Source organism: Sabethes cyaneus, chromosome 1 (assembly GCF_943734655.1).
Source record: "Sabethes cyaneus chromosome 1, idSabCyanKW18_F2, whole genome shotgun sequence".
In the NCBI taxonomy this organism is placed as follows: Eukaryota; Metazoa; Arthropoda; class Insecta; order Diptera; family Culicidae; genus Sabethes; species Sabethes cyaneus.
In genome coordinates, this window is record NC_071353.1 from 50,705,988 (window position 1) to 50,955,957 (window position 249,970).

The 249,970-nt window shown below is 39.7% G+C and overlaps 16 protein-coding genes and 2 non-coding genes across 23 annotated transcripts; 5 read left to right on the forward strand and 13 right to left on the reverse strand.

Annotated features, from left to right (window-relative positions):
• Nucleotides 1-1,522: 1,522 nt before the first annotated feature.
• Nucleotides 1,523-51,623, reverse strand: LOC128745668 (uncharacterized). The gene is made up of 11 exons (XM_053842748.1): nucleotides 51,039-51,623; nucleotides 41,188-41,348; nucleotides 40,844-41,089; nucleotides 40,605-40,783; nucleotides 6,437-6,555; nucleotides 5,478-6,381; nucleotides 5,301-5,431; nucleotides 5,076-5,247; nucleotides 4,633-5,019; nucleotides 4,258-4,573; nucleotides 1,523-4,178 (listed from the first exon to the last, which is right to left on the reverse strand). Exons 1-11 carry the CDS (start codon nucleotides 51,621-51,623, stop codon nucleotides 1,523-1,525), a joined length of 5,856 nt encoding a protein of 1,951 aa, XP_053698723.1.
• A 36,316-nt stretch (nucleotides 51,624-87,939) lies between these two features.
• Nucleotides 87,940-90,613, reverse strand: LOC128741954 (WD repeat-containing protein 37). The gene is made up of 3 exons (XM_053838093.1): nucleotides 90,018-90,613; nucleotides 89,103-89,964; nucleotides 87,940-89,042 (listed from the first exon to the last, which is right to left on the reverse strand). Exons 1-3 carry the CDS (start codon nucleotides 90,340-90,342, stop codon nucleotides 88,667-88,669), a joined length of 1,563 nt encoding a protein of 520 aa, XP_053694068.1. The 5' UTR covers nucleotides 90,343-90,613; the 3' UTR covers nucleotides 87,940-88,666.
• Nucleotides 90,614-107,221: 16,608 nt separating this feature from the next.
• Nucleotides 107,222-110,254, forward strand: LOC128732960 (histone deacetylase 11). 4 transcript variants are annotated; one of them, XM_053826449.1, is made up of 4 exons: nucleotides 107,222-107,675; nucleotides 107,727-108,291; nucleotides 108,651-108,789; nucleotides 108,853-108,864. In XM_053826449.1, exons 1-3 carry the CDS (start codon nucleotides 107,367-107,369, stop codon nucleotides 108,755-108,757), a joined length of 981 nt encoding a protein of 326 aa, XP_053682424.1. In that variant the 5' UTR covers nucleotides 107,222-107,366; the 3' UTR covers nucleotides 108,758-108,789; nucleotides 108,853-108,864. The 4 variants fall into 4 exon arrangements, with proteins under 4 accessions (XP_053682424.1, XP_053682425.1, XP_053682423.1 ...); XM_053826450.1 differs by lacking the exon at nucleotides 108,853-108,864 and having other exon boundaries at nucleotides 108,651-108,801; XM_053826447.1 differs by lacking the exon at nucleotides 107,222-107,675 and adding an exon at nucleotides 109,003-110,254 and having other exon boundaries at nucleotides 108,191-108,291; nucleotides 108,651-108,945.
• LOC128732959 (nicastrin) lies at nucleotides 110,028-112,660 on the reverse strand. Its single transcript, XM_053826446.1, has 3 exons — nucleotides 112,499-112,660; nucleotides 110,406-112,440; nucleotides 110,028-110,231 (listed from the first exon to the last, which is right to left on the reverse strand). Exons 1-3 carry the CDS (start codon nucleotides 112,593-112,595, stop codon nucleotides 110,207-110,209), a joined length of 2,157 nt encoding a protein of 718 aa, XP_053682421.1. The 5' UTR covers nucleotides 112,596-112,660; the 3' UTR covers nucleotides 110,028-110,206.
• An 18,059-nt stretch (nucleotides 112,661-130,719) lies between these two features.
• LOC128744789 (adenylyltransferase and sulfurtransferase MOCS3) lies at nucleotides 130,720-132,341 on the reverse strand. Its single transcript, XM_053842021.1, has 2 exons — nucleotides 132,119-132,341; nucleotides 130,720-132,057 (listed from the first exon to the last, which is right to left on the reverse strand). Exons 1-2 carry the CDS (start codon nucleotides 132,227-132,229, stop codon nucleotides 130,849-130,851), a joined length of 1,320 nt encoding a protein of 439 aa, XP_053697996.1. The 5' UTR covers nucleotides 132,230-132,341; the 3' UTR covers nucleotides 130,720-130,848.
• Nucleotides 132,342-135,042: 2,701 nt separating this feature from the next.
• Nucleotides 135,043-136,306, forward strand: LOC128745113 (50S ribosomal protein L1). Its single transcript, XM_053842104.1, has 2 exons — nucleotides 135,043-135,329; nucleotides 135,385-136,306. The coding sequence occupies exons 1-2, from the start codon at nucleotides 135,133-135,135 to the stop codon at nucleotides 136,259-136,261; spliced, it is 1,074 nt and encodes a 357-aa protein (XP_053698079.1). The 5' UTR covers nucleotides 135,043-135,132; the 3' UTR covers nucleotides 136,262-136,306.
• A 489-nt stretch (nucleotides 136,307-136,795) lies between these two features.
• Trnal-aag (transfer RNA leucine (anticodon AAG)) lies at nucleotides 136,796-136,877 on the forward strand. The gene has a single exon. It is a non-coding gene; the product is annotated as a tRNA-Leu (tRNA).
• Nucleotides 136,878-140,168: 3,291 nt separating this feature from the next.
• On the forward strand, nucleotides 140,169-140,250 carry Trnal-aag (transfer RNA leucine (anticodon AAG)). Its single transcript has one exon. It is a non-coding gene; the product is annotated as a tRNA-Leu (tRNA).
• Nucleotides 140,251-144,880: 4,630 nt separating this feature from the next.
• On the forward strand, nucleotides 144,881-152,981 carry LOC128734532 (condensin complex subunit 1). Of its 2 annotated transcripts, none has more exons than XM_053828792.1 (5): nucleotides 144,881-145,569; nucleotides 145,624-146,347; nucleotides 146,407-148,983; nucleotides 149,046-149,409; nucleotides 152,717-152,981. In XM_053828792.1, the coding sequence occupies exons 1-5, from the start codon at nucleotides 144,992-144,994 to the stop codon at nucleotides 152,764-152,766; spliced, it is 4,293 nt and encodes a 1,430-aa protein (XP_053684767.1). In that variant the 5' UTR covers nucleotides 144,881-144,991; the 3' UTR covers nucleotides 152,767-152,981. The 2 variants fall into 2 exon arrangements, with proteins under 2 accessions (XP_053684767.1, XP_053684759.1); XM_053828784.1 differs by lacking the exon at nucleotides 152,717-152,981 and adding an exon at nucleotides 152,371-152,681.
• A 2,219-nt stretch (nucleotides 152,982-155,200) lies between these two features.
• LOC128743027 (sorting nexin-12) lies at nucleotides 155,201-158,075 on the reverse strand. Its single transcript, XM_053839536.1, has 4 exons — nucleotides 157,964-158,075; nucleotides 157,383-157,735; nucleotides 156,515-156,610; nucleotides 155,201-156,247 (listed from the first exon to the last, which is right to left on the reverse strand). Exons 2-4 carry the CDS (start codon nucleotides 157,557-157,559, stop codon nucleotides 156,017-156,019), a joined length of 504 nt encoding a protein of 167 aa, XP_053695511.1. The 5' UTR covers nucleotides 157,560-157,735; nucleotides 157,964-158,075; the 3' UTR covers nucleotides 155,201-156,016.
• On the reverse strand, nucleotides 157,707-165,191 carry LOC128745669 (uncharacterized). The gene is made up of 4 exons (XM_053842749.1): nucleotides 164,970-165,191; nucleotides 163,641-164,195; nucleotides 162,949-163,510; nucleotides 157,707-157,735 (listed from the first exon to the last, which is right to left on the reverse strand). The coding sequence occupies exons 1-4, from the start codon at nucleotides 165,189-165,191 to the stop codon at nucleotides 157,707-157,709; spliced, it is 1,368 nt and encodes a 455-aa protein (XP_053698724.1).
• A 15,832-nt stretch (nucleotides 165,192-181,023) lies between these two features.
• LOC128745670 (uncharacterized) lies at nucleotides 181,024-181,722 on the reverse strand. Its single transcript, XM_053842750.1, has 2 exons — nucleotides 181,429-181,722; nucleotides 181,024-181,359 (listed from the first exon to the last, which is right to left on the reverse strand). Exons 1-2 carry the CDS (start codon nucleotides 181,720-181,722, stop codon nucleotides 181,024-181,026), a joined length of 630 nt encoding a protein of 209 aa, XP_053698725.1.
• Nucleotides 181,723-181,920: 198 nt separating this feature from the next.
• On the reverse strand, nucleotides 181,921-186,105 carry LOC128745671 (uncharacterized). The gene is made up of 4 exons (XM_053842751.1): nucleotides 186,054-186,105; nucleotides 185,661-185,995; nucleotides 185,435-185,603; nucleotides 181,921-182,207 (listed from the first exon to the last, which is right to left on the reverse strand). The coding sequence occupies exons 1-4, from the start codon at nucleotides 186,103-186,105 to the stop codon at nucleotides 182,062-182,064; spliced, it is 702 nt and encodes a 233-aa protein (XP_053698726.1). The 3' UTR covers nucleotides 181,921-182,061.
• Nucleotides 186,106-186,240: 135 nt separating this feature from the next.
• On the reverse strand, nucleotides 186,241-187,327 carry LOC128745673 (uncharacterized). Its single transcript, XM_053842752.1, has 3 exons — nucleotides 187,323-187,327; nucleotides 186,791-187,158; nucleotides 186,241-186,379 (listed from the first exon to the last, which is right to left on the reverse strand). The coding sequence occupies exons 1-3, from the start codon at nucleotides 187,325-187,327 to the stop codon at nucleotides 186,261-186,263; spliced, it is 492 nt and encodes a 163-aa protein (XP_053698727.1). The 3' UTR covers nucleotides 186,241-186,260.
• A 9,286-nt stretch (nucleotides 187,328-196,613) lies between these two features.
• Nucleotides 196,614-197,239, reverse strand: LOC128732779 (uncharacterized). Its single transcript, XM_053826145.1, has 3 exons — nucleotides 197,110-197,239; nucleotides 196,871-197,033; nucleotides 196,614-196,810 (listed from the first exon to the last, which is right to left on the reverse strand). The coding sequence occupies exons 1-3, from the start codon at nucleotides 197,134-197,136 to the stop codon at nucleotides 196,644-196,646; spliced, it is 357 nt and encodes a 118-aa protein (XP_053682120.1). The 5' UTR covers nucleotides 197,137-197,239; the 3' UTR covers nucleotides 196,614-196,643.
• A 154-nt stretch (nucleotides 197,240-197,393) lies between these two features.
• Nucleotides 197,394-198,219, reverse strand: LOC128732815 (uncharacterized). The gene is made up of 3 exons (XM_053826215.1): nucleotides 198,068-198,219; nucleotides 197,839-197,998; nucleotides 197,394-197,649 (listed from the first exon to the last, which is right to left on the reverse strand). Exons 1-3 carry the CDS (start codon nucleotides 198,086-198,088, stop codon nucleotides 197,513-197,515), a joined length of 318 nt encoding a protein of 105 aa, XP_053682190.1. The 5' UTR covers nucleotides 198,089-198,219; the 3' UTR covers nucleotides 197,394-197,512.
• A 1,812-nt stretch (nucleotides 198,220-200,031) lies between these two features.
• On the reverse strand, nucleotides 200,032-203,660 carry LOC128744397 (uncharacterized). 2 transcript variants are annotated; one of them, XM_053841395.1, is made up of 5 exons: nucleotides 203,358-203,660; nucleotides 202,454-202,722; nucleotides 202,215-202,392; nucleotides 201,896-202,158; nucleotides 201,728-201,836 (listed from the first exon to the last, which is right to left on the reverse strand). In XM_053841395.1, the coding sequence occupies exons 2-4, from the start codon at nucleotides 202,682-202,684 to the stop codon at nucleotides 202,022-202,024; spliced, it is 546 nt and encodes a 181-aa protein (XP_053697370.1). In that variant the 5' UTR covers nucleotides 202,685-202,722; nucleotides 203,358-203,660; the 3' UTR covers nucleotides 201,728-201,836; nucleotides 201,896-202,021. The 2 variants fall into 2 exon arrangements, with proteins under 2 accessions (XP_053697376.1, XP_053697370.1); XM_053841401.1 differs by lacking the exons at nucleotides 202,215-202,392; nucleotides 202,454-202,722; nucleotides 203,358-203,660 and adding exons at nucleotides 200,032-200,277; nucleotides 200,348-200,516 and having other exon boundaries at nucleotides 201,583-201,836; nucleotides 201,896-202,012.
• Nucleotides 203,661-214,910: 11,250 nt separating this feature from the next.
• On the reverse strand, nucleotides 214,911-219,161 carry LOC128745674 (uncharacterized protein K02A2.6-like). Its single transcript, XM_053842753.1, has one exon. It carries the CDS (start codon nucleotides 219,159-219,161, stop codon nucleotides 214,911-214,913), a length of 4,251 nt encoding a protein of 1,416 aa, XP_053698728.1.
• Nucleotides 219,162-249,970: the final 30,809 nt, after the last annotated feature.

Genomic DNA, 249,970 nt, shown 5'->3' on the forward strand with positions numbered 1-249,970 from the left:
CAATATCCTATTCATTACTGTGTGGAGCAAGTTTGAATGAACACTACTCCAGTAATATATTCGATTTTATCTCGCCGTGCTATATAAAAATTCATACGAAAAAATTTTGAATTTAAACTAAAATAAACTAAATTAGTGGAACATTCAAAGCTTAGGAAATTTTAATGGTATTCATATTTTAAATAAACAATTATAATAATTGATAGCGCAATAACGGAGTAAATTTTGTGAAATAGTGATTTGAATTTATTGGTTTTTATTCGCAGTTAGTGTTAAAAAATTGAGGGTGAGCTGTGTTCGCATAACATTTAATTTTTAGAAATTGACTCTCCACAATAAAAGCTTCATAATCCATCAAAGCAAGGAAAGATAAGCAAACAAACCAAAAGAGGGAAAAATAACACAACTCATTCGTTGCTTTTTCGAATACTGGTACTAGGTACTAGCTAGCAATGGTGCAGCGCACCGAACCGTGAAATCCCACACCCAAAAATCACCTCCCGAGGGAATAGAAGGGAGTCTTCACTTCTTTGCGTTATCTTATCTATCGGTCACAGCGAAGTAAACCGTTTGCGTTATTTTTCGATATTTGCTGAAAGGTTCACAGTGCAGCCACGAAAAAAGAAATCCGCAGTTTACTACAGTTGAAAATTACTGTTGCGATTTAGGTTAAAAATATTTCAGACTAATTTCATATGTTCGAAACTAATCTGACCTGATTTGGAAAAATGGGTTTCATAATAACATTTATGTTAACTTTTATGAACATTCATCAGCAGGGTTTGTTTTCCTGATCAATATTGACCAAACTACGCGGAGCGATAACGGAACCGTGTAAACTTTATAGCTACTAATGCAAGAATTTTTCGGTGTAATTTCGAAATGTTTGTTCTACACTGAGTTTTATTGTGTACCATCCGTTTATAACCGTGCATGATAAAAATATTTTTATATTGATGAGTGTGTAACATCGATAACATTGGGAGATGGGCAGACCATGATTTCGCTATTGGTTTGCGTCGATATTCAAGTCGGCCATGATGGTTGTAGTCCAAGCCAAGCAAACAGGTATAGGTAAACGCACGGGAAGTCGACTGCAGGTTGATTCCCCTGGTTGTTTGAGTAACAGATAAGAAAATTGATTTACGAAACTAATGTGTGCTGAGGGTCTGGTCTCAACATAATTTCCAACGGCTTCCATTGTATAACTATCAATCAGTAATAAGGTCGAATATACTCAAAACCAAATAATTTCTCATTATTTATTGCTCTCTCGAGTATACTAAATTCGGTTTATTCAGATCTATAATACAAGCTTCAAAATACGACAGGCATTGTGATATACCATCTACCAGATATAGGGTCACTGGTTCGTGAAGAACTTGCGAGAGTAATGGTACCCAAAACATTTACAGCAACATGTTCTAGGTTGTTCCAATTCGAAATGAAAAACAACATATCTCTATATCGCTTGACCGCTTATCATAATACTATAGATTTGCCCAATCCGCAGCATACTACCTTAATGTGTCCCCTTGCGATCTGGTTCCAAAAATCCTAAACTTCTACTTTTCTTGAGTTCATCACTTCGTTCGTGGCTCTTGCGAAACCGATTGCAAATAGCCTGCACACTACCTGACTTTTTCAAGGACTCCCCGCCGACTCCATCATCGGCACTCTGCCCAAGATTCTGCTCGCTGCCCATTCTCATGGCTTCGCCACTGATGTCTACCATTAGACTCTGTCGACAGAGTGTGGAAATGGTTTGCATCTTGCTGAGATCTTTGCTGCTTCTTCTAAGTTTTACCTTTCTCAACTTCGACGCCAAATTCGACAGACCAAACCGACTGCTATGTGCACTGGTAGACCTCGAAGAAACCTCATCAATGGTTCCACCACTGCTCAACATTCCGGACGAGTTCCTTGGCAGGGATTCAAATGCACTCTCTTTCTGGCTATCACCACCATCACCCGTATTTCCGACCAATATACCAGCACTAGCACTTTTCATTAGTAGTGCATCATCTGCACTGCTAGCACTTGCCATACTAATCTGACTGATACGATTGTTCCACATTTGTTGCCGCTGATCTGCTTTAACTGCTACGGAGGAGCTTCTCAAAAACTCTTCTTTCGCTTTTCTTAGTTTTAACGCGCGCTGGCTCATCTGAGTCAGACCTTTGTTCTCATCTAGTGGAGTCGTCGGTTCTGACCGTGCTGCTTCTCGCTCGGAGTGTTTCCTCCTCAGTGCCAATCGAGGACTGGGTGGTTTCTTTTCGCTTGTTTTTACAGGTTCTGTTACATCTTCTCCTGGAACTGAACGACATCTCGTGTATTTTTCCCTTGAGACTTTTCTAATCGCCCCAGTACCGGATCCTTTTGGAGATTCAGTTTTTTTCTTATACAGTCGTTCCTTTTTTAGTGTTTCCATCTTTTTTATACTTTCCTGTTCCATCTCTTTTCTCTCCATTCGCGTTAACGTATCCTTACGACGTAGACTGTCATATGCAAGAAACGTCATTTTCGGCGAATCACTGTGATCACCCTCTTCATCCGTACTCTTAGGCTTTTTTCGATTTGAGTCAATCATTCCAGTGCTGGAAGATTTCATTACTTTGTTATTTTCTCCAGGAACTGCTCCGGTATTTCCAGCGTTCTTCTGAGTAGCTTCCAATTGCTTTAGCGATTTCCGAATACTGCCAGCGCTGGCTGATTTAGATAGTTGAATGCTTTCCTGGTATTTTTCTGTCTGCTTTTTCACTCGGCGATCAAGAACCGGTGATCTCCAGGCAACCGGCGAACACGATCCAGAACTAGCCGGAGAATTTCCTGTTCGTTCAGAGGATAACCGCTGATTATATTTTGCCACCATTAACCGAATGTTCGGGGAAAGCTCCTTAGCAGTATTGTTTTTCAGCATCTCTAATCTTCGTTGAGTACTCGGAGATTGTGGCAGCGGAGGCAAATTCGTTATGATTTTCGGTTCATTCTTTGGCAATTCAGGTTGATCGTTTCTATCGGAAGTGCTAGAAGATTCAATCTCGCGACTAACTACCGTGGGCGATATAATTGAAGCCACATTATTAGAGCTCTCGCCTTCAACAGGAGTAAAAATTTTTCGCTTAGTTTTCACCAATACATTTGCTGTGCAATTGATTGAATTTGAGCTACCATCGTTTTCTGGCTGTGTTATTGGTGTTTCTACTGAAGATAATGCAATTTCTCCAATAGCAGTAACCGAATTGCTCAACACTTTTTCTGGCAGCTCTGTTTTCTGGCCAGACTTGATTTTAAGCACATAGATTATTTCTTCTGATTGCTGCGGTTGGACCAGTTTCTCCGTCGAATCAGAAGGCTTTTTGGCCCGACTTGTTTTGCGCTTCGTTTTTCTTGGAACCTCCAAAACGTAGTTTGCTGGACTTTCATCACTGTCACTTTCAGTTTTGCTGTTCTGCCGGGAGCCCATACGTTTGATTCGGGTTTTCTTCCTCGATCCATTGCTTAAATTGCGCGCAACCTTTCTACTTTCTGATCTATCCTCCAATGCGGTTGCACCTTCCACATGGGTAGAAGAATCGGGGGATTGGGAAGTTAGTGGAATCGGATCGGATTCGGAGCTGATCGGAAATTGACGCGTTTGCACCATGCTCATATCGACCATGTTGACCTTTACAGCATTACACAAGAATGTAGGAGTTACGTTGATCGTTGCCATACTACGCAGACCATCATCGGATTTTTGGATCGTACTGGTCGCCTGAACTCCATATGCTGGAGTAATACTGATTTGTGGGATTTCTTCATCATTTCGAGCCACAGCTGATGCATACTTCATGTATGAATGAAGCGATTTTTTCAAGTCTGCCACTAGTGAGTTGATCCGCTGAACATTTTCCAATACCTCACTGGCATGTTTAAGTGAACCGTCTTCGAAATGATGCAAGTGACGCAGAATATCCTGCGCAAGATCTTTCATATAGGCAAAAAATGCTATACTATCTCGAGAACCAGATTCTACAAACTCTGGTAAAGTTGCGATCAGCGCCCGAAGGACTATCTTTAGTCGACGAACTTCATCCCGATCGACGGAATCCTGCTCACGGAGCCGAATAAGTAATTTAGTGGAGTCTTTTAGGATTGTTCCACTGCTGCTGGATTGTCTTGCATTGTAGTCAGCTCTAGATGTAGTAAAAGAAAATAGGTTGTATAGTAAAAGTTAGCGGAAGATTCATTCAAAAACGAAAATAGAACACTTACTCTGCTTCGTTCTGCCTAACGGCGCAATCCACTATAGGACGGGCAACCGGTCCTGTGAGTGAATCAGTGACCTCCAGCACATCTTCCTCGACTTCCACTAATACCGCACGCGGTTCTTCTCGCTCCACCGATAGTTCTAACTCTGGATAGGAAGACACTCTCCGGTTGGCAACTGCATCCATTTCGTCATTTTCTTTTCGTTCATCAGCATCATTCAGCGATAAACTGGAAGGTTGATGTGAAATCGATGGAGCCGTAGGATTTGGTGAAATGCTGTCCATTGATAACGATCGACCGAGTCCAGGGGATTTTTCTCCTGCCAACGAAATGAAACATTATTTGCTTTGCATCTTTTTTCTACCGTTATGAACTTACGTTTTGTTTCGAAAACATCGCCACTATTTTCGACTACTACAGGAGCATAACCCGGATGTAGCAGTGCAATTGTTGATGCTTCTGGCCCAATTCCCTTTGCCTTTTCCCATTCAAACAACCGGCGAGTAAATTTCCTTGAAATGCCTTCGAACTTGATGAATCCTTTTGTTGTCTGAACGACCAATTCCTTCTTTGGCGGATCGGTACCAACCAGTGCCTTTAGCTTAGATAGTCCCTCACCCTTGTGCTCTTCTGTAGGCTTCGATTTCTTCGCTGTCGCTCCGGTAGATTTACTGTGCTGTCTCTTCATAGAAGCTTCACTCAACTGTGAACTCTGGGTGCTGTACGACGGAACCTTATTAGCAGCCTTCATTTGTTTCCATTCAGCTGCAGAAACGGATACTAGTTAATAACAAGCAAAGCTAACTACATTCTTTACATACATAGCTTCTTCTGAAAATCCTCTGGTAAATCTTTTGCATTTGGGAGCTGTGTCAGACCCTGTCCTTCCAGTTTAATTTGACCGGTTTTCCATAGCTGCCAGTCGGTGGTGGCTTTCTTTTTCCCATCTGTAGGCCAATCTTTCGACGCACTGGGCTTGTGCTGTGGCTGATGCTGTAAGTTTACCTTAGTTTATTAACATAAAACAATACGGTAGGCGAACTAACCTTGATGCGCCACTCAGTCAACTTTTTCTTGAAGTCAGGCGAAAGATTTTCCTCCACGATAGGCGCTTGCTGTTCTCGCTTTGGACTGGGCGGAGTGTCGTCTCTCAGATATTGGTTTACTAGAATTAAAACTTAAAGCTATATTTTTATTGCATTCATCGGAGCGATGCTACTTACTGGGGCTGTTGGTGAGGAGAAGGGCAGCAGGACGCAGTCGTTCCCATTCCTGCTGCTTGGCATCGAATTCCCGCTGCAGCTTATTCTGAAGTTCCATATAGCGCTGTTCAATTTCTTCCCGTTGTCGTAATAGGTTCTTCGTTTTGGGAGACGATCTTCTGTGTGGTGTGTTTTGATCCGACACATCTTCGCTGGATATATCTTCAATTTCTCCTTCGAAGAATTCATACGCTTTTGAAGGGCTCTCAGGTGCCGATGTCTCATCTCCACCGTAACTTTTCCGTTTCGGTGAACTTTTCGAGTGCTCTCGCTGAGATGCAGGTGACGAAAGGGATTGATCAGCAATATTTTCAGTTTCCTGAGAATCCTGGCGAAGGCAAAGTGGTTTAGGGGGAGATTTTCTCGGTTTACTACAAATACTGCTTTGTTTGGGATCTATGGGCAGTCCCTCAGGTACGGATTCGATATCAGGTATATGCCGGCTTTTCCGTGAGCTCCGACTTACTGTGGATTCTTTTGTAGCACCTATCGAAGAAGCGCCTCGCTCTCCACTCCCAGTACGGCCAAGTTTGCTGTCTGACTTACAGTCGTTATCGTCGCTAGAGAAAGTAGCGGGCAGTGATCCACATGGTGAATTTGGGCAACTGTTATTATCACCGGACGGAAGGGCCAAAAAAGTCGGGGTATTATTTCTGTTACCGGGAGAAGTCTGATTAGATGACAAAGAATCCGAACGATCTCGTTGCAGCTCGCTTGCTTCCAATGAATCGCACGGGCTTGCTTCCCGACTGCAGCCAACACTGTTCGATGACTTTAAATTCTTTCGCGATCCGTTAGATTTGAGTGATCCCCGATGATTTTTTACGATTCCTTTAACTTTACTCCAGGCGGATTTGTTTTTATTCTGATGAATGTGGAAATTTAGGATCAGAATGATAAGCTAGATAATTACTACTCACCTTGTCTAATTGCCGTATGGGATCCAAGATTGCCTCACCGTCTAAAGATTTACTGCGCCGCGAATCTTCATCCTGCGTCCGAGACTGATCAGTACTCTTCACGGAGTCACGCTTGGTCGCTGAAATTGTATTGATTGTGAAATTATCTTAGTATCTATTTAAATTTACTGATATTTAAATGGGTTTTCCATTATTTTTATTGTCTCAAATTTGATCAAATAATTACAAGAAGACATTGTTGGGATGCCAGTTTTTTATTCAGGATTCACTAAAAAAGGTCTAATTTAAATGTGCTTTGTTGGTTATGATCAAGTTTTGTGAATTTGTTCCTTTTCGGAAAATTTTGAACCCGCATGTTTTTAGTTGTCGCTTATTTAGAATGCTCCTTTTTGAGTAAGGATGGTCGTCAAAGATTCGTAAGAGAGAAACAAAATCAATTTGTTGTGCTTGAGTAAAAATTTTGGTAAAATTATAATTGTCTGTGTGCTTTACGGCTTAAAGAAATCGAAAAATGAGTATGAGCACGAAACAGAAGTGGAAATCCAAACAATGTAATTTCCGAATTTCGACAAAAAGGATTTCTTTCGATTTTTTTTGTCATTTGGTAAGTTTTTGCATGGAAAACAATAATGTATATACGAAAAGTAAGAATAGATTTGGTTTTGAAGATTAAACTTTAAATAAAAATGGATGAAACGCCTAATTTTTTTTGCGTGATTAAAAAAATCTCATTGTTTTCTTTTTTTATGCTTATCTAAATACATCATTGCAAAGATAAGATAAATTTTTCGAACTGATTGCGTAAAAAATAATAAAGTTATAGACGTGTAGACGAAAAATGTCAAAGTAGGGCCATGATGTACAGGTTGGATCACCGCTGAAAATCCAAAAACACGTAATGAAATTCTATATGCTGATGATTTAGCAGCCGAGAGCCGGGGTGGCTCTTGCCGTATCAAGAATTTTTCTCCATTGTACTCGGTCCTGGGCTACTCGTCGCCAATTCGTTGCGTGCTCGACACACGTAAGTCGGCTTCAACCTGGTCGAGCCATCTAGCACGTTGAGCCTCTCTATTCCGGTGGGGTTCTTGAAGAGAACGGATTTCACTCCACAGTCGTTCAGCTTCTTTGCCACGACGTCTCCCAACTTTCGCCAGGTGTACGATGGGAATCTCTCTAAGCAGTGCCTGTAAGCTGTAGCTCGTGATTCAAACGCCTCCGCAACTCTCCGCTTTCCGTTTGTACTCCACCGAAGATAGTCCGCACCACCTTTCGTGCAAATTCGGCTAGTGCACGTATGCCTTCCGTCAGCAAAGTTACTGTCTCGAGTCCGTATAGGACTACCGATCTGATTAGCGTTTTGTACATCGTTATCGTTTGTGCAGCGGCGCATGCTCCTAGATCGAAGCGTCTTGCGTAGGGAAAAGTAGGCGTCGTTGGATCTCCTTACTCGTATTATTATGCATATGTATGTATCAAGGCTATTGAAGACGAATACCAAATGGATACAATATACACTGATCTTAAAGCAGCCTTCGATCGTGTTGATCACCGACTACTATTGGCTAAAATCAATCGCTAGGGTGCTTGTTCATATTTCGTTGGATGGCTGAATTCCTATCTGGTGAATCACAAACTAAATATTAAGCTGGGTTCGTTTCGCTCCTACAGCTTTTCTAACAATTCCGGAGTACCTCAGGGGAGCAACCTGGGCCCACTAATGTTCTCAATATTTTTTAATGATGTTTGCCTGCTTATACCTCATGCCTGCAAACTGTTGTATGCTAATGATCTGAAAATGTTTATCAGTGTTAAATCAACAGAAGACTGTCAGGAGTTGCAGCGGGTAGTGAAGCTGTTCGAGGACTGGTGTTGTTGGAATCAACTAGTAATTAGTGTACAGAAATGTTGCGTTATTTCCTTCACACGCAAGAAAACGGTTATTGGATGGGATTACAAAATCGGCGGCTGCTCTCTTGAAGGAGTAAAAGTGGTTAAAGATGTTGGATTCTTGCTAGATTCGCAGTTTTCATTCAGAGATCATTACTCGAGCATCATTGCCAAAGCTAACAGGAACTTAGGTTTCATTAAAAGAGCCGCCAGTGGTTTCCGAGACCCCTACTGTCTGCGCTTGCTGTATTACGCACTCGTTCATTCAATTTTGGAAACAGCATCAGTAGTATGGAGCCCTTATGCAAGCTGCTGGATAAATAGAATTGAGGCTATCCAATCTCGGTTCGTAAGATTTGGTTTAAGATTGCTTCCGTGGAATGACCCAACACGCCTGCCACCGTATGGGGATCGCTGTCGTTTATTCGGAATGGAGACCTTACAGCGTCGTCGCAACTCAGCCAGAGCTTTATTTGCGGCCAAACTATTGCTCGGAAACATTGATTCGCCGCCAGTTCTAGAGTAAATCAATCTAAACGTGCCAGTTGTATTCCTAAGATCCAGAGAGTTCTTGAAACTGAATTTCAGACGGCCGGACTACGGTAGAAATGATCCTGTTTATGCTATTTTTTGTGAATTTAATAATGTGTACCACTTGTTTGATTTTTCTCAATGTGCGTTAAGTTTAAAAAAAAAACTTGAAGAATTTTAACTTGTCCGTGTGATGTAAATAGTAGTAGTTCTAGTTTTAATTTTTATTCATGTAGATGAAATTTGTCCGATGGATCAATAAACAATAATAATAATAATAATGAACTGCGGTGAACAGAGATCCCAGACATAACTCATCAACCGCTTCCAGTTCATCGCCGTCAATAGTCACTGTGCGTGGGAGGCAAACGTTGCTTTCTCTGGAGCCTCTTCCTAACATATAGTTGGTTTTCGAGGCATGCCCTACGAGTTATCTTGCTATTGGGGATAGACGACGCAGCAAAATCTAGGAGAGCACCTTGTAGGCGGCATTAACCAACAAAATTTAAATGAAATTCTATATAGAGACATGAAAAGAATGAATTCCGCGAAAAAACGTATAACTACAAATAGCTTATTTTTAATTAAATGGTTTTAAATGTGAAATTAAATGCGAGCTTGTAAAATCAACATTTCTACGATCGCCTTTTCCGAAGTGTACTGCTATAAAACAACAGCAACAATCTAGGTTTTTATCGTATTTTGCTTTAATTCATCATATTTTATATGACTAACGTTCTCGAGCAAATATTGCGCTTCTACGCTTTAAATTATAACCCAACAATGTCTCAAGTGGGCCGATCTTTAGAATAAGCGCGTTTTTTTGCATTACGCCTTGCCCTACCCAAACGCCTTACTACATTTTAAAAAATCGACACGTCGCATCCACGTGAAAATTCATGTAAACTTCTGTACAGCAACTTACGTGAACTTCATGTACTAGTTAATGAGAAAATTTATAAAATTTACCGGGATCGCACGTAGACTGGTTAGTATGAGCGCGAATTACCTACAATTCACGTGAACGTTACATGAAAAGTGTGATGGATGAGAATTACCTATGTTTTCACATAAACTTGACGTGCTGATTTTTTTGAGTGTATGGTCTTCGTAAAGAGCACAACACGTCTAATACATTTTCTATATTTATCTCGATAATTGCATTTTGAGAATCTCAAGAAATGATTCCCAAATCGATCGAGCAATTATCGAGATAAATATAGAAAATGTATTAGACGTATTGTGCTCTATACGAAGATCATACACTCAAAAAAATCAGCACGTCAAGTTAAAAAGTTAACTGCGCATGGAAAATTGGAATTTTGTAAATTTATGTCACTGAATTCAATAAGCGTGTATACACGAAATACGATTGAAACTCGCAACATTATAAAAAATTAACTGTAACTGTAAGAAGTTTTGCAATGTTCGTAAGGAGATAACACTTGTTACTGAAACTGTAAAGTTGTAAAGGCCCGACCATAATAGTGTCCCGACGCCGACATTATGCTATATACAATTGTTGCAATTTCGGTAAATCAACTACGAATAAAATTCTTTACACTTGTTGAAAGTAACGCACATCTTGTTACCTACAATCTTTTCTTAGAAATAATACTTAGATAAATTCAGTTGCTAAATAGGCATACCATGTAAAGTTTTGGGAGGAATTGTAAAACCGTTGAGTTGAGTGAAAAACACGTGCCAATGACCCTACATTTACCGTAGCGCGAGATATGGCGTTCTTTTCGAGCAGTAGACGGCCATCGGTGTGCTCGATTGCTACAGATATGAGTCAGATTGGTTTCTGTTCGCTTGGATATTTTTCGCTTTTCTTTGGTAAAGGGCAGCTCTAAATTTAACCGAATAGGAAGAAAAGTTTAAAAACCACCGAAGCCAGAGCGAAAAAGATGAAAGACCCAAAAATATCTATACACACAGACAGACATTTTAAGTGTAAACGGGTAAACAAACCATAAAACTCAAAACGTATCTAAGCCGCTAGGGGAAAAATCAGCCAATCCGATTGCTGGTTCAATTTTTCAAAATTCAGAGTCGCCCAGTTGGAACAACTCTTGTTTCTATGAACGTTGTCGTAGATGGGATTGCTGCCTGGCGGTGGAAGGCCACTTTAAGCTCTCTGGCGGTAAATTAAAAGAGACGAACATTGATTAAAGATCAACCATTTCAGCAGACGATGTTTGGATCTACACCATCAAAGTTGACCTTGTGAAAAAATAATTTCACCGGATCAAAATAATCATTCAACAAACGAAAGGAAAACACCGCCATCGAAGCAGGCCTGACTTGACAGGGAATTGCTTGGGTATAAATTTTCCTGTGTGTCGGCTGTTTTCAAATATTTTTAATGTGGTTTTTAATGTATACGACATGGAGACTATAAGTCTCGATAGATCTTATCAAAACATTATTCAATGATTCAGCATCACAGAAATTATGACAAAGGACTTTCTAAGTCCATTGTCATAATTTTTTTCTATCTATAGCTAGTGAGAAAAATTAACCCCAATGATAGTATGTTTTTGCTAACCAACGGCACGATCTTCCTTTTTACTTTTGTTATTCTATATTCCTTTAATAAAGATTCAGAAATTAGTCGGCGAACCGACTCAAACATAAATGGTGTTATACTTAATTCGCAATATTCGAGTTTTTATCCTGTTGCCATTAAATTTTCAGAGTACACCCAATTCTTTTTTTACACGGGGGATGCGTCCCGTGGAATCGTGCAAAAATAAACCGTGTTATTTCGAGAAACCGTGTAAAAAAAATCCGTGTTATTTCGAGAAACCGTGCAAAAAAAATCGTGCAAAAAAATTCCGCGTACTAGAATCCGTGTAAAAAAGAATTGGGTGTACAACTGTTGTTGATGAAATTTTAGAAAAACCGTGTTATTTCGAGAAACCGTGCAAAAAAAGTCGTGCAAAAAAAATCCGTGTAAAAAAATCCGTGCAAAAAAAGAATTGGGTGTATTAGATGATAATTGTTTCAACTTAGTTTTAGGGTCTTTATATTATTTTATTTCGCTTTCGTATCCGAATCGCCGTACTTTGGCCTTAACCCCACCAATGAGATTTTGCACAACCTCAAAATCTATTTATTTGCATATTCACCCATGGTTTCTCCATTTCTTCAACTGTTTTAACTACTTTAGGACGTTTTAGAAGATTCTGCTTTATAATTACCCGATTTCTCTCGATTCGCCACAGTTCCGATGTATTTGGAGGGTTAAGATCTTTCATCACGAAATCGACATTATTTGCCTTATACAGCAGTCCCCCGAATAACGCGATGGGTGTTGCTATACGCCCATCGCGATATCTCAGCGGTCCATTAACCAATAACGTTGATTTTTGGTAGTTGACTGAGTTGTTACATTGAGTTGATCGCCGCAATTCAAATTGTTTGCTTCTTGTGATCGGCGGTTTTCGGCGAAAATAAATATCAACTTAAGTGCCAGTTTGTCCGTACGTTTCGAGTTACTTACTGGCTTTCACTCATCATCTGCGGACACTAAAACATTATATTAAACAACATTACACATAATACAAATCAAATTTAAATTCGAACTTACAAATTTTGCCACTTTACACTATACACTCTATCTCTTTACAAACACATAAACTATCTAATGTTTTGCTCTCTCCCAAGTTTTTGTATAACAGGGTTGTATGCGGTATGGCACTTAAGTTGATATTTATTTTCGCCGAAAACCGCCAATCACAAGAAGCAAACAACTAGTTGACTGAGTTGTACCACTTACTAACAATGTACCAAAAATCTATTTTTTTTCTCCGCATCTTCGCTTACAATCGATAGTCAGACATTCTTGAAACCGTTTTATGACATGAGAAACCGTCGAATTCGGGATTCTGAACTTTTTACCGATAGCATGATGTGATAGATTCTTATTTTCGTAGTTGTGCAGAATTTTTTCGCCAACGAGCAATTCTTTCAATGCCATTTTCATATCTTTGCACCCCTGATGCAAAAACTCAAACAATGTAAACAATTTACTTTGAACTTTCGCTATGCAAAGTTTCAATTGAGCCGTTCCGAAGTGGTCCATTGACTACTTAGCAAATTTTACAGGTGACGCAATTGTCTAAAAAACTCTATTCAATTATTTTCGCCAAACCAAATGTTCTGATGGGTAGGGTATAAAGGAATTCAACATGAAAATACATAAAAATTCCAACCTTTGGTGAAATATGCGATTCATTCATACCAATGTACCTACATAGACCACTATGATTTCATTTATATTTTACCTGAAATCCCCGAATCGTTCCGCAACATAGTGGTCTATGTCCATGGGTTTTGTAAATGTCAATAAATGATACAAAACCCCCATAAAATGGGATGAAAGTTCAGATGAAAGGGTTTAACGAGTAGAAGTCAAACATTGTGTTCAAACGTAGTTTTGAAATCAAAAATAGTCGAATATCGATTATTAACAAGCCCCATGTACATAGACCACTATAATGCGGAACAGAAAGGTCATTCTATTCCAAACCAAAAATTCAACATGAAAAAAAACAGGTTGGAAACTTACTTTTTTGATTGTTTATTTGCAGAGTATCTCTATGCAGAAGGATACGATTTATGTAAATTGCCAATGTAAATTTATGTGAGATGGCCATATCGATTCATTCGATATTACTCTCTTGAAAGTAGTTGTTACCAAGGTGAGTTAAAATAGGTGATCTAGTTTTTACAGTTTGTAGCACAGAAGTGCGTGGAATGATTGGTTAGCAACCATCGACGTTGTTTATACATTCAATTGTTTCCGCTTTGAAAATTTCGGTGATCGTCAAGGGTAACCCAGCGGGGTGAAAAACAAATTTGAACATCAGAAAACCTCTCTTGACTCACCTTGGTTAGTACCACGACTTTGGTTTAAGGTTTCAAATAAAAGTATGAAAATTGCTTGACATGATTTTCTCCAGAACTGCTCAACCGATTTCAACAGTTTTAGTACCAAATGAAATGTCTTGCTATCACAAAGTTTTTGGATCTTTGTCAGCAGCATAGAGCCGGAGTGGTTCGTACTGTTTCAAGCAGTCATCTCCATTCAACTATATCTTCAGCCACTCGTCGCCAATTTACCAAAATTTTTGAATAAGTTTTGTTAATAACAAATAATCAGTTCAAAAGTTATGCTTGAGAATTAGTAGAATATTTTTCATAAATGGGCCTTAGCCCATTTTTTCATTTGCACTAACCTAACTTCAAAAGCAATGTCTTGGGCTTAAACCGTCATTAGACATTACCCTTTTTTATCGACAGATTTTGCATCCGGCTGTTAGAGTACAGGAAAATTACGGGGCCAGTGTAACGATCCTACTGACTCTATCTAGCAAGCACCGCCTAGCCGAGATTCGAACATACGACGATTGGCTTGTTAGACCAGCATCGTACCTCGAAGCTAACTGGACAGTATTATTCGAACTTAAAAAATAATACAGCTTCATACATTAAATGAACCAAGCAATTCATCCGATTTCAGTTATTTTAAGCATAAACAAGAGGTAGGGTATTTTCGGAATGTTTCTAAATTCAGCATATTTTCCTTTTCTTTCTTAAAAATACTTTGCCGACATACGATTTTAATATGTTATAACTGTTTTCTTAAGACCATAAGTAATCTACTCTTTTTTTATAAAGGAACGTCAAAACCACCTGTTTTTCCACTAGCATAGGCCGAAAAAATAGATGCAATCGCTTAATGGGCCGAAAATACCCTCCCGTGCCCTATTTACACTCCAAATATATCTGTCAAGTTTCCAGAAATAATCAAAGTGAGAACAGAAAGCATGAAGAAAGACATCAAAATTGAACAGTGCTCAAATTTTGTTCACTTTTTATGTACTCTTCTTGAACCCAAATATTTCGCAATTAAGAAGCCCATCTCTGAATTAGGCTGGTTTAAGAAATCGTCATTTTTAACAAACTTACTTTCTTTGTAAATTCATAACTTTCGAACTATTAGATCGCTTTTAATGATTTTGACACTAAATGAAAGGTATCCTATTGAACTTTTGGAAAATATATTCGACTGAACCTTGAACTTCTTTATGACCGCAAAAAACATTGAAAATATTAACTTTCTACGTATATTCATAGTATGTAAATCAAAGAGAGTTAGGAATGTTTTACAACATAAAAAAATGCATTGTTTTTCGTTTTTGAGATATATTTTTTTAATATTGCAAGAATGCAATCGAGGCACATGGAGTTTTTATTTTACTTGTGTGAAACGGAGATTTCTGGGCAAGAAATCCTAATTTCCGTTTGAATGCAGTTACAAACAAAATACCTACGTCATCTCCATAGCAACTTTCATTCTTTGAAAATGTATTTCAAAAACTGAAAATGCTAAAAACTGTATGTTTCAAAATTTCTAAAATAAGTTAAAAGTAATATTTTTTCGGAGCAGTGGTTCTACAATTGATGAAGGGACGGTAGGGGAAAGTAACGAAGAATTTTTTGAATTGATGGTGAGGGGGGGGGGTTATTGGTAGCTACGCGTAACAAGTTGTCGTTGCGACTCCTATTTTTTGTCCAATACTGGAAGGTGCAGTCACAACAACAACGGTTTAAGCGTAGCTAACCAATTACACCCCTCCTCCCCTCACCTTTCCACTCTTTCCCCCTCCATTCAAAAAATTCTTTATTACCTTCCCTTCCCTTCCCTTCATCAATTGAACCACCGTGGCTATATAAAAGCTGTCCATTGGCTACGAACTCATTTTTAGTTATTTCTGACCTCCCTGGGTTATTTTCGTTCATACTTTTTGTATGATGCGTTGTTTTTGGCCTACCCCCTGCCCCTAATAGTCCGCTTAGTTCATGGACGGCCCCATATGAACTACTTTATACTGATATTTATGTGTATTGTTTATAAACATGGTAATGTTCACTGTTTAGGTATTTACCTTTACTTTATGTTTTTGGCACAATGTCACCCTCTAGAAGAGGTGAGATTGCGCCAAAGTTCATGCACTTCCAGTAAAATTAGGTTTCATTGTAGCTAAACCATCTATACGGTAGTTGTTAATTGAACAATTTAGTATATCTTAACAGGTTTAAAATCAAATTAGCTCCTAAATTGTGTATATACTGAGCTAAAGAACAAAAAAATATGCCTTTTTGGCACAATCTCGCCCCGGATGACGGTATCCTATAGATAGAAGTGTAAAATTCAACATTTCTCCACTTGTGGTCATTTCCCCCACCATAGTGGCGCTTTTGTCGCGTACCTATTAACATCAAGCAAAAACCCAAATTAATCCACCTAGCGGTGTGACATAGCCTTTCTACTGCAATTTTTTCTATTTTCTTAGTAACATTTAGAATTAAGTTGACTGTATTTTTGCTTATTCCTCAAAATTCTTATTTAGCAAATTCGTAAGAACATACTGCGTGCAATAATTATATTTTCTTTCCTAGGGTGTGTAAATATTTGTAAGCGACATTTAATTTTATCAACATCACATTTTTTTGTAATATTTATGTGATTTATAGAAACACTAGCTGACCCGACAAACTTCGTATTGCCACAAATTAACCTGTGTTGTACATAAATCATGAATCTCGGATGATCTTTGTCACAATCTCGAGTTTTGCAAGCCTCCCAGTGGGCGGCGCTTCCGACGGCGGGTCACCGGCAACACTCGCGACCGTCTCATCCTGAATGATCTAGTGTTACTATAGATAGTTTTTGTGGTCTTGTATTGACTAATGTTTGAAGAAGTCTCGAATTTCTCGAGTTCGATTAGTTTTTGAGTTTCGCAAAAATTTCTGTTTTATTTGTATGAGAGTCCATATCCCCCTACCACAGGGGTGAGAGGTCTCTAACTATCGTAAAATAAATTCAAGACTCCAAAATCTTCCACATGCCAAATTTGGTTCCATTTGCTTGATTAGTTCTCAAGTTATAAGGAAATTTGAATTTCATTTGTATGGGAGCTCCCCTCTTAAAAGGGGAATGGGTCGTAATTCACCATAGAAAAAATTTCTGCCATCTAAAACTCCCACATGCCAAATTTGGTTCCATTTGATTGATTAGTTCTCGAGATAAGAGGAAATTTGCATTTCATTTGTATAGGAGCCCCCCCATCTTAAAGTGGGGAAATCCATAGAAAATATACCATAGAACATATTCTTGCCTACAAAAACACCCACATGATAAATTTGGTTCCATTTGCTTGATTAGTTCTCGAATTATGAGGAAATTTGTATTTCATTTGTGTAGAAGCACCCCCTCTTAAAGTTGGGAGGGGTCCTAATTCACCATAAAAAATATTTTTGCCTCCAGAAACCTCCACATGCCAAATTTGGTTCTATTTGCTTGATTAGTTCTCGAGTTATGAGGAAATTTGAATTTCATTTGTATGGGAGCCCCCCTCCTAAAGTGGGTAGGGGTCCCAATTCATAGAAAAAAATTTTGTCTCCAAAAAACACCCACGTGCCAAATTAGGTTCCATTTGCTTGATTAGTTCTCGAGTTATGAGGAAATTTGTATTTCGTTTGTATAGGAGCCCCCCCTCTTAAAGTTGGGAGGGGTCCTAATTCGCCATAGAAAATATTCTTGCCCTCGAAAACTTTCACATGCCAAATTTGGTTTCATTTGTTTGATTAGCTCTCGAGTTATGAGGAAATTTGTATTTCATTTGTATAGGAGCCCCCCCTCCTAAAGTGAGGAGGGGTCCCAATTCATCATAGAAAAAAATTTTGTCTCCAAAAACACCCACGTGTCAAATTTGGTTCCATTTGCTTAATTAGTTCTCGAGTTATGAGGAAATTTGTATTTCGTTTGTATAGGAGCCCCCCCTCTTAAAGTGGGGAGGGGTTCTAATTCACCATAGAAAATATTCTTGCCCTAGAAAACTTTCACATGCCAAATTTGGTTCCATTTGCTTGATTAATTCTCGAGTTATGAGGAAATTTGCATTTCATTTGTATAGGAGCCCCCTTTCCTAAAGTGGGGAGGGGTCCCAATTCATCATAGAAAAAAATTTTGTCTCTAAAAACACCCACGTGCCAAATTTTGTTCCATTTGCTTGATTAGTTCTCGAGTTATGAGGAAATTTGTATTTCGTTTGTATAGGAGCCCCCCCTCTTATAGTGGGGAGGGGTCCTTATTTACCATAGAAAACATTCTTGCCCTCGAAAACCTTCACATGCCAAATTTTGTTCCATTTGCTTGATTAGTTCTTCAGTTATGAGGAAATTTGTATTTCATGTGTATAGGATCCCCCCCTCCTAAAACGGGGAGGGGTCCCAATTCATCATAGAAAAAATTTTGGTCTCCAAAAGCACACACATGCCAAATTTGATTCCATTTGCTTGATTAGTTCTCGAGTTATGAGGAAATTTGTATGGAAGCCCCCCCTCTTTAAGGGGAGAAGAGTTATAATTCCCCTTATAAAGAGGGGAGGGGTCTCAATTTACCATAGAATAAATTCTTGTCACCGAAAACACCCACATGCCAAATTTTGTTCTATTTGCTTGATTAGTTGTCGAGTTATGCAGAAATTTGTGTTTCATTTGTATGGGAGCCCCCCCTCTTAGTGGGGGGAGGGGTTTCTAACCATCACTAAAACCTTTCCTAGCCCCAAACAACCTCTACATGCATATTTTCATGCCGATTGGTTTAGTAGTTTTCGATTCTATAAGGAACATACGGACAGACAGACAGACAGACAGACAGACAGACAGACAGAAATCCTTCTTTATAGGTATAGATATATATATATACACACACAAGAAATTTTGGCAGACTTGAATAAATGTACGTAGGAAAGTAAAAATTAACGCTTTTATTAACGGGAAGGCCTTGTTTAAACGGTCGTAGTTTTTAGAGCTTCATGCAAAGTTTGTTTTGAATTGACAATTTCAAAAATGTGTTCAGAATAGGTTTCTTGATATTTTGATATTAATACCACAGCCTTCTGACTATCCATTTACGAGTGATCATCTTTCAAAAACAAGAATTCATAAAAATTATGAAAAAAAATATTGCACGAAAATTCTCTTTTTCACTTTAACCCTTTATAAGGCAGTGGCAACTATATTGCTACCAACAAAAATTTTTTATTTTGCTTCTATAATTATATTGATGTCATTATAGACGAAAACAAATATTTTTCGTTGGTTGCACAGCAGATGAATAAAATGACAATTGAAACGTTTCTCACTTTTCTTGTATTTCACATTGTCAAATTGCACATTGTCACACATACCCAAACATACACACATACATAGACAAATGCACACATACATACATACACGCATACATACATACACACACACTCACATCACACATACATTGAATACAATCAACGCTTGATTGATATAGTTTGGTTTTACACGTTATAAAAAGTTTAATATACGGTGCTTAAGTGATTAAGTTTGAATAGCTTTTGAATGAATCGTCCGATTTTCAAAAACTCGGTTTCGTTTGAAAGATTTTAACGGTAATTTTTTGATAACAATAGATTGTACAATATTTCTCATTAAATTAATGCTTATATGTTGCAAAAATATGTTTTAAACACTTTTTTTTATATTTCTTATCTAACTTTCAAGCCATAAGCCTAATCGTCATGAAATTTGATGGGTATGGCTTTTAAAGGCTCTCCTTTCATTTGCAATCAATTTTGTTCAAATCGATTAAGGTAAAGGTCGGCAGAAGCCAGCTGCTTTTTTACTGATTTCAGTACTTGTTTTGTTTCCACTATCGGTTTGTTTATACTAAGTTGCTAGTAGTAGGTACTAATCTGTTATGAACAATTATGAAACGTAGAATCGCGTGTCTATTTTTGCTGTTGAACTAGATCCGACAGTAATTCTGTCACATAAAATGTTGTTTACGGTGAATTTTATTATCAGAGAATTTGATAAGTATATTTTCGACACTTTACGACCGTTAATTTAATAGTGAAAATTATTGGCCAATTTCACGCACAACGTAAAAATGGCACCACTCCCGTTTCCTTGGTAACGTATCAACAACGACGGTCGCGGATTCGGAATTGCAATCGAAACGCAGTAAAATTTTTCATATCAATTCAAGTGAACAGTTTGGGCAAAATCATTATAATATCTTACCAGATAACTGTTCGGGTGGTAAATTAAAGTTTTTTGTGTTTCAAGTTAAGTTTCGCGAGTGATGTGATGAATGGAACGGCCGAAAAAAATTAAAGAAAAATCGACGGCGAAAAAGTGAAAATATAGTGATGAATTTTAATTGAGCAGAAATCTCAGTATTTAGTGTAAGTTATGCCCCAAAAAGTAATAGAACCTATAGAATGCAATGTTTAGTGCTTCGAGTTGCAAGATCTTATTACGGCTAGCAGGTTAGTTGAACTATTTTTTTTGTGATGGTTTATCGAGTCTATGGGATGTTGATACACTGAAAAAGGGAAGGGAAGGGTGATATTTGGTGCCATGCTGACTGCCATAAATGGACTCCGACGACCTTGTCGGGACCCCTGAGACAATGAAGTCACGTATTTTTCGTATTTTTATACATAACTTTTGAACTAAAAATCCGATCAATATGAACCTATGGGACAACTAGACCTTTCATTTGACACTAAGACCATCAAAATCGGTCCAGCCATCTGTGAGCCACACACACACACACACACACACACACACACACACACACACACACACACACACACACACACACACACACACACACACACACACACACACACACACACACACACACACACACACACACACACACACACACACACACACACACACACACACACGCACGCACACACGCGCGCGCGCACACACACACACACACACACACACACACACACACACACACACACACACACACACGCACACACACACACGCGCACACACACACACACGCGCACACACACACACACACACACACACACACAGAAAATGCTCAGTTTTCGAAACTGAGTCGACTGGTGTATGACATTCGGCCCGATGAACCTTTTTCCATTTTCAGTTTTCCTAGTGATTCCTATACCTTTATAGGGTTTATTTCTAATTCTCGTCATAGTAAGGAAAGCCACTCTAATTTTCATCATTTCTTAGGTGGATTTAATGAATACTCCAAAAGCTCTGCTACTGATTGGACTCAAACACACTTACCTTGCGATCCGTGCTCTTTGAAATCACTAGAAAGCGATTAATAAAGCATTTGATTAAAATTACGCAACTGACTTTATATCTTAAATTCGTCGTAGGACAGCATGACAAACATTATTCTGCAAAATTTCTGTAGGTTATGCAAGTTTTCCTGGCTGCAGAATAACAACAATGCGTTGCGTGAGTTATTTTCATTTATGAATGACGGGAATTGAAACGATTAGTCGACATTTTCTTCTTCGTCGCACGAAAAAACGTTGGATTTATGGCTACTAGGAATTCTTTAATGAATAACAACCTTTAAATAGATCTCAGCTCACTTTGATTGATCGCGTATGAGAGACAACAAACTAAAATATTAGGGAATAACTAATTTTGCATTGTGTGTCATAAAAATCGCTGATATTTTAATTAATTTGTGTTGGATAGGACAGGAACAGGCAATTATGACGAAGCAGCAACATATCCTACTATATTCTCATATAGTAGAAAGGCAATATATTCATATAGTAGAAAGCCAAAACATCTGAAACGAAAACGTTATTTTTTTCTATATTTGTATTATTTTGATATTGAACTCCCTGAAACTGATTAGATTATACCCTCATCTACATTCATACCTGTAATATTTGACATTCTGCTAAAGGATACCAGAGATGCAAAAATTCACTCGGACTGTTGGAATTTCTTCAGATTTCTACAAAGGTCACAGTAATACCACAGACAAACAGACATAACTCTATGAAGAAAATCGTACAACAAGTATCGTCACGCACATTGTGATAGCACACTAGCAGCGTCTATGATCGACATTTCCAAATGTTAATTTACAACAGGAGAATCCCCCGGTTAAGCAAGTGTTCTGCAGATGGTCTTTCTCTCCTTTCGTTAAAAACGCCACTTTAACATTCCAAACCAAATTTGAAATGACTTTTACAGCGCGCGAAGAGTGGAACAGTGAGTGTTATGTCTGTGTGTTTGTGGTAATATTGCTGTTGCCGTTCAAAACCGTAATAATTGACGTGCGACATAAGGTTTTATTTTTGTCCTGTGTGTCGCAACTACGCCGCAAACAGTGCGCTGTATAGCGCATCACTATGCAATTACAGCGCACTACTTGCGACGTAGTTGCGACACCCAGAACAAGAATAAAATCGAATGTCGCATGTCGATTATTACAGTTTTCAACTGCAACAGCAATACCGCAACGAGTTTACGAGATCGTGCAATGTGATAGAAACAAAACCGATTGAGCGCAGCTAGAAAAACTAAGCGGTATTTGTTTCGTTGTTTTCTGCAATATACCGAGAACGCATCTTACCATGGTTACTAAACCATAAATCTGGCTTATCTAAAATTAATTTTCACTCTGACCGATCAAAGAGCACGTCTTTTGTGCTATACTCTGCTACTGTAAGCAGGTCGGTAACATCTAGATTATTTCTGACGTAGAAAATCACCTCGTAGTACGTTGCCAAATGCGTGATTTGGGCGGTGGCATGTCGCACCCGTCCTCTGCAGAGTAGTGAGACACGTCGATGTTAAAGCATGAGAACTATTGCCGCCGCTCTCGTGGCCGTCAAAATGTAAACAACTACTCAAATCGAGCGCTTCAATAACAATAAAATTAATTGTTTCCTTTAAAGTCTCTCCCATTGACGTCAGATAGCTACTAATCCCTTCCACAAAAAAATGCAGTATTTTATTCAAAAATTTATTCCGACTTCTAACACAAAATTACCGGAAATGCAAAGTAAAAGAAACAAACCGATGTCTTTTCCATTTGTATTTATTCAGCCTATATGTGTTCCACGAGATACGTGGTAAAAGCGTGGGTATCTGACGAAACACGAGATAGTGCACTTACCAGTACAACTAATTATCCGAGGGGATTGTTATAAAACACTACACTATGTTGAGGTGCTGATGACGCACATTCAAGGTACGGTTCACGGTTCCACTTTACTATATACACATACTTCGCATCGCGTATAACCTACCTCGCTTTTCCGCGCAGGAAAACTTGCGGATTGGCAACGCAAAAGTGATTGGATGTGTTCTGGCACATCGAAATGGGGAAATTTGAAGCACCGCCAAGAAAACAAAAACAAATTCGTCAAGGTATCAAACATGCTCTCTGTTAATTTGCGCTATTTCAAAGTGAGTAGGTGTCGTGTCTCGTGTCCACCTCAGAAGGAGCAAAACTTTAAGAAGTTGAATTGTATGCTACTTGATTGTTTTTGAAAAGTACTCCAAAAATAACAGAAACGATCAAATATCGTCTAACTTATTTGATGTTCGGCAGTGGTACACTCCAATAACAGTCAAACAGTTTATTGTTGATTTATTTTAATATTGCGTCCATTTATTCGACTATAAAAATAAAATTTAATAACACTAACGGTTTACGTTTCACATAGAATGCTTTTTAGTGTTTGAAGTATGACCCAAAATACGGTGAGATGAATTACGGATTCTACCAAAAATTCAAATGCACCAATAAACATATCTCTACTTTATAAAAATAGAATAGTTGATAGAGATATAATATTAGATCAGGCATCGAATTTCGCATCCAAAGGATGTTACGAGCGCCATTTCATTTTTGGCTCAACCATTTGAATTCCATTAATGAAAAACGATATGGCACCTAAATATGAACCACAATTGAGGTCCCTATAAACCATCAAAATCGTCTCTTGCTACTCCTGTATATGCATCCAGATGTTCCGTGTTCTCTTTTACTTTTCTTGCTCCTGCTCTATGATCGAGAACAAAGCGTTATCCAAACATTTCCCGCTGATTGGCGCCAACAAGCAATTTCGCGCATATCTGAAACACATGCATCGCTTTAAATAGCCACTCCAGTCAATTCTCTTCTCTGTTTGCACGAGAGATATGTAGCATATTAAAATGATCATTGTTATTTCTAGTTCAGTGCGAATTCGTGAATCGCACTGGAGTGGCTTTTCTTGATTTGTTTGAAAATTCAGACTAAAAATATGTTTAGGAATATTAGAACTGAAATTTTAAAAAAATATGTGGGTCATTTCTATTTCAAGTGATTACATCGATTGTAATCAGCAATCTTCGATTTCAACCAAATTTGATATAATTGCTCATTCTAACCCCACATTTAATTTCTCCAAGTTTTGTATGGATTGATCAATCTCTCTTGCAGTGTCGCTTCTCTATTTTTCTCAGAATTTCAACAAAAAATCGTTTTTCACGTTCAAATATCGCTAAACCAATGTAATGTAGCGTTATTCCGATATATTCAGTTCATAGATTTTTGGACGTACAATCGAATCATGCTATCAGTTTTCACCTATTTTATCTTTTTTAGACCATCTTTTTTATATTTTTTCAATAATTAATAGATTCAGATCGCCCATAGTACTCTGAACAGAAGAGAGCAATAATTGGATGGAATTAACATCCATCTATCACATCCCATACAAAGTTACTGATTCCTCTCGTATATAATCGTATGGGATTAGGCAGGATCCATCTTAAAACATGTTCGCAATGATTCAATCCTTTTTTATGCCGACGATTTAAAAATGGGACTCAGAACGGTTGATGGGGTGTGCGGTTCTACAAAATAAAAATATCTTTAGTGACCCAAGATTGATCAACAGTTTTCCAGGCAGAAATAACTAAAATAATAGAATTCACAAACGTGTACCGTGAATGAAAATTTCTGTTAATGTCTAGTGTTCAATTAAAATCTAGTCTTTGGGAATATTTTAACAATTCTGCGTAATGTTGGTAAGTTTTTTTGTATGTGTTTATATATTTTTTTAAGACTGATAACGGCAAAGCCTACACATCAATAAAAACAAATCAAATCAAAGCACACCCCAAGAAAAAGAAAAAAAATGAAAATTTTATATTTTCTCCCATCTTTTTTTTCTTCTTTTCCTTATTTCTTCTTATAATGTTTTGTTTTGTTTCTAAAGCTGACAAGCCATCGACTGCAGAAAATATGACACCTCTTTCTGATCAGTTTTCACTGCAACTAGCCAAAAGCGAACGGCCGTTGTGAAAGAATCTCGCTGCGAAGACACCACCTTGCATAGCGGAGAAGTGTGAACTGAGATATTCCAGATACGATTTTTTGTATCGCCAACATTTTAAATGATTGTTTACAGATACGAAATAGCCGTTCTAAAAACCAACCAGACGGTGTTCGGACGAAGTGTGCCATTATTTGCGTGCAAGAAATAATCACTTTTGTAGCCTCTGTGATTCATACAATACCAGCAACGTCGAACTAAATCTTGCGAAGACTTGACCTGATTCTTTACGTAACTCGTTCGTGAGTGTTAATCGAAAATAATATTATCTGTTCATTGCAAAATCACAATGTCGTATGAAAAATTCAGCAGAATAGAGAGCAAGCGTCAACTAGATGGATGAGTTCTCGTATTTTCAGAACGTCCAATGTCCTTAATAAACTCAAGAGAGTAAAGACGAAGAGAATCTTTCATTGTTAATTAGGACCTTTTGAAATGTTACGAGAGAGTTCATCAGTGTTGGCAATCCCGGTACTTATGTATAGTATCAAAGTAAATTTTATTTGATTTGATAACATTTAAAAAAATGACACCACGCCGGCGAACAGCTAGAGAGTCCAGGTTCACAAGTTGGCGTACGTAGGAGGCCAGCCGGAACGGATCTCTCCACGGACGGCGTCGATGGGTATTGCGCACAAATCTCCGCTGTACAGCTTCGATTTTGTCAACTCCATTGTGAAGCTGGTGGATCTAAATCTTTGATACAGTGTGTTCTTCCAATAACGATTCCCACAAGCTCGTATTCAAATGTGATCAGTTCTTTTTTTCTTGAAAAAGTGATCATGGCGCACTGGCTTGGATTAACCTTTATACGGTTTGTGCTACACCAATCTGCAAAACTGTCCAATTGCTCTTGAAGTGTTGAAGCATGCAGCCATGAGCGATAGAGCAGAATCGAGTTAAAGATTACGTGGCTGAAGATACGTGGAACTCTCGGTTTGAAATTCACGTAGGTGATCAGTACATAAGTATACATAACGAAAATAAATGGTCCGAGGTAACCACCTTGAGGAATCCCAGATGGAGTAGCAAATTCCTTCGAAAAATTAGAATCCGATTTCCACTGTTAGCAACGAAGTACGAACGTAACCAGCTAATAGCTCTGCCGCAAAAGCCTAACATTCCCAATTTGGTTAAGGCGATTTCGTGGTTGATGCTATCGAAGGCTGCTGTCAGGGCAAAATAAATTGCATCAGTTTTCTTAGCGTGATTACTACCATCCGTTATGTAGGAAGATAGAAAGCTACTCGTCGTATATTAACCAGTCGTAGCTTACCTAAGCAGCACCATTTGTTGCATGAAGGGTTACGCAACTATAATTGAAACATTCAAATATGGTAGAAATTCGTTCCGTTACCTTTGATGAACTGTTATGTGACTGAAAATGCGCAACAAGTGGAGCCTATGTGTAACCAATTGTTACACAGATTTCCTGGAACATCAATGCGCGTTATCTAAACACAAGCAGCTATTCTGACTGCAATACTAAAAGAGATTTTAAGCCTATTCGCACTAGGCACTTACAATTGTGGAGCTAGTGCTTACTTACTTAATTAGGTGGCTTATCGTCCTAAGACAAAGCCTGTTGAACAAAGTTTCTTCATGTAACTCGGTTGAAGGCTACCGCTCTCAAATCCCTCGGACACCGAGTACTCTTCGCCAGATCTCGCTTTATCTGATCTAACCGTCTTGCGCTCCTGATCGTCTTGTTCCTACCGAATTTGAGGCGAATACCATCTTTGCAGAGTAGTTGCCCGACATTCTTGCAACATGCCCTGCCCGTCGTATCCGTCCAGCTTTAGCCTCCTTTTGGATACTGGATTCGCCATAAAGCTGTGCGAGTTCATGGTTCATCCTCCGCCTCCAACCTCCATACTCCATTCTCCTATACGCCACCGAAGATCGTTCTTAGCACTCGTCGCTCGGAAACTTCGAGCACTCGCAAGCAGGGACGTTAAATGTACTGGTTGGTGACAAAAATTTGAAGACATTTACCAACCATTCTTTCTTGCTACCAGTCATGCGACATGTTACTGGTACACAAGCACCGAAAATAAATGCAAGAACTGCGAAGACATCTCTTGTTCTACGTGTCGTACACTTTTCGTTGTGGGAAAGAGAATGTCGCCAGTCTTAGAGACACTTTTTAGTATTCTGTTTTGTTGTTGCGCACGTAAGCCAAACATACAGCTTTCTTCCAAACAACACAGTTTTAAATAAGAAAGTTTCCCGTACACCTTATTCTCTAAATATCACTTCTCCATACTATTCCAACTATAACTGTAAGCAAAAAGCAGCAAATGCATTCTTCACGACATTTTGATGAATGGTCGGCTCACGTACGAAAATGTTTGCTTATTATCATGTACGTATTCGGGTTAGTCTCGACACTTACAAGAGGTAGGCATTATCGATACAGAAACAGTACTGACCGATGGTGTTGGTTAAGACATGGCATTGCATGCAGGTAAATGTATAGAAAAAGTGCATCCGTTTCGGTCCCTGCTCGCAAGTCCTCCTCTAGCATTGTCCATGTTTCATGCCCGTAGAGAACAACCGGTCTAATAAGCGTCTTGTACAGGATGCACTTTGTACGGGGATGTAGTCTGCTCGACCGCAATTGCTTGTGAAGCCCATAGTAAGTACGACTTCCGCTGATAATACGCCTCCGAATCTCACGGCTGGTATCATTGTCCGCCGTTACCAGTGAGCCAAAGTAGACAAATTCGTCGACTGCCTCAAACTCATCGCCATCGATCAATATACTACTGACCAAGCGGCGTCGGCCAGCCTCGGTTACGCTGGCCAGCATATACTTTGTTTTAGACATATTTATCTTTAACCCAATCTTTTCTGCTTCGCGCTTTAGTCGGGTGAACTGTTCAGCCACCACCACAGATATTCTGCCGATAATCCATGTCATCGTCAAAGCCAGGGGCGGACTGGCCCACCGGGCAACCGGGCAAATGCCCGGTGGGCCCCCGTAAAAATTTCGTTGTTATATTAAATGAGATTTTCCAAAATTTTTATTTCAATTAAACTCTTTCTACGACTCACGAATGTTCAATTGCTGGGGCCCCATGATTTATGAAATCAACCGATTTGATGATTGAAAATTTAGCTTCAAATGGGACTAGTGGGGCCCCGAACTTTAAACCAAAATTTCTCTTTCAATTTAACTTTTTCTATAACTCACGATTGTTCGATTGCTGGGGCCCCATGATTTATGAAATCAACCGATTTGATGATTGAAAATTTAGCTTCAAATGGGACTAGTGGGGCCCCGAACTTTAAACCAAAATTTCTCTTTCAATTTAACTTTTTCTATGACTCACGATTGTTCGATTGCTGGGGCCCCATGATTTATGAAATCAACCGATTTGATGATTGAAAATTTAGCTTCAAATGGGACTAGTGGGGCCCTGACCTTTAAACCAAAATTTCTCTTTCAATTAAACTTTTTCTATGACACACGAATGTTCGATTGCTGAGGCCCCATGATTTATGAAATCAACCGATTTGATGATTGAAAAATTAGCTTCAAATGGGACTGTTGGGGTCCCGAACCTTAAACCACAATTTCTCTTTCAATTAAACTTTTTCTATGACATTCGATTGCTGGGGCCCCATGATTCATGAAATCATTTAAGTTGAGCTTTTGGGGTCCAAGCTCCGAAAATATTACCAGCTTCAATTCTAAGTATTTAAAAGTAGAATTAGTATTTCATCCGCAGGTATTTGACTACTTATAAATATTGAACTGTCGGCTTAAGCTCCATACTCAGTTTACTTCAGTGGCGACGGTCCGTTATCGATCCTGCGCCGAATGAACTATGGTCCTACAGTACTCAATCCTGGGCTACCTTTCTTCAAACCCCTCGAACACCAGCTGAACGTGCATCATCCTCGATAGCGCACATCTATCAGAGCGATGTCTACTCCGAAGTCTACGGCCTCTTTTTAATTCTCTGCTTAAAATAATTTTGACTACTCTTTCATCGGGCATTCTAGACACGTGACCAGCCCAGCGCAGACTGCCACACTGTACTATCTTCATTATAACAGCATATTTGCATTTGCAGAGGATTAGTGTTCTCTAGAGCGTCAGTTTTATGCGAATTTGCTAGCTACGGAACTTCAGCTACAAAATGTAATGCTTGCGTAATGGCCAATTCGCAGCTACAATTAGTCGTTTTACTTTGCGACTTACATCGTTGTCACATCTCACGAGCATACCAAAATATATTCAGTTCCTCTTCGACACCAACACCATTTGGATTTCCACGCCATGTACTTCGTTTTTGGCGGTGTTAATGGTAAGTCCCAATTTCTCAATAAATGAAGCCTTTAGTTCCTTCGCTGCTCTACTTTTGATTTCGGTGATATCGACGTCATCCGCAAAATCAAAAAGCACATGAGATCTCATCTGCTATTCTGACTCATAATTTTAACACATCCAGCGTCACACGAATCAACGTAACTAGTTCTGTGGGAAAACCATGTCCTAACGTTAACTGTCACAGCTCATTTTGATTAACTGAATCGTATGCCGCCTTGAAATCCATAAAAATATTATGAGTCTGCAAGTTATACTCCCGGAACTCGTCAGTTATTAGACGCAGGGTAAATACCTGATCCATCGTGAAGCGACCCTCATGAAAACCAGCTGGATACTCGCCGACGAAGAACTCAGCTAACGGACTCAGTCTAAAACACAGGATAGGGAGAGCACCTTATAGGCAAAATTGAGCAACGTAATGCCTCGATAGTTTTTACTCTCAAGTCGATGTCCGTTTTTAAAATTATGGGAAATGAGGCCAATCAACCACTCCTCTGATTTATTTCCCTCCCATATGTATTATTCATATGAATTGTTTCGTACAGGTGCTCGCTCCCCGTTTTTAGAAGTTCAGCCAGGATACCATCCTTTACATTACAGCAACCTTACCGTTTTTCAGCTCACTGATTGCTCTTTTGACCTCCTCCTGTGTAGGTGGCTCCACAGTTTGGCCGTCGCTCAAAATTCTGATCCTGTACCTGCTGATCTTCGTGTTTACATCTGTATTCAACAGCGTCTGGAAATACTCTTCCACCTGGCTGCTACCGTCATTTTGTCAGTAAGCAGGTTGCCAGCACTATCATTGCACATCACAGGCGTGGCAAAATTCTTGCACCTGACCGTTTTGTAGAAATTCCGTGTGTCGTTGCTGACGAACCTCTCCTCTGGGCTGGCGAGCACGTGCTCTTCGTACTGACGTTTTTAGACGGTGACTGTGACGGTTTTTAGACTCTACCAAGACGAACCAAAAAGATTCGCGCAGAGTCTCGGGCATTCCTCACATTGGAATCGTGTGAAGAAATTCTACAGAGGATTCGCACAGAATACCTTGCTTCTAGAAGCAGGATTCTTATAGGAGAATCCAAGAGTTTAATCCTAGGAATAGCTATAACTCGGCACGGGAATCGCCATGAACTGAACACTATGAACTGTTCTGTTCTGACGTGTAGACCCAGTAAGCTACTCATATATATTGAACTATTGACATCCTATCATTTATCACGCAAATCAAATCAAATTTTCACGCTTCGGCAGATCCTCCAAAAAGTCCATGAATATACGCACAATTATTTCATTGATTTCAAAGTTGCGTATGATACCATCGACCGTAAAATCATGGCCATTCTAACCTCGAAGTGAGCTTTATCAACGTGATGGTCCCTCATGTGGGCTGTTCAACATGCCGTTACAGGATGTTATGAAAGGAGCAACACACAGGCGCAATCTTCAGCAAATCTAGTTAGTTCGTCTGCTTTCCCAATGAAATGGATATTGTCGATAAAACAGCATCTGTGGTGGTGGCTGAACAATCTAAAAATCAAAGTAGCGAAGTTTGGGTTGAAGAAAAATGGGTCCAAACTAAGGTACCGTGAACCGCTAATATGACGCACACGCTAAAAGCTGGTAACTCGGTCCTAATAACGACTGAGTTTGTTTTGTTTCGAGCCTCGAGCCGCTATGCTGCCCGTTCTCCCGATACTCGACACTCGACAGTCCCTGAGTCGAGTCGAGTTGCACGACATGACTTACAACATAGAACCCATATTCATTCGATTTACTATCCTTGTAACGATGATGTCTTTTGAGTAGATGTCGTTTTTTGTGTAAATTTACTATCATGAGAATTTTGCAAACTGGGGCCCCTAATCTCAAAGGCCCGGTGGGCCCTTTGGCTCCCAGTCCGCCCCTGGTCAAAGCAGACGAATTGACTAGATTTGTTGAAGATCGTTCCCCGCGTGATAATATCCGCTCGGTTCATTACACCTTGCAGCGCTATGTTGAACAGCAGGCATGAAAGACCATCACCTTTACGAAGCCCTACGAAATCCGAACACAGCACTGTGTACCATCCATTGTATCCATAGATTTAATCAGTTTGATGAGCTTCCTGGGGAAGCTGTTCTCGTCTATGATTTTCCGTAGCTCCTTCCGGTCGATATGATGCGGCTTTGAAGTCAACGAACAAATGGTGCGTTGGAACACTGTATTCGCGGCCCTTTTGGAGGATCTGCCGCAGTGTAAATATTTGATCCGTTGTAGACCGACCTTAATTTAGTTTACTTTAGTTTATTTTTATTATTCGCGACTTAACACAAGTCTTATAATGTCAAATTATGTTGAATGATAGAATAAGCGTCACGTAATTTTTCGAGTTGAAAAATTTCGACGAAGCCGGCTTGATAAGATCCCACAAATCTGTTCGCAATTGGTGATATTTGGCGGAAAATGATTTCGGCCAGCACTTTATAGGCGGCATTGAGAACGGTGATCGCTTGATAGTTCTCACAGTCCAACTTGTCTCCCTTTTTATAGATCGGACAGATAACCCCATCATTCCACTCCTCTGGTAGCTGTTCCGTATCCCAATTTCTAACAATTAGCCGGTGCATACAAACGGCCAGTTTTTCTAGTCCCATTTTAATAAGCTCCGCTCCGATACCATCTTTCCCAGCTGACTTGTTGTTCTTTACATGCATGATGGCATCCTTAACTTCGCCTATCGTTGTGGCTGGCACCTCTTCCCCGTTTGTTGTACCATCTAAATCGTTATTCTCGCTGCCATGGTTCTCCGCCTGGGCGCCATTCAGGTATTCGTCGAAGTGCTGCTTCCACCTATCGGTCATCTCACGATCGTCCGTTAGAATACTGCCAGTCTTATCCCGACACATTTCGGCTCGCGATACAAAGCCTTTGCGGGATCCGTTCAGTTTCTGGTAGAACTTTCGCCTTTCCTGAGAACGATGCAGCCGCTCCAACTCTGTATATTCCTGCTCTTCCAGGTAGCGCCTGAAAAATTTGGTTTCGCTGCATCTTTTTTTTGTTTGTGTCTTTCCACGTTCTGATGTGTGGCACTGCGCATCTTGGCCGCCCGCGCAGCGTTCTTCTCATCCATCACCGTCCTACATTCTTCATCAAACCAATCGTTCCGCTGATCGTCACACAAATGCAGTGGGGCAGATTGATTCGGCGCTCGGACAAAACCTCATAACTTCTTTCATATACTTCGTAAAGCTTTATTGTCTTCAGCAACATTGTTTGTAATAAAATTGCGCATCTTTCTGTAAATTTTAAGTAGTTGTATTTTTATTCCTATAGATGGTGTTGAGATCTAACTTTTTAAATAATGAAATTAGCTTTAGAAATATTGTGTCTTCAAAAAAGTTGTTTGTCCTGTAAAGTTACGTAAAGTTACTGAACATACCAAAATTGTAGGACTTACGAGAATCAAGTTATATTAAAATATTTATACTATTATTTATACTCAAACACATTTTTTAAGTAGTCGAAATTGGTAGTCTGACGACCTCATATACATATTATCACAATCTGTATATCAAGAGTAATTTAGTATTATTATTCCGGTATAGAGTAAATCAACCATTTGTGGACCTTTCTATACATTATTTTGAACTCGTGCTAAACACCCAACCAATGGCACTTACAATATTAGTAACTTTCGAATAAGCTTAAATATATAAATTTCTGATGCAAATCTATATTTTACAGATTTTTTAAAACAGATTGGAATGTCCATTTTCCTTTTATGGACCCTTGCGGTTTACAATAGAATAACGACCGGGTGCATTATAGGAATTTTAGTGTATTTTGCATGGAGAGAGTCCGGTAATGGCGACATTTTTTGCATTGTATATAATGGACCCACTTGTTGAAAACGTCAATTTTAAAGCATTAATAATGAAATGCAGTTAAATTTTTTCAACTCAAATGTGTGTTATGTTTAGTACGGTCTGTTTCATGTTATATATCCTCAGAAATAAGAAGTATAAGCTAATAAATACCGAAATTTTATCCGAGTGTCCATTACAGGTAGAGGGTTTACTATATAGGTTAACTTACCCTACTATCTGCTTTAGTGCATTCATGTAATTTTTTAATTCATTAGTTTGGCCATACGCAGCAAAAGGATATGAGTGGCGAGATAGGCTGTCATCGGCCTCAGCCAAATCCTGGCAGAAGGCACAAAAAATAACGAGTAACTGACAGAGTATAGCAATCTGTTTATCCTGCAAACACGTATCAACATTTTCGACTCTAAATAAACAAAATGGAGGCTAGTTGAATCGAGCTGAAAGTCCAATCGAACATATTCTATTGCCAACTTGACTTGAAACAGAGCTAATTGGGAAAAAGCTGTTAAGTAACCGCCTTTACAATGTCCTGAATTCCCCTTATCGACTCCGATGTATCTCATAACGATAATAATGCTATGTCTTACATACACAAGCATGACTATTTAACGTACAGCAGGAATGAACTTCGCACTGCACTATGAGATATCAGGCGGACAAAAATCAGAAAACTGACTTTCACTAATCCGCTTAATGAAATTTTCTATTGATAGCAAATACTTCAATTAAGAAAAACCCAAAATAGAAAGTCTGTAGTCGATGTTGTTTCTGAGATAGAGGCTGTCAAAGTTGAAAAACGATATGACATATACGCTTTTTGCCATTCAAACACGTTTACTTTCAAATCAATTTTTAAACACTATTTCCAAAATTAAATCTTATGTATTATATGTTATTAGAAAGGTAATGAAATGAGCTTTCCGGAAAATAGATTGTTTAGACGGCTAGAGGAGAAATTATAATAATAAAAAGCATGAGAAGCAGGAAAATATAAAAAAATAAGAGAATTTTCTGCTTTCTTAGTCGAGAACTTTTTTTCTCCAGATATCTCCAGGTTAATTTCTCCTTCTGGGTTAAGTCTCAGGTATATACTATCAACTTATGAAAGAATTACGTGCCACCATGCGCCACTCTGCGAAATATAGTGTTTTGAAAATTTCTATTTACCATGAGAGATTTCAAGATTCAATATATTTTCAGCGAATAACACACACACACACACACACACACACACACACACACACACACACACACACACACACACACACACACACACACACACACACACACACACACACACACACACACACACACAAGCGCTAACACGGCTAACTGCTCAACGTGAAATTATGTCAACAGAAGAAGCATTTAGTATAATCACCCAGATAACACAAAATCGTAATAGAAAGTTCACATTAAATCGTTTTCATGTCAATTTCATATTGGAGTTCTATAATGATTAGAGTATGTCAAATTGAAGTGAACAATAAGTTGTTTTGCAGTCGTGCGTGTCTTCATATACAATTCATGACTGTGAATTATAAAGCAGGATAGACAATTGCAATATTTGATTATATCTATATCATATATTCAGGAGTATTTAGTTGCGTGTTATAAAAACTGCGCAAAATAGAATCACAAATAGTTGTCAAAATTTTCGCACGTATATCGCCTCCACTTTGGTGCATATATGCTCTTATATGGCGTGAAATATAACTTTATCGTTCAGATATGATTTCGTATACCTCAGTTGCAATCGAGATATACAAACCAAATGGTTTACTGGGCATATTTAGAAACTGGGTTAAACAGATTTCAATATGAAATAATAAATAGGGAGTCACCATCGAGATTTCCTCCATACAACGTTAATGGAACTAAATGAAGAAAACATGCGCCCCTCCTGTTAAGTTCATCGAAGAAATGTCTTCGAAAATTTTAAATTGCAATCCATATTGAGTAGGCTGAATTTTTAGACCTATGGCCTATTTCAAGATATGTTCTAGATCTGCTGAACTTATGGACCAATATCGGTAAATCTTACAAAGCTTATATGGGACGAATGAATAACTTAACTGGCCTGATAAACTCCATTAAGTTAAAATATTGTTAAGAATAGGGGAAAATCAGCAATACTTTCCGATGACAATTAAGGAAGGGGTGGACACCATGAGATTTGCCGGAAAAATTTACATAAGGTCAGTTATATTTGATCAATTGCCAGGCAGTTTCTGAATTTCGTTCGTTTTAGGCTAGGTTTTCCCGTAGTGCTAATAAAGCCATTTTCAAAATTACTTCGAAGTTTCGAATAATTTCAGAAGTGAAATACCATAATAATTTTATTAATTTATTATTATTTAAAATTTATTTATTAATTTTATTAATAATTTACCATAATAATATTGCACAAATAAATAGCACAATTAAATAATAGAACTATAAAAATTGGTACGAAATTATTACTTTTATTTAAATACATATAAAAGTATCCAGAACCTCAAAATTTATTGTGTTGATTCTATGTTGAAAATGCATCTTTTTCATTAAAATACATTATTTAGTCATACAAATGTCTGACAGCTTCAGGTAAACGTATTTAAACATACTTTTACTAATAATTCAGATAGAATAACGCATGCCCCGGATATTCAAAACACCATATCTCCCGAACTACCAATATTGTCTTTTCTAGTTAAGTGATTCTTATGTAGAATTTGTCTGGGGAATATTTTGAGCATATTTAATTGAAAATAAAATTGGGGGGGTTTTGAGATATTCGCATTTTTGGTTTTAAATTGCAAAAAAATGTATGATCTTGACAAATTAGATAAAAACTGATAACATCACTCGATTGCGCGGTCAAAAACCCATAGAAAAAGTATATTGGCATGTCTTCACATCAAACTGTTGCAGAGATATTTAAGCCCGAAAAATGACTTATTTTGAAAATCTGTAAAAAAGTAAGCAGCGCCGCTGCTAGGGAAATTGATCAATCGTCGTATAACTTCGGGAAATTGGTTGTGGGGTCGGAATGAACAATTATGCCAACTTTGGTTGAAATCGCTGATGGTCGAATCCAAACGTTTGAGATGGAATGACCCATATTAGTTTTTCACATATGGCAAAGGTAAACAGTTAAACCCTTTTCAAAATATGTTCGTGAAATGTTTGCAAATGTACTCTAACAACATATTTTAATCATATCAACTAGAAAAACGTCAAAAATCCTAGGAAAAATTCGAAAATATTTTTGTCCGCCTGCTTGTATGGAAATCCCCCATAGTGCACTGGCGCGCGCATTTACTAATTTGTAGCCTAAAATGCCGGAAAACATGCATTCGCAAAACTTGAATATCTCCGAACATCGCAACTAGTAGCAGCTAATTTTTTGCTTGTTACTAGTTAACACCCTGAATGTTGATTTTATGGTAGTGTCAGAGCGAAAATCTTTTTCTACACGCTATTGAAAATTGACAAAAATAACAAAAATTTTGTTCTAAAACACTTCGTCAGAACAAAGCCTACTAGTAAAAAATCTGTCTTAATATCACCTAAACTATTAGTTTATAATCCCTTTAATGTGAATTGTCCTTTAAAAGTATAGAATTTTAAGCAGCATGGTAGCCAGATACTAAAAGATTAAATGATATTTATTTTTTCATTTTCCAAAATTTTTTTACACTGTGTTTCACCTTCTTTAATGCCTATTGAAAAACTACTTATTAAAACAATTTAAGTATATGGCTTAAAGATTATGTGTCTACTATACGTAGAATATTAAGCTTGATAAAATATCTCAAATAAATATTTTGAGCTTTTTCGGGTTCTGCCCCATAGTGCCCCGATATAAAGTGCATCTTACAAAAATGGTAATTACACCAGTTGTCTTCCATGGACATGAGACGAAAACTTTGCTCGAGGAGGACCTCCGAGCACTTGAAATTTTCGACCTACGGGTGCTAAGAATCATCTTTGCAGGTATGCAGGTGAACCATACCATACCGGTCTCAGACAAAGAATGGGCCACCAACTCCCGCATCTCTGTATTCATCTGTATCAACTCCACTCTGTAGCAACTTCAGTATTCACAGTATTCAGAGTGGACACAGTTCCCGGAAAACTTTCCTGCAAAAATTATCGATGCAGTGAGTGAACGAGATGGCTACACCTAGTGGAGCAAGACGGGGCAAGCACTAGATGCCTGTGGAACCAGCGACAAGCAGCCACGATCCGAGTTACATGGAAGAATTAGGTTATGCATTCCTTACCTTAAGACGTCAGACTAATTAAGTAAGTATTTAATTAAGTCTTCTACTTAGAGTAACCCGTTCTATGGTGGCAAAACTTTGCAGATAATTATTATTTAGTTGTTTTTAGGTTTCCTGTTGAGTTCATGTATGAATGTACATTACATTTAGAACAATTATTCATTTATTTTCAATTCTCGTATTCCGCATCGCGCATCGCTGCTTTTCCAATATTTCAACTATAGCAGCCAAAAAATGTAAAATTACTTTGCTACACATGAGATACAAAACCAATCTCACCTCATTGCATCCTACCGTCCTGCCATCATTTCGGCACAAGTGGGTAAGCAGCGAGTTGCTTTAAAAATAAAGCGATTATGTCATAACATATTTTCACACACCCGAGATTTTACGGTGTCTACGGTGATGATGACGACGACAGAAGAAAAATGTCTACGATGATAGACTGTATAGTGCCTAGTGAAGGTGTCAGTATATAGATACAATGTTTTTCGGTCAAAACAGTATTTGCATACGATATCAACAATTAGATGACATGCGTACAACAAAATTGAAAGTCTTGGAAAAAGTGCATCGATCAAATTTATTCCTCAGATCGCAAAGAACCTAATTAATTGAGAAACCAGTCATACTGAATTGGATTGTATTCACCAAGCACAGAGTGAATTGTACAACGGAAATCTATATTATTTTGTAAACAGACAGCCAAGTGATAGTCTCTATGATGTTGATTGCGATCATATATACAAAGTCGGACAGCGTTTTGATTCCAAATATACGCCAGGATTTTGTACGAGTAAGAGGTAACGAATGCTGCTTTTTGAGTGTCTGCTTGGTGTGCTCCTAATTAGACCTTGCCTAATAGAGTGACAGGAAATGTCCGTTCATCAATACAGCAAATACAAAAATGCACTAATAAAATACTCTTACGCTTAGTTACTTGTTCAAGTTTAGTGATGTCCGGTAATCGGTCGATTAATCGAGTAATCGATTAGAGCATGAAATAATCGAATAATTTCTAATCCAATACTGCCAGCACGGGTAGTTCACTAATCGAATAGCTCAAAGGAAATAATATAAATGCGAGTAATCCCCGTTAATCGTTCATAACCGTTCGATTAATCGAATGAATAACGCAAATATTCGAATATGTACATATTTTTAATCGAATAATACTAGCACGAATACTTAATCGATTAATCGATTAGGGCAGTTAGCGCTAACCGATTGATCGGTAATCGGAATAATTGAAAATTTCGGACATCACTATTCAAGTTTTCCCGCTGTGAAACAACGTTTTTATAGCTCTCGAATACCTTTGAGTCTTAATATAAGTTTGAGAAAAACTTTACTTCTGATGACGATGACGAGACTTAACCCAAATCAAACGATGTCCAACGTTTTAGCATTTTACAGAAACTTTACTTCAAACTACATTGATAGTTTCAAAAACAAAAAAATCGTAAGATAATAATTTACATCTACTAGAATGATTTTTTTTTCATAAGCTCATGACCTGGATTTCCTTCATCCCTCATCCTTAAGCCACTTGTTCTTCGATTGCTAGTTACAAAGGTGGGAAATTTTGGCCGCATCATTAAACCTAACATATAAACGCTGCGTGTGTGTATGATTCAACATGAACTATGCAAGTGTGATGCTGTATGGCTGGCCATCGACACCAACTGCATATAGACAAACTAAAAATAGCATATTACACGCACGCACTCGGTTTCGCATTCGGCAGTATAAACTGCGCTAGTGAACGGTGATGCGGAACAGTCGGTAGCAAATAGCTTAGTTTAGGGAACGCACCAATCGGAATGGGAATTCTACAGGATATTGCACATTTTCTTGACAAGAAAGCCATAGAAGAGGCTATTGACCATGCACAATAGCGTCAAACATGGTTGCAATTGAAAACTGAGAAACACAATCTTCAACTGTGAAAATGTCAACAAACTTTTAAGCATGTAAATTTCACGGATGCTAAGGTCCGACAATGAACAACATAGTTAGTTCTATGAGTCAAGTTAGTTTAACTGTATATTTTCAACATAATTATTTAATATTATAGAGCCGTTAGATTGAAAAGCTACTCCTTGCTATTACCTACTAAGTTCATCTATTTGGCATTTAGGTATAAGGAATTTGTAAATGAAAAAAAAACATTATTTAAGAATACAGTTGAATATAATACTAGTTTATAGTGTTTGCGAGGCACTAGCAACACATCGTTCGATACCCATATTGAAACAAGGACGCGGGGTCTTGACGGCTTTGAAGGTTGTCAGTCGAGCGGTACTGGACGCTTCCATTGTCCCTGAAGAAACATTAAAAGGTTACAATTGGGCATAACTCTTAGGACACATAACCTTTTCACCCAGCAAGATTTTCGAAAAACTGTTAGAAGGACTCCTCATGTAACATAAAATTTTAGTCCTATTATTTGTTAATTAAGATAGTAAAATATTCCTCTCCTATTCTGAGTTAGTAGTATAGTAAGGCTATTTGCGTTACGCAGCAATATGTTGTGGTAAATATTCGGATCATCATTATTATAGCAAAGCAATGATGGTCACTCGCGTCAAAATCGATTTCAATCTCCAGCAAAGCCACACGCTCATTGTTTATTTATCAAACTCCCATCTTCCAACGCGTTGCCAGCCGATCGTATGAGTGAATGCAAGGAGTTTTCGCTGAATGTATTGCGTTCACCCAGCAGTTTGCTATTTTAAGTGCTGGAATCTCATTGTTTGGAAAGTTGGAATATTTCTTTGGCTCCACACCCCCGGATAAACGAACATTTCCCACCGCGATTTCTGTTGTACCGTGCGGTCGGTCTTACTACAAAACGCAGATGCGACGGCTAAAACAACAAACACTTTTACGAGGGTACGTTTTAAAATACTTGGAAAATATGATTTACGGTCCAAACACGCTCATATTTCATTTTTCTGCTTATCCTGCCCTCAAGGCTAATTCAACCCAGCGAATGTGGAAAAAAACATTGAATGTACCTACCTCTGCCGTTGCCGCGGCAGTCGTCGATCAAATCGGTGAGATCTTCGTTTGAACTAGCCAAACTATTTTCACCGGGCGTTCCCGGTCCGGAACCACCGCTGACGACAATGCCTGACGAAGAACTGAATACTGAATCACCAGAACTGCCAACGCATGGTACAGATGGCACTCGAAGATAACTGAGGAGAACGAAGAAATATTTACGATCTCGTGACCAGAAACCTACTAGTAGAGCTCACCGTGCCACTTCATTGTTGATCGGGATCATCATGGCTTCTGAAGTTTTGATTTCATTCGCCGGTAAGGCACTGGTTTTTTCCCACTTAAAAGCAGCTTTCACTTTAGTCCATTTGGAAACCTTAGGTTTAAAATCAGATATGGCACTCTGTCGTCGCAGTGGATAATTTCTACTAGATTCTTTGCTGGCACCGAAAGTGGATTGAAAACCACCAATTTCGTCGTTGATCACGGATTTACTGCGTTCGCTGTTTAAAGATTAAAAGCACATATGAAATACGAATAATTCAACAGTTTACCTATTAACCAAAACATAATAACACAACAGAGATATAATAAAACATACCGTTTCGAGCTACTCCGTTTACTGCTGGCAGTATTACCAGCCGCAAGGATCGTTTCTAATAGAGCCAGATTTTGTTCGATTTCATTGTCTAGCAGGTCATTATCCGAATTGTCATCCTGCATTGAGTTGCTCGAAAGAAATCCCTCAGGATCTCGAATCATCTGAAATGCAGAATGAATTGAATTATTCGATGGCTTTAATTCGTCGTAGGGGACTATTGGAAATGTATTTTCAAAAAATCTGCCTTATGTCCAAGTAACCAATTCATTTTTAAGGTGCACTTGAAGAGGATTTCGGCGCTTGCCCCTTAAAACGGGTTATAAAATGTATAGTTCTACAAAACTGAGATAAAATGATCTGAAAACTCTTATAAAACTAGAGAGGCCCGCACTCAAGATGGTTCTCAAGAATATCTGCTTAAAATTTAAAGGTAATTTGGAACCAGCCCTTCTTAGAACTATAATAGAACCTTCACAAATATTGATGGTTTTATGGTTCACCTTCACCTGCAGTTGCAAGATAGTAAAAATTGACTAAGAGCTATAAGAGAAAGAAATATCACCAGATATTGTTTTTCTAAAATGGATTTTTTTATAATAAATAAAAATTGAATATAAGAATTGATGACATGAATTGATCAATTTGTTGATATTTTGTGACAGAAAAGTGAGAATATTTTAATGCGCCGGCAATTTTTGCTAAATTCTTAAATTAATTAGTGAAAAATCACTAATTTTATAAAGAAGTCGATAGTTACCAAATTTAAAACAAATTTTTATCCTTTTTCTATATTGAAACATTTTTGTAACTCTTGAGTTAGATCACTTATGATGTTGGAGAACACCATATTTATAAACGCCCATGTTTGGCTACCATTTCGAAAGTAGTCAAAACAGCCTTGTTCGCTAGATAGGAATGCTGAACTAACAGACTTCGTAGCCTACCGGCTATCGCTAGATATACGACGGAAATCTCCCCAAACAATGCCTATAATTTGTGATTTATTCATCTCCGCCACCCTCCGCTTACAGTTTATAAAGTTTGCATTAAAAAAATGAACTTTTTTCGGATGGTGATAAAGAAAAAACTAAGACAGCCAATTGAGTTTGATATATTTTCCAAGGAAGGTATAATATTAGTTTCAGCAGATCAGCTATGGCAGATTATGCACTACTACGGATTTCCGGATAAACTAACGCGATTGGTCAAGGCGACGGTGGATCGAGTAATGTGTGTTGTTCGAGTATCAGGGGCAGTCTCGAGTCCCTTTGGATCTCGAAGAGGGTTACGGCAAGGTGATGGGCTTTCATGTTTGCTGTTTAACATCGCTTTGGAGGGTGTGATAAGAAGATCGGGTATAGACACGAGTGGCACGATATTCACGAAGTCCGTCCAGCTTCTTGGTTTCGCTGACGACGTTGACATCATTACACGTACCTTTGAGAAGATGGCGGAAACGTACATCGGACTGAAAGCTGAAGCCAAACGGATAGGACTTGTCATTAATGTATCGAAAACAAAATACATGAAAGGAAGAGGTTCTAAAGAAGTGAATGCTGACCTCCCTCCCCGGATTCATTTAGACGGTGATGAAATGGAGGTGGTAGAAGAGTTCGTGTATCTGGGCTCACTGGTTACCGCAGACAACGACACCAACAGAGAAATACAAAGACGCATTATGGCAGGAAATCGTGCCTACTTTGGACTCCGTAGGACGCTGCGATCGAACAAAATTCGCCACCGCACGAAGTTAACAATCTACAAGACGCTGATTAGACCGGTAGTCCTTTACGGCCATGAGACATGGACTATGCTCGTGGAGGACCAACGCGCCCTTAGTGTTTTCGAACGGAAGGTGTTGCGCACCATCTACGGCGGAGTGCAGATGGAAGACGGAACATGGAGGAGCCGAATGAACCATGAATTGCATCAGCTGCTTAGGGAACCACCCATCGCTCACACCGCAAAAATCGGTCGCCTGCGATGGGCTGGGCATGTCGGGAGGATGTCGGACGACTGCCCGGTTAAAAAAGTTCTCAATAACGATCCGACTGGAACGAGACGGCGGGGCGCGCAGCGAGCAAGATGGATCGATCAAGTGGAAGGCGACCTGCGGACCCTACGTAGACTACGTGGCTGGCGAATTGCGGCCATGGACCGAGTAGAATGGAGACGACTTCTTCGTACAGCAGAGGAAACCACGGCCTGGAGCTGATTAAGTAAGTAAGTAAGTTAAGTAAGTATAATATTAGTTTACATGCAAAAAAATTTTACAGCTCTATCAGTCGAACAGTGGCGGTGATGATGGACGACGAGACCTATCTCACCCGTAATAGTAACGACTGGCAGGACACTTCGTATTTTACTTCCCCAACGAGGGAAGTGAATTTCGAGGTGAAGTTCATTTCACGCACCAAGTTCCCCAAGAAGGTGCTGGTGTGGCTGACAATCAGCGAGAAGAGGATATCAAAGCCGCTCTTCTTTCGCTCCAGACTGGCCGTGAACGGGGAATTTTATAGTACGAAGTGCCTGCCGGAAGTTGCATCGTTCATCTAGAAATACCATAAGGGCGAAGACGTGGTGTTCTGGCCGGATCTGGCGTCGGCCCACTACTCGATGCGATCATTGGAGGATATGGAGCGGTTGGTACCCAAGTCAGCGAACCCGCCCAGCATCCCCCAGCTGCGTCCCATCAAGAATTACTGGACAAACCTGAAGCGTAAGATCTACTCCAGTGGTGCCCAGGCATAGGCATGGTGCGGGCCAAACGAGATCGCCCCATAAATGTCGCGGGCCGCAAATTCCTCCCGTCATTCCTGCGCATAACAAAATGCAAAATATGCAGCAATAACAACCATTTTCTGGAAATTACCACAAGATTTAAGCCGGAAAGCATTCGAAACTACAAAATGCAAGAGACATTATGGCTGATTTAAGTGACCCCTGTGTCATAAAAAAGTTATCCATAAGTCTTCCATCTCTCAAATCAGCCCGCGGACCGCATAAAACATCTTGAAGGGCCGCAGTTTGGCCATCACTGATCTACTCCAACAATTTTGTCGCGAAAACTGAGGAAGAATTGATAAATAAAACGAAGAAAGAACTCAAAAACATGCCTACACACATGGTTTGTCCGCCATGACGAATGTTCCGGTTAACTGCCGGAAGACCGCTCGCAAGCGCGTAAAATTTTTTTGAAAGTAAACTAATATAATAACCTCCCACGGGAAATTTATCACACTCAATCAGCTGTCTTAGTTTTTTTATCACCATCCGAAAAAAGTCCATTTTTTTATGCAACCGTTACTCCGCCAAATATCGTCCGCAACACCTTTCGCTCGAACATTGTGGCAATGACGCATATGTCCTCCGTGAGCTGTGTCACAGTTTCAATTCCATCAAGAACTACTGGTTTAATAGGGTTTTGCCAAGGGTAAGTGGCTTAGTACACTTTATGCATCTTACTCGTGTCAGTTTTGTTCACTCATTGTGCCAGAAAGGTGCCGATCACGTCAAACCTATGCGGATTTGTTTAGTTTGACAATGTCAAAAATGGGCAGAGAGATTCCAATAGTTTAAAGTTTGGATGTCAAAAAGGTACCACTTGGTTGTTACAGCGTGCAACAAATTGCGCAATGAATGTACCGGAAACACCGTTCAAACACTGTTTCCTAGATGGTGCCTGGCACAATGTTCTCATCTCAGTAACTTTCTTTGCACATTATCAGCTTCGTACGGCGAAGTATGCTTCTTGATAGTAGTGTTTTCCAAAGGGCAAAATAGGCCCAATTTCCCGTTTGAATGCGCCACTGGAGCTAGTTACTAGTGTGGTTGTCTCCGCCCACTTGCGATCCCAAATCTTCTATGTTTTGTGTTTTTATCTGGTGTACTGATCTTCTACCGCCTAAAATGATTTGCAGTGCAGTAATCAAAAGAGCAAAATCCAAGCGAAAAGTGCATGCCAAGCCTGTTTGCCTGCAACATCCTCGTCATCGGCAAGCAGATAAATTGACTAGATTAATTAAAAATAATGCCACGCATGTTGATCGTCACTCGCCTCATAACACCTTCGGCGAATGCGATGTTGAAACGCAGACGGAAATGGTCTTTCTCCTAGATCCTAGTCCGACAATCCACCTGAGATTTTTCACATCACTGGATCCCATTCCATCATAGCCATGATAAGACACGTCATAAGGATGCCGGAAGACAGTGCGACGAAAATGGCTCTCTTCAACAACCCCACCGGCCCAAGGAATAATAAGACCCAACATACAAGATGGGTGCATGGGCATCTCAAGTGATCAGAACGTTCAAGAAACATCAGATAACCAAGTGGAAGGACGGTAGCGGTGGGAAATGCGGTAAAATAGACCTCGAGAATATGCCAGGATGGTAATGAACCAATTCAAGCATCAACCCAACATTTCGAGCCAAGATGTAGCACTTTTCACGGTGAAAAGTTTTATCCTTCTTGGCACACGATTGAGCTACGCAAGCTACAAAAGAGCAGCATTGAGAAGATTCACGAGGTATCGTATAAATCACTTGTACAGGCGAATCAATCGCCAATGCGTTTCAAGGTATCAATATAGCATTCAACATAAACTGAAGCTTCACCCGAAATCTTTCTGCAACTAGGTACATAATCGAAAAGCCCAGAGAGTGCAGCCGCTCGACAGCACAGGAAGTTGGTGCTGCTCCTCTGGATATATGCAAATCTTTTCGCCAATGAGGTATTGTCCAATAATAGCGTTGTTCTAGAAGCTAACAATGTCCCAAATTTTTTGGCGGCCATATTAGATTTTAACAAAAAATTGCTATTTTCGCCATGAGCCCCCAACCGATTTTTATTTTATGACCACCATTGGAAAGCTGAGAAAAAATTCAATTACAAGCAAAATTCATTAAATTAGATGTGCATTGGCAATAACTACTTGAAACAACCAGTTATGTGTAGAAAAGTTCACAATTTTCATATAATTATAGTAATATTTCCAAAATTTGCTGTGAAATGAATATGATGATGGAGCCCACCTCATACCCCTACAATAAAATAACTACAACAATGAAATAAACTACAATGACATGGTTTTGTAAAGATGAAGGAAAGAGTTTCCATATAAAGAGAAAAAAAATGACGGAGATTTTAGATTTGCCATTTTAGAATTTGGGCCAATATCGCTCCAAACGATTTTTATTTTGAGACCATATATGTCTTTCGTTTAAATTAAAAACGTATATGGTAAATTAATTAAAAACGGTAGAATAAAGGCATTTACTACGCAGAAAGGCTTGAAATTTAACAAAAAACACTAGTGTTATTTGAATAACTCAGAAATAACATTACTGTTTTTAAAGTGTGGAATAACATATTTTTGTATTATAAAGGCATTATTCCATCAAGAAGACTGGCAACTCTGTCAAAAGTCGAGCGACAGTAACAGCAATGCTATCTGCCGAGTTAAAGTTGAACTAGCACATACTAGTGTGTGTAAATCAAAATATGGATGTACACGAACACGTATGCAATGCATTGACACGCTCGCACACATCGTTTCCCACCTATACATGTACACACAGCTTCAACTTTTGTCGGAAGGGATGCGCTGTTGCTTCTGTTGCTTGTCATTTATATGGGCGTGAGGAAAAGATGCCAGTTTTCTTGATGGGATGTTTTTTTATCAAATGCAGTAGCACATAAGGTATTAAACAATCATTTTATAAAAAATATTAAATATCATTTTAAAGTCATATCCATAAAGACATGATAACCATAAAGACAGGTAACCAGCATTAACATAAGCAGCAAATCAACCGCTTATATCTGGAATACGTTGTTGTATACAGTCGTATTTCGCTGGTTGGGCCACCACCAGCGCCCAACTATTGAAAGTGATTCGTTATAGTTAAGCCAACTGACAGAAGGGCAAGATTTCATGAGAAGTGCATGTATCGTTTTTTGTTGGCGTTACAATTTTGTAAAACGTTGAATCGATATTGACCTAATCTCAGAATTTTATTTATTTGAAGCATAAAATGAGATGGTTGTTTTGAGAACAGGTGTAAAATGCACATCAATTTATCAACATATATTATTGAGTTGAATATATTGCTACGTCAGATATGTAAATAAGGAATGCACTAAGAAGCACCGCAATAGTCCTGTACTCTCGCTGCGAAGTCTGCCGTATAAAAAAGCTACCTTTTCAAAAAGACCTAAGTAAGCTGATGTATTAAAGTGCATTTGCATAGCCGTAGACTTAGCCCCTCCCTAAAGTAATACCGATAAGGTGGTGCCAGGGAGGATTGAGGCTGGAGACTCGAGTAGGGTTTTAGTGAGTCGGGATCCTCACGCCCCAATTGGGGGGGTTGGGATATCTAACTCCACACTACCTGAGTTGTCATCCCAGGTATCTGATAGTACCGTATCTTCTCAGGTGCTTAGCAGATTTTCCTAATCGTAAAAAAAGACTTAGCCAAATTTAATCATTCAATACGTAGAGAAGAATGTATCGGAAGCTGCGCGACTTGAATTATTTGAACTAACCGAAGTTTCGTGAAGCGAAACGAGTAATTTGCGGATCTTTTTCTTTTTTAAATAAACTGAAAATTTAAAAAATGTATTATTGAAAATTAACGCGAATTACAAGTTGATACGCTTTTGCTTACCCCTCGAAAGACTAGACGACTGATTGTCAGTTCTAATTTGACAACCATTTTTGACATCCAGTTTCTTTTTAGTTGGGCCATAGCCCAACTAGCGAAGGCCCAACTAAACGAAGCCCACGTATTAAAGGCCCAACCAGCGAAATTCGACTGTATTAGCTTTTTGACTGCATATAGGCATCCAAAATTCTATTCAAAATCTTCGTGTCAGTAATCAACTGCAAATAGGCATTATCAACACTATAAGAATGTTAGCAGTAAAGTAGCCGTATATTAGCACCAGCACCAAAATAGCACTTAGGTATCGTTTAAGGTGACTTAAATGCCGTTTGGCTTGCATTTGAATTGGTTACCTGGGTATTATCATTAGTTATCTTTGGTTCGCAATTAACGTATAAGCAGCACTTTTAGTATGTTGTTCCCAAAGCTTCAAGGTCTTTAGGTTTCATCTTCAGAATCAACAAAAATTCTATGATATATAGATATTGCCTCAAATCGAAATATCGTTCGCTAGTGGCAATGCGTTCTGGAATGCTGTCTGTCTGGAATCCTGACCACAGCAGTTGTGCTGAAAGTCCGTTGAGCGTCGATTTCTTAGATTCACTTTGTGAAACCTGTTCCGTCTTCCCAACGATGAAGACTACTGTCAACTGATTGATTTAGCACCCCTTCATGTTGGTAGAGCTGTGTCCAGAACTTTGGTTATAGCAGATAGCCTACAGGGTAGAATTATAGATAGTAGAGTAAACATAGATCAGCGGATGCACCTGTTGCAGAACTTGCAACAAAAAAAACTACAAAGACAACACAGCAACACTGTAAATTTCTCAAGCGTTGCATAGGATATCGTGACGTCATGCTCTTTTGAATAAACGTTTTGATAGTTCTTTCGTATGCAAAGGATTCATCTTCACTGCTCTATGTTTACTCTACTATCTATAGGTAGGATAGACTGCCCCGCGCTTTTGGAGCAGTTTACCTTAAACGTGTAACTACGAGTTCTGCGTAATCAGGCAATGCTGAGATTATCACGTCATCACACTAATAAGGTACCTACTGCAAGTTTTGTCGTTAGTGGATGTATATCTGCCACGTCGGATTCTATGCAGAATATTCTATACTTACATTTTTCGGAAGCGGTACACCGCGAATCGGCTAAACTTATTTTTAGATTGTATAGCTTATTTATATTTTATTGACTTGACTGTATTTTTTGGTAAATCATTGAAAATCACTGGGGCTATTGAAGGAACATTATAAAATGAGGATTGTGAAAATGAAGCGTCAAAAAGCCGCCAAAATCTCCGATATTTTTATTTGTCCGGTTAATAAACTGAATTAATAAAATGAAGGAGATTTTTTTGTAACTGAGGTCTGATGAGCGGTAGCGAGTATGACAGCAAGCGTGTTATCCTTGATATAATATAATTAAAATTTTCTGCCATCTTAGTTTTGAGGATTGTGAGTCTTAATTTTGTGTTGGATCTAAAATTAAGCATTCTTTTAAATTTTTCTGCCTTAAACCCCCTTTTATTCAAGCTAAAGCTTTGTTTGTAGATGACATTAGCTTTAATTAAGTGAGAGACATCTACAGTGAGACACTTTTTTCCAAAAAATTTATTTTTTTTTGGTGACAGCTACTAAAGAGCTCTTTAATGCATTTGGAAGGTATACCTTCTAGTTGTCTGAAAAAAAGTTTCAGTCATTGTGGTTATAAGCTAAATTCGTTACAACCACTAATGTGAAGGCGTCTCTTTGTCTCACTGTTCCACAATAGATAGGAAGAGTGAGACAACGAGTACTGAATACTAAGACACATATTTGAATTAAATTTAAACCATATTTTTTACGCAGGACTACGTCTTCGATTTCTATATTGGGGAATGGGGAGCTCTTTAGAAAAACGAACAGGGAACATGTAACGACAAGTGGTTATAGTTTGCACCTAAAATTAAAAAAGAAGAAAAATTATCCAATTTAATTCTACTATGTATATTTTATTCACGACAGATACGTATTTCGCCTACGACTTGCAGGCTTCCTCAGTGTCTGTTTTCGAACTATAGTTTGTACGCTTATTACTCAGTCATCCCTCAATAGATTCTAGAGATATTGGTATCAATCGATTAGAAATTTTTCTAAAAATCCGCTTAACAAGTAGTCGTTGTGACTCCTACCTTTTGTCCAATGCTGGAAGGTACATGGGTCGAACCCATGTATAAGCTATAATCTGAGATTATAATAGGATTCGAACCCACAACACCCGCCAGGGCATGTGGCTCGCTGGTACCCTTGTACCTTTGAACCAGCGCCTCTGTGGTTTCATTTCTCTTGCATTTAAGCCGATTGCAATTGTGCAACTGACTTTGAGAAAATAGGGGGGTTCCACCACGAAGGAATATATGGTAACTAAGCGGTCTCTTACAAGAGGAGAGAAAGGTTCAAATAAGTAAAGGGGTGGGTTTCTCTTGCATTTGGATTTGGAACGATAGCAGTTGTACAAGTTGTTTCATTTCTGAAAGAGGAAATAGGATGGCCATTAAAAAAGGGGAGGTTCAAAAACGTAAAAAAGGTTTTGTGTCGATTTATAGGAATTACCGTGCAGAAGACAGATTTACAAGTGGTTAGGGGACAACGTAAGAGGAACTGACAAAAGGAGTAGACATATTTAAATATTTAAATATTTAAATGAACAAAAAGGTTTTGTTACTTGCATTATGAGAGTTTTCGTTACAAAAACAGATGTACAAGTGACTAAGTGGCAAAGGGGCCCTGAATGAGATCGAGTAATCAGCTAGTCTATTATAAAAGTTAACGTAGAATAGTTTGCGAGGAGTAATGAAAGGCTCCCAAGGAAGAGTAAATGCGAATTTGAGATGTTTGAGTTTAGTTTAAGTAAACAAAAACCTTGATTAGACGATGTAGTGAGTTGTCCAGAATCCTCAAAAACAAAAAAAGTAAATCTCTTACTGCTGCTAGGGACACAAAAACGGTAAACTAGAATTCTTATATCCTAGGCATCTTATGCGAGAAAAGTGCCGAAAATCGTCTCTTAACTTATCAGCGTTGCTACGCGAATGTCAGAAAGTAATCATTAATCATTTTAGCAACTGCTGCCTGATTACAATTCAATGCTAGCGCCATACTTGATTTCTTAGCATATATTGTGATAAAAATCTTACCGTGTTCTGCATCAACTTCAGTTTCCGCAGCGTTTCTACATTTTTCAGCTGCCAATGCATCCTCATAGTTTGCTCCTGCAGGGTAAGCAGTTGTTTGATGAGATCATGCAACCGATCGAGCTGATCGAGAGCACCCTTAGTAGAGAGAGCGGCAGCAACCGACGGACCCGTACGGTTCAGTAACATCAGAAAATCGTTGGGAGAATCAAATGGAGCTTCGGTACTTTCCAACGTCGATGTACTGTCACTAATTGTTCGACCTTCTGCAGTTCCACTTGCCGTGATCGTCCCAACCGTCGGCAATAAGTTTTTGTTTAGACTAGAAGCACTATCATTATCACACAAAAGCTTTAGGAATAAACTTTCCCGTTCGGTATAGGTGAACAAACGCTTAAACGGATCCGTATTGAGATCAGCGCCGCTGTCCGGCGCCGATACGGTATCCAAAGGACTCTCCACATTGGAATCGGTCATTGAAAGGCCGAGCGTTGGATCAGGTGGTGGTGTCGGAAGATTATCTTTTCTGAACTCCGACGATTTCTTACGATGCGGTTTCGCTTTTACTTTTTCCTTTTCTTTTTCCATGGCACTGCACTTTTTAAACTATGGCACGGATTTATTAAAAATTATGACACTAAAATAAAGACTATTCTCTAACGAGAGGTTCCAATCACAGCTACATTTCTTCACGATTTGAAATAATATCTGCTTCACCAAGCTGTGCGCTATGCTTTTCGGTCGAGATAGCGTAATGCTATGATAAACTACGGATATTGGTTTGAAAATAAACGGACATTCTTGAGCTGTAACGAATAAAAACAACACTATTTTTATTATCATAGTGGCACCACATGAAACACATGGTTTATTCAGCGTAGCGATAACAGCATGCGACTGTGTCGCGACTTCGGCGACGACGACGATCACTAGCAGGCAGTAGTGAAATAGCGACACGATCAGCAAGTCGATAAAGTGCAAAATGTACGAATTCAGCATTTTATTCATATTTTTACCTTCTTCTTTGCGAGCAGTAATCTAGTAGTACCCATCCGTCAGAGTACGTTTTGTTTAGAGGATCGTTTGCTCGGTTTTATCACTATTGTTAGTGTTCCTGTGGTAACATTTTGTAATCTTAACTGAACGATTGTATTCCAAACGGCGATGCCAAAAGATGTATGATTGATATATATCCCAGAAATATTCTAAATGAAAGCCCTTAATACCATAGTTACGAAGAGTATTTATTACATCAGTAATAGTCGCTATAAACATCGCTAGTTCGGTACATCAATCGAAAATCAACCGGATCGCACGTTCGTCAAATCAGAACGTTAATTAGAATTTTCCCCGAGATTGTCAACGGACATGCCCGTTGGCGTCACCAAACTAACATACATCAGATTTCCATTCCACTCCACACCAACTTACCCATCAGAAAATGATTTTAACATTTTTCTTGTTGAAAGGTTCGCATATTTTTCAGGCTTTTTAAATGCCATAATATATAACCCATTTCTTAGTATGTTAACCTATTAAGCCCCACACTTTTTCCAGCAAAAATAAAAAGCCGAAACTTGATTTAGAATTTTAGATCAACTGCTTTAGAAGCTTTAATTTAGATCAACGAAGAAAAAAACAGCTGACATGTATTTTTTATTTTGACCCTATGTCCCGCAACGGTACGCTGCACAAATGCAAACACAGAAACGTACAGTGAGGGGGGGGGGTGTAGGTTACTAGCTGGGTTCTCCCAGCTTCATCGTTCCGGAAAGGTTAGAACATTAGATTCGGATCCAGGAATTCTTTCATTGGCGTTCCCGCTTTCACCCATTTCGGCCGCGCATTCAGGGGTCAAAATTGCTAGTTTGAGTTTGAGGTTTTAAAAATTTGCAAATTCGCAAGACCTGTTATGTTTCTTAGGGTCCAAGTTGAAACCTCTCCCTAGAATCGAGAGAAGAGTGGTTTACGTTTTCGCAACACTGGGATGCAACTTTTCCTGAAGCCAAAAAAAGTTACATTTATACCGTTGCACAGTAGTCCAAAAGGACGAAAAATGGAACTTTTTTCCTAGTGTCTCTTGTTTTCATTTTATCATTTATGGTCTTTAGCACTTTTGTTCGTATGAATATCCCCCTTAATCGAAAACTATCAAAAATTAGTCATCGCTTACTATAATGAAAAAAGAATAACTTTTTTGTGTTAGTAAATATTGACATAATTTCTTCGGCAAAGTTGTAAATATTGTAAAAACAAGCAACTTTGCTGAAGAAATAAAATTTCCATCTATATCGAGTGCTGAACTATAGGGCATATTCTTTAAAACTTTTTTAAAAATTGGGTTTTCATGCTTAGCTTTTGTTAGTTGCATTTTACAAGAATACTATGTTCTAGGCAATTATCGAAGCTCTCAAAATACACGTTTTCGCAGAAGACCGCAAGTCTCTTGGACCTTTACTTGCTGAGTTATTTTCTGTTTATTTTCTGAGGAGTAGGGAAAAGCCCTCGGGAGTGATAGTCTAAGTCGTTGTATCTTCTCCCGTGGGCACAAAACCTCTCATCTTTTAATTGTACAACAGATAAAATGACATCCTACAGTACAAGATTGCTTATATACTATCTTATGCGCTAATTCACAAACATTACACCTAATTTTATACACACTGATTAAATACTTATGAGGAAGATATAACAAGACGAAATTTTTTCTTTAACGTAGCACGAGAGACATTTAAATCGTATTCTTCATTACAAAGGTCAAACACGCGACATACACTTACTACGACTCACTGCGGCCGTAGTTTTACGAGAGTCAGGGATGAACAGTAGATTATTACGATGTAAATTTCGAGGTCTGACATTGAAATTGAGACGGTTAAGCAAATCAGTGCAGTCAATATCCGAGCAAATTAGATCGGCAACAAAGGTAGCCTTAGCAACATCGCGACGAACGCTTAGCAGGTCAAGTCCAGCGAGCTGACATCTACTTTCTTAAGAAGATAAATTATTAGGATCATTCCTAATCCTGATCCGGAAGGAAGCGAAGGGCAAACCGCAAGAATATGTGTTGAATTACTTCAATTTTCTGCTCCAAAAACCTTCACATGCCAAATTTGGTTCTATTTGCTTGATTAATTCTCGAGTTATGAGGAAATTTGTATTTCATTTGTATGGAAGCCCCCGTCTTAAATGGGAGAGGAGCCCTAATTCCCCTTCTAAAGAGGGAAGAGGTCTCAATTTACCATAGAAAAAATTCTTCTCTCCAAAACCACCAACATGCCAAATTCTGTTCCATTTGCTTGATTAGTTCTCGAGTTATGCAGAAATTTGTGTTTCATTTATATGGGAGACCCCCCCCCCCTCTTGGTGGGGGGAGGGGTCTCTAACCATTATAAGAACCTTCCCTGGCCCCAAAATCCACTACATGCAAATTTTCACGCCGATTGGTTCAGTAGTTTTCTATAAAGAACATCCCGACAGACAGACAGCCAAAAATCCATTTTTATATATAAGACTAGCTGACCCGACAAACTTCGTATTGCCACAAATTAACCTGTGTTGTACATAAATCATGAATCTCGGATGATCTTTGTCACTATCTCGAGTTTTGCAAGCCCCCCAGTGGGCGGCGCTTCCGAAGGCGGGTCACCGGCAACACTCGCGACCGTCTCGTCCTGAATGATCTAGTGTTACTATAGATAGTTTTTGTGGTCTTGTATTGACTAATGTTTTATGGAAGAGTCTCGAATTTCTCGAGTTCGATTAGTTTTTGAGTTTCGCAAAAATTTCTGTTTTATTTGTATGAGAGTCCATATCCCTCTACCACAGGGGTAAGAGGTCTCTAACTATCATAAAATGAATTCAAGACTCCAAAATCTTCCACATGCCAAATTTGGTTCCATTTGCTTGATTACTTCTCAAGTTATAAGGAAATTTGAATTTCATTTGTATGGGAGCTCCCCTCTTAAAAGGGGAAGGGGTCGTAATTCACCATAGAAAAAAATTCTGCCATCTAAAACTCCCACATGCCAAATTTGGTTCCATTTGATTGATTAGTTCTCGAGATAAGAGGAAATTTGCATTTCATTTGTATGGAAGCCCACCCTCTTAAAGGGGAGATGGGCCATAACTCGCTTTCTAAAGAAGAGAGGGGTCTCAATTCACCATAGAAAAAAATCTTGCGTCCAAAACCACTTACATGTCAAATTTGGTTCCATTTGCTTGATTAGTTCTCGAGTTATGAGGAAATTTGTTTTTCATTTGTATAGGAGCCTGCCCCCCTCTTAAAGTGGAGAAATCCATAGAAAATATACCATAGAAAATATTCTTGCCTACAAAAACATCCACATGATAAATTTGGTTCCATTTGCTTGATTAGTTCTCGAGTTATGAGGAAATTTGTATTTCGTTTGTATGAGAGCCCCCCCTCTTAAAAAGGTAAGGGGTCCTAATTCATCATAGAAAAAATGGTTGCCTCCAAAAACACCCACATGCCAAATATGGTTCCATTTGCTTGATTAGTTCTCGAATTATGAGGAAATTTGTATTTTATTTGTGTAGAAGCACCCCCTCTTAAAGTTGGGAGGGGTCCTAATTCACCATAGAAAATATTTTTGCCTCCAGAAACCTCCACATGCCAAATTTGGTTCTATTTGCTTGATTAGTTCTCGAGTTATGAGGAAATTTGAATTTCATTTGGATAGGAGCCCCCCCTCCTAAAGTGGGTAGGGGTCCCAATTCATCATAGACAAACACCCACGTGCCAAATTTGGTTCCATTTGCTTGATTAGTTCTCGAGTTATGAAGAAATTTGTATTTCGTTTGTATTGGAGCCCCCCCCCTCTTAAAGTTGGGAGGGGTCCTAATTCACCATAGAAAATATTCTTGCCCTCGAAAACTTTCACATGCCAAATTTGGTTTCATTTGCTTGATTAGCTCTCGAGTTATGAGGAAATTTGTATTTCATTTGTATAGGAGCCCCCCTCCTAAAGTGAGGAGGGGTCCCAGTTCATCATAGAAAAAAATTTTGTCTCCATAAACACCCACGTGTCAAATTTGGTTCCATTTGCTTGATTAGTTCTCGAGTTATGAGGAAATTTGTATTTCGTTTGTATAGGAACCCCCCCTCTTAAAGTGGAGAGGGGTTCTAATTCACCATAGAAAATATTCATGCCTTAGAAAACTTTCACATGCCAAATTTGGTTCCATTTGCTTGATTAATTCTCGAGTTATGAGGAAATTTGCATTTCATTTGTATAGGAGCCCCCCTTCCTAAAGTGAGGAGGGGTCCCAATTCATCATAGAAAAAAATTTTGTCTCCAAAAATACCCACGTGCAAAATTTTGTTCCATTTGCTTGATTAGTTCTCGAGTTATGAGGAAATTTGTATTTCGTTTGTATAGGAGCCCCCCCTCTTAAAGTTGGGAGGGGTCCTAATTCACCATAGAAAATATTCTTGCCCTCGAAAACTTTCACATGCCAAATTTGGTTCCATTTGCTTGATTAGCTCTCGAGTTATGAGGAAATTTGTATTTCATTTGTATAGGAGCCCCCCTTCTAAAGTGAGGAGGGGTCCCAGTTCATCATAGAAAAAAATTTTGTCTCCAAAAACACCCACGTGTCAAATTTGGTTCCATTTGCTTGATTAGTTCTCGAGTTATGAGGAAAATTGTGTTTCTTTGGTACAGGAGCTCCCCCCTCTTAAAGTGGGGAGGGGTCCTAATTTACTATAGAAAATATTCTTGCCCTCGAAAACCTTCACATGCCAAATTTGGTTCCATTTGCTTGATTAGTTCTCGAGTTATGAGGAAATTTGTGTTTCATTTGTATGGGAGCCCCCCCTCTTAGTGGGAGGAGGGGTTTCTAACCATCACTAAAACCTTTCCTGGCCCCAAAAAACCTCTACATGCATATTTTCATGCCGATTGGTTCAGTAGTTTTCGATTCTATAAGGAACATACGGACAGACAGACAGACAGACAGAAATCCTTCTTTATAGGTATAGATTATAGTAAGTGATGACGAACTTTTGACAGTTTTAGGTTAAGGAGGATATTCATACGAACAAAAGTGCTAAAGACCATAAATGATAAAATGAAAGCAAAAGACACTAGGAGAAAAGTTCCGCTTTTCGCCCTCTAGGACCACTGTGCGTTGACTGATATCTTCTCATTCGATCTTAAGGCACCTTGCGTTTACATCTTGTGATTGGTGAGGGTGAAGAAGTGGAGCTGCTTAAGATTTCAGTGATTAGCAGCAACAATTTTACAGTACCGTCATCCGAGGATACTTGTAACGGTGGGGCTACTTAAACCACTTTTGCGAATCGCGCTTTTGACAGCTCTAACGCGATTGTGTTTACATAACCATTTGTAATCAATGGCGTTTTAAAGAAGGGACGTTTAGCTATTACAGCACTCGTGCGCTAATTGCACGTCCCCTAGTCGCATCGTTTTTTAATTGCACGTCCGCTAGTTGCACGATCGTGCAACTAAAAAGCAGTTATCTGTCAAACTACACGTGGTTTCCTAGGTTACTATAGTTAATACCGTGTACCCCCGTTGGTATGACCTTCTTTAATCTGAACATTTTTAATCTGTACCCCGGTGGTATGAATGCGTTCACATTAAAAACCGATCAAGCGTCACACACAATTGACGTTAAAGTTGACCGGTAAATTAAAAAAAAGCAAAAAATCTTAATGCGTTTCCTCTTGCTCAGGAGCTTTGGCAATATAGCTCATATGCAACTTACCTCTCTCCAGCACTCAAAGTAGACCATTTTAGTCGAAACTGCCGAGCCAATTTCGTCTTATACAAACCGAACCTTTAGAATTCGCGCATGTTTGAAATTTTTTCAAAACGTTTGTTTTCGTCAAATCAAAACAACAAGTTCATAGGGTGCGCGTCTTGCGCGTGTGTGAAAATGGATAGAGTTACCAAATATTCAGATTAAAAATGAACTCGCCCAATCTGAACGAGCTGTTTTTCATATTAGCGGGGGTTGAGTGTATATATATATATAGTTCGGCGGATAGAAAACCAGGCGAATTGGCAACTCTGATTTTTGAAATTAAAATTGAAATTATGGAGAAATGTACAGGTTTTTACGAAAAATAATCACTAGTGGGTGTTGAAAATGACTAGTTCTATGAAAATGAAGTGTGTTTATTAACCTTCCGTTACTCGCGCTGTTGTATTTTGTACAACACTTGTAGATTTTTGAATGCCATTTTGTTTTAAAGTAACAGATCGATGTCAAACCAATGCGTATTCTTCAATAAACTTATTATGAACAAAATGACATAATTATTAAATACATCAATGCTTTAAACTGTTCTGAAAAATAGATCAGCATAAACCGAAATCGCAGAAATGATGCAAGCGCCGTACGAGGGCGAGGGCTACCGCAACTGGTCCCTACTGGAATTTTCTCTCATTTCTTCATAAGGGAAATTGGTTTCTGTATCCAGCAAAGTTATTCAGCAGATGATTATCATTCCGCAGGTGTGAAAAAGTTCACAATTTCGTGGCTTCAAGCCGCTAGTATATGGGTCAGTTTTCTGAATGTGTTATATCTACAGAATCTGTTTTTTTGCAAGGACTTGTTGAAAAAATATCATAGTAGATCAATAATGCTAGGCTGATGAACGGTAGTTTCAAATTTTGTCACTATTTGTCATTACTGTGCGAATAACTTCCTAAACATTCTTGCCCAAGCGAATCAAAACACCACATCAGCCCTACTTTCTAAGCTGCCAACAGCAGAAATGGTATCATACTATGTTTTATGTGAAAAACATCTAAGAAAACATAATAACTGCTAGAAAAAAATCTAGTCAAAGAATGTTATCTCATTTAGGAATGATAAAATGATCTTTTCGAATGCAACAACCTGTACAGTGGACCCCCGTTCGTTTGAACGATTCCTCATGCAAACTAACGGGGTTACTTTTTAATTTGAACAACTGGTAACCCGAAATATGCTGAAACCTGTGTGAACTGGCCGCCCTGCTCTTTGTTATTGTTTTGGTGGTTTGTTTTTGTTGGCAGTTGCAAGTGCGAATATTGCATTTTCCGATCGGATTTCTCACTTAATCGTTAGGAAAACGAAATGTGAAACCGATTAAACACGCTAGGTCAGTATAAACGAATCGTGTTTATGTGCATCGTCTGCATAAACAAATGATGTCATGTTGAGAATGACATTTGAACCATTTTTAATTTGCACGTCGTGCAAACCAACGGGGTTCAAATTAAAAAGTGTTCAGATTAAAAATGGTCAAACGAACGGGGGTCCACGGTATACGGCCGCAATGGTAAGGTGTACAATGTACAGCATATTTTAGCGCCGCCTGATGACAAACTTATGAAATTCTATACCCCAACAGAAAGGTCTTGACCTACCTTTGCTGAAGACAGTAACTTTCTATCTAGCCAAGATTTCGAGATATTCCGAGATAAAGAGTGTTGTACAAAATAAAACGCGCGAGTATCCGTATTACAAAAGTTGGCGCGAGTAACGGAAGGTTAACATTAATCCCACAATTCGAATTTTGAAAAACGTTTGGCTCCGCTTTTGACGTTTATTTGGCTCCCGATTTTTATATCCGCCGAACTATATATATGGTAACTATAGTGGTTACTATAAACAAAAATACAGCGTTGCCGAATAAAAACTCTCCCTGCAATACGTAGATATCAGAGGTGGGCACCGCTAATCAGTTAACCACTAACATTTTAGCTAGCGAGTAGCGCGTTCGCTAAGATTTAAATGGGCTAGCGCTTTTATTAGCTTCCGATAAATATAGCAAAGCAAAGCCTGGGTGCTAATTCCGTTATCGAAATTTGACCTTCTGTTTTTATACGACAGACTTCGCAACCAGCTGTTAGAATACAGGACAGTGCGGGGTCAGTGCTACGATCCTATTGACTCTAAGAGCCTCTCCCAGCCGAGATTCGAACATACGACGACTGGCTTATTAGACCAACGTCTTACCTCGAGGCCAACTGGGAGGCATCCGATAAATATAAGTACTACTAAATAAACTACCAGCCACTAATTTTTGGAAACCATTTTCGGATATAGAACAACTATCCATGAATGAACTATATTTACTCGCGTCGCGAACAGCAGCGACCAATTTTATCAATTTGCAAGAAATCGCACACTTATTGTTGTTATTATTTTCAAAAATTGGTGCAACAAGCTGTATATATAAGAAAGCCCAGGACCTCAAAAATACGTGATTCGTGTTTTTCGACTTTATAATCCACCGGTATCTATATTTCAAAATTCTTACACCATAGAAACCCACTAGTAGGTATCATCACTGCAAAGATTTATTCACAATGGAGGACTACTCATTTTCATAAAACACTCCACCCACATGTACCGAGGCAAGTGTGACCCATTTGGGTATTTCATAATAAACATGAAATGGGACACCATCTCTAGTTTCTGATAATCAATAAACAGTTAGTTGGTGTAAGTATTTCTTCGTGGCACCATATGTTGGAGAGTCATTAAAAACATCAACGTTTCCCAGTTGAATACAATAGATGTCATTAGTTAATAATGAGTATTATACATATTGTAAACAAATCAATTTTGAGCGAGAATTAACTCGCTCGGCTGGCGAAGGGTTAACATTCCATAACCTCTGTTCGCTAACTCATATTCCTACCTCCACGTGGTGCCGGCTGGGGTACGCAACGTCAGTTGTCGTACGCTAACAGGAAAGGCGGGGGCGCAGTGGCTCCCGCCCACATTAAGGTGGCAGTCCCATCAGCGGGACAAGGACCTTAGGTTAACAGCCTACTGTACCGGAACACAAAAATAAAAGAAGATTTCTCTCTGGATTATTGGCAAGGGCCTTTAGCATGAAAACACGGACACGAATCGGAATATGGACTATACTGCATATTTGACAAGCAAAGCTGGAGTGAATCGGAATACACTCAACCCCCGCTAATATGAAAAACAGCTCGTTCAGATTGGGCGAGTTCATTTTTAATCTGAATATTTGGTAACTCTATCCATTTTCACACACGCGCAAGACGCGCACCCTATGAACTTGTTGTTTTAATTTGACGAAAACAAACGTTTTGAAAAAATTTCAAACATGCGCGAATTCTAAAGGTTCGGTTTGTATAAGACGAAATTGGCTCGGCAGTTTCGACTAAAATGGTCTACTTTGAGTGCTGGAGAGAGGTAAGTTGCATATGAGCTATATTGCCAGAGCTCCTGAGCAAGAGGAAACGCATTAAGATTTTTTGCTTTTTTTTAATTTACCGGTCAACTTTAACGTCAATTGTGTGTGACGCTTGATCGGTTTTTAATGTGAACGCATTCATACCACCGGGGTACAGATTAAAAATGTTCAGATTAAAGAAGGTCATACCAACGGGGGTACACGGTATATATTCCGAAGGTTGAAATCTAGAGATACGAAAGAGTTATTGGTAAAATTGAAAATACTAAACGTAAGTTAGAAAAAAACTGAAAAGGGCAACTATAAGGTATAATATTGATTGTTACTCTCGCAACCATCTTGCAGTATTTTATTCCAATAGAAAAGCAAAGCCTAGGTGCTACATTCCGCTATCGAAATTTGACCTTCTGTTTTTTTATATACGACAGACTTCGCAGCCAGCTATTAGAGTGCAGGACAATTGCTGGGCCAGTTGCTACGATCCTATTGACTCTAACAGCCTCTCCCAGTCGAGATTCGAACATACGACGACTGGTTTATTAGGCCAGCGCCATACCTCGAAGCCAACTTGGAAGCCCATTTTATCCAAATACACGATCTAAATGGAGACTCTAGCTCTCAGATCAATCATGTCTTGATTGACGGTCGACACTTTTCGGATGTCATCAATGTATGGTCTTTCGGGGACCAAATATCGACTCTGACCGCTATCTCGTAGTGTGTAAGATTCGCGCAATGCTGTCGAACACGGCGAAGGCTCGCATCGAGAGGACGCTGCGTTTCAACATTCACCGGTTGACGACAGATGCCGTGGCAATAGAGTACGTCAGGAAGCTTGATCAAGAATTGCAGAACAGCAGGTAGAAGGAGAAGATATAAGTGGGCTGTGGAGGAACATCCATGGTGCCATCGAAACAGCTGCGAGAGAGGTGATTGGCACGACGCATGGAAGACAGCGTAACAGCTGGTTTGATGCCGAATGCCAGAGTGACAGATGAAAAGTACAGAAGGACTAGAGCTGCGGAAAAAAGAACCCATCGTCTAAAAAACGCGAGTACGACGAGCACGTGCTCGCCGGCGCAGTGGAGTGATACGCCAGCAACGACAAACGGAGTTTGTACAAAACGGTGAGATGCAGGAATTTTGCCATGCCTGTGAAGTGCAATGATAGTCCTGGCAACGACAAAACGGCGGTAGCAGGCAGGTGAAAGGAGCACTTCCAGACACTGATGAATGAAGAGGTAAACGCGGAGATCAGCGGAGATTTTCTGTACGCTTCAAGCTGACCTATTACTTATTGAGGAAGTGATATGCTGGTAGTTGGACCTGGAGCGAGACAGGCATCAGTCAGAGATGACTTGGTTTTTGAACATTATTACCCTGATCGGCGATGCAGACCATATCTCCCCTTTTTGAGATATTGCAGTCTGCGTGCTATTTGTGCTCCGCAATTGCAGAGCAAGTGTTCCGAGGTTAAATATCATCATCATTGCGTAACCAAGATTCCGAACATGAAATTTATCGGACAATTTCCTGTCACAAGACCGGTAAGCGTGCTGAGATCTCTCTTATTGAGACTCAGCAACTTTTGAGTACCTTAATACTCGATGCTTCAGATTTTTAGATTGTTTGAGCGATTGTACGGCCATCCAATTGGTCATGTCTGTTCGGCTCTCCCATAGTTTCAGCTCAACCTTCAGAGTTGGTGCCACCTCGTCTGTCGACTCACTATGAATCGGCGTATTGAGGATAGACGAGGAACAGGGCTAGGTGTTACTCCCGTATTGCCCTCTCCACCTCCTTCGTTTCTTTGTATTTCGGCAGAGAGCGCATGCACGGTAAGAAATCGTCCACTGCATCAGTGACCGGCTTGATGCAGCAAGGGCAAATTGCTGTGGAGGGCGCCGTGGTACTCCAAAGGCTCCGTTGCGGCGAGAATATTTGAAGAACCCCCTCCACCATTCATTCCTCGGCACCGGTTGTCCGATTTCCACTAAGGAACGTATCCCGGATGGTACCACGAGGAGGTAGAGATAGGAGTTGCTGAATCATGGACGCTAAAGGAAGCTGATCGACGAGCGCTTGGGGTTTTGAGCGTAAAATTCTGCGATCCATACTTGGTGGCAAAATGGAAGATGGATTTTGACGCAGACGCATGAATCACCACCTGTACCAGGTATACATATATGCTGATATAGTGAAGGTAGTACAATGTGGCAGGCTGCGATGGGTTGGGCACGTGGCTAGAATGCCCGACGAAAGAATAGCCAAAACTATTTTCAGCAGAGAACCAGAAAAAGGCCATAGACTCCGAGGCAGACCCTGCACCCGATGAGTATGCGCTGTCGAAGACGATGCATGTTCAGCTGGTGTTCGTGGGGATTGGAGAACGGCAGCCCAAGACTGACAGTACTGGAAGACCATAATTCGTTCGGCGCAGGATCGGGAACGGACTGTTGCCACTAAAGTAAGATAAAATAAAGTAAGAAGTACACGATCAAAAACTCGGAAACAGATTTTCATTCGTTGATTATAAATCAGCACATGGATTGTTACGAAATGGGAAAAGAGATTGTAGCAATTAATTGAAATTTCTAAAAAATATATATTCACAAAAAATTCATTTTTTTGAAACTGAGAAAAAATAAATTTTAATTTCAACTCTTGTTCTATTTATATTTTTTTTAATTAAGTATTTTCAGGGAACATAAATAATAATAATAAACCTTTTAAGATGGATCATTCATATCTTACAGTAAGGTTAATACGTTAATAATATTGGATTCAATACATTTGCATCATGCATCATTAAGGGGTTATACACAGTTAGAATTTCCGAAATATCGATTTTCTTTTTATTTATTGTTCGTACTGTACATATATTTAAGTATACACACAGAAAATTTCAAGCCAATATGTCAAATAATTACAGAGTTACACGCACATTTATAAGAACGTATTCAAGCGGTTGGTGAAGAAACGCGAAACTTTGAACGCTTTTTTCTCGAAATTGTGTTTTCAAAGCCGGCGAGCAAGATTTATCCGGGACGGCTGAACCGATCCGCTTCAAATTTTTACACAAGTGTTCTAAGAATATTTTCTAGAAATTAATCGAAGGCTTTTCCTCACCGATCAATATTTTTTATTTTAGGGACAATATAAGAGCAAAACTTATGGCAAAAATCGATTTTTTGTGTATGAGAAACCACCGTTTTGTCAAAAATTATTATTTCGTTAATTCCTACGATCAATCTATAGACAATGTATCATATTACCAATAACTTTTTGAGTTTTGGATTTCCGATGATTCAGCCCATAGATATCGTGCTCACCACAAGGCACCGTATTTTAGAACTGTTCCAGGAGATTAACTGTAGCAGCTATTTCAACAAATATTTTTATAAATAAAATATGTTAAAATGCGGTCGAAAGTTAAGGTAACACATGTAGAAATTTTCACTTTAGACAGTTAAAAGGTTTTCTCTTGATAATTTCTAAAAAATCGACTTTTTTAGGCCTTCCAACTGTAAATAACCCCTTAAGGCCCAGCATTGTAAATTGCCTAATGTTTCAAGTTCTCACAATGTTTGTGTTTGTTCAATTCACGAAAACATTGAATTACTTTTTTTTATTATAGTCACTTTAACAGCTTAGGTCATTCGTGACTTCTGCGGGGTTGGGATTTAAACCCGGATCCTCGGCGTGAGAGGCGTGAATGCTAATCTCTACGCCGGGATTGACCCCAACCCAATCAAGACTGTTGTTCACAACATTTCGAAAAGTTGATCTTCCAGATTGGTTTTCTTCCAGATCAAAACATTATTTTTCCGTAAATATAACACCTTCTTGAAATATTTATGGTATCAACGTTGAAAACCTGGTTTCGAGAAAAACGGCATTGAAGTTTTTATTCGCTGTGCAATCGTTCCAGAAATGCGCGGTACAAATAGCTATAACTATGCCAATTTCCGAAATTCATCAAAACAGCTCCAACCACTGAAGCTCAAAATGTTAATCTGCCGAATTAATTAGCAAAAAAAATCTAGCCCTTTAATACATTTTTTAGATGTACTGCCGAGCATTTTCAGTTCAATTAAATACTACCTATTTATATCGGTAAAATTTTAAAATAAAACCGAAAATGGCCAAACCAAGGGGACCCAAAAAAGAAGTCCATTAACATGGCTTATGACGAAGTAAACAGTTTGGGCCCGTTCTGACGATACATAACCGATGTTATGTGAATCTGGGAAGACAAAGTTGATATAATCAAACTAATCTGCAGCTGGAAGTGGCAAAATAGAGCGTTATAGTTGTTAAAGCGTAACTTTCGGCGAGATGGACCAAATCTGGTCTTAGCCATATTGTACTTGAAGTACGACAGCAAAAAAAAGCGTAACTATTTATTATGATGGTTTCACTATTAGGGGTATGGGGGGTAAGCCCGGCACCCTAAAGGAAATAATCATTTTGTCAGATCTAAGACCAAATGTTGCTAATTTTTCTTCACAGAATCAGTGTTTATTCTATTTTCAATAAGTTATGAGACTGTCAGTGCTTTTCATCGACTATTTTACAAGATACAGTAAATTTTTGAAACAGCCGAAAAAATGGTGTTCATCAAGCAGTGCGGGTGAAACCGGCACCCCATGGTGGTAAGACCGGCACCTAATTTTGTCAATCAATTTACTCGACAACTACTGAACCGATTTATAAGCGGTCACTACCAAATGAAAAGTGATAATGTTCACTATGTTGTTACTGAATTTGGTTGAAATCGGTTAACGAACCTCGAGATATGGGCAGAATACGGAATATGAATCCGTGAACACAAATATGAGAATGGAAGCAATGTAAAATTCACTAAACCCATCATGTGCCACTTTGAATCTCACAGGAATTTAATGATAAGCACAATGAAAGTCGAGTCATGGACCTAGAAATTTAACGATCAGATCCCAATAAGTACCGTAAGCCTCCGGGAAAGCGGCCAGGTTTTTGATTTGTTAATCAGCCGATAACCAAAAATACGGTATATGTACGGTAGCCATAATGAGGGTTTACCAAAACAATGGATAACATCTTTTTTCTCTATAAATGACTTTAAATAAGTTCAAGATGATTCAGGGCGAGATAAACGCAGAATGAGCGTTACCGGCGACCTGCAAGTAGCCTGTCTTACCGAGTTCGAAGGGTGCCGGTCTTACCCCAACTGCACATGTTCTTTTAAGGCGGTTTCCATACATTTACTACACTAATTTATTTCTACTGAAATCTTACTGATGACAAACAATGCTAGTAAGAATATGTAGAATAATGAAACTTAGTTTGAAACTTTTGCTTAGAATTTAAGCTTAAAAACTACTCGCGAAAAGTTACATCGAGCTGCGCATCGAAGGCACTCACGTTTGTTTTGTTTATTATTTTGACATTTGGCGATTCATGATAACCTCGAACTGTTTTAAAATACCTGAAATAATGAATACTATCATATTCAGTGTTTAATAACACAATCAATTAATGCTGTCTAGTAAAACTCTAGGGGTGCCGGTCTTACCCCCAGTGCCGGTCTTAACCGCACTGCCCCTACCTTTGTCGCATTTTGCATGATAGAACAAACGGATTATAATCGTATTTACGAACTATTGAATCGTGTTGATATTGGTTAACCCATTAAGCCTCACACTTTTCCCAGCAGGGATAGAAAGTTAAAACTTTCAGGAAAATTCTCTTGTAGGTCAACTAAGAAAAAGCCGCTGACATGTATTTTTAATTTTGACCCTGTGTTCCGCAACGATACGTTGCGAAATTGCAACGCTGGACGTTAGGGGTATATCGTTTTTGCATAGGGGGACCCGGGGCATAAAGGACACCTTAACTGTTTTCAATTAATTACGAGCAAAAAGAACCAATTGAATTCAACCTGAAAAGGCCTAAAACTTAGATGAGGGTATAATCTAAACGGTTTCAGTGAGTTCAATATGAAAATAATATAAATATATAAAAAAATTAAGTTTTCGTTTCAGATGTTTTTTGCTCGATATTAATAGGTACGGGGCAAAAGTGCCACTATGGCGGGGAAAATGACCACAAGTAGGTCGATTTTTAACTTCTATCTATAGGAATTAAGGCTAGTTAATGTGTTAGACCAAAAATAATACACATAAAGATAAATAAGATTTCAGTATGCTTGTTTTCGGCATAGTCATTATCATTTTGTGCAATTTTCAAACAGTAAAATTTCAAAATCATTTTAATGTCTGAGTTTATATTTTTTTATCGATGAATTTTCCTATGGTATACTGTAAGACACTTTATAAAGCATAAAAAATAACCATATTAAAATTCTTCGTCGTTTTAAAGGTAAACTGAAGAGTGGCACTTTTGCCCCGGATGGTCGTCTTGCCCCTTGTTCCCCTACCTTCATTATTATGCATATAAATAAATACTTTTTTACCGTTACAAACTTGGGATTTTTATAATGTTTCCGGGATATTTTGAACAAGCGAAAGATAAGATTTACATTCATTTGTTTACTAAAAAGCAACGACTTTAAATGAAACATCTGCAGCGAACGAACGAAAACAAACGTTCCCGTTGCACATTTTGAATATCGTTTCTTCCTAGCGTTGCGTTTTCGCAACGCAAGGCTTAGAGCCTTTCTTAAAATTACAAAAGTAATCAAAATTATTGAACAAAGTGTTTTTGGGCAAGCAACCGATTCTTACTAACACTGATTAATAGGTCACACGTAAATAGAGGTAAAATCGAGTTACATGAGCATTTTTCCTTAACTGTCTGAAAAATAGCAAAACCTGTTGTTTTAGCACAGCTGTAATTATGTTACATGTAACATCTGACCTTTGAGCAAAAACAGGTCGATTAGATTTTTTTCCAATCTTTCTTTGTTTCTCAGGGTCCCAGTTGATATCTTAAATAGAGCCTTCTCTAGAATCGAATGAAAGTGCGTTGCGTTTTCGCAACGCTAGGAGGAAATGGGTTAATCATAAATAACGTCTCGCAAGAATTAGATACATCTATATATTGTGTATCCAGCACAAAATTGAACTTCCGAAAAAACGGTAAACGATTTTTCTTCCGTACCGTACATTAAATTTAGTGTCGGAAGTAGTGCGCTGTATAGCACGTCTCATTTGCTATACAGCGCACTACCTTCGCCACTAGGTTTAATGTACAGTACGGAAGAAAAATCGTTTGCCGTTTTTCGGAAGTTCAATTTAGCGCTGGCAACACAATATTCAACTACATTGCGTTACAATACTGCATTACTGCGTAATTGCTCACGAATAGTGTTTTATATTCATTATAAAGTCGCCTGTCGTGCTTCTATAGTAATCCGAACCATGAACCATGAGCCATTAGTAGAAACATTGTCTTTGGTTGCTTTTTTCAATGCTTCAACGTTGCTGTATATTAACATACAACATTTTCTGTTATTTTGTGCTTTTAGTCAACTTTTAATATAAATCCCACTCGCCCCATTTATCGGGGCCAATCGCCATGATTTTGAAAATTCTCCTTAGAATCATTGCATGCAAATCGATGGTCCTTTTTCGTAATTAAACATTCGAAGGGATACCACTGAAGTGTTCTTGTGCTGCAAGAATATTAAAATAATCATAGTTGTGGATTACACAATCGAATAAACCCTAACTATGCACTTTTTGGGTCCCACTTGCCCCTGTGTACCTTACTACATAACAAAGGTTTAGAAATTGGTCGAAAAACGCAAAATAGAACCAAGTGTCATATACCAATCAATAGGGTTCGATGAATTAAGCATTGCCTGTATATACGTTTATGTGCGTGTATGTACGTGTGTATGTGATGTGCGAGTGTATGTGCGCTCTTGGTTCACCAGTTGGTATCACATATTGTTAATCGATTTACAATACCTGACAGTAAAAACCAGGCACAGTGAAACCAATAAAACACTTCTTGAACCATATAGCCCCAAATTTGATTAGTATTTCTTCTTTCCCAACGCAAATTTGCAGAGATATAGCGCCATGCACGCTCTTGGTCCAGAATATAACAGGTCCTGAACCAAATCTACATTTCAAACTACACAGATTAAAATTTCAATCTTCAAGATTATTACACAGATTAAAATTTCAATCTGTTAAATTTCAATTAAAATCAATTAAAATTTCAATATCTGCACTGTACAAGTAACTTTTTTTTGAATAATTTACGCAGTCATTTGATTCTAATCCAACGCATATGAGCATTGAATACGTGAACAGAAAAGCGCAGAAAACCACAGGCACTTCAAATAAGAACAGTTTCCGAAAACACTGCAAAAGTCACATGGTACTGTTCTATACACATTATGGCTATCCGTTACAGTTTATCGCCATTTTTCATCTTTCGTGATGATGCGCATCATCTCTGTCGTCGTCGATGTCGTCGTCACCGCCGCCAAACCAGACACGCTGTTCACACCTGCAAACCAAGTTGACTAAAAAATTTTCCCTGCTACGCATTTCGTGTCGTTTCAGTTTGCTACAATTGATAATTTTACTCTAAAAATGCACGCGAAACCACTTTAACTTGAAACTCACATTTATTCACACCTTTTTCGCGTTTTACCAGAAGTGCTTCGTTTTCGATGTTTTTTCTAATTTTTTACTAATACTTATTTAACACTTTTTGACACCTTTTTCACTAACTGACTCCAAAACAGTCTGCGCTAGCCAAAATTATACATCCTCCGTGAATCATTCACGGTTCAACTCTTTTATTCGTTGGAAATATCACGTCGATTTCACAACGTGAAATAAAACGGACAGTACCCTGCAAAGCTCTCGAAGAATTTAGAAGATCGCAACGGTCGTGATCACGGTTCGTCTATGACTATTTTCCAATGATCAGCCACTTGCACTAAACAGCCCTCCAGATTTTTTTCCTTTCTCATTTCATAATACCGAAAACACACACCCGCACAGTGCCGCTATTAATCCGTGATGGTTAATCCCTAGTGAAAGTTTACCAGTGACACAGAGTGCAATCTTTCACATAGTCCCGTGTGATCAGAAATGCACGCAGTCACGCACCAAGCCATGTCTCAAATATTTCTTCTCTGAGATGAGTTTCCTCGATCACATTTTCACCACCTCACGACCAGCAGCAATGGGCAAGCAAACGAGTGTGCCAACAAGTGGAAAGCTGCGCACGCATACACTATGATACCGCTTTTCCTGGGTGCGGCGCGGACTGCACACTGGTCAGTACTAGGGGCAGATTTTTTTCTCGCTGATCGCACGAAAACGCGTCTGCACCTTTTGGCCACTCTCGATCAACTACAACTCGGCTGATCGGTACGCTGACGTCGTGCTATGTATTTAGATAGAAAATTTTCACGCGATCGTGAAAGTAAGTGGAAACCGTCGATACCGGGATTGAGAGTTAAAAAATGTTTGTTTACTTACTGCCGGAGCTAGGTTCATGCTGAAGACGTAAAATGGCTTGCCAAGAAACAACCAGGCGCACCCTTGGTACTTTTATGTGGTCTCAAATTGGGATTACGAAGCGATTTTTTTTTGTTACTGTGCCATATTGTACCAAACACAATATTTTTTCAGGATATTTTTTATATATAAGATTTAATAAGCCAGGGCTCTATTTTATAGCCAATCAGAATATGTCTACTACAAATACAACATGTGGGTTGTTCCATCGCAACTAATCACCGGTTTGCAATCGACTATCGGCGATTTCAACTAAAATTAGAAGACTGTCTTAGTGGAAATTAAAGAAAAAATTTTCACAATTGAATTCCACTTTTCATTTTATTCACGACGGATACTTATTTCTCCTACGACTTGCAGACTTTATAAGTGCCTGTTTTCGAAGTTCGAAAAAATATAGAACATTCTGAAAAAAATATAAAAAATATTTTCTATAGAAAAAAACTGAAAAAAAACTAAAAATCGATTTTCCAAAAAAAATATCTTAGAGAATGTCTAGTAGGCCATATAACTATCTATCTTCAAAACAAATTTCATCAATTTCTAAGATGGCTTTTTTTGGGAAATCGATTTTTAGTTTTTAAAACGTTTTTTCTAGTTTTTTTCTATAGATTTTTTTTCAATACTTTTTTATGAAAATTCAGAATATTTTCTATACCTATGTTACTCATAGATCATTTTTTATAGGTCTTATATTATTATATTATATAATATTATATTATTAAAAGAGAAGAAAACTTATCCAATTTAATTCTACTATGTATATTTTATTCACGACAGATACGTATTTCAACTACGACTTGCAGGCTTCCTCAGTGTCATTGTCATTGTCTGTTGTGCGTTTGTGATTTTTTATTCCCTGGTGCTTCTTATTGCAATATTGTTGCAAGATGCAGAGAGATGATTGTGGAGCCCATAGTAAGCACGACTTCCGCTATTATCGCTATTATTATATTCCGTATTATCGCCTCCGAATCTCACGGCTGGTATCATTGTACGCCGTTACCAGTGAGCCAAGGTAGACAAATTCATCGACTACCTCAAACTCATCGCCGTCGATCAATATACTACTGCCCAAACGGTGTCGTTCGGCCTCGGTTCCGCTGGCCATCATGTACTTTGTTTTAGACGTATTTACCGTTAACCCAATCTTTTCTGCTTCGCGCTTTAGTACGGTGTACTGTTCAGCCACCGCCACAGATGTTCTGCCAATAATATCCATGTCATCGGGCTGGTAAATGGCTAGGTAATGCGTACCATCGGTGCCTTGTGCACTGGGCATAAAATAGACCCCACAGTGGTTCACAGCCTCTTACCTAGCAACTCCTACCCCAACCTCCTCGTGGTACCAGCCGGGATACGAGCAACCTCGGGTGGAGATCGGGTAACCAACCCCGGTGGAAACCAAGGTCGTATGCTGACAGGGGGGAGGGCTCCTTCGAGCTACGTTGGCCCTCCGGCGATACTGTGGGGTTGGTTGCGGGCTTTGCAAGCCTGAACCACTAAAAAAACCAAAGCAATGGACTCCGTAAGTAATAATAATAACTCTAATCGGAACAATCGGCAAAGACCCAGGCGACGAAAACGGACTAACGATTGGAAATTAGGAACATGGAACTGTCGGTCTCTAAATTTCCTCGGAAGTACCCACGTGCTTTCTAAAGAAGTGAAGAGCCGCAAGTTCGACATCGTAGCGCTGCAGGAGGTATGCTGGAAAGGAACGATGGTACGTACGTATAGAGATGGTCATACCATCTACCAGAGCTGCGGCAATACACACGAGCTGGGCACAGCTTTTATAGTGATGGGCGAGATGCAGAAGCGGGTGATCGGGTGGTGGCCGATCAACCCCCGAGTGTGCAGATTAAGAATCAAGGGCCGATTCTTCAATATAAGCATAATTAACGTGCACAGCCCTCACCTCGGAAGTACCGATGATGACAAAAACGAATTCTACGCGCAGTTGGAGCGTGAATACGACCGCTGCCCAAGACATGATGTCAAAATTATCATCGGGGACTGTAATGCTCAGGTTGGTCAGGAGGAGGAATTCAAACCGGTGATTGGACGGTTCAGCGCTCACCCGCAAACGAACGAAAACGGCCTAAGACTTGTCGACTTCGCCGCCTCCAAGAACATGGCCATACGTAGTACCTTCTTCCAGCATAACCTCTACCATCGGTACACCTGGAGATCACCCAACCAGACAGAATCACAAATCGACCACGTTCTGATAGATGGTCGGCACTTTTCAGACATTATCGACGTCAGAACCTATCCGGGCGCTAACATTGATTCGGATCACTACCTGGTGATGGTAAGGATACGTCAAAAACTATCTGTTGTGAACAACATACGATACCGCCGCCCGCCACGGTATAATCTAGCGCGACTGAAGCAACCAGAGGTCGCCGAAAACTACGCGTTATCTCTCGAAACCGCGCTGCCGGAAGAGGGAGAGCTGGATGAAGCCCCTCTTGAAGACTGTTGGAATGCCGTGAAAACAGCCATTAACAGCGTAGCGGAGAACATCCTAGGCAGTGTGGCACCGAATCGACGTAACGAATGGTTTGACGAGGAATGCCAGCAGATATTGGATGAGAAGAACGCAGCGCGGGTACAAATGCTGCGTAGAGCCACCCGTCAGAATGTGAAGCGATACAAACAGAAGCGGAGGCAGCAAACCCGACTCTTCAAGGAAAAGAAGCGCCACCAAGAGGAGAAGGAGTGCGAAGAACTCGAACAGCTGTACCGCTTTCACGACACACGGAAGTTCTATCAGAAACTCAACGGATCTCGCAAAGGCTTCGTGCCGCGGGCCGAAATGTGCAGAGATAAAGATGGAGGTATCTTGATTGATGACCATGCGGTGATCGAAAGGTGGAAGCAGCACTACGATGAACACCTGAATGGCGTGCAGGCGGAAGACCATGATAGCGGAGGAAGTGACCACATTGGTGCAGCAAGCGACGAAGATGTGCCACCCCCATCGATAAGGGAAGTTAAAGAAGCCATCCAGCGGCTGAAGAACAACAAAGCAGCGGGAAAGGATGGCATTGGAGCGGAACTTATTAAAATGGGCCCGGACAAGTTGGCCGGCTGTCTGCATCAATTGATTGTCAAGATTTGGGATACGGAACGACTACCGGAGGAGTGGAAAGACGGGGTTATCTGCCCTATCTACAAGAAAGGTGATAAGCTGGATTGTGAGAACTACCGAGCCATCACTATCCTGAATGCCGCCTTCAAAGTGCTGTCCCAAGTCCTCTTTCATCGACTATCGCCAATAGCCAATAGATTTGTGGGAAGTTACCAGGTCGGCTTCATGGAGGGTCGGTCTACAACAGACCAAATCTTCACCCAGCGGCAGATCCTCCAGAAGTGCCGCGAATTCCGAGTCCCCACGCACCACCTGTTCATCGATTTCAAAACCGCATATGATAGCGTAAACCGACAAGAGCTATGGAAAATTTTGGACGAAAACGGCTTTCCGGGTAAGCTTACTAGACTTATCATGGCTACGATGGATGGGATCCAGTGCTGTGTGAAAATCTCGGGTGGATTGTCGGACCCATTCGAATCTCGCAGGGGACTTCGACAAGGAGATGATCTTTTCTGCCTGCTATTCAACATTGCGCTTGAAGGTGTTATAAGGCGAGCGGCGATCGAAATGCGGGGCACGATTTTCAATAAATCCAGTCAATTTATCTGCTTTGCTGACGACGTGGATGCTGTCGGCAGAACATTTGAGGCGGTGGAAGATCAGTACACCAGACTGAAACGCGAAGCAGAGAAGATTGGATTGCAGATAAATACGTCTAAAACGAAGTATATGCTGGCGGGCGGGACCGAGCGCGACCAGGGCTCGCTTGGACAGCACCGTGGTAATCGACGGGGATGAGTTCGAGGTAGTTGACGAGTTCGTATACCTTGGCTCGCTGGCAACAGAGGACAACAATACCAGCCGTGAGATTAAAAGACGTATTATCAGCGGAAGTCGGGCCTACTACGGACTCCACAAACACTTGCGGTCGAACAATCTGAGCCCCCGTACAAAGTGCACATTGTACAAAACGCTAATTAGACCGGTTGTCCTCTACGGGCACGAAACGTGGACATTGCTAGAAGAGGACCTACGAGCACTCGGAGTTTTCGAACGGCGGGTGCTAAGAACCATCTTTGGCGGAGTGCAAGAGAACGGTGTATGGAGACGAAGAATGAACCACGAGCTCGCGCGTCTCTACGACGAACCAAGTATTCAGAAAGTGGTTAAAGCTGGACGGATACGTTGGGCAGGACATGTTGCTAGAATGCCGGACAACTATCCTGCAAAAATGGTTTTCGCATCAAATCCGGTAGGAACAAGACGAAGAGGGGCACAGCGAGCGAGGTGGCAAGACCAGGTGGAGCGAGATCTGGCGAGCACTGGGTGCCCGCGGAACTGGAGATCAGTTGCCATGGACCGAAACAGATGGAGAAATTATACTGCGCAGGCCTTGTCATAAGACGTTAGGCCAATTAAGTAAGTAAGTAATCCATGTCATCGGCAAAGCAGACGTATTGGCTAGATTTGTTGAATATCGTGCCCCGCGTGTTGATATCCGCTCAGTTCATAACACCTTGTAGCGCCATGTTGAACAGCAGGCATGAAAGACCATCACCTTGACGAAGCCCTCTGTGTGATTCGAATGAACTTGACAATCCACCCGAAATCCGAACACAGCACTGTGTATCATCCATCGTAGATTTAATCAGTTTGTTGAGCTTCCTGGGGAAGCTGTTCTCGTCCATGATTTTCCATAGCTCTTTTCGATCAATGGTATCATTGCGGCTTTAAAGTCAACGAACAAATGATGCGTTGGAACGCTGTATTCACGGCCCTTTTGGAGAATCTGCCGCGGTGTAAATATTTGATCCGTTGTAGACCGACCTTAATTTAGTTTAATTTAGTTTATTTTTATTATTCGCGACTTAACACAAGTCTTATAATGTCACATTATGTTGAATGGTAGAATAAGCGTCACGTAATTTTTCGACGAAGCCGGCTTGATAAGTTCCCACAAATTTGTTTGCAATTGGTGATAGTCGGCGGAAACTGATTTGGGACAGCACTTTATAGGCGGCATTGAGAACGGTGATCGCTCGATAGTTCTCACAATCCAACTTGCGGCCCTTTTTATAGATCGAGCAGATAACCCCATCGTTCCACTCGTCCGGTAGCTGTTCCGTATCCCAAATTCTAACAATTAGTCGGTGTAGACAAACGGCCTGCTTTTCTGGTCCCATTTTAATAAGCTCCGCTCCGATGCCATCTCTTCCAGCTGACTTGTTGTTCTTTAGCTGCATGATGGCCTCCTTAACTTTGCCTATCGTTGGGGCTGGCACCTCTTCCCCGTTTGTTGCACCATCAAAATCGCTTCCCCCACCGCCATGGTTCTCCTGGGCGCCATTCAGGTGTTCGTCGAAGTGCTGCTTCCACCTACCGGTCACCTCACGATCGTCCGTCAGGATACTGCCAGTCTTATCCCGACACATTTCGGCTCGCGGCACAAAGCCTTTGCGGGATCCGATCGGTTTCTGGTAGAACTTTCGCGTTTCCTGAGAACGATGCAGCCGCTCCAACTCTGCATATTCCTGCTCTTCCAAGTAGCGCTTTTTCTCCCGAATCACCAATTGCGAATAGATTTGTGGGAACTTATCAAGCCGGCTTCGTCGAAGGTCGGTCTACAACGGATCAAATATTTACTCTGCGGCAAATCCTCCAAAAGGGCCGAGAATACAGAGTTCCTACGCATCATTTATTCGTTGACTTCAAAGCCGCATATGATACCATCGACCGGAAAGAGCTATGGAAAATCATGGACGAGAACAGCTTCCCCAGGAAGCTCATCAAACTGATTAAATCTACGATGGATGGTACGCAGTGCTGTGTTCGGATTTCGGGTGGATTGTCAAGTTCATTCGAATCACACAGAGGGCTTCGTCAAGGTGATGGTCTTTCATGCCTGCTGTTCAACATAGCGCTACAAGGTGTTATGAACTGAGCGGATATCAACACGCGGGGCACGATATTCAACAAATCTAGTCAATTCGTCTGCTTTGCCGATGACATGGATATTATCGGCAGAACATCTGTGGCGGTGGCTGAACAGTACACCAGACTAAAGCGCGAAGCAGAAAAGATTGGGTTAAAGGTAAATACGTCTAAAACAAAGTACATGCTGGCCAGCGGAACCGAGGCCGAACGACACCGCTTGGGCAGTAGTATATTGATAGACGGCGATGAGTTTGAGGTAGTCGACGAATTTGTCTACCTTGGCTCACCGGTAACGGCGGACAATGATACCAGCCGTGAGATTCGGAGGCGTATTATCAGCGGAAGTCGTGCTTACTATAGGCTCCACAAGCAATTGCGGTCGAGCAGACTAAGTCCCCGTACAAAGTGCACCCTGTACAAGACGCTTATTAGACCGGTTGTTCTCTACGGGCATGAAACATGGACAATGCTCGAGGAGGACCTGCGAGTGCTCGGAGTTTTCGAACGACGAGTGCTAAGAACGATCTTCGGCGGCGTACAGGAGAACGGAGTATGGAGGCGGAGGATGAACCATGAACTCGCACAGCTCTATGGCGAACCCAGTATCCAGAAGGTAGCTAAAGCTGGACGGATGCGATGGGCAGGGCATGTTGCAAGAATGCCGGACAACTACCCTGCAAAGATGGTGTTCGCCTCAAATCCGGTAGGAACAAGACGACCAGGAGCGCAGCGAGCAAGATGGTTAGACCAGGTGGAGCGAGATCTGGCGGAGAGTACTCGGTGTCCGAGGAATTGGAGAGCGGTAGCCCTCAACCGAGTTACATGGAGAAATTTTGTTCAACAGGCTTTGTCTTAGGACGGCAAGCCACCTAAGTAAGTAAGTAAGTTTTTCTCCCGAAAGATTTGGTTTCGCTGCATTTTCTTCTGTTTCTGTCTTTCCACGTTCTGGCGTGTGGCACTGCACATCTTGGCCGCCCGCGCAGCGTTCTCCTCATCCATCACCCTCCTACATTCATCGTCAAACCAATCGTTCCGCTGATTCCGGGCCACATGCCCGATGGAGCTCTCCGCTACACTGCTGATGGCTGTTTTGATAGTGTTCCAACAGTCCTCGAGACGGGCTTCGTCCAGCTCGTCCTCTTCCGGCAGCGCAGCTTCGAGTGAATGCGCGTAGTTTGCGGCGACGTCTGGCTGCTTCATGCCGCGCGAGATCTAACCGAGGCTGGCGTCGGTACCGAGTGTTGTTCACAACGGAGAGTCTTTTATTTATTGTCAAGATATATGGGCTTTGCCCGTCATCTAATATAGGATACAAATATAAAATATAATAACAAATACAAAATAATATAAAATGCAGAGGTTTTAGTGTACATGTAATTGACCTCTCAGAAATAGCCTAAGTTTTTCCTTAATAGTATCAGTCGACATATTTAAATTTAGTACATTTCTAAAATCTTAACCATCACTAGGTAGTGGTCCGAGTCAACGTTAGCACTTCGATAGGATCTGACGTCGATAATGTCTAAGAAGCGCCGACTGTCGATCAAAACGTGGTCGATCTGTGATTCTGTCTGATTTGGTGATTTCCAGGTGTACTTGTGATGGATTCTGTGCTGGAAAAAGGTACTACGTACGACCATATTCTTGGAGGCGGCAAAGTCGAAGGCCTATTTCATTGGTCCGCTGGTGTGCACTGTACCTTTCAATCTCTGGTTTGTATTCCTCCTCCTGGCCGACCTGTGCATTGAAATCCCCGATGACGAAATTGATATCATGTTTTGGGCAGCGGTCCTATCCACACTCCAACTGCGCGTAGAATTCATCCTTGTCGTCATCGGTACTTCTGAGGTGAGGCCTGTGTACTTTGATGATGCTTATATTGAAGAATCGGCCCTTGATTCTCAACCTGCACATTCGAGGATTGATTGGCCACCACCCAATAACCCGTTTCCGCATCTCGCCCATCACTATGAAAACTGTACCCAACTCGTGTGTGTTGCCGCAACTCTGGTAGATGGTATGTTCATCCCTGAACGTACGTACCGTTGAGCTCTTCCAGCACACCTCCTGCAGCGCTACGACGTCGAACTTGCGGTTCTTCAATACGTCGGAGAGCACTCGAGTGCTCCCTTGGAAGTTGAGAGATCGGCAGTTTCACGTCCCGAGTTTCCAATCCATAGTCCTTTTTCGTCGCGGGGGTCTATTCCGACTGTTCCAGTAAGAATTTATTTGTTCTTCGTTCCATGCTTTAGTATTTTTCGTGGTGACGGCTTGCAAAGCCTGCTACACCAACCCCTGTTTCGCCGGAGGGCCAACGAAGCTCGAAAGAGCCCTCCTTTCCTGTCAGCATACGACCTTGGCTTCCCCCGGGGTTGGTTACCCGATCTCCTCCAAAGTTGCTCTTATCCCGGCTGGTACCACGAGGAGGTAGGAATAGGAGTTGCTAAATAAGAGGCTATGAGCCACTGTAGGGTCTATTTTATGCCTACTCGTGCACAAGGCACCGACGGTACACATTATTCAGCCGTTTACCAGCCAACTGTTTAGTTAAAAGGCTTTTATTATTCAAAACTGTTCTGGCATAATAGATGGTACTTCCGAACCTTCATTCTTTTCGTGGTTTAAGTGCAAAAAAAACCTTGGGCCACTGACGAACTGGCATGACACATTTAAGAAAATTCTTCAAAAACCATCGTCCTACACATTTTGCTTGCACACTGGCGTCCTCTGTTATGCATGTTGCGGAGTAGCTTGCATTTGCAGGGTTTTATACTGTAAGTTTTTTTACATTTGCAGGGTTTTATACTGTATAGGTTTTTTTACATTTGTATGGTTTTATACTGGAAACTCGAAGCATCACTCGAGAGCCGCGGTGTGGCCATGTTGCGACACATGCTTTTTTGAAAAATAAGTGGTTTTTGAATGGACTATGGAATTAACGCGAGTGTCTCGTCTGTTTGTCTGTGCTTGGGCTTAAACGTGTCTCTAAAACTTGATCCTACTTTATCGACATACATCGCAACCAGCTGTGAGAGCACAATTACGGGGCTAGTATAACAGTCCTACTGACTCTATCTAGCGCCCAGCCGAAATTCGAACATACGACGAGTGGCTTGTTAGACCAGCGTCGTACCTTGAGCTGACTGGGCGGTTTAAGTGCAACTAAGTGTTGAAAATCATTTGAATCATTCGTCCATTCTTGAGTCCATTTATTTGTCGCAAAATAGCTAAACGTATTGAAAAGTGTTACCTACTGCGCGTTTCATCGTGTATACCTCTTGTTCCACTACGTTGCTGTATTATTTCAAACAAGAATAATTCTTTCAAATTTTTCAAATTTTTTTGTTTTATCGTCCAATAGCTATGCGTAATAATCTTATGATTAATAAAGAACGATTAACCCAACAAATATTTTTGTTTAAGAATAGCTTATTCAACTATTGTACGGATAATTGATAAGCTATTATATAACAAAAATGTTCCCTTGGGAAGCCTGTGCTAGTACTAGTTATTTAATGTTGGCAATATATAGCTTAAAAAGAGACTCTAAGAATTTATTAAACTACATTTTATTTATTTATTTATTTATTTATTTTATTTATTTATTATTTATAATTCATCTGACCTTAAAATTGTATACATGAATAAAATCTTATCCAAAATTAGCTCTACGCAGTCTCTGTGCAAACAAGTGTGACGGTACACCAAACTCAAATAGTTCCTCCACATTAGAAAGGTCCTGATACATTCAGTTATCGGTTCGCTATATCCGAACGCAGTCCGATGAAACTGCGTTTGAACTAGTCCAGTTGATTGCAACGGCCGTTGTGATGCGCGAAAATTAATCACGAAAAGCAAGTTTGGAGATTCGATTTCGCCATTGATAGTTTTTGCCACAAATAGTTTTTTTTTGCCACGATAGTTTTTGCCTATCTACGTAAGCAGGTCAGATATCAGTCTGTTCCCAGGGCAAGTGTCGCCATGCTAGTCGGATCAATCTCCGTTGCACACGTTCAATCCGTACGTTGCATGTTAGCTGGTTAGCAAATCAAACAAGACTACAATTCTCCAGTAGTGAACGTACTAGGGCGCAGTACAATGATTTAAGACAATGTGTTTCCTTAAAGATCCGACCAACTTGAAAGATGAAACCAAGCAGTCGAGAAGCTTTGGAGATAATCATCTCACGATGTAGATTAAACGTCAGTTTGGTGTCCAGCAAGACGCCGAGATCACTAACTCGGTCCACTCTGCGTAATTCAATACCATCGATAGTGTAACCAAATGGATCGGGTTTTTGATGCGATGAAAACTCATCACTTCACATTTGCGAGTTCCGCTTACACCAGTCAGTGAATAAACCAAGCAAATCTTGCAAGCGTATCGCAATATCGTTAAAGAATAGCAAGAAAAGTAGAGGTCCCATGTTGCTTCCTTGAGGGACTCCAAACTTATTGATAAACACCAATGAAACACTACTACCCAACCCAGTTTCACACGAAGCACCCTACCACTGAGGTATGAGTTCAGCCATTCAACCATCTGTTGGGAGGCACCAAGTCGAGATAGTTTCCGTAATACTATTGCATGGTCAATTCGATCGAAAGCTGCTTTCAAATCAGTATAGATAACATCAACTTGCTTCTTGTCCTCCATATGCGAGATACTTATCGATGTAAACTCCAGCAAATTGGTGCAAACAGATCTACCAGGCATGAAACCGTGCTGCACCGTTGAAATATAGTTCTTAGTGTGGGACAGTATTACACCACTCACAATTATCTCGAATAGTTTAGAAGCTGCGGAAAGGCTAGTGATTCCTCGATAATTCCTTACATTGAGACGGTCGCCGGATTTAAATACTGGAAGCATAAACGATTCATAAACTGGAAACATAAACGCTACTCTAACCAGATTACATAAATGTTTCAAATAGCTAGAGATATGAAATAATGTCGAACGAACGCGGTTGAACTGATCGAAGCGCCATTCACGATTTTACCCTCTGACCGTCACCACAAACTGCGCGTTTTACGCTTAATCGTTCAAAACACCTATTATAAAAGCCGGAAACGCACACGACATTAAAAATTACCGACCGATCTTGATTCCCTGTTGTCTTGCGAAAACTCTTGAGCTTCTGATTCACGAAATTGTATTTTTCGGCGAAACACAAAAAACAAAGCCTTGGGCTTAAACGTGTTTCTAAGACTAGACCCTTCTTTATCGACAGACTTCAGCCGGCTATTAGAGTACAGGACAGTTATGGGGCTAGTGCAAAAATCCTACTGACTCTATCTAGCAGTACTGTCTAGCCGAGATTCGAACATACAACTACTGGCTTGTTAGACCTACATCGTACCTCAAAACCAACTAAGTGGCTAGATAAGTGCGTAAGTTAAAAAAATCGCCAAATGGTTTACGGCCTAAACAGAGCTACGCACGCACATGCAAGCACGTAGGGTAATTTGGGGGAATTTGGACACCCTAAGCAAATCACCTATTATCCCAAAATCTATGCATCAAAACTCAAAAAAGTTGAATCGTATACTGAGATTTACTTGTTTTCTGTTTACCAGCGGAGTTTAACAATTGTATCTAGCTTAGTTTTGCTAAAATAGGTTAAAATAAAAATAATGTTTTTTTGGCATCAAAATTTTGTATGGGGTGATATGGACACCCACTGGGGTGAAATGGACAATGTGTAAAAAAACGATTGTTTTTAACGAAATAACATACTGAGGCTCATAGCAGATAACTTAGGAGCACATATTAACTAGTAGGGGAACTGTGGGTAAAATGAACAGGGGGGTAAAATGAACAGGTGGCCAAATTCCCAGTAAACCGATTTAAATCTGTTCCAGATCAATAGATATCTTCTCCTAGAAGTATTTCAAGCTGTTTGAGACAATATGTGGTGATCATAAGCTTTCTAATGTGAAAAAAATTGAAAAAGTAAAAAATATTTGTTGGAATCTGACGCCGATGGTAATTTCCACTAATAGTATATAAGCTTTTTTAGCGAAACAAATTAAATTTCGACTATTGGTATCATTTAGTGTTGTTTGCTTATCCCTGTCCTGCGGATCTGTCGAAAATTCCAAATATTTTTATCAACTGTTTGTTTATAATAAACACTAGAAAACAATTGGTGTTTTGGGGGCAAAATGAACACTTCACTATGGGGGCAAAATGAACAATGTGTATAATGATGTTTTATTTTCCATTTGTCAGGTGCCAGGACCTAATTACAATTCAATCAATAAAAATGATCGAGTCTCTCGAAAAATGACGAAAAATGACCGATGAAGCGAGTTGAAAGTCAAGCATTGTATGAATGTGGCGAAGATACATTATGTTAACTTTGTGGAGTCCTATTTTAATTTCAGCAGCCTTGTTGAATATCTACAGCTTATGTAGAACAATGATAAGGTAAAATAATGTTAAATTTATCCAAACTGCATGTTAACTTTAGTTTTCTATGACATGTTCATTTTACCCTCACTGCATGTTCATTTTACCCACACGAAAAAAATCAGGCTCGAATATGACGCTTTCGAAAATAAGGAATTTTTCATGACAAATCGTCCTTTTTTAAACATCTTTATATTTTGCAACGTGGAATATGAATCCAGCTTTCAATTCATGTTGTACGTTCAGCATTTGGTTGGTTCCTGGGGAAGCAAATGGCGAAATTGCTAAGGGTGTTCATTTTCCCCCCAGTTCCCCTAATAGTGTTTTAAGCTCAATTCCGTCTTTCTGAGTGGAAGATCCAATTTCCATTAATTATTTAATTTTTTTATTTTGTTTTTTTATTTATTATATTTTGCCTTAATTGCTACAGTAGCCAAACAGAACTGCACTGCACAATAATTTGAAAAGTTTGTTAAATCACTGGAAAAACCTTAAAACCTAGAGCAACAAAATTACATTTGGTGTCGTTTTAGGCAGTTGTTTTGTTTACATTTACATTTGGCAACACCTGTCAAAGTTAAGCCCAATTTTTTTACGTTAATAATTGACCTGTTCGACAGAAACTTATGCGCTGACGGTGGTGGTCTTTGGAACTAGCCGAATGATGAGAAAGTTGACAGTTTGCTTGAAGAATCGGAAAAAAGTTTACTTTTTTAATTTTCTTAATGTAGTGAAACAATGTACAAGTAAAATTATTATTGCAAAATGTAAGAAAATTGAGTACTTTATTTTTGGTATATACTTTGTCAGTGGTTTGTTTACAGTATATACGAGAAAATAATGTTTTTGTATATCTATGCGACAACAAACAGGTTACATTTCACGCTAAATTATAGAAATCCACGTGCTTGAGTGGTAAAAAACTTGTTTTTTGTGAAATTAATATAAACCAGGCTATCACAAGCAAGATACAGGATAACTAAAGAGAACATTCATATTTTCATGTAGTGCCGAAGCAACATGGTTCGATAAGACTGAAAGATATTCAAATCTCCAGAACTTTGACTTGAACCGATACAAAACAAGCATAGGGATCTTGTAAAGTAGAAAAACATTCCAATAATATGCAAAAACCGCTTTAGGATCACTTCTGTGTTCGATTAGTTAAGTCGCCACACTAACTTTTACAGTATTCTTCAAATTTATGCTCTTTCAATTCACTATTTTAAAAGTGTTTTTAAAATAACTTGTAAAACAGCAAATTTCTTACAAAACCTGATAAAAATTTAGTAAAGTTTTCAATCGAAAACCAGTTAAAAATTAAATTTACTGAAAATTTTTTATGAAATGTCCCGCATCTGACATTTGTTTTCGTTTTTCTCACCATCGCAGCAGGTAGCGACACGCCGGCAGTTTTTACTCAAATTTGTCAATAGTGTAAGAAGATGAGGAAGAAGTTGAGAATTATGTGAATGCAGAGAAACTGCTACTTGCCGAGATAAAGCGCCTGTCCATTTTACCCCAGGTGTCCAAATCACCCCAAACGACCCTATGCTAAAGTGACCAGATTTTTTTTGGATGAATGCGGTACATGTTGAATGGCTTATTTGCTGAATCGGTTCGGTTCAGAATCATTTAGAAATATGGCACTTCATTTTGGCGATAGCGGCGCTCTCAGTGGCCGTGGATGCTAGCTTATGGTAGTGTTGTATTATTTATAAACAGTTCTGCTCTGCTCGGTATATTTTTTTCGCAGATATTCATCATGTAGGAGGTTTCGAGATATTCATCATGTAGGAGGAGAAATGAAAGTAATAGTGTTCCGTTACCTGCAGAATCAATTAGCGTCGACTCGGGAGCTGGCGGGACTGACAGATTATCCCAAAAGAGCTGTGGTGTGAGTAACTGGGTGCAAGGAAATTCTCAGGGCTGTCCACCTGGCGCAGACCATACGTTGGAGTTGAACTCTTGATTGTCAACTGCGGTTGAGGGTCATTTGGAAAGTCAAGGCTGATCTCAGCATCACGGATTGTGCTTTGGCTAAAAAACTGAATACTGACCGCTGTACTATACGGCGAATTCGACTCGACTATAAGTGTTACCGAGTAAGTGGGGAGCCCAACAGAAGCCTCAAACAATAAATAAAGGCTAGAATCCGGTCTCGTGGGCTGTACGGCCGGGTGGTGACGAAACGCGATGCATGATTCGATGATGAATAAGCTTCAGAGAAGGCCGATTTCAGCCAATCCCAGGGGTGCTTTGACTCGCGATAAGGTTTGTAACAGATTCAAGATTGGTTTTGGGGATGGATTCGTGATAAAAGGTCATGACTCGGCAAGGGATCTGTTTCATTGGCATCCGTGTGATTAGAATTCGGAGATACACAGGGGTAGGTGCCTCACCAGGCGGATTTTGCCCTTCATTAGGTCCCATGATAGTCTGCCGCAGTTTCCCCATGCATGCTGCAATGGACAATGGACAGTTCAGTTCATCTCAAAAGAGCTGAGTGCACCAAATTGTCCGCAGGTTCGTCGAGTATTGAAATACTGAGGATACTGAAGCGAAAGCTGAAAATGAAGAGAACAGTCACCAGCGACGTTGGTCAGATGAGGAGTTGGAATGATGGAGATGAGGATTTAGAAATCAATCAATACCACTTTTAACCTAGCAATTTGTGACCAAAAAGATGCATATTCTGTCTGCAAAAATAGATATGTCTCAGAAAAAAGTCACTTTTTTATTTACGACAAGGAATAAACGTATAGATTCCATAAAGGTTTTATTTTTCCATTTTGTTTACATTGTTTGTTATTTTAAATAGTCAGATTATATGTTTCCTGTAGCTGTGGAATAATGGATCAATAGAGATAGCTGGTTTTGGAGTGACATCTTGCTTTTTGTGCTAGTATATATGGAAAATCTAATGTATACACTAGCATTAGAAACAAGCTGTTGTCGATAGTCGACAAGTAATACACATCGAATACCTGTGTTCAGACTTGGCATGCTCATTTTGTGTAAATTTTGCTCATGTCACTCTACCATCTCAGCCAAGCATTTGCATTTGCCATATTCATCACAGAGTACAGACATCCAAGTAAAAGATCCTCACTTGGATAAAACGGATGTTAAATTAGTCGGGAAACTATAGAGATGGTGTTGCAAAATGTGTATAAAATTCTACAGTAAGCTAGCTTCTGGTGCTAGTGCAGTGTTTATAATCCATGTATATTAGCGCCAGATGCAATGTGGCAAATCAGTGTGGAAATCATTCTAGAAATCAATCATTTAGTTAAGCAACTATATTGGTGGTGATGCTAGGTACATGTAATTTAAAATTGTATCCAAGAATTTTCGAAAAGTCTGTTCCTGAATGATGTCTATTCTCTGTAATAGCACCGTAAATGTAAAAGATAAAACCGTGTAAAACAATACCTAATTCTAATTCAGCATTACTCAGGTAGAGGTAGCATAGCATGAACAAACGCTCAAATTCGTAGTTGGTGGCAGCAATAATGCTTCGTTTAAAAGAACAAGTAATTTGTGTTTGTTAACAGCATCATGAAACTTTGGACTTGATTTCATGATCTAAAACAAAACTTAAATGCCTCCAAAGCATGATGGCACGTATTTTGGATAGGTATATTAGTCATGCATATACTTAAGAGAACGACAGAAAACTCCAGGTAACCTCATATGAATGTCATGGTAATTGGGAAATACATGTAAATAAGGGAACCCCTACGATACATCTGGTGGATGTTATGGGTTGAAAATAATTTAAATTAATTGATTTGTTGTTATTCTCCGAAAAGTTTATGGTATAAGCATCTAACAGTTAAATTCTTTGATGATTTTTTTCAATTAGACTTGATTTCATGCAGCTTCTTGAATTATTGTCTGTTGATTTATATTGTAATACTTTGATAATTGATGACTTAAGGCAAGTTTTCGCCTCGATTCTACATACCGATCGGACCCGTTCCAATCAGAAACATCCCGAACGACCCGATAGTTATTGCATACGTGGTATTCCGATCGAAACCAAATTTCTGATCGGATCCGGGCCCGACCGGTATGTAGTATAGAGGGTCGCAGTCGCTTTTACTCTGTACGAGCCCTAATAAGACTAAAACGAAACAAGCAAATGAGCAAAATTCAAGCAAAATGAGCATGCCAAACCTGCTTGGTTTGGTTTTTAATAATTTACTTTGCAGATTTTCACACGTAATTCACACGTACGTATGGCAACGCTTGAAAATGAAAAGAATAATTCAGAACGCAGAATGATTTTACTAGTATTCCAATGTTTAGTTACTGCAGCACATTTGTTTAAAACTTGGGGCGTTTGTGTGTGTGTGTGTGTGTGTGTGTGTGTGTGTGTGTGTGTGTGTGTGTGTGTGTGTGTGTGTGTGTGTGTGTGTGTGTGTGTGTGTGTGTGTGTGTGTGTGTGTGTCTGTGTGTGTGTGTGTGTGTGTGTGTGTGTGTGTGTGTGTGTGTGTGTGTGTGTGTGTGTGTGTGTGTGTGTGTGTGTGTGTGTCTGTGTGTGTGTGTGTGTGTGTGTGTGTCTGTGTGTGTGTGTCTGTGTGTGTGTGTGTGTGTGTGTGTGTGTGTGTGTGTGTGTGTGTGTGTGTGTGTGTGTGTGTGTGTGTGTTGTGTGTCTGTGTGTGTGTCTGTGTGTCTGTGTGTGTGTCTGTGTGTGTGTGTCTGTATGTGTGTGTGTGTGCGTGTGTGCGCGTGTGGGTGCGCGTGTGTGTGCTCGTGTGTGTGCGCGTGTGTGTGTGGGGGGGGGGTAAGGTGAGTGAAACTCTAGTTATATTTTTATGAAGGCAGTTATCCTGATATTCCTTTGGTTATGTGCTTTATACTCGAAAAGTGCGTAATCCTTCAATGCACCTGTACGCTGCTATATTACACTATCCCAAAAATGTCACAGCAGTCAGATTGAGATTCTGATAAAATTTTCAGATAAAATTCAGAAGTTTTAATAATTGGTGGTACTGTCCAACCCACAAAGAAATAAGTGACATTTACTATGGCTAGTATCAGAAATGCAAACAAAACCCAACTTTTCCATTTGAATGAATAAATAATCTACCTTACTAACATTATTATACACTACCACACATTATAAGTATAAAACAGTGCTTTTACCTGGTCACATAAACGTACAAACATGTTAAAACTGTACGGCAAATGAACAATTATTCGATTCGAAAAAATAACATTTTCTTTCATACACAGATCAATGTTTTATGCATTACATGCATGATACGTTAGGATATTTCTATTCAAGTTATATCGAATACTAAATTCTATTTTCTCATAACTTTTGAAATTTGTCCTTAAATTAACCTTCAGTTGCGACCCTCTATCTTTGTTTCACTCAACATTCCGGGAAGTATACATAAGTCACAGAACGGAAACATTGATTTTGATTATTCTTAACAAATATCCACCATACATAGGTTACGAATTAGTTTTCTTTGGGAGGTAAACAGACACCCCAACCTAGTACACGACGATCAAATCCACAAGAGAAAAGGTTGCAAGTTGAGCTAATGTCCTCAGTCCAAGCAACTGATGATACCATTCGCCGATGCCCTTGGCGGCTAGTACGGGGCAATCTAGCTATTCGCTGTCCATTCAAATCGAACAACCGGATATGACGATTGTCATGTGGTATAGCAATGACACCACTAGCTGAAACGGCAAGGCGATTCACAGCCGAATCCGTTCGGATTGTGGTTAATGCTGACCTCATGTTTCGCAACTCCCATACCTTCACTGATCGATCATCCGATCCGGATACTACTTTATCATCGCGGGTGAATACAGTAGATGTGACACTTCTGTAAATAAAAAAAAAGATTAACCATTTATATTTTCCAACTTCTCTATTTTATGCATACTCAGTATGTCCTTGAAAAACTGACACTGCAGGAATTGGATCGCGAAAATCCCACAGCCGAAAGGTTGAATCTCTTGAAGCTGTCACGACCAAGCGCTGACTTTGATGTGCAGAAGCATGTGTTAATTCATGATCATGCCCACAGAGAGGTTGAAGTGGTTCGCTAGTCTCAACGTCCCACAAAATAGCCGTTCGATCCCAGCTAGCAGTAATCAACTGATCACCTCCAGGAAGCCAGTCGGCAGCAACAACCACTGAAGTGTGTCCTCCTTGGCCTGAAAATTCACATATTGGCGTTCTCAACACGTCAACCCGTTCCTTTTCTTCGTATGGCTCATCTTCTTCATCAAGTTCTTCTTCAGATGAATGTCCCTTTCTTGCCGGCACCTCCCAATTGACGGCTGCCTGCCAAATATGAGCTGTTGAATCACCACTTCCTGTTAGCACAAGGTCTCTACTTTGATGAAACTTTATCGAATTAACCGATCCGCTATGACCTTGATATTGCAACATACACCGTCCTGTATCAATTCCCCATATGCATGCACTGTGATCAGCCGAAGCTGTTCCAATTATCGGTTGACCTGTCTTCGTGCTAACTTGCCAAACACCATCTTTATGGCCACAAAACTCTCTTACTAATGAGCTAACGACAGATTGAGCTTTAAAACTGGAAACAATCCTACTAGTTTGAGCACGAATCTTGTGACTAGCCTTAACTTTGCTTCCTGCACTGCCCAACTTAGATTTAAAGCTCTTATTTACTGCTCCATCTGCTTCGTATGAATCTTGTAGTGGTAATAAACGATCGCCAGCCGTCGAGTCACGTGGAGTGCCAGCCACAGCTTCTAATTTTTCTTGTACTGAAAAATAGATAGAATTTATTTTTGAACATATAACCAAACCATTCACGTACAAATTAAATTCTCAGCGTGCAATAGTTCGAATTCTTTTTCAATTTGAGAAAAAAGCTGATGCAGTCTGGCGCGAAATGGTTCCTCATGATGACTTCCCGTAACTGAAGATGGTCCCATCATATCGTCAACCAAACTAGACAGTTTGAGGGATTTTTTTGTTGAAAGTTGTTTTCCGCTCGTAGCTGTGTTGCCACTCCCTCCCAGACCCGAAACTGTGGTATTTCCCACTGCCGCCTGAGACCCACCAACTGCCCCACAAATGCACCCCGCAGTAGTGACTTGTTTTCCACCCGAACCACTTACAACTCCGGTATCCAATGGCATTTCTTGTCACACAATATTAAAATGGTTTCAATATTTTAGAATGCACTATTATGCAAGCAACAACGTAGTACCGTTTCTCGGTTTATGAAAATACAAGATCTAGACACGAATCACTTAGTTTACGTTAGAAACTACTTATCATTCTAGTGGTTCTAAACTGGCTAGCTCATTAGTATAATTCCAATTTTCATTCTAAACCTATAAAGCATTTCGATTTCTTGGTGAAAACAATTTTAAATCAAATAGCAGAAGACTTGACAATACTTTCACAAATATGGTATTGGTAACACAGCAAAACCCAATGGTAAAACTCGTCAAACTAGTCAAACTGAACACCAATCATTATTATATTTTGTCACTTTGGTTATAATGTCATAATATTATTGAATGGATCATTGAAGATAGCTGAGTTTGAAGTGACAACGACTTTCTGTTGGCGCTAGTATATTAAGACGGTTTAATGTACATTAGCGCCAGAAACAAGTAGTTGTCACTTCAAAACTAAGTAGCTACATAGGCAAACAAAAGCTTCATTCGACCAGTACACTGTAAAAAATCAACACGTTCTCATGAAGTGGATTCCACTTAGATCTGTGCTATAGGATGAACCACATCGTATTAAAGTGGAATACACTTGAGATTCAATCAATATGCCACACCAGCATTTCAAAAGAAAAACGCTAAGATTTCACGTGTCGTCCATTTGATTATCAAAAAGCAAAACATTAAGATTTCACGTGACGTCCATTTGATAATCAAAAAGCAAAACACTAAGATTTCACGTGTCATGCTTATGAATATTAAAGGTTCTATTATTGGATCTTAACTGCTTTTTGTTGAATACGCAATGCATTGTTTATGAAAATTAAATGGTTTTCACTTTGGGTTTCGTATGATATTTTATATGACAGCCAAATACGACAATTTGCTTTTTGTGGTGTTGCATATGATTAGGCAATGTGATATAATTAATAAAATAGTATAGTTTTTACTTCTAACAATGCAATTTTTATTGAAACCAATTAATGGATATACCGTGCAGGCACCATATTCAAAACAGTGCCTAATTCTGAACAGCTGCAAATTTATCTTAAATATTGACAAAACTCTAGCTATTTAAACCATTTTAGTAATATGAAATCATCAGATGTAGTGATTAATTTGTTTGAATAACTAGAATTTTGTCAATATTTATGAATAATGAAACTGTTCAGAATTAGGCACTGTTTTGAAAATGGTGCTTGCACGGTACATAATATTAAAATGTAATAAGAACCTTCCCAATGTTGTCGATGCTAAGTAAATATGCTCAATCATTTTATCCAGAGGCAATGGCCAAGCGAAACGGCATCCTTGATCAGATCACTGAAAATGTGAAAAAGTAAATAATAGTAATTGATTTTGGTACCATAAACTATTGTTCTTACCGATTGCTACTTAATGACGAGTAGCAGTCGTCGTTGGCGTAAATTTGGCAGCAGTCTTTCGTTTCTTTGTAGCTTAGTAGCCTTCGTTGAAAATAATGTACTTCGGCTGAAAATGTTCGCTTTCTAAGCACATCCAGCAGTATCGGCTGAAATCAAAATAAAAGTTAATTAGACTTGTTAGGAGACACACACAATTGGCTACTAACCCTATCGTTCGGTTCCAGTTCCACACCACCGTCGACAATTGAAGATGCAGCGTGTTTGATATCATCGAAGTCGTCACTGTCGTGGTCATCTTTCACTTTCACAAGGCCAGGATGCGGCTTGGACAGGACGCTAAATTGATTTTGGACAGAGTGGATGTACCTCCGCCGGATTCTTGTAAGCTGTTCGATGAAAACAAATTTAATTTGCTCACTGATTTCGGTGATAATTGGCAAGCGTGCGCTATTCCTTGTCCTAGATGTGTACAGAGAAAGTTTATGAAAACTGTAAATAGAATACTGTATAGTTAATTACACAAAGGTACACTCAATTTATGACATTACTTGTTTGTTCAGTCCAGCCCGTTCCCTCTCGAGACGTACAAGAATTGCAATTTATTCTTAATTGCAGAAATTTCGTTAGATGCTTGGCAGCATGGTTTTTCGAGTAACATTGCAAGCTTTCTTTAAAACACAGTGAATATTCCTCCGGCGGGGGAGCACTGGTATGATGACTATTGGGAAAGTTGAGGTTTCTAGAGGTCTGGTTTCTAAGGAAGCATGCGAATCACTGATTTCACACGTTTAGCTGGGGCTATTTTCGGTGGTGTTAATCGTTGTTGAAGTGCTGCTAGTTGTAGTACTTCTATACGATGAACTGTGACTAATCTGTTCTGAATTGCCTTCCGCCAATGTAGATACGGTGGTAATGGTTTTCTGAGCTTCTGATCACTCGGAATCTTCAGTGTAGTGAATTAATGCATCCACTGGGCACTGACGGAATTGGGGTTGTTTGAGTCATTTCATCTTGAATTTTAATCCGCTCACCAGCAGCGATAGGTCCTGGAGTGTTTTGAAGCGCAGAATAAAACTTTTGACTGCCCTGAATGGGTTGAGCTGAACTTCTGTTAGAGGCTTCCAACACTTTTTCGCAAAACTGTAATTCCAGTGGAGATTTGTCGCGTTCTAGTCGATGGTTCAGGAAGCTCTACATTTATAAGCCAAATCCAAGTTCAATTAGTTTAATAATTTTTGGTGTAGTATACGATTTTGATTGTCGACAAACTGAAGAGTTATGCTGATCGCTTTTGCTATCTTCCACGGGTTTGCGAATGTAAGGCAGGCATTTCAGAGACTTTTGACTGTTGTTCGTGAGGCTTTGTTTGCGTGGAATAGTTGCTTTGCGTGGATGTCCGATTCGCGATTCAAGATTCGAATGGCTTCCAACTTTTTGCGAACGGTTATTATGAATTATGAACTGAACTGCTTTTTTGAAGATTCCTTTCCGATTTCAATTGACTTGTTCGCGATGAAACGGCTTCTGAGTGCGGACTGCGGTTGCTGGCGCCAATCCCGTCTGAGTTTCTTGGAATTATCTCGGCAATCATATCCACTGGGTGTTGTTTTGAGAATTCCAATATTGTCCTGAAAAAGTAAGCCCAAGTCGAATTCAAATTTTCTTGAAGTTAATGAGGTTATATTTATTTCAAAACTAAACCGATTTTGGACTTTTAAGTTTTCCAGCAGAAAGTATGGAAATTCGTTGCTTGCTTGGTTTCGTTCGTTTTTTTATCTTAAAACTCAGCAATTAATCGCTCAGCATTAGGCTTTATGGTATACTCTTCTTGTGGTTGATTAATATTTTTGTCGTGAGTTTTCTCTTGGTTACTTGGTAGCGCTTATAGGTACTTATAAATGTTGTAATAGACTTAATAACCATCGCTATAATTTTTCTTCTTGGGCTCGTTGGGCGATCTTTAAGCAGTTTTGTGATTTGCATCGTGTATTTCTGTCGTGAATAAAATTAATAGTGGAATTTTGACGTAGGACTACGTCTTTGTTTACTATACTGGGACTGGGTAGCACTTTGTGAAAACGAAAATAGAAGTGTAACGTTTGAATGAAAGATTTGAAATGCTATTAACTACTCAACTACTAAACGCAACTGAACAATTTATATGCCGTTGGATAGATAAAATGACCGGCAATTTTATGGAGGGGATTAGAGGACAATATTAAGGAGGGCGAAAAAGGGGGCGCTCCTATACAAATGAAACACAAATTTCCTCAAAACTCGAGAACTAATCAAGCAAATTGAACTAAATTTGGCATGTAGGGGTTTTAGAAGGCTGGTAAATGGTTGGATAACGCGTAAAACAGACCCCATTGTGGTCCCTAGCCTCTTATCTAGCAACTCCTACCCCTACCTGCACGTGGTACCAGCTGGAATACTAAGGTGGAAACTAAGGTCGTATACCAACAGGGGAGGAGGCACAGTGTGTCTCGACACTGCAAGATGGCAGCCCCATCACGAGACTCGATAGCGTAAGCCCTAGTATGGCTACCTATAAAAAAAAACACTAACAAGAGTCGAGAAATATCTTTTCGGAATATTCGACATGGACCAAGGCGACGAAATAAGGACATGGAATGGAGACTTGGTACCTGGAACTGCAGATCGCTAAATTTCGTTGGTGGCGACAGGGTGCTGCTCGATCAGCTAGAACCCCGAAAGTTTGGCATCGTGGCACTGCAGGAGATCTGTCGCAAAGGCGAGAAGGTGTGGAGGATCCGTGACGGCAGAGCCCGATTTTTGCAGAGTGGTGGAGCGACCAACGAGCTGGGAACGGACTTCGTAGTGTTGGGCAAAATGCAGGATCGCGTAATGAACTGGAAAGTGATCAACGAGAGGATGTGCGTGTTGAGGATAAAAGGCCGTTGCTTCAACTACACCATCATAAACGTGCATTGCCCACACGAAGGTAGACCCGACGACGAGAAGGAAGGGTTCTATGTGCAGCTGGAGGTAACCACGGGACATCAAGATCGTCATCGGGGATATGAACGCCCAAATCGGCAGGGAAGCAATGTATAGACCGGTGATCGGGCCCCATAGCCTGCACACCGACACGAACGATAACGGCCAGCGATGCATCAATTTTGCGGCTTCCCGAGGCTTGGTGATCAAAAGCACCTTCTTTCCCCACAAAGATATCCACAAAGCCACCTGGAGATCACCTGAACCTCGAGCCAAATCGACCATATTCTCATCGAGGGCCGGTATTTCTCGAACATCACCAACGTATGCTCCCTACGGAGTGCGGATATTGACTCGGACCACTACCTAGTAGCAGTACATGTGCGCTCAAAACTATCGACGGTTTACACCTCGCGACAAAGCCGCCCTCCTCGGCTAAACATTCGGCAACTAGATAACCCGCGAACTGCCGAAAACTACGCGCGTACTGGATGAAGCTCTGCCTTCCTCTGTGGGGCTAGATGCTTCGACCCTCGAAAACGGATGGAGTAGGATGCGCTCGGCCGTCAACGAGGCCGCAACCGCGGTGCTAGGTGTGGAAATCTCGAGTGCACGAAATGATTGGTTTGACGGGGAATGCCAAGAAGCGATAGAGAGGAAAAAAAGAGCTTGGGAAAACTATCTGAGCATATCCACGAGAGAGAATTTGGCCAAGTACCGACGAGCAAGGAATGAGTTGACCACGATCCTGAGAAGGAAAAAGCGCCAGAAGGAGGACAGAGATCGTGAGGAGCTTGAACAACTATTCCGGGCTAATGATACCCGCAAGTTTTACGAGAAGGTGCACCAAACTCGCAAGGCCCACACACTAAATCCTGACATGTGGAGGGACGAGGGAGGGGATCTAATCACAAACGAGCGCGAGAAGGTTGATAGGTGGAAGCAGTTCTTCGATGAACACTTCAACGGCGATATAGCAGCAGGAGACGCAATGGAAGTTAACCTCGGAGTACCTACAAACGACAACAGCGTACCGGCTCCCGATCTCAAAGAGATCCGACGAGAAATCGGTCTGCTGAAGAATAGTAGAGCCGCCGGAAAGGACCGACTCCCGGCAGAACTCTTCAAAAATGGCCAAGAACCGCTAGTAACGGCACTTCATCGGCTGATTTCAAGGATTTGGGAAGAAGAGAAACTACCGGAGGAGTAGATGGAAGGCGTAGTCTGTCCCATCTACAAAAAGGGCGACCGGCTAGACTGCTGTAACTCCCGCGGCATTACGCTGGTTAACGCCGCCTACAAGGTGCTCTCCCAGATTTTGTTGCGTCGTCTATCCCCAATAGCAAGAGAATTCGTAGGGCAGTATCAGGCGGGCTTTATGGGGGCCCGTGCTACTACGGATCAAATTATTCTCCGACAAATCCTTCAGAAATGTCGAGAGTACAACGTGCCCACGCATCATATTTTGCATTTCAGAGCAGCATACGATACCGTTGAACGCGAACAGCTATGGCAGATAATGCACGAGTACGGTTTTCCGGACAAACTGACGCAGGTGGTCAAAGCTACTTTGGAACGAGTGAAGTGTTACGTGCACGTTTCGGGGACACTCTCAAGTCCTTTCGAATCGCGCAGAGGGTTACGGCAAGGGGATGGACTGTCCTGTATGTTATTCAATATCGCTATTGAAGGTGTGATCCGGCGAGCGGGCATCGAACCGAGAGGAACGATCTTCAGTAAGAGTAGCCAACTCCTAGCCTTTGCAGACGACCTCGACATTATTACTAGAAACCGTGGGACGGCGGAGGTAATCTACGCCAGATTAAAAACGGAGGCTAGGAGGATAGGATTACAAATTAATGTGTTGAAAACCAAATATATGGTAGGAAGAGGCTCCCGAGAAAGTAACGGCTATTGACGGCGATGAACTGGAAGTGGTTGATGAGTTCGTATATTTGGGATCTCTGGTCACCGCCGACAATAGTACGAGTAAGGAGATCCAACGACGCATTCAAGCTGGAAATCGAGCCTACTTTTCCCTTCGCGAGACGTTTCGATCAAGGAGCATATGCCGCCGCACAAAGCTGACGATGTACAAAACGCAAATCAGACCGGTAATCCTCTACGGACTTGAGACAGTTACTTTACTTACGGAAGACTTACGTGCACTTGCCGTTTATGAACGAAAGGTGTTGCGGACTATTTTTGGCGGAGTACAGACGGAAAGCGGAGAGTGGCGAAGGCGTATGAATCACGAGCTACATGCACTGCTTGGAGAGATTCCCATCGTACACCTGGCGAAAGTTGGGAGACTACGGTGGGCCGGCCACGTCGCAAGGATGCCGGACGACTGTGTAATGAAATCCGTTCTCTTCAAGAACCCCACCGGCACCAGGAATAGAGGCGCTCAACGTGCTAGATGGCTCGACTAGGTTGAAACCGACTTGCGTGTGTCGAGACGCGCAACGAATTGGCGACGAGTAGCCCAGGGCCGAGTACAATGGAGAGGAATTCTTGATACGGCAAGAAGCACCCCGGCTCTCGGCTGAATAAGCAAAAGTAAAGGGTTTTAGAAGGCAGGATCTTTTTTGTATGGTGCAATGAGACCCCTTCTCCTTTTAAGAAGGGGCGGTTTCCCATACAAATGAAATACAAATTTCCTTATAACTCTATAGAACAAATCAAGCAAATGGAACCAAATTTGGCATGTGGGGTTTTTTGGATTTTTTTCTATAGTGAACTGAGACCCCTCCTCTCTTTAGGAAGGGGGCTCCCATTTGTAGATTATTACAAATTTCCTCATAACTCTAACTAATCAAGCAAAAAGTACCAAATTTGGCATGTGGGGGGTTTTGGAGGCATGAATTTATTTTATGATGATTTGAGACTCCTCACCCCTGTGGTAGAAGGATAAGGATTCTCATACAAATAAAACAGAAATTTTTGCGTATGTGACATATTTTGTGCTATGTAACAAGCGGTAAGCTGTGAAAGTAATCTAGTAGAACCTTTTCGGAGCAATTTTTAAAAGAAATCTGTCTCAATGGTTGCAGGCGTTGTACATATGAACCCCCGTCTACGTATTTTCAAAGCCACCCATGCATTCAATAAAGAATTGAATCTGAATATTTCGCTCTTCTCTTTTAAACATTCACTTAAACAATGATTCTTATAAATATGTATATGCCAGAAATGAAGTTTACATTAGTCTTTGATCTAATGATCTGATATAGTCCTACGCCACCCTTTCGTACAACCCTTAAGGCTGTATACCTTGTAGTTTTATCGTGAAAGTTTTTTCTGCCTCATAAAACCCTCAGATGCCAAATTTGGTTCCATTTGCTTGATTAGTTCTCAAGCTATGACGAAATTTGTATTTTATTTGTCTGGGAGCCCCCTCCCCCCCGCTCCTAAACAGAAAAGGGGACTCAATTCATAAAAAAAAAACTCTTGCCTCGGAAAACATCCACGTGCCAAATTTGGCTCCATTTCTTTGATTAGCTCTCGAAATAAGAGGAAATTTGTATTTCATTTGTATAAAGGCCCTCTTGAATAGGGTAGGGGCTATAAATCCCCTCCTAAAGATGGGAGGGGCCTCAATTCACCATAGGAAAAATTCCTGCCTCCTAAAATACCCACATGCCAAATTTGGTTCCATTTGCTTGATTAGTTCTCTAGTTATGCAGAAATTTGTGTTTCATTTGTATGGGGAGGCTCCGCTGTTAGGGGGAAGGGATCTCCAACTATCATAAGGACCTTCCCTGGGTCCAAAAACCCCTGCATGCGAATTTTCACGCCGATTGGTTCAGTAGTTTCCGAGTCTATAAGGAACATACGGACAGACAGACAGTCAAAAATCCATTTTTATAGGTATAGATATTTTTCATCGCTGTACAGCCAAAATCGCATATTCTGTAGCATCTCGATAAAAAATGTCTCGGTCAGGGAGCAGTGACAGTACATTATCTGTGTTCAAATTTACACATCGGCATGCGTTTACATCCCCAAACTCCAGGAGGCATCGAGACTCCAATATTAGATATTCAGTTTGAAGTACTTTATAATTTAAAGTTGAATTTAATATTTCCATACTCCTAGCTTACACGAACTGTACGAACAGTTACGAACTATACATGGATAGAATTCTTGGTTATATAATTACTATTTCAGAACAGATAGAACGGTACTTAGTACTTGTCATATCAATATTGTACCTGGCAGGTACTACCTGCGGTCCACTAGTGGGAGTGAAAGCCATGAAGATGGGTTGGTGGGTAAAATCATGCAATACTACATGCTACACATATAACTGAATTAGGCTATGAGATTCGATTGCATTCTCGCACAAAACTAAAACTTAAGCGGTTGGTGAAGGATGTGACAAACCACCTTCCCATGGGACATGCAAAAGAGAAACATGCAAAATAGGTATAAAATTTAAATAGATACACATGATTGGTGATAATTGTTTGACTTTTTCCGTGTCTTAAGGGAGATGCAGGGCAAACTTTTTGGTAATAAGAGCAATCTTCATTCGTATCACTTTTATAAGATTCCATGCATAAATGTGCGTTTCACTCAAAGGTGCCGACAAAATGCAACGGTTCGAAGCGATAGTTACGCCAAGGGCTTTAGAATTCTTGTCCTCGTAACGAACAATTGAACAAGTAGCGTAAGAGTTATATAATAAAAGGTAACAATATATTACAACAAATTACCTTGATTCTCTTCGATTATCCAGAAACAAAAATTTCAAATTTTACCACGGTTTATCTTCCGCTGCCGTGAGTCTTTGCTCAGCATAGTTCTGAAGAACAGTATGAGGTTCTATGCTTTTGTTGTTCATAATTTAAATAAGCAAAATGAAAATAATGCAGCCATTGCATTGTAGAATAGCTGATGGCGTTGTGAATGCAGCTGCTGTCGAGCTGCTGTGTACCCTGGATGATTTCGTCTGTTGACCAGCACCCAAGCCGTACCTAACAAAAAACGTAACATGTAATATTGCATAATTTACAAACAAATAATACTTACGATTCAATACATATTAACCGGTAAAACCAAAAACTCTTCCTGCAGTCAACATGTTGCTCTGCTTCATCTCAGCCATATTGTTTTACTTCTTTCCCATAAAAAATTCTTCTATCACGTTCGAACAAAGTGGCTCACACTTGAATATTATGTGCATCAGCATATAGCACGAATTCAAGTGTAAACACATTTGATTGTTCGGTGCCTTGCCATATCGAAATCATAAGACCTGTCACTTGAAGTGTGGAAGTGCCAAAGCACTTGAAAGTGATGTGGATTCCATTTGGAATTTGTAAGGATTTACAAGTGAAATTGAAGTGTTCACAATTATTGATTTTCAAATGTAGGTGGCATTTGGATCGAACGTGCTGTTTTTTTACAGTGTAGTTAGAGCCGCGGTAAAAAGGATGATATTTTTATTTCAAGCTGGCAAAACACATAGAAAACTGAAATCATCCGAAGTAAATTTGAATTTTTTTAATATAGACGCTTTGAAATCAATCGAATGTTATGGTTGGGTTAGAAAATAACGTATATACTTACTATAGTTTTTATTTGCCTACATTTCAATCAAAACTATTAAAATTTTAATACATAATAAATACTAAACAATAAAGACATTAATTAACCATGCCTTGGATGAAATATTGTTATAATTTTGCTTAAACCATTAAAATTACCTTAAACAATGAAGTAGAACACTTTCATGATTATATCTGGATTTAAATTTTTCGGTCCCGCATCTATAAACATAACTACCCAAGTAACCGCAAGCATTAACGCATAACCCCATATAGGCGTTTTTGACAAGCTATCGCCCGCTTAGAGGCGCTGTATAAAAAAGTGATGAAAAGTAAAATCGCTGTCAAACTCCATACATTTTTGAAAAAAACTGAAATAAAATGCAGTTTTTGATTAACTTGATTGATTGATTGATTTGATTGATTAACGAAATATTGGAAGAAATTTGTTTATCTACGTTAAGGTAAGTGAAAATATTCGAATTAATTAACTTTATGGCAGAAAAATGTTAATGTTTGATTTTGTACCGCATGAAACAAAAGTACATAGAGTCAGCTGTAAAGTTTAATATCCTGGATAGAGAATCACCAATTATTTTCAGTCTTCAGCGTTTTCCAATGTGTTTTCAAATGCTAACGGATTAATTTTCTTGATTAGCATCATCTGCGCCAAGAACCAAAGATATAACCTATCAGTTCGTAACCATAAATACACTTGCGAAGCTCTAATAATCTCCCGAAGCAGGAACAATATATATCAAATTTATTTATTTATTTATTTATTTATTTATAATGTAATTCATCCGACTAATAGTCTACATGAATGTAAATGGCTAGGAAAGCCCGTTCGAGTTGATCAGAAAAAACGATTGTGGAGTCATTCTCGAATAGGCACAAAACCCAGTATCGTTTAACTAGCATTTCGAATTATAAAAGCTCACAATAGTAGTCAAAAATAATTAAGGATAGAGCATCGCACATACAAATTTACAAAATAAAACGTAATGGTCAATTCACAATAAACAAAAATGAACATATTACTAACTAATAGATGAGTTAAGTAACTTAAGCAGCTTTTGTTTGAACACCGATGACGACTCGTTGAACTCGAACAGGTGGAAGAACTCATTGAAGGTTGCACACATCGATTGAATAGGAGAATTCTTCGTGAAATCTGAACGATTGATGGGCATATGCAGAAATCCGCTACGTTGACGAAGGTTTCTGGGCAATACCCTTGCCTGTAATTGTTCTAGTAATGCGGGACTATCTACTTCTGACGTGAGAATTTTAGCTGCCATAACAGCCTTGTACACCTTCCTTCTCTTTTCGAGGGTTGTCAATCCCAGCAACTGACAGCGAGCTTCATATGGTGGAAGATTCTGTGGGTTATTCCACCGTAAATGCCTAAGGGCGTACCAAACAAACTTGCGTTGGATAGCCTCTATCCGATTGATCCAGTTTGCACGATAAGGTGACCAAACAACTGCAGAATTTTCCAGGTGAGATCGGACATGTGCACAGTATAATGAGCGAAGACAGTGTGGGTCGTCGAACTCCTTGGCAATTTTGAACATGAATCCCAGTTGTCTATTTGCTTTATCGATGATTGCTGAGAGATGGTTCCGAAAAGTTAACCTTGTGTCGATTAAAACTCCAAGATCTTTGATACAGTCCACACGTTCAAGTATCTGATCATTAATACGATAGTCAAATTCGAAAACTTCACGGCTTTGTTTACGGTGGAATGAAATTACGAGACATTTATTAATGCTGAGCGTCATTCTATTTTCTTGGCACCAATTGGTAAAGGTTTTCAACAAAGACTGTAGAACGTAGCAGTCGCCCAAGCTTTTCACAGCGACGTATATTTTTAGGTCGTCAGCATATACCAGTTTACATTTATCGTTAAGTAGAGCTGTCACATCATTAAAAAACAGTGAAAATAACAACGGGCCAAGGTTGCTACCTTGGGGAACTCCAGTTTCATTAACGAAAAAATCAGACAGCGATGATCCGATTTTAACTTGTAGCTTCCTATTTTTCAAGTATGACTCCAACCAGCGACAAAGACGTTGAGAAAACCCAAGTTTAGCAAACTTCTTCAGAGCAATATCATGATCAATCCGATCGAATGCTGCCTTAAGATCTGTGTAAACGGCATCGACTTGGTAACCTGAGCCAATTGTGTTGATACAAAATGTAGTAAAATCTAGCAAATTTGTATCCACTGATCGTCCTGGTACGAAACCATGCTGGTCAGGAGAAATATAATTCTTACAGGAGAAAAGAATTACTTCACTCACGACAATTTCCATTAGCTTGGAGCCTGCACACAGTGATGTGATGCCCCTATAGTTACTAACAGTTCGTTTATCGCCTTTTTTAAAAACCGGGAACATGACCGACTTTTTCCATTCCGCTGGAAACTTTGCCTGATCCATTGACAACTTGAAGATCTTCAGAAGTGGCGTTAGTAGTAGTCGAATGCAACGTTTTAAAACAATAGCAGGTATCCCATCAGGTCCTGGCGTATACGATGGTTTAAGCCTGCGTGCTGCTCTAAGCAACATATCCTCAGATACAGCGAAACAGTCGATATCCACCAGATCAGATGGAATGGTGTCGAGAAAGCTCTTAGAAGGATTGTCAGGATAAGCAACTCCGAAAACTGAGGCAAAATGCTGCGCAAACAATTGACACTTTGCAGCATTAGTTGAGGCAGTTGTAGTACCGAGTGAAACGGTCGAAGGCAAGCCATCCTCCTTATATTTTGATTTAACAAACGACCAGAATACTTTTGGATTGCGCCGCAATTGCTCCTGTGTTCTCCTGACATAGACAGCATATCTTTGGCGATTGTACGTACGGAAAGCGTTGCATGCAGTAGAGAATTGCGCCTTCAAGTAAGGACACCGTGACCGCGAATACCGTCGAAGCGCTGAAGTACGTTTGGTTTTCAAATTTCTTAGTTTGGCATTTGACCATGGCGGTTTTGGCAGCGGTTTGTAGCGGGGCGTACAGGCGACTAACAAGTTGTTTAGAATCAAGCCAAATCGATAGACTGATTCATCAACGTCAGTGCATTCAACAACAGAAGACCAATCAAACGTTGCTAGGCTTTGTGAAAATGCGGAAAAGTCGATTTTCTTGTAGTTGAGTAATGCGGGATCGTGAGTGTCTTCAAACCCTAGATGGGCAGAACTTTCAACGCAAAAATTTAGAGCTGGATGGTGGTTATCCAATGACACCAGTGGGTCGACAGCAGCGGAAACAGAACACGATATGCCGTCACTAACGAAAACCAGATCCAATTGACGCAGGTTATAATTCTGGATCATACTACATTGGTTCAGATTATTTCTTGCGACTCCATCCAATAGTAGTTCGATTACTGAGGATTCCTTTCGAACCCCTGAACGAATGGCCATGGGATCAGCAAAAACTTTTCCCTCGGGTGTGCACAACCAAGTTAAACTAGGCTGATTATAATAGCCCGCGACAACTAACATGTCGTCAATTCTGGCAATTTCGCGAACTTTTTCGATACAGTTTATGTGATTTGCCATAAGTGAACTATCACTGCGTTTCTCGCAGGGCAAATAAAAAGTTCCGACGAAAATTTTGCAGTTTTTCATTTTGACCACAACAAATACTTGTTCAAGATTACTTGTCATTCCTTCAGCGCACAGATATGAATCGAACGATTTTCGAACAGCAATTAAAACACCTCCTCCCACCTTTCGCACACTATTTTCTTGATTACGGTCTACCCTGTAAACGTTATATTTATTACCAAACAGTTGAACAGAATTGATCCTCTCGTCCAGCCATGTTTCAACTAGCAATATAATGTCGTGTTCAGCTTCTATGCAGGCGAGATAGAAATCGTCGATTTTAGATTTTAACCCGCGAACGTTTTGAAAATAGAACCGAATAGGAGACGGTGGTTCATCAGCTAACGTTGCATGATCCTTGACCGAGCCATCGCTGCCACTCGCAGCTCCGCAGTTAACATTAATTGGATTGGAAGCCCATTGATCCATACATACCACAGGTTCTTGAGGATTATCAACTGCAGCGGTAGTATGCGTTTCGACATTAGCAGTGCAGGAAACTGGATGCAACACACCATCCAATTCCCGTTGTGATTTAAAAGCATTCAATTCATTCATACCAAACGGGGTGTTTTCCGAAACCCCGTCCCACTATCCTTCCGGAAAATACTACGCTCAGTGTCAATGAATTCACGGAAATAAACTCCATCTGGCCACGTATCCGCACTTAAAGCTGAATCACGGAACTTTGGATCCACTCCGATTTTAAAAGTAACAAATCGTAATTCACTAAGGTTAGCATCCTTCTTTACGAGCTTTATCACCTCGATAGTGGTATCCGTGGACAGACAATCAGTGGCCAAAGAACGAATATCATCTTCAGTGACGTTTGGATCGAATCTGGCGAGGTATATCCAACACTTTTTAGCTGGTGGAGCCACAGTAACAGTAGCGGGCAGCATATCAGCGGAGAGCTTTTTTTTACCGCATACTAAGGCTGGAATGTCAGGTAAATCCCTAGCAGTAGTAGGGGTGAAGGTAAATGAAAGGTAATGCTTTTTCTTACCTTTATTATCCATTTTCATCATTCCCACTGTTGGTAATTCAATAAAATATTACATTTAAAGTCGAGTTCCATATAGGTGCCAGCAAGCGTTTTGGGAATTGCACTTTTTTTGTAGTTCCAATAATCACAACCAGGTAGCGAACGGTTGCTCTTAGTTTTGCTCGAATTCGCCTATAGGCGTTTTTGACAAGCTATCGCCTGCTTAGAGGCGCTGCATAAAAAAAGTGATGAAAAGTAAAATAGCTGTCAAGCTCCATATATTTTTGAAAAAAGCTGAAATAAAATGCAGGTTTTGATTAACCCTCAGGAATTTAGATAGCGAAATATTGGAAGAAATTTGTTTATCTACGTTAACGTAAGTGAAAATATTCGAATTAATTAACTTTATGACAGAAAAATGTTAATGTTTGATTTTGTACCGCATGAAACAAAAGTACATAGAGTCAGCTGTAAAGTTTACATATCCTGGATAGAGAATCACCAATTATTTTCAGTCTTCAGTGTTTTCCAATGTGTTTTCAAATTTTTTTTCGTGATTAGCATAATCTGCGCCAAGAACCAAACATATAACCTATCAGTTCGTAAACATAAATACACTTGCGAAGCTCTAATAATCTCCCGAAACAGAAACAATATATATCAAGTGAAAGGTAATACTTTTTCTTACCTTTATTATCCATTTTCATCATTCCCACTGTTGGTAATTCAATAAAATATTACATTTAAAGTCGAGTTCCATATAGGCGAATAAACGCAAAACTAATGAAGCCCATGCGACTCCTACATTTGGCTGTCCGAACTAGGAAAATGATGATCAGTTACAAATTTTCGCTAGACGGATATACAAATCAAAACATTTTTCATTTAAATCTCAGTAAAATGAATATTGCGAACATTAAATTTTCTGCAGCAGGCTAGAAATCTTATTTAACAGCTAGCGCACTGGTGGTTGCAAATGAAATGTGTACTTAGGACAAGTAAATTGAGATCCGGATTTAGTTTAGGTGTGTGTGGTTATGTTTATAGGTTCGGGACCGAAAAATTTAGATCCAGATATATTCATGAAAGTGTTCTATATATTGTTTAAGGTAGTTTCAATGATTTTAAGCAAAATTATAACAATATTTCATCCAAGGCATGTTGAATCAATGTCCTTATTGTTTAGTATTTATTATGTAATAAAATTATAAATGGTTTTAAATAAAATGCAGACAAATAAAATTATAGTAAGTATATATGTTATTTTCTAACCCAACCATAACATTTGATTGATTCCAAAGCGCGTATTTTAAAAAAAAATTCACATTCGCTTCTTATGATTTTAGTTTGCTGTGTTTTGACAGCTCGAAATAAAAATATCATCATTTTTACCGCGGCGCCAACTACTTGTCGAATGAAGCTTTTGTTCACCTATAGGTACCAGCAAGCATTTTGGGAATTGCAATTTTTTGTAGTTCCAATAATCACAACCAGGTAGCGAACGGTTGCTATTAGTTTTGCTCAAACTCGCCTATACGAAAAGTTTTCTCAGTGTGGGTATTATCATTTTTACCGCAGCGCCACCTGCTCGTCGAATGAAGCTTTTATTACTCAACTTATGATTCCAAATACCCTAGACAGACATACAATTGTACCAGCGTTGTACCTGTACAATTGTATGTCTGTCACCGTGTACAACAGCGGGGTGCTATCCGTATCTTAACGAACGGTGTTTGACAGTCCACTTAACGAAGGGCGCTATTTCAAAAAATGCAAGAAATAGCGCCCGTCTGACAGGTAGATTTGCTGCCAACCTTTGTCGAGATGTGCTGAGATGTTGGCAACAAAAACATGGCACCCATCGCAAGCCCCTGGTGTACAACGATAGAATCACGCAAGCAAAGTGGTACAACGGTGCAACGGTGGTATCTGTACCTACCTCTTTCACCGTTGTACGAAGCTACAACTGCTCGATTTTTACTGCGCGCAGCGCCAATGACTGGTAGTTGTGATAACAAAAACTAGGCAGAATTTTAAATTAATTATTATTTTGCAAGATTTTGGCAAAGATTTAACGCTAAACGCTCGGCATCTTGAAATTTGTGTTAACATTTCGTGAATAGGAACAAAAACCAACGCTTAGACCATGCAATTAGAGATTATCGGTGATGAGCACAACCACGTACAACGTACAGCAGTATGTCTGTCACCCTTCCGTTGTACATGTACAACGCTGTACACGTACAACGCTGGTACAATTGTATGTCTGTCTAGGGTAAAAGATTCCAAATAAATATCTCTGTCAAGCTGTAAACAAAACCTAACAAAACTCAAAAGACAAAACTACCAGCTCTCAATAACAGAATTATAAATGATTATTTATGTGAAAACGTCCTTGATAAAAACTTTAATGCGATCAGTGATTTTAAATAGTTATAATCGTGCAATCGTTTTCCAGGATCAATAGGGAGTTTGTTCAAGCATGTGTTTGAAAGTGCGTTGCTCTGGAGAACGAACGGATGAACATTTGATGACGGACGATCCAATATTCAATAATGACTTATTACTACGCAGTAACAAACTTCCTATCGTGTATCGACCCGAGTATGGAGTAACATTTTGTGGTTTACAAAGACTGCATCCTTTTGATGCAGCTAAAGGTGAACATATTTACAAGCTATTGAAAGCTGAAAGTCTCATTAAAAACGATAATGAAGTGTATAAACCGCAAGAAATCAGTACGGATAAATTATTGGATGTCCACACGAAACGCTACATAGCAAGTTTGAAGGTATGGTCATGGTTAGCTTAGTACAATATTATAAGCTATTTCTATTTATAGTGGAGTGTAAATGTAGCCAAAATAGCTGAGATCCCGCCTCTTATTTTTGTACCAAACTTCTTTGTCCAGCGTAACTACTTACGACCCATGCGCTATCAAACGGCCGGCTCCATATTAGCTGCGAGATGTGCACTGGCTTCTCCGGCTGGTACCGGCTGGGCAATAAACCTTGGAGGTGGCTTCCATCATTGCAGTTCCGATCGCGGAGGAGGATTTTGTCCATATGCTGACATTACCTTAATTGTTAGAATGCTACAGTCCAGCGGAAAAGGAGTGGAAAAAATTATGATAGTAGATTTAGATGCGCACCAGGGTAATGGCTACGCTCGAGACTTGATGGAAGATAATAACGTCTTTATAATGGATATGTACAACTATTTGATATATCCGAGAGACCAGGATGCCAAACTGGCTATCAGACAGGCAGTGGAATTGAAACCGCACACAGAAGATAGAGAATATTTACAAAAATTGCAGAAACATTTGGATCAATCGCTTCGGGAATTTCAACCAAATTTTCTTGTCTACAACGCTGGAACAGATATTTTAAAAGGAGATCCATTAGGTATACTAGACATAACCCCGAGGGGTGTCATTGAGCGCGATGAAATCGTCTTTAAAATGACTCGCGCGCAAAATGTTCCTTTAGTAATGCTACTCAGTGGCGGTTACTTGAGAAGCTCTGCACGAGTTATTGCGGATTCGATTATTAATTTGAATCAAAAAGGTTTTTTGCCAACTCACAACTAATGTAGATACATGTAAACATGCAATGTAAAGATACTTACCAAAAAACATTCTCGAACAGGAACGATATGTGATGCTATCCAGAAAAAACAGTGTATTTTGAATAATTGTTTGCATAATTTAAAAAAATCAGCTTCTCAAAATATTAACTCATGTTTATTTATATTCACTGCCTAGGTACCGGACAGTTAAGATGCGTAGTAAAATATTGTGCTGAGAAATCCAATCACCCTGGACAACCATTGCATTTCGGTTCCCATGGTGAAGTAGCCATCGGTGAATAAAGTTCGTGTTATTTTCAATATCTTGATAAACGGTTTTTGCTAGAGCATACTAAAAAAATTACGCAATGTTAAATTCTACATTTATCAATCATCAGGATCGAAAAGAAACAGCAGCTATTGAGCGACGCCGTCAGTACGAGGAAGCAAGAAGGCTACGTATTTTTAATGCCCGCCAGAGGGTTTTTGGAGTACAAAATTTTCAACATAAACGTAGCAGTTTTTTCTAATTAGTAATACCCTTACAGATCGATAGATTTGCTCTAGAAAATCAGCTCAAAGAGAAACATCAAAAACAGCAAGACGCTATTGAACAACAACGAAAAGTCGAAGATGAGCAGCAACGCCAAAATCAAGTTATTCAGCTTAAAAATAGGGAACAACTTTTACTACGACAACAACTGGATACAGAAATAAACCAATTCCGAGCATTGCACCAAAGACCGGAACAATCCCGTGATTTTGATCTGTTCGATCCAAATTTTCTGAAAAAATCCCTTCCAGCACGGATCAACGACGACGACCCTAGATTGACCGTTTCTGGTGCACAAAAGTTCGAAGGAGAGGATCTTTTCCAGAGAGATCGAACACGTTTTCAAAAACAACAACAGCGATCCTGGTTAGAGCAACAAATCCGTGACAAACGACAAGCAGAAATGGATCGCATCGCATCAGAACGCTTTCTCGACGAAGCTTTGCAAGCTAGAGAGAAAAAAGTTTGCCAACTAGCAGCCGAAGAACGCACGACACGACACAAAATTCAGCAAGCTGTTAACCAATACAATCAACATTTGCTAGAACAACAGGATTTTGAACGGAGTCAACAGAAACACGAAGAGCAGGAAGATAATTTGGCAGAAATCTACAACCATCTAACTAGTGATATTCTTACAGAAAATCCAGAAGTAGCAAAGAGTAGTTTAGGTCCTAATCGGATTATTCCTTACGCATATAAGGGTATGAGTCTGTTGGAATTGCAGCAAATAAGAGAAACTCAAGAAAAACAACGAGAAGATCTGAATCGTCGTCAGAAAGAAGAAGCGAACAATAAGGAATCCTGGGACCAATTAACCATTGATTTTGACCAGAGAGTGGTGTTAAAGGATCGCGAAATAAATCGGCGTCGCCGGCTATTGGCCGGTGAGATTGGACACGAAAATTTAAAACTTTGCAATGAACAACAACAAACACTGAAGTATCTAAATCAGACTGTGTATCAGAATCGTCCCACAATGGAATATTTCAACCAATTCAATACTACAAGTCGTTAAAGACAGCATTCATATTTTTATCTCGCATAATGAGTTAGAAATAGTCACGTTTTATTATTTTTGATTCTGTAGTTTACAAAACTAATTCAGAATAAATCAAAGCTTCCTGAATTGCAGTGCATACGGGTTAAATAGAAAACAGCTCACCGGAATCGCATTTTAGTTGCTCAATGGTAGACATTTAACATTGTGTGGGCGGTGCAATGCTGAAACGATATTATTATATAGAATAGACTAAGCATATCTCAGAAATGTATTTCATAGAAAACTATTCAAAAAATTAAAGTTTTTCTAAACGGCTCCATAAATTGTTGAGCCACTCACTTGGTACATATGAATTCTGTAACGTATAGTAATCAGTAATCAGTTAATTTACTTACGGAATTGTTGATGCAGTCTGATTGAACAGTACATCTGAACGGCTGCTAATGAAAAATACTAGCACAAAAGAAAGCACCATCACAATGAATCCGATAGACAGCGTGAGGGTCTCATGGGATGCTGATGGTCGCAGGAATATTCGTGCCGACATTTCACGCCACGTCGATTCAGTCCACGTGGAATACCGCCCGGAGGAAAAATCATAGCTATCGTTTAAAAATGCCGGTGACATAGCCTGACTGAAGTTCTGTGTAGTCAAACGGCATTCTCCTAATCCAGAGTAACCGGCATACCAATTGTATGGCAAATGCAGTGCTTGGCAATCAGCCTTAGTGTTCTTGTCTGCTATTTGTCCGACTAAAAGACCTAGCAGTCGGTGTATCCACCCAGATGCTTCAGAAGGAAGTGTAGAATGAACACTTATATACCGAGTTGGTGGTACGGGAAACGCTTTAGGCGAATCTGGCTTCGCGGCTGCGTTAAACAGAGGGCAATCAGCCGAATGCAGAAAACAGTATAAAAACTCGTCGATTAGAATACTGTTTGTTCCAAAATGCGTTGCGTAAGGCGTACCGGAGATCAATTCAAATATCATCATTCCCAGCAAAGATGACATATTGCGAATCCGAATCTGTATTGAATCCCTCGAAAAGTACATGTTTGGTTGTGATAGGTTTTCTAGCTGTGTGAAATCGACTTCTTTTGAATGGTTTCCGTACATGAATTTCAAATTCTCATTATCGTCGTATATTGAATGATAGAAATGATTTCCTGGTGCAGATGCTAACATTATTGCAGGAAATGAGCTATTTTCTCGAAGAAATGAATGCGATGACATTGGTGGTAAGTTTTTCGTTAATGTAGGACTATCGAGTTTGACGTTGAAACCTAAAGACAAGTTTATACGCTCAATAATCCGGCTTATTCGAGGAACCTCCGACAAATGCGATGCGTGATATAACTTGAGATTATTAAGATCATCCATAGTTCCAAAATCAATCATTAGATCGATATTGTTCAATGATATTGGATTAGATAAGCCACCTTTGGTAGGAAAAGCTCCTTTCTGTAGATCATACACAAATCTTTGCGATCCAATATAATCATACGATTCTCCGTTGAAAAAAACAAACAAAACATTTGTGTCCGTTAAATTTTGTCGTTGCGGAAAAACTTTGGCCAGGAAATGTGCAATTGCCATCAAAACTGCGAAAGGTACTAGCGAATCCATCGCTCCAAGACCGATTCCGTCAAACATGGTCGTTGTGTCCATTCTAGTAGACAGCAGAATGAATCTCTCCGTTAAATCTACCTTTCGGTCTTCTAGATTCACATGAACACGCGGGAAGAGAGTAGCAAAAACATTTTTCCCTTGTAATGGATCACAAAATTTTACTGGATTCAACGTGTTGAAAAAAGTCGATCTCGCTAAGCAAACGCGAGAGTCCACAGCGGCTGACATGAAAGCGTTTACTTGGATACTGCATAAACTTCTACTATGTTGGTAACTCAGATCATAATTGTTGAATTTCTCAAAACAATCATACAGCTTAGCAATCTCATCTGGATCCGCAACATAATAAATTGGAAATGGCAAGTCTTCTAGAAGCAATCCTGTTCCCCACGGATTCCAACTTTTTTCTTGTTGATCGACACGGCAAGACTCGTCATCTTCGGTTGGACTAATCAACCCGCTAAATTGATTAGGGCACCGTGATTCTTGACTGTAATTATCCAACATCGTTGCGTTGTTAATCAATATCACTGCCGATATATGTTTTCTTCCATGGTCACGCAATCGCAAAATATGCTCTCTTGTGAACAAATGCGGTGGAATAACTGGGGCATACGGAGGAGCCGGATGTTGTTCGGTGACAAAATCAATATCGGCGGTAGAATACACGAAATGTAAAACGCCTACTGACCCACCCAGTTCCGAGCTACAACCTGTAACATGTGTTCCGTTTAATCGACGAAAGCAATGTGCTCCATTGATCGAGGTGTACATGTCGTCCTTGATACGCTGAGCGTTCACTGTAATAAAGATTTATTTGTCACGAAAGATTGTAAAGCCTAAAGTTATTCGACTCACCAAAATTCATAAGTACTAAAAAGGTAACCAGATACTTCAAATGCCGCAAAGACGTAATGATTACGACGCTTTTCGTGATATTTATAAATAATCGCATTTTTTAATAGGTACTAAAATACAACTGAAAACGTTTACTGACCAACCTGATACAGAATTTACTAAACCGAATAATAACTTAAGCAGTTAAACTCCAATTTTCTATTATTAAAAGCTGCTGATGTTTTTTGTTTGTTATTTGTTTAATTTCTTTTTATTAGAGTGACTGTATATAGAGTGGCGACAATGTCAAAATTAGAAAATGATGATTATCTGTCAGTGTCATTCCAGACGACCAATCCCAATCCCAATGTGATATATACAGGTGTGGCAATGTTGGTTAAGTGGTGTTAGTGCAATGAAGAAATTTCATCATTGTGTGGGTGGAATCGTAAATCGACCAATCACGATGAAGCGTGACGTCAAACTCCAAAAACAACCCTCATTGCCCGACGCGGTTTGTTTTTGTAGTTTGACGTCGTTTTCTGATTTTTCGCTACTAATACCATCAAATGTCTTCATATGCCACACCTTTTTAAACCTCATTGGACCAATCCAACGCGTATGCACCAGGCGTATGAAGACATGGTGAAGGACATGTCTTCATTTTGAAGACATTTTTGTTACAAAGAAGACTTTTATTTTGAAACGTCTTCACTTGAAGACATGTCTTCACCATGCAATTCAAATGGGTAAAAAAATCTGGAAAGCTGGAAGAAGACAAATGAAGACATTTTTCTTGATTTGTGAAGACTTTTCAAAAAATCACCTGGCTTCCCTGGTCACAAATGTCATTCCCATATACATTTTTCGTGTGAGCCCACAACAAACTTTGCCTCGGATGAAATGTGTTTGTGAGTAGCCCGCTCTAACTTCAGCCTCGGATAAATGTGCATTGGTACACGGAGAAAAATGTGGCTAGTTTAAAACTACCATAAATTTGGTTGAAGCGCAAACTAAATTTTTGATTACGTTAACATCGGAATTTGTTAAACAAAATTCACTAATCTAGTTGAAAGAAACGACTTTTCCACATTATTTCAACTTTATTAACTTGCATTGTTTCAAATTAAGTGTCAGTTGATCCAAACTAAAAGTTTGCTTTTTTCAACCATACCCAGGTAACCAATAAGCATGTCCAATGCAATTTAAATGCAAGCCAATAAGCATTTAAGTTGCCTTAAATGCTACTTAAATGCTATTTTGGCAAAATATGCGGCTACTTTACAGCTAGCCCTCTTATAGTGCTGACAATGCTTATTTGCAGCTAGTTACCGGCAAGAAGAATTTAAATAGAATTGTGGATGCCAATTTACAACAGTTATGCAGTCAAAAGACTGATAAACAGCAACCTGCAGTATAAAACGCCAGGGATGCTAATAAACGATTGATTTACTGCTTATACTAATGCTTATTGGTTACCTGGGTACCATTCAACCATTTGTTTATTTCAACCAAAATTTAGGTTGCAAAATGCAGTTAATTTAACCTGAATTCAAATTGAGGTGTTAGTTTAAATCACAGACAAACAGACGAGACACTCGCGATAATTCCATCGTCCAACCAAAAACCACTCATTTTTCAAAAAAGCATGTTTCGCAACATGGCCACACCGCGGCGCGTGTGTGTTGCATTGAGTTTTCAGTATAAAACCATTCAAATGTACAAAACCCTACAGCATAAAACCCTGCAAATGCTAGCTACTCCGCAATATGCATAACAGAGGGTGCTAGTGTGCAAGCAAAATGTGCAGGACGATAGTTTCTAAAGGATTTTCTTCTAAGTGTCATGTCAGTTCGTCAGTGTTTAAATCAACCTAAACTGTTGGTATCCAGCTTTTTACGCGCTATAATGGCGGACGCTATAAATTGTGTTCGTATTGCCCTTTGCATTGAAAGTTGGATTTTGAGCACACTTGCTCAGTCACACATTTTGTGTTGAAATACAGACCCAACATTAGTTTTGTAAACTTAGCAACCTTTGATTTATACGTTTACTATAAATACGACTAGCTCTGGTGTGAGTCTAACTCTTTGTTAATAAACCGTCACTGCGTTAACAACTCGTGTTTCTCTACAGGTTATGGGCTCCCACGCAACGGGTAACCATAGTAATCGCGAGTCGTGTTAAAAAATTTTCACTCATCGAATTTACTAGAAGTCACAAGTAATTTTTTCGTTGGAAGAACCGAAGAATTCAAGAATCGTGAAAATGGAAGAGGACCGTACTCAACGCGTGTACCTGTTTGACGGAAGGAATTTTTCAAATTGGAGTTTCCGGATGGAGGCATACCTGGAAGAGGTTGGTTTGCTCCATTGCATCCAGACGTCGTTGGAAGAGGAAGATTTTTACCAGGAAAACGGAGCTGATGCTGCGGAAGTGGTGGCGGAGAAGGAGCGAAAGCAGATACGGCGGAAGCAAGAGGACGCCAAGTGCAAGTCAATCCTGATCCACAAAATTGCAGACTCCCAGCTGGAATATATTCGCGGTAAACGATCTCCCAAGGACATTTGGAACACGCTTAAACACACATTTGAACGGAAGGGTGTGTCAGGAATTTTTTTTCTACTGAAACAGCTGACCGGAATGAAGTATAACGACAAGTCGCCGATGGAGGAACATATCCTTATTTTCGAAAAGGTAGTACGTGAACTAGAATCCGCCGAGATGAAGTTTGCTGAGGCCGTAGTAGTATTCTTTCTGCTGCAAACGATGCCTGAGTCGTACAATCAGTTGATAACAGTTTTGGAAACGTTACCAGTAGAGCAATGTTCGATGGAATTTGTCAGGACGAGATTGCTGAATGAAGACGTGAAGCGACAACACAGCACCGAAAAGCTGGAACCTGGAATAGCATTTGCTGGTAAGGGCAGGAAATTTACGTTCAAGTGCCACGCTTGCGGAAAAATAGGCCACAAACGGGCAAACTGTCCAGACATCAGACAGGAAAGGCCATCGGAAAATTTAGGAAAGCAGAGGAAACAACGAGCCAATTTATCGGAAACGAACGATGATGTAGCTTTTATCACTTCGGAAGAGGAACCGAAAGACGATTTTCGCTGGATTTTGGATAGCGGAGCATCGGAACACATGGTAGGTGACAAAGAATACTTAGGGAACGTTCGGAAATTGGAAACGCCGATATTGATAAACGTCGCGAAGTCTGGAGTGTCGTTAACAAGTAATTTTGCTGGTGAAGTGAAGATGGTGTCGACGGTTGGAAACAGGAAATTAAATTGCACTGTTTACAATGTTCTGTACGTGCCTGGTTTGTTTAGCAACTTATTTTCCGTAAAGCGAGCTGCGGAACGAGGAATGGAAGTCGTCTTCAGTGAAAATGATGCGCGTATTTTGAGAGGACAGGAAGTGGTCTGCCGAGCTAAGCGACAGGGTAGACTCTACGAGCTGGATGTGAGCATCAACCGAACCAATTCAGCCATGATTTCGGAAGCGGAGAATGAAATGTCTCTGTGGCATCGTCGGTACGGGCATATCGGGAATACTGGCCTGCTGAAACTTATTCGTCACAACATGGTCGAGGGAATCGACATTGGAGGAAATGCTGCACCGGATTCAAAGGTATGTGAATCATGCATGATGGGGAAGCAAACACGTTTGCCGTTCGAGGAGAATAGTCGACCTCGTGCTGCTCGTCCTCTTGAACTAATCCATACGGATGTATGCGGTCCGTTCAACCCCGCCTCCTGGAATGGAAGAAAAATATTTGTCAGTTTCATTGACGATTTCACGCATTTTACCGCTGTCTATACGCTGAAGGCAAAAAGTGACGTACTGGAAGCATTTCAAAAATATGCTGCAATGGCCACCGCTCATTTTGGAACAAAAATTGCAAGGTTAAGGAGTGACAACGGTGGAGAGTATATTAATGTGGAATTCATCGCATATTGTGAGAATGCAGGTATTAGAATGGAACCAACTGTGCCTTATACGCCACAGCAGAATGGCGTCGCCGAAAGGATGAATAGGACTATAATGGAACGGTCGAGAGCTATGCTAGATGATGCGGGATTCAAACGGTCGATGTGGTGTGAAGCAGTAGTGGCAGCTGTTTATACAATCAATCGTAGTCCAACATCTGCACTCCCGGAAATGAAAACACCTTACGAAATGTGGTTTGGGCACAAACCAAATGTGTCGAAATTACGAATTTTCGGAAGCAAGGCGTTCAGTCACGTTCCAAAGGAAAAACGGTCTAAGCTTGAAGCCAAAAGCCAAGTCTGCTATTTGGTTGGTTATGGTGTTAACGGATATCGACTATGGAATCCAACTCAGCGAAAAATCGTAACTGCTCGAGACGTAATTGTTGAGGAAACCAAACCCACACAATGTAAGGAAATCTACACGGATGATCATTTAGTAGCAGATCAACTGCCGATGAATGGTGATGAGGTGAATCAAATTACCGGAAATGCGCAACATCGGTTGGAGGAAGCTGGTACTGATACTGCTGAAGAGGTGGATAGTGATACGGATCGAAGTGTCGTGGAAGAAACTATTCCTGTTCGACGTAGTCAGCGAGTCCGTGGGCCTCCCTCTCGTCTGGCTGATTATGACATGTGTGTTGCTTTTGCCCTAAATGCGGAAAACTTCGTGGAAGCGTTACCGGAAAGCATTGAAGAGTTGCAGGAACGCGATGACTGGCTGATGTGGAAAGCTGCAATCGACGAAGAAATGTGTGCATTGGAGAAAAACAAAACATGGAATCTTGTAGATCTTCCGGAAGGCAAAAGAGTAGTTCCGTGTAAGTGGGTTTTCAAAATCAAAGCAGGAGATCCACTTCCTAGGTACAAAGCACGACTGGTAGCAAAAGGGTGTTCCCAGCGTTATGGTTTCGACTATCAAGAAACTTACGCTCCCGTTGTGCGTGTAACTACTGTTCGAACGTTGCTGTCAGTAGCGTTACAGCAAGGTCTTCATCTACATCAAATGGATGTCTGTACTGCGTTTCTCAACGGAGAGCTTACGGAAACGGTGTACATGCGGCAGCCTCCAGGATTTGAGAGGGGTAATAAAGTGTGCAGGTTAAACAAATCACTGTATGGCCTTAAACAAGCACCTCGCAGTTGGAACGAACGGTTCAACAGTTTCCTGTTAAGTCTTGGGTTCGAGCGGTCGCAGTATGATACTTGCCTGTACGTGAAACAGTCGAAATGTGTACGTATTTATTTAGTGCTCTATGTTGATGATATTGTTCTGGCGTCAAATTCACTAGAGGAAATTAAGCGGATCAAACTTCAACTACAACAGGAATTCGAAATGAAGGATATGCAGGAGCTCCAGTATTTCCTTGGTTTAAAAATTGAACTGGATAGAAGCAAAGGTACGTTGTCGTTGAATCAAACCAAATATATATCCGATCTGCTCAAACGTTTTGGGATGGAGAATTGCAAGTCAGCAGCTACCCCGATGGAAGTAAATTTGAAATTGAAGAAGCTTGAGGAAAACGAATCGCCAACATGTCATCCTTATCGTGAACTTGTTGGGTGTCTGACGTACTTGATGCTGTCAACTAGGCCGGACATCAGTAGTGCGGTGAATATTCTCAGTCGTTTTCAAGGTGGTGCGTCGGATCTTCATTGGACTCATCTCAAACGTGTGTTACGCTATCTGCAAGGAACCAGAAACTACTCTCTGACTTATCAGCAAAGGGATGCCGTTTCACCACTTGCTGGATTTGCTGATGCTGACTGGGGAAGCGACGTGAACGATCGAAGGTCGACATCCGGTTGTTTGTTCCAGGTCTTCGGAAATACGGTTTCGTGGACGACAAGGAAGCAGACCAGTGTATCGTTGAGTTCTACAGAGGCTGAATACATATCCATCAGTCAAGCAGCATGCGAGGCAATCTGGTTGAGGAATTTGCTATCCGAATTTAATGTCGTTTTAGAATCTCCCACGGTTATCTTCGAAGACAATCAATCGTGTATTTATATTGCAACCGAACCACGAGATCAAAAACGAATGAAGCATTTGGATATACGTTACAACTATATTCGCGAGTGTATCCAGAATGGTTCTATATCGATAGAGTTTGTTCCTACTCAGAAACAGCTTGCTGATGTGTTTACAAAAGCGCTTCCCGCAAATATCTTTAACAAACACCGTGTAGCGCTAGGTCTGAGAGGGGGTGTTGAAATACAGACCCAACATTAGTTTTGTAAACTTAGCAACCTTTGATTTATACGTTTACTATAAATACGACTAGCTCTGGTGTGAGTCTAACTCTTCGTTAATAAACCGTCACTGCGTTAACAACTCGTGTTTCTCTACATTTTGTAGGTGAGAAAAGTTGCCAAAATTTCGTGGTAAAAACCCATGAATCTTGGTTGATTCCTATTTGAATTCTAATGCTTACGTAGACTTGTTATCGACGCTACGAATAATATAAAAATAGTTTCTAAATACATAATTCCGCGCATAATTCATAATTTGAACAAATATGCAGCATATATGAAATAAATGAAAAATTAAATACTATTTGCTTTTCCTACAACTGGTACTGGCGCCACTGCTAAATCAAATGTCAGCTCAGATGGGAGAGTTGTATTGATGGGAAATGCCGATCAAAATCCATAACGATTATTGATAAAGTTTTCTTATCGTTAATAATTAATAACGATAATATGACAGTATAAGCAAAAATACGTAAGAAATAGAACAAAAATGTTAAAATAATAACAAGCCAAGAAGAAGATTTCATTTTAAACCCTCCAATTTTCGATACTTTTCCGTGACGATAAAGTTTGATGGTATTATCGATATAAGATTACTAGCGATATTATCAGTAGCACACTTTTCGTCACAGTTTTGAAGGTTGCACTTTATAACTGTGCAGTCCAATTGAGTGCGAAGAGCGCAATAATATTCGAACAATCTTTTTGACAACTGCATCCATCAAAACTGGGCACTCTTCTCCTGTACGGCAGTGTTGCTCTTTCTTTCGTTTACGCTAAAGAAGGAGAGCAATAGTTTTGTTTACATATCGCACATTTTTGCTCTCCTTCTTTGGCGTAAACGAAAGAAAGAGCACGTTTGGGTTGCAAGAGAAAAGTGCCAAATTTGATGTATGCAGAGTTGTCAAAAAGATTGTTCGCATATTACGAACATAATTTATAGCGGCCACTATTATAGCGCGTAAAAAGCTGGATAAATAAACTAAGTTTATAGTTACGCAAATACCAGCCTTAAAAATAGTTCAAAACAAACTTGTTCTTAGTTTGCGTTTAAAAATGTGGCTAGTTTAAAACAACCAAAAATTTGGTTGGAATCAAACTAAAGTTTTGATTACGTTAACATCGAAATTTGTTTGCATTAAATCCAGAAATCTAGTTGAAAGTAACGACTTTCACACATTATTTCAACTTGATTAACTCGCATTGTTTCAAATTAAATATCAGTTGATCCAAACTAAATGTTTATTTATTTTCAACCATAAACATAGACTAATCTCAAGTTTTTTTAGTCTTGACCTTGAAATGCAGTCATACATATATATTAATATTTTTTTGAAACGATGGTTCTGCAATTGATGAAGGGACGGTAGGGGAAAGAAATGAAAATTTTTTGGTGAAGGAGGGGAAGAGCGGAAAGGAGGGGGGGGGTATTGGTAGCTATGCTTGACAAGTAGTCATTTACAGCTTGGTTCGACTCATGCACCTTCCAGTATTGGACAAAAGGTAGGAGTCAAAATGACTACTTGTCAAGCATAGCTACCAATACCCCCCCCCCCCTCCTTTCCGCTCTTCCCCTCCTTCACCAAAAATTTTTCATTTCTTTCACCTACCGTCCCTCCATCAATTGCAGAACCATCGTTTCAAAAAAATATTAACCATAAACTAGAGTAACTATATACAGAGTGGCGACAATGTCAAATTGGAATGATAATTATCTGTCAGTGTCATTCCAATCGAGCAGACAACCTATCCAACGCGTATGCAGGAAAGAGAAAGAAAAACCTAGGATAAACCGCATTGCATACATTTGGGATGACTTGGCGCCACTCTGTATATAGTCACTCTACCATAAACATGTTTATTCCAACAAAAATTTAAGTTGCGATGATGTCATTATTTTTTGCCGCGTAGGTCGTCGCGTCGCTCCAGGCGTATACTGAACACGTTGCTTCAATTCATCGCAGGTACATCGCATGCATCGTTGAAGTACATCGCATGGCGTTACCAACGTATCGTACCAAAGTGTGAACCATTTGATCAGAGTATGCGGTACGGAAAAACTTTAAATACTGCGATGAGCGATGAGGCCAGTTTGAGTTGAACGTGAATCAAAGAAAAATGACTTCGATTCAACTTGGGTCTAGTATATGCCAACATTGATTTAAGTAATTATTTATAATTTATTTTGCATGAAATTATCTCATCTTACGAAAATACACTTATAAGATAACGAAGTTTAAAAAAATTGTTTCAATAAGTTGGTTGGTTGTTTCAAACAACATTGTTGGTTATATCTAACGCTGCAAGGATTATTTCAAAAAACAATATTAGTTTATTTCAAACGTTTCAATGTTCAACTTAAAAGACGAATCAGTTTGTTTAAAACTAAAATCTGTTTCGATCAACCTATACAGTTTGGTTGATATCACCTAAAAGATATCAGCTGTCAATAGGGTTGCCAAGTCTGAAAAGTACAAAAACCGGCCGGTCGGTCCTGCCTTCAAAGAAAGGGGGAGGGGGTCGTGGCAGCATATAGCATATATAAAAAAAATTGCCTCAAATGTGCAATGTGCGCTAATGACATATTATTTGGGTAATCGCCGGAAGTCGGTTCAGTTTCCCGTGTAAATGGGATGAGATAGTGAACAATAGGACATCACATTCAAAACCACAACGAACATTGAATGGATTATTGAAGATAGCTAGTTTCAGAGTGACAACTACTTGCTTCTGGTGCTAGTGGACAATTTAATGTATATTACCGCCTAGTGATGTCCGATTTTTTCAGTTAATCGATTAGTTAATAATCGATTACTTTTTAAGTGGCCAATAATCGACATCGATTAATCGGCGCTGCATACCCGATTAATCGAAATAATCGATTGGTTATAACCTTTACGTCCTGTAACGTGGCGGGATGGGTTTTGGGGCAGGGAACAGTAACAACCTTCACTTAAGCGTCAGGCCAAGATTAACTTGCCGTGAATGAGCGTGTTTAGCGATACAATCCCGGTCCGGCTAGAATACCTCAGGGCAGGTCCAGCAAACGCTCAACTAACGAACGAAATGCCGACGAACCTAACATCGGTTGAATCCGTTCGGCCGACTCAACAGGGGGCAAGAGCAACCATCGGCTACTGCAGTGTCCCCTAGGCGTCCTACACTAACCTACCGGGGGCTAACTCGCGAACCGATCTGAGGGGGGGGGTGGGGGAGGGGGCAACACATTCGGGGACTCATACTTCCCGAGGACACATATCGTAGCAAACACCATTTCGAGGGTTAACAGATCTTCATTTACACGTTTGGCTTAATCTAGTGGTTAGTTTTCTTCAGTTACGGCCTGCTGCTTCTTGTCGACGAAAGGTCTCTGATGTTCCGATGAACAGGTGACTGTGATAGACTAGCGGTTTCGTAGACCGCTAACAGGTAGCCCGTACCAGATACGGGGTGGGTGACAAATGGTGAGTCGAATGTTTTAGTAACGATTGCTAATGTGGTGGGTTGGCTCTTCGGCTATCGGTTCCTACGATCGATGGTGTATAGGGCTACGGATGGTAGCAACTGCCTGCTCGCTCGGTGTGTTGCTCAGAGAATCGGATCACGCACTCATGGTCGACACGTGTTGAGGCCGACTGACGACGGTCGCGCTCTCAAGCCCTAAGGGAAGACCTCCGTTTGAAGGAGGGTGCTGGTGGTTTGCTTCGATCTAACCTCGCTTTAGCGCCTATATTGTCAACCCGTGTTTTTTCCACTTTACTTCTACTTATTGTATCTTTTCCGAATACTAGTATACTTCAATTTTCGTCTTCTCATGTATCACTTTGCGACTTCTAACTTCTAGCTCTTTCCAATCTTGCGTGTCGTCTCTTAGGTGGTTGTCTTTAAAATCGCTCATTCCCCAGACTGATTTGCCTGTCAAGCATTCAGCTTCGGCTAGTTTCGCCAGGTTTCATCCGATAGGCATTAGCAGGGTTTGTTTACTGTCGCGGTACCCTAACATTTTTTCGGGGATAACGGCAGGTAACGCGAATAGGCTTTTAGTGAAGGTTGTGTGTGGGATTGGACAATAGGGTTTGTTACCTTATTTATTTTGTAACCTCGTTACAGTCCCCGACACCAAAAAATAGCTTTGCGTCCCGTAGTACTGTCCACGAGTGTTTTGGAATGTGCAGTCAGACTTAGGCTAGTTACATAGAAATCGAGGAGACCGCATTTTTTGGTTTTTGTATAGAAAAAGACGAAGGGTATTACCCAGTTTTCTAAAAATTCCTTACAAAATTCCGTGTCTGACAGACTGACAAATTTCGAATTATCTTTTGACGGTGGCACGGTTAATATCTAGATTAAATTTAGTTTGGTTTTTAGGTTTCAGCGTGGTATTTAAACCGGCCTTCTGCGTGCAAACTGGATGATTAAAAGCAAAGCCTTGGGGTTAAACATCCTTTCTAAGATTTGACCTATCTTTATCGACAGACTTCACAGCCAGCTATTAGAGTCTAAGACAGTTACGGGGCTATTGCAACAATCCTACTGACTCTATCTAGGAGCACCCCCTAGCTGAGATTTGAACATATGACTACTGGTTTCTTAGATCAGCATCATACCTCGAAACCAACGAACTGGCTGATTGCGTGTGGTTAATTTAGATGGTAAGCACCTGCCACTGTAATAATTAAATTTGTTAGAAATTGTCAAACAATAAAATTTTAAATAATCCGGCATAATCGATCGGCCAGTTAATCGATTATCTAATAATCGGAACATAAAGCAATCGATTAAAAATTAATCGATTATTTTAGCTGATAATCGATTAGTTCGATTAATCGAGAAGTAATCGGACATCACTATTACCGCCAGAAGCAAAGTATTGTCACTGCAAAACTGGCTATCTTCAATAATCCACTGCTCAGAATTGCTAATATTGCTCTTTGCATTGAAAGTTGGATTTTGAACACACTTGTCCAGTCACACATTTTGTAGATGAGAAAAGTTGCCAAAATTTCGTGGGAAAAAACCATGAATCTTGGTTGATTTCTATTTAAATTCTAATGCTTACGTAGAGTTGTTATCGACGCAAAGAATAATATAAAAATAGTTTCTAAATACATAATTCCACGCATAATTCATAACTTGAATAAATATGCAGCATATATGAAATACATGAAAAATTAAATACTATTTGCTTTCCCTACAACTGGTACTGGCGCCACTGCTAAATCAAATGTCAGCTCATGGGAGAGTTGTAATGATGGGAAATGTCGGTCAAAATCTATAACGATTATTGATAAAGTTTTGTTATCGTTAATAATTAATAACGATAATATGGCAATATAAGCAAAAATACGTAAGAAATAGAACAAAAATGTTAAAATAATAACAAATCAAGAAGAAGATTTTACTTTAAACCCTCCAATTTTCGATATTCTTCCAGGACGATAAAGTTTGATGGTATTATCGATATAAGATTACTAGCGATATTATCAGTAGCACACTTTTCATCACAGTTTTGAAGGTTGCACTTAATAACTGTGCAGTCCAATTGAGTGTGAAGAGCGCAATAAATTTATCAGAAAATTTATTGTGTTTCCCGAGAAAATATTTCGTTTTTCAGCTTCATATAGTTGTGCGCAAAGGTAAATCTTGTATTATTGACAGTGTAAGCACGTGTAAGTTTTCTATGTTTATGCTCTTATTCTTTGCTTAGATAACATTTGTTTTGTTCTATTACGTACAGACTTACAAACAACATAGTTACAATGTCTTACGTTAACCGAAAAAGATAAAATTTAAATGCTGATTGCGTTTGTAAAAAATTTGTCCATGTTTGAACGGACAAACACGAAGCAAGCTACCCTAGCATTCAGCTGATGATCGAGAGAGAAATATTGTTGCTTTTCTCATCACTCTTCCGTTGACAGTTTCTTACGAGATTTCGTGTGAGTGTAAAAGAGATACTTTGACTGCGAGCTACCAGAACAGAGCTGCGCGCAACTGTTAAGCGCACAACTAAACCTACGAAAGAAAAATTTTAGATAATAATCGCAATACAAATCAGGCAAAAATACAAATCCGGCTTCATATGTCGGAAAACCGGCCTTTTTGCAGGATTGACCGGCCACCGGCTTCGCAAGTGAAAAACCGGTCGGGCCGGCCAAAAACCGGCCACTTGGCAACCCTAGCTGTCAAAATTAAATAACCAAGATTCTGGTTACTTCAAGGAAATATTTGTTGAATTGAAGTTAGTTCCTAAAGCAAAATCAACCTAATATTTTAGTTAATTTCAAACGTCGCGGTTTGTCAAAGTAATCAAATATATATTTACGCAAATTTCAATTTGAAAATCTGGTCAAACAACCTAAAATATGGTTGTTTTGAGCATACATTTTTCTCCTTGTACCTCCTGTATGTGCCCGAACAAAGTTGGTGTTTTGCTTTTTTCTTTTTGTATCGGAAGCGTAAAAAGATGTTAGCCGCTTCGTTACCCTTCAGTTTCATACGCCTGTATAAAATAGTCACTCTACCGAAAGCCATCCTGAGCAGAGCAGAGATTCAATTCATCCGGACGAAAGAAAAAGAACGTTTAAAAACTAGGACAGGACGTGCCATCTGGCTTCTTACTCTTCTTTTTATTATGACCACCATCCCGATTGAATATTGTTTGTTACACTCTGCACCACTGTTGCCCGCACATATTATTTTAAGAATACCTTCGTTTGCCGAACAACAGCTCCCGAATACGCCACAGTTTATGCGACCAAAATCATGTTTTGCATTTCATTTTGAATATTAAAATTCGTGTACAAACCAAATTAATGTAGAACCAAGCATACAACTACAGAATACAAAAGAAATCAAAATTCGGAAATAATAACTTATTGTCGTATTCCCACTAATGAGTTTCAGCAACACTGAAAGCGTTACCGCGTTATATTTTCCAGTCAACGGTTGCTCGTCCCTTTCAGCCAATCAGAATTTGAGTCAATTTTGGGTCAACGCCAAGGGCATGGTGTGTTGCTATCTCTTTCTCATGTAGGAGTGAAGAGAGCAACCTTTAAATGGGCCTCGGTAAAGGGGAATTCCCAGCAAATTTTTTGGTTCCTGTCAAAATTAACATTTTGGTACCTATGCGTGGGACATCGAAATTGTATGAATTTGACAGCCACTTCACCCCGTAGGCCAACGCCGCGGTTGACACTTGGCACGTCCTGTCCTAGTTTAAAAACATTTCGCTGGCATGAAAACACCTGCAATGAGCGCACTGATGACAGCCACAGCACCAACCAGCGCACAGATAAAGAACAGATAAATAACAATGAGCAACTTTGACAGTGAAGCTCCCGATTCACAGACTTGATACAGATTGTTAGCATCATGTTTACACATGTAGTGATGTCCGAAATTTTCAATTATTCGATTACCGATTAATCGGCGAGCGTTGTCATCACTAATCGATTAATTCAACTATTCGTACTAGTGGTATTCGATTAGAAATATTCGAATACTTTTTTCATTAATTCGATTAATCGAACGATTATGAACGATTAGCAGCCATTATTCGGGGATTATTCGCATTCATATTATTTCCTTTGAACTATTCGATTAATTCAATTACTCGTGCTGGCAGTATTCGATTAAAAATTATTCGAATATTTTTATAGTTATTTGATTAGTTGAATTAATCGAACGATTAACGGACATCACTATACACATGATGCTAACAATCTGTGAATCGGGAGCCATTGTGAGTCCTGTAGAAAAACAGCGACACTGGCATTCTATATATATTGATTCTACTTATGAGACTAACCTGGATTTTCGAAACTTTTCTTGTAAAGTCAATAATTACGAAAATAAGATATATACCGCCATCCGTGGTGAGATTGTGCCAAAACCCAAAAATGTTTATTTGTGAAAATTCATTATATCTATAGAAACTGGTGATCTAAATTCAAAATGATGATGAACATAACATATTTATTCATAACTTAGAATGGAACACAGATAATATTAGCAAACTATTTAGCTTAAACAGGGCTTCAAAGTTCGCGATCAAAAATACGCGGAAATAACGCTTGTAAAAAATGTCCCGCATAAACCAACCCAAACAAGAAATCGCATCAACTTGCTATCTTGAAGGTATATAAACTAATCATTTACAATATATTGAAAGGTTATTATGCGTTGGATAAGTTTTGATTACGAAAATAATATTTTTCGAAACTTTGTACTTTTCGAGCTTCACGGGGTTGAGATTGTGCCAAGCCATAATGATCGATACAATTTGTGGATTTCACATACACAACAAAAATACGTAAGTATACACCAGTACACTCACATTCCTTACTATTGAGCACAATATTTTGATAGATTAGAATGCATCATCCATTTTGGAGCAAACAACATCATAGGTCTGCTAAATAATTTATACTAATTTTTACTTTTTTTCTGGAAATTTCAGATACTTTGAATAAACACCCTAATATAAGACGAATATATTATACCGTGTATAAACTGCCAGTTTTAAGGAGGGGGAGGGGGGTGAGATAGGCCACATGCTCTGCGGCCGCGGGCTCTCGAACGAAGTAATGGTTACTTTTGTTAAATGATCAAATAGGTATGCCCCCTCAGGATACACCCCTTCATATATCTCCCCCTTGTTAACCCTAGAAACGCTACTGGCTATATAAAGCCTGACTGCGAACTTATTTTTAGTTATTTCAGAACTCTCCGGGTTATTTTCGTTCATACTTTTTAGATGATACGTTGTTTTTGGCCGACCCGCCGCCCCTAATAGTCCACTCTGTTCATGGACGGCCCCATATGAACTACTTTATACTGATATTTATGTATATTGTTTACAAACATGCTAATGTTCACTATTTAAGTTTTTAGCCTAACTTTATGTTTTTGCACAATGTCACCCCCTAGAAGGAGTGAGATTGTGCCAAAGTTCATGCACTTCCAGTAAAATTAGGTTTCATTGTAACTAAACCATCTCTAAGGTAGTTGTTAATTGAACAATTTAGTATATATTGACAGGTTTGAAATCAACTTAGTTCCTAAATTGTGTGTATACTGAGCTAAAGAACAAATATATATGCTTTTTTGGCACAATCTCGCCCTGGATGACGGTACCTATTTTTTATTAATTTAATATAATGAAACTCATAAACAGCCATAATTTGTAAATTAACAGCGATGTGAGATTTATATAATGGTTCGAAAACCATGTGACAAATTTATTCTACCTGAAAATAAAAATCAGGCATAATGAAACGAGCCAATATATTCCCTAAGTTAATAAGCATTTCCTCTTACCAACGCTAATATGCAGAGATACAGCGCCCTACACACTGCCTTTTCTTGCCGTAAATTTGCACAATCTTCAGTCAAACAAATTTGCAAAAGGTTTACTTTATTCCTTTACTAGCTGACCCGACAAACTTCGTATTGCCACAAATTAACCTGTGTTGTACATAAATCATGAATCTCGGATGATCTTTATCACTTCTCGAGTTTTGCAAGTCCCCCAGTGGGCGGCGCTTCCGACGGCGGGTCACCGGCAACACTCGCGACCGGCTCGTCCTGAATGATCTAGTGTTACTATAGATAGTTTTTGTGGTCTTGTTATTGATTAATGTTTTATGGAAGAGTCTCGAATTTCTCGAGTTGGATTAGTTTTTGATTTTCGCCAAAATTTCTGTTTTATTTGTATGAGAGTCCATATCCCCCTACCACAGGGGTGAGAGGTCTCTAACTATCATAAAATAAATTCAAGACTCAAAAATCTCCTACATGCTAAATTTGGTTCCATTTGCTTGATTAGTACTCAAATTATAAGGAAATTTGTATTTCATTTGTATGGAAGCCCACCCTCTTAAAAGGGAAAGGGGTCGTAATACACCACAGAAAAAAAATTCTGCCATCTAAAACTCTCACATGCCAAATTTGGTTCCATTTACTTGATTAGTTCTAAAGTTATGAGCAAATTTGTATTTCGTTTGAATGGGAGCCCCCCCCCCCTCCTAAAAAGGTAAGAAGTCCTAATTCATCATGGGAAAAATGGTTGCCTCCAAAAACACCCACATGCCAAATGTTGTTCTATTTGCTTGATTAGTTCTCGAGTTAGGAGGAAATTTGTATTTCATTTGTACAGGAGCCCCCCCTCTTAGAGTGGGGAGGGGTCCTAATTCACCGTAGAAAATTTTCCTGCCCTCGAAAACCTTCACATGCCAAAGTTGGTTCCATTTGCTTGATTAGTTCTCGAGTTATGGGGAAATTTGTATTTCATTTGTATTGGAGCCCCCCCTCCTAATGTGGGAAGAGGTCCTAATTCATCACAGAAAAAATTCTTGCCTCCAAAAACACCTACATGCCAAATTTGGTTCCATTTGCTGGATTAGTTCTCGAGTTATGAGGAAATTTGTATCTCGTTTGTACAGGACCCCCCCTCCTAAAGTGGGGAGGGGTCCCAATTCATCATTAAAAAAAAATTGTCTCCAAAAACACACACATGCCAAATTTGGTTCAATTCGCTTGATTAGTTCTCGAGTTATGAGGAAATTTGTATTTCATTTGTACAGGAGCCCCTCCTCTTAAAGTGGGGAGGGGTCCTAATTCACCATAGAAAATTTTCTTGCTCTCGAAAACCTTCACATGCCAAATTTGGTTGCATTTGCTTGATTAGTTCTCGAGTTATGAGGAAATTTGTATGGAAGTCCCCCCTCTTAAAGGGGAGAGGAGTTATAATTCCTCTTATAAAGAGGGGAGGGGTCTCAATTCACCATAGAATAAATTCTTGTCACCAAAAAAAACACCCACATGCCAAATGTTGTTCTATTTGCTTGATTAGTTCTCGAGTTAGGAGGAAATTTGTATTTCATTTGTACAGGAGCCCCCCCTCTTAGAGTGGGGAGGGGTCCTAATTCACCGTAGAAAATTTTCTTGCCCTCGAAAACCTTCACATGCCAAAGTTGGTTCCATTTGCTTGATTAGTTCTCGAGTTATGAGGAAATTTGTATGGCAGCCCCCCCTCTTAAAGGAGAGAGGAGTTACAATTCCTCTTATAAAGAGGGAGGGGTCTCAATTTACCATAGAATAAATTCTTGTCACCGAAAACACCCACATGCCAAATTTGGTTCTATTTGCTTGATTAGTTCTCGAGTTATGAGGAAATTTGTATTTCATTTGTATAGGAGCCCCCCCTCCTAAAGTGGGGAGAGGTTCTTATTCATTATAGAAAACATTCTTACCTCCAAAAACACCTACATGCCAAATTTGGTTCCATTTGCTGGATTAGCTCTCGAGTTATAAGGAAATTTGTATTTCGTTTGTATAGGAGCCCCCCCCCCCCCTCTTAAAGTGGGGAGGGGTCCCAATTCATCATAGAAAAAAATTTTGTCTTCAAAAACACACACATGCCAAATTTGGTTCCATTTGCTTGATTAGTTCTCGAGTTATGAGGAAATTGGTATTTCATTTGTACAGGAGCCCCCCTCTTAAAGTGAGGAGGGGTCCTAATTTAACATAGAAAATTTTCTTGCCCTCGAAAACCTTCATATGCCAAATTTGGTTCCATTTGCTTGATTAGTTCTCGAGTTGTGAGGAAATTGGTATGGAAACCCCCCCTCTTAAAGGGGAGAGGAGTTATAATTCCCCTTATAAAGAGGGGAGGGGTCTCAAATTACCCTAGAATAAATTCTTGTCACCGAAAACACCCACATGCCAAATTTGGTTCTATTTGCTTAATTAGTTCTCGAATTATGCAGAAATTTGTGTTTCATTTGTATGGGAGCCCCCCCTCTTAGTGGGGGGAGGGGTCTCTAACCATCACTAAAACCTTTCCTGGCCCTAAAAACCTCTACATGCAAATTTTCACGCCGATTGGTTCAGTAGTTTTTGATTCTATAAGGAACACAAAACAGACAGACAGACAGACAGACAGACAGACAGACAGAAATCCTTCTTTATAGGTATAGATTTACTCTACTTACTATCAATAATACACCACTGTATTTTGGCTAAGAGCCGGCGTAGTTTCTGTAAACTATAAATTGTTACAAGCATACAAGTTGTTTAATAAAAAATAAAATAAAACGAAAACATTATTTCAGCCATTTAATAAATTGGAAAGCACTTATCAATATTGTGGGTCCAAGCATGCAACCCTCCTATAATATCCTTTGGCGGATCCAGGCCATGCTCTTTAAAAATAGGCGTCAAATGCTGTACGGCTAGCTGTGAGTCGTTTCCACGGCGACAAATTACGAACACAGGTAATTGGGTTGTCTCTACTGTTGATGCCTTGTCCAGAAGGTCGTCAATTCGTCTATTCTTCATAATATCATTGATCGGTATGTTGACCGACGCAGGCAGCTGGCAAATATCAAACTGATTCGACCCACGGACGTCGATCAGTAAATGCTGCTTTCCATTGTCTACGAGCTGCTTATACTCTTCGACGGTAATCCGTTCGCTCTTAGATAATAAGTTTAAATGAGAATCTTTATCCGTTGCTTTCATACTACAGAATTGTTCGTAGTCGATGAGTTTGGTCAACGATGGATTCTCTGAGCAAACTATACAATCATTCTTTTTTGATCGAAGTTTCAAATTTCGAAATGTGCTTTGTTGACCATTGAATAACAAAAGCCGACCGGCTAGCACACCTTCGTTGCCAAGAATAATTTTAATTGTTTCTAAAGCCTGCAATGCTCCAATGACACCCGTAATGGCACCGAGAACTCCACTATCTCCGCAATTTGTAACTGCTTCCGGAGATGGGGGTGTTGGAAATAAACAACGATAACAAGGGCTATTTTTATAATTATATACTGTTAGTTGTCCTTCAAACTGCAATGCACTGCCAGACACAAGAGGCTTTTTGAGCATCACACAAGAATCATTCAGCAAATATCTTGTTGCAACATTATCGGTTGCATCAACAATGACATCATACTGTTCGATTATAGCTAACGCGTTATCACCCGTAATTTGCGTATGATGAGTTATTAGCTCGATTTGTGAGTTCAGTTTCGCTAAGTAATATTTAGCAGAATCAACCTTCGTTTGACCAACTGTGGACTCCGTATGCAGCAGCTGTCGATGAAGATTTGTTAACTCTACTTCGTCGTAGTCCAGAATGCCTATTCGCCCGATACCAGCCCCGGCCATATATAACGAGGAAGGACATCCTAATCCGCCAGCGCCTACCACTAACACGGATGCATTTTTCAATTTTAGTTGGCCATTGACTCCGATTTCCGACAGAATTATTTGCCGGCTGTAGCGTGCGATTTCATTGTTGTTGAGCTTATTTATGCAGTTCTAAAAGGCAGAATATTAAATGCTCTACTTTACTGTGTTAACCATTGGTACACCGGCTTACCTTCCGAAAATGATTTTTCAAGGCTCTCAATTGTTGAACCTTTTCTTTGAGCTGGCTTTGTAACGTTCGTATGTCACGCTCCAGCACTTCTATTTCTGCTTCCGCTTCCATTTAAATGTTTTAGCAGATTTTAATTAATAAACAGTGTTGTCGAACGATGGAACATTACATCTATACACACAGTTTATAATGCTTATAACACGCACGAAGTGTTATTTAGCTAAATGTTATTCTAGAATATGGATGGGCAGAAAAAAAATGTTCTTCTTCTTCTTCTATGGTGTATATTTGACGTTTCTTACACCGTTTGTTTGGCAAAGCCGTATAGAGCATCCGTAACGGTGCGCTGCTAAACCCAATTTAGCAACTCTCTGTCATCACTCCAATACCGTACCGGTCGCTGCAAAACGCGCTGCTAAAATATTGTCAATTGCAAGGAAAACTGTACCATCCAAAGTGCGATATCGCTCACAAAAGTGCTATTTTGCATTAAATCGTTTCGGTATCTTCGGCGCACTTTTTCCTTATCTTCCAAGCAATAAGAGCGCCGAAGAGACCGAAACGATTTAAGCTAAAATAGCACTTTTATGAGCGATTGCGCACTTATTGATTGGACAATTTTCCTTGCAATTGACAATATTGTGCATTGCAAGAAATCTTTTCATTCTCGGAAAGTTCATACCCAAGTAACAACGGTAGCTGAATTGCAAGAGCAATGACGAAATTCTATGATCTGACATTATGTGTGCTGTGAGCCGAAAGAAAACTTGGCGGAAGTTTGTAAAGCCACTTTAACACCCTTAAGCAGCCTTAAAGTAGTTTGAAAGCTGTGAGCCGTATGAAAGCTTCCACTCTACACTTTAACACCTTTAAGCAGCCGTAAAACGGTTTGACGTTTATGGCTGTTTGGAAGCAGATTGTTTAGCAGAAAAATCCGCTATTAAGCTTTTTTATCAGCTTTTGGGAGAGAACTGGTTTGAAACGGCTCACAGCTTTCAAACTACTTTAAGGCTGCTTAAGGGTGTTAAAGTGGCTTTACAAACTTCCGCCAAGTTTTCTTTCGGCTCACAGCACACATAATGTCAGATCATAGAATTTCGCAATTCGGCTGACAGCAAAAGTTTGTCAGTTATCGACATTATCGACTGCTGCACGCTAAGCGGGCTAGGCTTCAGGTGTAAAGATATTCTCACTGTCTGTTCTGCAGATGCAAATGGGGCGGATCATACGGTGAGTGCTTATGGATCAAAAGATGGCGGGCTCAATTCCCGGAAAAAAGACATGCATTTTTAATTAGCTAGCTTACTTAGACGAATTAAAGTTATTAGAAATTAAAAATATGGCGTTCACGGCAAAATAAAAATGACGCGCTTCATTTTTTCAAATTTAAAAATAGATTTTTTTGGCTGCATAAAGGTGGATGAAGCATTTGTTAAGCGAATGGAAAAGCAGATTGCAAAACTATTTCTTGTTCTAAAAATAGAATTGACAGCATTGCGCAAATTGGCTATTTAAAAGCGCAAAAAAGTTTCTATTAAGCTTCATTGCAGCTTCGAAAGCAGCTATTAATTAGCCTGAAGCTTGATAAAATCACCAGATTTAGATGTTTAAGAGCAGAAAAAAGGTTTTTATTTCTAAACCTAAACCATAGATCAGCCACAGGTTGAATAAAATCAGCTATAAAAGCGTTTGATCAGCCTGAAATTGTTACTTGGGCACCGGGGTACAGATTAAAAATGTTCATATTAAAGAAGGTTATACCAACGGGGGTACACGGTACACCTGAAGCCTAGCCCGCCTAGCGTGAAGCAGTCGATAATAATGTCGATAACTGACAAACTTTTGCTGTCAGCCGAATTGCGAAATCCTATGCTCTGACAGTATGTGTGCTGTGAGCCGAAAGAAAACTTGGTAGAAGTTTGTAAAGCCCTTTAACACCCTTAAGCAGCCTTAAAGTAGTTTGAAAGCTGTGAGCCTAATGAAAGCTTCCACTCTACACTTTAACACCTTTAAGCAACCGTAAAATGGTTTGATGTTTATGGCTGTTTAGAATCAGATTTTTTAGTAGAAAAATCCGCTATTAAGTTTGTTTATCAGCTTTTGGGAGAGTACTGGTTTAAAAAATTTCAAGTAGCTTGAACATCGCTTATTTAAACACCATTTAAGTGCTTACTTTATGCAGCTTTGATCGCCTTAAACCAACCTGTAAACAGCCATTGCAATTGCCAGCTCTTGCAATTCAGCTACCGTTGTTACTTGGGTACCAACAAGAAGAATTTAAATAGAATTTTGGATGCCAATTTGCAACAGTTATGCAGTCAAAAAGCTGATAAACAACAACCCGCAGTATAAAACGCCAGGGATGCTAATAAACGACTGATTTACTGCTTATTTTAATGCTTAATGGTTACCTGGGTATCGGAGGCGGCTTCAGCTGACAGAGTAGAGTGGTATATAGTCACTCTAGCTGACAGCTGTCGTGACAGAGATCTGGTAACGCCGTGTCTATTTTTATCAGTGTAGGTTTGCTCCGTTTGCTCGCGCCAAGGGGTTTCCAACAGCAATGATTACTACGCACCTTTGGAAAAAGTTACTTTTGATTACTTTATTGATTACCCCTGATTACTAGTAATCAATCTCCTGTGATTACTATGAATTAACCATGATTACCAATGATTACTTAAGATTATCATTGAATACTATACTGATTACCATTGATTACCTAATTGAATCGTAAATGATTACAAAAGTAATCTCTGATTACTACGCACTTGTACGCCTTACTGGAAACCCCTTAGCTCGCGCTTACCAGGAAATCTTGTTCCAAACCGTGCGCGTGAAGGTAAAAATATTTCTCTCTCTTTTTTTCTCACACAAAACCCTTATACTAATATCGTCATCGCGAATAACCGGAATAATAAAATAACCCCAATAACTTCTAAAACACTTATGTGACAAGAATTTCGAGGATTTCAGGATAAAATTTTATTTGCTTGTACACGAGACCACTGAAAATGTATTATTTAAGTGCTGCAGCTCTCAATAGATTTACAGCATCCTGTGGGACGTTTATTAACATTCGAATGATGCAAATATCCGCGGTAGATTTTGCTGCTCGTAAAGGTACTCGGGAGAAGGCACGGAAAGCTAAGGTGAAAAAAGTGGTTGAAAAAATTGGATTCATCCGGCATGACATGCGAAATAAAGACAAGTTTGTACAATTATTGTTCTACTGTTTGCATTGACAAATTTTTTATTATTTTCAGATTGAAACTTAATCTTGTAAACAAACATATAGATGACAGCTGGAAGCAAGTTCCAGTGGACAACTGCTGGGTAGGCAAATATTACAAATGGAAAGTATATACAACACAAGAAGCAATCCTTTGTCACCGCGAGACACATCATCCAACAATGTATAATCTGCCTAATGCACCACTTTTTGCTCATATCGAGCTAAACATGCAGGCAGAAAAGATCACCCGTTTTGTAGATAATTTCCAACGAATGGTAGCTGTTCCACATAAATTTGCGCATACGGAAAATAGGAACATTATTGCTTTTGCCAAAGGTCAAGATATTCTTAAAGAGGCATCTGATGCAGGAGCCACGCTGGTTGGTGGAATAGAACTAATTAAGGAGATTCAAAGCGGCGACTTACAGCTCTCCGAGTATCCATTCGTTCTCGCTCATCCCAACATTCTTCCTGATTTGGTCGTTATTCGTGGCTTATTAAAAAAAAGCAAATTTCCTAGCCCACGACAGGGAACGCTCGGTACAAATTTGGCGGAAATGATAGAAAAATTTTCTCACGGAATTCAATACTCCGCTGAGAAAAATGAATATCAGAAAGATTTCGGATCAATTGTGGCGTGCATCGGTACACTTGAAATGGACGTCAAGCATTTAGAAAACAATTTGGCTACTTTACTTAATGATGTTAATTCGATGCGACCGAAACGGCAAGGAAAATTCATTACACGCGTTTTATTAAAAAGCCCTCCCTCAGGTGAAACGTTGAAAATTGATCCTTTCTTGTACATACCAGAGGAAAGTAAAATTACATCCAAAAAAGCAGCCGAGGAAGTCGCAGAGTCTGACGAAGAAAGTGAAACTCAAGTGAAAGTAACTATGAAGAATTGATGGCTAACGTTTGGTAATGAATTTTTAGTAAATTAAAGTAACAAATGGTGATCAAGTCATAGTTGTCCTTAATATTGCTTTGAATTTTAAATGCAGTTTTATTTAAAATAATAATTTTGTTCATGAAAGTATCAGGGTGATCATTGATTTTGCGCAAAGCGTTATGCATATTTATGTATTTTGTAGCAAAATCATCTAATCTATCAGATCGCCGTGTTCATTGGTTCAGACTGACAGAGAATGCAATGAATCTCGAATGTTTTCGTCGAAAACAGAATTAATATTTTAAATAGAATATAAATTTAAAAATCAATGATGACTTTTTTACCTTAAAGCTTCTCTTATAACTCTTGTATGCTTGAATTTCCCGTTTCATGATCTCAAGTTTCGCTTGTTGACACTACACAAATCGAAAAATGTCGATACAAATAGCAAAAGGTTTTTTTTTATTTGCCGTTCGAAATAATAACGCAGAAAGCGTTACATATTCGCCTATATGCTTAAGTTACTCTTCAAACACAAGTCGTTTTGTAGGGTAGCGTGGCCGAGCGGTCTAAGGCGCTGGTTTAAGGCACCAGTCTCTTCGGGGGCGTGGGTTCGAATCCCACCGCTGCCACAAGTTTTTTTGGCCAGTCGTGAATCAAACAGTGAGTCAAAAAATCAGTCATTAGGGAATAACACAAAACGTCTGTATTATGCTATAGGAAAGTAAAACGCAAAGTAAACATTTCTAGCTTTACTTTCCCTGTAGAGTCATAACAAAATTATGTCTATTGGTAGGAAATATTTGTATGACTCATATTTAATGTGGTGCTGGTCAAATATCTAGTCACAATTAAAGGTCAAACACGAGTCATTGGTTTTTTGGGAGTTTAAAAACAGTTTTTATGACCAAAATAAAAGTTATGTTCATGAAATTGTTCGCGTTTCATTCTTTCCGTCTGTCAGAAATTTAGAGCCCACTTAGATATGACTTTTATTTTGAGCATGAAAACTATTTTTGAAATCCTAAAAATCAATGACGCGCGTTTGAACCTTATGGTGTAAGACATTAGGTGGTACAGTTGGATTTCGATTTTGGCAACAAAAGTATTCGTTTTTAGCAACACAAGATATTTCACTTCCAAAAATATGCTTAAATATCAATCACTTTCTGCATACATGCTTTAAATGATGAAAAAATGATGCCCTCAGAATGTTCATGAAAAAAAGTTATGTGATTTCGAACAATATTTTTATTGCCGTAGGACTACGTCTTACTACAGGGTGCCAATAATTTATTTGCACCGGACGGATAACTCTTAGCGGACTTTTTAAACATAAAATGGTTGCAATCGTTGATTATCGATATTTAGTCAATTTCTAAAGCATTCACATAGAAATTTTTCATATCGAAAAAGGGTCTCGATTTTGGCACGGTTTCGATTTTGGCAACATAGGCGACACGGATTTGTTGCCAAATTCGAAATCCTACTGTATCGAGGTATCTCTGTACATTTCCGTTCCCCCAGCACCAGCTGTTCCCGAACGAAAATGAGGCAACAGGCAAATATCATGTATACACACGTATCGTATTCGCTTGTGTGGGTGCTTGAGCAGTCAAAAAGCTCTATGGAGAGAAAAGAACATGGCGTTTAAAATTGACTAGTAATGTGTTGTATATGTTGTATGTATGCATATGATATACGATTTTTGTAATTTTCTTATAAATTTCAGTTGTATCAGTTCAACTGGCTATGAAATGGGGAAGGTAAACAAGAAAGCGACCAACTCAAGCCCCTACCTAGCGCATCCACGCGGCCAATCCGGTAATGCTCTATTGAGTAGCTAAGCTAGGAGGTGCGATCCTGCGTGGTTCCCGGCTGCCTGATTTCAAAACTGCGATTTTGGGCAGACGGCTGAGCCACAAGGCCAGATACGCCTAATATATTATTCTAATAATTGGTTTTCTTTTAGCACATCAAGCACCTCCTACTGTACAGTAAAAACTTTGGCTGTAACAAGTTTAATTAATGCACATGGATATCAGAAGGAAGAATTACAGTTATTGGATATTAGATGCACTGATGGAAACTCAAATGACGCAATTATAATTTATTCGACGGATTTGCTGGTGAGATTGTTCCATTTTTGCCAATATATGCTCCATTTCATTTTATTGTTACGCTTATATATTCATATCGTATATTACTGGGTACATCAACATCTATATGAAGAGGCATGAGTTTTCACGCGTCCTCGTAAAGTAGGTGGTCAACTAACGCACCCATTTCTAGCATCGTAAGGAACATGGCCAGGTGTAGGTATACTTACGGGTACACCATATCCGCCACCCATGCACATAGGAGTATTTGAGCCGAAAAGTTGGCCAAAAGTATTGTTAATCATTTTAATTAGAGTAAACAAGCGGTAATGAGTGAAAAGTAGTATCATTAGTTCTATGAAGTATTTTTTTATAGAATTGAGTTTGTATCTACCTAGTAGTGTAGCACAACTTTTCTGCTATTGCTTTTACGGATAGTTGAACAATGGAAACTTTTATAAAAATTGCGTGAATAAAGGGAGAGAGATATGAGAGAGTGGTAAAATAGAGAGGTGAGAGAGAGAGAGGTCTTAAACACTTTCCTTCGTTTTCCTACGCATGCTTCTCTCGGTCCATTATGGAACCCCTTCGATGCGCTTCGATCACACGAAAACCTAATCCAGATCCAGCATGTACAATGAGTCCACAATCATGGGTCACACACAATTATGGCTCATTTTAACTTTAACTGCCGATTAATTCATGATTGTTTTACTAATTGATGGACTAATTTGTTACTCACAAATAGCACTAATAATTTCATCAACTATCATGTGATATTTAAGCGGAAATTAGCAAGTTAGAGCTAAAATGACCCACAATTGTGTGTGACCTATGATTGTGGACTGACTGTACTTATTTTTCTTACAAAACTGGCCTTTTGACTGATAGCACGCATCGAATGAATTGCGTAATGAAGAGACTCAAAGCATGCGCAAATTTGATAGAAATTAGAGAAATTTGGCGAATTCTTATTATACCTGAAATTTCTTGTTCAATTAGTTTATAGAGCATTGCTCTGGTGTCCCACAATCACAATGGCATAAAATTTATCTTTCAAATGCTTGAAATTTCATGATAGTATAATTTATCCTAAGAAAAAAGCTGCGAAATTGAATATTTCATCATTTAGTAAAAAGTTTTTATTTCATAAAATTGCAAAAAGTTGCAAAAATTCCACTCGCAACCTTCTTCTTGGGACTCTACGCTATGAAATGGCATCAAAGATTGTGATGAGAACAGGTGAGAACATAAACAAATATTAGTTTAAAGTAGCATCATATTTGCGCTATTTTGCTATAATAAATAGTGCTCGCTGGTTATCATTATATTCGTTGAAATCTAATATCTATATCAACAAATAATTGTAAAATCTTTGAGTTTAAAAAGCATTTTTACAGCTGGTCGATAGGATATGTATAGTCTTAGAAATGTGAAAGGCAATATCCTTACCTATGAGCGAAAATATATGGCCCATTTTTACTCGAAGTTTGACAGCTCTATGGAAGACGTAAACAAAACAAATGGATTCAAAATTAACGTTACATTGTGTGATAGGTATCTGAGAAGACAGCGAAGTTTAATTGGAGGGGATTGAACGAGTTTTACTTTTCCTCATTTTGGCCAGCTTTTTGGTCCAAATACTCCTATGTGCCATGGTGTGTACGGTTGTCTATGCTATGCTATGTATTTCAACTCAGTTCAACTATTGTATTCACCATTTTGCTATCTAAACAACAAAGTAAATTTTCTCAGTGATAGTTATAACTACAACCCTGAAGTACAAGAAAATCAGAATGTGTTCGTCACCCCGTCCCCCGTCAAGGTAGCGTGGCCGAGCGGTCTAAGGCGCTGGTTTAAGGCACCAGTCTCTTCGGAGGCGTGGGTTCGAATCCCACCGCTGCCAAGATTTTTTTTTAAACATTCGTAAAAGTACACTGAAATCGTTTTAAACGTGGTTTGTGTTTTACGCGACTTTCGGAATATGTGAAGATATTCAGAATTTACTCTTCGTGGCGGTTAAGTTCTGAGAGCTGTGGCATCTTTATATGGAAAGTGTGTTAAGGGGAAACCGAAAATGGCTCAAAGATGGCTGGATAAATGGCTACCGTTCGATGCATGTATTGTTTTGTGCCTTCAAATGCATATGTATTGGCAGAGCACGTTAGAATTTCCAAAATCTTGTCATTCCATTTATCGACCCGGTATATATCAACAAACGCTCAGCAAAACGTAATTACTAATGGAAAATAAATTCATCGGATCATATAGATCATTATGTGTTCAAAAAACGTATAATCTGGAATTGGTTAATAGTTATTTGGTTGCGCACATATTTCGTTGCACTAGCGCTTTCCGAAAAAAACAGCACCACGGTCTCAAAGTTTCGCCACATCAATGAGCTTTTAAAGAGCTTTCTGCTTTTGCCGCATCGATAACCTTAGAGAATGTAAACAAAAAACTCGCCTTCAATGCAAACGGATTAATTAGCCATCCTATTGAATGCATAAGATCAATAAGATTGCTGCTGCAAATCTTAGATGAATCGGAATGTCTTGACAAAGAAAATAAACCATATTTCGGGATGCTCGTAGTCGGTGCGGTTGGCTGCAGATCAGCTGTGTTTATGTTTGCAGGCTCTACCATTTGACATATATTACCAATACTAATGCAACACTCAAATAAACGTTTAGGTTTTTAACGAACACATGAGATGTACAGTACAGTGTGTGTCGCTCTAACACAATAACGTTAGCCACTTTCGGTGTCTCCTTATTCCATTATGTCCTAGCGTATAAAATTCAATACGTAATTTCAATGAAGACCGAGTCCTAATGGGTTAATCCCCGAGGTGGCACCACAAAACAGAAGTGGAAGTTTGACTGAAGTTTTTGGAGCGTCTTAATAGAATACGGAACCGGAAATTAAGTAAACTAAGAAAACTTATCCAATTAAATTGTACTATGTATATTTCTTCGCTTGCCACTGATGAAGCCTGCAAGTCGTAGCCGAAATACGTATCTGTCGTGATTTCTTCATACATAGCAGAATTTAATTGGATAAGTTTGCTTTTTATTAAATTTCAGTGGAAGTTTATTTATTGTTCTACAGTCTTCGGCACAGGGTCAGTACCGACTAATTCTAGGTAGCTTAAACTAATTAAAACTTTGAATTCCGTTCTAACATCTAGATTTACTAATATTAAAATCGAGCGCCTGATTCACCTCATCAAATAGTCTACAGCACAAATGTAAGGGATTGTTTCGTCCACTGGGGTCTATAGGAGTATTCGAGATGTACACTCTTGAAAAATTGAAAATGAACTAGAAATCTTCGCATTCTGATTGGTTTGAAAAGAAGTCATAAAAGTTTGAACGGAAACAGGGATGAAGGATATTTGTGCATGTAACGGCACAGCAATTGTCAAAGCGAGGAAAATCAGCGACTTTCTTATCAGGGAATAGGCGTTTTTGACAAGCTATCGCCCGCTTGGAGGCGCTGCATAAAAAAAGTGATGAAAAGTACAATAGGCGAGTTCGAGCAAAACTAATAGCAACCGTTCGCTACCTGGTTGTGATTATTGGAACTACAAAAAAAGTGCAATTCCCAAAATGCTTGCTGGTACCTGTACGGAACTCGACTTTAAATGTAATATTTTATTGAATTACCGACAGTGGGAATGATGAAAATGGATAATAAAGGTAAGAAAAAGTATTACCTTTCACTTGATATATATTGTTTCTGTTTCGGGAGATTATTAGAGCTTCGCAAGTGTATTTATGTTTACGAACTGATAGGTTATATGTTTGGTTCTTGGTGCAGATTATGCTAATCACGGAAAAAAATTTGAAAACACATTGGAAAACACTGAAGACTGGAAATAATTGGTGATTCTCTATCCAGGATATGTAAACTTTACAGCTGACTCTATGTACTTTTGTTTCATGCGGTACAAAATCAAACATTGACATTTTTCTGCCATAAAGTTAATTAATTCGAATATTTTCAATTGCCTTAACGTAAATAAACAAATTTCTTCCAATATTTCGCTATCTAAAATCCTGACAATTGAAAGGGTTAATCAAAAACTGCATCACTTTTTTCAACTGCATTTACTTTTCATCACTTTTTTTATGCAGCGCCTCTAAGCGGGTGATAGCTTGTCAAAAACGCCTATCGCTGTCAAACTCCATACATTTTTGAAAAATGCTGAAATAAAATGATTTTTTTTGATTAACCCTGTCAATTGTCAGGATTTTAGATAGCGAAATATTGGAAGAAATATGTTCATTAACGTTAAAGTAAGTAAAAATATTCGAATTAATTAACTTTACGGCAGAAAAATGTTAATGTTTGATTTTGTACCGCATGAAATAAAAGTACATAGAGTCAGCTGCAAAGTTTACATATCCTGGATAGAGAATCACCAATTATTTTCAGTTTTTAGTGCATTCCAATGTGTTTTCAAATGCTAACGAATTTATTTTCGTGATTAGCACCACCTGCGCGAAGAGCCAAACATATAGCCTATCAGTTCGTAATCATAAATACACTTGCGAAGCTCTAATAATCTCCCGAATCAGAAACAATATACATCAAATGAAAGGAAATGCATTTTCTTACCTTTATTATTCATTTTCATCATTCCCACTGTTGTTAATTCGGTAAAATATTACTTTTAAAGTTGAGCTCCATATAAGTACCAGCAAGCATATAGGCGAATTCGAGCAAAACTAAGAGCAACCGTTCGCTACCTGATTGTGATTATTGGAACTACAAAAAAAGTGCAATTCCCAAAATGCTTGCTGGCACCTATATGGAACTCGACTTTAAATGTAATATTTTATTGAATTATCAACAGTGGGAATGATGAAAATAGATAATAAAGGTAAGAAAAAGCATTACCTTTCATTTGATATATATTGTTTCTGTTTCGGGAGATTATTAGAGCTTCGCAAGTGTATTTATGTTTACGAACTGATAGGTTATATGTTTGGTTCTTGGCGCAGATGATGCTAATCACGAAAATAAATCCGTTAGCATTTGAAAACACATTGGAAAAGAGTGAAGATTGAAAATAATCGGTGATGCTTCATCCAGGATATGTAAACTTTACAGCTGAATCTATGTACTTTTGTTTCATGCGGTACAAAATCAAACATTAACATTTTTCTGCCATAAAGTTAATTAATTCGAATATTTTCACTTACCTTAACGTAGATAAACAAATTTCTTCCAATATTTCGCTACCTAAAATCCTGACAATTGAAAGGGTTAATCAAAAACTGCATTTTATTTTAGCTTTTTTCAAAAATGTATGGAGTTTGACAGCGATTTTACTTTTCATCACTTTTTTTATGCAGCGCCTCTAAGCGGGCGATAGCTTGTCAAAAACGCCTATTGGGAATTGCACTTTTTTGTAGTTCCAATAATCACAACCAGGTAGCGAACGGTTGCTATTAGTTTTGGTCGAATTCACCTCAAGCATTTTTGGAATTGCACTTTTTTGTAGTTCCAATAATCACAACCAGGCAGCGAACGATTGCTATTAGTTTTGCCCGAATTCGCCTTTAACATCTATCTGATTTCCACGTAAATGCACTCATACTAATGAAAATTACGTGGAATTCATGTAATTAGTACGGGAAAAGTTGGATGGAAAATATTCACCAGGGATTTTCCCGTAATTGCAACGTAGGGTATGTTGCTACATCGTCGTAATTGCCTATTCCCGTCCCATCCAACACAAATTATTAAAAATATCAGCATTTTTATGACACACAATGCAAAACTAGTTATTCCCTACTATTTTAGTTAGTTGTCTATCATACGCAATCAATCAAAGTGAGCTGAGATCTATTTAAATGCTTTTTATCATTAAGGAAGTCCTACCAGCCAAATTTCCTACGTTTTTTCGTGCGACGAAGAAGACAATGTCGACTAATCGTTTTAATTTCCGTCATTCATAAATGAAAATAACTCACGCAAGGCATTGTCGTTATTCTACAGCCAGAAAAACTTGCCTGACCTGCAGAAATTTTGTAGAATAACATTTGTCATGCCGTCCTACACAAATACATGCGCGTTAGCTTCGTAAACATTGTTGTGATTTTTAGTTTGGACGATGAAAAATTTTGATGGACGGATTTTAAAATGGTACGACGAATTTTAGCAATGAAGTCAGTTGCGTAATTTCAAAAATATGCTTTAATAATCGCTTTTCAGTGATTTCAAAGTTCACGGATCGGAAGGTAAGTGTGTTTTAGTCAAATCACCACAAGAACTGTTGGAATATTCATTAAATCCATCCAGCAAATGATGAAAATTAGAATGGCTTTCCTTATTACGACGGGAATTAGAAAAAGACCCTATAAAAATTATTTTGAGTATTTATACGTAAGCTTAGCGATGTATTATTGAGCGTGTATAATTCAAGCGTTACGCGTTACCGTTCTATCCCTCGATTCATTTGGTTGTCGGTTGGTTTCATTTCGTTTTACATCGCAAGCGGTCGTTTTTGTGTTTTCTGTTTAACAAAATTTCATTTTCATCTTTTTGTAGTAAATTTGCTTGAATTTTTCCGACTCGATATCTGCCGACGCAAAACGGCGTAGAATAATCTATAGTGTTGCCGTAAACAGTGGAAAATGGAGTGGCAATTTGTAATACCGCGGGTGAACGCCGAGCTGCTTAGTTCGGATAAGAATAATTACTGTGTGGGGCGCGTTCTCGACTCTCGTGAAATTTCAGACGCGCTCAAGAATGCTCGTCTAGCGTTGAACGATCCGTTCGGAATATTTGATCATTTCGATACATTCTACTCCGTGATCGATAATGCAAAGCAAATTTCTGGCAGCAACCTTCTGAGAGCATACGATTTGTTGTACATTGCCATCGACCGATTAGGGACTATGTTGGCGGAATTACTTAATCAGGCAGATTTGTCTCAGCAAGATCGACTAGCTTCGTTAAATGCAATAAAAATGTTGATCTATTTGATGGGTGGCACCGTCAAAGCGATTGATGCTCACGTAAATGCCTTGCGAGAAAGTGGCGGTTTACAGAAGAAAACGGGTGTAAACAAAAAAAAGGAAACTGAAGAACAAGTGGAAGTCCTAGACTGGGATAATAAGCGAAGCCGATGTGTCGTACAATTGTACAATCTATTCCAGCTGCCATTGGAGAAATTATGGGATCCTCCAGTTTGTGAGGAAACATTTGTGGAGTAGGTAGTTTCACAGCTTTTTTACTCAGTATGATATAATTGTTACTTTTTCAGTCTCATTTGTGATATTTGCTACCGTACGTTGGAGCAGTCTTACGTAAAAAACCGTAATGTAGTAGATAGTGTATTCCAGATCTTAGGTACAGCTATAAAGCGGTACAACCATGCTTTATCATTTCCGGTGAGAATACTTCAAATTTTGGAAAGGCACGAAGGATCGATTGCTCCGATCGCTAATGGTGTGATGCTGTTGCATGAAGAGTTCAATATTTCCACAATATATCCGGTTTTAATAAAGGAACTGATAGAGCGTCTTGGCGTAGATGCTTCGGATACTCAGACGGCTCGTCATTTTAGTCAGTTCTTAGTCGAACTAGGTACTCTCACACCTAAGCTGATGATTCCCCACCTTTCGACTTTGAGTGAGGAACTTTTGGGACTAGACTCTTATATGGTTCGGAACTGCGTTCTACAAATTATGGGAGAAGCTATTCTTTCGGAACTATCTTCTGAAGACTTGAGTGAAGATTTCAAGGAAACTAGGAATGAATTTCTTGAAGATTTGTTCAACCACACGATGGATGTATCGGCGCATGTTCGATCGAAGGTGTTGCAAATTTGGCACTTCTTGCAACGTCAAAACGCCGTTCCCCTTATGTGGCAACATCAGGTGCTGGAAAGGGCCGTGGAACGGTTGGAGGACAAAGCGCTACTTGTTCGAAAGAACGCTATCGCTTTAATCAAAGTATTCTTAGAACACAATCCCTTCTCAGCAAAGGTTAGTAATAAATAGGTATTGTGTGTTGGTAAATGAAATATAAAAATTTTTACTTTTAGTTATCACTAGCTGAATTGCGCACACAATACGAACAAGTGGATAAACAGCTGCAGGAAATACGCGATAAAATGGTCGAACAGGATACTGCTTTGAAAAAAATTGAAGAAGATTGGGACGATCTGACGGTACAGATGTTTCCAGTAATCTCAGAAGTGCTTTCGAAAGAAAATTCTTCCGAAGATACGACTCATCTGGAGGGAACATTAGAAGATGGAAAGAAATTAGTCGAGGATATCGGAGACATGATCGAAGGACAGCGATACAAGGAACTGGTCCTACTGGCGTGCAAGGTAGACTACGCTTTGGGAAATACCGAAACAAGAAAAACGTTCACAGTGGAACAACAATGTATGTATTACCTAACGGTTTTAAAAAGCTATTATATAAATACGAAGGTCGACAAGGATTTGAATGAAAAGTTTCAAAAAATAGAAAGCGAAGTCAATTTTCTGAAAGATTCAATCCGGTTCTCGGAAATTGTTGCTGGTGCTGTTCCAAAATTGCAAGAAATGTTGAAATCGAAATCGCAGACAGATGTTTACGAGGCAATCGAATTTTTCACCTACGCTTACCTGTTCGGTATTAAAGGAACTGAAGGTGGCATGCAACAAATGTTGTATCTAGTTTGGGATTCCGATGCAGATAAACGTAGTAGTGTAGTTTCTGCATACAAGAGAGTGCTGTTGGAGGTTGATTTGGAAGGTCGAGCCAAACACGTTAAGACTGTGCGAAACTTGTGTCAATTTATGATAACGCTCAATGCTGGCCATTATGCCGCTATGGAAGTGCTGATTCGCGAATGGGTCGAAGGTGGAGATATCGATGCGCAGATGATCCAGGTAATGTTCGAAATATATACTAAAAAATTAGAAACTGTATCTGATGACGAATCCCGCCAAGCGCTGCAATTATTGATTATGGTGTCAAGTGGTAAACCATCCGTAGTAAAAGCCAATCAACCGTTGATTGAAAGTATCGGTTTCGATGACAGAGGTTTACGTGATCCTCGTATTTTTACTGCCACGCTGTCACTGCTAATTAACTCTACTTCACAACCGAAAGATGCTGGGAAGCATTACAGACGTATTGAGCCTGACTGCCCAACGGTAGTGAAAATTATTGACATTTTTATAAAGATGTTTTTTAATAATAAAATTGTATGCTTTGACGAAATCGGTACAAAAACATTTGATTACATTTACAAAATAGTCAATACACCAGATATTGTCAGTCAGAGCATACTGGTTAAAATATATGACAAATTGCATTCACTAGAAACACAGCTGAAGAGAAAGGAAGAAAATAACAGGCTTTCACAAGAAGATACTATCCCTGGAGCAACACAGGAAAATCAGAACCGCCCATCACAAGCTTTAACTAATTCTCAAGGTCGCCAAATTACGGTCACCTTACCAACATTCTTGGTCGTGCGTTATGTACTCGTTATTGGTTACATTGCGATGCGAGAGATGATCTATTTGGACATTGACGTGTACGCCAATCTCAAATATCGTCAAGAATTAAAGGATGAACTTAAAAATCAGAAGAAAAAAACCGCTGCTCTTACCAAAAGTATACCGAAACGTAAAACTATGAACATGAACGTATCAGCAAGTAGTGCGATTAAACGCTGGTCTGGGCCAGGTGGGAAAGAACACGAACAGCCAGAAGAAGAAGAATTGTTGAGCGGAGCGACGGCCGAAGACGCCGCTGCTGAACTAATCAATGCTATTTGTGAACAGGAAATGCTCGGCAGCATACATAATTTACTAGGTAGATTCATACCGATGATTGTTGAAATATGTCGTCATCCAAACAAACATCGAGATGAGACACTACAAAAATGCGCTGTGCTTACACTGATACGAATGATGTCAGTCTCTTCGAAATTTTGCGAAAGTCACATGTCCTTCCTGATGAACATTCTACAATACACGAAACAAAATCAGATCAAATGTAACATCATGATCGGTTTATCCGATTTGACTTTCCGCTTTCCGAACGTAATTGAACCGTGGACTAGCTATATGTATGCAACTTTGCACGAAAAGGACATAGAATTGCGTTTAACGGCCGTCAAAATGCTATCGAATTTGATCCTGCACGAAATGATTCGCGTCAAGGGTCAGATATCAGATCTAGCCATGTGTATCGTAGATCCTGCGCCGGAAATTCGAACAATCACCGAACAGTTTTTCAAAGAGATTGCGAATAAATCGAACATTCTTTACAATGTTTTGCCAGATATCATTTCACGGTTGAGTGATCCGACCTTAAATTTAGAGGAAGAAAAGTATCATACCATAATGCAACACATTATTGGTCTGATCAATAAGGACAAACAAATTGAAAGTTTGGTTGAAAAATTGTGCCTTCGTTTCCGGGTGACAACCGAGCAACGTCAATGGCGCGATATCGCTTTCTGTTTGTCGCTTTTGTCGTACAATGAGAAAACTATTCGTAAACTATCAGACAATATCAGCTGCTTTAAAGATAAGGTACAGTACGATGAAATACTCGGGTCGTTCAAAACTATCATCAGCAACACCAACAAACTAGCGAAACCGGAATTGAAGGTATGTTTTAACGTTGGAAATAGGTTTCTCTCAATCAAATTCGTTATATTTCTATCGTCCAGACTGCCGTTGCTGAGTTTGAGAATCGCATCCAAGAGTGCCTGGCAATCCGAGAAGATGGAACCGCATTGGGAACGGCGACTGTTAGCGACGAAGGTGCCGGTAGTTCAAGTCAATTTACAGCACCAACCACTGGTAGTCGAACTACGGGCAGGCAAGGTCGACCAAATCCTAAATCGGCAGTAAAAAGCAAAACAACAGCTGGTAGGACCCGTCAAGGTCGAACGCAGAAACAATCGTCTTCATCATCATCGGACAACAGTGACAGCGAAGAGGAAAACATGCCGCCAGCGGCAAGTGCTCGAGCCGCTGCACGTGCTCGCCAAAACAAAAAAATAACCAAGGTTATCGAGAGCGACAGTTCAGGTAAATGCAGTAATACTGGGTTTTCTCGGGTAATATTCGAAAGAAAACATTAGACATTTTATGGGTACAGGAATTCGCGACTACGAAACTGAAAGAGATTTCAAGCCTTTTCGCACCTACACCCATGGCAAATTGAAAACAATTAAAGCAAAAATACTTTCTATCTCTTTTTTTCTTACACATAAAATAATCAGCAACTTCGTAGTCGCGAATAGAGCATGTATGCACGAAACAGTCCTATATTTCTGTAGCGGGCACTAATCATTATAACATTCTTAATTTTCACAGTGCCATAGAGTTGTGTTAATTATAAAATGCTGCTGTAATACAACAATGAATGCTATGTTCAATTTTACCACTCACTTTTTTATTTAAAATTATTTTCATGTTTTCCCTACTGCCAATTGAAATTAACCAATGCTCGCACTTTCAAGTTCTCATTTCTCATCGCTTGCAATCGTTAGACAGTGAACAGAACGGGAAGATTTCTTCAAATCATTACGTGAAAACCAACAGCTTCATGCAATTCGTCTGGTCTGCAATTGCGTCATGTAGTATTGTAGTGTTGCCATTTGTAATGGCACATGTATTTGTATTTTTGTTCGTTAGCAGTATCGTAAAGCATGTAATCGTAAGTCAGTCACTTGTTAAAAAAGACGTTATAAAACGAGATTGAATTATTACAATGATTATAGGGTTCTGACACTCTATAGATTTTTAGTATGCATAATAGGGCAAAAGAAGTATTTCGGACCGTGTGTTTCGCGGTCTCTAATTTGGCCTATCACGGCAAAATCACATGGAGTGAGTCAAAATAGAGACAACATAACGCATGGGTCAAAATACCTTATTTACCCTATTCGTTAGAGATTTGTTTGTGTTAATAACGCTCATGCACGGTTGCTTAGTAGAACCGTTTTCCCCATAATCAATAATGGAAAATTACGCTTCGATCAAAGTCGAGTCGAATCGAATAAAGTGTAAGGCGAATCGAATGATGTGCAAGTCGAACCTTTTGCGGCATGCGGCTTAATTCACACAACCCGGAAGTAAAGGCGAAGGCCAGCGCAATGAAATGTGGTTTGTCACGCCACTCACCTCGCAGAACTAGCCCAAAAATTAGATTGAAAAGTGCGGAACTGTAAAGCTGAATTTGGTCAATCAAAAAATGCGAAAATCGCGTTCAAGGATAAAACTATTCGAATCAGTTCGTATCCTACATTCGTAGCAAGAGTAGGAATGGAAAGAATCGTATTCTTGTACCGTGCAAGCACCATATTCAAAACAGGGCCTAATTCCGAACAGTTGACTTCGCAGCCAGCCAACTGTTAGAGTACAGGACAATTGCAGGGCCAGTTGCTACGATCCTATTGGCTCTAACAGGTAAATAGGCTGAATTTACAAGCAGGCTGAAAATACCCTCCGTACGTTACTATTTTCCATACAAAAACCTATCAAAAGAGAGAGAAATCGAAAGATTTTTTTGCATCTTTTTGGTTATTACATTATTTAAATTTCCATTTCTAGTTCGTGCTAGAATCGTTACTACTCCGTACACTCAATTGTCGAGTTCTTTAGGCTATCGAGGTTCATAGACAATAGACTTTGTACAAATATTTTTGACATATGCCCAATATTTTTTTTGCGCTCCGATTTTTTAACCCAATTTCAAAGGGGGTGGAGGGAAGTGACAAAAATTTAAACAATTTGCAATTCAATGAGTGGTTAATTCAGACGAGTTACTCGACAGAGTTGTATCGACCTCGATTTCCATATGAATGAATATAGGGTACTATCACTTGCTTTAGCAGAACGTCTGTTCATAGCAATGGGCCTATCATGACAAAATGAATTGTACATATTGAACGATCGGTAATATTCACTAGATCCTGTATGAAGGTCCAAAAGGGAATTGGCCGGTGAGCAACATCACTTACACGTACCAGGGGTGTTGAGAATCGCCTACCAGCGACTAGGTCGATGAGCTAATCGTTGAATAAGCCGTCCTAATGCAGAATGACCCCGGCAAGTGGGGAGTAGGACCTGCTCGTTATCCATGATCTGCTGTTAACTGGACCAAGGTTAACCTTAGAAAGTAGGCTGCTCCACTCTCCCTAAGCACACCACTTCCAACGAGTGCTCATATGGTTATTACATATGTACCTAAGTATATACAATACAATATAGAATATAATATAATAATAGTTCAATTTTTCTCTGGTAATAATACACAAATGAAAGCAGAGTATCGTGCAAGCACCATATTCAAAACAGTTGCAAATTTTTCATAAATAATGACAAAACTCTGGCTATTTAAACCATTTTAATAATATGAAACCATCAGATGTAGTGATTAAATTGTTTGAATAGCTGGAATTTTGTCACAATTTATGAAAAATTTGCAACTGTTCCGAATTAGGCAATGTTTTGAATATGGTGCTTGCACAGTACTCATCTTGAGTTTTCCATAGTTCTTATGGTTCCTTGTTATGGTTAAAGGATGGTTCCAGAGTACCATCAAACACCAAATGGCCGCGTGGAGGCGCTAGGTAGGAACTTGGGACGGCCAGAGCTATGTTGAACGCTTTGTTATGTTGCCTTCCCCATTTCATACCCTTGCATCGACCTCGATTTCCATAATTCCAAAATTCACCACTCGGATAAAGTGCGGTCGACATGGTTAACATAACAGGCATTTCTATCTTATTGAAGTCGTCTAAAAAGCATGAACGAGATTTGGAATAAGCTATTATGTTGTTAGCTTTAGTTTACTGAAACATGATGATATGCATGAAAAAATACCAAGAGGAGCCTTTAGATTCCAAGTAAATTTCCTTACCTTTATCAATAAAATCGCTTAATAGCTGAACAATCCATCTTCATTCGTACTTTTGCATATTTTTGTTCGCTATTTTTCTCAAACATATAAATCATTTGTGTGTTTTCCTGTTGTCTTTTCAGACACTGAAATCCTGCCTAGACGTAGACCCAAATCTATTCAAGTGCAAAATTAAGCCAATAGGAAGCATTATGTACCGACGCAATATCAGCACTATCAACAACTCTATACCTATTTTAGTTTTTTTAAACATGTTCACGATTCAATGGCACTTACGCTCGTTTTCTTTTAAACGTTTTTAATTCACAAACATTATTAGAATTAGGATTCTTATATTCGTTAGTTTGTAGAGTTCATTTTAAGCCCAATCCTGTATCGATAAGGAAAGTTAGAAAATATAAGCACTTAGAGCTAACACTCATTCATGAGCAAATTTTACAATCAATTCTTTTTCGTATGTAATTTTAGACGAAGACCAAGTGCGACCACAATCGAAAAGGGTAAAGGGAAAACGTTAAGCATACAGACGCACACACCGTGCACGTACAGTCCATATGTCCACCGACCGCTCTACAGTTCCGTTGGGATTTGGAATGTAGTATTCGTTACTCCTTTTTTTTAAGCAAATTCAGTGACTTTAAGTTAGAACCAGATAAACTATTAATAATAATTTATCTAGCTAGAGTTAAGATGAATCGTGGACTGCCAATTGTCAGTTAATAAAGACCTAAAGTGTGTGTTTCTATTATATGTGCCTAGATGGTACTTATAATTGCTTTGTTTTCATTGATGTGAAATTTGTCAAACCTACCGTATTTGTGTTATTCGTCACGCAAGCCGCCAGATGAGAATTCTTAAATTATTGTTAGTCCTTGGTGATTGGTATAAAATCGAGCAATATGGCTAAAAGTGTACGCGTTAGAATATTGCCACTATAGTTGCCGTTCCGAGCCGCCTATGACGCCTATGTTTAACGAAATTATTATACAGTCATACAGTCGTAAAAACTGTCCACCAAATAGCATTTTTTTATTATTCTAAACCGAAAATTCGGTCTTGTCATCGAACGGATCCGAAATGCTGTGAATATGTTTTGCAAAGTGCATCCAGACGGTTCCTCCACATCCACCCTATTTAATCGTTATGTGTGCGACAAAAAACACCTTTAGCAGGGCGACAAGGGCACCCGGATACCCAACATTGATATTGTTATAACATCAACAATTTTAAACCGATTTTGATGAAATAGGCGTCATTTGATTCGTTAATTTATCTAGTTTTGAATTACTCTGCCAATTGGTCATTAAAAGACATACGGAGCCCGAAAATTCGAAATTCCGACAGAGTGTCCGCTGCGAGGTAGAGAACTGATTGTATTGCAGGACCATCAGTCATGCGGATATCAAAATTCTAAAGATTCATACAGTGAACTATTATATATAAAGAGATGAATCAGATTGGCCATTTCGGAGTAGGTTCCTATGGGGTCATGGGTGGCCAGTCTAGGATTGGAGGTAAAACCTAGCAATATGGGTATCAAAGTTCGTGGAATTAGTTCGGTAGGTGATATTTTTTACATTTCGATGTATTTTGATTGGTTATATCGAAAATGGTTTCTACGGGGTCACAGATGATACCGCAGGATTCAAGATAATGCTTAGCATTATCGGAACAATTCAAAACGTAGAACCATCTGTCATACATTTGGAACCAGTTCCGAAATTATCAATCAGCACTAAACTGACCATATCAGTTCAAAACATCCGCTAAACCAATTCTAATATTGGCTTAGGCACCCAACTGGCCATCTGTAACCCTGCAGGAACCCAATTCTGGAATGGCCAATGCGATTTAAAGTGACCAGTTTATATAATTAGGTGGAAAAAGGGTTTACAATGTCAAGTTCAAAGCTAATAGCTTTGCTGAAAGCTGATATTCTTTCAAAACAAGCGGCTTCCCACGTTTTATCGAACGTTTTCTCCGGAATTACCGATTCCCGGGAACTACTTGCCATTTAATGGCCAAATGCTTTATCTAGTAAAAACTTGATAAATGTACAAATCAAATGCCACTGGTTTCATCAAAATCGGTTCAAAACAGCCAAAGTAAATCATGAGTACCCGGGTAACCTTGTCGCCCTCCTACGTAATAAAAAAAATCAAATGCCTCTCATTGCTAACCCTCTTTATTTACCCTTCCTTCGTGCTGAATTCTATATTTACCCTCTGAAGCCTCTTGACAGTGCAAATGTCCCTCCTATAGTTAAGTGTACTGGTCAGAGGTACGAATGAGTCCTCGCCAGGGACGGCTATAATATGGGATAGTGCTGGCAGCGAGGAATAAGTGGGTAAAGTAGATCAAGCATTGAAGGAAGGGTAAACCCCAATACACGCAAGCACGCATACAATTTAAAATAAGCATATCGCTCATTCAATAGCGATTATAGCAAAAAGAAATGCAGTGCAGGTCATACAGCAAACACCCGGGCGATATTACAATAGATCAACATAATACTGGTCGCAGTAATGAGTCCACACATGGAAAAAAAAAAACCCTCTTTATGGATATGCACCAAATTACCTCAATTACAAGATCAACGAGTTTTATGAAATTTCAATGACGTATGTTTTAAATTGAATGAGATAACTATTTTAAAACTGAAAAGGTACCCGGGTACCCTGTCGCACACATAACGGTTAACCATTAAAGATGCCTTACAACCGGTCTTCGCATCGGGGAACAGCATTGGGATTTATATACAGTAATTTTCGCATCGAGAAGTTTTTGTAATAATGATGCCAAGCTGCCAACTTGCGATGGTATACGGTGCCTTCAAAAACAAGTAAACGATCATATTCAACTAATCAACTCTACGCATTTCAAAACTCGTTTTTTTTACCTCTGATGTGATATATGATAGTATTAAATTATAAAACAACGCTTGTTTAAAGTTTTAGTCAGTTAATATTTACTGCAATCTCAATTCATTCATTCAATCTGTTTGAAATATGCTAGAAATTCTAATCAATGATCCAATACAGCTTGCTTTCTGAACCAAAATGTACACCACTGTAAGCATATGCAATTCTGATAAGATCATATAAATCAGCAGATGGTAAAGTTCAATAGTTAAATTATGCCTAGAAAATAAAGATGGAATATTTATCATTCATACTTATAGTATTTCGTATATTTCGTTCATTTAACCGATAACTATAATAGTTTTCCTTAGAAAGAGAGAATACCATACATATATTGGTTGGATAGTGCACGAAAATCGTAACAATTCTGTCGATAAAGAAGTCTGCTAAAAATAGATCACTAGGCACAGAACGTAACGCACTTTTTTGTTCCAAAACAAAATCGAGCAAACCAACCGAGCGTTACGCTCCAGTTAATGCTATTTTGAATTACATTTAAATTATATCGGATTAATTAGATACAGCTCTAATAACTTGAAGAGAGAGTACGTACGTCACCCACTCAACCTCTGCTAGCATTGTGGATTACAGTGGATGTACACAAGATTCATGTTAGACTGATTTTTTGATTGTATACAATGTGTAATTGGACGAGTCAAAAACTTAACGCCTTTACTATAAAAACAAATTTTTGAATTTTTTCGATACATTTTACAATCGAAAATTGAATTTTGTTTTCAATATTCCGTGAAATATTTTTAGTTACTTTTGCTTCCCGAAATCATTCACCATGAAATAAGAATTTTCTCACACACTTTCAGCAAAAGCATTAACATTCTCTGCCAATTTACGTATTCCGAATCTTGCCTGGCACGTAGTTTTTGTCGATGGTTGGCTCTTGTAGAAACATATGTAGACAGCGTTCATTTTGGGCCAACGGGTGACCTGCGATCTTATTGACGAATTGTTCCAGTCCCTTTCGCCGTTCCTCAATGAAATTTTCATCAAAGATACCATCGTCACCACGGAACGGCATTTGACGTTTCCATGCTTTTCCTGGTAGGGGTGGTACCACAATCTGCACAAACAATTGACAAAGGTAAAAACGATATTACCGGTTCACAGCGCTACTCAGCAATGATTTATATATGTTTTAGTAAAGTCGTTTCTTTTTAGTTACATAAATCAATGTCACATGAAGTATCCGAATAACCACTAGGATACATAGGTAGTAATAATAAATACTAATCGAATTAGCGCACGTAGCAAAAATGTTACGTTTGTCACTACCCAAACGAACGACTTTAATAGCGGTATCTTGTAACCTCGGGAAAAACAACCTTACCTTGCTGTCGCGTTCTAGTTCATTTCGTAACCATTCAAAGTCACTATATCGTCTACGTACGCTGGATTCCTTAACCTTGAAGACGGGTAGATTGGTCTGAAATGAGGAAGGGAACCATTGGTATTGGATAGTTTTTGCTCAATATTCCGATTTTATCATTCTTAAAACTAAGCAATGGTCTCCTAGCAGCAGTACTCATAGTTTATGTTCCATTTTTTGATTTTAATTTGAAGCCAGAAAGTTGAATCTAGTCAGGGATATTTACATGACAGTCAAGATCTCGAAAAATTAAAAAGCAACACGTAAAGAAAACTATGTCAAAAATATAAACAAACCGAGTGTAGTAACAATGACCTTAGACGATTTTCGTCAGAATCGTCAGTCTCATAACGGAGTTCATTCTCAAACATATATTGCAAATTGCAAGGAAAATTGTTCAATCAATAAGTGCGCAAACGCTCATAAAAGCGCTATTTTAGCTTAAATCGTTTCGGAATATTCGGCGCACTTATTGCTTGGAATGTAACGAAAAAGTGCGCCGAAGATACCGAAACGATAATGTAAAATAGCACTTTTATGAGCGATATCGCACTTTGGATGGTACAATTTTCCTTGCAGTCAGCAATACATTTTGTTGGTACTCATGTAATTTAAACAGAAATTATTTTTTCTTCCGGATTTTCCAACATTTCGCACCAGCCAGCCTTTACCTGTTCGCAGATATGATCAATTAAAGTATGACTTGATCACGATGCTTAGATTGAAAAAATATGCTTGTTGGCTGTAGACAATTGACTAATCTCGAAACAGAAGCTCTACGTGATAATAAACCAAACTGACCTTTATCTCAAATTATTAAGCGTCTTACCCGCATCCGGACTTCGTAGTCTGTATACCGCTTCTTCCCAGCCGTCAGTGTAGTCATGGGGTTGACGACGTCTATTTCCAGGAAATTCGCCGGAATCGCATAGGCATCATCTAAGGTTTGCTTTTTTACATTGAGCCGTCTCGTTGCGTCCGCAGTGTTATCCGATTCAGCCATCATCTTTGCTCAAGTGACTGTTCGTCTCTTTATCGCTCTACTTTTCTGTTTCCGCACGGGATACAGGGATGAGTTGCGATTAAGTGAATCAAGTTTCCAGAAAACACTACTCTCTGAACCAGTGTTGTTGGTTATTGGATGTAGGATACTTCACAAAACTTTTTTGTTTGAGCCGGAAACTGTAAAAAGGAACGACCAAACAGAGATCTTTACTTCAATTTTATCGGTTTTATCACTTGACTGTCATTAAAAACGGCACTCAACAGAGGGATTCTTTGTAGGTAGGCTAACAGAGGCGGAAAATGGGTGGATAGTAACGCGTCATAAAAAGTGTATTTTATGAACCGTAATGAATTGAAAACACCTAATTGTACACTACAAATTATAAAAACTTGACATAAAATCACCTTTCCAAAACGTTTAGGAGAAAATAAGTCTGAATTGACGGTATTCTGTACAAGTAATATATAATATTTTCCCCGTTCACAAGCTTTCTCGCAGGCAAAGCTCAGTGTATGACTGATCTGATCATCGAAGCACTGTCGGAAAGAGTGGAGCTAACGAAAAACAATTTCGCGTTATGAAACGTTACCTTTTTCATTATCGTTACATTATTACCTACCAGTGTTACGTATAGGGTAATGCAGGTATTTTCATGTCTAAAAGTTGTATTGTCAATTGCAAGGAAAATTGTACCATCCAAAGTGCGATATCGCTTATAAAATACTTTTATGAGCGATATCGCACTTTGGATGGTACAATTTTCCTTGCCATTGACAATAATATTGCGATTATTATCTAAAATTTTTCTTTCGTCGGTTTAGTTGTGCGCCTAGCAGTTGCGCGCAGCTCTGTTCTGGTTGCTCGCAGTCAAAGTATCTCTTTTACACTCTTACGAAATCTCGTAAGAAACTGTCAACGCAAGAGTGATGAGAAAAACAACAATATTTCTCTCTCGCTCATCAGCTGAATGCTAGGGTAGCTTGCTTCGTGTTTGCCCGTTCAAACATGGCCAAATTTTTCACAAACGCAACCAGCATTTAAATTTTATCATTTTCGGTTAACGTAAGACATTGTAACTGTGTTGTTTGTAAGTCTGTACGTAATAAGACAAAACAAATGTTATCTAAGCAAAGAATAAGAGCATAAACATAAAAAACTTACACGTGCTTACACTGTCAATAATATATGATTTACCTTTGCGCACAACTATATTAAACTGGAAAACGAAATATTTTCTCGGGAAGCACAATATTTTGATAAAAAAGATAATAGAAATACTCAGAGGAGAGAGATACGCGAAAGCAGCCTTGAGAGCCCATCGAGCAGCGAGAGTTGTCAAAAGGGAGCCAATCGAACACGCATACTTTTTGCTTAAATGTTTGATTAATAAGTATTGAAATAGTTATGAAATCTACTTAAGCTATTGTCACGCACCTTGAATATTATACTCGGACACAGTGTGTATAAAGTTTTGCAATACATTTTACACTGATTAAGTTGAAAGATATATCGTACTATTGTGCAAAATTGATGTAAACAAAAGAGAAGCGGATCATGTTGAAAACAATCAAGTCACACTGCTACAGCATTTTGCTCCGTAGCAAGTGTTGGCAGTTTTTGTACACTGATGCCAAATCGTTGGCTTTAGTTTCCGCGTATCTCTTACTGTGAGTATTTCTAGTTTTTAACATAGAATCAACATAAATAATAAATTTTGATGTTCTGGATACTTTTGTATATCTATAATACGATACCTATAAAAATGAATTTCTGTCTGTCTGTATGTTCCTTATAAACTTTGTATGTTCCTTATAAAATTTGTTTTCCGTAATATTTTATTTCGTAACAACGAAATATTTTATTTACTCCAGCTGTAGACGCTGTTAAAAAATTCCTATTGTGTATAACATCGCAATAATTAGTTCAGTTTAATATACACCCGGTCAACAATGAATGTAACACAATGTTGCTGTTATGTAACACAGAAGCAACATTGTAATGTAACAAAGTTATCAAAATTTGACGTAACATTTAAATAAAAAAATGGTAGCATTGTTACGTTAAAATGTTACGTGTAGGTTATGTAACAATAACATTAAGTTTGTTACATTACAAACTTAATGTTCTTGTAACATAACCTACAGGTAACATTTTAACGTAACAATGCTACCATTTTTTCATTTAAATGTTACGTCAAATTTTGATAAAAGTTGTAATGTTACACATTTAATGTTATTGCTACATAACCTACAGGTAACATTTTAATGTAACAATGCTACCATTTTTTTATTTAAATGTTACGTCAAATTTTGATAACTTTGTAACATTACAATGTTACTTAACAGCAACATTGTGTTACTTTCAGTGTTAACCGGGTACCTAATTATGTACTTTATGTTTATGTATATTATGTTCAGTTTCATAATGAAGTAATAATTTTTATATCACTTACGTTAAAAAAAGAAAAAAAAACAGATCCTACCCAGGTAACCGCTAAGCACTGAATTAAGCTTGAAAGCTGCTCTAAATTTGCAAGTTACATGCTGCCAGATATAATTCAGCATTGTCAAAGCATAGCAGCTTTAAAATGGCATTCTCAATGCTGAATTAATATCTACTTGAAGCACTATGAAAAGCTGATTAGATGCTCTAAGCAAGCTTTATTGCCGTTGCCGGCATCAAAAGGGATTTTGAACACTGCTCACACTTGCAGGAAATCTTGCGAACGTACGCGTGATAACAGAAAAAATGCTTTCCTCTCTTTTTGTCTTACGCAAAATCCTGCACCGCCGATTGAATAAACATCAACACTAATCTATAGGGCATATGCATACGGATAATATGCAAGAAATATTTCTATACATGTATGCCATCACATAAAAAGAAAATAAAAGGTAGGTAATTCTCCCAAAGCGCAACTTATGGAAGATATGTGAAAAACAAAATCTTTTCCTCCATTCCGCCTTGATAAGCAAATCAAACATCCGAGTTGAGAATTTCGGTAATTTAAGTAGAGCTATTGGCAGCTGACTCGCAACTACCGTTTACAGATCAACTGGTAAAGGCGTTGCCCTACTCCTCTATTCCTATTCCTATCGACAGATTGGCTGGCGGTTCAATTCTAACCGAAAAAGAAAATAACAAAAAGCAATCTTGAAACGTCAACAAAGTACGCCATATGGCATAAGCATAACAGAGAGGGAAGATAAAAAAAGGATGTACAATATATTTTTCGCATTTTTTTATGTTTGACGTTTTACCGTTACGCAACAGGCGTTACGTTTTATGACTTTTGTAAAGCTCCAAGCACTAATGTAGCCGGATATTTCGCCAAAACCGGCTTTCTAGCAGCTTTTTATAGGCATATTGAACTATGCTGCACGATATGGTGTGCACCATAGGCTAATAAAAAGCTAGATTTCTGCTTCTTTAAGTGCTCACTGGTTACTTGGGTAGTTGTTCGCTGACCGTACTGTAGTTTTAGATTCTGCTTAGGTGTAATTAGAATATAATTTTTAACAAACCTCCTATGCATTTAGATTACAATATAATCACCTTCCTAAACCACGATTAATGCAATTAAGGCACAAAACAATGTTACTACCTTTTTAGATAAACTAATTGCTTTTAATTAATTTTAATTTTTATAGTTTTAATACACTTAAGATAGGAATTTTACTAGTTTTTAAGGTTCAACTTTACTCGTTTACTCAACGGCAACGCTAGTTTTGTTGTTTACTTTCTACTGTCATGTTTTTCACCTTCAGCTTTATTCCACCGATTCACTGACATTATACGAATGAATTACGGTTTCAACGTAATGTTGACGAAGGTGCGTCGCAACGGAACGTTGTGACACTCCCCTGGTATTTCGAGGTCAATGGTCCGACGATGTACATAGATTTGCACCGACGTCTAACACTGCAAGCACTGACGTACTGACATGACACAAAGAAGAAAATTCTTCAAAAACCATCGTCCTCAAGGGGTCGGACACTCAGCACATAGTGCCCCGGCACTGCAGAGATATCAAACGGCACACCTCTAAAGCCTTATAAAAATAACATTTACAGGGCTTTACACACCTCCGGTTCAATTTTACATATGAAATGGGAGCACTGCCAGTTGTCAAAATCATCTCGCACGGTTGCCAGATCTATCAGATTTTAACGAATTTAACAAATCTTGCAATTCGGCACTTTCGGTACAGCATCGGCACAGCTCGGTTCGTTTCAAGTCGCCTAACATAAAAACGGCTGTGCCGAGTGACCGACCCCTTGATCGTCCTACACATTTTGCTTGCACCACTAGTGCCCTCTGTTATGCATGTTGCGGAGTAGCTTGCATTTGTAGGGTTTTATACTGTAGGTTTTTTACATTTGCAGGGTTTTATCCAGCTTTTTACAAGCCATAATGGCGAACGAGTTCGTAATATTTGAACAGCATTTTTGACATGTCCCTAATACATCGCACATTTTCTTCAGTTTTACCGTGAACGCGCGGAAAGAAAACGTGCGATGTATTAGGGAATTGTCAAAAATGCTGTTCAAATATTACGAACACGCCCGCCATTATGGCTCGTAAAAAGCTGGATACTGTAGGTTTTTTACATTTGTATGGTTTTGTACTGGAAACTCGGAGCAACACTCGAGCGCCGTGGTGTGGACATGTTGCGAAACATGCTTTTTTGAAAAATAATTTGTTTTTGAATGGACGATGGAATTAACGCGAGTGTCTCATCTGTTTGTCTGTGCTGCAAGCTTCACCGCGGGTCTTTCGACAACTCCATGTTTAGTGTGCACTACTGCACACCGCACCTGCCCATCTTTAGAGCGGATTGCACGCACCACACGACCTTTCGGCCAACAGTTCCTTGGCAGTGCGTCGTCTAAGTATAATCAATATATATAGAATGCCAGTGTCGCTGCAGTGCGCGTGGTAAACATCACACATGTTCAGATAATGTATTTACATTATATATGCAAATGTGTGTGTGCCTGAGATTCATCAAAAAGGGAATCTCATTGTCAAACTTTGACAACCAGTTTAAAATTTCAATTATGGCTGCCAAGTAATGTGATTGGAAATTTCGCTTGCTTCAAATTTCTGAAAAAATCGGTGCAAATGGGCGCAGTTGTGGGATTCTATTTATCCGGACGAAAAGAAAAAGAACGTTTAAAACCATTTCACTGGCATAAAAACACTGCGGAGAACGCACTGATGACAGCACCAACCAGCGCACAGATAAAGAACAGATAAATAACAATGAGCAACTTTGACAACGAAGTTCCCGATTCACAGACTTGATACAGATTGTTAGCATCATGTTTACCACAATGAGTTCTATAGAAAAACAGCGACACTGGCATTCTATATATATTGATTCTACTGTCGTCTACAATGACAACGATATCTCCTTCGGCGATCGGTTTGGCTCGGTTGAACCACTTCGTCTTCCGTGTAAGTGTGGGCAGGAACTCAGCTATCCAACGACGCCAAAATCGGTTGGTATAAACCTGGGACATCTTCCAGGTGTGCTTCACGGCGCAGCTGCTGTCGTCGTTCGCGATCGGGGGCTTTGAACCGTCTGACGAACCCATCAAGAGATCATTCGGAGTGAGCGCTTGTAAAAACTCATCGTTAAGCGGTAATTCGGTCAGAGGTCGGGAGTTGATAATAAGCTCGATTTCAGTGAGTGTGTTTCTTAGTATTTCGTCAGTGGATGTGCGGGTGACTTGGAGGTGCTTCAAGGCTTTCTTCACGGATTGAACGAGGCGTTCCCAGACTCCGCCAAAATGTGGTGATGCGGGCGGGTTGAACGACCATTTCGTATCAGGTGTGACGAAATATTCCATCAGTTTGTCCTGGTTCACTTGCTGTAAGGCTTCCTTCAGCTCGCGACTAGCTCCGATGAAGTTGGCGCCGCGATCGCTATCTGCACTGGGGTACCTCTTCGGGCGATGAAGTTTCGGATGGCAAGGATGCACGAGTCGGTGGTCAGGCTATGGGCGACTTCGAGATGTACTGCTCGCATAGTAAGACAGGTCACTAGTACACCCCAACGTTTTTCAGTCTTTCTACCGACAACAACGTGCATTGGCCCGAAGTAGTCGATGCCAACGTAGCAGAAAGGACGACAGAAGGCTTGCAAACGCCCGAACGGTAGACCAGACATCTCCGGGGCTTCGGACGGAGCTTGCAGAGCTGGAATCGTTCTCGAACACGATTGTAGGCCGATTTCAGTCCTGGAACGTAGAATCTGCGCCGGATCTCGTTGAGCATTGTCTGATGATTCATGGGACAGAGCTTCTGATGGATACTGGCTATGATAAGGTCCGTGACCGGATGTTGCTTGGACAACAGGATTGGATGCTTTGTGCACTCCTCCACATGTGCGCATTCATCTATGCGATCTTTAATTCGCAACAGTCCATCTCCATCGATGAATGGGCTAAGTTTGTACAACGAACTACTCTTCGGCAACACGTTCTTCCAGGCTAACGGTTTCGGCTTCAGCAGCAGGGCTTTTTCTTTATCGAACTTCGAATCTTGCACCGACTGGAGGATGAAGAGCTCTGCCTTCTCAAATTCCTCTTGCGTTAGAGGTCCGCCAACGATAGACTCCTTCAACAGCGTCTTGCGTAGATTCGACGGAAATCGTTGAACGAATGCTACATGTCGCAGTAGTCGTTTCCACTTCGAGAAGTCTTCCCACCGGAATAGGGCGCGCTCAATGGAATGGTGCAATACATATGGTCGCTATTCTTCTGCGGTCTGTTCGAATTTGGATTGGACGACAGGTCATTCCTTTTTCGATCCCCACGGGAAGTCAGGACCACGGAACCAGCGACTAGTAGGAGAGAGATCCGGCAGCTTCTGCCATTTCGTTGCCTCGTCAGCGATGTTTAGCTTGGTTGGGACCCAGTTCCATTCCGATGTCTCTGTCAACTCTAGCATCTCGCTAATCCGCACCGCGACGAATGGATTATATTTCCTGTGATCGGAATTAAGCCAACAGAGGACATTTCGTGAATCCGTCCAGAAAAATCGCAGCGCAGGTTTCAGTTTGTGTGTCTCCATAACGTCGTTCGCCAGGCGGGCTCCGATGACTGCAGCTTGTAGTTCTAGTCTGGGAATCGACACGAATCGCAGCGGAGCCACTCTTGTCTTCGCGCGGATCAGCACGCGATCCACTTCACCGTCTTTCTCGAACCGAAGATAGGCAACTGCAGCAAAACCGTTCTCCGCCGCATCCACAAACACATGTAGCTGGATCGCATTCTAATCACTTATGCTCGTTTTCATCCGGTAACACCTTGGCACGCTGACAGATTCCACTTGCGGAAGGACGGGTAACCGTGTCTGCCATTTCTCAAATTACTCGTACTTAATGGGTTCGTCCCAACTTACACCATTCCGCCAGATTTCCTGCTGCAATATCTTCAGGAACACTAGGAAGTGCGCCAGAAAACCCAGTGGATCGTAGATCGTCATTAGCGTACTTAGAATTTGTCTTTTCGTTGGAACGATGCCGCCTTGCAGTAGCTCGGCGTTGATTCTCGGAGATATCTTGAAGGTGAACGTATCGGTCGCAGTACACCACCACCAGCTAAGAACTTTCTCCGTCGCCATCTCACTCTACAGGTTTAAACTCTTTTCGCCGGGATTTGCTTCCAATTGCCGCAGTACTCGATTCGAATTCGACAGCCAGTTCCGTATCTCGAACCCCGCTTCCGCGTGGACGTGCCGGACATCTTTCGCTAGCCGTATCGCCTCTTCTTCTGTTTCTACACTGGAAAGCATCAACGTAATGCTCGTTCACTATCGCTTCGACTGCTCTCTGGAACTGTTACTGGAACCGCTGCGCATTGTAGTTTTTAACATACTGCGCAAACTTGGCGAATACGTCGCTCCGAAGGTCATTACTTTCGTAACGTAGACATCTGGGCTGCGGTCTTGCTCTCCGTTCCGCCATAAGAATCTCAAACACTGTTGATCGAGCCGGTTCATCAAGATCTGGGGTGACATTGCGCATCTCGTTTCGAGTGATTTTCGTTCGAGACGCCCATTTGTTTAACGTGGTCGAAACGAACCAAAATCACTCGAAACGAGATGCGCAATGTCACCCCTGGAGGAACATTTCTCGAATGTCACCTGTGCTGTGATAGCGATGCGGAACTCTCGAAAACGCTGTAGTACGGATACCAAGGAGGTTAGTTGATCCGGTCCCATTAGTAGGAACGAATTCAGCGAAACTCCCGAAACTTTAGCGGCTGTATCCCAAACTAAGCGCATCTTTTTTGATTTGTTAGGATTAACTACCGGAAAGATTGGAAGATACCCAACCCGATCGAATTTTTCTGCCAATTGACATTTCGTTAGCTTCTCGATGTACCCGGCTCTTTCGTAATCCCGAAGCTTCTGCTTCACCGATTCAGCTAGTTCAGGGTCCCGCTGCATACGCTTCTCCAATCAGACCAGTAGTCTCATCACCATCGATTTGCCATCTGGCAGACGAACACCATCGTACCGCCAAAGTAGTCCGGTTTCCATTCGCTTCCCTTTCACACGCGTTAAGGATCTCAGTAACTGTTCCGCTCGCTCGTCGTCCTTCGATAACAGTGGTTTGACGAATTCGTTACTCCGGTGCTGTCCAGAGACATGTATGCTTTCACGAGACCGTGTAGATCTGCGTCTCTCCGCTCGCAGCACGAACACACGTGGAAGCTGTGGTGCGCCGTGAAGTTCGTCGATGGTTGAGAAGCCTTAGAGCATGGTCCGAACACTATCCAACCTAAGCGGGTTCTAGCAGTGAACGGTTCGACTTTTCCGCCTTCTCTACTGTCTAACGCATAACCCAAGCGACAGTTGTCCATTCCCATGAGTATCCGTGGCTGGACGTTGCAATAGGAGTCCGCTGGCACGTTTTCCAAGTGGTTATCGTCCAATAGTAGCTCCGCCATTGACAACGCTTGCTGCGGTAGTGCCTACACCGTGTGCACTTTCGGCATCCGGCATAGCTCCGCATCACGCACTTCGGAAATTTCCATCTCATTTCGTGTTGTTGATGATCTCCCGTCAAACCTAGACACAAGGGATACGGTTCGCCGTCGAGATCCAATTCTCTTAACAAACTGTGCTCCATCAGCGTCGCTGATGAGCCTTCGTCCAAGAAAGCGAAGGTATGAACGGACTTGCCTCGTCCATGGAGGAGGACTGGGACGTAGCGGAAGAGAACTTTGCTAGCGTAGCTGACACTGTTCGGCAACTGTGTCTGCAGCGACCCTGGAGTCCGATGTTCGGGAGTTTTCTGCTTTCTGGTATCTGAAATCATCATGTCGTAATGCATATATGAGCAGCCGTTTCTTCCGCAAGGTCGCTTTACTGCGCACGCTCCGAAATGCTTCGCCAGACACTTCCGGCACAATTTGTTCTGCTTCAGCGCTGCCCAAAGGAAAATTGCTAAATAAATAGTGTGCTAAAAAGGCCGAATTTTATAATTCGTTTGAACAGTCGTTCAAACAGCTAGTTATTGCCAATTACTACAGCCGTTTCGGTTCTATCGACGGATTGAACCACGCTGAAGTCGTCATCTCGCCGTCCACGAGTTCCTACCAGGGCTTGAAAAGGGATCGCAAGTTGAATGTGACTGCCGTGAATGCGAACTTTCCGCATTCAAACTCCGCTTTTTGAACGATCATTTGACTGTTTTTCTTATCCAGTCAATCTGCCGCTTGCGCTGCTGCCGTCTTACAATTCATGCGGCATCTCAGCAAAAGCAAACAGTCAATCTCCCGTTTTGCTTTGCGCTTTGAGAATATAAACTGCAAACTGACTGGAAGCATACAGTGACGTATTTTTTCGTTTCTCTTTTTGTCTCCAAATCGGCTGCTCACAGTAATAGTTTGTCACCCGGACGTCGGTCCGACGCAAGCAAAATATTCGTTTGTATTGGACGGAGTCCGACCGACTTCTTCCATGCACATGTAGTGGTTGTTTTTTTGTAGTATTGAATCATACGATTGTGCGGTTGCTTTTCGTTAGCGTGGTGATTGCCAGTCATTTGACTGTTTTGCAGTCATTCGCTGCTCCAAACGGTAAAGGCAACTTGATCGAAACGAAAATGTCAAAAAGCTTTAGAACACGTTCATTCTGTTGCGTGCATTCGGCGTTTGACTGAGCAAACTGCCAGTTGTGTTATGCATAGCGTTCGTATTCCACCTCTAAACGGACGGTGTGAACTTGAATGCGCGTTGGTGTGACTGCGGTAGAAAAAAAGGATCGGTCGAAGCCCTGGTTCCTACATTGCGAAACCAGGTTCGCTTAGCCGTTTTGGGCTTCCGTCAACATAAGCCCTATTCTGGCAATTTTTCGGCCTCTGAACGAAACCATCGCCATCGCTCCGTGTTTCAGGGTACACCGTCGCCATCTTCAGTAGTCAGCCGACGACGCTATCGTCACGACGCAGCGTAGCCGCCAGCCAATTCTTCGATTCGGTCAGTGAGTACTCAAACCTTTTGTATATGACATGCGCATGATCATTTGAACAGTTTTATGAAATGAAGCACACAGTGATATCACGTTAACAATCGATAGAAGCAAAAAGCTAGAAGATAACCGCACACGATAGGTAGAGCAGAATAGGGGAATGAAAACCAATTGAGTGGCCCAGTCAATGTAACAAACCGTAGAAGTATAGCACTATGCGCACTATGTATTTTTTGAAATTGAAAAAGTGTTTTTCCCCGTATATAGTGCTGACTTCCCTTGCCTGAATGATTAATTAGGTCCGAAGGATTGTTCACGTTCCCGTTCGTCCAGTTCCCGGTTAATTTCTCTTTTTTTACTCCGAGCTAGGATTGCTCGGGAATCTCAATCCCCTCCACCCTCTTACGAAGCAATTCACGATTTTGATCTAGGAGTTGTGCCCGTGATGATACACGTGAGTTGTGGATTTGTTAACTGGCCGAACGACGGATTGTGATAGAAAACTTTTTGGTATTCTTTTGGCTTAGCGGAAATTTCTTACAGGTTGTTTAAAAATATTTTGTTGGCGTTATCCAGAATCCGCCCTGAAGCCGAACTCTTGCCGGGCAAAACACGATAATCGGCCCTCTACGGAGGTGGCGCTTAAGTCGATTGTTTGAGTTCCTTCACAGAGCGGAAACCCCGTTCGCGCGGAATCCCATGCGCCACACAGTGCCGTATATCGTATGCTATCGATATAGCACAGCCACAGCGACAAGCGGCATTGTTATTTCCATTGTGTGCTGCCCCGAACACGTGCTACCCAGGGCCCAGCAGAAGCATCGAACGACATCAGTTCGTCCTGCTGTATTGTTTGCAACTCACCTAGCAGCCGGTTTGGATTGCGTTTGGTGAAGTATTCAAATCCTCATATATTTATAATTTTTTTTATTTTAATTTTTTTTGTTTATTTGATAAATTGCTTTTCCGTTAAATTGACCCCCGACCCCCCCCCCTTCATCCAAGTTTTTAAAGTTCATGAGCGGTAGAGCTTATTGCTCCCGCTAAAATGGAAAATCTCAACGTTGCGATGTTCGTCAACATCGGAACGGATGAGGAGGAAATAGATGAGCTAGATACCACACCGTCTAGCTCACTTCTTTTGAACTTTCCACTCAGTCCTCCAGTCTCGTCTGGTCCCCCAGCCCCGTCCGGCCTCACAGCTCCAAACATACAGATTACCCAACGGATTAAGGCTTATCTGGATGATTCGAAGGTGTCGTTTATTGTTTTCTTCCGGCGCAACACAAAACCTTTGAACATTATGCAAATTGGCGAAGACCTGGCAAAACAGGTTTTGGACGTAACCGAGATAAAAAAGGTGAGACCGAATAAACTGCGAGTTGCCATGAAAAGCTTGAAGCAAGCAAACGCAATTGCTAGCTGCGAACTTTTTACGAGAGAGTATCGCGTGTACATCCCTGCCAAGGATGTAGAGATTGACAGTGTAGTTAACGATGGGAACCTCACCGTCGAATACATTTTGGAGCATGGCGTTGGCTGCTTCAACGCCATGTTGCAAAAGGTATAGGTACTGGACTGCAAGCAATTGCATTCAGCATCGGTCGAAAACGGGAAGAAAATATTCTTCCCTTCGGAATCCTTTCGGGTTACTTTCGCCGGATCTGCATTGCCAAACTACATCCTCCTGGATAGGGCTCGTCAACCTGTACGCCTGTTTGTACCACTGGTCATGAACTGCCGAATGAGGGAACAACGGATGAGGGTACTTCTGACGAACCCCTCGAAAGATGTTCTTATGCCATCCAAGAAAGCTCTAGGAAGAGGAAAACAATTAACTCTCCTACTCGCAAGCGACTTAAGATATCCCCGAGCGGAATGAAAAATACATCAAACTCGAAGAAAAGCGATGAAAAAAATCCGAAGCAGGTACCTCCAGGGTTGAGATCACACCAGCAGTACCCACCGCTTTCTGGTGCACCAAATCCAACCACATCCAACTTACATTCAGAGATCAAATCGGAAAAGAGATTTTTGAAGTTCTCTGACATTGTGGACTGGGTATTTGAAACCTTCGACATCTCGGATCCACTCAAAAGCTTTCTACTTGCCTTTCTTCCCACAGTTAAGACATTTTTGAAGCAACTAATAGTACAATGGCCCTCCTTTCAGCTATCGTATCCTTCGATACCTAATACGTCCATCAATGCTGAGAACAGAGGAATTGCAGAAATATCATCCCCAAATTCAACCTTTTCAAACAATTATTAAATATTTCTAACTGTGACGTATTCGCGCTCTGTGAAACTTTTCCCAATTCAAGTAATGATCTCAACTTTCACGATTTTAACGTCATCCGACGAGACCGAGGATCACAAGGTGAAGGAGTACTTCTAGGAATCAAGAAGTGCTATTCGTTCTTCCGAATAGACCTCCCCTCGTTCTCGAATATTGAAGTCGTCGCTATTCACGCTAGAATAAAAGGAAAAGACCTTTGTATCGCCTCAATATATATCCCTCCATCGGTGCGGATTGAGCAGAAGCAACTTTCTGATATTACAGAGTTGCTTCCCGCACCCTTGCTCATTTTGGGAGATTTTAATTCCCATTGCACTCAATGGGGGTCGCTATACGACGACAACCGATCCCCACTGATTAATAACCTGATTGACGACTTCAATACGACTCTTTTAAACACTGGGGAAGCGACACGTATACCTAATCCCCCTGCTCGCGCAAGCGTGCTGGATCTATCTCTCTGCTCGACATCACTAGCGCTAGATTGCAAGTGGAAGGTAAGCAATGATCCCCACGGTAGTGATCACCTGCCAATCCTTATATCAATTACTAATGGTTATCCACCCGTGAGTCCAATTAATGTTGCATATGACCTCACACGCAATATCGACTGGAAACGCTATGCGACCATAATCTCCTCCGGAGAAAGAATACGACTTTATTACTGGTTTGATCCTCAACGCCGCGACTCAAGCTCAGACGAAGTCGATACCCGGGAAAACGTTCAATAGGCGGTCTTCCACCATTTGGTGGTATAAAGAGTGCTCGGAATTGTACGCGAAAAAGTCTTTGGCGTTTAAAGACTTTCGAAAACACGGTTCGGTAGATTTATTCAGAAAGTACGAGGTACTTGAGAGGCAGCTGCAGAGCTTAATAAAAGCGAAAAAAACGCGGATATTGGCGCCGGTTCGTGAGCGGATTGTCGAGAGAAACAGCGATGAGCACTCTTTGGAGCACCGCTAGACACATGCGGAACCGTAACGTTACAGGCGCAAGCGCGGAGTATTCTAACCGATGGATCCTCGACTTTGCCAAGAAGGTCTGTCCAGACTCTGTTCCGGCTCAGAGATCTTTTCGCGTCGCGTCCCCTTCAACTGCAAGTTAACCTCCTTTTACAATGGTAGAATTTTCTATAGCTCTCCTCTCTTGCAACAATACCGCTCCAGGGTTAGACAGAATCAAATTTCAACTTGTTGAAGAATTTGCCCGATCCTGCCAAAAGAAAAGACGCTTGTTGAACTTGTTCAATAAGTTTCTCGAGCTGAATATTGTTCCGCAAGACTGGAGGCAGCTGAAAGTCATCGCCATTCAGAATCCCGGGAAACCAGCCTCCGATCATAATTCCTATAAGCCGATTGCCATGCTTTCCTGTATCCGAAAATTAATTATCTTCCTCCGCTTAGATAAGTGGGTCGAAGAGAATGGTTTACTATCAGATACCCAGGTTTCCGCAGGGGTAAAGGAACAAACGATTGCTTAGAGTTGCTGTCTACGGAGATTCAACTTGGCTACGCCCAGAAGGAGCAAATGGCATCCGTATTTTTGGACAAAGGGGCTTTTGATTCTGTCTCCGTAGAAGTTTTGACCGAGAAACTTCACTTGCAGGGACTTTCACCGATTTTAAATAATTTTTTGCTCAATTTGTTGTCGGAAAAACGTATGACCTTTACACAAGATGATTTGACAACTTCCCGAATTAGCTACATGGGTCTTCCCCAGGCCTCATACCAAAGTCCTCTTCTGTATAACTTTTATGTTAACGACATTGATAGTTGTCTCGAAGAGTCATGCACGTTAAATCAACTTGCAGATGATAGCGTAGTTTCCATTACAGGATCCACGGCTAATAATTAGCAAGGACCTTTACAAGATACTTTGGACAATTTGTCCAGTTGGTCGTTAAAGGTAGGTATCGAATTCTCTCCGGAAAAATCAGAGTTGGTCGTTTTTTCTAGGAAGCGTGATCCAGCACAGCTTCTGCTCCTACTTATGGGTAAAACGATCGCTCAGGTACTGGTTTACAAATATCTCGGTATCTGTTTCGATTCCAAATGCACTTGGGCATGCCACTTTAGGTATCTGATTCAAAAATGCCACCAAAGGATAAATTTTCTTCGTACAATTACCAGAACTTGGTGGGGAGCGCACCTAGTGACCTTACAGGGCTATACCAAACAACGGTATTATCTGTTCTTGAATATGGGTGTTTTTGCTTCCAGTCTGCCGCAAACACGCATATTATCAAGCTAGAAAGAATACAGTATCGTTGTCTGCGTATTGCCTTAGGCTGCATGCAATCGACCCGTACGATGCGTCTCGAAGTATTGACGGAATTCTACCGTTGAAGAATCGCTTTTGGGAACTGTCCTACCGTTTACTCATTCGATGTGAGATTATGAACCCATTAGTAATTGATAATTTTGAAAGGCTGGTCCAACTTCAATTTCAGTCTAGATTTATGACTATATATTTTGACTACATGGCTCAAGATATCAACCCTTCTCAGTATGCACCCATAAGTGTAGCAGCCAGTGTTACCAGGTCGACTGCCTATTGTCCCGCTGCCCAGAGGTTAATTTCCCGCTGAAATCCCACTGTCTACACTCTTAAATGATTCTACCTGTAAATTGGTCGGATTTAGTTAAAGGTAGGTTAAAACTACTCAAAATGCCCTTAAAGTGTACAAACTCAGATTTTGAGTAGTTTTTCAACCAAAAAATTGGTAGTAGGAACTTAAAATTGCGTTATTTGTCATAGAGAATAATTCAATTATCGGTAGCAAGTAGCCAAAATTGGTTGAAATTTTTACCCAAAGTTTGAGTTTGTACACTTTAAGGGCATTTTGAGTAGTTTCAACCTAGCTTTAACTATATCCGACCTATTTACAGGTAGAATCATTTAAGAGTGTAGAGTCTATTTCCCGCTAGAAAACCCGCTGAATCAAAAGTCATATTATTCTTTCGTTTTAAGTGAAGAATAACAAAAAAAATCATTTCAGTGTAATTGAAATTGAGCGGTTGCGATTAAATGAACATTATGCAAATTTGCTGCATTCATTTTGACGAGGTTTTTGGCTTCAGGAAACAGAAAAAGAAATATTTTGTTATTCCTCATATAATGAAAGTTTACTACGAAATTTCGCAAGAATTATAAAATCACAGACTAACAGACGTAACACTTCGAACAAATTTTCTAACAAAACATCGTTTCAATGACACCCCTAAAACTTGGAAAAAACACTAGCATCACCTGGTGCAGTCTTCGCGCTACGCAAAACAGCTTGCTATAAATTTAGCTATGCTATAAATCTACTTGTTTATTATCTGACAACAGCGCCAGCGCAAGTGAGCGGCGTTCTTGCGCATCGACTGTTGTTTGAGTCTTAGCTTGAGTGAACATTTGAAATGATCGTTTTTATTGGCGATGAAATGAGGCTTCAGTGTTACGTCTGTTAGTCTGTGATAAGATTAAGGAGTCTAAGAACACAAGAACACATGCATGCGAAAATTTCGAAAAACGCTTTTAGCACAAATTCTGTTTCTGTGTCTAGCTACGATAAAAATCATGCAAAATTTCAGCAACGCTGACAAATGGTTATGGGTTTTGGTGACAAAAGAAGATATGTTTCAATCTATATAAGCACCCAAAAATCAAAAATATCTGTAAAGCGCATCGGCTCTTTGTTCCCGCTGATATTTTGTTTTAGGAAAAATGCTCCCAGGCTTGGCATTCACTTTTCGCTTCGATTTTGCTCTTCTGATTACTGCACCTCAGCCAAGCAGAATTTGAAAAAGTGGTGTATGGGACATTTGTAGAGCTAGTAATTATCTATAATATTGCCGAAGAAAGTAAAGTTTTATCTTTACTAACTTTTTTAAAGCAGTGATTCTCTACGCCATGTGAAACTGCTTTGCCATATCGGGAAAGCAATTATACAATATAGAGCAAAGTTTTTCTTAACAGTGTTGCCAGCTTTTCAGTTTTTCGTTAGACACTAGATGAGATAATGTTACTTCAGAAAGGCGTAAAATATACGTTAGTTGTTTGATCATAGCCTTGTAAACTGTTTTTCATCTCGCTAATAGACGTGAGCTCTTACCTTACTTGTTTATTGCGTTTATTGTTGCTAAGAGACTAATATTCCCTTAATAAATGTAACTAATCAAGCGGGAAACTGAAAAGTTGGCAACACTGTTAAGAAAAACCTTTTTATATACTGTATTAATGCTTTTCCGATATGCCAAAATATTTTTACATTGCGTAGAGATTTACTGCTTAAAAAAGTTATTTTGCTCTTAGTTTTACGTTAAAAATGGGGAATTGCTTGCTTTAAAACGCTGTATCTCGGGATCGGCAAAGAATACCTCGGGGTGATGAGTAATTCTTATGTAAAAAAATCTGCGGGTGTTCATCGTGTTGATGAAGTTGAAAATTTTGAGATAAAATTATCTTCATTGAGATAAAAATGTAAATTTAGTTTTCGAATTGAGTTTAAAAATGTTTGGCAGCACTGGTGCTCAAACATAATATCTTTTTCGAATTCCTTGGATGATTTCCTTTGAAAATGTAAAAATAGTGTCTTTCTAAATGTTAAGGAGTACGGTTTCCCACCCAGCACTACAACCCTTTTGATGACAATATATTATATCACAGAACGAGATCGCATCCGCATATATCACAGAACGAGATAGCATCAAACCAATCGATCAACGCAGAAATCACAGCCAACCAACTCATCAGCGCAGATGTGATGCTGATAAGAGCGGAGAGTTTATCTCACTTCTGGACCACCGAAATAACATCGCATGATTAGCCCGAAGGATCCCTTCGGCTTACTGCTGGAGCAATAAGTCAGTCGCATCCAAACTAACCATCGGATAGCATGAGCGATGGAATTGCATGCTGGTTTTAAATTCGTTAGTTTTAATTATATAAGTGTTCAACTAGTTTAAGAAAATAAAAGTCAGCTCCGTTAATTGTGTAGTAAATAAAGTGCATGTTTTATCTGTGCATGGAGTGATTTACTAGTCCCGAAAGGCGGTTCCATCCTCTGGATTTTACCCGGTACTACTCGGATAACTGGTCATTCTGCTGGGAGCAGAATTGCGTCGATGCTGGGGGCTGGATCCCCAATTACCCACCAAGAGCTATCGAACACTGGAGGCAACGATCCCATCCCCCAACACTAAACTTAATATTTCCGGAGATATAAGCAAAAGCAAAAATGAGGTTTTGACAAAATCAGCTATTTTTCTTAAAAATGGAGGCGCTCCCATTAATCGAAGGTTCGAAGGAATGTTCGATCCGTACCAAATTTTGGATTTTTACTATCTGACCGAAAACGAACAATCTGGCAAAATTTGGTTCAAATCCGTGAAGGTCGATTACACGTTTGAACTTTTTCTCGGTCACTTGGCATGGAATGACCCATATGCATTTTGTTCTGTCCATTGCCCAAACCAGGCGGACTTCAACTGGAATTCAACTTCTAACTAAATCTTTTTAGAGTATAGCTCTTCAAGTCAAAACAGGTATTCGATTCTCTGGCTGATTCATGCGATAGCGAATTCCCACTTCCGAAAATATGATCATAGTTCATAATATATGGCCATGGTATGAGGATTTTTTCGTTTCAATACCATCCTCACAGAGGGTTATCAGCTTCGTTAACATCTTGCATCAGTGCCAGTTTGCACTTAAGACTATACACGGCATATATACATATCTCCCAGTGCAGTTCTGCATGATCCACCTCATCCTTTCGTCCTTTCTTAGTTACAGAATTGCTTCAATTTGACCACTGTCTGAAGCGCATACCGACAAATCGGTTGACTATTGCTACAAATAGGCAATTACTGTCACCAGGAATAACACGAGCGAGTACCAGTCCCCATTATATCGCATCTGCTCTATTTTTCGGAAGTTCAAGTGGTTTTCGATAGTTTTCGATGAGCGATAATATTGCTCTTGAACAGAGGTGGGCACCGCTAACCGAAATTTTAGCTTCGCTAACAGCTAGTCCGCTAATTCAAAACGTTAGCTTCGATAACCGCTAACCGCTAAAGTAACCAAAAATTTAGCGGAAGCTAAAGCTAACCGCTAACCGCTAAATTGTGTAGTAGCGCAAATTTGGCAATACTGTGATAAGCGCCAATTTTGGCAAAAACGGAAATGTTCGTTGCGAAAGTCTAAGATAAAGTATATATCTGGAAAAATCATGAAAAAAATCACAGGCGCTCATAAAAAATGTTTTGAAGAACATTCTCACATTGAAAATAGAACAGATAGAAAATATTTCCAAGAGACAGGCTATGGTTTTTTGATTATTCTTTGCCGTTTTCTATCACTGTGGAACATTTTGTAAAAGATTTTTCCAAATAATATTTTATCCGGATTGTCAATGATGAAATTTGCCAATGAGTCAATGGCCACATTTGTAAATGAATGACACAAGTACAGGAACAAGAAACAATAAAAAACATTTTAGAAATTTTCCATAAGATAGAGTTTTTCAAAGTTTGCTTTGGAGCTCCGCAGCCATAGCAAATTTTGTGAAAAACTGTTTTCCAGGCGTACAAAACTTTACGAAGTCTTGAGATTCGACTCAAATCTGTGCGATAATATTGCTAGATAATAGTTCAATAGCAGAATTAAAAGAAAATTTTCATATTCCTCAGCAATTTTCCTCCTGCTAAAAAAAGTTAGCGGTTTATTTAGCGGTACATAAATTTAGCGGAAGCTAACGCTAACGCTAACGGTTTTAAAAATTAGCGAAACCGCTAACCAAAATGTTAGCTGAGCTAATTAGCTGTTAGCGGAAATGTGCCCACCTCTGCTCTTGAATAATATTCCGCACAAAATATTCGAAAATTAACGCCAACAGCTACAATACAGCTGCAAAGATGGTAGGTAAAGAAGCGGCTGTGGCTTTTAACCCTCTCTGTCCCATGGTAGCACAGGTGCTCCATGACTTCCGATACTAAAATCGATCGATAAAATTTTTGAGGCATTCAAATATGGATATTTTGATTTTGTAACGTAGTAAAAACATTGTTTTACAAGGTGTATAGTTGCGTTTGACGAATTGTTAATTAATAGCTTTTTTACATGATCAAAAACTGCAAACCACCAAAACACCCCTGGGACAGAGAGGGTTAATGAGCATAGGTGGTTGAACAGCTGTGGGTTGCCGACCGTGATGACATAAGTAGTTGGAGAGATGAGAAGCGTCCATCCTAGCGAGTAGTTAGCTGGTAGTAGCTTAGAAGATGGGCAGACATAGAATCCTCGTGATATTACTAACCCGAAAATTGCAATCAACATGTTGACTAAAATTCCCCCCCCCCCCCTATCTTTTTCTTCTCTTTTTCGTTGTCTGATTTCGGTCTTTGCTTCTCACGACGAGCCTAACGTTGTCGTGGGTGGCAACGAGGGATCAGCCATAGGTTGAAGACGTTGGAGAGGACGACGTGAAGTCAACACAGGCCAAGAGTTATCAAGGTTACATGGGCAGAACAAGACTGGCACACGCGGAGAAGCAGATAAACAAAAGGAAGAAGAATTTTAAGATAAGTACATTCTTTGTTATTGCTTATACAATTATAGCGGGTATGGAAAGAGTCAAGTTCTGTCATTCTTCTTCCTCCTCATTAATTCATCATCACCAACGCATTATGGCGTTGTCCGCAAGGACTCTCATCATTATCACAACCACCTTCTCTCAACCCTGGACAGACTTGGCTCTAACTGCCCCACCTCGTGCTGCAAACGAAAACGGAATAAGGGAAGGACTACCTTTTCCTGGAATTTTGTGAGAAAGGAAAAGACAGAAAAACAAACGATTCAAATAGAAATCGTAGAACCACGAATTCTATTAAATTGATTAAATCCTACGTCAACGTCTCGTATATCTCATGAGGATATACATTTTTTACCTTATTTGTCTGCCCTCCTTGTCAGCCACTGTTACACAGCCATTTGTACATCTGTTTTCGCACCAGAAATCCCTACAACGAAACTCCCCCCTTACAGACCTTTTCCCTCTCTTATCTGCCATACCAAATGTACAAGTTGTTATTGGTTCGAATGCCAGAAAAACTCGATTTCTCTTATTTGGACTACCTCCTCCTGTAAGGGATTGCCCCCTCTTGCCAACTCCTTCACTCCAACCGCTTCCACTATGCCAAGGAACATGTTAACCAAGTTTGATGAATAACCGTCCAGGTGTTCCGGAGTTATTGTGATGTATACACACAAACATACATTCACTTTTATATATTGGAATTAGAGAGGAAAAAGATATTGCTGAATCAAGCATAGTTTTATCTCTTGTTTTTACGACTCTAAAAAGTAAGCCCTGGGTGCTACAACGTTGCGGGGGCTGACCGAATACAAGACCGCTGGCAAACAAAAATGTTGCTGATTAAAAAATATTTTTCTGCTGGCTTTAGTAACGGAAATCGTGAATCACTTGTGCTACAATGGCAAAAGAGAGTTTAGTAATGAGTATTTTAAGTTATGATCACATGGCTTGGTTTCTTGTAACGGTTTCTGCCATTCGCTTTTCGAATTATCGTGTCGAAACGATTGGTTATCTTCCCTGAGTGTCGATCGTCCACAACGTGCTCTAGTTTACGATGAAAATAAACGGCATGAGGTTCCGATGGGTTGTGCTCATTAGCCAACTGTGGAAAGGAGTACACGATAGATTTCGCCAAAATTTCTTTCTTATCGGTATCGGGGTACATGGAACTGCAAAGATTAATTTTATTTTAACAATATTACTATTAAATGTTAATAGCTACATACCCATCACAGCGCTGTAAATGTTCACAACAAATTCGAATCAGTTCATTGGTTTCCGAGTCCGTCAATCTAGAACCTTGCTTTAGATATTTTAAGATTCGTTTTCCATTGCGGTTTTCGTAAAGATCTTGATCAAGTAAAACATGTTCTATATTGAATACACTGGTATAGGGATTTTTGTACTTATCCACACTCTCGGTTTTTCCAGTGCGAACTCCGACAATCTTACCCGCCGGTAATAGTAAAACGTAAGGTTCATTCTTCTGCGGCCCTACTTTAAATTTTGACTTTGATGCCATGGTTCTTCCATACTTTTTGCTGTACTTGCATCGTCTGACACTAACTGAAGTGAAAAATAATATAAAAAGCAGTAGATTATTGGTGTGTTCAATTCACACTATTCGCGGTGATGCCAAACTAAAATTGTTTTTATTCTGCTGAATATTTTTATTAGTCAATCATATCCACAAATCGTAAAATAAATTAACACACAATATAGTATGCTATGCTCTGTTCGAGATAATGAGAGGAACCGACACTAGTAGAGAATTTGCTAAAACTATATGGCACATTTTTGTTACTCAGTATTTTAAGTGCATTTTCTTTGAGAACTTACAGATTTCATACAATTGAGCGATCTGACTAGAGTACTTTTTCTTTTTTTTTGTGATAAACAAAAACTTTGGCATATTTGGAGAATTTACTTGGCTAGTGACCGTATGTAGAATCAGATTAGGTATTTGTAAAGTAATCTTTGTTGCCAAATGGCCCAGAAACGCATGAATCGCAAAGGCCTTATGTTATCTAAAAACGGGATCCCAACAAGTTTCTCTAGCATTAAAAAAACTGGCAAGCCATGCGTATTGAAACCATTGTGCGTTGAAAAATAAATTTCGATTTTGAATCATTTTGGCTTTACCTTTGATCGCCAATGCATTCCCACTATTTCCCAAGCAGCACATTTTTCGCACTTATGGTTGCAGAAACTTATTTATGACTAAAATCAGTCGCAAAGCGGTTGCCACAACTGAATTGTAACAACTGTGCTAGTAGGGTTGTCTTGTCGATTGGTCTGAGATTTTACACAGAAGGGATTTGCAATAGATATTCACTTCAGTTTATTCTGAACACACCTGCTGTTTGAATATTTGGCAACTTATTTGGTTTTAGATTATCTTGGTTTAATTTTTGTGCTTCAACTGCAAGAAATGATCAAAGTTTTCTCATTGAAAGAAAGAATTCTTTTTCCACGATTAATTTTATTCACAACAGATACGTGTTTCTCCTACGACTACGAACATTCCAAGTCTGCTAATGAAGTTTGCAAGTCGTAGGCGAAATACGTATCTGCCGTGAATAAAATTATTAGTGGAATTTAATCCTGAAAAAAAAGCGAATGTTAGGTAGAATGGCGTTGATTGTTTAAACACTATGTTTAAAGATAATTTTCAGTTACAGTCTATGTATAAAAACAAGTACAAGATCAATCAAAAATAAAAACAAAGAAAGCTAGACAAAGTAAAATAAATTTTTTGGATGTTTTTAACAACGCAAACATCGCAGTATTATTATATAGCGTAAATAAATATTATGTAATAAACTTATCCTAAAACTCTAGGTCGATTCGCCTACATAATTTTTGGCTTGTATTTGACTAGAACTTTTCAAGCGTTTCTCATGCACACTTTTGAATGGTAATAGTTTACATAGTTTCGAGTAGTGTGCTACTAAATTGATATAATACTGTCGTCAAACCACAGTGGAAGTACGCGTTTCGTACCCATATATTTGTGCACTATGCTGGTTTCACTGGAACTAGAATTAAAACCTCCTCAGTATGTATTAATATTTGGCATCCTTTGTAAATGCTTCTCTAGCCTTGCAAGACATAGCTTTGTTTCTTAACAAAAAGTGCATGGCAGCGCAGCTTGCGCTTGAGAAATTTTTCGATCCCTTCGTGAATTTCCTCAAGGCTGCATTTGCCAAATCTAAGTCGCCGAGCTCTATGTAAAAGATGTATTACACCTATAAGATTTCGAAACGGTTGCTGCTCCCCCATGCCCCTGGCGATTGGCGAACGAGGCAAAAACCCGAACCAGCTGTACTTAAGCAACACTGAATAGTCTACTGCAAATTCTAACAGTAGTCGCATATGACCTGTCACATTTTCCAACGTCTCATTTCGTACAGCATTGTGCAGCATTAGTGCCTGAAACAAAAATCTTCATTTGAGCAAACGATTCAAACATAAAATCGTACACAATCAATAATATCTCACGCATTTCTCCATGTATCCGGGATTTCCTAACAGAAGTGTATCTAATTCGTTGAGTTCGTTCACTGATTGAATCGGAAAAGGTTGTCTGAGTAAGTTTCTGTTTTGGGTGCAAGCATTGGAAATTTGAAACAAGTCGGCAATGTTCAGTTTTGTAGCCGAACGCCGCGGCCGTTGGGTTGCAATGGACGTTTTATCATTGCTATTACTGTCATCGCTTTTCACATTTTGCTCCGTATAAAATGCATATTCGTCGAACTCGACGCTATCTTCCTCGATTTTGATAGTTGGTTCCATCAGGCAGGTGGTAATTTCGGCTGCCGTTGTTTTGTCTCCTAAACGGAAAGAATAGATTTTTAATTAGATGTATTATAATGATGTATCCTTTATGCAAGTAAAAAATGAAACCAATAGTTCATGTTTTTATATTTTTATATTTTATTAGATTACGTATTGATTATTTTCTGGATGTCACTGACAGAATTATTAGACAGGTTTCTGAAAATAGGATTTAACGAGAAACTATTGAGAATATTGCCTAACATGACATGTTTTCTAAAGAATTATCGTTATAGCGTTAAAATTAATTATTTTCTACAACGAAATATTTTTTGCTTATGTCATCCTCAATACCCATCAAACGTTGTGATTTGAATTTTTGTTCCTTATTTTCTTCCGCGCAAAGTACTTGCGATTTCTTTTCCGGCCATTGATGTTCTTAATTGCCAAGCTTAGAGCTTCTTTTAGTGCTGTTTCGTCAATTCCGTGCTCTTGCCATGCCTCTGCAACGAAATTGTGTATTCAAAATTAGTTTATAAATTGATATTGTATGAATATATCAGTCGATATAATAGGTATTGATTTTTTGAATGGAAATTACTAATACCGAGAATCTATTGTTTGTCACGTGTTGAGCAAAGCTTTAAATCGATTAACTATAAATTGGGCATGAAAATTAAATGTGCGAAATTAATGTTTGATATCTAGTAGAAGACTGTCAAAAATAATTCAAAATAAGAACAACCTCGACGCAATAAAACGCCACTCCTGAAAAACCACGATTTTCAAACTGTATGTACCTTTTTCTCAGAAACTACACAACGTATTGGAACAAACTTTTTTTTGTTTTGTTGGTAGGAGCTTGGAAAAGACTTTTATAACTTTTGAGTTTCGTAAACGAAATACAGCTTGAGAAAAACGAAAAAGAAGAAGAAAAGATGGCTAAAAAAATAAAATTTTGTCTTCTTTTTCTTTTTTCTCAAGCTATATTTCGTTTTCAAAACTCAAGAGTTATAAAAGTGTTTGCCAAGCTCCTACCAACAAAACAAAAAAAAGTTTGTTCCAATACGTTGTGTAGTTTCTGAGAAAAAGGTACATAAAGTTTGAAAATCGTGGTTTTACAGGAGCGGCGTTTTATTCCGGCGAGGTTGTTCCACGCCTCACTGGAATGCTTATGTGTTCGATCATTTTTCGGTCACTTCCCGTGGTCGGATCATTGCAAAATTACTAACAAAATAAGCGGAAAAGTTTGCAGAATCAAAATCTGAAATAAAAAAGTAATGCAGTTTCCAAAAGTTTAAGAGCTTTATGTCCCCTTAAGGGGGGACCCTACTCTGGAAAGCTGGAAAAATCGAATTTTATTTTTTTGCATTTTTGAGACGCTTACACCTTCAGAAATGTCATGCTAAAACGATTTTGTAAGATCTGATCTCGTTAAAAACATACGGCAAATATTGTGGAGTCACCTCAAGAGAAGTCCATTGCTGTACGAAACTTTGAACGCGTTTTCCCCGAAACCATGTTTCTTTAGCTGGCGGTACGTGTATCTCAGAATCTAGTGGACCGATTTGACTGAAATTTTTTTCAGCGTGTAAAAATGAATTATCTAAATTCTTACGTAGTCGTTTCTTGATATCTCAATTTTTCAATTTTTTAATTGGCGACAAATATTAATCGGTAAAGAAAAACCTATAGAATATTCTTAGAAAACCTGTGTTAAAATTTAAAATAAATCGGCTCAGCCATTTTTGAGAAATCTTACTGGCCGACTTTGAAAACACAGTTTTGGGAAACTAGCATTCAAAGCTTCGCGTTCCTTGTGCGTGCAACTTCGTAAATACTAGACGGATTAGCATGACGTCTTCTATGTGTAGACACTAAAGTCGCTTTTACGCGACTATTTTTACACGAATTTCGGTTTTTCTACGCGAATTTCAGAATTTATGCGGTTTTTTACGTGATTTTTGGAATTTACGCGGATGTGCTCAATTAGTCTATTTTTTAACGTAGTGTTGAAATCCACGAAGTTTTTTTTACGCGAAATTTTGTTTTTTACGCGAATTTTGGAATTTACGCGGTTTTTTTACGCGAATTTCGGAATTTACGCGATTTTGATTCACGCGGAACGTATCCTTCGCGTAAAAAGCGACTTGAGTATACTTAAATATCTGTATCACTAAGCTCATGAATCAAAAAGAAAATCGATTTTTTGGAAATTCTTACTGTAACCCCATATAAAAAAGTTGTTAAAAATAAACTGGAATTTTTCTTCTCCATGTTGAATCAGAAATATCTTCCTTATTGTTGTTTACGGCATATCCGACATCCGTTTCTAATATCTCATTTTGAACGAATTTGAAAAAAATCTCATATTCGAATAAAGTAAGTTAAGTCAAACCTTTGAAATAATCTGAATGTTTGCACATTGTTTACTTAAGCTTGCGTATATACTTGCTGCAAATCTATTAAATTCACTTAGATTCAGATACACAATCTAAACCAAATTCTCAAATAGTATTTATGGAACAACTAGCTAACCCGGCAAACTTCGTATTGCCACGAATTAAACTGTGCTGTACCTAAATTGTAAATCTCGGATCTTTGATAAGATCTGAAGTTTTGAAAGTTTCTGAGGAGGTCAACCTTTGATGGCTAATTTTGGTTGTTTCGTCAACTACGAAACCATGGTTAGTTTAATATACAAATTTTCTATTTTTCCTTGCAGTAAAGTAGAAAACAATTCCCCCCATTGCTTCGCGATATAAAATAAAGCTGATAGCATTAAAGTATTCGTCGTCATTGTATTACTTTTCGCCGAATACCATTTCACTATCAACTCTCGGTTGATCGTAACGCGGAGTATTGTGTTTCACGAAAACCCTTCTCGCGGAAAGTACCATTACACCGAAAACCTTTTCGCGGAAAGTACCATTTCGCGAGTGTGATCCCCTCCTTACTCGCTGTCGCTCGTTCGGAACTGACTAACTGAAGGAAAGTTATAGAGGTCCATAGACAAATAAATTTAGACAGAGGTTAACTGAAATTTTCAAAGCGTCTTCAAATACATAGACTGAAATTAAAGAAAACTTTTTCTTACGATTGAATTCCACTATTAATTTTATTCACGACATATACGTATTTCGTCTACGCCTTGCAGGCTTCATCGGTGGCTGTTTTCGAATTGGAATTCAAAGCGGAATTCAATCGTGAAAAGAGTTTTCATTAATTTTACTCTAGGCAGAGGTGATTTCTGCGGAGGACTGTCCCCCCTGCAGTGGCCGGTGCTTTCGACGGCGGGTCGCTGGCAACACGCGCTTTGAACTATCTAGTGTTACTATAGGTAGTTTTTGGTGACTAATGTTTTATGGAAGAGTCTAAGATTTCTCGAGTCCCCCCTTCCATAGAGGGAGGGGTCTCGAACTACCATAGAAAAAAATCCTATCTCCAAAATCCCCCACATGCCAAATTTGGTTCCATTTGCTTAATTAGTTCTTGAGTTATGCAGAAATTTATGTGAAAGCCCCCCTCTCTATTCCAGAGGGGAAGGGGTCTCGAATCATCATCAGAACGTCCGAGTCTATAAGGAACAATTATTTTTATAAGATTGCTAAGGCCTATTAAAAAAACATATTTTACAATTTTATGCAAACCGCTACGCTATACAGATCAGATAATATAATCTGTGAATTAATGATTTTAAAACTATTTTCACTATTTTTGAATAACTAACCCAGCATGCAATCCACAAAAATGGTATAGTTTTGCATCGCTTTTCTCCGGGGACCTCGATGACATATACCGGAGAAATTGTAACCATACATCGCTTCATCTTGAAATAGTGCATGGAAAATGTTGACTACTTTTACCGATTGGGGTTTTTTCGCTTTCAGAAGATTTATCTGCGAAAATTTGATGAATTAGACTTGGACAGAGTGTTTTTTCCACTTTATACTCACATATTCTTCCCGAACTTGAGCGTTTACCTGGACAGTCGCCTCGAGTAGTTCCACGGTATCCTCGTCTGAAATGGGAAAATTAAATCCTTTTACCAAAGGAAGAGGCCGTTTAGCTGGAAATCTATAAGCGCTCTCAGCAGCCGCCATGGCTAATACTTCGTCTTCGTCGATAAACTCAATCTGTAGATGCTGGCTGTTTTCCTCTGCTTCGATAGGCTCTGCTTTTGCAGTCTTACTGTGTGCCTCATCACTTTCGCGTGATTCACGAAGCTGTTTGGCCTTGCGCACCACAATTTGCGTCGCTGAACAGCTGGTATCCTTAGTTGGTCGTTCAACTGCCATAGAAATGTTTGTATTACATTGATTTTTATCTACAAAGAAGACAAAATTTACATTTAGTATCATTTTGTACCCCGCGCAAATTGTAAGTAATCGAGTCGGTCATATTGATAGATTTTTATTGAGATTGATTGGAAACATCTAGTAAAGCCAACAGAGCACGCCTGTTTCGTTCTTAGGATATTTTATTTGTAAAAATTTCAGAATAGAAATGGAATTCGTTCCATACACACAGCCTCTGTTTACTGTTCATGGTTGCTTTCAATATCGGCGGATAGTGCTGCCAACTGTATTCCGCATTTTTCGGCTAATTACCATCACCACAGCACGCAGCGCATTCTTCAGGGCGCAGCTATCAACTCCCATGTCGGACCATGCTTCTGCAAGTAAAATATAAGACCCATTGTTTTATCAATTTTTTTTTCAAGCAAGAATTACAGTGATGTCATCCGGCTAATTTTTGACGCCGATTCCGTATACCCGGCGTTAAATCAACACTCTCCCAAGAAAAAAGCACGTTTTGGAAAATAATGTTTAAAAGTCTGAAGGAAAATAAGTTTCATGCGTTTTTTTTCTAAGTATTAAGTGAATGTTACACTAGGACATGTCTATTTAACGCCAAGTGCACGAAATGAGGCGCGTATGGAATTAGAGAACCTTTAATTTAATAGCTATTGAAAAATAGCTCTAAAACAAAATAAGAATAAGATTACTAACTGTTTACCTCTTTCAAAAAACAAAAGGAATATTTCAACTCTTTTTTAACAAAAAAAAAATTTATTATAACATACCCAGCATGCATCCTTGAAAAATTTCGTAGTTCACCATCGCCTTGCGGCTGGCTTGCTTGAAGTAGGGTTGTCGATCGGCCGTCAAGTAATAATTCTGTAGCGCCTGGTAGGTAAAAATTTTGTTCGACACAATGTCGTAAATTCGGTGTGCATCCGATTTATGTGGCATCTGAGAACGTAACAGATTCACGTACGCCTGGCGCACAAGCCAGTTGCTACGTACTGCCTGTTCCAATTTCTCTACGGTTTCCTCATTTGCGATAGGAAAGCTGAAGCCAGCAATGTTTACTGACCCCTGCTGTTGCCGAAGACGAAGGGTTACGTCGGGACTTAGCGGTTCAATACTTTTGTCGAGAAGTTTTTCTTTACTGACCACACGAATGCAAGCTGTGAAAATAAAGCAAATAATATACCGATTAAAAAAATGCTTTCCAGGAACGTTTGACTTTAGAGTGTTGGATCAATTTCAAAGAATGAGTTTAGAAGAATTTGTGACGATTTATTGTATGTTTTATAGTACTATCAATTAGACGACATCGCAATAGTTTTCGAAACTGCTGATGGCCTTATCACAACATTAAAAGACTGTCTGAGTCTTAAGAAATGGCACAAGTAGGCGATGAAAGAATTCTCGAGAATCCAACCCAATACATTCAATTCCTTATTTGGATCGTCGCCATATGAGTCTTCCACTGCTTTACTTATCGGTTATTTATCTCACTGTCATTGATAGTCTTCGCATAGATAGTTCAGCATTTCTTCTATTGCACGTCCTTGAAACAATCTAAAAAGAAACAAAATTTATGCTTTAGTAAATCTATGTGAAAATTTTTGTTATTTATTTAAAAAATGCATTTTTTAGACGTATTTTTGTTTTGCTCAATAAGTGCGATTGAGTGTAAAAAATATTTATAAAAACTAATTTTATCCTCGGGCATGATTTTTTTTGTTAGGGGGGACTTAGACTACTTTGTCCATTGAATTGAACTCGGGCATGATACTCCTGACTTATTGGTTTTGTAAAACTCTATAACGCTTTCCAATCGCACTCAATTTTGTTGGAAATTGCTGAACCGATTTTAATGACCGTGTCCAATGAAAGGTCTAGTTGCCCCATAGGTCGCTATTGAATTTTATGTTGATTGAACTTTTAGTTCAAAAATCATGTATAAAACCCGGATTAAAATGAATTATGTAAATTGGTACGTAGCCGCTTTTCGATATCTTGATTTTCAAATTTTTATAAGCTTTTAATTGAAGAATTTTGATAAAAACACCTTAATTTTAAAAAAATCACCGCTATTTTAATAATTCTTCAAATTTTTGAAAACCCCTTACGTAGCAATTTAAGCATTAATTGACCTAAAATTTCAAAATCAGCTCCGAAATCCGTTCTTCAATCTCCTTTGATTCCCGGCACGTATCGCCAGCAATTAACTGTTTTCTAGAGAACATCCATGCGCTCACCAGTCTAAAGGATAATAATTACTATTTTTGCATCTAAAAATATATAATACTAGCTGCCACAAATTAAACTGTGTTGTACATAAATCATGAATTTCGGATGATCTTTGTCACAATCTCGAGTTTTGCAAGTTTCTGAGGAGTTCAACCTTAGATGATTCATTTTGGCAGTTACGTAACTATGAAAGCATCCCAGGTAACCAATAAGCATCACCAATGCTATTCAAATGCAAGCCAATAAGCATTTGAGTCGCCTTAAATGCTACTTAAACGCTATTTTGGTAAAATATACCGCTACTTTACTGCTAACCTTATTATAATGCTGACAATGCTGATTTGCAGCAAATTACCGCCACAAAGAATTTGAATAGAACTCTGGATGCCAATTTACAACACCTATGCAGTCAAAAAGCTAATATACAACAACGTGCAGTATAAAATGCCAGATATTCTGATTTGCTGCTTATGTTAATGCTTATTGGTTACCTGGGATGGGTAGTTTCATATACAAATTTGCATTTTTTTCTCACAGTAAAGTAGAAAACAACTCCCCTCATTGCCTAGCCAGAAAGTGGATAGTAATATTCGTCGTGATTGTACAACATTTTGCCGAATACCATTTCGCGAAAAACCTTAAGCGGAATGTACCATTTCACGGAAAACTTTTTCGTGGAAAGTACCATTTCGCAGGGGTGATCCTCTCCTTACTCGCTGTCGCTCATTCGAACCCAACTGAAGGAAAGTAATAGAGGTCAGTAGACCTGGGAAAACAAATAAACCTAGACAGTGGTGATTTCTGCGGAGGGGTTGCCCCCCCTCCTAGTGGCCGGTGCTTCCGACAACACTCGCGGTCGTCTCGCCCTGAATGATCTAGTGTTACTATAGTTTTTGTGGTCTTGTTATTTGCTAATGTTTTATGGAAGAGTCTCGAATTTCTCGAGTTCGATTAGTTTTTGAGTTACGCAAAAATTTCTGTTTTATTTGTATGAGAGTCCTTATTCCCCTACCACAGGGGTGAGAGGTATCTAACCATCATAAAATAAATGCAAGACTCCAAAATCCCCATATGCCAAATTTGGTTCCATTTGGTTGATTAGTTCCCGAGTATTGAAGAAATTTGTATTTCATTTGTATGGGACCCCCCCCCCCCCCCTTCCTAAACAAGGGAGTCCCAATTCATCATAGAAAAAATTCTTGCCTCCAAAAATCCCCACATGCCAAATTTGGTTCCATTTGCTTGATTAGTTCTCGATATAAGAGGAAATCTTTATTTCATTTGTATGGAAGCCCGCCCTCTTAAAAGGGAGAGGGGTCATAATTCCCTTTTTAAAGAGGGGAGAGTTCCCAAATCCGCCATAGAAAAAATTCTCGCCTTCAAGAACACCCACATGCCAAATTTGGTTCCAATTGCTTGATTTGTTCTCTAGTTATGCAGGAATTTGTGTTTCATTTGTATGGGAGCCCCCCTCTTAGGGGGGGGAGTCCCTACCCCGCATGCCAATTTTCATGCCGATCGGTTCAGTAGTTTTCGATTCTCCATATAAGGAATATACCGACAGACAGACAGAATTTTTTTTATAGATCTGCCTGGCAGCTGAATCTGGATTATTTTTCCTAATGCCAATGCGTGTGGCAATGCATATGACGGAACGAAGCAGCAACATTGCCGTTGTTACTCTTTCTCTTTCTGTCTACAGTGATTTCAGTATGTCGCAGTTTGATTGCAGTTCAGTACAGTCGCAGGACTGACGAACTAACATGACATATAGAAGAAAATCCTATAAAAACCATCGTCCTACACATTTTACTTGCACACTAGCACCCTCTCTTATGCATGTTGCGGAGTAGCTTGCATTTGCAGGGTTTTATGCTGCAGAGTTTTTACATTTGTATGGTTTTATACTGAAAACTCGAAGCAACACTCGCGCGCCGCAGTGTGGCCATGTTGCGAAACATGCTTGTTTGAAAAATGACTGGTTTTTGATTGGATGATGGAATAAACGCAAGTGTCTCGTCTGTTTGTCTGTGCTCGCAGTTTCAAACTGCGGAGTCAAATTTGGTGGGAAGTGCGGTATACGTCTTCAATTATACCTTGATCAATAACCAAATTATCCCAATACTAAAGACGGACATCTTAAGGTTAAGACTCAATAGCTACTCAAATATAACTGTATTGATCGCAATTTTCATGCAAACTGAATCTTTAAGTCGCTGCCCAATATAGCTACAACGTGTACTAGTAAATTTCTTTCAAAATTTATACTTTTCATAGCATAGCATAGCATAGCATAGTTTGACCGCCCGTGAGTTGCCCGCGATTGATCTAGATCAGCTGAGATTGCACAAAGAACCATCAGAATGATGCTTGGGAGTAGCAGATCATTCTCAGTGTGCATTTTCTAGTGATCTAATTCTTTGTGATGATCAATAGCAAAGCTGGCCACGCCCATGCAGGTCAATTTGGGAGGGAAAGGAATGTTAGTCCGACACTTGCTGCTACTAGAGACCGAGGAATCCTCTGCATCATCCACAAGTGTCATAGGAAGGAGTTGTTGTTAGTAGAAAGGAATTGATCTGGATCCACCGAGCCAGGTGGTGCGATCACTGTCATTCGAGCTCGCGTACGATTTGAGAACGTTTTTGGTTACGTGGCCATTACGAAACAGTGGAGATCCGACCGAAGGTATGTGCTATCAACATATTCGATTCGTTCGAAATCGCGCGCGATCAGTTAATAAATACCGATAGACATTTGTTGGCATGCACGAAAGCTGTCCTGAGACCAACGGGTTCATTTTGGCAATTAAATCGAAAACATTGACTGCGTGAGATACCTTTTGGCATCCTTCGATCGTAGAACTTGCTTAAAAACTCTGACTACTTTCTTAGGGAGTTGTGTAAAAGCTATCAAGCTTTTGATATTTGATAATCATATGATAGAAATAACGCGCGATGTTCCTAGGTAACCGATTTTACGATTAAAATGCACGTTTTATAAGATTTCAATAGAAGTTCCGGTTTGTAAACGCACCATTGCTAAGTGTGCTCAAATGAATTCAAAATGGCGTTCTAAAACAACCGCTGCCGGAAAAATGCACCGAGCGAGACACGAAAGCAAACGATGCTAAATTACCATACGAAAAGATTCTCAGTATGTAAGCACTAGAGATGGTCGGGTAGCGGAAAATTTGCCCGAAACCCGCACCCGTACCCGTACCCGCCGGGTTCGGGTCGGGTTCGGGTATTGGAAAAAAAATAATTTGCGGGTTCGGGTCGGCCATTTGAGCCAGGGAATAGAATGGCTCCCTTTTTTTCCTCAATATTTTAATTGGCGATGAATTAATCCATGCAACTAAACTTGACTTAGTTCATTTTGTTTTGTTTTGATAAACTAAATAAAATATCTTATTTGGTATTAAAATTATTAAAATCGGTTAGCCGGCTAAACTATGACTTTTTAAGAATGGAAGGTTGGCAAAAAAACTGTACCCTATTTAAAGGGTCGTTAATAAAAAAAAAGGTTGGCAAAATTATGATTTTTAGGACACCCACATCTCAGAAAAAGGCCTAATATAAAAACATGGATTTAAAATTTTCTGTAAAGGAATAAGTCACAAAATATAAACAAAATCGAAGCACTTTTAAAACTAAATACATCTTTTTCCAATGGAATTACCGACTTAGAACTGCATAATTCGTAGCTGCTGTCTCAACTAACATTTCATTTTTAAAAGTTAGCCAACTGTTGTATGACTTCCGGTTATTTTTACATATATAATATGTAGGTATCTGCAAAGGTAAATCCGTGAGATAGGCTAAAGAATTCTATAGTGGGCTTTCCCTACCTTTGGGTGCCCGACTTTCCCGACTTGGATACTAATTTCTCAAACTTCAAAAACTTTTTACTGAATATTTAAAAATTCACCAAACTTCCAAGAGATATTCAGTGAAGGATCAATCTAACGCAAAGTCGTTGATATAGCACGAAAATATTTTTATTTTTTACCGATTTACCAGCTATTTTCTTCACACATAAAATTAAATCGACTAGCGTATCCACGATATTTTTTCTGTATCCACACACACACACACACACACACACACACACACACACACACACACACACACACACACACACACACACACACACACACACACACACACACACACACACACACACACACACACACACACACACACACACACACACACACACACACACACACACACACATACACACACACACACACACACACACACACACACACACACACACACACACACACACACACACACACACACACACACACACACACACACACACACACACACACAACACACACACACACACACACACACACACACACACACACACACACACACACACACACACACACACACACACACACACACACACACACACACACACACACACACACACACACACACACATAAATTATGATTGGACTTCTGGTTTGTGGTTCGAGAGTTATATAAAGAAATGTAAAATGAAGAGTGTTTAAAAAAATTCGTTACATATAATTACGAATTCAATGAGACACAGTCTTCAATATAATGTCATTTGAAAAGTACTATTTAGACTTGACTACCGTCAAGTATTACTTCGGGAGGAGGATGAGCCTTTGCACTACTCTGTTACCTGTCGAGACGTGCACCGATGCGGGGATGGTGACCAACGTTACTTCCATCCCTTCATGGCCACCCTCGCAGGGCTTCTTTTTGTGCCAATTTTAGCCTACAACCATGGATGTAGGCCATGATTTACGTCTCGTTTCCTCTAGTCTAACTGACAGTGGCACAACTGAGGCACAAATCTTCCACATGATTGTGAGGAACGTGCTGCTCGAGCCAAAGATGCTGATACCGGAACTGACAGTGCCGGCTTGGTCTTCTTTCAACTTTCTGCTATTGTTATAAGACAATTTCTTATTTTAAATAAATGTCTTATATTGAAACCTGCGTTTAAAAAAACATAAAGCATTGCACGCAGATGTCAGAGCATTTTTTTCGTCCCAGGTTTGACAATGTTGTGGGGTTTGTTTTGATTACTTATTCGCAAGACCCAGAAGCAAAAAACTGCAAAAATGACAAAAAAAATATGTGTTGCAGAACTGCTATAATATCTCTGCTTCGGAAAAGTCGGGCATTTCCGGTTTCCGCAAACAAGTAATAAACCCACTAGCAATATAATTAGATTACAAAGAGCATCAAAACAAAACACACAAAAACGTCGAACCGGAGTTGCGGTTAGGTACCGTGCAAAGGTTTATTAGCAGTCGCCAATTTTGCCCTGTGTTGTGTGTTTACGTTTTTTGAACTATTTATTATTGTTTGAGCTATAGGTATAACTCACGGTCCTGCTAGGCAGCCATGTTTTTAGAGTCAACATCTAACCATTTGCGTAAATGAAACAGCATGACAAAGGTCCTCGGCTTGTGTTCGCCGACGACCTGAAACTGTTTTCGAAAGTTAACGATTCATCGGACACTTTCGCACTCCAGGAGCAATAACTGTTGATATTCACTGGATGGTACAAACACAATCGCTTGGCACTAAACCCCGACAAACGTGAAATGTAAACAATAACAATAAACAATTTTGCCTCGATAATAAACAATAGTAAACAATAAACAATTTCGCCTCGATAGTATGTACATTTTCCAGCAAAACTTTACATATGTTCCATTTCAAGCTTCACAAAGGGCAAAATTATTGATAAAAAAAATAAAAATTGAATGCTTTACTAAATCAACACTACTAAAATATATATTTACTCAATAGTGTATGCAAATTTGCAAATTTCATGCAAACAAAGCAAAATACAACAATGCTTCAAAGCTTGAAATTGTGATTCGATAGTACGTACGCTAAACGAAGCAAAGGTGTACTACCGAGGTATACCTTTATTAGTTTCTGGCCATTTTTAGGATTATTTTGAAATAATGAACATCTTCATGGCGCCGCTGTTGGACTGGAAAATTAGCTCTGGTGTCGAGACCAACTATGTAAAAGAATTTTGTTTTATATCGTGGTAAAAATTGTCTTATGTCGAATTGTCTTATATCAAGGTTGATTTATAACAAACATGTAATCAATCATACAATCAAAAAAACTAACGATCATTTTGCCCCATCCTTATGCATTACGCTGCTTTTGCACTATTTCTTCTTGTTTCCTTAATTTCTGATTTTCGACATAATATTCAATCAGAACTGGATAAAAGATCATGCATGTGAATCGAAACATATTCAATAAACCACGTAAATATTTTTAAAGATAAATAACATGTCCCCCATTTTCATATTTTTTCGAAAGCTGAAAATTTTTATATTGCATCAAAAGTTACAAAGATACACAGCTTTATTCTGGATTCCGACGGATCGGTTTGCCGAACGACAATGGATGATATTCTTCATTCCGCCAGTAAAATTAAATGGGCGAAACATTCTTCATTCCGCCAGTAAAATCAAATGGGCGAAACAACTCGTTCGCAATAAGAAATTAGTCCAACGAAATTAAGATCCATCGGAATACAGAATGAGGGTGATAGTTTTATTAAAAAAAAGTTGTGAAAATTCTATGCAGACACATGGTGTTGTGCTTTTCCTTGTAATGAAACGGATATTTCTGCCAACAAACGGCTATTTTTTTTGCTGTCGTACTTCAAGTACAAGGCTAAGACCAGACTTGGTCCATCTCGCCGAACGACTATTTTTGGTACGCCGTTTTAATTCTTAGAATGTTATTTTCAAAAATATCGCACTGGCACTAACACTGGGCCGACGGGTTTAGAAAAGTCTGTAGATGGACATAGTTTATAGTATAGTTATAGTATAGTTAATGACTCATAAAATAAAAATTTTCTTTTCAAAATACAAGTAATATGTATTTTTAGCAATTAAAAATATATTATTTTCATTAACCTAAATTGTGAATCGTGAAACTCAAAAAACTTCAACAAAATTTTTAACATTAAAAATTGTTAGTTGTTGTTTTTTGAGGTAGAAAAAACTATCCGACATTTTTAGAGTTTAAGACCGCTGGCTGTGGCAATTTTATCATGAATATTTTATCACTATAAGAATAGATTTGACAAACAAGAAACAACGCCTGAGCTTATTTTGTTTTGGTCGTACATTGAGCCGCCATGCTGCCTGTTCGATAGTAACTGAGTCGAGTCGAGTTGCTCGACGTGACGTAGAGAATTGGGCACGTAAACGAAAAAAAAATTAAATAAAAATTCGAGGTCTCCAGAAATTTGAACTGAAGTAATTTCGCGATTCGCGAACATCGATTATTTCAAAAAATTTAAACTTTTAAACCAAGTGTCGTAAAACAATTATTTTATAAACATCCAAACAACGCTGCAGAAATGTCGGAAAAACTGTTTTACCTCATTGAAAATTTTCAAAATTGCAAAATTTCTGTTATTTCAAGGCCCTGAATAAGAAAAATAGGGCGATTTTCCTTGGCTTTATTGATACGGTACCCAAATAAAATCCTCAGTTTACGATATATTTACATAGGATAAAGGAAGAATTTCAGAAAAATTAGCGACGACCGTAATAAAAAAGCAAGTTTTAATTTTAATTGACATCAACAAAGTTTTTTGAAACGATGATTCTACAATTGATGAAGGGACGGTAAGGGAAAGTAATGAAGAAGGATTTTTTGGGAATGGAGGGGAAAGAGTGGAAAAGAAGGGGGGGGGGGGGTAATAGGTAGCTACGCTTAACAAGTTGTCGTTGTGACTCTTATCTTTTGTCCATTGTAGAATCATCGTTTCAAAAAAATATTAATATATGCCTGACCGCATTTCAAGGTCATGACTAAAATCACGAGTTTGGTCAATCAACAAAGTGTTTAAAAGCACCACACAGTTATTCTAATATTTGTTTTGTGTGATACAATTTCAGATTTATCCTTAGTATTTGCGCATCAGGTTAATTCTGGCTATTTTCTCTTTAATTCGGTATATCATAAAATCTGTTCTTTTTTTGTATTACTCACCCAAATACTAACTTCCGTAGACCGTCAAATGTCAGTTTGAGAAAATTCTGCCTGGCTACCATTGCTTTTTTTAAAAAACGTTCCAACAATTTGCTGTAATTTTCTGCTTCGTTTACCGCTCTGAATTATTATGTGGCTGTTTCTTGTGGCTAAAAAAAAGAAATAATGTATATTTATATAACGTGATTTGTATAAAGCTTGCAGCGCCACAGATATAGCAAAAACGCATATAGTTTAAAATTAAATTTACTGATTGCTTCGGGCCGATGAAATCACTAGAAATATATTAAAATAATAAATATATTGCTTCACTAAAAACTACATCAGTACGTTATGACCATATGTTGAGCCACTAGCATTATGACTGTATATCAGGAAAGTTAGAGAAAATTGTGCCCACGTTTTGAAATATCCGACGTCGGAAATTAAACAGTTTGGCACGTTTTCTACCGTCAGCTCGCTTAATAACGATGTTAATGTTTTCTTGCAAACTGGTTTCGTTTACTCCGCTTTCTGACCACGCTTCTGTAAAAGTAAATACAGCTCAGATTATTTGCCGGTCTAAAACAAGCTTGATTATATAACCTAGCATACAATCATGAAAAATATGGTAGTCTTTCATAGGTCTTCGCTCCTTTCGACCTGTTCCATTATAGTTGTACATTTCGAGCGCAGCATCCGAGAACAAAACCGGAAAGACCTTCGCCACGTCTTTGGCTTGATCTTTGACACGTCTAAGATGTTCAACCTGTTTTACAATACGTAAAATACAAGATAATGAAAATTATTCAGTTAATTTTACTTTTAATTTATTTAACACTTACGTATTGTTTCCTGACATTGGGAAACATCCTCACCGATGCCTCTAATCGTTCAATGGTATCGCAGTCCGGAATAGGAAATATGAAATTGTCGACTCCCTGTTGGGCACTCTGTTTAAACAGCTGTATCCGTTTAAAAACTGAAACGAAAAAAATAACAATTAGAAAAATACAATATTCCATGTCAAAAAGAGTTCATATTGAATGAAACATGACTTGAATTGTTTTATTTTTTATAATCATTGCTCCTTATACATACAAAAGTAGACAATTATAATTTGCTGAAATTCATTATCCAACTGCTGCTCTTGACTTTATCTGGGAAATTAAATGTTTTATTAAAAACAGATTCATGAATAAAACAATATTTTCAAAAAGCTATCAATATAGTGGTCCTAAAGTAATATTATACAGTTATCTGCTTTTCTTCCTCAAGTGCTTTTTTCGCCCGATATTGTCGTTTCGCAGAACGTTGCCGCGTTTTCCGTATTACGTCCATAACTATTTCCACCAGTTTATCAGTACTCATCTCCTGCCAAACATCTGTAAAACCAATAGGAGTAAGTCAATGTTAAAAATAATCAAAAATTTACACAAAATAACCGAGGTAATTACTATCGTAATTTTATTCATTGATAGCAAAAATAAAATGATACAAAAGTATACCAAAGTAGTAGGTGTAAACATTTCACAACTACCTCTGTTATGTTATGTAATGTATCGTATATTCACCTAACATACAATCAACGAAAATAACATAACTTTTAAAAGGCCGTTTTTGTCGTATGCGTTCCCGCATGCTGTACCCGTTGAAAGCTTCATCCCTGAATAACGATTTTATCACATGTGGAATCTTCATTCCGCTTAATTTTCGAACACGTAGATAATGGACCTAGTGGGACGAGCATCATAGAAAATTTGTGTCAGAATTTTCATTCCTTTACAAAATGAAAGCACTTACGTATTGCTGCCATACACCCATATCATTTCGTACTGCCTCTTCAAGCAATTCTATTTCTTCTGCCTTTTGAAGAGGAAATGAAAGGCCAGCTACACCGATGCGTCTAGTAATAATATTTTTCTTCGTTGAGGGCAGACAATTATTCGGATTTGGCTGCCATCGTTCAGAATAGAGCGAGAGCCCTGAAAATATAACAAAAACATATATTTAGAGTGTCCTTTATCCGGCATACATTTAATAGAATGAAGTAGTAAACTTTTCTGTTGTACTGTTTTTATTCGCATTTATTGTTAAATTTTCCTATTTTATTTTTATACACAAAATTATACTGTTACTGCTGAACTAGGCTTCTCTCCAAGTGCACGTAGTTTCGCACTTTAATGCGCTTTACGATACATTTTATCACCGGTTTACATCCAGGCCAATCATCTGCAACAAATATCGTCAAATTAAAAGTTTAGTATTACAATAGGTTATTGACATTATAAAAATGTCGAGCGATTTTTAGAAGCTAATAGCAATTTTAACTGGAATTTCAACCTGCTACATACCAAGCAAACAGGTCCCAAACACTACCATACCCTTAAGGGCAGTCCTTATTCTGCCTGTAGCGGTGAATTTAGTTATGATAAAAGACAAATGTTCAAATATTGCAGAATCGCTGCAAATTCGACTGAAATTATTTCCGAATTTAATAGATAGTTTGGTAACATGATGCGACGAGGATGTCTAGATATCTAGAATAAAACAGTTTTAGGTAATAATAACCTCGGATATTAGGTATTATCTACCATTCTTACATATCTTGCTTTGTTTTTGATATCATGACGAACCGTACACTTCATGTCTTCTCAACATCTGCATTGAAAAAACAAAATTATATCTCAGTATTTTTTCCCAGCTGGAAACAAGTCATCTTGAGTATCCGGCAAGTAACTATTAGGGACGAAGAATATGAGGATTTTACTGAAAAAAATATACGAGAACAAATATCATTAATGAGCCGGATGGTCGATGGTTTTTAACCTAAGCTTTAGGCAAGTATAATTCTGCTGTTTATATTGTTTTGTTTTATTGCGACATTTGCGCCTATTTAGACTACCCTGATTTACACCATTATCACAGTCGAATCTCGCACACGATTTCGCTCAAGGAAAATAAAATGAAAAAGAAGGGCAAGAAGGAAAAAGAAGTCAGTAAACTAAAAGCCACTATAGTGTCAGATTAATAGTGTAAACTGCGGTATGTTTTGTTAAATGATTATCACTGTAGTCTAAATAGTAATAAAAGGGGCAATAACATTTTTATATAATTTGCAGTATTATTGCGCTAATATAATCTCGATCTGCTGATAGTATACAACCTTTGCCACTTGTGTTGCACCTGGATTATTTATATATAAATACAAAAACCCTTCAGTTTATAGATAATTGTTTCGAAGATATTTATAAAATTAATATGAAAAAGAGCTAAGAGCTAAATATGAAACAACATGAATGTATAAATGCAAACTTGAAGAAATAGAACTCAAATGTCAAGATTCAACCGAATTTTACCTAAAAATAAAAAATAAGAAAACTTATCCAAATTATTTCTACTATGTGTATTTTATTCACGACAGATACGTATTTCGCCTACGACTTGCAGGCTTCCTCAGTGTCTGTTTTCGAACTTCGTTCGACACTGAGGCAACAGACACTGAGGAAGCCTGCAAGTCGTAGGCGAAATACGTATCTGTCGTGAATAAAATACACATAGTAGAATTAAATTGGATAAGTTTTCTTATTTTTTATTTTTAGGTTTCGTATTCTACTAAGACGCTCCAAAAACTTCAGTCAACCGAATTTTAGTCAAATTCATTTTTATTCCATATAAATTCACGAGAACTTGACTTCAAATCAAAGAAAAGAAAAAAACTTTCTCCAAATTAAATTCCGCTATTAATAGTAATATTAATAGTGGAATTTTATTTGGAAAAAGTTTTCATGTCCTATTTCAGGATTCGTATTCTACTAAGACACTCCAAAAACTTCAGTCTAAGCGAATATTGCAAGTTCAAATGTCACTGCATTCGGCATCAATGTTAGATAGTCTAGCTTTACGACGGAGCTTTGATTGTTGCACATTCCGCCGATTATTTATCTTTTCGATAGCACGTTTTATTTTAATTTGCAGCATTTCCATGGTTACACCCTGGTCAGACCAAGCCTCTGGAAGAAATAACGAATGAGAAAAATGCATGAAACGAGCGTTGCTGATGTTTTACAATAATTTACTTACCCAACATGCAATCGGTAAAAATGCTGTAACCCATCATAGCTACTTTAGGAAATCGATGCCCAGATATTCCACTCCAATTGTATCTAACCATTGAAGAATCGGCGAAAAACAGACCGAAGCACTCAACCAAATCCTTTTTAGGAGGTTTCATACACGATAGGAATCGGATCTGTAAAAAATGTTATGATTACTTTTAAAGCATAGTGTGGCTTATTTTCTGCAATTGACGTGAGAGGACAAATTTCAATGCGCCATCGTTCGACGTTTTCCTTAAAATTATGTCCATCGAGTCACACATACGGTGAATGGTTCATCTTAAAACTTTTTTTTGTGGACTGATCACTGCGACCAATATAGTTGATCTATGTATTGTGATAACGCCCGGGTGTTTGTGCTGTATGTGACCTGCAGCACTGCGTTTCTTTTTGCTATAATCGCTATTAAATCAGCGACGCTTTTTAAATTTATGCGTGCTTGTGTGTACACTCGAGTTTTTTTTTTACACGGTTTGTTTTTTTCGATTACTCAAGAACGATGCAATTTAGGGACCACTTACAAAATACGTGACGAATGTCGGGCCTCTCCCAAACGTATTGAGAAATAAATGAATGGTCCCTAAATAGCCCCGTTCTCAATATTCGAAAAAACAAACCGTGTAAAAAAAGTACTTGAGTGTATTGGGAACCCTTCCTTCAAAAACTTGATCTACTTTAGCCACTTGTAATTCCTCGCTGCCAGTACTATCCCATATTATAGCCGTCCCTGGCGAGGACTCATTCGTTCCTCTGACCAGTACACTTAACTATAGGAGGGACTTTTGCACAGTGAAGAGGTTTCTGTGGATAAATATAGAGAACTCAGCATGAAGGAAGGGTAAATTAGGGGCGTGAAAATAAACCCATACTAAAGTCACTTGACATGCTTGACATCGAATCACTCCGATATTCTACTAAGAGTTTCGAACCCACGACCACTCGCTTGTCAAAGTAGACTCGATAACCCTGCGGCTACGGATACCCCCATCTTAAAACTTGCACCACGTTCAATTCAACTCGGCTAATACTAAACGGAACGCGAGTGAGCGCGAATAAAAATTTACCGTGTTACGTCACTCACCTCGCAGCATAAGTTTTGAATGCAGTGAAATCACCAAACAGAATTCGATCTAAGATAAGTCAGCGTAGTTGTTATGCTGACTGATGACACTATTTTCACTCTCAATATTTAATACTTACGTAAAGATCTCGAGTGGAATCACACATTTGAACGGCGCTCTCCAGTCGTTCGACATCTATCTCATCTTTTAAAGGAAACTCGAAACCTGGAACCAAAACTGGCTTGACCATTTGACGCTGTGAGTAGCTTTTTCCCATCAATTGCGGTTGAGTTACGCGACGTTTATTATCCGAATTAAGAGGATTTTTTGCTGCAACTCGTCTGTATGCAGAAAGCTGGGCTTTTATACGGAGTAATGTTGAAGGGCAGCGATCTGTCGGAAGTGGTAATAAAATTATGTCAGTAAAAAAAATTTAGATCTTACAAGCATACTTCGACTTCGATATATAGTATCATAAAATCTATTTAAATTGCAGAAATTTGATACTATACTGAACACCAGCAAATGATATGGAAAAATACTGAAATTTATTTTTAAAGTAATGAACAAAAATCTAGTCAATTGCTTTGCAAAAGTTTCATTTTTCTTTTCAAAACTTGATTCCTTGTGTAACGTCTGCGACTTATATGGTAGACAGCCTTTTTAAGTTGCTCCATTAGACTGACCGTGTTGATGCCATGCGATCGCCAAGCCTCTGCAAACAGATGAGATCAGATTACTATTTAGAATTCATGGCATTATTCAAATTACCCATCATGCAAACGGAGAACATGTCGTACTTTTTCATCGCTTTTTTTGGTGTTTTGGGATACTCGGCTCTCTCGACGCCGTAGTAACTGTAGTTGGTCATTGCATGGTCACTAAAGAACATGCTAAATGATTGCACAACGTTTAAATGGACCGGCTTCGTCAGGTTAAGATATTGCACCTGCATGAACGCAGTGTTATGTATCTTTAACATTGCTAATAGATCACTAGAAAATTCTTACGTATTGATCCCGAATGATAGCACTCTGTTTAATACCTAGCTCCAACCTTTCGATTTCATCTTCCGTTCCGAGTGGAAAGTCAAAACCAAGTACTGAAGGAGATTCTTCTATCCGCGAAGAAGTAGAATTGTATGTGGTCGCCAAAATGTTCTGATGGAATGGCGGGATATACACATCCCGATGGCTGGTATCTACCAGTTGATGACGACTCGGCTGCTCCTTATCGAGCATTGTCGTTAAATTTCGTACTTTGACAACATGCACATTACCTACAAAATTATAATATAATTATTTGAAAATATACAATTAATGCACTTTGATATCATAAAGTAAACAAATTCGACGTTGAGAACATATTTTATTTGAACATACTAATGTATAATTACAAAAATACATCAAATTAATGCCCTAAAAGTAGAAAAAGTAAATGTTATTTTCTGCGTTGTAAAAAACATACGTCTACTTTCATGTGCTAGGAAATATTTAACAGGATGGAGGATTGGTTTACTTTGAGCTATATTAGTATTCTAATATTATTGGTTTATTTGTCTTCTGAAAACCAACATTGATTGTCTTTAATCACATTTTATTTGAAAAGTAAATTGCACTGCAGATAAAATTCAGTCCTTTTAAACGAATGTTGTGACGGGGATGATTTTCTTATACTGCAAATATTGCGCCACTATTACAAATGCTTATTTTGGTGCAATCATTTATATAAGGATGGTTGCTATCACCAGGCCTGATTTCTACACATTACATCTAATTATTATCATAAAAATAACAATAAAAAGCAAGATTTAGTGTTAACTAACGTTCTTTACGAGTATTCTTAGCAACGTGAATTGAAACATTTTTAACGTAACCGTATCATCTCTGCACGCTTTCATAAATAGTAACTAACCGTATCTCACAATCTTCACATTTTATATCCAAATTTTGACTTATCTCTTCAATAATGAAAATTTTATTGGTATTTTCTATTCACACAACCTCCGTCAGCAAACATATTTTTGCTGTTCCAACTTAGGCTTTTTGGTATTAAAATTTTCACAAATTCACTATTTTGCTGCGAAAACTCTCTTCACTGTTATTAAAGCAGTCACCATTGCACTAAACGCGATTTTATGCACGAAATGAGTTAAAAATCCTGCGTTATACACAAAATAGTGATTTTAAATCCGTAATGGCGTTTGTTTTCGTTTTGCTTTTACAATTTTTTTCCGAATGTTCAAGTTTCTCCGCGTTCCAAATTGGAGAAATTGACAATTACACGCTCGTAATAAGCAACTCATTTATATAGGCGAATAAACGCAAAACTAATGAAACCCATGCGACTCCTACATCTGGCTGTCCGAACTAGGAAAATGATGATCAGTTACAATTTTTCACTGGATGGATATACAAATCAAAATATTTTTTATTTAAAGCTCAGTAAAATGAATATTGTGAACATTAAATTTTCTGCAGCGGGTTAGAAATCTTTTTTACTAGCTAACGCACTGGTGGTTGCAAATGAAATGTGTACTTAGGACAAGTAAATTGAGATCCGGATTTAGTTTAGATGTGCATGGTTATGTTTATAGGTGCGGGACCGAAAAATTTAGATCCAAATATACCATGGACCCCTGTTCGTTTGACCGTTTTTAATCTGAACACTTTTTAATTTGAACCCCGTTGGTTTGCACGATGTGCAAATAAAAAATGGTTCAAATGTCATTCTCAACATGACATCATTTGCTTATCCAGACAATGCACATAAACAAGTTTGTTTGTACTGATCTAGCGTGTTTAATTTGTTTCACATTGCGTTTTCCCAACGATTAGTGTAGAAATCCAATCAGAGAATGAAATATTCGCTGCTTGCAACTGCCAACAATCAAACCACCAAAACAATAACAAAGAACAGGGCACCCAGTTCACACAAGTTCCAGCATATTTAGGGTTACCAGTTGTTCAAATTAAAAACTAACCCCGTTAGTTTGCATGAGGAATCGTTCAAACGAAGGGGGGTCCACTGTATTCATGAAAGTGTTCTACTTAATTGTTTAAAGTAATTTTAGTGGTTTAAAGCAAAATTATAACAATATTTCATCCAAGGCATGCATCCAGCATAACCTCTACCATCGGTACACCTGGAGATCACCCAACCAGACAGAATCACAAATCGATCACGTTCTGATAGATGGTCGGCACTTTTCAGACATTATGGACGTCAGAACCTATCCGGGTGCCAGGGATGGCACCTCCTCAGAAGAAAAAAAGAGAAGAGAAAAATTCAAACTGTGCTCAGTCTTCAACGCGATTTATTCTGCTCCGTTTCATTTTAACTGTGCTCTTTCTTGCTGAACGCAGTTGTATGAGCAGCCGCACACTGTGCTACTCATTGAGGAGAATGTTAATACACTTTGAATACGTTGATGCTATGCGCTGACGTATGACAACTACGGGTAGTTTTAACATGGGTAGTGCGTTGAGAAAAAACGACGATTGTCAGTAGCGATCATTGCCATCAGAAAAATATTAATCCATTAATGCAGTTGAATCATGATTCTTACATTTAGTATATTCAGTTGAGTTTGGCTGCCGTGAACGCAACTGCATCATATGGTTAGGCATGTCACAACGGCAACAGTGCGAAAAATGTTATTTAGATATGGCAACATTTGAATTCCCATACATTTGCTTCTTGACGCGTACCAACAGGAAAGTCCCATTATAAACAAAGGCAATTCTCCGCTAAGATTCAAAATATAACGACTTTTGATTGTCTTGACGCCTCTGAGTCTATAGTTGCTGTACGCGCACCGGTTGTTTTGTTTCCACGTTTACTGCTGTAGCTATCGAGAGGACCGGGAGCAAAACCGAAAGTTGCTCATCTAAAGAGCGCATTAAGAAATTTTTCTGCACGTCAGTTTTTCTCATTGTGTTTAGTCTGTTTCTCATTGTGTGGATTTACTTCTCATTTCTGAAAGCAGTTCTGCTCATTGTGTTGAACAAAAAAAGTTGCACTTTTTGCACAATGAGTGAGGAAATAACAAGCCTGCCGGGTGCTAACATTGATTCGGATCACTACCTAGTGATGGTAAGGATACGTCAAAAACTATCTATTGTGAGCAACATACGATACCGCCGCCCGCCACGGTATAATCTAGCGCGACTGAAGCAACCAGAGGTCGCCGAAAACTACGCGTTATCTCTCGAAACCGCGCTGCCGGAAGAGGGTGAGCTGGATGAAACCCCTCTTGAGGACTGTTGGAATGCCGTGAAAACAGTCATTAACAGCGTAGCGGAGAACGTCCTAGGCAGTGTGGCACCGAATCGACGTAACGAATGGTTTGACGAGGAATGCCGGCAGATATTGGCTGAGAAGAACGCAGCGCGGGTACAAATGCTGCGTAGAGCCACCCGTCAGAATGTGGAGCGATACAAACAGAAGCGGAGACAGCAAACCCGACTCTTCAAGGAAAAGAAGCGCCACCAAGAGGAGAAGGAGTGCGAAGAACTCGAACAGCTGTACCGCTTTCACGACACACGCAAATTCTATCAGAGACTCAACGGATCTCGCAAAGGCTTCGTGCCGCGGGCCGAAATGTGCAGAGATAAAGATGGAGGTATCTTGACGGACGACCGTGCGGTGATCGAAAGGTGGAAGCAGCACTACGATGAACACCTGAATGGCGTGCAGGCGGAAGACCATGATAGCGGAGGAAGTGACCACATTGGTGCAGCAAGCGACGAAGATGTGCCACCCCCATCGATAAGGGAAGTTAAAGAAGCCATCCAGCGGCTGAAGAACAACAAAGCAGCGGGAAAGGATGGCATTGGAGCGGAACTTATTAAAATGGGCCCGGACAAGTTGGCCGGCTGTCTGCATCAACTGATTGTCAAGATTTGGGATACGGAACGACTACCGGAGGAGTGGAAAGACGGGGTGATCTGCCCTATTTACAAGAAAGGTGATAAGCTGGATTGTGAGAACTACCGAGCCATCACTATCCTGAATGCCGCCTACAAAGTGCTGTCCCAAGTCCTCTTTCATCGACTATCGCCAATAGCCAATAGATTTGTGGGAAGTTACCAGGCCGGCTTCATGGAGGGTCGGTCTACAACAGACCAAATCTTCACCTTGCGGCAGATCCTCCAGAAGTGCCGCGAATTCCGAGTCCCCACGCACCACCTGTTCATCGATTTCAAAGCCGCATATGATAGCGTAAACCGACAAGAGCTATGGAAAATTTTGGACGAAAACGGCTTTCCGGGTAAGCTTACTAGACTTATCATGGCTACGATGGATGGGATCCAGTGCTGTGTGAGAATCTCGGGTGGATTGTCGGACCCATTCGAATCTCGCAGGGGACTTCGACAAGGAAATGGTCTTTCCTGCCTGCTATTCAACATTGCGCTTGAAGGTGTTATAAGGCGAGCGGCGATCGAAATGCGGGGCACGATTTTCAATAATGCCAGTCAATTTATCTGCTTTGCTGACGACGTGGATGCTGTCGGCAGAACATTTGAGACGGTGGAAGATCAGTACACCAGACTAAAACGCGAAGCAGACAGGATTGGATTGAATATAAGTACGTCTAAAACGAAGTATATGCTGGCGGGCGGGACCGAGCGCGACAGGGCTCGCTTGGGCAGTACCGTGGTAATCGACGGGCATGAGTTCGAGGTAGTCGACGAGTTCGTATACCTTGGCTCACTGGCAACAGAGGACAACAATACCAGCCGTGAGATTAAAAGACGTATTATCAGCGGAAGTCGGGCCTACTACGGACTCCACAAACACTTGCGGTCGAACAATTTGAGCCCCCGTACAAAGTGCACACTGTACAAAACGCTAATTAGACCGGTTGTCCTCTACGGGCACGAAACGTGGACACTGCTAGAAGAGGACATACGAGCACTCGGAGTTTTCGAACGGCGGGTGCTAAGAACCATCTTTGGCGGAGTGCAAGAGAACGGTGTATGGAGGCGAAAAATGAACCACGAGCTCGCGCGTCTCTACGGCGAACCAAGTATTCAGAAAGTGGTTAAAGCTGGACGGACACGTTGGGCAGGACATGTTGCTAGAATGCCGGACAACTATCCTGAAAAAATGGTTTTCGCATCAAATCCGGTAGGAACAAGACGAAAAGGGGCACAGCGAGCGAGGTGGCAAGACCAGATGGAGCGAGATCTGGCGAGCACTAGGTGCCCGCGGAACTGGAGATCAGCTGCCATGGACCGAAACAGATGGAGAAATTATACTGCGCAGGCCTTGTCATAAGACGTTAGGCCAATTAAGTAAGTAAGTAAGGCATGCTGAATCAATGTCCTTATTGTTTAGTATTTATTATGTACTAAAATTTTAATAGTTTTGTTTAATTTGTTTAATGTTGCCGAAACGAACCAAAATCAATTGAAACGAGAATCGCAATGTCATCCCTGGTTTGGTTATCAATCAAGATGTGTACCAGAAAGAATGTTTGAAAAAAAATTTTGATCCCGTTTCTATAAAAACATGCAGATGGAAAATACGTGTTTTGATCGGATAAACCATCATAGCATTACGCCAAAAAACACAATCGTTCCTGAATACCCAATAGAACTCATTGGTACCTAAAAACACAACCCGACAAATCTGCCTCAGTGTCGCCCAATCGAAGATTTCTTCGCAATTTTGAGATCCTTGGTGTACAAAAATAACTGAAGAACCACGAATTGCCAACAGTTGGTTGGTAGAATCAAGAGATGCATTCGCAAAGTTCACATGGCGGCAGTACAACGCTCCTGTTCCGAAATCAAACGGAAGCTTCGCCAAACAACCGATTATGGACCGTTTTTAAATGTTCACTAATTTTTTTTTCAAGAATCGATAATGTATCTTTAATTTCAGTAAATCAGATCTTCTGCAAATATCTTTGTCTTTTTTCGACAGCTGAAATTTTAGTTGCCACCCGTGGCGAACAGCAAAGCACTGAGGCTCGAGCCATTTGGTATACCGTCAGTTGTTGTCCTTTCACCCGATGTAGAATTGTTTAATCGGACCAGTTGCTGGCGGTTGGTAAGACTGTGTGCTCCAACTAAGAAATGGAAATCTCTGGATAGTTTATTGCTCAAGAGTATGTGGTTAACACGGTTAAAAGCAAGGGAAAAATCTACTAGCACCATGGCCGTATACAATACCCGTTATCTAGCGGAGGATTGGTTCCTTCAAGATACTCAATCGTTTGAGTTTTGACCCAGCCAAATTTTCTCTAGTACTTTAGAGATGGGAGATGGCCGAATGCACGCTGATTGACCGAAAATCCTTGGACGCTACGGGGTTAGAGACTTTGTGGATGGGTGTAACAATCGCTTTTTTCCAAGTGTTTTGAAACTCCTTAGCGTCAATGATTGCATTATACAAATGTACCAAAGCGGGAAGGGCGAACGGGTAGAGCATTTTTATGAACTTAATCGGGATACCGTCTGAGGCGATAGCATTGGATTGTATTTCCTATTTCCACTTTTGCAGATGCCAGATTCCCACAGTCCAGATTATGCATTAGCTTTTCAGCAATATATGGGAAACCGCAACTTTTCCGGTGGACTGGATGCAGGGCATATTGGTCAAAGTTCCTAAGAAAGGAGATCTAACTGAGTGCGCTAACTGGCGTGGCATCACGTTGCTCTGTATTACTCTCAGAGTACTCTGTAAGGTAATCCTTAACCGGATCCAGGAGAAAATCGACACTAGTCTCTGGCGGCAGCAAGCTGGATTCCGTGCTGGCCGATCATGTGTAGATCATATCACAATGCACCGCATTATGTCTGGAAAATTATTTCCAGAATCGTGTGCTGTGCTACAATACGGAGGAGGGTCAGAAGTGCGTTCCAATCACCGCATGGGTTCCGCAAGGTTCCATCCATACTGGGTCCGGTGTTGTGGAACGTCACGTATGACGAGGTGTTGAAGCTAAAGTTCCCGGTACGGGTTGTTATTGTCGTCTTGAATCTGTCAGAGAGGTTGAGTCGACGGCTGCCCACTCTATAAGCAAAGATTGATTGTCGAAAATTGGATGCGCTCCAGGAAACTGGAGCTAGCGCATCATAAAACGGAGGTTATCGTGGTGAACAACCGCAAGTCAGTGCAGCATGCAAATATCAGCGCCGGGGACTGCACTATTTCGTCAACGCGGTCCTTAAAACTCCTGGGAGTCATGGTAGACGACAAGGTCAAGTTCGGGAGCCATGTCGACTATGCCTGCAAGAAGGCTTCCACAGCTATTTCGGCATTGTCTCGTGTGATGTCTAATAGCTCTGCGGTATACGGCAGCAAGCGAAGGCTTTTAGTCAACGTGGTCCAGTCAGGGTTGGTGATCCGCGAGAAAACTGCGAGTGGCATTCAACTTTTTCTCGGTATATGAAACGACATCGTCTATCAGTGTATTGCTATATTCATCGTACGATGCTGCTCCGTGTGAGAGCACAATCGGCAATCCTGTGAGTTAGTTCTCTCTGTATTGCATCCTGAACGTATACGCGCCATATGGGGAATGCGATTCACTCTCTCGTGATTCGCTCTGTGTGTAAATATCACGGAAAAGGATCGCCAGGCGATAATTTTCGCAGATGAGAAAGGATTGCGATCATTGGATGATTATCGTTCTTTTTTCGATTGGTAAAAAATGTAAGATTTTTCGGTTATGGATATTTTTGTTGCGATTGTGTTGGCGAATGGAGGATATGGTGATGTCTGATATTGTTTTAATATAAATACAAGGCAGCAACTTGCTGTTTAGTAAAATGTTTGCAAAAAATATTATGGCTGAATTAAAGAAATGTTCAGCAAGTTTTGCAATTTAAGAACGAGGTAGCGCGTGGAAAGCAAAGATTTGAATGGCACTGCACGTTTATAAAACCGTTTTGCGTACTCAGTTGTGTTGATACACTGTTATTCTGGTTATCCATATCACCACCTCTGTGAATTTAGGGCCATTATACAGTGGGATTTCATTTGGCATTTTAGTAACAAAATAATCCGTTTTTGGCAACATAAAATATTTCACTACAAAAATATGCTTAAATAACAGTCAGTTTCCGCATACAAGCCTTAAATGACGAAACAATGAATGTTACGAACAGTATTATTTTAATTGCCGTACGACTACGTCTTACCGCAGGTTGCCAAAAACTTACTTGCACCGGACGGATAACTCTTGGCGGACTTGCAATCGTTGATTAATAATATTTAGTCAATTTCTAACGCATCTACAGTCAATATTTTCATATCCAAAAAGGGTCTCGATTTGGCACGGTTTCGATTTTGGCAACATAGGGGACCTGCATTTGTTGCCAAATTCGATTAGAAAAACGCGTGAATTCGCGTAAAAACCACGTAAACCTTGTAATTTTCAAACTTAGGTACGTATAAAAAAGACGTTTTGAGCACATCCACGTAAATTCCGAAAATCACGTAAACCGCGTAAATTCCGAAATTCGTTTAAAAAACCGGATTTAATCCACCTGCTGGTGAAAGGAACCTTTGCTATACCATCTTACATGTTATTTGATACAGAACTCGAAACATCTTGGGAACATAATTCAACTGTTAGTTGACGCTTTACAATTTATTCCATATAACTTGGACTGACATTTAAATATAAAGAATGACAAAACCATTTATTTGGTAGTAAAATCATCCAACCTAAACGCCAAACGAAAAAAATACAAATCTAAAATTGTTTTAAAAACGAAAAAGTTTACTAAATTTGAACATAATCAAAGCACTTTTGAACTTTGATAGATCCTTTTTACAATAAATTGCTGAGTAAGTAAGTTGTATTTAGTTACGTCCTTTTAAAGTTTTAAAGGGCAGATTGCTCATATAAAGTAAATAAAAATCATCAATTACACTTCCGCAATGAACATAAATCGCAGCCTGTATTGCATGTAATTGTTTTGCAAAATACAGTTGGATTTCGAATTTGGCAACAAATGCGTGTCGCCTATGTTGCCAAAATCGAAACCGTGCCAAAATCGAGACCCTTTTTTAAGATGAAAAAATTTAATGGGAGTGCGTTAGAAATTGACTAAAGGTTATTAATCAACGATTGCAACCTTTTTATGTTTATAAAATCCGCCAAGAGCTATCCGTGTGGTGCATGTCAGTTTTTGGCGACCTGCGGTTAAACGTAGTCCTACGGTAATAAAAATATTATTGTTCGAAATCGCAAACTTTTTGCCATGGACACACTTAGGGCAATAATTTTTCGTCATTTAAAGTTTGTATGCGGAAATTGATTGATATTTAAGCATATTTTTGGAAGTAAAGTATTTTATGCTGCCAAAAATGGATACTTTTGTTGCCAAAATCGAGGCATGCCAAAATCGAACCATGCCAAATTCGAAATCCCACTGTATGCCCATTGGCAAGAAATTTTGAGCCGGGTTAAGTTGCCGTCGAGGGAATGACTACTTTACGACCTGAACCGAATCACATGATCCGTGATCTCAAATCACACTAGATATATTCAAAATTCAATTGTCATCTCTTCTTCTTTTGCATCCGCCAACGCGGTTCGATACAAATCCACGTGCAAAGGCAAATCACACGTTAAGATAGCAATTTCAAACCTAGTAAAATATTTTAAAATGAAGTCTATTATGTTAAAGACGTAGTCCTACGTCAAAATTATCAAGCTCATTTTTATGTAATAACGGTCATCTTAGTGTTTACACAGCTGTGCTAGTGGTATACGGCTTCTATTTGCCAATTTCATTTCAAAATTATGCGTAGGTACCCGCCGCTCGTGGATTGTTTCCTGTGTTTGCTGCTTGCGATAAAATTTTCTTCCGATCGCTGTACTGCATTATCGCCAAGTGATTCGATCGGAAGTTCAAGACTCATCACTCACTCGTATCGGGAAACGATAATTATCGCCGATCAGTTCACTCGGAGAGAATCAAATATGACACACGCAAGCAGCGATACACACACAAAGCTTTATCGGCGATAGAGGTTCACGTGTTGCTTTTTCGCCTCATTCTTTTGCGTCTTTGGTTCTCTTTTCGCAAGAAGATACAAGCGTACCGTGATCTGCATGTATTGAATCGGCAAATGAATGGGGAGTGAGTGAGTTTTGATCCGATTCGAACCAACCACTCCAGTCCATACTTAGGTATGGCGAACCGGTGTGGTCATCGGCGTTAGGAACCAAAAGCTACCTAGGTAAGCTGGAAAGTACCTATCGTCTCAAGTGCTTGAGAGTGGCCAGTCCGTATCGCACAGTTTCATATGACGCAATTTGCATCTTAGCAGGTACGATGCCTATTGGCATCATCATCAGTGAGGACGTAGAGTGCTTCAATCAACATGGAACTAGAGGCATATGGAGTACCACAAGATGGGCCTCGATGATCACATGGCAACGGGCATGGTCTGATTTCACAAAGGGCCGGTGGACACATCGACTTATCCCGGAAGTATCCGGATGGGTCGACAGGCGCCACGGCGAAGTCGACTTCCACCTGACACAGATTTTGTCAGGGCATGGTTGTTTTAGACATTATCTGCACAAGGTCGGGCATGCGGAGTCCCCCGCGTGTCCCGTATGCGTGGATGTAGAAGAAACTACAAAACATGTTTTCTTTATATGCCCTCGTTTCGTGGGCGCGAAAAGCAACATGCAGGCAGTGAGCGGACAGGACACTACTCCAGATAACTTAGTCCAAAAGATGTGTTCTACCTCGGACGTCTGAGGAGCGGTTAATGCGGCTGCTACCCAGATTGTACTTGAGCAATAAAACCGCTGGAGAGCCGATCAACGGCGAGTAAATAGTCCAGCAGTTATCTATGCGTTAAGAACAATAGCCCCTCACTGAAGTAATACCGATAAGGTGGTGCCAGGGGGGATTGAGGCTGGAGACTCGAGTAAGGTTTTAGTGGATCGGGATCCTCACGTCCCACTAGGGGGATTGGGATACCTAACCCCATGCCCTGAGTTATCTTCTCAGGTGTCTGATAGTACCGTATCTTCTAAGGTGCTGAGTAGATTTCTCTACTCGTAAAAAAAGGGGTGCCTTTGCAGGTCTGCGAAACATTTGGCGCTCAAATCAGATAAATCTACGTACCCCGAAAAAACTATAGAGATTGCTGACATTTACCGCACGCACACTTCGCCGCGTATACGCATACGCGGTTTGTTGCCATTTTCAAATTTTTTTTCGCTTCGAAAATTGTTTCACGATGCACACAAACCATACAGTCGCACATTAGCAATCCTTATACACGTGCAATCAATGTGCAGGAGCGTTGTACTGCCGCCATGTGAACTTTGGGAATGCATCTCTTGATTCTACCAACCAACTGTTGGCAATTCGTGGTTCTTCAGTTATTTTTGTACACCAAGGATCTCAAAATTCCGAAGAAATCTTCGATTGGGCGACATTCTCCTCCGCCGAACTATATATATATATATATATATATATATATATATATATATATATATATATATATATATATATATATATATATATATAGTAACTATAGTTTTGCCCTTTGAAAGTTACATGAGCTTGGGTTAGCCATGTAACTTTAAAAGAGCAAAACCCGTCATTAACTGACTTGGGCTCGCCCGCAAGGGTTATGTTACTTATTGTTTATCAATTTGAACATGAAACGTGGGTAAGGTGAATGCAACATAATATCACAGACAAATAGACATAACACTCGTTTTCCATTCTTGGTACCGATTAAACCGTCATTTCAAATTTGGGCTGTCGATCATAGATGGTGCTAGTGTTCAGTCTAAATGTGAGGTACGATAATGTTAATTTTTCTTCCAAGAGTTATGTCTGTTTGTCTGTGATAATATGCTTTTCACAATGCTCACTTACCTTTGGGAGGTGAATTGGAACCTACCCTTCCTTTGTTCAGGTTCGATTTCAGCAAATTGTAGAATATCCTGGAGGGTTTGGGGGTTCAAACCTCCCCCAGGAGAAAATTTGTTATACACTTTCAAGCTTGAAATTTCACAGCCAGCTGTTGTTTAAAGCACAGGAAAATGTACGGGGCTGATTGTACGATCCCCATCGGCGTCGTGAACTTAGAGCCGGGGAGGTTCGTGCTGTTTTAAGCCCCATTCGATCTTGGGTTACTCGTCGCCCATTTTCCAGGCATCTTTGAAGTCGCAGTTTTTTTGCTTAAAAAATAAAAAACTACACGGTATATGTTGTAATGAATCGCCGATGGTTTTATACAACAAACAAATTAAAACTTTATTAACCGAATTAAAATTACAGAGATTGAATGCGGTGTGGTTTTCACTAAATGCGAGTCGTGTATGTTCTGGTATGCAATTCTAATGTTGCTATCGGCTGACAGCGGTAGACGTCATTCGCTCTGACAGGGTGTGTCAGACGATGAGTCGACAACATCCAGGTGGTGTGCAGTTGGATCGTAGGGTGGTCCTCCCAACACCTCCCCCTCTTAGAAGAGATGGTACGGCTCATACCTCACGGGTGGTCTTCTTGCTCTCGAAGACTGGCGAAGCTGGCTCTGTTGCTGCTGAGTAGTAGCTCTTGGAGTTTGCACAGGTGCTTGGTGAGGAACCGTTGACTGTGGTTCATTATGCAAATCTAACTGCGACGGTTCGGCTGACTCTGGTTCTGCTGGTTCGGTTGTTGTAGATTCACGTAGACCGCAGGATTCCAGAAGTACGGTTAACGGAATTTGCGTAGACTGCTGTTGTACTCGTGTTGCCGGCTGTTCTGACTCATACCGTTTTTTCAGTTGATTCGCATGAGACCTCACAAGATCCCGCTTACCAGGTAGCCACACATTGTAGATAACTCGTCCAATCCGTTCTAGAATTTGACCGGGTTCCCATGACCAGGTATTGTTTCGGTAAACCTTATTCCAAACCAGATCTTTGGCATTGTAGTTTCGTGCTTTCGTGCCATGTTTCCGGATGAATTGATCTTCCTGCTTGGATTCAGCTTGCTTGTGGTACGAAGTTGGCGGTTTCAGTAGATCCATTCCTGTTCGTAGTTTCCTGTCCAGTAGTAGTTCCGCAGGTGACTTCCCTTCAGGTGCGCTACGACATGGAGTGGAACGGTAACACAGTAGGAAAGTATCGATTGCTTCTTCGAGGGCCTCTCCCCCCGCCGTGATTTTGCGAAGTCCTCGCTTGAATGTGTCGACGAATCTCTCGGCGAGTCCGTTCGACTGTGGATGGTATGGTGGCGTCTTCAGATGCAGGATGCCACGGTTGTTGCAGAAAACTTCGAATTGTTCACTGGTGAACTGCGTACCGTTGTCTGTCACCAATGTCTCCGGAAATCCGTTTCTGGCGAAGATCTTCCGAAACATGGCCACAGTTGCAGATGTTGTGATACGCTTGGTAGAGATGACTTCTGGCCATTTGCTGAAAGCATCAACAACAATCAAATAGTAATTGCCGTCAACAGGTCCAGCATAATCTGCATGTATCCGCTGCCAAGGCTTTTCTGGTGCTGGCCAAGATTCCAGGTTGGTTTTACTGTTGGTCTTGGCTGCTCTCGAACATTCCACGCACGAACGAACACGTTGACTGATCTGCTCGTCGATTCCAGGCCAATAGACGTAGTTACGTGCTACGGACCGCATCCTTTCTACTCCTGGGTGTCCCTTGTGTAGAAGGCGTAGAACTCGATCTTGGAATTTCGTTGGAATCACTAGTCGTTCCCCGTAGGTGAGACAATCGGAAACAACTGAGAGACTGTCGCGCCGCTGATAGAACTGCTGTAACTGTGGATCGTTGAATTTGGACTGATCGGACGGCCACGCTGTTTGGACGAACTGCTTCACCTGTTTCAGGACTGCATCCGACCTTGTTTCAGTTTGAATCATCTTGAACGTAACTGGGAGAACTTTCACTGACTGCTTGACGATGTCTTCCATGGTTTCTTCCAGTTCGATCGATGCGATGACGTAGTCTTCGTTTGGACGGACGTGGGTGTTGATCAGACGGGACAGGATATCTGCATAGCCGAAACTATCCGTACTGACATATTTGATGCTAAAGTCGTACAGCAACAACGTTAACGCCCATCGCTGGAGTCTGTTGGCTGTATACACCGGGATGCCCTTTTTCGAACCAAAGATAGCTAGTAATGGCTTGTGGTCCGTTTCCAAAACGAAATGTCGTCCGAAGATCATCCGATGGAACCGTGTTACTGCGAAGATCAACGCCAACCCTTCCTTCTCGATTTGACTGTAGTTGTACTCGGCTGGTGTGAGGCTTCTTGACGCATACGATATCGGCTTCACTGACCCGTCTGGCAGCTTGTGGGCAATTCGCGCTCCAATTCCGTAGTTTGACGCATCCGCTGACACTATGAGTTCCATGGTTGGATTGTAGTGCGTGAGCGCTAACGGTGACTGTAGAATTTCACGGAATCGGTTGAATGATCGCTGACATGAATCCGACCAAATCCACTTTGCGCCAGATTTCAAGAGTTGATCCATCGGGAACCGTAACTTTCGCATTTCCGGAATGTACTTTGCGTAATAATTTACGGCACCAAGATATGAACGGAGTGACGGAACATCTTGAGGCGGCGGCATGGTAGCGATAGCTGAAGTTTTTCCCGGATCGGGTCTGATGCCATCACCATCCAAGATTTGCCCTAAATATTCCACTGCTTCCATGTTGAACCTGCACTTTTCAATTCGCACTGTAAATCCGTATTCTTCGAGACGTTGAAGCACTTGTTTCAGATTCAGATCATGTTCTTGTTTCGTACGTCCTCCCACTAGCACATCATCCAAATAACCACAGGTTCTTCCGATGCCACTCACCACTGCGTCCATGATCTGCTGGAAAGCACCCGGAGCTGACTTGATTCCAGGCGTGAGGCGAGTATAGCGAAATAGACCCTTGTGGGTGTTGACTGTCAGGAGAGGTTGATCTCGGGGGTCCACTTCCACTTGGAGATAGGCATCGGATAGGTCAATATGACTGAAGACCTTACATCCGGCCATCTTGGTAAAGATGTCTTCTGGTAGCGGAAGCGGACACTGGTTCGACTCCAACACATCGTTGAGACCCGTCGAAAAATCGGCACATATGCGGACTCTACCGTTCGGTTTCCGCACAACGACGATCGGTGCTGCCCAATCTGAGTGATCGACTGGTTGGAGGATTCCCAATGTTTGCAGCCGTTGAAGTTCGTCTTCTACCGCACCTTGAACACTGTACGCAACTGGACGCTTTGCACGGTAGACTGGTTTGGGATCTCCCTTCAGCGTCAGTCGAACTTTTGTCTTCGTGCAGAGTCCCATTTCACTTGAGAAAACTTTCGGAAACTGGGCTTGCAGAAAATCATCCGTGCGGGGCTGTCGGTTGGTGACTTTGTTACAGAACGAACTGATAGGAACGTCCCATAATCCGAAAAGCTCAAGCCAGTCGGATCCCAGAATGTTTAGATCGAGATTGGGTGAAGCTACACGACACAAGCATCTCTTCGATTTGCCGCCGATGTTTACATCACACCAAAACTCCCGGGCCAGATCAATTGATCCCCCAGTAGCAGATTTGGCGTTGCAGGAGGGTGTTGTTCCTTGAGGTTGTCCGATTTGCCGCCAACATTCGTCGGAAATGATCGTAATATCCGACGCTGAGTCGATCTGCAACCGAACTGCAATCTTGTTGATTTCGATTTCGGAAAACTTCCTCTGCTGACTGATGTTCTTCACTGACACTATCTTCACATCTTTGTTCTTCCCACTGTACTTCTTCTTTTTCTTCTTGCTACTGCCACTGTTGTTGTCGGACGAAAAACAGGCACAATATCCTTCTTTATGACCTTTTTTCTTGCACTCGCGACACTTATGTTCCCGAAATGGGCAATCTGCAGAAAAATGCATTCCCCCACACGACCAACATGGGGTTTTGGGATGATTGTTATTTACTGTCCCCCCGCCACCTTGTTTATTGTATGGTTTTGGAGGCCGCTCTTTATGAACGGCATTCACAGCACTGAGCGATTGCTGCTTTTCCACAAGACTGTTGTCTTGCTTCAGGTTCAGTAACGTTTTACAATCTTCCACTACTTTTTCCAGAGAGATGTCTTCGGTCTCATTTAGTTTGTTTATCAACCTCATGCGAATATCTGAGTCACGGGGTGATTTCAAACCGCACACAAAAATGAGACATTTGAACTGTTCCTCTGATAGGTCTCGCAACTTAAAATCCACACACGCTTTATTTACTTTGCACGAATACGACACAAGATCATCGGCATCGTCCTTTGTCGTCTGAAGGCACAAATAACGGCGGTGAAACACCGAAACTGGAGATCCGAAAATCGTTCTTAATTTTGCAACTGTTTCACTGAACGTTAGCTCCTTCGACAGTTTAGGTAAGATAAAACTGGTAAACCGCTCATGTGCTGGTGGATTCAGTTTTCTCATAAGTAACCGGACTTTTGCTGCATCATCCAGTTTTTCCGCGTCTTTGTCGAACAAATCCTCATATCGCGCATACCAAGAGTCGAATGTACAGCCCTGCTCCGGGTCGTAGACGAACTCGGTGATGTTACTAGAAAGCGAATCCAAAATGGTTTCATCCTTTGACATCCTCTGAATGGCCAGCTGGGTAGCTGAAACCTGTTGAGTGAGTTGCGCCATCAACTGTTGCTGCTGCTGCAGAATTTGCATCAGCATCTGGTTAGCATTCGCCTGTACTGGATCCTGCATTGAGCTAACCTCAACTTTTCACTTTTCCCACGCGGAATTTATTCGACCGACAAAACTGGTTGTATCGCGACGGAAAAACTAATTTTCGCGTAACCGGTACTGAAAATCCTCGTCGCCACTTTGTTGTAATGAATCGCCGATGGTTTTATACAACAAACAAATTAAAACTTTATTAACCGAATTAAAATTACAGAGATTGAATGCGGTGTGGTTTTCACTAAATGCGAGTCGTGTATGTTCTGGTATGCAATTCTAATGTTGCTATCGGCTGACAGCGGTAGACCTCATTCGCTCTGACAGGGTGTGTCAGACGATGAGTCGACAACATCCAGGTGGTGTGCAGTTGGATCGTAGGGTGGTCCTCCCAACAGTATACAAACCTACGGAATGAAAAATTTTGGACGAAAATGGCTTTCCGGGTAAGCTTACTAGACTTATCATGGCTACAATGGATGGGATCCAGTGCTGTGTGAGAACCTCGGGCGGTTTGTCGGACCCATTCGAATCTCGCAGGGGACTTCGACAAGGAGATGGTCTTTCCTGCCAGCTATTCAACATTGCGCTTGAAGGTGTTATAAGACGAGCGGCGATCGAAATGCGGGGCACGATTTTCAATAAATCCAGTCAATTTATCTGCTTTGCTGACGACGTGGATGCTGTCGGCAGAACATTTGAGACGGTGGAAGATCAGTACACCAGACTAAAACGCGAAGCAGAGAGGATTGGATTGAATATAAGTACGTCTAAAACGAAGTATATGCTGGCGGGCGGGACCGAGTGCGACAGGGCTCGCTTGCGCAGTACCGTGGTAATCGACTGGGATGAGTTTCAGGTAGTCGACGAGTTCGTATACCTTGGCTCACTGGCAACAGAGGACAACAATACCACCCGTGAGATTAAAAGACGTATTATCAGCGGAAGTCGGGCCTACTACGGACTCCACAAACACTTGCGGTCAAACAATTTGAGCCCCCGTACAAAGCGCACACTGTACAAAACGCTAATTAGACCGGTTGTCCTCTACGAGCACCACGTTTCGTGCCCACTGCACACTGCTAGAAGAGGAGTGCAAGAGCACGGTGTATGGAGGCGAAAAATGAACCACGACCTCGCGTGCCTCTACGGCGAACCAAGCATTCAGAAAGTGGTTTAAGGTGGACGGATACGTTGGGCAGGACATGTTGCTAGAATGCCGGACAACTATCCTGCAAAAATGGTTTTCGCCATCAAATCCGGTAGGAACAAGACACAGCGCACAGCGAGCGAGGTGGCAAGACCAGGTGGAGCGAGATCTGGCGAGCACTGGGTGCCCGCGGAACTGGAAATCAGTTGCCATGGACCGAAACAGATGGAGAAATTATACTGTGCAGGCCTTGTCGTAAGACGTTAGGTCAATCAAGTAAGTAAGTAACAGCCCTACGGGTTGTACGAATGGGCGACGTAGGACTATATCAGATCATTAGATCAAAGACTAATGTAAACTGCCTGCCACAAAAGACGATCATTAAGACTGTCGCAGTGGCCTTTTAACCACAGAGAACAGATTAACAGGCTCGAAGGAAGTAATCGATTTTTTGTGTGTAAAATATGTCGGTAGCGCCCTCCAGAAATAGTTTGCCAAACGCATCAAAAAACATATCCTTGTACCTTTATCAATATTTCTTTGTGCTAGAGTTACATAGCAGCGATGGCAGCGACATCAAGATTTAGTTTGCCACTTACTGCTCGAGGGGTGCTCTATTGAAGGATTACTCGTAGATTACATAAAAACCTTTTACACACTTTTTGTCAATTACCTGGTAGTCTGTTCTCTGTGTTTGTAATTCGTTTGTATGGGAGCCCCCCCCCTTTTAGAAAGGGAAGGAGTCTAAGTACGCCATAGAGAAAAATCATACTTTCTGAAACCCCCACATGCCAAATTTGGTACCATTTGCTTGATTAGTCCTACTGTGTTACCTGACTCACTGCGAATATGCGTTGTGTTCGCGGGATCGTGTTCGAAAGGTTTCGAAAAATATCGCCTTTGTATCGAAAATATCGTTAATTTTGATCACTAAAAATAACGTACTTAAACGTTATATTTCAAGTGCGAGTAGCACGCAATAATTGTATTGTGAAACTGAATTGTTATTTATGCAACTTTTTACAAATTAAATGCTATAACAAAAGCACAACATATAAAAAATCGTTTGTTATCGCTATTAACTGCATATGCGTTATAAACGAATAAAACGTATGGTTACGTTTTATTTCAATAATACGCATATTCGCAGTGAGTCAGGTAAAACAGTAGAGTTATGAAGAAATTTGTGTTTCATTTGTATGGAAGCCCCCCTCTTAGAAGGGGAAGAGGTCTCAGTACACCATCGAAAAAAACCCTACCTTTTAAAATCCCCACATGTCAAGTTCTGGTTCCATTTGCTTGATTAGTCCTCGAGTTTTGAGGAAATTTGTGTTTCATTTGTATAGGAGCCCCCCCTCTTACGCCACTCATAAAATTGCTCTCCCGCCTCCTCCGTAAAATTGCTGATCATTTTATCTTTCCAACGACATATAAGTTCAGGTTCGTTCAGTAGTTTAGTAGTTATTAGTATTTGAAATCTTTCATGTCAACGTTACTTACTTACTTACTTAGGTGGCTTGCCGTCCTAAGACAAAGCCTGTTGAACAAAATTTCTCCATGTAACTCGGTTGAGATCTACCGCTCTCCAATTCCTCGAACACCGAGTACTCTCCGCCAGATCTCGCTCCACCTGGTCTAACCATCTTGCTCGCTGCGCTCCTGGTCGTCTTGTTCCTACCGGATTTGAGGCGAACACCATCTTTGCAGGGTAGTTGTCCGGCATTCTTGCAACATGCCCTGCCCATCGCATCCGTCCAGCTTTACCTTCTGGATACTGAGTTCGCCATAGAGCTGTGCGAGTTCATGGTTCATCCTCCGCCTCCATACTGCGTTCTCCTATACGCCGCCGAAGATCGTTCTTAGCACTCGTCGTTCGGGACTTAGTCTGCTCGACCGCAATTGCTTGTGGAGCTCATAGTAAGCACGACTTCCGCTGATAATACGCCTCCGAATCTCACGGCTGGTATCATTGTCCGCCGTTACCAGTGAGCCAAGGTAGACAAATTCATCGACTACCTCAAACTCATCGCCGTCGATCAATATACTACTGCCCAAGCGGTGTCGTTCGGTCTCGGATCCGCTGGCCAGCATGTACTTTGTTTTAGACGTATTTACCTTTAACCCAATCTTTTCTGCTTCGCGCTTTAGTCTGGTGTACTGTTCAGCCACCGCCACAGATGTTCTGCCGATAATATCCAAGTCATCGGCAAAGCAGACGAATTGACTAGATTTGTTGAATATCGTGCCCCGCGTGTTGATATCCGCTCGGTTCATAACACCTTGTAGCGCTATGTTGAACAGCAGGCATGAAAGACCATCACCTTGACGAAGCCCTCTGTGTGATTCGAATGAACTTGACAATCCACCCGAAATCGGAACACAGCGCTGTGTACCATCCATCGTAAATTTAATCAGTTTGATAAGCTTCCTGGGGAAGCTGTTCTCGTCCATGATTTTCCATAGCTCTTTCCAGTCGATGGTATCATATGCGGCTTTGAAGTCAACGAATAAAGGTTGCGTGGGAACTCTGTATTCACGGCCCTTTTGGAGGATTTGCCGCAGTGTAAATACTTGATCCGTTGTAGACCGACCTTCGACGAAGCCGGCTTGATAAGTTCCCACAAATCTATTCGCAGTTGGTGATAGACAGCGGAATATTATTTGGGACAGCACTTTATAAGCGGCATTGAGAACGGTGATCGCTCGATAGTTCTCACAGTCCAACTTGTCGCCCTTTTTGTAGATCGGGTCCATCTTTCCACTCCTCCGGTAGCTGTTCCGTATCCCAAATTCTAACAATTAGTCGGTGCAGACAAACGGCCAGCTTTTCTGGTCCCATTTTAATAAGCTCCGCTCCGATGCCATCTTTTCCAGCTGACTTGTTGTTCTTTAGCTACATGATGGCCTCCTTAACTTGGGGCTGGCACCTCTTCCCCGTTTGCTGCACCGTCGAAATCGCTTTCCCCGCCGCCATGGTTTTCCGCCTGGGCGCCATTCAGGTGTTCGTCGAAGTGCTGCTTCCACCTATCCGTCACCTCACGATCGTCCGTCAGAATACTGCCAGTCTTATCCCGACACATTTCGGCTCGCGGCACAAAGCCTTTGCGGGATCCGTTCAGTTTCTGGTAGAACTTCCGGGTTTCCTGAGGACGATGCAGCCGCTCCAACTCTGCATATTCCTGCTCTTCCAGGTTGCGCTTTTTCTCCCGAAAGATTTGGTTTCGCTGCATCTTCTTCTGTTTGTGTCTTTCCACGTTCTGACGTGTGGCACTGCGCATCTTGGTCGCCCGCGCAACGTTCTCCTCATCCATCACCCTCCTACATTCATCGTCAAACCAATCTGTAGCCGCAGATCAAGTCTTTCGGATTATTGGGAACAGTATTCGCGATGAGTAGTTTGGAGGTAAGTATATTTGACCGAAAGACGTAGCGAAAAGATACACCGGTGTGATCTGCTATGCAATATATTTGTTACTAAGCTGCCAACTGCTTAGTGCAGTGGGCTTTTATCGATCGATATGCAAGGAGAAAAACTACCTGAGTAATTAATCGATTCGGTTCTGATAATTATTAATTGAGACGGGAAAGCTGATTTTATGCATTCGTGCAGTTGGTCGTCCCTAAATTACGATATGCTTTAACACAATCGTTCCGCTGATTCCGGGAGCTGATGGAGCTCTCCGCTACACTGCTGATGGCTGTTTTGATAGTGTTCCAACAGTCCTCGAGAGGGGCTTCGTCCAGCTCGTCCTCTTCCGGCAGCGCAGCTTCGAGTGTATGCGCGTAGTAACCATCTTTGGCGGAGTGCAAGAGAACGGTATATGAAGGCGAAGAATGAACCACCAGCTCGCGCGTCTCTACGGCAAATCAAGTATTCAGAAAGTGGAAAGGTGGATACGTTGGACAGGACATGTTGCTAGAATGCAGGACAACTATCCTACAAAAATGCGTTTCGCATCGAATCCGGTACAAGATGAAGAGGGGCACAGCGAGTGAGGTGGCAAGACCAGGTGGAGCAAGATCTGGCGAGCACTGGGTGCCCACGGAACTGAAGACCAGTTGCCATCGATCGAAACAAATGATAAAATTATACTGCGCAGGCCTTGTCGTAAGACGTTAGTTGACCAAACTCGTGATTTTAGTCTTTGACCTTGAAATGCGGTCAGGCATTAATATTAATATTTTTTGAAACGATGGTTCTACAATTGATGTAGGGACGGTAGGGGAAAGTAATGAAAATTTTTTGGGCAAGGAGGGTAAAGGGTGGAAAGGAAGGGGGGGTAATAGGTATCTACGCTTAACAAGTTGTCGTTGTGACTCCTACCTTTTGTCCAATACTGGAAGGTGCATGGGTTATAATCAGAGGTTATAACTGGATTTGAACCCACAACACCCGCCAGGGCGTGCGGCTCGCTGGTACCTGTGTACCTTTGAACCATAGGACCAAAAGGAGACTGTGCAACGCCCCGGGTGTTGTGGGTTCAAATCCAGTTATAATCTCTGATTATAACTTGGTTCGACCCATGCACCTTCCAGCATTGGACAAAAGGTAGGAGTCACAACGACAACTTGTTAAGCGTAGCTACCTATTACCCGACCCTTCCTTTCCACCCTTTCCCCACCATGCCCAAAAAATTTTCACTACTTTCCCCTACCGTCCATCGTTTTAAAAAATATTAACAGTAAGACGTTAGGCCAATTAAGTAAGTAAGGATTGTCTGCCGATCAAAAACTGTGGCTTCATCGATGTTCCAAATCTGCAATACGATTTGTACATAACCTTCGTTCAAGAGAATCGACCGCGGCTGTTCGAGACTCTATACTGGGACACGAAATTCCAATTAACTACAAGCGTCGTGTGTGCTGTTTTTTGAGAAACGCTGATATCGGTTGGTAAACGGCTAGATAATGCGGAATATAGACCCCATAGTGGTCGTTAGCCTCTTATCCAGCAACTCCGATCCCGACCTCCTCGTGGTACCAGCCGGAATACGAGCAACCTTAGCGGAGATCGGGTAACCAACCCCGGTGGAAACTAAGGTCGTATACTAACCGGGAAGGAGGTAGTGAGTCTCGGCACTATAAGATGGCAGCCCCATCACGAGACTCGGTTGTGTTGCCCCAGTACGGCTACACACCTAAACAACACAAACTAACAACATTCAAGCATATTCGGAGCGGAATATTCGGCATCGACCTAGGCGACGAAATAAGGACGACGAATGGAGACTCGGGACTTGGAACTGCAGATCGCTAAATTTCGCAGGTTGCGAGCGGGTGCTGATTGAACAGCTGGAACCCCGCAAACTCGGCATCGTAGCTCTGCAGGAAATCTGTCGCAAAGGAGAGAAGGTATGGAAGATACGTGGCGGAAAGGCCCAGTTTTACCAGAGCGGTGGCGCTACCAACGAACTGGGAACGGGCTTTGTAGTGCTGGGCGGAATGCAGGATCGCGTGATAGATTGGAAGGCGATCAACGAGAGAATGTGTGTTTTGAGGATAAAGGGCCGTTTCTTCAATTATAGCATCATTAACGTGCACTGCCCGCACGAAGGTAGACCCGACGATGAGAAAGAAGCGTTCTACGCGAGGCTGGAGGCTACGTACGACAGCTGCTCGTCACGGGACATCAAGATCGTCATCGGGGATATGAACGCCCAAGTCGGTAGGGAAGAAATGTATAGACCGGTGGTAGGACCCCATAGCCTGCACACCGACACAAACGATAACGGCCAACGATGTATAAACTTCGCAGCTTCCCGAGGCCTGGTGATCCGAAGTACCTTTTTCCCGCGCAAGGATATCCACAAAGCCACCTGGAGATCACCTGACCAACGTACAATGAACCAAATTGACCACGTTCTCATAGAGGGCCGGTTCTTCTCTAACATCACGAACGTACGCTCCCGTCGGGGTGCGGATATTGATTCTGACCATTACCTAGTAGCAGTACATGTGCGCTCAAAGCTGTCCACCGTATACCGGACACGTCAAAGCCGCCCTCCTCGGCTGAACATCAGGCAGCTAGATAACCCACAAGCTGCCGAGAACTACGCGCGAGTACTGAATGAGGCACTGCCTTCCTCCGAGGAGTTAGGTGCTTCAAACCTCGAAGACGGTTGGGGCAGAATACGCTCGGCCATCGGAGAGGCCGCTACCGCGGCACTAGGTATTGAGCCTCGGAGTACACAAAATGATTGGTTTGATGGGGAATGCCAACAAGCGGTGGAGGAGAAAAAAAACGCTTGGAAAAATTATCTAAGTATTGCCACTAGAGAGAACCTGGCCAAGTACCGACGAGCTAGGAACCAGTTGACCACGATCCTGAGGAGGAAAAAGCGCCAAAAGGAGGACAGAGATCGTGAAGAATTAGAACAACTATTCCGAGCTAATGACACGCGCAAGTTTTATGAGAAGGTGAACCAAACTCGGAAGGGCTACACACCGAAACCTGACATGTGTAGGGACGAGGGAGGGAATCTAATTACAAACGAGCGCGAGGTGGTCGACAGGTGGAAGCAGTTCTTCGATGAACACCTCAATGGCGAAGTCGCAGAAGGAGGCGGAACGGAAATTAACCTAGGAGCGCCCATGGAAGATAGTGATGTCCTAGCACCTGATCTCCAAGAAGTCAAACGAGAAATCAGGTTGCTGAAGACCAATAAAGCCGCTGGGAAGGACCGCCTACCGGCAGAGCTTTATAAACATGGCGGGGAAACGCTAGCAAAGGCTCTACACTGGGTTATTTCGAGGATTTGGGAGGAGGAAAAGCTACCGGAGGAATGGATGGAAGGAGTGGTTTGTCCCATCTACAAAAAGGGTGATCGGCTAGACTGCTGCAACTATCGTGGTATTACGTTGGTAAACGCCGCCTACAAGGTACTCTCCCAGATCCTGTTACGCCGGCTGTCACCGATAGCACAAGGTTTCGTAGGGAATTATCAGGCGGGTTTCATGGGGGCTCGCGCAACTACGGACCAAATGTTTACTATCCGACAGATCTTGCAGAAATGTCGGGAGTACAACGTGCCCACGCATCACATCTTTATCGATTTCAAAGCAGCATACGATACAGTCGATCGAGACAAGCTATGGCAGATAATGCACGAATACGGTTTTCCGGACAAACTGACGCGACTGATCAGAGCTACATTGGATCGAGTGATGTGTTTCGTACGCATCTCTGGGACACTCTCGAGTCCCTTCGAGACGCGACGAGGGTTGAGACAAGGTGACGGTCTATCCTGCATGCTGTTCAACATCGCTCTTGAGGGGGTGATCCGACGAGCGGGCATTGAAACGAGAGGCACGATTTTTACCAAGAGTAGCCAACTTCTAGGCTTTGCAGATGACTTCGATATCATAGCCAGGAACTTTGCGACGGCGGAGGCAATCTACGCCAGACTGAAAGCGGAGTCTAGGAGAATTGGGCTAAAAATAAATGCGTCGAAGACCAAATACATGAAAGGAAGAGGCTCAAAGGAAACAAATGCGCGCCTCCCACGGACGGTAACCGTTGACGGCGACGAACTAGAAGTGGTAGAAGAGTTCGTGTATTTGGGATCGCTGGTGACCGCGGACAACAACACTAGTAAGGAGATCCAGCGGCGCATCCAAGCGGGAAATCGGGCCTACTTTGCCCTTCGTAAAACGCTACGATCAGGAAGCATACGCCGCCGCACGAAGCTAACAATGTACAAAACCATTATTAGACCGGTAGTTCTTTATGGACTTGAAGCCGTGACGCTGCTTACGGAGGACATACGCGCCCTTGCCGTGTTTGAGCGAAAAGTGCTGCGGACGATATTTGGCGGAGTACAAACTGAAAGCGGAGAGTGGCGGAGGCGTATGAATCACGAGCTACAGGCACTGCTTGGGGAGACTCCCATCGTACATCTAGCGAAAGTTAGCAGGCTACGGTGGGCCGGACACGTCGTAAGGATGCCGGACGACAGTGCGACGAAAACGGTCCTCTTCAACAACCCCACCGGCACCAGGAACAGGGGGGCCCAACGTGCACGATGGCTCGACCAGGTCGAAAGCGATTTGCGACTTCTGAGACGACTAGGAAATTGGCGACGAGTGGCCCAAGACCGAGTTGAATGGAGACGAGTGCTTGAAACAGCACGAGCCACCCCGGCTCTATGCTGCTGAAGAAGAAGAAGATGATATCGGAACACTACCTGGATATCTTCTCTAGCATCTACAACATAGTCAGCACGAAAGAAATCGCGGATTTATCATTCCAAGACACATAACTTCTGGGCGCAGAATTGTGCTGATCTCTAGAGCACTGATATGAAATCCCTTGACGTCAAAGCAACAACCAACTGTAAGACACATTCCAGCGTTACGGGACACTATCCCTACTATGCAGATCGGTTCTTGCTTCACCAAATCCCTGGCATAGAATGCATGAAAATGAAAATGAAGTACTGTTTAAACAACTATTTTACAAGCTATTTGTAAAAACATTGGTGAAACAGGAGGACAATGCACAATTGTGCCCGTAACGCTGGAATGAGTCATAAGTAGTTTCAAAAGATCCCTCAAATATAACCAATAATCATATCCGTTACCTAAATTATGAATTTATATAACATTTTTATGTCACTTTATATCATTTTCTGTACACTACTACTTATTGGACTCCAAATGTAACATTTCTCCTTATAAATCCCTGACCTTAAACAAAGTGTAAACTGAGGTTGACTTGAAGCTAATAAAGTAGGGGAGACTGCTGCAGGTTGAGACCAATTTTCTCTCGGTCCAAAAACCTTAATTAGAATGTTTTAATTATGAATATTATACATCATTGAAAAGTTATTTCTATGGTCTATGCAGAAAAAACTGCAAAATATTTGATTTAAGAAAATTAAAGAAATTATGGTCATTTCCGGGAAGGTCCTAAAAATTTGCGAAAAAATTGTTGCTGCAGGTTGAGAAATTTTTCGTTCTTACAATAATGAGGACAAAATCTATTTTATTTGTACATACAAAAAAAAATTTGCAAAGATGGCGTCTTGTAGTGTCACCCGTTTGAATTTATTTTTTCTTTGTTTCTTCAAGCGTCGCCTGGTTGTCTATTTTGTTTTAACATAAACAGAAAAAGTGTAACAACAGCACTGTATGCATAAAATTATATGTTTTTATCTTAATTTTATGTAATTAATGAAAATATAGCCGGGTGCACAATATACATCGAAATTCACTCACCTAGAGATACATGATACTTATTCAACTTAACAATCCTTTAATATTCTTATTACGGTCACTTATATCATACAGGAAATAACACACACGACACACGTAATACAAGGAAAGGGTTAAGTATTTGAGCCCAATGAAAAAAGAAAGCTGTACACAAATGAGTATCAAGAGAGTGCACTTCATTCGTGTTGTCACGTTAGCAAAACAAATAGTTTTGGTTTTATCATCACGCACACGTTAATAATCAAGCAAGCATCAGTTGCTGGGCCAACAAGCCAGTCGTCGTATGTTCGAGTCTCGACTGGGCGATGCCGCTACAGAGTTAATAGGATATTTGCACTAACCCAGTGATTTTCCTGTACTCTAATAACCGGCAGCGAAGTCTATCGATAAAGAAGTGTCAAGTTCTGAAGGACGTTTACCATGCATTGGTTTACCCATGCATGGTTTTGCTTTGCTGATAAATCTAGATTTTACCAGATTTTTTATTGCAGATTTCTGTTTCTCCGTTCTGCAAAAGAGTCATCACTTTTGTATCTGCGTTGAACAAAACTGGCAAGACGTTTCCCATCGGTCAAATTGGTCGCCAGATTTTGGCTAGACATTTATTCGTGTTTGCCAGATTTTCGAATAAACCTATTAGCGACCCTGGGAAGAATAGGGACTCAAACACTCTCTAAAATATGTTTGAACAATGTGATGGAAACGCAGCACGGGTTTCCAGGTATCATTTCCTGGTTCTGGCTAGACGATGTAGACGACGAAATTGCTTCGTCAAAAGCATTTTGATCAATCTGTGCTCTTCATCTTGTCTTTTGATAAAAGTTGAAGCAATACGTATCAATTGCTTCTGTCAGGAAAGCATAGAAATAGCTGTTGATTGGCTGGAACTGACAACGCAATCAATGATGAAAAGGACAACGATGCGTTATTTAACGTGTTTTGACTACAGAAACCACTTTGTAGCGAACAGTAGTGTTCTATGTCATCATGGTTCCGCAATATTCCGAAAAGAATTTGATTTTCTCATAATCTGCACCAACTACTGACTTAATTCCGAATTTTACTTACCATCATCGGAAGTATCTTGACCTGATAAACAACTTTGTCGAAAACATCAACCTTCTATCTCGTCATGGTTCGGAAATATCGCCAAATGAATTAAATTTCACCGTATACTCCATCTAGCGAACTAGTTCCAAACTTCAGCGTCTTGGCTTTACAAACAACTTTGTAGTAAATAGCAACCTTCTAGCTCATTATGGTTCTAAAATATTCCTAAATGTATTTAATTTCTTCATTATTAGCGCCATCTAGCGAATCAGTTTCGAATTTTGTTGTATATCACGGGATGTGTCTTAACTAGATAAGCAACTTTGTCGAAAGTCGCAACCTTCTATCTTCTATCTATCAAGCATCTTTCGACCACATTTTTTATTTCTTTTTGCTATATTGTGGCATCATTAGAAAGAGGAAGAGTAGATCTTCGAGTACAACCAAAACCTGGTGTGATTTGATTAAAATTTTGATGATTTTTTCGCGTTTTTCGAAAACGCGTGTACTCAGTACACTAGCGCGACCACTCTAGGGTTAAGTGTACTGTTCAGAGGTACGAATGAGTCCTCGCCAGGGACGGCTATAATATGGGATAGTACTGGCAGCTAGAAATAAGTGGGTAAAGTATATCAAGTTTTGAAGGAAGGGTAAACCCCAATATACACAAGCACGCATAAAATTTAATAAGCATATCGCTCATTCAATAGCGATTATAGCAAAAAGAAATGCAGTTCAGGTCATACAGCAAACGCCCGGGCGATATTACAATAGATCAACTATACTGGTCGCGGTAATGAGTCAACACATGGAAAAAAAGTTCTTCTAAATCAACTTGAATATAAGAAAAGACTTATGTTTGAAGTTTAGAATAAGATTTGGGGCGCTATTTACATTCATTTAAAAATAGTCGAATTTTTTCAACCTGCAGCAGGCTACCCTACAATTACAACTACAATAACAAGCTTCGAAAATGAAGTGTCTAGCCTAGAATTTGCTCTGCTTTGCATTACTATTGAACTACTGAATCACGATGAGCTATTTTTTATGTTTATGCTCTTTTCGCTTTTCCAGTAATCGACTTCGGTATCGTTGGTAGTAACGAGCAGAAGAAAGATGCTGTTTTGCCCGCTGCGTCGCCTTTACAAGTGCGTTTTTTAAATTTTCTTTGGTTAACCCGTTAACTCCCCATGCCGCTAAAAGAGAACGTTGATAAATAAAAGAATTCTAATTATGATATCTAAACTTTCACAAACCAAGCATACAATCAGTGAAAATTAAATAATCCTTCATAGCTTTTCTAGAGTACTGCGGACTGGATAAACCGTGATAGGTATAATTTTCCAAAGCCTTGTCGGTAAATATCCTAGTTATTGCCGATGTAATACTCTCGTCATGTTCTTTTCTATAGGTCAGGTAGCGTATCTAAGGCCAATAAGGTTAGTGTCAAGGGTATAATTTCTTGAAATGAATTATTTATCATTTACATAATGATCGTGGATTTGTTGATTGCTTATAACCAAAGCTTCCAATTGTTCAATTTCATCTTCATAACGCAATGGGAAGTTAAAACCTAGCACATTCAGTGAATGGCGCGCTGACATATATTCTGTAGGACTATTACTTTCTCTAGTTTTCTTAATCGCCTTTCGTTGGCTGCTTGTCTGATGATATAACCCTGTAGGTTTTGCTGGAAAAGTCAAAATTTTATATTTTTCTAAATAGAATATACATTTGCCGAATTCTATATCTGATCTATAGAAATAATATTTTAACATTTTATATCAAAATCAGGTTTATTGCAAAGCATTTCATGTTAGTTATGGTTTAGCAATTTTTTTATAGATCGCTTCGCTCGGAAAGTTCTTTGTCGCATTCGATTGCGGCTTTGCTTGATAGCTGCCGTCATCTGCGTAGCCAATTCCTTAGAATCCAACCCTTCTGCCGAAAACGCATCTGAAAATAAAGGCAGAAATCAGAGTAAAAGGTAGTTTAATAAACATGGAGCATAACATCTATGCCAGACATCTGACCGTATTATAACTTTCAAGATTGAACCAAAGAAGTAATTTTTAGCAATGCCATAAAGAAACAAATGGAAAGGAAATAAAAGGGTCCTGTGGCTAGTGTGGACCTAATTTTTCTATCAAACTTGTTTCCATTTATCCGTTTGTTGCTTTCTTTTTACTACAACAACGTCACAGATATCAAACGACTTACCAAGGAAGCAATGTGAAAATATATCATATCCTTTCATTGGCAGTTTGCATTTCCCGAGTGTATTGGATCCGTTGTAATTATATCCGTCAAGTGCTTCATCCGAGAAAACCATTGGAAGAAATTGGACAATAGGCATGCCAGAAGGTTTCTGGTGACTCAAGAAGTTCACCTGTCGTAAAAGAAAACGTCGTTTACGTACATGCCGGATAAAATCCGAATCAAAGCTATGATCTTACATATTCTTCTCGAGTTCGATCACTTTGAGACACGGCACATTCGAGTCTTTCGACCTCCTCCGGATCAGTCAACGGAAATGAAAAATCTGTAACAAGCGGAGCATTTGATCTGCGCACTTCATAATTCCCATCAGTGGTTAAAATATAATACTTTTCCAGTGTGGTTGCTGTGGAGAAAGAAAATGTTAATATTTCTTCCATCTTGCTAACAATTACTAAAAGCTGTGGATTTAACAAAAACAAATCAGCTTTATTTATGACAGTATAATTGTTTCTTGAAATGGGTATATTTCTTCATAAATTTCATTTTCGCAAGTTGGACAGTTTTGGATGGATCTTTTCTTCTAGAGCTCTTCGACACTTCACTAAAGTTCAAAATTCTGTTATGAAATATTCTATGTTTCACGTATACCGTATTTAAGAGCATAGCCGATTAATAAGAGACCAGATCTATGTCCGGTCCTATGAGTGCAGAACTGCAACATGTAAATTGCCGAAGGATCCCAGAATAAAACATTTGACCAGCACACAATTCTATGTTTATTTCTTTATTCTACCAATCTGGTGATAATGTTGTCAACAAAAGGCTGGGTACGTTCTTTTCGTTTCCATTTTGCTCTTTTGAATGCAGCGCCTTAGCCAAACAGAATTTGAAAAGGTGGAGTAAAGGACCATTATATCGCTGGCTGAAGTCTAGTTATCTTTAGATCCTCCGATGGCCTCGAGGTACGACGCTCTCACAAGCTCAATCGTCATATGTTCGAATCTTAGCTCTTTTGATTACCATATCTCAGCCACGCCGAATTTGAAAAAGTTATGTATGGGGCATTTGTAGAATCAGTTATTATGTACAATATTGCTGAAGTAAGCATTGTTATGCCTTTTGATTTATTGCGCTACAAGGCTGTTATCCCGTTGTTGGCAGCAATAACAACGCTCGTTTTGCTACCAACGGCATTTCAACCCTACAGCGGCGTAAATACAGTTTAACTTTACTTTTTTCAGCAATATTGTAGATAATTACTAGCTCTACAAATGTCCCATACATCACTATTTCAAATTCTGCTTGGTCGAGGTCCAGTAATCAAAAGAGCAAAATCGAAGCGAAAACAGCATGACGAGCCTGCAACAGCTGGCTACAAAGACTGTTGAATAAAAACAGAAGGTCAAGTTTCGAAAACGGAATGCGCAGCACCTAGGCTTCGCATTACTTCTAAAGTTATCTTCAGAAGTATAGATATACGCCTGGAGAATATCCATACCGATCGGACTCGGATCTGATCAGAATACAACGCTTCGCTTCGATCGGAATGCAACATATTCTTTAACACACGTCGATCGGGTTGTTACTCATCGGAACGGCCCGATCGAAATATAGCATCGAGGCGACAGTTTTTGTAGGTTTATGACGATATGGGCCTACGGGGTAGCGTTGGTAGCAAAAATAGCGCTCTTCTTGCTACCAACAATATTGGAGCACTATAGCGCCATAAATATAGAAGACAAGGCTACATTCTTCAGGAATATTGTAGTGAATAATTAACTCTACATTTCACGTATACACTGAAGTCGCTTTTTACGCGGTTTGTTTTAGGGATTTACGCGGTTTTTAAGCGAATTTTGAAATTTACGCGGTTTTCTTACACGGATTTCGGAATTTACGCAGAACGTATCCTTCGCGCAAAAAGCGACTTGAGTAACACCACCATCTCGAATTATTTTTGGTTAATCCGCTGTAGTCAAAGGAGCAAAAATAAAGCAGAACGAGCATGCCAAGCCTAATTGTCGATAGATAAGAGCAAGTCCTCGTAGTACCAAAGTTTGTTTTAACGATGAAAATATAACGAAATATTCTTAGCTGTTGATAGACCTAAAAAGTGAACAGAATAAATTAGACTCGTATGTATTTGTTTTCACGATAATCGAACCTCACCCGGAATCTCTGGCTTGATATAACCCACATAAAGTATCTCTTTGAATCGTTTTCTCTGTATGATTATGTTCGTCACAAGCATAATAAACCAAGCCTTCTTTAACTAATACTCTGGCGGGACACTTGGTCTTTCGAAACTGAATGCAGCGGTAGTGGCTTATCTGCTTACGAGTAAATGCAAACGGGTAGGTATGATCATCCAACAATACTGGAGCTGCTCCGAAGCGGGCATTTTGATAGACGACTGGTTTTCCTTTGCCAAGTAATATAATGTCTTCGATAGTTACTTTAGATTTCGGTGCAATTTTTCTACGCGGATGAGTTGCACCCAAAGACCTTTTGGGTTTTGTTTTCGGTTGGTTTTTCAATTGAACTGCAAAAATAAAAAAAACATTAGATTATCACATACAAAATGGGCCGCAATTTTTTTCCAATAATTAAATGGATAATAATTCTGTGTGAATTCTTTTCCAAATGTATTTTTATTTTTCTATTTGTCTTCCTTTCATTTCTCACATTTTTTATTAATTCTATTGAGAAAGGTTGACGCTTTCTGGATTTTCCGATGGATCGTGATTGTGTGTTTGATTCTTGAGAATAAGTCCAGCGCTTCCATCTAGTGTAATGATCCGAGCGCGACACTTGAGAGAACGGCTCTTCGAGCACAACCAATAGGTCTTGTTTTTATTGCTATTGTTCCGAAAAAAGGCGTATCCTCCCATCAGCAGCATAGGCCGTCCTTTCCGACCAACCACCATTTTCAGATCAAGAGGAAACTTTTGCTTCACCTGACCTTCGTCGTCGTCATCGTAATCCATTGTTGCAGCAATGGCGCTAATGAAGACTGGCTCCTGTTTTACTTTCAACTCTGAACCTGTAAAATTTTGAAGAACCTATATTAGTGAACACGTTACTAGCTGCTTGTACGATAATAAAAACAGTCTGAATGATCTGCTTAAGTAGTTTATTTCAAAAAGGTTAATAATTTTTAGATTGTATTGGGTGATTTACTTATTGTTGAAAATGGTCGGGCCATTATTGCATCGCACTAAAATGTTGTACATGAGAGTTGAATTTTGAAATGTACATGATTAGAAGAATATCTATTATGCATTTATTCCAACCTAAAAATAAATAGAAAATATTAGAAATTTTCATTATCATAAATTTAAAATTCATGCATTTTTAATTTGATTTGATTCCAATACGTTTTAGCTTTTTGTATACCTACGCTTCTGTAGGTAAGAGTCTTTCCTTAAACTGATCTAAAATGAAACTAACCAAAACGTGGATCAAAGTGAATAATAATGTGTACCAAATTTGAAATCAAAAGGGCAAAGAGATTATGCCATAGTAAATTTTCTAAAAGTCCAAGTAGGAATTTTATTTCTTTAGCAGACGCAATAGACTACATTAGAAGAAAACACGAATGTAGTCTGTGCTACATGGGTGGTGGTTTTAGCAAGGTGGAATAAATACGGTAGTTTCAGCCGCCGGAGTATGGCTCATACGCCTGAAATTGATCTTATATTGCTCCACTGGATGGTAATGCAATGTGTTTGTAACCTTTACGTAGATTACGCCGTTTATTTCTCGCGTAACAGCACGTGCTTTGCACTTGAAGCGAGTAAAAAGCGAACATTTCCAGTTGCAGGTTTTGGATGATTGACGATCTTTTGTGTAGGCATGGCCGCCATGAATTAATTTCTTCTGACCACGTCGAGTGATACCGAACATCGCTAGCTCGAAGACACCTGCAAATACGAGACTGTTTTAGTAAAAATAAAATCAGTTCATAAAAAGTAAAAGCCGAATTTGGAAGATCACGTCATATTGTTAGAAATAGTAAAAACACAACTTTAACAATCAATAACACTACAACCACTCTTTATTCTCTCTTTTGGCAAAATACCCCGGACTCTACAGAAACCGCGGCGGCAGCAGCAGCTATCGGAGATCGCAACAATACACTTGTGCTGCCGGTGATGAAATTCTCGTTGAGCAGCGTTGCTCCTGGAAGCGGCTGATTTGTCATGCTGGGCAAAAGACTTCCTGCCGCTGAAGTCTCATGATTATGAATATGTTTCACGTTCATGCGAGAGTTGATTTCGTCTACTACTACGATACATGGGCATTTGCACTTATAATACTGGTTACACTTCCAGTATTGTTTGTTATTACGATGCCGATTCCGGAAAAATGTTACACCATTGACGACAAGTAGATGCCGACCGCTGCGTTGCGACGTTTTGAAGCTGAAGTGTGGTGAAGACAGTAAAGGTTGAGTCTGAAATTGCTGCAGGAATGCTGTCGTAACAGGAGCTAAAAAAATAAAACTTTTGTTAGTGATGAAATGAAATGAGTATTAAAATTGTAATACATTTGTTAATGTGAAATCATATACGCACATTTTTGTTCACAGAAAACAGCAACAGATAGAATAATTTTTTATCAAAGTATTAATATCATTGAGCATCGAACATGCAGTAATGGCAATTTATTGAAGAAGTAATTAGAAAGACCCCTATGTATTTATTTGAACAAATCGAATTTGTTAAAAAAATCTTCTATTTCCATCAAACGATACAAACACTTTGTCCTCGTTCAAAGATCATGATTATGGGTATTTTTTAGTTGGCATGAGTCGGGTGTTATAACATTTGTAATGGCGCGAGCCTTACAACCACTATGCCATTTGGTACATTTCCAGTATGTTTTCCCACTGTGTGTATTATTCTTAATGTATCGATGGCCTTCGTAAATTAAAATGTAGTTACCACGCCCACTCGTATAACTGAGTTTGGAAGATCTGTCTTCAGTTTTAAAATTTTTCTCATCGTTAGAATGTTTATTTGACGGTATCTCTTTAGAACTCAGATCGGATGGTGAGAAAGATCCTGTATATAAATGCTCAATAATTTCGGTAGTATTCCGTTTGATGAATGGTTTTCGTCGGCGTACATCATCTGGCTTAACCAATTCTGTTACATAGAAGATTTCTCCTTCATCCGTTTCATCTAGAAATTAAAAACGATCCTATTATCAAAAGTGTAGTATAATCAACTAGACAAATTTGTAAAAAAAGACAATTGCAGTTTAGTGTTTTTTATTTTTTCTTTAGAGAATGCCTTTTCCGGCGTCCAACAAATATATCGTGATTATGTAGTCCGTTGCAGTGAATCAATTTAGGTGATTGTTGCATTTCCGCATGGACACCAGTGATTACCCGCGCTTTACAGTTAGTACTACCCTGTATAAAATAATGAAATATCAATGCCAATCACAACTGTTCATCCTTCGAAAGTACCTTTTTCGCACAGATCCAATATATTTTAGTATTGCTTTTTCTATTTTTAACAAATGTGTACCCATCGTAATTCAACAGTATGCATCCTCGCTGACCTACCGTAAAATGTGCCACATCTGGGCCAGATTCGTCATCGCAAAAGAATCGCGTTTCTGAAATGTGCGTAAAAAACAAGGTGTATTAGTGATGGTAAATTATTCGATGGGAGATTGAGCTCTTTCGAATAAAAGACATGGATATTACGTCAATTGCAGCTAGAATGTTTATTGTATGTTCAAGGTTGTAAAATTCACTAAAATGGATCATGATTATGTGTTGGATATCTAACCACTAGATTTTCTTCCCCATTTTGGAGCATATAGGTTAAAACGCGTGCTTTACATTTATTCATACCAGCTCTCGCACAAGACCAGTAGGTTTTATTGTGACTTTCCTTATTTTTAGTAAAACTGTAATCACCAACTTTCAATTTGCGACAGCCCCGAAATCCAGCAACGTATCGTACAAAATCTGAAACGATAGGAAAGTCTGGTTAAAACAACCGCATTATGGAACTACCTTTTTTATTAGTAGGAATTTGTTAAAAGCTATTCCAATAATTTTTATTCAATCATTTTCTATTTTTATAAATTGTAACAATATTCTCCCATCCGATTAGTTCCCCATTCTCCGGTCAACTGTCCTCAATCTGCCACCGTGTTGTTTGTAACTTCGTGAGTATGTTACACATTGATCATGTATAACTTGTTATGATCAGTTTAAATCCGGAACACTCGAACGAAATTGTAGTGCTATGCCAGCGTTCAGTGCGTCCGCGTTTGTTGTGTTCTGTAAAAATAATTATTAGTTTTAAAATTTCTATTTGAAGAAGCATTAAAGCTACTCCAATGATCGAATTATTTGGTAGATATCGAAGCAATTAAAAAAAACTAATAGCATAAATCAAATGTTACTACCCGAAAATCTATATTTTAGAATAATTCTGGTGACCTTAATCAACCATTCTAAATCCCTATCGTTACCGTTAACTTAATTAATGAGAATTGCTACGAATTATTGATACGGATATTACATAACAGAATTTATTTACAATGAACACAGTGAAATTGAAGTAGGTCATGGTAGTAAAAAAGTAGTGTAAATATATTCAATTTGGATATATTACAATTAATATGGTAATACAATTAAGCAGGACACCTTTTCTTGTAACATCAAAATTTATCTTGCATTTTATAACGAATCAAAACTGCGAAAAGATATGTGACCACTTAGCTTTGCGCTAGATATTCTCTGCATTTCTGGTTCATGGTTGTGTTGAACTGAAAAAAAATAATGATATAGGTATTTGATTTAGTAACTACATGATTTATAATTACTGTTACTATTCGAAATGTATAAATAATCTCCCACACTTTTTACTCTTCCACGGCACTTTCCTGCTCTATTCTGAGAACACTCCCAATATAGGATATTTTTTTGGCGTCCCTGACGCCGTAGGTTTGAGCGATATATGTAGTTCTTGTGTACCAGCAAAATGCCACCCTTGCGACTGACGATAAACATGTACTTTTGGCCGTCATCGGTAGCCACAGACTCGTCATCTGAATGTTTCATGTACCTCTCCTTCTTGATTATTGTTCGTAAAGGATCTGTGAATTACAGGATAATGCAAAAACTTTAATGATAATTCTTGTATAACCATTACTAATAAAAATAAAATAGTCTTTTTGCGGATTATTTTTTATTATACACTAGAATAACTATAAGCAACTTCACTCCTTCATTGCTTTTCTCAAGCGAAATAATTTCATTCGTCGACGCCCAGTGAGTTTTTTCACAGCCAACCTAATCTTTTCTTCCAATATTTCATGATTCACACCTTGATCTCTCCATGCCTCTGAAAATAAATGAAAATAGTTATCTGTAATATTTGATTTGGTAAAATTAATGGTAGTGAAGTAAATGAATAAAAAATTGGTAGCGACATCATGACCTAACGAAAGTTACATACACATACACATATAGACGGGGCATAGCGTGTCACTTGAGCTAAAAGTTGCATAGCTGAAAACAACATTTTAATCGCAATGCGCTACGTGCATAAAATTCAAGGATTTTCAAGCAATCGTGAAAATATTGAGCATGTTTTTGTTCTATTTGTTCAAAGACTTGGAAGTGGAAAGAAGGTCCTGCGGGCCTAGTGTCAGGTGCCATTCGACTCAGTTTCAAAAACTGAGCATTTTCTCTGTGTGTGTGTATGTGTGTGTGTGTGTGTGTGTGTGTGTGTGTGTGTGTGTGTGTGTGTGTGTGTGTGTGTGTGTGTGTGTGTGTGTGTGTGTGTGTGTGTGTGTGTGTGTGTGTGTGTGTATGTGCGTATGCCACGCTTTTCAATCTCACTCACTTTTCTCGGAGATGGCTGAACCGATTTTGATGATATTAGTATCAAATAAAAGGTCTAGTTGTCTCATAGGTCGCTATTGAATTTCATATTGATCGGACATTTAGTTCAAAAGTTATGTATAAAAATACGAAAAATAAGAGACTTCATTTTCTTAGCGGTCCCTCAACCGATTTGAACAAAATTGATTGCAAATGAAAAGAGACCTTTTAAAAGCTATAACCTCCAATTTTCATGATGATTGGTCTTGTAATTTGAAAGTTACATAAAGAAATGTGAAAAACCCCAAATTAATCCACCTAGCGGCGTGACCTGGGCTTTCTATAAAACATATTTTTGTAACATATTTGCATTAATTAAATGACGAACATCCTAGAATTCATTATTATTTGAAAATTACCGTTCACATCTTTTAAACGAAACCAAGTTATTGAAAATCGGACGATTCAAAAGATATTAAAACTTAAACATTTAAGCACCGTATTTTTTTTTACGAGTTGGGAAATCTGCTGAGCACCTTAGAAGATACGGTACTATCAGACACCTGAGAAGATAACTCAGGGAGTGGGGTTTAGGTATCCCGACCCCCCTAATGGGGCGTGAGGATCTCGACCCACTAAAACCCTACAAGAGTCTCCAGCCTCAATCCCCCCTGGCACCACCTTATCGGTATTACTTCAGGGAGGGGGTATTGTGCTTAATGGACTCGCTTAGATAACTACTGGACTATGGTAGTTAGGCTGTTTATTCGCCGTTGATCGGCTGTCCAGTGGTTTTGTAGCACGAGTACAATCTGGATAGCAGCCGCATTGACCGCTCCCCAGACGTCCGAGCTGGAACACATCCTTTGGACTAAGTTATCCGGGGTAGTGTCCTGTCCGCTCACTGCCATCATGTTGCTTCTCGCGCCCGCGAAACGAGGGCATATGAAGAAAGCATGTTCTGCCGTTTCCTCAACATCCACGCATTCGGGACACGCGGTTAAGCACCGTATGTTAAACTCAAAACGTGTAAAACTAAAATATATCAATCAAGGGTCGATAGTATTCAACGTATTTGTGACGTATGTATGCATGTGTGTATGTATGTGTGTATGTGTCTATGTATGTGTGTATGCATGTGTGTACAATTTGCATAATTTTACATTGAAATATAAGATAAGTAAGAACGCCATCTCAAAACGATTGGTAGGCTGGACAATGATACTTGCCAACTCTGCGAATTTGAAAGCGAAACCGCAGAACATCTGCTCTGCCAGTGCAGTGCACTAATTCTTCGCAGATTAAGAATCTTCGGTAAAGGAACAATGGAGCCCTTCGAAGTCTGGTCTGCAAATCCCATCAATCAGGTAATAAACTTCATAAGAAGTTCAATGCCTACCTGGGAGAAGAGGTATGAATTGACAATGACAAACACTTCCATCAATAGTGTTATGTCGGCAACTAATACCTAGACAAAAGAGAAAGTATACCACAATAGATCAAGATAATGGTCGCAGTGGTCAAATCTTCCGACAAAAAAAAGATAAGTAAGAAACATTTTATTTGTCATTTTCAACACTAGCTGTAATTCACGATCGGACTAGAAAAGCAGAAAAACGAATCAACTGCTTTTGATTTAGGCATATACATTACAGGTATAGTGGTGTATAGAACTGAAAATGCTGATAAATGGATTTTCCCATATAAATTTATACAAATTGCAAACAAATTTTGTGCATATCGGATCGCTTGTACAGTCCTTTTTTGGCTGCATTTTTAGGCTGCATATTTTTCAAACTATATGTGCTCTATCTTCAAAACGGAAAGCTTTTACCCGAATTTTTGTTGTGCATCTAAATATGCTTTAGTTAAACATTGTTTTAAAAAATATGTGGTTCCATTCTTTGCAAAAATACTGCGCAAAATTACTAAAAGAAACATTTATGCGCTGCTGTCTGAATACTTTTTTGGTTGACTGTACCATCAAAAGAGAAAAACCATTATTTTTCCCATTCTTAAGCATGCTTATGACGCTACTTTTGTACTGTTTCTTTGATCTCATCTCGTTTTTTTAACCGTTATGTGTGCGACAAAAAAAACACCTTTAGCAGGGCGACAAGGGTACCCGGGTACCCAAAATTGCTATTGTTATAACATCAATAATTTTAAACCGATTTTGATGAAATTGGTGTCATTTGATTCGTTAATTTATCTAGTTTTGAATTCTTCGGCTATTTGACCATTAAAAGGCATACGGGGCCCGAAAATCCGGAATTCCGACAGAGTGACCGCTGTGAGGTAGAGAACTGATTGTATTGCAGGAAAATCAGTCATGCGGATGTAAAAACTCTAAAAATTCATACAATGAACTATTTCATATAATGAGATGAATCAGGTTGGTCATTCCGGAGTAGGTTCCTTTGGGGTCATGGGTGACCAGTCTAGGATTGGAGGTAAAACCTAGCAATATGGGTATCAAAGTTCTTGGAATTAGTTCGGTAGGTGATATTTTTTACATTTCGTTGTATTTTGATTGGTTATTTCGAAAATGGTTTCTACGGGGCACAGATGATACCGCAGGATTCAAGATAATGCTTAGCATTATCAGAACAGTTTAAAACTTAGAACCATCCGTTATACAGTTGGAACCAGTTCCGAAATTATTAATCAGTACTAAACTGGCCATATCAGTTCAAAACATCTAAAAGATCCGCTAAACCAATTCTAATATTGGATTAGGCACCCAACTGGCCATCTGTAACCCTACAGGAACCCAATTCTGGATTGGCCAATGCGATCTAAAGTCACCAATTTATATAATAAGATAAAAAAAGGGTCCACAATGTCAAGTTCAAAACTAATAGCTTTACTGAAGGCTGATATTCTTTCAAAACAAGCGGCACGTTTTACCGGACGTTGCTCCGGAATTACCGATTCCCGGGAACTACATGTCATTTGACGGCCAAATGCTTTATCTAATCAAAACTAGATAAATGTATGAATCAAATGCCACTGGTTTCGTCCAAATCGGTTCAAGATAGCCAAAGTTATGAACATAGCAAATCATGGGTACCCGGGTACCCTTGTCGTCCTCCTACGTAATAAAAAAATTCAAGAGCCTCTCATTGCTAATCCCCTTTATGGATATGCACCAAAAAAAACCTCAATTACTTAAGATCAACGAGTTTTACGATGTTGCAAAATTTCAAAAACGTATGTTTTAAATTGAATGAGTTATAACTATTTTAAAACTGAAAAGGTACCCGAGTACCCTGTTGCACACATAACGGTTAACTCTCTAACAGACAACATCGTAAAACAAAGCGATCACACCAATGACTATTTTTATATGAAAGTATTCAAAAAAAGCTCCAGTCTTGATTTTCATGCAAAAACAATTATCAAAAGGAGCGCCAACTAAGAAAAAGTCCAATTTCTCTTTCTATTATTCCATATCTAATGCTCGATTCCCACTTGCTCCGGGGTACCTTATAATATAATAGTAGGGATTGGAAAAAGTATAGCTTTACGGCATAGAAAACTTTACTGACACACATTGCCCCACTCTACCCTATTTTGTATTTTTGTTATAATAAAAATAAGTTGGTATCTGTATGTCACAGTATAACTCCAGAACGAATTGACAAAATTGAATGATATTTTTTATTTGTTTTGATTTGGTCTGCGTCAGGTTTAGGTCCTAAAAATAATGAGAATCCAGTTCAAAAACTGGAAAATTCTTAACAAACAATTTAGTTGTTATGCAAGTAAATATGTTAATACCTTTTGAAACGGTGGCTCTACAATTGATGAAGGAACGGGGAAGGCTCTTGGGGAAGCTTGTCTCGTAATAAACTATTAAGATGATAAGAGGAACATCATGGTGGAACATAGGAAACGATGCAAAAGAGATTGAAATAGACGTCGTAAAAATTGAGCCTTTCAATCAGATCAGGCTCGTAAAGCTTATGTAAAGGCTCTACGATATTCGACAGGTTTTGCAGTAACATTTCCAGTTTCGATGGGGTAAGTCGACTTAATGAAATGCCGTCAAAATCGGAAGATTATGTGGACAGTGATCCGCTTCTCACCAAACTCGCTGATATAGAAAGAATTCAAATACTTCAAAAATATTTTGAAATGTGAAATAATTATAAAGTTTATTCTTAAAATTGAAGCGCCTCATACAAGCAAGTAACATCTTCTAGAATGATCAGTTTAACGTTTTTTGCCTAAATCACTCAAGCGGTCGTTGATCACTATATCCGTGAAACGAACTAACTGGGTGTTCCTGTACATTTAACAAAAAAAAGAACGTACCTACTGATTTTTTTCACACAGATACAAATTCCTTTAGTAAATTTATAATGTACTTTCATCAATAATTAGAAATGGGATAGAACATATGCTTAGAAACCGATTGCTGTGTTCGTCGTTACGGCTAGCAAGCATTTGGAAGCAAAGTTTTTCCGGATGTACTCATGGCGGTGTTTTCTCGCTTTTTTTATCTAACCTTGTGGTTATGTTGATATTGAAGATGAAGTGAAATACAGTCAACGTTCGCCCGTTGGGCTATCTTTAAGTGGGCTACGTTTTAACCCATTTCCTCCCAGCGTTGCGAAAACGTCGATTCTAGAGAAGGCTAGGTATAAGATATCAACTTGGACTCTAAAAAACGAAGAAAGATTGGGAAAAAATCTAATCGACCTGTTTTCGCTCAAAGCTTCGATGTTACATACAACAAAATTACAGTCGTGTAAACATAACAGGTCCTGCTAAGTTTCAGTCAGCTCAAATTAGAAACTTTACCCTCGGATGGAAAAGGCGAAACCGGTGGAAGCGGGAACGTCAATGATAGCATTTCTGGATTCGAATTTAATGTTCTAACCTATCTGCAAATGACAAAGCTAGGTAAAACCTGCATACCACCCCTCCACCCCCGTAAGCCCATGCTTTTGCATTTTTTCAGCATAGCGTTGCGGGACACAGGGTCAAAATTAAAAATACATCTCTGCAGTTTTTTCTTAGATCTAAAACAAAACTTTCCTGAAAATTTCAACTTTTTATCTCTGCTGGAAAATGTGTAGAGCTTAAGGGTTAATCGGAATGCCATTGATTAGGCTATAGCCCATTTAAAACAAAGGCAAACGTCATTTCTGATAGCGTATTTTTTCTTCCGAGGGGCTCTTGGAAAAACTATTTCAAACGCAAAAAACATATATAGAAAATATTAACATTAATTGAATGGTATACAGTTGCATCATGTCGATTTCTGATCTTTTTCAAACTTTAATCTCCCATTTTTATCATTACGGTGAAACAATTAAAAATGCCATATGTTATTATTGTCATATAAAGTTCTACCGTTTACTTGCTAAATAATCTAGAAATGAATTTCACCAATAATGTTTTGTTGAATTCCACTTTTATTCCGTTTTTAATATAGATATATGCAAAGCCTTGGGATTAAACATTTTGCTGAGACTTGACCCCTTTTCGACAGACTTCACAGCCGGCTGGTACAGGACAGCTATGGGGGGCTATAGTGCAACAAAAATCCTACTGTCTCTATCTAGCAGCACCGCCCAGCCGAAATTCAAACATACGACGAATGACTTGTTAGACCACAGCATCGTATCTCGAAGCTAACTGGGTGGTTTTAATATAGATATATATTTTCATAAACCTTTCTGCGACGATTTCGACAAAAATAATCGATATATCTTTCGGTTTTACCAGCTTAGTCCAATTAACAAAAAAATCACTAAGTTGGCTAAACGCTTAGTTCAATTAGCGAAAATGGACTGCACCTCCTTGGGTTTCATTGAAGATAGCCTTAACAAGAAGATCGTATCTCTCTTTTTTATATAAACGCCAAGCGTCATTATCGGTTGCGCTTTTTTCAGCGAAGTGGTTAAGCTGTCTTTGGTTTGGTCTTCTGATTAAAACTATTGGTTTTTACTGATTTAAATTCAAGTTAAACAAACTGATGGTGATGGTGGAGTCTAAACAAGCGTTGCACGCTTATACACAGACTATAGATTTTTTTTTACCGGTCCTCTGTGGTTCAAGGATTACGCAATAGACGAATTTGGCTGGCAAAGAGTGAAATCTACCACCGCTGTTCATTAATTCCTATCGCTAGCTCCACGTGGTGCCGTTTAGAGTAGGCAACCTTGATTGTCGTACGCCGACAGGGAAGGAGGGAATAGCGACCCTAGCGCACTCTAAGAATGCAACCTCATCAGCGGGATAGGGACCTTAGGCTAACAACCTACTGCACCCGGGAAAAGTGACAGAAAATAAAAGCGAATCACAAAAAAAGAGTTGGATTCGAATCTGGTTATAAATTCCATTATATCTTGGTTCAACTCGGGGATGTTCTAGTTTGGTATAAAGGCACTACGAATCTAGTAAGTGCTGCTTTAAATGACCCTTCCTTTGTCTAGTTTTCTGCTCCTTGCCCTTCTCGCCTTGTCCCTGGGAATACTATAAAACACCTATGTTTCATTACTTTCTTCTACCATTTCCTTCGTTATTTGGAAAGACTAACGTTATAAAAAATAAACTAAAAAAATCTTAATTTGTAGCGAAATCACTCTCAAGAATTATTTTCTTATTATTCATATTTTTGCTTATGTAAAATGAGCTTGCGACTCATATTACATTTATATATCATACATGAAATATGTTTCTTAAAAGCTATAGTTACCGTAGGTACGTAATCTGCTTTTACTTACCAATCATACAATCGGTGAAGATGCTGTAGTTTCTCATGGGCATTTTCTGCTCGCCAATATTGTTTACCCCAGAATAGTTGTAGCATATTAAAGCTTCATCCGTGAATAGGCGAGAAATAAAGCACACTATATCCATTGAGGGCGGTTTGTTGCTGGAGATGTAATAAACCTGACATAAAATGCACAATGTTATTACAGACATTCTAATCATAGTACATGATATTAATTCAATTTACGTATTGATCTCGTACACTCGAATCATTACGTACTGCTTGTTCAAGCCGTTCGATATCGATCATTGAATTTAATGGAAAATTAAATCCGTCAACTCTTGCCTTCGACGTTAATTCACTGCTCTGCTCTGCTTCATCGCTGCTATTCGCATTCTCTGGTAATTCTGCAACAAGCAAGCTCAATTTTTGGTTTATATCCTGGATTTGCTGTTTTAGTTTTTGTAGATCCGTCGGATTAGTATGTCTGGAGCTCATCTTAATCAAACATTGTAAACGGTTGCGAAGCTTGGCGACTTGTTTGACTACAATTGCAAATATAGAAAAAGAATATAGATTGCAATTATATACAGTAAATAACAAGTTAAATGTTTATACGACTTTGAGTAATATTTTTAAAGGAGAGACAAAAACGAAAAAATTTAGCATATAAAGAAAATTTATAATTATAGTCATATTAATTAGTCGATTTTCAGATAGTTTAACATTTACTGCTACAATTCCGCACAAGCATTGACGTGTTATGTTTGATTAGCTTTCACCAGAATCCGGAAAACATGGCATTCTGACAAAATGTAAGTAAAAAATAAAAGTAAATTGGAAAAAACAGCAGTTTCTTCATCAGGATATCTTATTTCCGTGTGGTTTTAATATTAGGTCTTATGTTCTTTTGAGCGGAACGGAATCGGCGAACATTGTTGCGAACGTGAATGCGTTTTACGACGTGTTTCATGGCTTCAGCTATGTCACTGTAATCCAACCCGTGCTTATGCCAGGCATCTGTAAATTTAAAATACAATGAAGTGGTAACTTCTCTTAGATATAGTTCTTCACTTTAATTTACCAAACATACAATCGGAGAAAATTAAATAATCTTTCACCGACTCTCGCTGATGCAAAGGATCGCACGATCTTACGGCCGACCAGCTAAACTTTCGGAAAATTGCTCCATCAGTGCAAATTTTACTAAATGTATTTTCAATGTCTTCCTCAGGAGACTTGATGCGACGAAGATACTTAATCTGAAATGTGAGCAGTATAGTGTAAGCATACAACTAAATTGTTAAACATCTCAGTCGGAAACTTACGTATTTCATTCTCATTTTATCATCATTCCGAACACTATGTTCCAACTGCATGACCGTTTCCGTATCGGTCAATGGAAACGTTAGATTTTTCATAGAAATCTTATCTCCTTTTTTAGCATTACAAACACCTGTTGAAGAAAAAAAGCCAATAATTAGAATATTTCACTCTGCGGTTTTGAAAATTAAATGCAAAGAAGTGATAGGTTGATAGTAATTTAGTTTTATTCTACATCATTTTGCTCAAAATATACATAGGTGCTAATATTTTTTTGGCCGCGAATTCGTTCCTTATAACGTCTAAAACGTTTGCGTCCATGTACATTTTTAACTATTTTTCTCAAAGTAGCTCGTATTTCGTCCCGGGTGATTCCATGATGGGCCCACGCTTCTGAAACGATAAACCATTTCCATAAACAATTTGACATATCAGATTCATTTGTTCACCAATGAAGCAGTCGCCAAAAATTACATAATCTTTCAATGCTCGTTTCTTTGAAGATCGGCGATTACAGAAGCCATTGTAGTTGTAATTTGTTAATGCCTCATCGTAGAAAATGTTTTTAAAAATTTTACTAATCTCCACGGTTGGAGATTTCACCTTCCGCAAAAAAGTTATCTGCAAGAAAAAGATTATTTCAAATATTTATCCTTCTGCGCCCACAAAGTAAACAAAAGCCAATCTGAGACATACGAATGAACCATTAGGTACAAAAAGATAATACTAACATATTGTTTTCGCAGATAATCATTAGCGCTTACTCCCACTTCGAGACGTTCAATGTCGCTTTCAGATTGAATTGGAAATTTGAATGTGGATAAGTTTATTGGACCATATTTGTTCGCAACTCCATCGTGCTTTGAGTCATTTGGGCAGTTTTCTGGCTTGTTCGGCTGTAGCGCGATAAGTTTTTCTGGAAACAAAAAAAATAACATCAATTATCATACCAATAACACAGTATATAAGGTGAATTCTATTTGGTCACTATAATATATATTCAAAATAAAAAAAAAACAATTTTTTTTATTACGATCGTTTATACATAAAGCGTCGGGTTTAACTTTTGGTATACAACATATCGGAAGAAATTTCGTCATCCAGAGCTTCATAGGGTAGCTCTTCGACCAGTGTTTTCTTTCTGTAACCCCGAGTTCTCAGTTTGTGATTAAGCCTTTTTATTACCCGTGCAATTTGTTCTCTCAATATTGCTTCATTCATTCCATGATTCTCCCAAGCCTCTGCAATATAGGATTCCAGTATGAACAATCACGTACATACAGATAAATATTTAT

Bases quoted from the DNA above. Each gene is read 5' to 3' on its own strand.
- LOC128741954 (XM_053838093.1), bottom strand. From the start codon at position 90,342: ATGCCATTGGATACCGGAGTTGTAAGTGGTTCGGGTGGAAAACAAGTC. The intron at 89,965-90,017 runs GTACGTGAATGG...TCTATTTTTCAG, and splicing joins GCACGCTGAGAATTTAATTT to TACAAGAAAAATTAGAAGCT. The intron at 89,043-89,102 runs GTATGCATAAAA...TTTTATTTACAG, and splicing joins GTTTTTCAAGGACATACTGA to AAGTGTCACATCTACTGTAT.
- LOC128745670 (XM_053842750.1), bottom strand. From the start codon at position 181,722: ATGGAACCAACTATCAAAATCGAGGAAGATAGCGTCGAGTTCGACGAA. The intron at 181,360-181,428 runs GTGAGATATTAT...TTTTTGTTTCAG, and splicing joins CCGGATACATGGAGAAATGC to GCACTAATGCTGCACAATGC.
- LOC128745669 (XM_053842749.1), bottom strand. From the start codon at position 165,191: ATGGCGACGGAGAAAGTTCTTAGCTGGTGGTGGTGTACTGCGACCGAT. The intron at 164,196-164,969 runs GTAAGTTGGGAC...AATCTACGCAAG, and splicing joins AGGAAATCTGGCGGAATGGT to ACGCTGTTGAAGGAGTCTAT. The intron at 157,736-162,948 runs GTAGAATCAATA...TCCTTTTTACAG, and splicing joins CGTTGTCATTGTAGACGACA to TTTCCGGCTCAAACAAAAAA.
- LOC128734532 (XM_053828784.1), top strand. From the start codon at position 144,992: ATGGAGTGGCAATTTGTAATACCGCGGGTGAACGCCGAGCTGCTTAGT. The intron at 145,570-145,623 runs GTAGGTAGTTTC...TTACTTTTTCAG, and splicing joins TGTGAGGAAACATTTGTGGA to TCTCATTTGTGATATTTGCT. The intron at 149,410-152,370 runs GTAAATGCAGTA...TTGTCTTTTCAG, and splicing joins TATCGAGAGCGACAGTTCAG to ACACTGAAATCCTGCCTAGA.
- LOC128732779 (XM_053826145.1), bottom strand. From the start codon at position 197,136: ATGTTTCCCAATGTCAGGAAACAATAC. The intron at 197,034-197,109 runs GTAAGTGTTAAA...ATTGTAAAACAG, and splicing joins CCAATGTCAGGAAACAATAC to GTTGAACATCTTAGACGTGT. The intron at 196,811-196,870 runs GTTATATAATCA...TTACTTTTACAG, and splicing joins TTTTCATGATTGTATGCTAG to AAGCGTGGTCAGAAAGCGGA.
- LOC128743027 (XM_053839536.1), bottom strand. From the start codon at position 157,559: ATGATGGCTGAATCGGATAACACTGCGGACGCAACGAGACGGCTCAAT. The intron at 156,611-157,382 runs GTAAGACGCTTA...TCCTCATTTCAG, and splicing joins ACTACGAAGTCCGGATGCGG to ACCAATCTACCCGTCTTCAA. The intron at 156,248-156,514 runs GTAAGGTTGTTT...TTGTTTGTGCAG, and splicing joins AACTAGAACGCGACAGCAAG to ATTGTGGTACCACCCCTACC.
- LOC128732960 (XM_053826447.1), top strand. From the start codon at position 108,823: ATGTTAAATTCTACATTTATCAATCATCAGGATCGAAAAGAAACAGCA. The intron at 108,946-109,002 runs GTACAAAATTTT...ATACCCTTACAG, and splicing joins CCCGCCAGAGGGTTTTTGGA to ATCGATAGATTTGCTCTAGA.
- LOC128732959 (XM_053826446.1), bottom strand. From the start codon at position 112,595: ATGCGATTATTTATAAATATCACGAAAAGCGTCGTAATCATTACGTCT. The intron at 112,441-112,498 runs GTGAGTCGAATA...TCTTTATTACAG, and splicing joins TTTAGTACTTATGAATTTTG to TGAACGCTCAGCGTATCAAG. The intron at 110,232-110,405 runs GTAAGTAAATTA...ATATCGTTTCAG, and splicing joins CAGACTGCATCAACAATTCC to CATTGCACCGCCCACACAAT.
- LOC128745674 (XM_053842753.1), bottom strand. From the start codon at position 219,161: ATGCAGGATCCAGTACAGGCGAATGCTAACCAGATGCTGATGCAAATT.
- LOC128745113 (XM_053842104.1), top strand. From the start codon at position 135,133: ATGTATTATTTAAGTGCTGCAGCTCTCAATAGATTTACAGCATCCTGT. The intron at 135,330-135,384 runs GTTTGTACAATT...TATTATTTTCAG, and splicing joins GACATGCGAAATAAAGACAA to ATTGAAACTTAATCTTGTAA.
- LOC128744397 (XM_053841395.1), bottom strand. From the start codon at position 202,684: ATGCTCGATAAGGAGCAGCCGAGTCGTCATCAACTGGTAGATACCAGC. The intron at 202,393-202,453 runs GTAAGAATTTTC...GCGTTCATGCAG, and splicing joins CTATCATTCGGGATCAATAC to GTGCAATATCTTAACCTGAC. The intron at 202,159-202,214 runs GTAATTTGAATA...ATCTGTTTGCAG, and splicing joins GTTCTCCGTTTGCATGATGG to AGGCTTGGCGATCGCATGGC.
- LOC128745673 (XM_053842752.1), bottom strand. The intron at 186,380-186,790 runs GTATGTTATAAT...TTTTACTTGCAG, and splicing joins TTTTCAAGGATGCATGCTGG to AAGCATGGTCCGACATGGGA.
- LOC128745668 (XM_053842748.1), bottom strand. From the start codon at position 51,623: ATGGAAAAAGAAAAGGAAAAAGTAAAAGCGAAACCGCATCGTAAGAAA. The intron at 41,090-41,187 runs GTATGTTTTATT...ATCTTTAAACAG, and splicing joins AAACGGAGTAGCTCGAAACG to CGAACGCAGTAAATCCGTGA. The intron at 5,020-5,075 runs GTATGTAAAGAA...CCGTTTCTGCAG, and splicing joins GGATTTTCAGAAGAAGCTAT to CTGAATGGAAACAAATGAAG.
- LOC128744789 (XM_053842021.1), bottom strand. From the start codon at position 132,229: ATGGAAGCGGAAGCAGAAATAGAAGTGCTGGAGCGTGACATACGAACG. The intron at 132,058-132,118 runs GTAAGCCGGTGT...TCTGCCTTTTAG, and splicing joins TGAAAAATCATTTTCGGAAG to AACTGCATAAATAAGCTCAA.
- LOC128732815 (XM_053826215.1), bottom strand. From the start codon at position 198,088: ATGGGTGTATGGCAGCAATAC. The intron at 197,999-198,067 runs GTAAGTGCTTTC...TCGTCCCACTAG, and splicing joins TGGGTGTATGGCAGCAATAC to GTCCATTATCTACGTGTTCG. The intron at 197,650-197,838 runs GTGAATATACGA...TTGGTTTTACAG, and splicing joins TTTCGTTGATTGTATGTTAG to ATGTTTGGCAGGAGATGAGT.
- LOC128745671 (XM_053842751.1), bottom strand. From the start codon at position 186,105: ATGACCGACTCGATTACTTACAATTTGCGCGGGGTACAAAATGATACT. The intron at 185,996-186,053 runs GTAAATTTTGTC...TTTCTATGGCAG, and splicing joins GGTACAAAATGATACTAAAT to TTGAACGACCAACTAAGGAT. The intron at 182,208-185,434 runs GTTAGTTATTCA...ATTTCGTTGCAG, and splicing joins TTTTGTGGATTGCATGCTGG to AGGCATGGCAAGAGCACGGA.